A 249,266-nucleotide genomic window follows, 5' to 3' on the forward strand; every position below is an offset into this window, starting at 1 on the left:
AACAGCCTATTCGTTCAGAAATTTCTTTCTGTGTCTTACCCTCTTGCTTGAGGGTGTCAATAGTGGCCTTCTGGACAGCAGTCAGGTCGGCAGTCTTACCCATGATTGGGGTTTTGAGTGATGAACCAGGCTGGGAGTTTTAAAGGCCTCATGAATCTTTTGCAGGTGTTTAGAGTTAACTCATTGATTCAGATGATTAGGTTCATAGCTCGTTTAGAGACCCTTTTAATTATATGCTAATTTTGTGAGATAGGAATTTTGGGTTTTCATGAGCTGTATGACAAAATCATCCGTATTAAGACAATAAAAGACCTGAAATATTTCAGTTAGTGTGCAATGAATCTAAAATATATGATGGTTACATTTTCATCATGACATTATGGAAAATAATGAACTTTATCACAATATGCTAATATTTTGAGAAGGACCTGTATAATGCAAAAACTGCAGGGACACTAAACCGTTCTTATAAAGAGAAATTTTACTTAAACACAGGTTATCAGCGTGAGTTTCCACATACAACAACCCAAATTCCAATACAGGTGCATGGGACCCATGGGTCGTTGTGTAAAATGTAAGTAAAAACAGAAAACAGTGATTAGCACCTCCTGTTCAATCTATATGCAACTGTATACACGACGAGATATTTACAGTTGAAACTGATAAAACTTTTTTTAGCAGATATTTACTCATTTTAAATTTAAAACCCGTTAAGTACCGCCATAGGGCCGGCGCTACGTTGTTACGTCGATTCGCGTTTCCCCATCAGATACGGTTTCCTCAGCGTCTCCTTGCCGCTCACGCGGCAAAAAAGGCGCGTGCTTGTTGCAGGATCGGAAACGTCGCGCTGTGCTCGCACCACAGGGGAACTACGGTAACCCTGAAAGCTCAAATGTTGTGTTTCGGAGAAGTCGATCTATATTTGTTGAGCTAGTGTATTGTCATTAGATAAACTAATATATCATCATTTTATAGATAGATAGATAGATAGATAGATAGATAGATAGATAGATAGATAGATAGATAGATAGATAGATAGATAGATAGATAGATAGATAGATAGATAGATAGATAGATAGATAGATAGATAGATAGATAGATAGATAGATAGATAGATAGATAGATAGATAGATAGATAGATAGATAGATAGATAGATCGATAGATCTTTGTGATCCTATATGGTCCTGTAAATGTACTATAAACCCGTCAGATTCCCCCTGGGGGAATCTGACGGGTTTATAGTACATTTACAGGACCATATAGGATCACAACAGTATAGATATCTGTAGTCTCTGTCTGTCTCTCTCTCTCTATCTATCTATCTATCTATCTATCTATCTATCTATCTATCTATCTATCTATCTATCTATCTATCTATCTATCTATCTATCTATCTATCTATCTATCTATCTATCTATCTATCTATCTATCTATCTATCTATCTATCTATCTATCTATCTATCTATCTATCTATCTATCTATCTATCTATCTATCTATCTATCTATCTATCTATCTATCTATCTATCTATCTATCTATCTATCTATCTATCTATCTATCTATCTATCTATCTATCTATCTATCTATCTATCTATCTATCTATCCACACACAGAGTCCTAGACTCGAAAACTGACTTGTGATTGTTCAGAACATGTGTAGGCTCACATTTCAAATGACAAATCAAAACTTCATTAACAATCAGAACATTTATTCTCATTAAAGCCTTAAAAAACTAATTTGATTTTGCATTTTTCTTCTTTTAAAAAGCTGATAATTCCTTATAATATACAATAGTCATTAACCAGGTGTTGGAAAGTACCCCTGGCAAGGGTGGCCCAAGGTCTTAGACTTGGGGCATTCCCTGGCCATTTTACAGCCATAATAGCAAAGTATGTCAAAATCAGCAATTCAGCCTTGGTTCTTAAAGGGTTAATGCTTGCAACACGTTCCATAAAGCTGGGACAAGGGCATGTTTACCACTGGGTTACATCACCTTTCCTTTTAATAACACTCAATAAGGGAACTGAGAACACTAATTGTTGAAGCTTTGTAGGTGGGTTTCTTTCTCATTCTTGGTTGATGTACAGCTTCAGTTGCTGAACAGTCCAGTGTCTCCGCTGTCGTATTTTGCGCCTCATCATGCGCCATACATTTTCAATAGGAGACAGGCAGGCAGGCCAGTCTGGCACCAGCACTCTTTTACTATGAAGCCATGTCTCCACCTCACTGGAGACATGTCATGTGCCAGCCTGCTTCAAGTCCTCCACCATCGTCCCTGTTCCCAAGAAGCCAAGGACCACAGGGCTTAATGACTTCAGACCCGTCGCCCTGACCTCTGTGGTGATGAAGTCCTTTGAGCGCCTTGTGCTCTCACACCTAAAAGACATCACCGACCCCCTCCTTGACCCCCTGCAGTTTGCCTACAGAGCCAACAGGTCTGTAGATGATGCAGTCAACCTAGCCCTTCACTTCATCCTCCGGCACCTGGACTCCACAGGAACCTACGCCAGGATCCTGTTTGTGGATTTCAGCTCTGCCTTCAACACCATCGTCCCAGTTCTGCTACAGGAGAAGCTCTCCCAGCTGAGTGTGCCCGACTCCACCTGCAGGTGGATCACTGACTTCCTGTCTGACAGGAAGCAGCGCGTGAGGCTGGGGAAGCACGTCTCTGACTCCCTGACCATCAGCACCGGTTCCCCCCAAGGCTGTGTTCTCTCTCCTCTGCTCTTCTCCCTGTACACCAACAGCTGCACCTCCAGTCACCAGTCTGTCAAGCTTCTGAAGTTTGCGGACGACACCACCCTGATCGGACTCATCTCTGATGGTGATGAGTCTGCGTACAGATGGGAGGTGGACCATCTGTTGGACTGGTGCAGCCAGAACAACCTTGAGCTCAACGCTCTAAAGACAGTGGAGATGGTTGTGAACTTCAGGCAGAACCCAGCCCCACCTGCCCCCATCACCCTCTGTGACTCCACAATTGACACTGTGGAATCTTTCCGCTTCCTGGGAACCATCATCTCCCAGGATCTCAAGTGGGAGCCAAACATCAGCTCCCTCATCAAGAAAGCCCAGCAGAGGATGTTCTTCCTGCGGCAGCTGAAGAAATTCAACCTGCCAAAGACTATGATGGTGCACTTCTACACAGCCATCATTGAGTCCATCCTCACCTCCTCCATCACCATCTGGTACGCCGCTGCTACAGCCAAGGATAAGGGCAGGCTGCAGCGTGTCATTCGGTCTGCTGAGAAGGTGATTGGCTGCAGTCTACTGTCGCTCCAGGAACTGTACACCTCCAGGACCCTGAAGCGGGCAGGGAAGATTCTGGCTGATCCCTCCCACCCCGGTCACAGACTCTTTGAGACTCTCCCCTCTGGCAGGAGGCTGCGGTCCATCCGGACCAAAACCTCACGCCACAAGAACAGTTTTTTCCCATCTGCCACCAGCCTGGTTAACAAAGCCCGGAAACCACCCTGACACTGTCCCTTTCCCCCACACCCCCCCTTTTTTTGCTGACAGGACACCTGTAACCTGTAACTCTATGCGTTACATTAACGCTCAGCTTGGACACCTGCTTTACTTGCACTGCTTTACTTGCACAATGATCACCTGCACTGTTGGATTGCTCTTGCATCTTATACTGCTCTATATTTACTCTCACTCACTTAAAACTGTGCACATATATTTATATGATATTGTAGATATGTTTATACTGTTTAATTTGTACTGTATTGCACCGACTACGCCAAAACAAATTCCTTGTATGTCCAAAAACGTACTTGGCAATAAAGCTTTTCTGATTCTGATTCTGATGTTGTTGTAACATTGTCTTGCTAAAAAAAGCAGAACGTCCCTGAAAAAGACATTGCTTAGATGGCAGCATATGTTGCTCCAAAACCTGTTATGTACCTTTCAGCATTAATGGTGTCTTCACAGATGTGCAGGTTACCCATGATGCCATGGGCACTAATACACCCCCATACCATCACAGATGCTGGCTTTTGAACTTTGTGCTGATAACCATTCAGATAGTGATTTCCTCCTAGGTCAGGAGGACACGAGGTCTATGATTTCCAAAAACCATTTCAGATGTGGACTCATCAGACCACAGAACACTTTTTCACTTCGGATCAGTTCATCTCAGATGGCCCATTTCTGGGTGTTGTTGATAAATGGTAGAGTTTTACCTTGTACTTGTAGATGTAGCAACAAACTGTGTTACCTGACAATGGTTTTCTGAAGTGTTCCTGAACCCATGTTGTAAAATCTCTTACAGAATGATGTCAATTTGTAATGCTGTGGAATTGAAGGTTATGACCAATTAATGTTGGTTGTGGGCCTTGCTGCTTATGTGCAGAGATTTTAGCAAGTTCTCAGAATATTTTGATGACATTATGGATTTCAGATGATGAAACTCCTAAATTCTTTGCAATTATACATTGAGAAATGTTCTTAAACTGTTGGGCTATTTGCTCACGCAGTTGTTCACAAAGTGAATGAGCTTGTTAATGAGCCTTTCAGGGATGCTCCTTTTATGAATGCCCTCCAGTTAACCAGCAGTCACCTCTATTCACATTGAGAACAGGGCCTCTGTGAAAGAGATATGGACTGAGCAACACATGTTTATTTAAGCAACAATGAGTTTCTAATCATTCAACACATGTTATAGCTTGATAGGAACAAAATTATCATTCTTCATTAACAAGACGGAGATCGAAGGTCTTTGCTCAATCAGCTTTCCTTTACTGATTCTTGCAAGAATGAGAAGAGTTTACAGACTAAGAATGAGAAGTTTACAGACTAAGAATGAGAAGAGTTTACAGACTAAGAATGAGAAGAATTTACAGACTAAGACATGTGTCCAGAAGGTATTCAGCCTCTGCTCTGCAGACAGACACTGCACAGCACTTTTAACAATCCTGTAAAGTGGAACTGGCCTTCAAGAGCGACTCCTTCTATGAGACTAAACGGAGCCAACCACAAATCAGACTATCAGCTGTGCTAGACACATCAGTCTAGACACATCAGTCTAGACACATCAGTCTAGACACATCAGTCTAGCACATCAAAAGGATTTGATGTGCTAGACACATCAAAAGGATTTGATGTGTCTAGCCAATCAAAAGGATTTGATGTGTCTAGCCAATCAAAAGGATTTGATGTGCTAGACACATCAAATCCTTTTGATGTGCTAGACTGATGTGTCTAGACTGATGTGTCTAGACACCCCTACTATCAGCTGTGCTAGACACATCAAATCCTTTTGTCAGTTTATACGTCACAAAACTGGCATAGATTAAAATTTTTATTCAAATTTAAATAAAACTAAATCGGAAGTCAGGAGACAAATTTCTCTACAAAATAAGACTTTATTTATGTGGTTGAAAGCATCCTTTAAATACAGCTAGCTTGGATTGTAGTTGGTCATAAAAAACTAAAATAATCATTTAACAAAACCTCCTTCTGTGCAGAACTTTCCTTCAGGAAAAAGTGAAGTTATAATTTTCATTGTTGTTTTACATGACAGTAACATCAACAGTGGTCTGTGTTCAGTCTATTTGCCCTTCCTAAACTTGCCAGGAGTTGCTCCAGTTTTCAGCTTTTTCTTTGCAGGTCCTTTGGTCTCCGGTTCCTAAGAACACAGAAAAACACTCAGGAAATAATAAACTATGACAACTTCCCTCTTGTTTAAGCATATATAACTGAATCTCTTTTGTAAGCATACCTTCCTTTTGGAGGACAAGGATCCAGCGACAGAGAAGAAAGAGTCCAGTCTTCCCTGTGTACTGCCCTTTCTGCTCTTCACAATCTTCTTACAGCCGTTACGGATCCTGTCTTCACTGCAAACACACCAAAATACTGGTCATTTATAATAAATACAGTTGCATGCAGGTCATCAGATATCTGTATGTGTTTAGAGACAATTAACACCATTTTAACTGGTTTAAGTGACAGGTTGACAATTGCATACAAAAAAAATGGCCAAAAGGAAATGTGACTGTTTAATTTAAAGGTTTACTCAATGATGCTAGAGCCACATTCCTGCATTTACAAGGCCAACAGCGCAGACTAGTGGAATAACGGTGCAAAAACAGCACATCTAGCCAGCAGGGCTAGCACCAATCACCCTCCTGCATGCTTCACAATTATGAGTCTACATTCAGCTCACCTGAATTGTTTCTCATCGCACATGAACTGGATCAGAGCCTCCTCCTCAGGCTCCCTCCACTTCAGGTCCACTGTGGAGGAGTCCACCACCTCTGGCTTCAAGAACAAGTTCCTGGCTTCTTTATACAACCAGTCCTCTGGAGCGGGATGCTTCTGCACGAAGTTGAACAAGACACAAAATCACATCCACTGCCTGGATAATGAATTTATTCATTATCCTCTAAGAGATGGCCAGGAGTAAAATAATAGTATCATGAAGCCAAAAGATGAGGAAGCTAAAGATGGGAGACGTTATTCAAACTAACCTAAAGCTGTTATTTTTTTTTTTAAGGAGTTAATAAAGACAAAGATATGACTGTTTAAAATATTTAAATATAAAAAGTCCACTGATGCAACTGGCAATGACATGTGAATAGTAAAAAATAATTGAATAAGTAGAAACACATCTCTAATAATTCCTGTCAAACAGCTTTATTTCCTAGTGAAAGGAAAACCATGGAAGTCATTCCCCTGTGGAAAAACATCTGTTCTCCAATTACAGACCAACCTCTCCTCTGAGATTTCCAAGAAATAAAAAAGTGATTTTTCCAAAGATTTTGATGATTACAGGACAATTAATGAAACATTTATTCTGTTCTTTTCTACTAATATAGAATGGGTTATGTGTTAGGAACAAAATGATCATAAAAAAAAAAAAAAATGAAAACCATCAACCCCCAGGGGGCTTCATTCAAAGTCACAAAGAAATTTAAACTGAAAACGTGATGCAGCAGGTTAGCCAGTTAGCTGAAATGTCCTTGCAGCAACTCAAAATGGTTCTCCGTAGTTTGAACAGCCCCCATGTGCTTATATGCATGCCTGACAACATCAGGATAATCTCCTTATGAGATGATAGATGGTGTCCTCCCCAGACCAACACTGACCCACAACCAAACCGATCATGCTAAACAATCTTGCAGGCAGCAAAACATTCGCCGCAGCTTCTCCACACGTCTGTCACATGCTCTCATCTTTATAAAGAAAACCTGTTGTTAATTTTAGTAACACCAAAACAGCTGACACTGATTTACAACCCCCTCTACTACTAACCTGATCAGATCAATGTTCCAGAAGTTTAACTAACTTGATATTATACTCTGATTAAAAAGGGTTCCTTTGTTTTTGCAGCAGTACATTATCCATAAACGACATATGAGACAAATCAAAGCGTTTACTATCTGCTGATGACAATATGTTGTTCTGGTTAAAGTCTAGAACAGCTTCTGGGTACAATGGAAAGGAAACTGGTCATTTTCAATCAATCAACACTGAGTAAGAGCAACACACAATGCACAATATTTCACAATAGACTAATAAATGATAAGGTCAGTGTTGCCATGAGTGACATTCATACTGAAGATGGTTTAGAAGCTGATTTTGTGCCGGTGAATTTCACTATAGTGTCAAAAGCCTCATTACGTTTCCTGTGGCATGTCCACCACTTTATATGCCACAGAAGACAGCTGGAAAATATGATAAAAGTCTAATTGTAAAACCTCAATAGTGCCCTGATATTGTAAAAAAAACAAAAAAATAATCTCTTTCCAAACTGTATTCAGATCCAGTTTGAAATTAAAGAAACAAGACAAAACCTTAGGGAAAATGTACATTTTAAAAAGGCCAAGACAAAAAGTGTGGAATGTGATGAGAAATTGACAAACGGTGTAAAGCTGAGGTGTGATTTCTATCATCTGCAAGACACAATCTGGTGTAGATTTGTAATAATGTATCATTGCTGCTGCCATTTATCTTGTGTTGCTCGTAAACAGTGTAGCTATAAGAAGCCTAGGCTTGTTGCTCTGTATTTATTTTACTTAATACTGAACTAAATGTTTCTTGTCTTCCTTTGTTTTACAAATCACAAATAAAAAATAGTTGCTCAGGAGAGAAACCTCTAACTTACGTCGGAGTCGATGTTTTCCAGGATCTCTTCGATGGAGCCGTGTTGTCGGATCAGGTCGATGGCTCTCTTGGGGCCGATTCCCTTGATGGTGCCGCAGTAGTCACAACCCAGCAGAATACAAAGGTCTATGAACTGGAAGATAAAAAGAAACTGAAAGGTGAGTCCTCTGCTGCATAGATATTTACTCTGTTTTCAGCCAAAAGGAGGAAAATAACAACCAACCTGCTCATTGGTCAGACCGATGTCCTGCAGGATGCGATTATAGTGGAACTCTTGGACAGGAAGTTTCCTGAAGCAGTACGGACATTTTTAAATAAATATAAACACAAAATATAAACTTATGCTGCTTTTCTGTCTTTTACTAAAACGATTAATCAAAATTAGTTGAAACATCTTTTTTGTGCAGCCTAAAAGAAGATATATACTTTGCTTCACTGGCAGTGAGGTGTCTGAGCAGGACATTTGTCCCAAAGGTCAGTCCGTCCATGTCCTCTGTTGCCGTAGCGAAGACCTTCCCTCCTTTAACCAGAGCAGCACAGCTGGCCTCAGCCTCACACGGGGCCTGAAACAAACACACAAATATATCATGTTGCACAATTATTTCCCCACATCTCTCCTGTAGCACTGATTTTGTTTTACAAAATCAAATTATAGACATTTCAGACTTAAATGCAGCCGACATAATCCTGAAAGTAAAGTGAGATGTAGAGACGTAAAGCAGCTTTCAGTGTTACCTCAATAAAAGGAACTCCCATCAAGGTCAACAGCTTCTTGCACTCATCGTTGTGCTGCTTGGTGACTTTAACGAGTCTCTTGGAAAATTTATCAATATTCTCCTGTTCACCTGGTGTAAGGAAATAAATAATAATATCGTTGGCACTTATTCATATTCATTTTAAAGAAAAGATGCAGATGCTTTTTTTTTTTTTTTTACCCATTTCCTGAGCTTTAGCAAGCAGTTTCTCAGCTTCTGCTCTCCTCTCCCCTCTCTTCTCGAGCTAAACCAAGAAAACAAACAACCATTAACTGATGGAAGATGTTGTGCTGCAAAGTTAGTTTTTCTTTGACAAGTATGGAGCCCAGAATAACAGGGTGGTACCCCTCCCCACCACCAGTCAGCTGGCTGAAAGATACCTACTACACTTTTCCCTCACAAGGAAAACTAATTTGGCTAGTTTGGAAATATTTCCAACACTTTTTTAAAACTTTAGTTGACACGCTACAAGCGGTCTACTGCAAGCTCTACTTGATCGGATAGCCCAACTAGTTAACCCGCTAATCCAAGCTGCAGTATGAACAACTGTTGCTGTACCATTTCATGTAACAACAATGAGGTCATGTTATACATCTTGGTCTGTATACAGAGAAACAACAGTCTCGTACTGTGGGACTCTCATACCAGCCCATGCCTAACTGAGTGCATACAAACCTCTGAAGACTTGAGCTGTGGAGGTTTCCCATCAAACACATACACCGGCTTGATCCCATTCTCCAACATGCGGATTGTGCGGTAAAACATTCCCATTAGGTGGCTGCAAAAAAGGCAAATCACAGAGCTCGTTATTGTCATGCAATGAGCCTAGAAAAACAACTATTGTATCCAGTGCATACTGCAAATATGTTCAGAAATCAGCCGTTGATACTGCACCTTGTAGTCTCTCCATCTTCATTCTGCAGGACGTTCCCATCCTGTCGCACAGCAATCAGAAACTGGTAGATGCACATGGAGGCATCGATAGCAATTTTCCTGCCTGCAAAAGGACATTACAATATTTAGCTTATTCTTTATGCTTCATATCTGTGGATGGACTACATCTGAGCTGTAATAACACTACAAAACACACGACTGACACATGTTCTATAATGGCTGTAATGTAAACAACGTATGGGCGACCAGAGAATCAGGGTTCATTTGTTTCTAGTGGCCTTACAGATATAAATGTAGAAAAGGTGTTATGTTAGAATTACCAAAGTAGTTTTTGATGTCCTGATCTTTGATGGCACCGGGGGCATGGTCAGCGATCAGCTTGGCCAGTCCGTGAATTCCCATGGTGAGATGTTATCTGAGGAACAATTGCATCAAAATACTGCGGTTACTGAGGCCTCATGAGGGACAGCTAGTCTGGACTGATCGGTGCTGCTAGAAACGGGCTAGAGACAACAGGGGGGAGGGAACCTGTGTTTACATCTGAGAAGTCTGCACCACGAGGTCCACGCCGAATATAAGGATAGTGGTTTGGAGCTGATAAATATGTGTAGCGAGTTGACACACATTAAGCTACTGCGAAGTTTGCTAACATGGTGCGAAGGCTAATTTGAATGTAGAACAAGCGCGGTAAAGAAGCGCTGGTTAATTAGAGCGTTACGATATAATTCACACTATCCAAAGAAACCACCTGCTAACGTCGTGTTTCCTTATAGTTTTAGGTGTTTACACGGACTCACCTGTAGTTAAACCACTCGCTCCAGCGTGAGAAACTGTGTGCGTTTCGCGGGAAATCAACTAGCAGGCATTACAAGTCAAACTGTCGAGCAGTTCAGCGTCACGGCCACTTGCAGACATGCGCATCGATAGCTGTGTGCGATTGGACCAGTCTGAGCTTTAACACGGAAGTCGAACAGGGACACTGGGTTGGTTTATTGAGGTCTAAGGAAATCCGGTCCTTACTGAAAATAGTGAATACGTTGTGCTATCAGCTCCGAACGCTTTAATCGCTGTTTTTGGTGTTGTTTATTTGGGGAAGAATAGATGTCATAAACCGAGAGAGGGAAAACATTACTGTTCTTTAAAAGATAGGTTGACACTGCAGGTGTATATATTTTTTTTGTTTCTCCGCCCTCCCCTGACAACTGAAGCAAGCTGTCAGTATTCATATTTCTTCAGGTGACGCGTTGCTCCGTTCTCTTTTCTTACTTCTGTCAGTGAAAGTACTGAGTGTACCCGGATCTAGGCGCAGGGCACAGCTTAATGCGCAGCATCCCGGATGTCCCCGGTGTTCGGCTCCAACATTAGGGCTTCTCGGTGAGCCAAGCGGACCATCCGGGCCTGGAGTCCGAGGAATCCAGCGACCAGACTGGTTTGGTTGGTTCTGCATCATCCGGACGGACGTGACACGACGGTGAGACCAAGAGATCAGAGTTTAGAAACGTGTCTAAAGACATTTTCTGTCTTAATAAATCATGTTTGGTTTGGATTGAAAATGTCCATCTCTATACTGGTCCTCTAATAAAGTAAATGTAAAAGTCTCTTTTGTGGTAAAGTTTCTTTAAAACTATTAACCAGGTTTTCTGTGAAGTCAACCAAACCCACCTTAGGTAGAGTTTATCACCTTTAGAACATTATGCAATTGTCATTTTATTATGTTGTAAGTTGTTTTTTTATCAAAAAAAAACAAAATCTAAACTCACAAGACAAGATTCAGACACACCTATGGTGACATCACATAAGGCATCAGCCATCCCCCTTCAAAAGGTGTTGACATGTAATTTGTGAAATCCTGCAGTGGAAAGTTATGTATCATTATCCAACTGTGTTTACTGTTAGTTTACTTTTTTTGTAAAACGAAAACAACTAAATGTCCTTTTTAAACCTGCTTTATTCACAATTAATATAATATTCTCTGTTTCTGGACTTTGTATGTCTTCTTTAGATAATAAAATCTCATAATCATCCTTCTGTATTTAATTTTACACACATCCTAAAGTGGCTACTTGAAGAAAGGCCATCATTGTCATGGTCTGGCTGTTTGTTCAGCTCATACTAAGAGACCTTCAGAAAGGTCTTGAGCTTTTGCAAAAATATCTTATCAAATATCTGAAGTGTGTCAACAATAAAAGTGTCTGGAATGTCTGGTCTGCAGACACGACCTAAGAGGCACTTTGCTTAATGGACTGTTAATAAGAACCCAGCGTGTAGTAAAGCTTACAATATGCTATGGTTTATTGGTCTTCAAATTCTTATTTATTGCTCTTGCCCAAAAAGCTATTTGCACCTCTCTACTGTTTAACAACATTAGGCCTTGGGGATAAGTAGGACTAATAACATCACAGCCTTCGTTCAGCCAGCTAATCGGCAGTGGGTGGCATTAGAACGAGAAGGGCCAGTGTTGCATTACTGTATGTGCTGTACTGCTGAAGAAAACTGGTGTCTTTCTCTGAGACTTCAAACACTATGGGGAGGCTTTTTTGTTCATTTTGTTTCAGTTATAAACTTGAACATTTCATCTTCTGAATAAGACAGGATCCAGGGAACACCACTCTTGATGCCTAAAATGTTATTTTTGTTGTTTTTCTTTTTTTTATGACATCACAAAACTAGCCGGAAAGAGTCCAAATCCTGATGTCCAGTGGTTTTAAAAATGTCTGACAAAATGGTGGCCCTTGAAAAAATGTGATATGTACTGAGGTGATACTTGTTCTCAGGTCACCTACTGAGACCTTCATACGTTGTCCGAAGATCTCGTCGGTTGCTGAAGCACAACGTGTCAGCAGTTATAGTGTCAGGAAATTCTGGTCTGCAAACAGGCCCAACGAGGAATCACTTTACGCAATGGCTTCTCTTAATAAATGTATACAGTGGTGATAATTAATTTTCAGATCCCCTTTTCTAGAACCGACCTAACAAGTTAGCTGCCCCTGTCCACTGTTTTAGGACAAGAAAGGTGTGTCATCACTTATGAGACTACTCATGTCTCATAGTAAATGTGGTTTATTGCACAAAGAATAACTCAGTGATATCCATTTAATATGTACCATTGAGATATAATAGTTCCAAAGCATAATATTTATCCCAAAGAGAGTTTTTCCACTTACTATATGCAACGTTATAAAGTCCAATTTCTAGAAGAGGTGTTTCTTAAGACTGTTCTTTCCATCTAGTGAAAACCATGACACTCTCACAGCCAGAGCAGCATCTCTTAGTTTCAATAACATGGCCTTGTGAACAGCTAGAGTGTTTTCTGCTGTGTTTGTTGAAATGTTGAAGCTATAAGTCTTAACCAGTGTTAAAACTCCAAATGAGGGAAAACCTGACCTAACTTGCAGTATGCTGGAAGCCTGAAGAGAGACATGTTGAACACAAACTGACAAACTGTGCGTCTTTGCTGCAGGTGTTGTACGCTGTGGAACTGGATAGCTCCCGGGTGGCTTCAGGAGGACGATGACAGTGCTCTGTGTCTTGATCCTGGGCTTGTTCTCGGGCTGGGCAGTGGGCTACAAGCAGGGGGACAATGTGACTCTTTATGTCAACAAAGTGGGCCCTTATCATAATCCTCAGGAGACGTATCACTACTACACTCTGCCCGTTTGCAGACCGGATAAGGTCAGTTCCTCACTGTTTTGTCGCTGTGTGTAGACATTACATGTCAGGGGAAAACTCAAAGTCCTTTCAGTTATTTTATCACTAAATTTATTTGGAAGATGTTTCATTTTCACCTTGACAGCATGATTAAACAAGAAGGTTTCAGTTAAACTGCAATGTTTATTCCACTTTTTATCCTCAAATACAGTTTAATTATGTTTGTGTTACAGTTTTGCTTTAAAAATGAAAATGTACATTTAGTTGTTATAAACCTTACATTAATATAATAATTAACACAAATATGTTACTATCTGTCCTTTTAATGTGTTCTGTATAGACATTAGGATAAGATGACTTCTGTCCACTTGTTGTAGGTTTTATAAAAAGTCTTGCAGCTTAACAGTAGGGTCACTAAGAGTTTCCACTAACTCAGATAAAACCGTTCGTGTTGTTTTATTAGCATACAGTGATGACAGCTGACAGGCGTTTAACTCGCCCTAGCTGCTGTATGTTTGGTTTTGAGCGTATACTGCCTGGCCACAAAAAAAGTCGCCACCAAAATAAAAAGCACATAAACTCTAATATTTCGTTGGACCGCTTTTGACTTTGATTACAGCGCAAACATTCGCTGATGCATTGTTTCAGTAAGCTTCTGCATTGTCACAAGATTCAGTTGGGGAAGAAAATAATCCATTGATGTAATAACCTGGTCATTAAGTATATTCAGGTAGTCAGCTGACCTCATTACGTTTCCTGTGGCACTAGGCATGATGGGTGCATCACTTCACCTGCCTCTCTTCTTACCCTGATGCGCCCATCACTCTGGAACAGGGTAAATCTGGACTCATCAGACCATATGACCTTCTTCCATTGCTTCAGAGTCCAATCTTTATGCTCCCTAACAAATTTAAGCCTTTTTTTCTGGTTAGCCTCACTGATTAGTGGTTTTCTTAAGGCTAAACAGCTGTTCAGTCCCAATCCCTTGAGTTCCTTTGGCATTGTGCGTGTGGAAATGCTCCTATTTTCACTATTAAACATAGCCGGAGTGCTACTGTTACTTTTGGCCAAACGTTTAAAAGATCGCCAATCACAATCATTCAGGATTTTTTTCTGGCCACATTTCTTCCTCGAAGACAATGGGTTCCCACTGTCCTTCCAGTTCTTATTAATGTGTTAGATAGTTCTTAACCCAATTTTGGTAGTTTCTGCAATCTCCTTAGATGTTTTCTCTGCTTGATGCATGCCAATGATTTCTCCTGAAACAGACTGACATCTTTTCCATGACCACGGGATGTGTCTTTCAACATGGTTGTTTAAGAAATGAGAAGCAACGCATTGCACCAATTGGGGTTACATAACTTGTTGCCAGCTGAAAGATAATCGCCCATGCAGTAATTATCCAATGGGAGGGTCGTACCTTTTTGCTTAGTTAAATCCAGGTGGCTCACTCTCCACCCGTGCTTCTTGCTGGTGTAGATCACTTCATAAAACCTTCCTCTTCTTCCTCAGGTGCACCACAAGTCCCTGAGTCTGGGCGAAGTGCTGGACGGTGACAGAATGGCAGAGTCTTTATACCACATCCGCTTCCGGGAGAACGTGGAGAAAAAAACTCTCTGCAAGCTCACTCTGTCAGAAAAACAGGTAATTAATATGTGTTGGCACTCATAGCAACAATGTAGAAAAAAACAGAAAAATAAATTCAGCTTTTATTGCTGTAGGCTGATCTTCCACTGAAAACAGGTCTGCAGTAGTGTGTGATGTTAGATTTCTTTGCAATGGGACATTCACGTTTATTTCATTATAAATTTCTGTTTTAATAATATCATGATGATTCTGAAAATCATCTCGAGTCCCCCCACTTGGTGTCTCGCGATCCCACTGGGGCAGAAGTTACCAAAGTGAGTAACCTTTAAACCCCAGAAGAGCCATCTTTGTCTTTGGTTCTGCTAAATAAAATTTGTCTAGAGCGGTAAAAGCTACATGACCAAAAAATACAGCATTTTTTTTACAAAAAGAGAATGAAGGTATACCAAAGGGGGAAAAAAACACAGAAAAACTACTAAAACTAGAACTTTTGTATCAGGATTATCATTGGGGCACAGTTGATTTAGCTGAAAATAATATTTCTCTGTGAGGAATGTTTTCCCTCCCTGAATAAATGTGCCCAAATAACGGTTTGACTTTCATACATTTTTTTTTCAGTCTGAGATTAAGCTCCTGCAATAAAAGATGAGTTTATTTTACAGATGTTACAAGAGGTGGTGATTGTTTAAAATGGTTTATTTAATTATAAATGAAGCGATTTTGGTTTGTTGGCCAGATGTTTTGTGAATGAGGAATCACTGTTGTTCTTATATATAAAAGCTGTGCTGTTTTGTGTGTCTCAGGTGGACGAGCTTCGTGAGGCCATCGAGGAGTTGTATTACTTTGAATTTGTCCTGGACGATATTCCATTCTGGGGATTTGTGGGGTACATAGAGGAGAGCGGCTTCCTGCCTCACAGCCACAAGGTGAACAGAGAAACTGTGTAGATTTGGTTTTAAGACTGTTGGTGCCACCCGTCTCCCTATTTACCTATGATCTCCTCTTGTTCCCCTCAGGTGGGTTTGTGGACTCATCTAGACTTCAACATCGAGTACAACAGCGACTCTGTGATCTTCGCTAATGTCTCAGTGAAGGACGTCAAGCCCTTTCCCTTGGAGGAGGGGGCAGGAGCCGCAGTGGGCAGAGTGGGTGGAGGCAGCCTGACAGTCACACACACCTACAGCGTCCGCTGGTACGAGTCCAATCTGCCCTCTGCTCGTAGAGCCGAGCGCCTCAGAGACTACTCGTTCTTCCCAAAAACACTGGAGATCCACTGGTTGTCCATCATCAACTCACTGGTGCTGGTGGTGCTGCTGCTGGGATTCGTCATCATCATCCTTATGCGGGTTCTTAAGAATGATTTTGCCAGGTTAGTAAGAAAATAACCATAGTCATTTACAGTTCTGTCCTGGTGCACATGGCTTTGTTTTGGCTGTTTTTGGTCAGTTTAGCCTTGAAATTCTGTCCTACTTCAATGAAAACTACCACCTAAAACACTAGATCAATAAGAAACAGCAATTCCAGATGTTTTTGAACGGTACGGTTCTGCTTAATGTTCTTCATAAGAACATGTCAAAAAAAGGCCAAATGTGTTTCTGTACCTTTTTATTATAAAGGAATTCCTAATGTACATTATTTGAAGTGCATGCTTGAAACGTGCGCATGGAGCGGCAGGTAAATTAGAGTTTTGGCCCATATGAGCTTCCATTCAGGAACATAGACCACCCTGGTTTATTTCTCTTCACCTTTCCGCTCCACATTTTTCAGCTTTATTTAAAAAAATAAATTTGAAAAAATTAAAATTGATTGTCTAGAAAAGGAGGGTCTGTCCCGCCCCTCCAATAAAACTACAAGGGGAACATTGATGTTCCTCTTTGTTTCTCCTTGCTCCTTGTGTGTATGTGTGTGTGTGTGTGTGTGTGTGTGTGTGTGTGTGTGTGTGTGGGTGCAGGCCTACATCAAGACTTTACAAAGCGTGTTCCTGTGCCATAAGTTCAAAACAATATAGCTCCTCTCCCGATATGGTAAATTGGTACCGTTTAATAATTGACTACATGTTGTGATTTTCTAAAAGGGGCAGGTGGTCCTTTTAGCAGAGGGGGGGCTAAAGCTTGGATAGTGGTAGGGGAAATGCTGCATGTTTTCATACAAATCAGTGTTCTTTATCCCCAAGCTGATGTTAACATGATTACTCTGTTTTTATATGACTCATTGATAATTCAGCTCCTCACATATTTCGTTGCGGTTTGAGTTAAATGCATGCGACCAAAACTTGTAGAAAATGATGTTCTCCTACTTCATGAGCTTAACGCTTCGCTTTGAATGGTGTAAAATTTAAAGAACAGGTCAAGTGACTCACCCAGATGGGTGCAGCACTCTCTCCTTCACTGTGAACATCAGTATAAAGGTTGAAAAATGCTTATGGATTGTTGGGGAAAACTCAGATGATTCTTTAGATCAGCAAATTAATGTGCAGGACCTGCAATACAGTTTGACAAGCCACAACCTCCAGTATAGGCTCCGGTTGATCAAAATGACTTAATTGGGTGCAAATGAAATGATCATAAACAGTTTCCCATCAACGGGGATCAGGTGTCATTTGGGATTTCAGTTACAGATCATTTTGAGAAACTGATCCCAACTATTGGATCAGCACATCCCTGTTTCATACTGAAAGCTGGACCTTGACTTTTATTTAATTGGCAAGCTCCACAGAAATTCAATTCAATTCAAAGATACTTTATTGATCCCCGAGGGGAAATTAGAATTCCAGTACAACCCATCCAAACATACATCATGACACAAGACAAGGGGGGGACAGGTCACCGAGGCTTTGCTGCCCACTCACAGGCGCTGCCCTTGCTAGATGAGAAAAGAGGCCACATTAGGAAAGTAGAGGGAAAAAAATCATATTTCACACTTTATCCTTAGCAGGATACAGTTTGAGATTGCAAAAAACCTCAGAACAAAGAAGCAACAAGTTTACAAAACAACATCATGCTGGGAACAGTGAAGGTGGTGTGAGGGGGTGCATATGTTTATCTTGAGCATGTGTGTGTGTGTGTGTGTGTGTGTGTGTGCAAGTAAGTCCATGAAGCACTGTCACAGAGACCATTGTCCTTGATGGTACGTTGGAACGTTCATCAACCGGTCACAAAGTTCTGAGCAGGTCCACAGATGTCCTCAGGGAAGGGAGGGGGCAGATAGAGCAGAGCGTCATGTTTACATAACTTCCAGGAGAAGTTGAAGATAGCCAGCCATCAAGGCCGCGCAGGGGAGCCAGAATCAGAATGATGCTTGGCTTGGAATCGTTGCGTTTTCTGATTGAAGTTGGGACATTGGTCCCACTAATCAAGAAAAACAAAATAAAGTACACAAACGGTAAACCTGCAGGTAAATTTCAAATGCAGCTGTGCCTTCGTGTGAAGGAGTGCGTCTTTCTGCTTCTCAGGTACGCTTTCATCTTTTGTGTTTGAAATGTCATTTTTATTGATTTCAGGTACAACGTGGAAGAGGAGGGCAGCTGTGATGATTTGGATCAAGGGGATAATGGCTGGAAAATCATACATACAGATGTTTTTAGATTTCCCCCCTTTAAAAGTCTGCTGTGTGCTGTTCTCGGAGTGGGAGCCCAGTTCCTAACTCTCGCCACAGGTAAGCCTTCAAGTAGACAGAACAAACAGCGAATCACATAAATACTATTCTGTTTAAATGAAAACTACCGCTGCTCAAGTTTAAAGTGAAGCAAAGTAGTTTCAGCTCCAGTAACCTTTAGCAACAGTCTGTATAAACTCAGCATACATGTTGCATAGAAAGGACAACCTAGAAACAGTATCTTCGATGTCTTGTTGGACTACAATACATTTTCCTTGCTCGCTTTTTACTTTAGCCATCATCGTCATGGCGTTGCTGGGAATGTTCAACATACACCGGCACGGGGCCATCAACTCGGCCGCCATCGTCCTGTACGCTCTGACCAGCTGTGTGTCCGGCTACGTCTCCTGCAGCTTCTACACGCAGATCAACGGGCAGCGCTGGGTGTGGAACATCATCCTGACTTCAGCTCTTTTCTCAGGTGAGGTAGTTTTAGGAACCTCAGTAGCTCAAGTTCAAGCCATTTATTCTGTTTCATTTGAGATTTTCTCTAATTATCTGTATTTTCATGTATGAAGGTGATTCAAGGCAAGAGTGTTTTATGCACATGGCCAGTTTTATATTATAGATTACAGCAAGCAGACCTAATAAAACAAAGCATCAGTTTTTTTGGAAAAGTAGAAAATCTGCAGGATGTCAGTAACAATGTCAGAAATGTTACTTTTTTTAAGTGAGTCTGATAGGTTTGTGTGTTGTTACAAGGACTCTTTCAGGTTGGAGCTCAGCTCTATTTTCAGGGAGGGAAAATCTGCAAACTCGTCTTTTTTTTTTTTTTTTAGCTGACAAGAATCCAGGAAATGATGGTGCTTTTTCATTTCTTATTTTCCCCTTTAGCGTGAGGACAAACGGGCAGCGCTTCAGTGTTTGCACTGCACATCGTATGTGAATACCGAGGCTTTCAGTGCAGGACTGAGATATTCAAAACACTGTGGCATACAGGCTTGTTTTGCTCAACGCACTCTGTTGTAAGGCATTCCAAGAACGTAACTCTGGCTGGTACCGTAAAAAGGTTTTGATAGATCTAAAAGCGCTTAAATTCCCCGGAGAACCTCATCCCAGCTTGGAGGCATACTGATGTCAGATATAGTTTTAGACTGAGGAGTTGTGTGAAAGCGCTGCCCTACGTTATGCAGAAAAGAAATATGATGTGCGTAGCATTATTTGGGAATGTGTGTCTATTTTTGCGGCCTAATCAAAACTACATGCTGCAGGTGGAGATGAAATGCATTATTGTTCTTTAAATGAATAAAGAAAATATAGTTTTTTGTTAGTATCTTGTATTTGATAAATAGAATTAAGCAAAGATTTTAGAATAAACACACAGCTAAAATTACAATACCGCATCTTTTTCCTGTGCTCATTTTTTTATTGAGTTACACAAGTTTAAAAAGATGCTATCGGCTTCATTAGTCAAGCTTTCTGCTCCGGTAGCTTGTCTTCCATGGTCAGCTCACAGCTTTTTCAATTCAATTCAGTCAGTCAGTCATTTTCTATCGTTTATTCCATAGTGGGTCGCGGGGAAGCTGGTGCCTATCTCCAGCAGTCTATGGGCGAGAGGCGGGGTTCACCCTGGACAGGTCGTCAGTCCATCGCAGGGCAACACACAAACAACCATACACACACTCATTCATACACCTAAGGGCAATTTAGAGTGACCAATTAACCTAACTGGCATGTCTTTGGACTGTGGGAGGAAGCTGGCGTACTCAGTGAGAACCCACGCATGCACATTTGCAATTCAATTCAGTTTTTTTCACAACACATGTCGTCTCAAGGCACTTCACAACAATCAGGTACATACAATCCAATTAATCCTAACCATTCAACAGTGCAGTCAGAGTTAGTTATTTATTCAAATTGGATAAAAAGTTTTTCTATCTAAGGAAACCCAGCAGATTGCATCCAGTCAGTGACTTGCAGCATTCCCTCCTCCCGGATGAGCATGTAGAGACAGTGGACAGTCATTTTCTATCGCTTATTCCATAGTGGGTCGCGGGGAAGCTGGTGCTTATCTCCAGCAGTCTATGGGCGAGAGGCGGGGTTCACCCTGGACAGGTCGTCAGTCCATCGCAGGGCAATACACATACAACCATACACACACTCATTCATACACCTAAGGGCAATTTAGAGTGACCAATTAACCTAACTGGCATGTCTTTGGACTGTGGGAGGAAGCTGGCGTACTCAGTGAGAACCCACGCATGCACATTTGCAATTCAATTCAGTTTTTTTCACAACACATGTCGTCTCAAGGCACTTCACAACAATCAGGTACATACAATCCAATTAATCCTAACCATTCAACAGTGCAGTCAGAGTTAGTTATTTATTCAAATTGGATAAAAAGTTTTTCTATCTAAGGAAACCCAGCAGATTGCATCCAGTCAGTGACTTGCAGCATTCACTCCTCCTGGATGAGCATGTAGAGATAGTGGACAGTCACTGGCGTTGACTTTGCAGCAGTCCCTCATACTGAGCATGCATGTAGTGACAGCAGAGAGGAAAAACTCCCTTTTAACAGGAAGAAACCTCCAGCAGAACCAGGCTCAGTGTGAGCGGCCATCTGCCACAAATGACTGGGGGTTTGAGAGAACAGAGCAGAGACACAAAGAGAAGAAAGAAGCACTGATCCAGAAGTACTTTCTATGGGAAGGAAAAGTAACTGTTAATGGATGTATCTCCTTCAGTTATTTCACCTAGAAAGAAAGAACAGATAAACTCTGAGCCAGTTTTCAAGGTTAGAGTCTGAAAGAGAGCACATAGAGTTAATCACAGTAAAAGCTCAGTAGTTAAGTGGCGCTAATTTACAACAATGTCATGTCAAAGCACCTCACAAAGGGTCCCACTGATGGTCATTGTTATACTAAAAACCACAAGGATTGGGATACCTCATCCTGTCAGACTGATTATAACCATTGGAAAAGAGAAGGGGCCATACAGGTAGCAGAAATGGAGGGTGTGTTTGCACCTCAACTATAACTGAGCCGGTTTAGGCTAAACCTGACTCCCCCTTACTGCCAACTGTAGTTTTAAAACAACATTACCTGAGTGATGGGTGTAAAGTAGACATTATTCTCATGGGGTAACACATTCTGTGGATCCAATCTGTGGATTTGAGCTGGTTTGCAGTGGAAGCTGCAGTAAAGTTAATGTTGGTGCTATTTCCTTCTGGGTTTATTGCAAATGCTGCAAATTTAATTCTATCCAAGGGTGGAGTAGATTTAATTCTCTCAGCAGATTTAAAAGTTAGCAGTTTAACTTCTAATTATAGTAGAAATGTGCAAACCTAGTACTAACTACTGATGGGAATCAAGGAAGGCAAAGAAAATATAAGGAGCAAAAAAAAAAAATTTATCTAATTAGCTTAAAAGTTAGTGCAGGACTGAGATATTCAAAACACTGTGGCATACAGGCTTGTTTTGCTCAACGCACTCTGTTGTAAGGCATTCCAAGAACGTAACTCTGGCTGGTACCGTAAAAAGGTTTTGATAGATCTAAAAGCGCTTAAATTCCCTGGAGAACCTCATCCCAGCTTGGAGGCATACTGATGTCAGATATAGTTTTAGACTGAGGAGTTGTGTGAAAGCGCTGCCCTACGTTATGCAGAAAAGAAATATGATGTGCGTAGCATTATTTGGGAATGTGTGTCTATTTGTGCGGCCTAATCAAAACTACATGCTGCAGGTGGAGATGAAATGCATTATTGTTCTTTAAATGAATAAAGAAAATATAGTTTTTTGTTAGTATCTTGTATTTGATAAATAGAATTAAGCAAAGATTTTAGAATAAACACACAGCTAAAATTACAATATCGCATCTTTTTCCTGTGCTCATTTTTTTATTGAGTTACACAAGTTTAAAAAGATGCTATCGGCTTCATTAGTCAGGCTTTCTGCTCCGGTAGCTTGTCTTCCATGGTCTGCTCACAGCTTTTTCAATTCAATTCAGTTTTATTTATATAGCGCCAATTCACAACACATGTCGTCTCAAGGCACTTCACAACAGTCAGGTACATACATTCCAATTAATCCTAACCATTTAATAGTGCAGTCAGAGTCAGCAGATTTAAAAGTTTGCACTTTAACTTCTAATTATAGTAGAAATGTGCAAACCTAGTACCAACTACTGATGGGAATCAAGGAAGGCAAAGAAAATATCAGGAGCAAAAAAAAAAAATTTATCTAATTAGCTTATAAGTTATTAGCAGCACCTCCAATTTCCATCACTTTGTTCCAGTTAATGAAATATACAGGTCCTTCTCAAAATATTAGCATATTGTAATAAAGTTAATTATTTTCCATAATGTAATGATGAAAATTTAACATTCATATATTTTAGATTCATTGCACACTAACTGAAATATTTCAGGTCTTTTATTGTCTTAATACGGATGAGTTTGACATACAGCTCATGAAAACCCAAAATTCCTATCTCACAAAATTAGCATATTTCATCCGACCAATAAAAGAAAAGTGTTTTTAATACAAAAAACGTCAGCCTTCAAATAATCATGTACAGTTATGCACTCAATACTTGGTCAGGAATCCTTTGGCAGAAATGACTGCTTCAATGCGGCGTGGCATGGAGGCAATCAGCCTGTGGCACTGCTGAGGTCTTATGGAGGCCCAGGATGCTTCGATAGCGGCCTTTAGCTCATCCAGAGTGTTGGGTCTTGAGTCTCTCAACGTTCTCTTCACAATATCCCACAGATTCTCTATGGGGTTCAGGTCAGGAGAGTTGGCAGGCCAATTGAGCACAGTGATACCATGGTCAGTAAACCATTTACCAGTGGTTTTGGCACTGTGAGCAGGTGCCAGGTCGTGCTGAAAAATGAAATCTTCATCTCCATAAAGCTTTTCAGCAGATGGAAGCATGAAGTGCTCCAAAATCTCCTGATAGCTAGCTGCATTGACCCTGCCCTTGATAAAACACAGTGGACCAACACCAGCAGCTGACACGGCACCCCAGACCATCACTGACTGTGGGTACTTGACACTGGACTTCTGGCCTTTTGGCATTTCCTTCTCCCCAGTCTTCCTCCAGACTCTGGCACCTTGATTTCCGAATGACATGCAGAATTTGCTTTCATCCGAAAAAAGTACTTTGGACCACTGAGCAACAGTCCATTGCTGCTTCTCTGTAGCCCAGGTCAGGCGCTTCTGCCGCTGTTTCTGGTTCAAAAGTGGCTTGACCTGGGGATTGCGGCACCTGTAGCCCATTTCCTGCACACGCCTGTGCACGGTGGCTCTGGATGTTTCTACTCCAGACTGAGTCCACTGCTTCCGCAGGTCCCCCAAGGTCTGGAATCGGCCCTTCTCCACAATCTTCCTCAGGGTCCGGTCACCTCTTCTTGTTGTGCAGCGTTTTCTGCCACACTTTTTCCTTCCCACAGACTTCCCACTGAGGTGCCTTGATACAGCACTCTGGGAACAGCCTATTCGTTCAGAAATGTCTTTCTGTGTCTTACCCTCTTGCTTGAGGGTGTCAATAGTGGCCTTCTGGACAGCAGTCAGGTCGGCAGTCTTACCCATGATTGGGGTTTTGAGTGATGAACCAGGCTGGGAGTTTTAAAGGCCTCAGGAATCTTTTGCAGGTGTTTAGAGTTAACTCGTTGATTCAGATGATTAGGTTCATAGCTCGTTTAGAGACCCTTTTAATGATATGCTAATTTTGTGAGATAGGAATTTTGGGTTTTCATGAGCTGTATGCCAAAATCATCCGTATTAAGACAATAAAAGACCTGAAATATTTCAGTTAGTGTGCAATGAATCTAAAATATATGACTGTTAAATTTTCATCATGACATTATGGAAAATAATGAATTTTATCACAATATGCTAATATTTTGAGAAGGACCTGTAATGCAGATATACTGGGCCGTGACATTAGATCACAAATTAATCACTTTTTAATTACTGGCAAAGCTCTGGGGCACTGTTGCATGAAATGAAAATCAATAGATGCTTTATATTGATTTGGTTCCACATTTCCGCAGCTCCCCTTTTCCTCACTTGGAGCGTGGTGAACTCGGTTCACTGGTGGAGCGGCTCCACCCAGGCTCTGCCGGCCACCACCGTGCTCCTCCTGCTGGGTGCCTGGGTGCTGGTGGGCTTCCCCCTCACCGTCATCGGCGGCATCGTGGGAAAGAACCGAGCCGGCAGCTTTCAGGCCCCGTGTCGCACTCGTAACATCGCCCGGCAGATCCCCCCACAGCCCTGGTACAAACACACCTTTGTGCACATGGCCATTGGAGGCTTCCTACCTTTCAGGTGAGCTCTCAGTTTGCGTGAAGAGAGGTGCAGCTTTAAACATTCGTAGGTTTAGATCTTTGCTTCAGATTGTGTTAACAATGGACTTTTGAGAGATTACTAAGGATTAGCATTTACAGTCCCTTGCCAAAGAATTCATTCATACATTTTTACATTTTGTCACATTATAACCACCAAGTTCATTGTGTTTCTTGGTATTCTATTTAATAGATCAACACAAAGTAGTCCACAATTATCAAGGTTTAAAATGAAGGTTTGCAGAGGTTTTTACAAGTAAAAATCTGAAAAGTGTCATCTTGGGTGTGTCTTTACCACCTAGAACAGCTAAAGACAACATTTTTAGCCCCTTATGCTTTCAGAAAGAGCTTAAGCTCCATCAGATTGGGTGGGAAATGTCTGTGAAGATCAGTTTTCAAGTCAGCTTCTAACAGGTTTTCTTCCTGCAGTTCTCTATATTTATCTCCCTCTAACCTTTTATCAGTTCTGACCCCCCTTTCCTGTCCCTGTCCCCGCAGCATGATGCTGCCATCACCATGTCTCACAAGGGGATGTTTGTGTTCAGAGTGATATGCAGTAGTAGTTCACACACAGCCCATCTGACCAGGGTACCTTCTTCCAGATGTTTGTCTCTCCTACATGGGTTGTGGCAAACAGCCATGTCATGGGAGGTTTGCAGGTTTTCTAACTTTACTCTGCTTTAAATTTCTACGCAACCCTATCTCTGACCTGTCTGCTGTGTTCCTTGGTCTTCATGGTGCTTTCTGATGTTCTCTAACAAACCTCTGAGGTCCAGAAAAGCTGGATTTATACTGAGAAGAAACTTCACAGAGGACACTGGGCTACTTTGTCTAATAATGTGACTTCCGAAGGTATTTGTTTGTGCCTGGTTAAATACAGCTGTCGGCCACACTTTTCAGTTCTTTATTTGTAAATAGTTTTGACATCCATGTATGATTATCCTCCCGTTTCTCTATAATGCTCTACTATAAGTAGAGACTTATAGTAGAGCATTATAGATATACTATATCTATAGTATAGTTTATACTATAGATATAAATAAAATACACTGTTCTCAGTGGTTGTAAGGTGACAAAATTTTCTCTTTTATAGATGATAGTAATATCAAGGAAGACTTAAATTTGAAAGATTGTTTAATACTAGCATCTTGACCTATAGTTTCACACTGAAACTCTTCCCCCAGTGCCATCTCAGTGGAGCTCTACTACATCTTTGCCACCGTTTGGGGCAGGGAACACTATACCCTGTACGGCATCCTGCTCTGCGTCTTCGCCATCCTCCTCTCGGTGGGTGCCTGCATCTCTGTAGCCCTGACCTACTTCCTCCTGTCGGGCGAGGACTACAGGTGGTGGTGGCGGAGCGTGCTGAGCACCGGCTCCACTGGCCTCTTCATCTTCGTCTACTCCGTTTTCTACTACCGCAACCGCTCCTCCATGAGCGGCATGGTGCAAAGCTCAGAGTTCTTCGGATACTCCCTGCTAACAGCGCTCGTGTTCTCACTGATGCTGGGCAGCGTGTCGTTCTGGGCCTCTCTGGCATTTATTCGCTACATCTACCGCAGCCTGAAGATGGATTAAACTCGAGACAGTCCAAACGGACTTCTTGAGCAAACACAGTGTCTTCTCTCAGTTCATAACTCCTATTGTGTTTAATGGGAGAAGAAATAGGGGCCTTGAACTTCCCATGAGGGGTTAATAATGAAGTCCAGTAGCAGTTGGCTGAATAAGGAAACTTGGTCCAGTGATGGGCAGATGAAGGGAAGTGTTGGGGTGTGGGATTTAGGGAGAAAACAGGATATTTAACTTCAAAGGAATGATTGGTGTCAGCCAGCATTACTAGTGAAACGTTTCGGATGCAGAACGGTGCATCTGGTACTTATTACATGGTGTATCAACTATGGGCTCCACCAAAATCTCTTTTGCTATTAAAAGGTATAGTACATTGATAATATATGGTAGTAGTAATTATGCAGCAGTGCAAGCGATACTTGCAAATGCTCCCACACCTGTTTAAAAAAGCCTATCCAGATATGAGAAATTTTATTTTGCACCGAGTCTGATGTTTTGGTCCTGAAAGTGGACAGACAAAACTATGCCTTGTAGATTTAAGAGCTTTTGCAAAATGTTGGTGAGGAGAGCAATATTGTAATTGTATTATATGGTCACCATCAACTGTGGTTCTGATGTAAATACTTTTTTCAATAAAGTGCATTTTAATACAAAAGAGCAAGCAAAGACTTCTGTGGTCGTTTTCATGCAGACCTTTATTTTCCTGACTTTACAGCAACATCACAACATTGTTGTTATTAGGTGAATGTTTGGACAGGACTGCGACATAAAATGCATCATTTAAAAAAAAACAAAATTAGAAAATGCGATTAAATACTGTTACACAGCTGGACATGGGAAAAGATTCGGCAAATTATGCACTGAGCACCTAAATTTAGTACAGTACAGCAAAGGACTGTTTGAATTTATTTGGCAACAATTATTACCGTGTTATGAACTTGCATTTACATACAGATGCAGTATTTAGCCAATTGGTTCTGGAGTCTCGTGGCCAGATGCTTACAGATACAAATTAAATTGCCCAAATGCTAAGTCACACAAAATAAAATACACATACATAAAAAAAATGTCTAATATTATGCAGCCCTCCTATATAGTAGTACTGGAAAGTTAAGTGGAAGGAAAAAGTGTGATACAGAAAGGGTATATGCATAACTAGTCAAAAAAAAAAGAAAAATTTCAAAGCTGAGTGAATGTGAATGCCAACGCCTTGGCACAATAGCAATATTCACCACTAGCTAACAACACTTCAGCTTGTTAATCCAAACCGTATTTATTGAAAGAATTTGAATAACTGTTTGTCAAGTTACTTACTTCGCATCACAGTGAAAATTTGGCTCAAACAAAGTGGATTCAAACTGGACACAACTGGTATGACAGAAAAAGGCATTACATCGTTTTATATAAAAATAAAAACACCACACAAAATGTTGAAAAAGAAAAATAGTATTCCAACAAAACCATGCACATGTACACAGCTTGAAAACAACATTTGGAAATTACTCAACAGTAGGATAAAAATCCTCAAGGTATTCAAATAAACCACCAGCTACTGGTTTCCATCATGAGCTACAGCTGTGTTTTCCTTACCCTTTGTTTCAAAGCTTGCAGCATGCATATAATTATTGAATGCATTAGGGTTGTAATCAAAGGGACTACCTCCTTGCGGCACGGACCACCCAGCCGCATGGTGCTGGTTTGGCACAGTGGCCTGTGATGCATTAGCGGGCCGAGGTTGATAGCCAGAAGATCCAGCTGTGGCACACACAGTAGCACAGTAGTACACCAGATTCTGTGGAGTGTTCTGGAAAGATGTCCCCATCATTGGCTGGTTGTACTGCTCCCTGAACTGGGGGTGGCCATCTCCTTGATACTGCAAAACAAAGAAGTGAAGAAAAGTTAGGTGTCGAACTTTAAATAATAACCAAAACTGGATCATAATATTTAGTGTTGCATCTCGCCTTTAAGGCCATAACCATAACTCTGATTAGGCCTCCATTATGGATGCACTGTTCTGTGTCCGGATCGCTACTCAGCTGTTATCTCTTAACAGGAAACTCGTGCTGGACACCAGATCCCTACTTTCAAGTACACACTTATTACAAACCGTCATTTACTTACAGGTGGGAAGTGTGAGGCCATGTTGGAGAAGGCAGGTGTGTGAACCGAACTGTCCCTTTGGGCAGTATAACGCTCCAACTCCCAGCTGTCATCTTTCTTATTCCTCCTGAACTTCATTCTTCGGTTCTGAAACCAGGTCTTCACCTACCAACAAAGAGCACAACAGTTTCAGAGTGTACAAAACTACATCAGTCTAAGCTCATCATTCATTAACCATGCTGTACCTGTCTATAAGTCATTCCAGTTCTTTCTGCCAGATTCTTCATCTCAGCTGGAGTGAAGTACTTCTGAACGAGGAAGCGCTGGACGAGAATATTCATCTGACTCTCTGAGAAGGTTGCCCGGACCTTGACTTTAGGGTTAGCTGCAGTACTGGTGCCAGGCATATTCGGGGCAGGAAGGGGTACCTGTGAAGGAATCTGGTTATTGCTGGCTTGGTTCCCTTGTGTGATCAGGCTCTGGGAATCCTCCACGAGACGAGGAAGATTTCCTTCGCGGCTACTGATAGAGCTCCAAGAATCTAAACAAAGAGGAACAGGGTATTAGTGAAATTAACATTTATAAACATCTAACAGCTGAGTTTTTTTTAGTAATGACTAACATTCATATTTTTGTCATTTCATAATTTATTGAAATATCCCAATATGAATAGAGAAACATAAACTTTAAACTGGCAGAAACTGCTACAGTATATGAAGTGTCAGACTCGGTCGCTAGATGGGGCCACGTTGTATTTTTTGAGCGGCGCCACATTTGAAACGCTCTCAAAAGTCAAGATGGTCTCATCCTTAAAACAGGATGTTTTTAACGAGGAAATGCGAATATTGAAACCATTTGTTGACTTAAAAATAGATTACCTATAAAACGGACATGTTGCAAAAAAATACTTTGTACCACTTACCAGGTGAGGTGTGCGTCTCAGCGTCGCTGATTGAATCACTCCTGGGTTGCTTCACTCCACAGGCCTCCTGCGAAGGCCCGGCCAGGTTCGGGTAGCTTGTCTGGATGGCACCGGTACCCTCATAACAATTCCCGGTCACAGGATTTGTATCAGGGCTGCTTGATGAGGACTCTTGTCCGCTGACGACGGTGGCGGAGGTCCCGGCGGTACCAAGAGGCTGCGTCGCGCCGCAGTTGTAGTTGTTCAGGTCCATGGCTCCTCCGTTGTCGTCCCAGCCATTGAGGTTTTCATGGCCCTGCTCAGGCACCGGCTGATACACCAGATTGTAGCCATGGTACGAAGCGGCGTAATTGCAAGATACATGCGTCTTCCATTCTGCCATATTCCCGGTGAGAAATGTTGCGTTACGATATAGACGAAATTTATTTAAAAGCCTAAAGGGCTCCTCTCATAATAATTAAAAGAGACACGCGAGAAAACGTTAAAAACACAGGCCTCAAAAACAGACTCTGCAGGGTGCTCGTTCACAAATCGCGCGCCAAGTGTCTGTTTGTAAGGACGTGTGTGGGTAAAGGCACCGGTGTGTGGGCGGGTGTTTTCCTTTCAACCAATCACTTTGCTTTATCGCTCATTCAGGCAGGTTCCGTCTTTTTCTTTTTTTGTTACTGAGTTTATTGGCTTTTAAGCTATCGTTTCCTTTCACCTTTGAGCACTCCGAACAGTTTAAAGATAAAAAAACGTTACCCAACAAAAGTAGTTTGCAAATTAGTCATATTTGCAAAAATGACATTTATTATTCGCCGAATTTCCCTATTTGAAACTTTGGTGTTATATAACATTGAAATACGTCCCATAAAATCCGCTCCTTGGACCACCTAAAAATGATACACTTTATTTCCTTTAGCCTTCCTTTATTTTCTATGCCTTTAAACTTAAACAAATTGTTGAAATCATGTTTAATTTAATTATAAATCCCAATTAAATCACTGCAGCAGATGTTGTTTTGCTGCATCATTTATACTTGTTAGTTTCAGACTCAGATTAGCAGACTAATTTCAGCATCCTGGTATCAATGGTTGAATAGTGAGGATTCTGTCTGAGTCAGCATTTCTCTATGTAACTGAGAAATCTAACTGAACGTGCTGTGGAGATGATTTTTTTCAACAGAGACAGGAAAGCTGGTGAAGGTTGACAGATGGAGCTAAATACTTTTTAGCAGGACACTAAACATACAGTCAGAGCTACAGGGAAACAGTTTAGATTAAAGTGTGTTTTGTGTGACTGACATGTAACTATTTATAAGGTACATAGTCAAAACCTCAGTCTCTACAAGTGGAAAGATGGAGACTTGCTGATGTAATAGCTGTGAAAGGTGGCTCTATAAAGTGTTGACTCAAGTGGGGGGCAGGTTTGTACTTGTGACGTGACAAGACAAAGAGGTTCTAGGGGTGTGCATACTTTTGGAAGGCACTGTAAATGAAAGGCAACAAAATCTTTTGCAAGTTTTGTGTCTGTGCTGCAGCTTTTCTCAAAAACATCAATCCAAGATGGAGACTTAACAAGTGCAGGGAGGCAGACACTAAACTGTAGCTTCAAATTACAAAAGTGCCCCATTCTTTACGGTCCATAACTTGCCCATGGAAATTCCTGCCACCAACCACCTCCTCCCTAAGTACAAGTCCTTTCATAAAGATGATTGAGATTAGGTCGTGCATTACCTTCTAAGTGTTGTTTCTCCTCTGCCTTCAGGCCTATGTTGACATGGTAATGATTCAGTTAGTGGTGTGATGATGTGAGAAAAGTGAGCCTAATTGAGATATTTGCATTTCTAACTGATCTCAGGCAGGGCCATACCCCTAGAGAAGGGGGGTGACAGTAACATTGATCTGTGCTGAGTGGATTACACACTGGCCTTTGATGGTTGGATGGACTTGTCCTGAGTTTAGGAGCAAAACAGTTCCAGGAAATTGGTGGCAATGAAACTGGGGGAGTTTACAGATGCACATTTGCATAGTTTCATCCACAGCGCTTCCTAACTCAGGAGCATGCATTTGCTTTTCAGTCACTTCTCAAGTAGTAAACGAAATTTAATTATCCAGAAAAATCTGAATTGTTGCAGATTATTTAATTTAGTATCCAAGTAAATTCATTGGTTAAAATTGCAGAGCTATTACTTGCTCTGTTCCAGACTTTTCCTCTGAACCAGAGAAGAAGATACAGGTCCTTCTCAAAATATTAGCATATAGTGATAAAGTTCATTATTTTCCATAATGTCATGATGAAAATTTAACATTCATATATTTTAGATTCATTGCACACTAACTGAAATATTTCAGGTCTTTTATTGTCTTAATACGGATGATTTTGGCATACAGCTCATGACTTACAGACTTACAGCTTTGCTCATGATGAGAGGCAGCAGATCATTAAGGTAAGGTGCAAACTTGTCTGCAGGAACACTAGAGGTCACCAAGGGAATCACTTCTCCTGCAAACTCCTGGAGCATAGCGTCATACTCTGCCTGAAACAAAGCACTTAGACAGTCACCATGTTGAGTGAAATATTTACAACCTGGATATAGAAATACGACTAATAAAAGTGCTTCTGCATACTGACAGGCATTACTGAATGACGTAAAGCTAGGATGCATTTACAGGCTAGAACATTGACGTACCTGCTCGTCTTCATCGTCAGCTTCATCGTTGCCACTGCCTTGGCAAGTCGTCTAATCAGGCAGGAGAGAGAAAACAAAGAACGGCATTCTCAGAGCTTTATCTCACTGCTCTCTATTCAATTTTATGAGTGGATGAATGAGATCCCTCTGTCCATCCTCCCACCTTTTTCTTCAGCACATCACGTATGAGGTGGCTGATCTTTGTCAGGTGTGAAGGGTTTCTGAAAACCTCCTCCTTACAGGACTTGATCACACTGCTCATGGTCTCCAGGACGGCCATTACAACCAGCCGCTCCCGGTCCGCCAGCACCGTGTCCACAAAGCACGGTACCACCACGTCCAGCAACTTCAACAGGGCTGGGCCAGAGAATCGAAAAGAAAGGAGAATGTTTTGTAGGTATTAAGCACGAGCAGAGAGCATATATGATTCATTAAATAATATCCCTTGTTACCCTGGTGGTTGGCCTCAGTGGGATTCTCGGTCCACACTTTGTGCTGAGCGCGGCAGAACTGACCCAGAGCTCCCAGCGCTGCCCGGCGGACGTCCTCATGAGGAAACTGTGGAGGGCACAAAGTATTAGCGCTATTCAGAGCAAATCCCACCATGAAAACACAAAGACAGAATACGTGTTAGTCTCTGTGTGACCCAACCTTGTGAAACATTAATACATTGATAATCAATTATTTCTAAAGGTGGATTTTTATCAGCGCTGGATAAATGAATTTAAATTAAAAGTTGGATTTCTTCCATGTTTTTTTCAGCTTGTACACTACTGCAGTAATTAGGAATCAATTAACTTTTCATACAAATTGTACAATACAGAAATCATGGATTTTCATTATATTGGCACAAATATAAAGTGTGGATATTGGTTTGAGACATTTTTTTTTTAACCACAGATGAAAATGAAAAAAAAAAACAACATGAAGTCTAGCAACTCCTCAGTTTAGAACCAAGAAGCATGTTTTCAGTGAGCCGTGTAAGAGCTGCACTGCAACTATAAACCAGCGAGCTCAATGGAACCTGATGAACAGCCTGGTTCTATCCACGCTACAAATAAACAGGTTCCTACTCTGGGGTATATGGAGTTTTAATTATAATGAAGGAGTGAATGACGTAAAAACTATACTAAAACAGGATTTACATCTCAAAGCTGAAGCTTAAATAACTCTCGTTATAGATTGTATTATTATGAACATGACCCGAGATAATGCAGGACATGCTAACAATATGTCAAAAGCTGTTAGCTTCCCTGCTGAGGGTTAAATCTGGATGACATTATGTCCTGTTAACTAATGAGGGGCCCCTCACTCTTTGTTAGCTGGGAAAGGCTCCAGCCCCACCTCCAGATCTGAACAGGATGAAACAATAAACAGTAGATAATGCATGGAGGAGATTATTAATTATTAGTATTAGACCCTTTCTCTTTCTACTCTGACAGAGATGGGCTGCCACACGCTGCATGACCATCACAGCACACTGAACAAAGAGGGACGATCAGGCTGAACAAGCAGCCAGTGACTCACATCTCTCATCTCAAAAACCTGCTGGAAGCTGGACTCCAGGAACGGCTGGAAGGCAGCGCTGTGAGGACCCAGAACAACATCGGGTAAATATTCTGGAAAAAAGGAAATGAAACATTCAAAGCTCCAGAAGAAAATATAAATGTGTCACCCTGTGCTTAAGGCGATCTCTCCCATGGCGTCGCAGGCATCCTCCTTCTCATCAATGTAGGCGTTCTCCACACTGAACCTGTTAACATGTGAAACGGAGCTGAATGGCAGCAATCTCGTCCTGAACATCATTGACATGTGACATGTGGCAGAACCCACCCTGCAAAGTCATGGATGTCTGTCTCAGGTTCATCTTCCAAAAAGTCCTCTTCAGTTTTTCCTCCTTCGCCAACGCCTTTGTCCTCATCATCATCATCATCAAGCAGGACGAATGTTTTGTCCTCTTCAAGGTGCGCCTAGAAATTATTTTTCTTACTGTACTTCAATTCAAAGAATACCTGCAGAATGATGTGTGTGTGTGTGTGCTTTGTACCATGATTCCTTCATTGGACTTCAGGGCGAGCTGCATCACAGTGGTTATGGCAGTGAGGTGGGGGGTCAGGCTTTCAGGGCTGACTGTGGACACAGCCGAATAAAGACCATACCTGATCATAAAGAGAGAAAAACCCTCAGAAAACTATTTTTGGCAAAAACAATCTTTCCACACATTTATTTTTCAGGGTTCAAACAAAACAACCCAACCATAAAATTAAATATTCTCCATCAGTGAATCTGCTTGCTTTATGCGAGTAGCGTTTAGTGTGGCTAAACAGCGGAAAAAAAGAACAGATGTCATACGTGCATCGTCTCAGGTCAGGATCATCAATGGCATCAGTGAGCTTGAGGCCGAGCTGAATGCATTCTGCAGCAAGAGGACCGAACACGTCTTTGCCCATAGTGCGGGCCAGTACAGCCAGAGTATCTGGAAACAGAAACAACGTTTGTTGTCGCCTGTATTGGGTTGAGGGTGAAAGAAGAGACAAACAGGTTAATTTACCAAGGGACTGATTTTGCAGAGGCCTCATCTCCTCTGTGGTGGCAGTGAGGAAACCATTCAGACTTTCAATCAATGGAGGGAAATAAGGCACCAGCAACTCCTTGGCTGCATTCGCTGAGAAAATACAAGACAGTAGAAGAAACCGATGATAAAAAAGCAAGCTTCGAAAACAATCTCCTTACACTTGTTGGAAATCTGGGTCCGGACCAAAACAGATTTAGGAAATTAGGATTATTAGAAAATAATCAAATCTGGCTTAAAGAGTTTTAAAAGTGAGGTTCTGAGGGAACATTTATAGGTATGGGCCCTAATCTTCCTCAATGGCCTAATTAAAAATGTTTCATAATCTAAAAGGAAACAGCATCTAAATATTAAATACGCTTTTCTTACGATGCCATTGTGTCACTCTTTTCAGCCATTTTTACTGTCAGACTTTCAATTTGGAGATTAGATCAGTTCTTTCATTATTTACATCTGAACAAAGTAAGAAGTGCAAAAACATTTTGCTGGAGACATTCTAGCGCGTTCTGGTCTGCATCTATGTCTCAAAAGATCTGACTCACCTATAGCTCCTATAGCAGACACAGCCAGCTCTTTTATTTTCAGGTTTTCCATATTGTTGAGGGCAGACAACATGGTCTCCATCAAGGTGGAAAGATACGGCTCAATATCAGATCCTGTTTAAAGAGACACAAAACATCTAATCAAAGCCTTAAAATGACTCAGTCAGGAAACGACAAAGAAAATGTCAAAATTAAAAGTAGTCCAAAATCAGGATGCTGACTGGATGTTAAGCTTCGTAGTTTTGGACTTTTTAAACTTTTCTTACCCAGGTTCTCCATGAAGTTTTCCAGGGCATAAAACACTTTAGTGATATGGCCGATCTTGGCCTCGCTCAGGGAGGAGAGGTATCCCAGCAGCAGAGGCATCAACTCTGCACAATACTTACTTACTTCAGGCTAAAAGGCACAGAATGAAAAACAAAGTAGGTAAATTATATTGAGTTTTATATTTGTATTTCTGAGCATTAAGTTGGTTCAATTGTATTACAATCAATCGTGCCATAACCTGGAGACATGACGTTCATTTTCTCAGCCATGCTGATGACAAACCTGTCACTGTGTATCCTGATGACCCAAGACCGGCAAATTGACTTTTTTTTACTGCGATTTAGGTTGAATCATGAATACCACACAATATTCTTCAGCTCAATCATCACAACATTGAAGCTTTAATAATTGCTAATGAAGTGCGGAGAGAAACCCAAAACACATCCTCTAACAATGGCAACGAACCCCTCAGATTAATACAAAACCTAGACGCTGCATTTCATCTAAATCGGAATTTTTGGACATTACGTCAAATACAGGTCCTTCTCAAAATATTAGCATATTGTGATAAAGTTCATTATTTTCCATAATGTAATGATGAAAATTTAACATTCATATATTTTAGATTCATTGCACACTAACTGAAATATTTCAGGTCTTTTATCATCTTAATACGGATGATTTTGGCATACAGCTCATGAAAACCCAAAATTCCTATCTCACAAAATTAGCATATTTCATCCGACCAATAAAAGAAAAGTGTTTTTAATACAAAAAGCGTCAACCTTCAAATAATCATGTACAGTTATGCACTCAATACTTGGTCAGGAATCCTTTTGCAGAAATGACTGCTTCAATGCGGCGTGGCATGGAGGCAATCAGCCTGTGGCACTGCTGAGGTTTATGGAGGCCCAGGATGCTTCGATAGCGGCCTTTAGCTCATCCAGAGTGTTGGGTCTTGAGTCTCTCAACGTTCTCTTCACAATATCCCACAGATTCTCTATGGGGTTCAGGTCAGGAGAGTTGGCAGGCCAATTGAGCACAGTGATACCATGGTCAGTAAACCATTTACCAGTGGTTTTGGCACTGTGAGCAGGTGCCAGGTCGTGCTGAAAAATGAAATCTTCATCTCCATAAAGCTTTTCAGCAGATGGAAGCATGAAGTGCTCCAAAATCTCCTGATAGCTAGCTGCATTGACCCTGCCCTTGATAAAACACAGTGGACCAACACCAGCAGCTGACACGGTACCCCAGACCATCACTGACTGTGGGTACTTGACACTGGACTTCTGGCATTTTGGCATTTCCTTCTCCCCAGTCTTCCTCCAGACTCTGGCACCTTGATTTCCGAATGACATGCAGAATTTGCTTTCATCCGAAAAAAGTACTTTGGACCACTGAGCAACAGTCCAGTGCTGCTTCTCTGTAGGTCAGGTCAGGCGCTTCTGCCGCTGTTTCTGGTTCAAAAGTGGCTTAACCTGGGGAATGCGGCACCTGTAGCCCATTTCCTGCACACGCCTGTGCACGGTGGCTCTGGATGTTTCTACTCCAGACTCAGTCCACTGCTTCCGCAGGTCCCCCAAGGTCTGGAATCGGCCATTCTCCACAATCTTCCTCAGGGTCCGGTCATCTCTTCTCGTTGTGCAGCGTTTTCTGCCACACTTTTTCCTTCCCACAGACTTCCCACTGAGGTGCCTTGATACAGCACTCTGGGAACAGCCTATTTGTTCAGAAATTTCTTTCTGTGTCTTATCCTCTTGCTTGAGGGTGTCAATAGTGGCCTTCTGGACAGCAGTCAGGTCGGCAGTCTTACCCATGATTGGGGTTTTGAGTGATGAACCAGGCTGGGAGTTTTAAAGGCCTCAGGAATCTTTTGCAGGTGTTTAGAGTTAACTCGTTGATTCAGATGATTAGGTTCATAGCTCGTTTAGAGACCCTTTTAATGATATGCTAATTTTGTGAGATAGGAATTTTGGGTTTTCATGAGCTGTATGCCAAAATCATCCGTATTAAGACAATAAAAGACCTGAAATATTTCAGTTAGTGTGCAATGAATCTAAAATATATGAATGTTAAATTTTCATCATGACATTATGGAAAATAATGAACTTTATCACAATATGCTAATATTTTGAGAAGGACCTGTATACATGCAAAGAACACATTAACACCTGAAGAACATTGCCAGAGTTGAGCTGTTTTCCTCTTAAACTAACGTACATTTTCTAGTCATTCTTGTTTGGATGCTTACTTATTTCTTTGTTTTTAGCCTCTGTAAAGTACTTTGTGTTGCATTTTCCAGCAGAAAACTTGATCTACTACTACAATATGATTAACTGGTTGGTTGAATCTAGTAAAGGAACAGCTGAACTCCGTCTCTTATGCATTTCTGACTAAAAGGACTCACCTGTAAATATTCAGAGAATTGACCAAGAGCAAAAAGGGCAGCGCTGCGCACCACCCTGTTGCTGTCTGAGAGACTCTGGCAGACGGTCTGCAGCAGTGATGGCAGCATCCTGCCAAACATAAACAGACTTCGTTAGGTTCAGATCCTCGTTAGCGGTACAACGTGCTTATTCCTTATTCCCTGACGTACTTGGAGCGTATGTAGTCTGCACATCCCTCAGCTAGCACGGCAAGACACATGAGACCACCCTTCTTTTGGTAAGGGTTCTCACTGGTAAGGCAGGCCTGCGTAAGGGGGACCTAATACCAGACAGGATGTAGGTAGAGGGATAGCAGATTTAGGAGTAAACGTTCTGATATGGAGATAATAATTAACATTAGAGTGACTTACAAGGTGGTGAAACAGTTTCTCCGGAGGCATATGGAGGGCCATAGTGTCGATCATCTGGGGAAAAAAAAAAGATAAAACATCTCATGAAATGATGTCCAGCAAAGTAAGCTGCCTCCCATATAAAGACGATGAAATAACTTGTATCCACCTGAGCAGCGCTGTGTTTGGGGTTATCACTGTCGGTGGGGTCACCACAATCATCCTCTTCATCCTCGGGGTCCTGCTCGCCAGTTGGGGGCGCTGCAGTCAGAATGGGAAAAATGCTCTGGAGGATGGGACCCAGCAGCTTCAGTTTCAGCACCGACTGCAAGAAGCAAAACATTTATGGAGATTTCTTTTTTTTATTTCGGCAAAGAGAGAATAAACTACAAGCATTTTCCAAAATAAAAAACTGATTAGGTAAAGGCCTTAAGGATAGAAATCAGGACATAAGATCATGTAGATCAGGCTTTGTTACCTGAAAAACTTCAATGTGTTTGATTTTTATTTTTACAGACCAACGCCAGGTATTACAGGTGTGAAGGGGAAGAGACATGATACATGGTTTTTATGTTGGCCTATGAAATAAAGTCAGTTTATGGCAGCAGTTGATTAAACATGAAAGGTTTATGTTATAAATGATACAGGTCAGCTATCGCAGCTATCGGAGGCGGTGAGGGGTTCTACCTACGTTGCTTTTCAGCTTGATGAGGAAGGTGATGCAAGAGAGCGCTTTCACTCGCAGAGAGTCGCTTAGTGCCGTGTCACTGCCCACCTAAACACACATATGCATTAAGAAAACTCTCGTGCAAAACCTTTTCATATTTCTGAAAGCACTTCAGGAAAAAAACTAATAAATAAATAAAGTTTACATCTCACCTCCAGGCAGAAGCGGACAATGTCTGCAATGTGGGGGACTATGATGGACACTTCGATCTCCATGAGCTCAATTAACACCTCCATGGCTTCGCTGGCTTGTTCCTGAGCAGATAAACACCACAAACCCAACAAGTTAAACTACCTTGTGTATCCACGGACAGACCTGAGCTCAGGAAAACGGTAAATGTTTTGAATATAACAGACCTGATCTGCCTTGATGAGGTGTTTTAGAGCAACAATCAGACTTGGAATGATGGCACGCATTTCCTTCTGCAGAACAACGAAGTGTTGCATTAATCATTATCATTCTTTGAAGCACATTAAAATGAAAACTTAACAGACAGAGGACAGACCGCAATGTGTTGAAAACCATTTCTTGTTCAGCAACAGTTTGGACTACAGTACCACAGACAAAACATGAAAGGAAAGTGTGCAATGAATCTAAAATATATGAATGTTAAATTTTCATCATGACATTATGGAAAATAATGAACTTTATCACAATATGCTAATATTTTGAGAAGGACCTGTAGATGCTTGCAGAAATTCCAGCTTGCTCAAGTTTAGTGTGGTGAGAAGGAATTATGAGTGATGTATAAAGGCTTGTCGGGATTATATTGGATTGGAGTGAGATGATTGTTGTTTCAAAAATTCAAAAAAGAAAAAGCAATTATTTTAACTGGGTACTATAGGAGAGTTTCAGCTTATATTAAATAAGTGGTGATTGAACTGAAACTAAAATGTGTGTAGAAGGCTGGGTTAGTTAAACATTAGAGTGGTCATGTGTCCCTCATTGTCCCTTACTGCAATTATCACACTTGCCCCTTGTATAACACAATGTTATTAGTTTTCAATGCGTTTCAAGACCCTAACTTTAAGCCTGCTCTAAACTGAAAGCTGTTAAGTGAGTTTAGCATCATCACAAAGGTGTTGACCAAGAAAGACCCAGCTCTAAAATAAACACCATCATCCTCAACTGAAATTTTCAGCTGCTCACAAGGACCAGGTAAATGTGTTTAGCAAAAGGTTTATGAGCAACAGAGACAAGGAATGAGCTGTTTGGCCTTATTGACAAGAAACAATGTTTAGAGGACTCAGGGTGAGACATTTTATCTAGAAATACTTTTTAAAGTGGTGACAGCACCATGCTGAGGTTCTGTTTTACTGCCAGTGGTACTGGTGTGTTTTACAAGTTGGATGAAATACCTGATCAAGGAGGACTACATCTTCAACTTCACTTCAGATCTTCAGCTAGATGGTTGAAACTTGGAATCCATTGGGTCTTGCAACTGGAAAATGGTCCCAGACACAGTTTTGGAATGGATAAAGGAGTCGAACATTAAGCCTCTTGAATAACATCAACCTCAGCACAATTCCAGTAGCTGGGTAGAATACTCACTATCTGAGGTATGTTTGCCATCAGAGGTAGGGAGGAATTTGTTACATTTACTGAGTAACTATTTGAAACAATTCTTCTACTAGAAGTAGTTTCACTGGACTGTTCCTTTACTTGACTACTATTACTGTGAAGTAGCGCTACTCTTACTTGAGTTCAATTTCTGGGTACTCTACCTATCTCCGGTTACTTCACTAAATGAAGAACAAGCATGTATGCACCAGAAAATACACACATGTACAATTTAAAGTAAGACTTCTTCTTTTACACAGCCTGCTGTACCATTTGAAAGTTAAGTGAATATATAGTAAATGGTACTGTATATATTTTGTAGTGGAAGTACTTTGCACCGTCCTGATATATATACATTACCTCCTGTAAGCATTGGTTTCAAAAGCTTTATGTTGTGAATAAGAGTATTTTGGTTAATATGATTTCAGCCTACCCTCAGATACAACAGCTTTAACTCTTCCATGAAGGCTATAAACAAGGTTCAGAAGTGTGTTTATGGCATTATTTTAAAAGCATATATGTGAGGTCAGGCACTGATGTTGGACAAGAAGGCCTGGCTTGTAATCTATGCTCTGATTCATCGCAAAGCTTTTCTATCTGAGGTCAGGTCCCTTATCCATATCTTTACTGGCCTTGCTTTGTTCACTGATGCAGAGTCATACTGGAAAGGAATGGGCCAAACCATTCCCACACAATTGGGAGCATAACATTGTTCAAAACGTCTTGGTATGCTGAAGATATAAGAGATCCTTTCACTAGAACCAAGGAAGAGAGTCCAACCTCCAAGAAACCAAACCAGCAAACTTTATACTTGACACAGTGCAGACAGGAAAGTGCCATTCCAGTGCCATTATTAAATACTGAAATTCAGTATTTAGTAGCAAGGAAATTTCATGACTGGCCATATTACATAAGTCACATCCTATCATAGTACCATGCTGGAATTTACTGAGCTCCTGAGAGTGACACATTCTTTCATGGATATTTGTAGAAGCAGTGTCTGCATGCCTAGGTGCTGGATTTTATACATCGGTGGCCATGGAAGGGACCGGAACACCTGAAACACGGTTTTGGATGGGCAACCCAGTGTTTTTCTTATGTATATTTCTGCAATCTCAATCTGAAAACAAACATTTCCTGAAAAAGTAACATGTCTCACATTTGCTGGGGAGGTGTTAAATAAGCACCAAAAGCTGATTGTATTTTTACAGTTCTAAAGGTTTGATTGTCAGGTTCTAACCAGGATGTATTTATCCTCCTCTCCGGTTTTGGGCGCCATTCCCATATATAAATCCTTAAAAATGTGCATGTCCCTTTAATTCAGCTCACATGGAACTCCTGGCCGGCAAATCAATGGGGATTTAAATTCTCAGTGGAAAAAACAAAAGTAATGGTGTTTACACAGAAAAGGAAAAGAGAAAATATAAAACTAAAATTATACAATCAAGTTTTAGAACAAGTAAAAAATATAAAATTTTTAGGTATATGGTTTGATGAAAAAATTATATGGAAAGTACATATAGAAAGAATCATAGATAAATGCAAAAAAATATTAAACATTATGAGATGTATGGCTGGTATTGATAGGGGAGCAGATCGAACATCATTAAAAATAATTTATACAGGATTAATTAGATCAAATATTGATTATGGAAGTATAATTTATGGATCAGCAGCAAACACTCATCTTATAAAATTAGACAATATACAACATCAAGCTTTAAGAATTTGTACAGGAGCAATCAGAACCAGTCCAATAGCAGCACTTCAGGTAGAGATGGGAGAGATGCCATTAGATCTAAGAAGGAAACAGTTAGCAATAAATTACTGGATAAACTTACAAAGCAATAATCCGGATCATCCCACACATGATATTTTAAAACCATGCTGGGAAAAAGAAAAAAAACAAGTTAAGAGTTTTGGTTGGATTATCAATAATATAGCAGAAGTATTTCAAATATATGAAAAAGAAATAAGTTCAATGTTGCCTTTGCCAGTAGTGCCACCGTGGCTATTACCAGAAGCAGTGGTAGATATGGCATTGATGGAAAAGAAAAAGGATACGAAATGTAGATTAGATTCAAGTATAATACAAGAATATATAAACAATTACTATCATTATGTCCAGATTTACACAGACGCATCAAAAACAGATGGAAAAATAGGAGTAGCATTTGTAATACCAGAATTTAAAATAAAAGTAGGAAAAAGAATTACAGATGGATTATCAGTATATTCAGGAGAATTATTAGCAATATTGTTAGCAGTGCAGTGGGTGGAGGATATAAAACCATTAAAAACAATCATTTGTTCAGACTCAAGTTCAGCATTATTAAGTTTAAAACATAATCATTCAGAGGGTAGACCAGACATTTTGTTGGAAATAAAACATACTTTATTTAGAATACAAAGAACGGGATTAATATTAGTGTTTTTATGGGTACCAGCGCATGTAGGAGTTGGAGGGAATGAGAAGGCGGACAGGATAGCAAAGAAGGCAATACAAAACAACATTAGCTTTAAAATAAATATTAGTAGGTCAGAGGCAAGAAATATAATTAAACAGAGAATCAGGAAAGAGTGGCAAAAAAGGTGGGATGAAGAAAAGAAAGGAAGATGGTTTTACAGAATCAACAAGATAGTAGGAGAAGTAAGAACAGGAAGAAGGAGCAGAAAAGAGGAAAGATTAATTACAAGATTAAGACTAGGACATACAGGACTTAATTCTACATTGTTCAAGATAAAGAAACATAATACAGGAAAATGTGATCATTGTGGAGAGGAGGAAACAATAGAACATGTAATATTGAAGTGTCAGAAATATGAACAAGAAAAAACAATTTTAAGGAGAGTATTTGTAGGTATTAAAGAAAATTTTATTTTGAGAGATACTTTGCAAAGAAGTTTAGGTAGCAAACATATTCAAATTATAATTAGATTTTTCAAAAGCACTAAATTAATAAATAGAATTTGATTGTTGTAATAGTAAATAAGATTTAAAACCATGAAGAACCACACTCCATACCAGTCGGTGGCGGTAATGCACATCTTCAAGTTATTTGCCAACTGCCAAAAAATAACACAGAAGAAGAAGAAGAAAAAGAACTCCTGGCCGGTGTTCTGTCCCGCGTGCTTGCTGTCCAAACGTCCCGAACTGGAGATTCATACCTGTCATTTCTACTCGACGACATCCCACATCCAGACATAGGCGCTTTTTAAAAACATTTTCATCTACAAACTCATTAAGTTAGCCGTCCGACTTAGAAAGCCGTTCTTTTGTTGACATTACACCGAGGTTCAGAAAGCCACACTGCACCCATTAACGGTCGGTCCACTTTAACGTTTCCATTTCTGCTTTAACGGTCGACCCTAGATCCAGTGGAGGTTGATCGCAGCTATCAAGATGACGGAGGAGCTTGAGGGCATTCTGTCACAGCTGACACAGCCTGACAATGCAGTCATTCAGCAGGTAACAAGTGAACCTGAAGCTAGCTCTTTTTTTTTTAGCTAGCGTTCAGGGCAAGCCAGGTGACAGAAATAATAACTGCTCAGGAGTTACCGTTGGAAGACAAATGGCAGTTTAACTGACAAACAGTTCAGTTAGTTTTGGTTGAGATGTGTTGAAACAACCGTTTATTAATGCCTGATAACAGTAAGGTAGCTAATATAAAAAAAACTTGAATACTGAATATATGCTGTCATGCTGTTGTATTGTCAACCTGAGCAGTTTCTAACGACGCGCCCCCCTCTTTTTTTAGGCCACAGCCCAACTGAAACAGGCTTTCAAAGACCCAGCTATGATACCGGCCCTCTGTGCTGTCATGAGTGGCTCCCAAAACCCAGAGGTATGGTGAAGCAGTTAGTAGAACATGATTTCTTTTCCCCCATAGAAACACCATCGTCCACAATCAGTAAGTGTTTGATGTCTGGTGTCTTTTTCTGACCATTTAATAAAGATCAAGGTCAAAATATTTGGATATATAATTAAAAAAAAAAAAGTTAGGAGGAGGTAAAAGATTTATTTGTGTAGCAGAACATTTGTTGATGTCAGCCTGGGTGTTGAACGTGTAAATGAACAAGGAGTTTTTGTTTTTGCTCTTCATCCAGTTTGAAACATTAGATTTGCCGCTCAAGTGTGCTGCCGCTTGGATTATTACAGATGTAAGAGGATTGTCTCCCACGTCAGTTGAATAGAAAGTTAATATGTGAAAGGAAAAAGGGGCACGAGAGAATGTTAAAAGATTGGTTTATTTCGAAAGGGTTGCACAAAATGTAGAAATCCAGCGAAGCTCAGTGAAATAATGCAAAGAATCAGATTTGAAGCAATTATACTTAGAATTCTGATGATTGTGGCTTACAACTATTGAAAATCCCAAATTCAGTTTCTTTTTAATAATGCATAATTTTAAAAAAATGTTAGTGCAGAAATGTTTGTGGTATAAGACTCAGCACTCATTGGCAACCTCCACAAGGAAGCTAAGCCACAAAGGGTCCTCGTTAACAAAGCCGTCTGCTCTGAGAGCCATATCTAAGCATAACAATGGAAAGTTGAGTCGAAGGAAAAAGTGTGATAAAGAGACATGGGATGAGTTTTTGACTATATTCTAATTTGATGGCCACATGTACATTAAACCATGACTGGTGGGTTTGCAGGTGTTTTATTACCATTGGAGAACACAGTCCGTTTGTAAGCTGTTGTCATTTAAAAAAAAGTAAGATTCTTAAGTGAATTGGGTCTGATGTCATAATGACCATGGCTGGATTTAGAGGCCATATTGTATCTGGTGATATCTGCATGAAGGGTGCATGTCAGTGAAGTTATGAGGAACATTGTTGTTAAAGTGAGCCGGGTCTGTGCGCTACAGGGTAGCGACGCTTTAAAACCCTTCTAGATTTAAGGACAGTTTTGTAAGTGAAGCAACATCTAAGTTTCTCTGATTTACTTCTTTTATGCAGATTCGCCAGTCAGCTGCAGTGATGCTGAGGTTAAGAGTGAAGAAACACTGGAATAAGATCAGCCCTAATGACAGAGAGAGGTCTGCTTCTACTTTTCTTAAATAGAATCTCACAGAGCTGTCGCACTGAGATCAAGATGACACAGGACCGCTTGTGACTTTAATGTTTACCATTTTCTTGCAGCCTCAAAGCCGTGGTATTGCAAGCCTTCGCCGTGGAAACAGAGTAAGCATTGGGATGTACCTGACGGTTACTCAGAAGTAACACGTTAACGTTTACTACATGTGTAATGCTCTGCTGACTTGTTACAGACACAAGGTGCAGCACTCTCTGTCCCAGCTGTGTGCAGTTATGGTGAAACATGAAACGCCAGACCGCTGGCCTGCTCTGCTGCAGCTTCTCAACCAGTCCACCAAGAGCACAAATCCTCACGACAGACGGGTACCCTTAACGTTTAGCAACTGCGTCTGTCATTCAGGGATTGGTCTTGGTTTTAGTTGAGAAGTTTAATCTCTTCTCCTGACAGATTGGCCTCCTGCTGCTGAATAAGGTTATAGAGTCCAACCCTGAACCGTTCAAGCCTCACTACTGTCAGCTGCTGCAGCTGTTCAGCACTGTGCTGCAGGACTACGACAATCCCCCAGCACTGTACTACTGCATCCTCACCCTTACCGCCATAACGGCTTACACCGGCACCGAGGAGATGGTGAGCAAGCTCCGGCGTTTTCATTTCATGTTTTGTCTGTGGTACAGTAGTCCAAACTGTTGCTGAACAAGAAATGGTTTTCAACGCATTGCGGTCTGTCCTCTGTCTGTTAAGTTTTCATTTTAATGTGCTTCAAAGAATGATAATGATTAATGCAACACTTCGTTGTTCTGCAGAAGGAAATGCGTGCCATCATTCCAAGTCTGATTGTTGCTCTAAAACACCTCATCAAGGCAGATCAGGTCTGTTATATTCAAAACATTTACCGTTTTCCTGAGCTCAGGTCTGTCCGTGGATACACAAGGTAGTTTAACTTGTTGGGTTTGTGGTGTTTATCTGCTCAGGAACAAGCCAGCGAAGCCATGGAGGTGTTAATTGAGCTCATGGAGATCGAAGTGTCCATCATAGTCCCCCACATTGCAGACATTGTCCGCTTCTGCCTGGAGGTGAGATGTAAACTTTATTTATTAGTTTTTTTCCTGAAGTGCTTTCAGAAATATGAAAAGGTTTTGCACGAGAGTTTTCTTAATGCATATGTGTGTTTAGGTGGGCAGTGACACGGCACTAAGCGACTCTCTGCGAGTGAAAGCGCTCTCTTGCATCACCTTCCTCATCAAGCTGAAAAGCAACGTAGGTAGAACCCCTCACCGCCTCCGATAGCTGCGATAGCTGACCTGTATCATTTATAACATAAACCTTTCATGTTTAATCAACTGCTGCCATAAACTGACTTTATTTCATAGGCCAACATAAAAACCATGTATCATGTCTCTTCCCCTTCACACCTGTAATACCTGGCGTTGGTCTGTAAAAATAAAAATCAAACACATTGAAGTTTTTCAGGTAACAAAGCCTGATCTACATGATCTTATGTCCTGATTTCTATCCTTAAGGCCTTTACCTAATCAGTTTTTTATTTTGGAAAATGCTTGTAGTTTATTCTCTCTTTGCCGAAATAAAAAAAAGAAATCTCCATAAATGTTTTGCTTCTTGCAGTCGGTGCTGAAACTGAAGCTGCTGGGTCCCATCCTCCAGAGCATTTTTCCCATTCTGACTGCAGCGCCCCCAACTGGCGAGCAGGACCCCGAGGATGAAGAGGATGATTGTGGTGACCCCACCGACAGTGATAACCCCAAACACAGCGCTGCTCAGGTGGATACAAGTTATTTCATCGTCTTTATATGGGAGGCAGCTTACTTTGCTGGACATCATTTCATGAGATGTTTTATCTTTTTTTTTTCCCCAGATGATCGACACTATGGCCCTCCATATGCCTCCGGAGAAACTGTTTCACCACCTTGTAAGTCACTCTAATGTTAATTATTATCTCCATATCAGAACGTTTACTCCTAAATCTGCTATCCCTCTACCTACATCCTGTCTGGTATTAGGTCCCCCTTACGCAGGCCTGCCTTACCAGTGAGAACCCTTACCAAAAGAAGGGTGGTCTCATGTGTCTTGCCGTGCTAGCTGAGGGATGTGCAGACTACATACGCTCCAAGTACGTCAGGGAATAAGGAATAAGCACGTTGTACCGCTAACGAGGATCTGAACCTAACGAAGTCTGTTTATGTTTGGCAGGATGCTGCCATCACTGCTGCAGACCGTCTGCCAGAGTCTCTCAGACAGCAACAGGGTGGTGCGCAGCGCTGCCCTTTTTGCTCTTGGTCAATTCTCTGAATATTTACAGGTGAGTCCTTTTAGTCAGAAATGCATAAGAGACGGAGTTCAGCTGTTCCTTTACTAGATTCAACCAACCAGTTAATCATATTGTAGTAGTAGATCAAGTTTTCTGCTGGAAAATGCAACACAAAGTACTTTACAGAGGCTAAAAACAAAGAAATAAGTAAGCATCCAAACAAGAATGACTAGAAAATGTACATTAGTTTAAGAGGAAAACAGCTCAACTCTGGCAATGTTCTTCAGGTGTTAATGTGTTCTTTGCATGTATACAGGTCCTTCTCAAAATATTAGCATATTGTGGTAAAGTTCATTATTTTCCATAATGTCATGATGAAAATTTAACATTCATATATTTTAGATTCATTGCACACTAACTGAAATATTTCAGGTCTTTTATTGTCTTAATACGGATGATTTTGGCATACAGCTCATGAAAACCCAAAATTCCTATCTCACAAAATTAGCATATCATTAAAAGGGTCTCTAAACGAGCTATGAACCTAATAATCTGAATCAACGAGTTAAATCTAAACACCTGCAAAAGATTCCTGAGGCCTTTAAAACTCCCAGCCTGGTTCATCACTCAAAACCCCAATCATGGGTAAGACTGCCGACCTGACTGCTGTCCAGAAGGCCACTATTGACACCCTCAAGCAAGAGGGTAAGACACAGAAAGAAATTTCTGAACAAATAGGCTGTTCCCAGAGTGCTGTATCAAGGCACCTCAGTGGGAAGTCTGTGGGAAGGAAAAAGTGTGGCAGAAAACGCTGCCCAACGAGAAGAGATGACCGGACCCTGAGGAAGATTGTGGAGAATGGACGATTCCAGACCTTGGGGGACCTGCGGAAGCAGTGGACTGAGTCTGGAGTAGAAACATCCAGAGCCACCGTGCACAGGCGTGTGCAGGAAATGGGCTACAGGTGCCACATTCCCCAGGTCAAGCCACTTTTGAACCAGAAACAGCGGCAGAAGCGCCTGACCTGACCTACAGAGAAGCAGCAGACAGTTGCTCAGTGGTCCAAAGTACTTTTTTCGGATGAAAGCAAATTCTGCATGTCATTCGGAAATCAAGGTGCCAGAGTCTGGAGGAAGACTGGGGAGAAGGAAATGCCAGAAGTCCAGTGTCAAGTACCCACAGTCAGTGATGGTCTGGGTTGCCGTGTCAGCTGCTGGTGTTGGTCCACTGTGTTTTATCAAGGGCAGGGTCAATGCAGCTAGCTATCAGGAGATTTTGGAGCACTTCATGCTTCCATCTGCTGAAAAGCTTTATGGAGATGAAGATTTCATTTTTCAGCATGACCTGGCACCTGCTCACAGTGCCAAAACCACTGGTAAATGGTTTACTGACCATGGTATCACTGTGCTCAATTGGCCTGCCAACTCTCCTGACCTGAACCCCATAGAGAATCTGTGGGATATTGTGAAGAGAACGTTGAGAGACTCAAGACCCAACACTCTGGATGAGCTAAAGGCCGCTATCGAAGCATCCTGGGCCTCCATAAGACCTCAGCAGTGCCACAGGCTGATTGCCTACATGCCACGCTGCATTGAAGCAGTCATTTCTGCAAAAGGATTCCCGACCAAGTATTGAGTGCATAACTGTACATGATTATTTGAAGGTTGACGTCTTTTGTATTAAAAAAACTTTTCTTTTATTGGTCGGATGAAATATGCTAATTTTGTGAGATAGGAATTTTGGGTTTTCATGAGCTGTATGCCAAAATCATCCGTATTAAGACAATAAAAGACCTGAAATATTTCAGTTAGTGTGCAATGAATCTAAAATATATGAATGTTAAATTTTCATCATTACATTATGGAAAATAATGAACTTTATCACAATATGCTAATATTTTGAGAAGGACCTGTATTTGACGTAATGTCCAAAAATTCCGATTTAGATGAAATGCAGCGTCTAGGTTTTGTATTAATCTGAGGGGTTCGTTGCCATTGTTAGAGGATGTGTTTTGGGTTTCTCTCCGCACTTCATTAGCAATTATTAAAGCTTCAATGTTGTGATGATTGAGCTGAAGAATATTGTGTGGTATTCATGATTCAACCTAAATCGCAGTAAAAAAAAGTCAATTTGCCGGTCTTGGGTCATCAGGATACACAGTGACAGGTTTGTCATCAGCATGGCTGAGAAAATGAACGTCATGTCTCCAGGTTATGGCACGATTGATTGTAATACAATTGAACCAACTTAATGCTCAGAAATACAAATATAAAACTCAATATAATTTACCTACTTTGTTTTTCATTCTGTGCCTTTTAGCCTGAAGTAAGTAAGTATTGTGCAGAGTTGATGCCTCTGCTGCTGGGATACCTCTCCTCCCTGAGCGAGGCCAAGATCGGCCATATCACTAAAGTGTTTTATGCCCTGGAAAACTTCATGGAGAACCTGGGTAAGAAAAGTTTAAAAAGTCCAAAACTACGAAGCTTAACATCCAGTCAGCATCCTGATTTTGGACTACTTTTAATTTTGACATTTTCTTTGTCGTTTCCTGACTGAGTCATTTTAAGGCTTTGATTAGATGTTTTGTGTCTCTTTAAACAGGATCTGATATTGAGCCGTATCTTTCCACCTTGATGGAGACCATGTTGTCTGCCCTCAACAATATGGAAAACCTGAAAATAAAAGAGCTGGCTGTGTCTGCTATAGGAGCTATAGGTGAGTCAGATCTTTTGAGACATAGATGCAGACCAGAACGCGCTAGAATGTCTCCAGCAAAATGTTTTTGCACTTCTTACTTTGTTCAGATGTAAATAATGAAAGAACTGATCTAATCTCCAAATTGAAAGTCTGACAGTAAAAATGGCTGAAAAGAGTGACACAATGGCATCGTAAGAAAAGCGTATTTAATATTTAGATGCTGTTTCCTTTTAGATTATGAAACATTTTTAATTAGGCCATTGAGGAAGATTAGGGCCCATACCTATAAATGTTCCCTCAGAACCTCACTTTTAAAACTCTTTAAGCCAGATTTGATTATTTTCTAATAATCCTAATTTCCTAAATCTGTTTTGGTCCGGACCCAGATTTCCAACAAGTGTAAGGAGATTGTTTTCGAAGCTTGCTTTTTTATCATCGGTTTCTTCTACTGTCTTGTATTTTCTCAGCGAATGCAGCCAAGGAGTTGCTGGTGCCTTATTTCCCTCCATTGATTGAAAGTCTGAATGGTTTCCTCACTGCCACCACAGAGGAGATGAGGCCTCTGCAAAATCAGTCCCTTGGTAAATTAACCTGTTTGTCTCTTCTTTCACCCTCAACCCAATACAGGCGACAACAAACGTTGTTTCTGTTTCCAGATACTCTGGCTGTACTGGCCCGCACTATGGGCAAAGACGTGTTCGGTCCTCTTGCTGCAGAATGCATTCAGCTCGGCCTCAAGCTCACTGATGCCATTGATGATCCTGACCTGAGACGATGCACGTATGACATCTGTTCTTTTTTTCCGCTGTTTAGCCACACTAAACGCTACTCGCATAAAGCAAGCAGATTCACTGATGGAGAATATTTAATTTTATGGTTGGGTTGTTTTGTTTGAACCCTGAAAAATAAATGTGTGGAAAGATTGTTTTTGCCAAAAATAGTTTTCTGAGGGTTTTTCTCTTTATGATCAGGTATGGTCTTTATTCGGCTGTGTCCACAGTCAGCCCTGAAAGCCTGACCCCCCACCTCACTGCCATAACCACTGTGATGCAGCTCGCCCTGAAGTCCAATGAAGGAATCATGGTACAAAGCACACACACACACACATCATTCTGCAGGTATTCTTTGAATTGAAGTACAGTAAGAAAAATAATTTCTAGGCGCACCTTGAAGAGGACAAAACATTCGTCCTGCTTGATGATGATGATGATGAGGACAAAGGCGTTGGCGAAGGAGGAAAAACTGAAGAGGACTTTTTGGAAGATGAACCTGAGACAGACATCCATGACTTTGCAGGGTGGGTTCTGCCACATGTCACATGTCAATGATGTTCAGGACGAGATTGCTGCCATTCAGCTCCGTTTCACATGTTAACAGGTTCAGTGTGGAGAACGCCTACATTGATGAGAAGGAGGATGCCTGCGACGCCATGGGAGAGATCGCCTTAAGCACAGGGTGACACATTTATATTTTCTTCTGGAGCTTTGAATGTTTCATTTCCTTTTTTCCAGAATATTTACCCGATGTTGTTCTGGGTCCTCACAGCGCTGCCTTCCAGCCGTTCCTGGAGTCCAGCTTCCAGCAGGTTTTTGAGATGAGAGATGTGAGTCACTGGCTGCTTGTTCAGCCTGATCGTCCCTCTTTGTTCAGTGTGCTGTGATGGTCATGCAGCGTGTGGCAGCCCATCTCTGTCAGAGTAGAAAGAGAAAGGGTCTAATACTAATAATTAATAATCTCCTCCATGCATTATCTACTGTTTATTGTTTCATCCTGTTCAGATCTGGAGGTGGGGCTGGAGCCTTTCCCAGCTAACAAAGAGTGAGGGGCCCCTCATTAGTTAACAGGACATAATGTCATCCAGATTTAACCCTCAGCAGGGAAGCTAACAGCTTTTGACATATTGTTAGCATGTCCTGCATTATCTCGGGTCATGTTCATAATAATACAATCTATAACGAGAGTTATTTAAGCTTCAGCTTTGAGATGTAAATCCTGTTTTAGTATAGTTTTTACGTCATTCACTCCTTCATTATAATTAAAACTCCATATACCCCAGAGTAGGAACCTGTTTATTTGTAGCGTGGATAGAACCAGGCTGTTCATCAGGTTCCATTGAGCTCGCTGGTTTATAGTTGCAGTGCAGCTCTTACACGGCTCACTGAAAACATGCTTCTTGGTTCTAAACTGAGGAGTTGCTAGACTTCATGTTGTTTTTTTTTTTCATTTTCATCTGTGGTTAAAAAAAAAATGTCTCAAACCAATATCCACACTTTATAATTGTGCCAATATAATGAAAATCCATGATTTCTGTATTGTACAATTTGTATGAAAAGTTAATTGATTCCTAATTACTGCAGTAGTGTACAAGCTGAAAAAAACATGGAAGAAATCCAACTTTTAATTTAAATTCATTTATCCAGCGCTGATAAAAATCCACCTTTAGAAATAATTGATTATCAATGTATTAATGTTTCACAAGGTTGGGTCACACAGAGACTAACACGTATTCTGTCTTTGTGTTTTCATGGTGGGATTTGCTCTGAATAGCGCTAATACTTTGTGCCCTCCACAGTTTCCTCATGAGGACGTCCGCCGGGCAGCGCTGGGAGCTCTGGGTCAGTTCTGCCGCGCTCAGCACAAAGTGTGGACCGAGAATCCCACTGAGGCCAACCACCAGGGTAACAAGGGATATTATTTAATGAATCATATATGCTCTCTGCTCGTGCTTAATACCTACAAAACATTCTCCTTTCTTTTCGATTCTCTGGCCCAGCCCTGTTGAAGTTGCTGGACGTGGTGGTACCGTGCTTTGTGGACACGGTGCTGGCGGACCGGGAGCGGCTGGTTGTAATGGCCGTCCTGGAGACCATGAGCAGTGTGATCAAGTCCTGTAAGGAGGAGGTTTTCAGAAACCCTTCACACCTGACAAAGATCAGCCACCTCATACGTGATGTGCTGAAGAAAAAGGTGGGAGGATGGACAGAGGGATCTCATTCATCCACTCATAAAATTGAATAGAGAGCAGTGAGATAAAGCTCTGAGAATGCCGTTCTTTGTTTTCTCTCTCCTGCCTGATTAGACGACTTGCCAAGGCAGTGGCAACGATGAAGCTGACGATGAAGACGAGCAGGTACGTCAATGTTCTAGCCTGTAAATGCATCCTAGCTTTACGTCATTCAGTAATGCCTGTCAGTATGCAGAAGCACTTTTATTAGTCGTATTTCTATATCCAGGTTGTAAATATTTCACTCAACATGGTGACTGTCTAAGTGCTTTGTTTCAGGCAGAGTATGATGCTATGCTCCAGGAGTTTGCAGGAGAAGTGATTCCCTTGGTGACCTCTAGTGTTCCTGCAGACAAGTTTGCACCTTACCTTAATGATCTGCTGCCTCTCATCATGAGCAAAGCTGTAAGTCTGGAAACACTGATGCTTGTTTCGAAGTCTTTTCTGACATAAAGTGAAGACTGGAGTAGTAGAAGGGGGAAGAAGCAATTCCATAAAGACGGGTTGAGTTCCATCTCCAAACATGGCTCCTTAATGTTTTTTCATGTTTAGACACAGTTTCCCTGTGAATTTATGTTGGATGTATGGACCGATGAAGGATTGATTGATGGATAGATACACTCTAAAATCCAGATGTGTGGATTGCTGATGGACCGTTTATAAGTTGATGTTTTTTATCTTAAAAAGAAATCCTCCTGCACCGTGGCTGATCGGTCCTTCTCTGTGGGGACGATCGGCGAAATCCTCCACGCTCTGGTGAATGTGTCAGGAGGCCAAGGAGTGGCAGCTCGACTGTCCAATCGTCTGCTTACCGTACTGGTTGCTGGAGTGAAGGACAACGACGCCGAGGTCCGCAACAACAGCGTGTTTGGGCTGGGATGCCTGGCTCAGGCAGCTGGACCGCTCATCGTCTCGTATCCTTTCAAGCCTTTCTGTGCTTCGGTGTGGAATGGGTCCTGCAGGCCCTGCGTGTTAAGTTGATCCTTAACAAAATGCCACACAGAGACTATCCCATGATGCTGTCGGTGTTTTCAAACATGCTGGGGAAGGAGTCGGACCTTAGAGTAATTGACAACCTGTGTGCCGCCCTCTGCAGGATGATCATGAGCAACGTGGACGCTGTCCCTCTGGAGCAGGTTTGTCCCACTTTGATTCTGTTAGCGAGCCTCGCTTCACACTCATGCAGGAAATTAACAAACAGAAATTCATACATTGTCTATTATTTCTATATTACGTTAAATTATAGGTTGTGCCTGTTCTGGTGTCACATCTCCCACTTAAAGAAGATCAGGAGGAGAACCAGACGGTGTTTAAGTGCCTGACGATGATCTACGAACGCAGTCCTGCCCTGGTACCTTAGAAACCCAATTACAATTTAACATTCCTGCTCTAAACCAGGAAATAGTTCACACTTGTCTATATCACTGTCAAAGCAGAGCCTACGTAGTATAAAACACCCATCAAACTATTGAGACTTCTTATTTTCAAAGTTTGGTAAGAACTACTTTGTAATTATAATGAAATTTTACATAAAAAACACTTCATTGTCTCTCAGGAAGAGTTCTGGTTCCTGCTCCTAAGGGTTACCTCACTTAATTGGGATCCAGTCATAACATTTCAGTCCCATTCGGGCCCATTTGTGTAGGAGGAATTCAAGGTTGATTTAATAACTAAATGTTGTAAGTTTTGTTACTGCAAAACAAGCCCCAAACCATCATTCTTCTGCCACCATGTTTGGTACATGATGTTTTTAATGTTCACCAGATCATCACTTTGGTCACGCTTGTCAGTTTATAGCTGTTCTCTAAGTCTTGTGGTTTGCTTAGGAGCAGCCTGGTAAACGTAAGTTGCTCTTGAATGTTGTTTTTGAATGAAGATGTTTTTTTTTTCCTATTGAGTCACAGCTTCAAGTAAAATAACACCTGGCTGCTTTTTAACCATCTAATTTTAAATAGTTGGTTTCTTTCATGGTTCTCTTTTCCAACTTTGGAACACATATTAGGTGTTTTATACTCAACCATCACAACAATCTTTCAGTCAGCGTTGTCGTTTTAATTAAATATTATGTTAAACATAAACATGTGATATCCCACTTTATGGTAACAGAGGTTTAACTCCAGCAGACGAGTAATAAACAGCTTAAAACAAAGAGCTTCGTGTTTAGATGAAAAAGGTTTGTGGTTCTGCAGAAACGGTGCGTGTCCGTAAGCTCCAACAACTATGCTCCTCTTGTTCAGGTGGTGAAGTTATTGAAGCCCATTGTCGCTGCTTCCAGTCATGTTCTTGGCCACAAGGACGTCGATACAGGTGAGCCTTATCTATCTGTGATTTCCACTGTGGATGAATGTTTGAGTCTCTATGAGCCAGTGCCTGTGCAGAGCTCTTCAGTATTCTGTTGAGTTTCACCATCTGTTTTCAACGATGAGTTGTCGACACCGACTCTTCGTTTGTCTCATCTTCTCCCTCAGAAACCCAGAGGACTGTGGTTGCTCTGATGAAAGAGCTGGCCCAGAAGCATGGTGCAGAGTTCCAAGTAGCAGCGATCTCCCTTCCTGCGGAGCTGCAAACCAAACTCGGAGCAGCCATCAACTCCTCATAGCATGAACACAATCTAACAGGACCATGAATTTTATACTGTAGGTTGGACGGGATATAAATACAGCACTTCAGCCACTCTACTAATTTTACCACATTCATAAGTTCTGCCTCTAATTTATTTACAGCGAAGTGTCTTGTGGTAAAGTTTCATATGTTCATTTAGAAGTTTTCTGTTCTTGTGTTCCGGTTTTTGTTGTTTTTATTCGAACAACATTAAAGTTGACTAATCTGTATGGGGTTAGGAGTTTAAATTACTGATTCATTTCTAAATAATTTCATTTAATTTCTGTTCTGAAATCATTGAAGTGCCTGTTCTTTCCATCATCTTGTTATGCAAAGCAGTAAAATATTAAACTTAAGTCCAAATGTTACTGCCTTGATAAGAGATCTCTGTAGTTTTCCACCACTGATGGTGGAAAAACAAACCAGAGTTAAGTGATAGAAATCTTACTGTTCTCTGATGTAAATAAAGGTTTATTTTCTGCAGTCATACTATGAATACATGCTGTAATACTATGTATGGCATTTTAATCATATGTGTTGCAGAAAGTAATAAAAGGTCAAATATTTGCACATGTGCAGCAAGACATTTACAAGCTACTATATTGTAGCCAAGCTTTCATATCTGGTTAAGTTCAACTCTTTCAGTCCCTCACTGTTGTTTAAAATTTGAAATACTTTTTAAAAAAAAAAACCGGCACATTTTCAACCTGCCAGCTCGGTTTCTGGTAATAAATCTATTTCTTGCTGATTCGTGTTTTCGTCTTTTGTTTAATGGTTGTCCAGTCTAGCATCAGATGTCTCGCTGATCCTGAGCCTCGTTATTCCCAGGCTGCCGGTTTTCCAGGTCTAACGCCATAGTCATCTCCACGGGGTTCAGTCGGTTCTTCCCTAATGCAAACAGAAACAGTATTTTTAAAAGCACGCACACATCTTTAAAACCTCTTGCAAACGTTTTTAGACTTCTTGATATTTTTGATTTTATGTTTCAACATACAAACTTTATTATTGTACAGAATTATGAAATGGGTTTAGATCTGGATCATTGGTTATCCTAACAACGTTGTAATTGGCTTAATCTCAAGTCTCCAACAGGTTTCCTAGTCCCTGTTGACAACAGAAAGGCATTCCCAAAGCATGATGCTGCCAACACTTTACAGTCATGTTCAATAAAGTAGAATATTGCTGAAAAGTCCATTAACTCCAGAAAATCAATTCAGAAAGTGAAACCTTATATAGATGAATTACACACAGATTGAGATTTTCAAGCCTTTGTTTCTGTTAATTCTGATAATTTTCCGCTTCCAGCTAATAAGACACTCAAGATTAGAAAATGACATCAGACCAATAAAACATTTAATGAAAATGTTGGCTTACTGAGAATTACGTTCAACAGCTGCTGAAAGGTTATTTTCAAAAGGTGCTTTTAGTCTGACGAGCCTCATTAGAACTTTATTCCTTATTGGTTTATTTTACTGTTAAAATGAGGCGTTCGGGGTGATTTGTTGTTACTTTTTCTCTGCACATAGTGTTTTGCATGCAAACAATTTTTTTTTGCCTACATGCAATCAAACGTCTCATCTGACCAGAGCACCGTCTTACTGTTTTGCTGTATCCCCTACACAGCTTGTATCAAACTTTAAACAGCACCTCTTATGGCTTTTTTTCTTGCCAGTCATCCATTAAGGCCCGATATCTGGAGCACCCAACTAATAGCTGTCCTGTCTAAAACCTGAGTTCTGGATCACTGCAGCTCCTCCAGGGTAACCCTGGTGCTCTCTGAGTAATGCGTCCCAGCAGTGTCTTGGCAGGTTTACAACGCTGTTTGTTCACAACCGTTTTCTAACCTCTGAGGCCTTCACAGACCAGCTGGATTTATACTAAGATTACATTAGGCTCCGATGGAGTCTGTTTACCAGGTAGGTGACTTCTAAAGGTTATTGGTTGCATTGACTTTAATTTAGGCCTACCAGGTTAAAGGGGGCTGAATACAACTGTACATTCACAATTTTATTAGGAAAGATCTAGTTTTTTTTTTCTTCCTCTTCACAATCAGTCACTGCTTTGTGTTGGTTGTTTGGTCTATTGCAGAAAATGTGAGAGAAAAAGCAGTGCAGCCTCAGAGGAAGTGAATAGTCTAGCAAGGCGCTGTGTTTGTCTCATGGTCAATAGAACAAGGTCAACACTGACTATGTAAACCTCCTAAAAGGAATTAAAAGTAGCTGTTTTGAAGTAGTTTGTGGTATCTTTACATAACTTTATTTTAAAGAATTTTAATAACTGATTTACATTGAAACCAAATAGCCATAGTTTTAAATGACTTGCCGTGTTCCAATGACTCTGACTAGAGGTTTGGTATGATCTTTCTCCACCCTATAAGACTTTAGCACATCACTGTGATCTGTATCAATCTGGCTTTCTGTTATTTGAGTGGCTGTGTGAGTTCTGGGACACGGTGGATTTATTTCCTCCCTCTCTTTGGAACATGTGAAGTCCAGATGTTTACACGGATAAGCTGTTTTTACTGTAACAGTAGCTGGAATATAACTAGGACCTTGGATAATGTTTATTTTCTCCTTTGCCTAGTATAAACTGTACAGACCTGCATAGCTCTGCTTCCAGGGCTGAATGTCCATCCCAGTCCGGCAGAAGGAGCGGTCAGTGTGAGCCTCTGTGCTGTACAGAACTTCCTGGAGCTGTTTGTCTCCGGGCTTCTTGGCTTTCACTCGCACCTAAAGCAACATGAAAACAGTGTTATGGCTTCCCTCAATACGTCCGCCTGTTCTTCATGCACCTTCACAGTGAATTGTCTCATGCCTCCAAGATGGTAGTTTCTTTCTCCTTCAGCTTCCCTGTTTTGTTTTTCACCTGCGTCTTCTTGGTATCGACCCACACGACCCTCTCCTTCACGTCTGACCTGGACAAACATAACCAAACACTTGATAAAACTCTACCTTTAGGAAACACTACAAGGGACACTTCATCTGACATTGTGAACTCACTCTTGGATGCCCAGATCCGCCAGCGTGGTCTCCAGGAAAGGAAAGGCTTGGTGAGCAGCATCAGGCCGCAGCTCAATGGGCAGTGCCACCGACATGGGGATCTCCTGCTCCACCTCAACGCGCACCATCAAACCTTTTGGCTCGTGGAGCTTCCCGCCTGTTGGCTTGCCTCGTCTTCCATCGGCCTCTCCCTCCTCCAACAAGGCCTGCTTTTTGTCTGCTGCCAGCTTGAATCACTGTTCTGTTCCTCAAACAATGCGCTGCACCCTCTTTGCTTAGGGACTCTTATCAGTACGACCGATGCTCCCTGTCTGCACCTCCTGTCTCCAGCTGTTCTTTATTCCTGGCCTGTGCTGATGCAGATACCAGCTGGGTGCGCTCTCCACCTCCTCCCAGTGGGGTGATGATTCCGAGCTCTGCCTCTAGGAACTGTATATTCATGCAGACCTGAGCTCTGCCCTGGCTGATATAAGCAGCCAGTGAGAATGTGTGTTATGTGTCGCTCAGGTGTCAGGTTTATTAGACTGTCAGAGAGCTGACTGACAGATGGTTGGAGTTTGTGTTTATACTCACAATGATATAGGCAGGAGAGGTTTTTTAAGTATCTTCAGTCAAAGTGTAAATGCTTCCAGCTACATGATTAATATATTTTGGATGAACATGTAAGCTGACATGAAACATTAAAAAGCTAACATCTGACCTTAGGTCGAGTATGGACGACAGATTTATGACAGTGTGTAATGAAATGCCGTCTCATCTCGACCTCTGCTCGTCCATTTGTGACCTCTGGTTATTTCTGCTGAGGTGAACGCTAGGTTGGTGTATGAGCCTCTCATAGCACCGCCACATTCTCCGCTTTTGGAAAAAATAAAACGTTCCACCTTCTTTTTGTAAGTTGCATGTGCAACATGAGTTGAGAAATGCAATGTACCTACTTTTTCAGGCTTGAACTTCTAAATTCCTCAGGCTTCTGTAGCCAAATGTCAAAGGGTAAATACAAAAGTCAATTGATGGCTGGACAATCAGATAATGAATCTGATAGATAGATGGATAGACAAAACAAACCATTGTCTAGGTGGACAATTGCATGTTCAATTATATGGATAGTGGTAAGATAAACAAATGGATGTATGGCATTAAAGGATGGATATATAAATGGATGGGTGGATTAACATGGAGGAATATAACATTTAGACAACAGTTAAAAGTCTAAACTGTTTGTGCCTAGGATGTGTGTGTGGTTGTTAGCTTCCCTTTTCCTTATCCTAGACCCGTCCAAATCCTGGATGGAGGGAAGGTCCGTCCTAACTGTCCATTGTAGTTTGGAACTGTCCTGATTTGTGGCTAAAACCAAACCTAAAACTAAGGACGAACACAGAACAGACTTGTCAGGGTCCTGGATCAGATAATTGACAGTGGTGTCATCTGCAGACTTCAAGAGTTTCACGGACAACTTGGCTGAGGTGGAGTCATTTATGCACAAAAAGGAGAAGACAAGTGAGATGAGAACACACCCCTGGGGGCTGCCAGCGCTGTGAAATTCCATACTTTTTCAGAGTGCGTATGAACCCCGTATATGTTCACTCAGAATTCATGCGCAACAACTAATGTTGACATACAAACAGCAGTTTTTCCACCTGCATCCCTAACCGGACTGTGACCCTGCCTTCCCAGCACTGTCCAGTGTCTGTAAACATTGTGACATCACGCTGACAACTTCGACACATACAACCTATGGTAATATCTGGCTTTTCTACAAGGAAGTAGTCTACTTCTTGATGCACATTTACAGAACTACAGCTATAGGAAGCTGTATGTTTGCATAAAAACATATCGTAACAGCTGGAAGGAGGATTTTCTGGCAGAGAACTGTAGCCTGCTATTACCAAAAGTGTTCAAACACATCATCATTCCAGCGAGCTGATGTAAATCTCTGGATGTATTTCTGCTCTCTGACTGCAGGACTGACCTCAGCTCAGGCTTCAGTTGCACCGAGGTGCCACAAACATACAGCATTGGTGCCCAGTTTATTTAACATGGAAACTCTTCATCAGTGCAAATATTCAGGCATGAGGTTGTAGGTTAAACTCCTGCAAATTCCAGCATCATTATGCTTCTAACCAGTAGATATAGATTCAACATTTAATCAGTGTTTATGCAAGGGCAATAAAAAGTATGCTCTTAAAAATAAAACTTATCAAACAAGCTGCCTCACTAAACCAGTCATTTTAGGTTAAATAGAACATATGAATTGTCTTTAATCAATTTTTGAAATGTAAATGCAGATATAATTATTGATTTTATTGAACCAATGGTATTAAAATCACAACCATACTGACAGTTTTTAGGTTCGGAAACCCAAGAACAGAGTTTTGTGCTCATTATATTTACACCAATATATGAAGAACTGTCTGATATGGCCGGGCGCTTACAGATACACTTTTTTAAAAAGCAACGCTGGACTTTTTTTGTTTAAGAAAAAGTCAATTAGCATTTTATTGAAGCTAACAGCTCTGCAGACCCCACACATCCAGCACACAAACGGTTTTGATTTTTACCTTCAGGTCGGCGTCTCTCTGATGAACCCTTCAGAGTGCCCTGATCATTCAGCCATGTCTTTATCATTTGTAAAAACACCACACATAAACATTATATATATATATATATATATATAGGTACGATGTCTTCGTTGGGAACAAAGTGGTACTGAAGTACTTGTGTGCACAACCCTGGCAAATAAAGCTGATTCTGCTTAAAAAACAAATGATACAATCAAAGCTTTGCTTTAAAACATTTAATACACTAAAATCTTTTAAAAAGCTTGAAAACAAACAATATGTAACACCAACAACACATTTTTATTAAAACATATGAACACATTAAAAACTGAAATGGCTAATTTCATTCTATTTTTAAAAAGTGTATACAAAGCACAAACTGCTGCAACAGATTATCTCTTGTTAATAAAAAAGTGAAAAGATAAAACATGAAATTTTCTAGCGAGACTGATTCAGACTGATGGTGATGCTTCTGTAGGGCTCAGTCTGGCAGGCAGTCACTTGTTTATCTGACAGCAGCTCTGCAGAAGGAAATGATTACAGATGAACTTTAAATCATCAGTTTGTTGATTGTCACTACTCAGGAACTAAGACACTTTGTACTGGATGTTACGGAACAGCAGATTTCCTCACCCAGCAGTTTGTCAAGAGTGTGAGCTGCAGTAAAGCGGTCAGCCTCTGGGGGCAGCAAAGAGTCAAAGGTGACCTCACCGAGTCTCTGCAGGGTGGAGGTGATCCAGCTGGAAATAAACATGCAGGTAACAAGACTGATGAGCACGCAGTAGGAATGAAATTCCTGAAAGATCTGACCATTAAATAAATAGACTCACAGCAAGCAATTAGAATTATGTTTTAACAATGCTGGAACACTGAAGCCAACACTATCGCTCTAAATACTAGATTTTTAAGAGAATCACCAAAGCAAATACCATCAAAATGTCACATACAGACGTATGCTGAGACTCACACGGACCATCTCAGCTTTATTAAACAACTAATATTCCATGTAGTTAGACATACGCTCAACCCTGGATGATTTGTTTCACACTCATACCTTGAAAGCTGGTAAAGTACATCGTAAAAGTATTTACACCCCTCAAACATTTCCACAGTCACATTACAACCACAAACCTCGATGTATTTTACTTTATTGGGTTTGAACTTGATAGACCAACACAAAGTAACTCATACATCGTAAAGTGGAAGGTGTGTCCTTTCATCTTGGTATGGAGCCAGCTGCTCTGTGAAGGTTTGTCAGAAAACATTAGCAAACAGGCATCATAAAGACCAAAGAACACAGGAAACATGTCAGTGGAGAAGTTCAAAGAAAGATTATAGGATATAAAACAACATCCCAAGCTTTGAAGATCTCCCAGAGCTCTGCTCAATTCACTATCTAAAAATGGAAAGAGTCTGGCACATCTGCTAACCTACTTTGACATGGCCATCCACCTAAACTGACCTGGAGAGGTTTAATCAGTGAAGCAGCCAAGAGGCCCATGGTAACTGGAGGAGCTGCAGAGATCCACAGCTCAGTTGAGAAAATATGTTTATGGGAAAACAAATCTGGCCTTTATGGAGGAGTGCCAAAAGCTGTTGTTGAAGCCCGATTTGCAGCTTGCCATAAGCTCTGTGGTGTCCACATGTGGAAAAAGGTGCTATAATCACGAGACTAAACCTGAACTTTTTGGCCTACATTTAAAATGTTATGTGTGATGGGAAATTTAACACTGCCGATCACCCTGGACACATGCTGAAACTTGGTGGTGGCAGCATCATGCTGCGGGAAGGCTTGTCAGAGTTGATAAATGGTAATCCTGGAGGAAAACCTGCAGGAGGCAGCAAGAGACTCGAGGCTAGAGCACAGGTCCTATATGAGAAACTGTGGGAGGAATAAATGATGTTTACAGATGGTCTCCATTCAGCTACTGGGCAAAGAAGAATGTGCAAATAATTGTCTCTAGATGTTCAAAGCTGGTAACGTAAGTCCTAAAAAAAATATTTCATACTTGTGGTTGTAATGTGAGGGGGTGTAAATACTTTTTCAAGGCTCTGTAATTAACATGCAAAACATCAACGTTTCCTTATGTTGATGTGGAGAAACATCCTGGTTCACTGCATGCGTGCATTGGTGTGCTTTCTACTCGCACTGGATAACCAAGCACCTCAACATGTTCTCTGTGTCAGTCTGGGCCTCGGGTATCTCCATGTTTTCCTCGGCTATAGACTCCATCGGTGGCTGGACGTCCTCGTGTGGAGACCTGAAGACACACACAAACAAACTCAATGACGTGTCTTGTTCATCTAGCGGTCTGTCAGTTCATCAGAAACCCACCATCTGCTGACAGGAGTCATCACATCGCTTCCAGACCGATCTTCTTTGGACATGTCCAGCATCACATCTAACACAGCTGTTTGCACACAAACGCGCACGATGATTAATGTGAATGGTGATCTGTTTATTGCGCTGCCCAATCCTGAACTGGAAAGTAATGTTTGTGTGGCAGGCAGACAGAGTACTCACATGAACCCTCCGTGGTTTCAAGTCCCGATACGCTGCTCATCTGTGACGAAAGACAGGCACTGATTCATCAGGTATAAAGGAGCTGAGCATGCTCAGTTAGGAGGCGGCATAAGCTGGCTACGTTCTTAACGAAAAACTCAACACAACCCACAAAGACTTTTAAGAAACAAGCGTGGTTTAATAGGAGTGTTGGCTAATTCCCACAGCTCTCCATCCTTCACCAGCTGAGCTCTCCTCCGCTCCTCTAAAAATATCCGACCAACCTCCTTCATGCGCGAGTGCCTCCGCTTCTTTTCCATCCGCAGAATTTCCATGTCCTGCTCTGACTCTTCTGCTCTGTGCAACGCCCCGCTCTCACTCAGGACGGGGGTCGAGGCCTGCTGTTTCCATAGCGACAGGAGACTGGGGTGGAGGAGAGCTGCAGAGGGGTCAGAAGGCAGGTTATGATGGATAATCTGTTGTCTCCACCAGAGCTGACGTCCGACAGTTTACATCCCGGAGAAATGAGCTTTTAAACGATAAAGACTCAAGTTGTTTGTTGCAGATGCACATGTTGGAGCAACAGCATTCTGTGAGTTTTCTGATTCACTTCCCATCGTTTTTTAAAAGCAGCTCCATGATTGAGCTCTTTGCAAGGTTTGTGGAGCTATTTTAAGACTAACCTGGTTGTTCAAATAAATCTAGGACAAATCTAGGGAAGCTATTCATATGCAAATCAATTGTTCCACCTGTTACCGCCACAGGCATTTGTTCGACCGTTTTTAGGAGCAGATACGGAGTCTTGTCATTGCAGACGACGGGCGTAGGCATATTTTCTTCCAGTTGGACATAAAGAACCAAAAGTGCCACAAGTGCTATTATTATTTACATGTTCAATTTATCACATTTTAAATGTTTATCATTTATTACATATATAATTCAACTAACATGCTCCAGTTCATCTGATTTATTTGTAAAATGCAAAAATACAGAGGCTCTTCGCAGGTCTTCTGATCTGTAGACGCTTGGATGTTTCAGATCATACGAACGAATATTAACATTAAAGATAGCCAGAGTAAATTCAAAAACGCAGCTCTTGAATAATGATGTGAAAAAGTTACTGCATCCTAACCCTAAACGCTAGTTGAGCCACACGTTGGCGATGAGTCTTTTACATTGATGTGGAAGAGTGTTGGCTCACTCGTTTAAGGTGGAACGTCTTAAATTTAGTCACACTGGAGGGTTTTGAATTCTTAATGGTTTGTCATGCCACAATATCTGAATCAATTTTACGTCTGAACTTTGACTAGGTCACTTCGAAATCTTTTTGGCTGCATTGGTTTGACTTGTGCGTCTCTTTCATTAAATAAACTATGTTGATGTATTTTTATTTTTTATTTCTTTTGGATTACAAGTGAAAAACTTACTGTCCAGCAATGTTAGTTAGTTATGTATTTTGAATGGGGAGATGGGCGGATCTTGTTACTGACATCCACAGGGGGCGTTGAAGAGCTGAGCGGGAGAGGCCCTCTTGGTCAGTGCGGGGACGTCCAGCAACACCTCCATCTGACAGAAAGAACAGGACATTATCTGCATGGTACTAGGATGGATGCTGCAGAACATTACTTTGTTTGGTTTGAACAGAGAAAATGGCTCCTCAAATGAATTTGAAGAGCAGAAGAAGAAGAAAGATACAAGAAAATCAATGAGCTCTACTCCAGAGGGTTTATAGGCAAAGAAAAGAAATCAAGAGCTGCAGTCAACCCTGGTGAATCGACACTTAGACCCCGACAACAGTGGAGCAGCGGCTGAAAATTCAATAAGTCAGTGAACTGTGCGTATCTCAGAGGGTGCGTTATTGTTTATACATGCAGCCGCTGGTATGGATTCCTACAAATACATTTACAGACTCTGATTTCTAGATTTTCTGACATTTTTTTTTATAACATTCTGGGTATTTGAGGTCAAAACATTTACCTAGCTGGGGTTCTGCATGTTCCACAAATCATGAAACTGATTGGGCAGTTAAGGAAAGGGCAATTTTACTGTGTTTTGTTGGCATCCAGATCTACTTATATTGCCTCTATTTAAAATGTATAACATTCCGACTTGTCAAATCTAGGCAGAATAATTTTACGCCAAATGAAGATTCTTTGAAATAAAATCTGTGATTTTATGATCAACAGCCTGCAGCGTCAACTGTGGCGTATTTCTGTGGCATGTACCACAGATCCAGTTTAACCCTGACCTAAGAGGTTCTGTTTATCTGTAGGTTCTGCCAGTAGTTCATAAACTAAAACTTTCAACAGACTGAACTAAAACTTGAGTTAAAGATGAAGGGTGTCAGCTAAATATTAATCAATGCAGAAACCTTGTAGCCGGGAATAAAACATTTTTCAATGCAAATGTTTTCCCAAATGTATCCAGACTTGGAAAATGATAAAATCCCGTTCCATACATTCCTGACTGGAACCCTTAAACAGTGTTTTTCGTTAAACAAGTCCAGTGACTTGTATAGTGATACTAATGTTGTGTACCATATTCAGAGTTTCGGTCTGTGGATCTTCAATCTGCTTCTGCATGGCTTCGTCTGAGATCTGGACCTCAGGGTCCACAAAGACCAGCTGGCGCCGGCGTCGCCTGCTGTGCTTCCTCAGAGGAGGATCCACCATCTGACGGCAGAATGAACAACACACTCAGAGAGCTAATGACATTATAACAGCAGCACATGCTGACGCGCCCTTACACGCTGCCAATTGTTTCCTTCAAACACAAAGGATTTGTTCATGCGTCATCAGCTGTGCCTCTGTCACTGTTTCCTGCCTCATGGAACTTCATGCTGTTAGTTTTAGTTATGTAATGACTAAATGGAGTAAAGGTGGATCTATTGTTTTTTATTTTCCATTCAGACAGTTAAAGATGTGTTTATGTGATGAAGTGGAGCGAATGTCTCTGTTAACAACGGTGCATCTTCATAATGCGGAGCAGTGAGCCCCGTATCGTGTCTGACCTCCTCACAGAGGCTCTCTGTAGCTCTGTCTCCGACAATCTCCGAAGGCATCGCGACGTGCTCCGGTGTCATCTCAGGGGCCACGGCTGCCAGAGGAACCTCCACAGGCTCCCCCGTCTCCTCTTCCAGGAGCCGCATGCTGTCCTGCTCTGGTCCGAGCGTCGTCTCCTTCGGCCTGGACGCAGTAACGCACACATGATCACAGGAGATGACATTAAGATACAACCATTGTTCTTCAGGTTTAAAAGCTGCAAGGCTCACTGGTTGCCAAAGGAAGAGAGCGTTCGATCCCTGGTCTTCTCCTCAGTCTCCTCCTCCTCCACTGTTATTAAACACACATTCACAAAAAGCAGAAGAAAAATCATCAAAATGAAACATATTACAGCAGGAATGATACTGCTTCACTGGCTCACTATGCAGGTTACAGGTAAGATTTTTTTAAGATTTCATAGTATTATTGGTTGATTCATTTTTCCAGGCAACGTTTGGTGTCTCTCTGTTTGGCAACACCTGGTCTAAAAGCAGGTCAGCTTTACCCAAAATGGAGCAGTTTTCTGAATCAGAATCAGTCTGAATAATTGTTTTTTTTTTGCAGTTACAGTAGCTACACATTTCTGAACTATTAGACACCAACCAGAAACATCTGGGGGGATCTATAACCTTCACCTCTTCTGAAGTGATCAGGTTGATCCATCAACAGCTGAATTTCTCTGGCTGTGACTTCAGGAAGGTCCGCTCCCTCAAAATCCTGCCAGAGAAACCAAAAATGGTGAAAAAAAAGAAGAATGATCACAGAAGGCAAAAATGTGAGCAACAAGCAGCTAAAGATAAACAACGTAAATATATTACCTTATGATGCCTGGAGGGCAAAGATAAAGCTTTAGGACCGGCAGCTGGGAGCCGGGTGAGCAGAAACGGGAACAACATGTCTGTTTGAGTGCAGCCTGATTTAATTAAGTCAGATCTCATCAAGACCAAATGGACTTCATCAGCTGAGGAGCCGTCTCTGTCTCTGAGTGACAGAATGAGGAGGCTGTGTAGAAGGTACCACTGCAGTGAGACTTCAGTCACATCTGCGGCCTGTTAATCAACGCATACAGATCTGCCTGCTCTTAAGCACTGCAGAGAGGTCAAACTAATACACAAGATGTATTTAAGGTTTGCCATCAATTTCACTGCAGAACACGCACACAACGTTGATCATAATGTCCTGGACTGAACATAACCGGGTTGCGATGGCTGTTCCTTGTCACGCAGCGTAAGGCTGGCGGGGATAACATCTATAAGAGACGCTGGGCGCACATGGCAGACATCCCAGCTCAGTAATTCATCGGGATGTCTGCTGTCTTTAAAAATTACTGGCTGAAGGTGTTCCCGAAGCCGAACCCTGACAGAGAGTTTACCTCAGCAGTGCTGATGACAAACTGCTCCTTCTCTGTTAGCGTGATGGCAGCCGGAGGCGAGCTGAAACCTGCTGGAGGACAAACAGACCAATGAGGGGCCAGAAAGGTTTGAAACAAAACAAGGCTGTCAGCCGGGAGGAGGCTGATGCTTATATTAGTTCAGGCTGAGACAAGAGATACGGGTGGCTGTAAGATTATACAGGGGTTGAACAATGAAACTGAAACACCTGGTTTTAGACCACAATAATTTATTAGTATGGTGTAGGGCCTCCTTTTGCGGCCAATACAGCGTCAATTCGTCTTGGGAATGACATATACAAGTCCTGCACAGTGGTCAGAGGGATTTTAAGCCGTTCTTCTTGCAGGATAGTGGCCAGGTCACTACGTGATACTGGTGGAGGAAAACGTTTCCTGACTCGCTCCTCCAAAACACCCCAAAGTGTCTCATTAATATTTAGATCTGGTGACTGTGCAGGCCATGGGAGATGTTCAACTTCACTTTCATGTTCATCAAACCAATATTTCACCAGTCTTGCTGTGTGTATTGGTGCATTGTCATCCTGATACACGACACCACCTTCAGGATACAATGTTTGAACCACTGGATGCACATGGTCCTCAAGAATGGTTCAGTAGTCCTTGGCAGTGACGCGCCCATCTAGCACAAGTATTGGGCCAAGGGAATGCCATGATATGGCAGCCCAAACCATCACTGATCCACCCCCATGCTTCACTCTGGGTATGCAACAGTCTGGGTGGTGCACTTCTTCGAGGCTTCTCCACACCGTAACTCTCCCGGATGTGGGGAAAACAGTAAAGGTGGACTCATCAGAGAACAATACATGTTTCACATTGTCCACAGTCCAAGATTTTTGCTCCATGCACCATTGAAACCGACGTTTGGCATTGGCATGATTGACCAAAGGTTTGACTATAGCAGCCCGGCCGTGTATATTGACCCTGTGGAGCTCCCGACGGACAGTTCTGGTGGAAACAGGAGAGTTGAGGTGCACAGTTAATTCTGCCGTGATTTGGGCAGCCGTGCTTTTATGTTTTTTGGATACAATCCGGGTTAGCACCCGAACATCCCTTTCAGACAGCTTCCTCTTGCGTCCGCAGTTAATCCTGTTGGATGTGGTTCGTCCTTCTTGGTGGTATGCTGACATTACCCTGGATACCGTGGCTCTTGATACATCACAAAGACTTGCTGTCTTGGTCACAGATGCACCAGCAAGACGTGCACCAACAATTTGTCCTCTTTTGAACTCTGGTATGTCACCCATAATGTTGTGTGCATTTCAATATTTTGAGCAAAACTGTGCTCTTACCCTGCTAATTGAACCTTCACACTCTGCTCTTACTGGTGCAATGTGCAATCAATGAAGACTGGCTACCAGGCTGGTCCAATTTAACCATGAAACCTCCCACACTAAAATGACAGGTGTTTCAGTTTCATTGTCCAACCCCTGTATGTTGACAGGATATGTCTCATTAACGGACCAAACACTAAGTATATTACTACAAGCACTGCACCGCTGTAATAGTATGAGTTATATCTCATCTAAAGCATACACAGCCCTCTACAAATTAAAATAAATTCCTCCTTTATTGCAGCAGCTGAAAAAAACAGCATTTAATTTGAGTATTCAGCAGGGAGCAAAAATCCCCTATTAGGAAATTATGTTTTTTACATAATTTCTGCTGTTTTTACTTTATACAAAAGCCGCTCTTGCCAAAGAGACAACGCTGAATCTTCTTCTTTGTTAGTTACAATTTGAACATAGACAGAAGGATCTTTGACAATCCATGTTTGCACCATTCCTCTACATCAGCTCTTTTCTCTTCAGTCTAAGATTTAGGTCTAGAGGTGGAGTTGACCAAGGAGAAATATAGATGTAGTCTCTGGTTAACCATATCTGTGTTGATCTGGTCTTATGTTTTGGATCATTGTGCTGCTGAGAGACTCAATGAAGACCCATATTCAGCCACCTAGCAGAAGCCACCTGGTTTTGATTTGAAATGTCCCGGTATTTCTACGTTTTCATGATGCCAGGCACTCCACTAAGTTTCCCGGGGCCTCTGCAGGAGAAACAGCCCAACAGCATCACATGACCTCCCCTAAAAGGCGCTTCCCCACGTATTCATCCTTTGTTTAATCGTAGACCCAGCTGGAATACTTGTTGCCATTAATCTTAGCCTCATCTGACCACAGCACAGGGCTCCAGTTAAAGTCTCAGTGCGTTTTACCAAACTTCACACATTTGTGATTTTAGGACAGACGAGGTTTTGTCTTGGTATCGCTTCCAATCAACTGCTTTATAAGAAAACAGTTTCTAGTGGTTGTTACAGAAACTTGGTGACCCAATGATGACCCTCATAGTTGCAATTCTATAAAACAAGGAGTTTGATTGTTTTCTTTATCTTCCTCGCCATCCTTCTTACTGAACATGGTGCCCAGATAAACTACCCTGTCCAGCCTGGTGGGAAAAAGAAATGGACCTCTGTGTGATGCCATATTCACACCCAAGAGAAACAGGAAGTAAACGATTACTAATTTAAACTTCCTTGAAACTAACCAGTTCAAAAAAACCGAAGAATAAACTACAAAAAGATGCACCAGTTAGCATTATTTAAGGGTTTTGCACCTAAATAACACCTGTTATTTAGGAACATTTTCTGAGATAAAGAAGATCAACTAAAACTCACCGTTGGGTTTGATGTTGGGGCTGGGCACCACAGAGTGCTGCAAACCCAAACCCAAACCTTCAACCTCTAACCCCACCTACATGGACACAGAAAAAACATTGTGTGACAAATAAAACGCAGAAGCAGCTTCTCTTGGACCTGTGTTGAAATCTACCCTTTAACAACCAAATTAAACATGAAGTTAGTGTTAAAGAAGAAGGAAACATTTTCCCGGGTGAAATCCAGACACTTCGCCTCAGTTGAAAAGTTTGGGCCAATAAAAATCCTCAGAAACTGAACTGGATGTCTGGATTTACCTCAGATGTTTTCGCCTGAACATAAAGCCTGAGAGCTAATCTACAGAAGGTTCTATTCACAATTTGGGGTTCCTTTAAGTTAAACACAGGTCATGTCTTGTGCTGTTGAATGAACTCGTGGCTGTTTTTCTAGAAAGATTACCAGACCAAATGGTTAAAGTTCAGCCGTGTCCGCCACCTTTACACCTTAGACTGAGTAAAGTAGTGACTTGTGCTTTATGGGTGTGCCACATGGTGCAGTAAAACAATGCCTCAGGGAGACAACAGCACGGTGACATGGAATAACGGTGCGAAAAGGTGACAAGGAAACAAAAACGTAAGAATATTCTATGAGTTATTTAAGCGTGTTGCCGTTACAGAGTTGTTAACCTGTTTGCATTTCAGCTCCACGTTTGGACTCTGCTTAGAAACAGTAAATAAAAGTGACAGGAGAAACTACAATCTGTACCAAAATGTCTTGTTTTTTTCTGCAGTTTTTACAACATTCTGGACTTGGTTTCAGGTTTTAAGAGCTTGGTACGGAGGCAGCATACATGTCTAATCAGGTTAAATGTGTTTCACACCAGGAGGAAGGAGAAAATGCAAAACTAGCTAAAGCCCAGTCAGACTGGACAGAATAGGGTCTGTGGACATCAATTTTGGGGTTTAAGTCTTGACTTTGACTAGGCCGTTCTGACACGATCTAAACCATTCTGAGTAGTTCTGGCTTCATGTTTAGGTGGTTCATTTGCTGGAAGGTGCACTTCAGCCCCAGCCTCTATATTAAAAGGCACACAAGACTCTACTTACTAATATGGTCACTACTAAAGGCGGTTCCACAGGATTTTATTTAGGTCTATCAGAGAAATGGGGCTCGAGAAAAAGGCACGCCACACTCTTCAGATTTTTAATTGGAAAAAAAGCTTAAAAACTAAGTTTCCTTTTCCTCCCTTTTACTTCCTTCCTTCTGGTGGTCCATTAAATCCCAGTAAAATATATCAAAGTTTCAGGTTATAGAAGGGCAAAATGTGGTCAATTTCAAGGGCGGGAATACTTTTACATAAATGTGACCACTGTCGCTCCTCACACAAAGCGCTCACCTCCATTCAACCTGCCAACATTTACTAAACATTTCAAATATGCGGAGCAGCTTCAGTTTATATGCTGCACTACAGCCAGGTATCATAATACAGCATACGACAGTGGTGTATGAACGTACCAGGACTGTTTTATAGGGGCTGGGCAGCTGGTGGGGTGCCATCAGACCAAAGAAGGGGTCCTGAGCTCCCTCAGCTTCTTCCATCATGTTCAGGCCGTCAGGAACATCCAGAGCCATCCTGCCAGAGGACAAAGAGAGAGATGAGCCACTTTCATCCCGCAGGTCTTGTATCTATGCGGTGTAAAACGTACCTGCAGAACATTTGGAAATAAAAAGGATGAGATCTACATGGCAGACATTAAGGCTCACATGCTGCCTCTGTTCCATATTGTTGCTTCTGAAATGTTTATGAAGCCTCTTGCATGAGGAGCTCAGTTCTTCCATCACCACTTCAGTAAAACACACCTATTCTCCTTCTTACAGTCTGCTCTTTATTTCCTCTAACAGGCTCTTCCCGTGACGGCCATGAGCCTCGCTGGGTGAGTGTTTACCTGTCAGATTCAGCCAGGTCGATCTGTATGTGTCTTTTAGAGCGAAGCCAACGTTCGAGTGTTTGCTGAACCTCCTCTGAAAAAACGCAAAAAGAGGGTTACGAGTTTACAGCTTAAAAAGGCTGACAGATCTAACAACTTCCATGCTTCCACTGATCCATATTATAAAGCCTTCAAACTTAGAAATGAACAGAATAAGCATTTTAAAGACGCCAACGCCCTCCTGTCAATCGTACGGACGGGTTAAAATGAGATGACACTTTAAACAATAAACACTGGCCGTGCTTGTTGTTTCTCCTGCTGCTCGTCTTTCTGTGTTGTGTGTTTCACTGTTTCGATCAGCAGCGTGACTGCACATTTGTTGGATGCGGGATCGGTGTCAGCATGTAACTGCAGCCTGAGTAAACTGAGACTGATACTGCTATCATCAGCACCATACTAGCCTGTGCATCCCACTATATCAGGGTGAGTCAGGATGTGTGATGGCAGCACTGATTGTGTTTCACACCAAAAGAGCATCTCGAAAGGCAAAGATGGTTACAAAAACCCGATTTTCTCACGATTCAATGAAAGATAATGGTGCATCAAATGTCGACAATGCAGAATAAGACGTTCCCGCTCCTTGTTATCTCACCGAGCAAAAAGCCACACTGCTTGTGGTAGATGATGACCACGCCATACTGCAGCTGAGACGACAAGTAGAGGGAGAAGCGAGGCCTGGGCTGGTTGGGCTGGAGAGGAGGAACTTGTCCCAGAACATAGTCCAAGATGTCGTTGCTGTAAATGATTAACAAAACTCTCCTTGCATTAGCATTGTACGCCTTCAGTTTTTTTCACATTGCGCCATAATACAACCACACACTTCAATTTATTTTATTTAGATTTGATGTGATAGACCAGCACAATCATTGGTTAAGGTTACCTGGCTTTTAAACATCTGATAGGAGTGGCATTCATCTGTTTTTAGCCCCCTTTACTTTAGTACTCCTAAATAAATCCCAGTTTCTTCAGGGGTAATCTGATTACCAGAGTCTACTTGTGTATGATCTAATCTCAGTATTAATCCAGCTGTTCTGTGAAGGCCTCAGAGGTTTGAGAATATTAATAATAGTGGCAGTTGTGCACTTCACAAATCTGGCCTTTGTAAGAAAGTAGCCATAGAGTTGATAGAAATCCACAAAAATCCCTGTGTACATTTTACCACCAGCCATGTAGTGGACAGAGCATACAATTAGAGGAAGGTGCTCTGGTCAGATGAAACTACCTTCATGGAAAATGCTGTCAGTGACAGAAAACTAACACTACACGTCACTCTTAGGACACCATGCCGATGGTGATACGCAAACTGTAATCCAATTAAGACATTGTGTTCAGGCTTGAAAATTGTTCACAGTATGGAACCAACTACACCCAAATGTCTCCAGGGGGACTAAATATAAAAGCATGCCACACTTTTCAGATTTTTATTTATAAAATGTTTGAAAACCATGTATTCCTTTCTTTTACAAATTGAACACTAATGTGCTAGTTTGTGTTGACATATCCTATAAAATTCTGATAAAATACTCTAACGCTTTTGCTTGTAACAAGAGGTTGAGGTGGCATGGATGCCTTTTCAAGGCTGTTTTAGATGGTTGGTTTGACTATACACGCTGCATTTTGTTGGGCGTTAATTTCTGGCTGTTATGCTCAATGTTGCAAGCTTTGGTCAGCATGTTGTCTGACTCAATTTAAATTGTAAGTAATAAACAGAGGCCAGCTGAAGGTTTCTGAGGCCTTTTTAGCCATAAATATAAACAACTTCGGGTAAAATGTGTCATGTTTTTTTTTTTTTACAGTAGTTAAAAAGATTTTCGTATATTTAATTACAAAAAATAGCAATATATAGCTGATGAACATTTATAAACTTTATATAAAACAAGGACTCAACACAGCCATAAACAGGAGGCAATGATTTCTCACTTACCACGTCCGCTTGACATTGACTCGGAGAAGCTCCCTGCGAGTGACCCGGATACCTCCGGTGGCTGCTAACCTGATAGCCAAAACACAATTACCATTTTAGTTTTAAATAGCTAACTCTGATGCTATGTCTTACTTCGAGTAAATCAATAGCCTCTGTTATCTGCTAGGTTAGCTCATCTCTTCTCCTTTATTTTGTCATTACAAGTTAACAAGTCGGCGTTGGACTTACCAAATTGTGGAAAAACACCCAGTATGGCGTTGGAGAACATTTGGGTAGTAAAACATTTTTATTTGCCAACTAAAAACAACCCCAAAGGTTTGTGAATTGTACCTACAGAAGATAGCTTTCAGGGGATAATTGTTAATTCGCGCTGAAGCTTTCCCGCGTCAAAATCACTACCGACCAATCAGCTCACAGGAACTCCATTTGAACGTAAATAACCGTGCTGCGTTCAGGACTGTGTAAAAATAAGAAAAAATGTTTTTTAAACAATTGTTTTTTAAGAGTACTGCTTGGAATAGGTCTAAGTAATGGGAGTAAAACCCCAAACTCGTATTTTTTGTTTATTTTCTATACATCTGTGTTTTACAGTTATATGGAATACAATGTAATACAATAATATGTAACATGTAGGCTACATTTCAGCTACAGCAAAGTACTGTATTTGGAAATACAATTAACCCCTCACCCTGACAATTTGACAGCTGGGACAGTTCAGGTACTTTAAAAGAAATGTAGGTATTTATCTGACTTTTTTTCTATCGTACTAAAACAAAATACATTAATAAACAAATAATGTTAACCTGATTCTAAAGACGTCATCAAAATTAATTGATAAAAAGAATAGACATTAGCAGGTTAATTTTGCTTCAACCATCTGTCAAACACTGCATTTCTCTCTGTAGGATATTATAGCCAGGTAATGCAGTCCCAATGCACAACAGAGTAATGATGTTAGAAAGAATTACCAAATGCTCTTTGACCTAGAACATCCAAACACGTGGACTTCAAGGAAATATATCATAAAGATTTCCAATAATCTGCTCTTGTGATCCCCAACCTACCTCTAAACATTTTTCTGTGCAATTTGTTTCTATTATAGGCTTTCTTGGTTGTTATTTTTAACAACAGTTATTGACAGATGGAATGACACATCCCACCCACACAGTCTTTTTTTGCCCCTTCAAGCTACAGAAAAAGACTTCTCTTAGCAAACATATGCACTAAATTACACCAAATCAATGAATTCATGTGTTCCAATCATTCTCATGGCTAAAATTTTGATGAGGACAAAAATTTGGCTTGCCTGCAGAGACCTCAACCTTCTTGAATACCTTTGGAATGATTAGAATAATTTATTGTAATTGATGGATGCACGAATCTGCTCCGTAGCAAAAAATCTTGAAGTAGAGTGTCTGGTCATAAGTTTGCAACCTTAGACTCAAGCATGTTGGGATATGCTTCAGAATAATGATTCAAAGGACACCAGCAAGTCCACTTCTGGAAGAATAGATTAAAAAAAAAAACCAAACAAACTGAAAATAAAGGTTTTTGAGAGACCTAGTAGAGGTTTGGAGCTATATCTGATTGACCTCATGCTGGAGAACCCTCCAATATGGCTGAATTGATACCATGTTGCAATGAAGAGTGGGAAACATGTTTTTCCACACTGATTTGAAGCAGGTTCTAGGTGTGAGCAGGCAACTACTTTTTCAAACATAGACAGGTTGGTTTGCGTAGTTCTCTCCCTTAATTATTGAACCATCATTTGAAAACTGCATTTTGTTTTTTCCTCATTTGTCTGATATTAAAATCTCTTTAATGATCTGCCACTTCAACAGTTTTAAACAGATGTGGGCCGTTATAAAATGTGTTATTCATTCATTTGTACTTCATGTTCTAATAAGAAACTGAATGATCATTTTGCTACTACTACTACTACTAATATAACATGAAATATCTCTACAAGGTAAAGTGTTAAAAAACAGCCCTGCATTTAAAGTGTTTCACCATCTCGTCCCTTAACTTTTTGCTAAATGGAAACATTTGTTCACAGCCTTTCTATTTTAACTCAGTTGAAAGAGAAGGGCGTTGTGACGTCACCCCGCCATGGGCGGAGCTGGAAGATAGGCCACGCCTCTGTGCGGGAGTGAGCTGCCACTTTGGGCTTGGCTGCTGAAGTCTGATTGAAGCGACTGAGAAGAGAAACTACAGCAGAGGGAAGTGCACAATCCGTTCTTGGCCTACTGTGGGTTGTAGTTTTTTTTTTTTGTTTGTTTGCTGTGACAGAGCTTTTTCTTCGTTAAGATGGCGTATCACAGCCCCTACAGAGCCCCCCCGCACATCAACGCTCCTCCAGACCAGAGCTTTCTGTGGAATATCTTCCAGAGGTGAGTGCGGAGAGGCGGCTTGTTCCGCCTGCCTGCCTGTCTTGTCTCTCACTCCGTTCCGCAGTGAACACTCGCCGCGGTCGTAAGAGGCGGGAAGAGGAAGAGAGGCGGACTGGACGGTGGTTCCACCAGATATTTTACTCAGTGCCTTTTGTTGCCTTTGTTCTCCTGTGGTTTCTGTTGCTTTCGGTTCGTAGTAAAGGTCCGCAGGGAAATTCGTGACATATACTACAGCAGTGTGTCTTTTCATGATCTGCATGGCCTGTGGCTGTGACTCGTCACTCAGCTGATCACAGTGACGAAATGTTTAATACTTCACTGACCATCAGCTGGCCTCAGCAACAAAAGGACTTTTAAAACCAGAGCTCGAAGGACCTCCAGGAGTCCTTGAAGGCTTCTTCCCCCGGTTCTTACCTCCAACTTTATTCAGACTAACATACTCAATAAATACATCTGATCAGTTTAACAGGGATAACCAGAAAAGACAATTATAAATCCATAAACTGCATGGCATGTCTGAATGAGAACATTAGAGAGAGGTTGTTGATGAGGCTCTTAGCCCCCTAATGGCCATCATTTTCACTCTAGTCAGACTGAAATGTGTCAGCAGCTGTGGCAGTCATAGTAGCAGGCAATCAGGAACATGTTGATTTGGTTTGGCCCCTGGTAATAATTGAAGTTATGTAATACTGCAGAGGATTTGCTTCCAACACTGCTGTAATGCTGCAGGCATAAGGGGGTGTTTGAACCAGCCTTGGCAAATTATTCATGTGTGGAGCAGAACTTCAGAATAATGCAGTGAAAAGTATGCATATGGTCCTGGACGTTTCTTATCTGCTGCTTCTTTCTCATTTAAGGACTTAAGTCATTTCTTCACAGTCTGAGAAAGTCTCCAAGTTTATTTTGGCATTTTCCAGGGCTGCAACTAACTTATTGTTTAAAGAATGTATCTTTGTGTCAGTATGTGATTATTTCAGGTATTATATTAAAATCCTGACCTCTCTAGTAATTCCAGGTGAACCTTTGTATTTCTCCTTTAATAATGTCTAAAAAAGGACCTAGAACTCTGGAAATGTATCAAGAGGTAAACAACTCTGACAGGAAAGTTGTGTCAAAACCCTGTTTTTAGGTTTGTTCTCACAGAAACAGAACCCCTTCAGACAGTTTTAGTTATACACATAAAAAGGTATAAGGAGAGTAAAGGTCAAACAAACACAAACAGTGTGACAGTCATGAGTGCATACAGTCCTCTCTTCCACATGCGCAGCCTCATCTGTAGATCCGCGATGAACATCTAGCAGATCTGCGCTGGAATTCCCTGTCATGTGATCAGAGTCAATGGAGCGGCGTTGAGCCATGGGAGGCCTCTGTCTGCGTGTCACACAAACACTCCTACCTATGAAAGAGTCAGCGTAGGATTGATTTTGTCACACACTATATTGCCGTTTTCATTCTGTTTGGTGTCCTGCATGGGCATGGATCGGTTACCGGTCTCAAGGTATGTTAAGGTTTTAAAAAGGTGGGATTTTTTTTCCACCTCACTGTTACTACAGTTTAAATTCATTTCAGTGCCCAGAGTAAAGCGGAAGTGATGCTTCTCCCCTGCCAGTGCTGCTCACTGCTGGTCAGCTGGCTAAATCAGGGCTCTAACACTTTTCCTTAGTTAACAAGAAAAATAAATGAGGAAATATGTCTGGTTGCAACTCTCCAGAGTAAAGCAGCCCTGCCCCTCCTCCACCCGTTGCTGCATACCATCAGTCCTCTGGCAAAATAAGGCCCTCTCCACACAGAGACAAAAACGGTATCGTGTCAAAAACAATTTAGAAAAAATGTACGTCCAAACGAGAGGACGCAGCACCACTGAAAGCGCTGTAATATGTATGCCGGACCCATTGGTGGCGCTGTGACTGCCATGGGAACACATCAATAACAGTGGAAAAAAACACTGGGCATGGGCGTGGCGCTGGTGGTGTAGGGCTTAAGCGCTCCACCGTGTGCAGTGGCTATATGTCCCGGGTTCGAGTCCCGGACCTGGCGACCGTTGCTAAATGTCTCCCCCTCTCTTTGCCCTTGCCCTATATTGCTGATTGGAAATTTCATAGTAGAGCAACGCTGCATCTAACCCACCTGTTGCTGTGCACTGCTGCACAGCTGGCTGAAAGACTTTTTTGCCAGTCATTGAGCGCAAACTCATCACTCTTACTGATGTAATAACTTGCAGTTGGAACATTACAGCATATGTATGAAGCAGCCATCTGTAATTGTGATCGTTTATCAAAGTTTGGTTATTAAAGTTATAATAACGATATGTTGAGTTTCATGCTTCAAGTTTTTCTATGCATGTTGTTCCATGAGGTACCTGGGAATGAAGAGTCATCTTTTCAATTTGCCTGAATGTTTCCCCGCAGCCTTTCAGTGTTCAAGTTCAACAACACAGATTTGCTTAGAAAGGCTTCAGAACCAGAAGAAAGATCCTGCTCCTGTGAATACAGAATGAGTTTCTTCTTCTTTTTTTTTCTTGGAGCTTTTATGTGGAAAGCTGAGGGGATGTTGTTCCCCAGACCATATTCCACCCACGTTGCCTAGTAGGAAAAAGTGAAACGGGGAAAATCTGAGCAGAGCAACTGACTCAGTTTTGTCTGTTTTGTATTTTCCCGGCCCCTTTAGTTAGATTCAGGTTGCGAATTTGACAGCAATAATGATGGAAACTCCAGATGGTGCCCGTTCTGCTGGGAAGAAGGAGATTTAATGATGTTTTCAAATTCCCCCCCCCCCCTTCCTTGTCTTGTGAGGTCATTTTGCCTGAGGCAGAGTGAGCTGCAAAGATGGGAGGTGGGGAGAGAACACACCGTACGTAACACACACATTTCTCTGGCTAAATCAGCCGAGTGTTTGGGAAAGGATGGGTGCCTCCTCTGCTTGTACCTACCCAGCCGGTCTTTACCTTTATGGTGACAAAACTTTCATTTACTGTGACCTTCCACCAAGCTGACCTAACAGGTTTGTGTTTGTTTTCCCAATTCAAGCGGTTGGAACTGCACATAAATGTGTAGCTGGTGGCTGTGAATGAGGCCACGTAGGCTTCAGAAAGGTTATAAGCCACAGCTGTGAGCAGAAACCTCTGCAGTGGGCTGGGCCTTTGTGAGTGTGTGAGTGTTGAGGGGTATCCCGTCTTCCCCTCTCGCCGCTCGTCTCTGCTGGTATGTTTACTGAGGTAGCGCTATGTCAATAGGTCAGGCCGGCAGGTTGCTAAGGAACAACCGAGTCACTGGATGTTTGACTAAACTTCATTATAAGTGTGAGGCCTCCTATTAACGTTCTCATGACTCTGCCTCTCATAGAGAGAGTCACGAAAAACATGGCATAGCATCCTGTCTCCTGCCTTTGTGAGGTCTTCTATCAACGTGACATTTCTCCTTATCTCAATTTTGCAATTTTCTGCATGTGCTTTTTTTTTTTTGCAATGGCGGTAAACATGAAGCATATGCATAACTCCAGTGCAAAGTAACTTAAAGTTGGGCCAAGAGGTAAGCCAGTTCTATAGCAGTACCTGCTTTAAAATATTATGAAAAACCTGTCGAGTAAGATTTGGTTCACGTATAGACCTTTTTGCATCCTGTCTCGGCTTTTCTCCAACGTAGCCCGAGGATTAACAATGGTTGACAGGATGGGCTAACTCATCTGCTGCTGAACCAAACTGCAAGCCTAAAAGAGTTTTCTTACACTTTGACTCCACCATCAGCTTTTCTCATGAGATGCTCTGGGGGCCCCATTTTTCCCTGTTATTAAAGGATCCTTGTTAGTTTCATTCGATCCATCCTGTTATTGATCCAGTTTACAGCTTCATTATGTGATTCGTTAGATTTTAGCCAATGGGAGAGAATCTCTTCAGTCACTCCTAATTCAAAAAGACTCTGACAATACTAATGTGTGAAAATATTTCTCTTACTTTGGTTTTCACCAACTTGCAGGTATTTTGCACTTTTTGTGACAAATTCACAAGTTTAGATCTTGAGTTTAAATTATTTATTATTGCATCTCTCATTGATTCAAATAAAACGTTATGTCAACATTAAAGTTCAGTATAGGCTTTGCATTTATACATCTGATATTTTACCCTCAAAAGGTCAGTTTTAAACCACTGCTTTTATCTTGTCGCCCGTCTAAATGATTGAATAAATGCATAACCATTGTGTTTAAGGTCACTGTGAGGTTTTCCTGAGTTTAGTTGTTATTCAGTGCTATAAACAGCGGGGTTCCCGGTTCCTACATAGTTGGAGGAACTAAAGTATAAAATTTTATCTAAGTAGTTTTTTCCATCCATCCATCCATCCATGTCTGTATTTAACTGTCAATCCATCTTTCAGTCCATTCTTCCATCTCAGACCATCCATCAGGCTCTCCATACATATTTCCATGGTCATTTTCTTAAACCATCTGTCAATCCTTTCTTCAGTCTCTGAATTCATCCACCTGTTTCCTTTGTTATCTATGCTGAAACCATATATAGGGACTGATGAATGACTGTGGTGAGTTTGGCTCAGTAGGAAGAGTTGTTGTCTTTTTCAATCGGAAAGTTGGTCAGATTCCAGCTACCTCCTGCCATCCCTATGTTTCCTACGGGTCTGCATATCGGTGTAGGAATGTTTGCACATTTGTGAGTGCTGCTCTACATTTACTATTCTTGTTGTACAAATACGATGTTGTATTTATCCTTCAAATAGTGGGTCAAAAATGGACTGAGAACTCTGGAAATTTGACAAAGAATGTGAAGGAACCCTGGAAATACTGCAATAAGTAATATTGCAGTAAGATTTCGTGACTGACTTATTAGGACATTACAAATTATTTCAGTAATACAGCAGGTTTCTGGCTGCTTTTTACTTTTGGTTTTGTCATGACTTAGAAAGTCAACTTTACTGTCTGAGATTCCTGAAAGTTGCCTCTTTGCTGGTAGCACCAGGGGTGCCTTGTCTGTTACAAAGCAGTCAGCATCCTGTCTCACTTTGCTGTCCAAGAATCAGCACAGACACTCAAAGTTTGTGTTTCTCCCTGAACACACAAGCCGTCTTGTTGTTTGCCCTGACCATAGAGCTCCATCCATTCCTGCAGGCCGCTGAAACACTGCCACGCGCTCACCGTGATCAGGTTTCCACAGGCAAGGGCCGATGACAGCTGCAGTTGTGTCTTATCATGTCTGTGGGTGTGAAGAGGGTAAAGTAGGCGGGGCTAATCTGTGGATTTCTTTTGTTTGTTTCTTTTTCTTTCAAGGGTTGACAAGGACCGGAGTGGAGTCATTTCAGACTCGGAGCTTCAGCAGGCCCTATCGAATGGTATGTATTCATGTGTTGCAATGTACCACTCCCTTTGACGTTCCTTAAATCTGTGCTATGCTTTGAATGATACTGCTGTCAAGCTGTAGGGAAAGAGGGAATAGTATTTTTATCCTTGGGTTGAAGGTGAATTAAAGGAAAAGAGTGTTCATTTATTTTTATCCCAGGACAAAAGAGAAGCAGATGAAAGTTTACAACACTTCAATACATTCTCAGTGTCCTTGAAATAACAGAAAATAAATAAAAAAATCAGATTAAAACAGACTGAGTGTAGTGGCTTTGTGTGTGTAGGATGTGTGTGTGTGCATGGTTATTAAACTGCAAACCCTATGTGTGTTTAACTATTTTATAACCTACAGTCGTTTCTAAACCCATGTCTGGTGGTTTTCGCTGGTTGTGTTAACAAAAGAAGCCTTCTCACGACTAACTGTTCCCCAGTGTGGATGACTTTTAGTTGGCTTAGTTAGTTAGTTGTCCTTCCACCAATCTACTCACCTTTAGAGCTGCTTTCCTGTCCGGTCACTTTTTTTCCCTTGAACTGAAGCTATCTTGATGATGACCCCTTCGCCAAGTTGCAACCCCATTTTGTAGCTGTGAGGTGGAGTTTTGTCCCAACTGTTCCCTCTACACAAACACTTTCTTACAGGTGTACTTAACTATTGCACCTCAGTTTATTCCATTCGGTGGTTAACTATTTTCTTCATGAAAAATAGAGACCAAAAAATGTCATATCAGAAAAACATCATAATTTCCCCTCAAGCCTTAAAAAGGTCTTGTGCTCCCCTTGGCTGCAGCGACGACTGCTAAGTTTTCGTGACAGTTGGCAGTTCATCTTTCATATTGTTGTGGAGTAATTTTGCCCCACTTATCTTTACAGAATCTGTTTAATTCAGCCACATTAGAGGGTTTTCAAGCATAAGCGGACTGTTTAAGATCACATCATCTCAATCTGATCTAAGTTGTTTCACTGGGCCTGGACTAAGATCTATCTTTTCACTTTTTTTTAGAGCCATTCAGAGGTGGACTTGCTGGTGTGCTTTAGGTCATTGTCCCATGTGGATATCATTGTTAGTTTGATAAATATTTCATATTGGCACGACACATGTAAACCTGTAAAGTTCTACATTTTATTTAGTCTCACTCCCAGGTAACCCAGGGAAAAACACTCAGCTCTAGCCTTTTCTGAAGAGTTGAGTTGTGTGTGTAAATTTAATTGTAACCTTTCAGTTTGTGGTGCTTAAAAGGCTGAGGAGTAACACTTATTCTGTTTAAATCTCAGTAGACATCGCCCCAGAGTCAGCTGACAGAGGATACAGGAAATTAGCATGAGCCCTCTTCAGGACCAGAGATCTAAGTATCACACCGGGGGTTTCATTGCTCCTCACACCTCAGGCTCCTCCTCCTCGGGCTCCTCTTTATACATATTTACAAGCAGTTTCTCTCTGAATTTTGTAAGATTTTTGAGCAGACGAAACCCTCTTAACGCATTTCTCCCCCAGGGATAAAACCTTTTTTTAAAGGAGAAAAAAGGAGTCTTGACTCCAGTGGCAGAAGCAGCAGTGAAAGGAGGTTTTATCAGACGGCGCAGTGGCTCTTTCTCAGCATACTGATTAGCTTGAGTGTGCGTTTGTGCATGAATGCACAGGCTGGTGATATTTATCAAGAAGATATTTCTGTTTTTCTTTCGCCATGGTCAGGGGGGGGTTTGAAGATATGGCCTATCTGTGTGTGCGTCTCTGTGCCCTGGGTGCTCCTCGTGCATATTGCTATGTGTTCGCTGAGTGAACGGCAGTCTTCCTGGCCCAGACGTTTCCAGTTCATTACTTCCACTGTGATATGAAACAGAGCCAATGAAGCTGAACACACGCAGCACTGCCTCCTGTCCTGCAGCGAGCCCACTAAAGGCACCAGCCCTGCAAGGGCCCACTGACCCACTGCCAAACCGGTCATGCTGAAGGATGTTGCAGGCAGCAGATCGCTCTCCACGATGTCTCCAGACTCTGTCACGTCTGTCACATGTGCTCAGTGTGAACCTGCTTTCATCTGTGAAGAGCACAGGGCGCCATTGGCGAATTTGCCAATCCTGGTGTTCTCTGGCAAATGCCAAGCGTCCTGCACGGTGTTGGGCTGTGAGCACAACCCCCATTTGTGGACGTCGGGCCCTCATACCATCCTCATGGAGTCGGTTTCTGACTGTTTGTGCAGACACATGCACATTTGTGGCCTGCTGGAGGTCATTTTGCAGGGTTCTGGCAGTGCTCCTCCTGTTCCTCCTTGCACAAAGGTGGAGGTAGCGGTCCTGCTGCTGGGTTGTTGCCCTCCTACGGCCTCCTCCACGTCTCCTGGTTGCGCCTCCTGGCTCTGGACACTACGCTGACAGACACAGCAAACCTTCTTGCCACAGCTCGCATTGATGTGCCATCCTGGATGAGCTGCACTACCTGAGCCACTTGTGTGGGTTGTAGAGTCCGTCTCATGCTACCACGAGTGTGAAAGCACCACCAACATTCAAAAGTGACCAAAACATCAGCCAGAAAGCATAGATACTGAGAAGTGGTCTGTGGTCCCCACCTGCAGAACCACATCAGTGTTGCTTCCTAAGTGGACAGGTTGATTTCACAGAAGTTTGATTTACTTGGAGTTATATTGTGTTGTTTAAGTGTTCCCTTTATTGTTTTGAGCAGTGTATTTTGATGCGTTTGAGGTGGAAGGTGTGGTAATTTATTTCATTGTTTGTGTCAATTACACACTAACTAATAAGTAGCCAACTTTTTGTAACCCTGTTTGTAACCTGTTTAGCTGTGTAATGCCGACTGCGCTCTCTGGATCTAATATAGGAACCAATAATCTAATCTAACACTAACAAACTTTGTGTTTTTAAATGGTCTTGTTAAAAAGAATGGGCAATTGCTGTAATATGTTGCACATTACATTTGAAAGTGTGCACAGGAGGTAAAAAGTTGTTTGTCTTGTAACGGAGTAAATGAGACAGATGGGCTGTAATTCATTTGGTGGAGTTTTAGTTGAAGATTTCTCCGACTCTTGACCTGGAGAATTTGGGGATGCAGACAGAGGCAGCTCTGTAACGTAGGTCTGTTTTTCATTTTAATAAAAACATTTAATTGGTGATATAATTTATTCATAAAGTACAAAATGTATATTATTGTTAATATTTTTGCAGAGAAACAGAAATAGGTTAAAATTGTAAAAAAAAAATTGCAGGTTAGAGTATTACAAAATCGGTGATCTGAAATCGGCCTAAAAATTTCTGATCAGTGCATCTCCATTTTTTACCAATCCATATTTATTTGCCTGCATTTTTTTCTCTCTGCGTCCTTCGTCCTCCCTTCAGTCTCTCTCCAAGTGTTGACTGAATGTCCTTCATATTGAGGCTGTGATTTGCTCTGTCCCTTTTAAAATGTATTTGTTGTGCCATTTTTCCCCCGTCTCTCTTTTGGCATTTCTTTGCACAGCAGAGAGCAGATATTCGACCAACTTCCCGTCGGGCATTCAGATTTACTGTTCTCTTTACTTTTAACTGTGTAGGAACAGCAGTGTAATAAAACTGCTGACAGGCAGAGCTGGCTGAATGGCACAGCTTGAAGAGCTTGTTCAGCAGTCCTCACTTTTACACTCGTACATCCGCAGAGGTTTGTAAGATCTAATGTTCTTTTGAGTCATTTTGACCGAGGAGTAGGAAGCCTCAGGCGCTGATAGAGTTGGGCTCTGTCAGTCTTTTAGCTAATTATGTGAGGCACCAGGGTTGTTATGGGTGGATTCTTACGGAGTGTTGCAATTATGACTATTAAAAACCACAAAAACACACTGAGCTATTGGTTAGCGTCATGCTGCTGCTGACCGTTACCCTTGCTGGGTGACTCAGATTCAGGAAGAATAAATTTGTTGTTCACTATGCAGATATCATGTAATGTTACCTTCCTGCTTTTTTGCACCAGTCTAGCATACAGGTAACACAGTGGTAGCCAGAAAATGAAGTACTGCATGTGAATGGTTAAGCCTTAGTAAAAAATTTAGTTCAATTGTGCAGTTTGGAGCAGTTTTGAAGCATTTGATGTACACGAGTCATGAGACACAACCTGCCAATCAGTATCTGTTTAGAGATACAAAGAACATCATAAATGTCCTCTTTGCTATCTAACAAGTAAATAATGTACAGTCACTTTGGTTGAATGATAGGCATTGCAGTTTCTCATGCTGTCTGCCATGCTAGAACGAAGGCTTGCATGTATTGCATCCTGGAATGTCAGGGTGGGAATTTTCCAGTATTTATCCATCAGATGGAAGCATAGGAAAAACACATGACTTGTTATTGAATAAACCAGTAGCAATGATTGCTGTGTAGTGCAGCCTGGATTTACCCGTCTGTAAATCTCCCAATGAAGCCTTTTTTTGTCCCAGGAACTGATCGGACTCTTTTAAAATGTAGCATTTGTTGACACACAGTCACAATCCGACACTTCATTAAAATAAATAAAATTACTGGCTTGTATAACACTCCACATTCAATTCAATTCAGTTTTATTTATATAGCGCCAATTCACAACACATGCTGTCTCAAGGCACTTCACAACAGTCAGGTACATACATTCCAATTAATCCTAACCATTCAACAGTGCAGTCAGAGTTAGTTATTTATTCAAATTGGATAAAAAGTTTTTCTATCTAAGGAAACCCAGCAGATTGCATCCAGTCAGTGACTTGCAGCATTCCCTCCTCCCGGATGAGCATGTAGAGACAGTGGACAGTCATTTTCTATCGCTTATTCCATAATGGGTCGCGGGGAAGCTGGTGCCTATCTCCAGCAGTCTATGGGCGAGAGGCGGGGTTCACCCTGGACAGGTCGCCAGTCCATCGCAGGGCAATACACATACAACCATACACACACTCATTCATACACCTAAGGGCAATTTAGAGTGACCAATTAACCTAACTGGCATGTCTTTGGACTGTGGGAGGAAGCTGGCGTACTCGGTGAGAACCCACGCATGCACATTTGCAATTCAATTCAGTTTTTTTCACAACACATGTCGTCTCAAGGCACTTCACAACAATCAGGTACATACAATCCAATTAATCCTAACCATTCAACAGTGCAGTCAGAGTTAGTTATTTATTCAAATTGGATAAAAAGTTTTTCTATCTAAGGAAACCCAGCAGATTGCATCCAGTCAGTGACTTGCAGCATTCACTCCTCCTGGATGAGCATGTAGAGATAGTGGACAGTCACTGGCGTTGACTTTGCAGCAGTCCCTCATACTGAGCATACATGTAGCAACAGCAGAGAGGAAAAACTCCCTTTTAACAGGAAGAAACCTCCAGCAGAACCAGGCTCAGTGTGAGCGGCCATCTGCCACGACTGACTGGAGGTTAGAGAGAACAGAGCAGAGACAGAAACAGAACAAAGAAGCACTGATCCAGGAGTACTTTCTATAGGAAGGAAAAGTAACTGTTAATGGATGTAGCTCCTTCAGTCGTTTCACCTAGAAAGAAAGAACAAATAAACTCTGAGCCAGTTTTCAAGGTTAGAGTCTGAAAGAGAGCACATAGAGTTAATCACAGTAAAAGCTCAGTCAATTTCCATGTCTAGGAGAGAGAAAGGGTTAAACTCTAAAAGACAGGGCTATGTGGATCATCGTAGAGGGTGAGCATTAAGTTGTTGCCAGCAGAAGCTTGGACGATTCCCCTCTCCAGAAAGGTGTCAAAGGCAGACACAGAGCCAGGCCAGGTGTAGCTTCTAGGAAGAGAAAAGAGAGAACAAGGTTAAAAGTTGAAATAACAGCAAATAATGCAAAATTGGAGAATAGTGTGAGAATGTAGTGATGAGGGTGAAAGTGGTCGTTATGTCCTCCAGCAGCCTAAGCCTATAGCAGCATAACTACAGAGATAGTTTCAGTTCAGATTATTTAGTTAAGTGGCGCTAATTTACAACAATGTCATCTCAAAGCACCTCACAAAGGGTCCCACTGATGGCCATTGTTATACTAAAAGCCACAATGATTGGGATACCTCATCCTGTCAGACTAATTATAACCATTGGAAAAGAGAGGGGGTCATACAGGTAGCAGAAATGGAGGGTGTGTTTGCACCTCAACCATAACTGAGCCGGTTTAGGCTAAACCTGACTCCCCCTTACTCCAACCAACAGGGAGGGGAGAAGACGGAGGTAAAAAATAAGGAAGATAGCCCAGGATAAACTAAGCCACTCTAACTATAAGCTTTATCAAAAAGGAAAGTTTTAAGCCTAGCCTTAAAAGTAGACAGGGTGTCTGCCTCAGGGACTAAAACTGGGAGCTGGTTCCACAGGAGAGGAGCCTGATAACTAAAGGATCTGCCTCCTATTCTACAGGTCCTTCTCAAAAAATTAGCATATTGTTATTTTCTATTATGTAATGATGAAAATTTTATATTCATATGTTTTAGATTCATTGCACATTAACTGAAATATTTCAGGTCCTTTATTGTCTTAATACGGATGATTTTGGCATACAGCTCATGAAAACTCAAAATTCCTATCTCACAAAATTAGCATATTTCATCCGACCAATAAAAGAAAAGTGTTTTTAATACAAAAAACGTCAACCTTCAAATAATCATGTACAGTTATGCACTCGATACTTGGTCGGGAATCCTTTTGCAGAAATGACTGCTTCAATGCAGCGTGGCATGGAGGCAATCAGCCTGTGGCACTGCTGAGGTCTTATGGAGGCCCAGGATGCTTCAATAGCGGCCTTTAGCTCATCCAGAGTGCTGGGTCTTGAGTCTCTCAACGTTCTCTTCACAATATCCCACAGATTCTCTATGGGGTTCAGGTCAGGAGAGTTGGCAGGCCAATTGAGCACAGTGATACCATGGTCAGTAAACCATTTACCAGTGGTTTTGGCACTGTGAGCAGGTGCCAGGTCGTGCTGAAAAATGAAATCTTCATCTCCATAAAGCTTTTCAGCAGATGGAAGCATGAAGTGCTCCAAAATCTCCTGATAGCTAGCTGCATTGACCCTGCCCTTGATAAAACACAGTGGACCAACACCAGCAGCTGACACGGCACCCCAGACCATCACTGACTGTGGGTACTTGACACTGGACTTCTGGCATTTTGGCATTTCCTTCTCCCCAGTCTTCCTCCAGACTCTGGCACCTGGATTTCTGAATGACATGCAGAATTTGCTTTCATCCAAAAAAAGTACTTTGGACCACTGAGCAACAGTCCAGTGCTGCTTCTCTGTAGCCCAGGTCTGGGGAATGCGGCACCTGTAGCCCATTTCCTGCACACGCCTGTGCACGGTGGCTCTGGATGTTTCTACTCCAGACTCAGTCCACTGCTTCCGCAGGTCCCCCAAGGTCTGGAATCGGCCCTTCTCCACAATCTTCCTCAGGGTCCGGTCACCTCTTCTCGTTGTGCAGCGTTTTCTGCCACACTTTTTCCTTCCCACAGACTTCCCACTGAGGTGCCTTGATACAGCACTCTGGGAACAGCCTATTCGTTCAGAAATTTCTTTCTGTGTCTTACCCTCTTGCTTGAGGGTGTCAATAGTGGCCTTCTGGACAGCAGTCAGGTCGGCAGTCTTACCCATGATTGGAGTTTTGAGTGATGAATCAGGCTGGGAGTTTTAAAGGCCTCAGGAATCTTTTGCAGGTGTTTAGAGTTAACTCGTTGATTCAGATGATTAGGTTCATAGCTCGTTTAGAGACCCTTTTAATGATATGCTAATTTTGTGAGATAGGAATTTTGGGTTTTCATGAGCTGTATGCCAAAATCATCCAATTTAAGACAATAAAAGACCTGAAATATTTCAGTTAGTGTGCAATGAATCTAAAATATATGAATGTTAAATTTTCATCATGACATTATGGAAAATAATGAACTTTATTAAAATATGCTAATTTTTTGAGAAGGACCTGTACTTCTAGAGGCTCTAGGAACCAGCAGTAAACCTGCAGTCTGAGAACGAAGGGCTCTGTTAGGAACATATGGAACAATCAGATCTCTGATGTATGATGGAGCTAGATCATTAGGGGCTTTATATGTGAGGAGGAGAATTTTAAATTCTATTTTGGACTTAACAGGGAGCCAATGAAGGGAAGCTAAAATAGGAGAAATATGATCTCTCTTTTTAATTTTCATCAGAACTCTTGCTGCAGCATTTTGAATCAGCTGAAGGCTTTTAACTGCATTTTGTGGACATCCTGATAGTAATGAATTACAATAGTCCAGCCTTGAAGTAACAAATGCATGGACTAGTTTTTCAGCGTCACTCCTAGATAGGATATTTCTAATTTTGGCAATGTTCCAGAGATGAAAGAAGGAAATCCTAGAAACCTGTTTAATATGGGATTTAAATGACATGTCCTGGTCAAAATAACACCAAGGTTTTTTACTTTATTATCAGAGGTCAATTTAATGCCATCCAGGTTAAGTGATTGACTAAGCAGTTTCTTTTTTAAAGACTCCGGTCCAAAGATGACAATTTCTGTCTTGTCTGAATTTAGAAGCAAAAAATTTAACGTCATCCAAGTTTTTATATCTTCAAAACATGCTTGTAGTCTATCTAACTGGTTGGGCTCATCAGGATTTAGGGATAAGTAAAGCTGAGTATCATCAGCGTAACAGTGAAAATGTATCCCATGCTGCCTAATAATTTGACCTATTGGAAGCATAATATATAGTAAAGAGAATTGGCCCAAGTACTGAGCCCTGTGGTACTCCACAATTAACCCTTGAGTTTAAAGATGATTTATCATTTACATGAACAAACTGGAATCTGTCAGACAGATAAGATTTAAACCAGCCTACCGCTGTTCCCCTGATCCCTACAGCATATTCCAGCCTTTCTAAGAGAATTTTGTGATCGACTGTATCAAATGCAGCACTGAGATCTAACAGAACCAGAACAGATACAAGTCCATTATCTGAGGCCATAAGAATATCATTAGTGACTTTCAGCAGAGCTGTTTCAGTGCTATGATGAGCTCTGAAACCTGACTGAAACTCTTCAAACAGGTCATTGTTGTATAAATGCTCACACATTTGATTAGCAACAATTTTCCCAAGAATTTTAGATAAGAATGGAAGATTGGATATAGGTCTGTAATTTTTCAAGTCATCTCGATCAAGCGAAGGTTTCTTAAGTAAAGGTTTAATTACAGCTACCTTAAAAGCTTGTGGTACATATCCATTTACTAAAGATAGATTAATCATATCTAAAATGGGACTGGTAATCAGAGGGAACACTTCCTTAAATAATTTGGTTGGGATTGTGTCTAACATACAAGTTGAAGGTTTAGATGAAGCTAATATTTCTGATAACTTAGGAAGCTTCACAGGATCAAAACAGTCCAAACACAAATCAGGTTCTGCAGTTATTTCCAATGTTGTCTCACTTGCTGAGGATGAAGTAATCATCTTCGGGAGTATGTCAAAGATTTTCTTTTTAATAGAATCAATTTTATTTAAGAAGAATCCCATAAAGTCATGGCTGCTAAGAGCTAAGGCAATGGATGGCTCAACAGAGCTATGATTCTGTGTAAGTTTAGGAACTGTACTAAAGAGAAACCTAGGATTATTCTTGTTCTCTACTATTAATGATGAGAAATAAGCTGTTCTAGCTTGGCGAAGTGTCTTTTTGTACAACAGTAGGCTATTTTTCCAGATTAAGTAGGAATCCTCTAGGTGTGTAGAGTGCCATTTTCTCTCCAATTTTCTAACATTGTGCTTTAAAGTACGCAGCTCTGAATTAAACCAAGGAGCTAGCCTCCTATTAATGATTATCTTCTTTTTCAAGGGGGCTGCATTGTCTAATGCATCACGCAATGATGAAGAAACACTATGAACAAAAGAATCAATTTGTGAAGGGGCAGAAACAGAATTATTGCCCTCCACTGTGCTTTTCAGTGATAATGAGGAAATGAAAAGTGGAACAGATTCTTTAAAGGTTGTTATAGCATCGCCTGATAATGATCTACCGTATGTTCCGCACTATAAGGCGCACTTAAAAACCTTTAATTTTTTCAAAAAATGACAGTGCGCCTTGTAATCCGGAGCGCCTTATATATGGATCAATTGGTTAATTGGTTGATCCATACTGGTTGTACACGATGCTCTGTCAAAATGTTTCAGTACGACTGGTAAACTACAAAGCCGCACCGCTTGCAGCATTACGGCTACCGTAGTCAGGGGTGTCGCCGAAGTAATAGCGGTAAACACCTGTACTGTGCTTACTCTTAGTCCAACACCACTTGTGTGTGTATAACGTTTGAATGTACTGTTGCAGGAATTGCCTGAACTATATGTGATTAGAAGCTCAGTGTGTGGGGTGTATGTTTCGTGTGTGTATGGAAGATGTTGACATTACTCCTCCGGACAGAGGTGGTGTTGTGTGCTGCCGTAGCTGAGAATCAAGAGTGAAGGAGTGACGTCGGTATTATTGTGTGTGTGGGGTGGGTAGAGACGGCGACCGGAGCAGCGGTGTATGAGTCTGTAAGCCCTGTGTTTTTACGTGCTGCAAAGTCATTAAAAAGAACCCCGAATCTCGTCAACAACTCAGTGTTTTGATGCTGTTTCTTCATGCTCAACTCAGCAACGTATGAGTGAGGGAGTTAACCCCGAGGAAACTAGTAACTTCGGCCCTGGAGAAAGCGTCTCCCCTGTGTCATCAGACTACGGTCAGGGGACAGAAACAGGAAAGGTTAACAGTACTAACGTTTGATTTAGTGCATCAAACTGTTTCTTTTACGTGTTTACTGAATCAGGGAAAAGTTCCCTTTCACGTTTTAACTAACGTTTGATTTCAACTTCAACTTCATAGACTCCAATGCATTCCTAACGTGCGGTTGGTTCTATTCAATAGAATTCTATGTAGAGGAGACCTTACCATGAGAGTGAATGGAGTTATCAGAACGCTGGTTTGTAGTGTATTAATAAAGTTTGACTGACTGACTTATCTGACATTCTCTTTAGCACAGCTCCATCTAGTGGATGCAAACGCAACCCCAGTCAAACGTTTGACTGCAGTAGCTTCTATTCTATGCGCCTTATAATCCGGTGCACCCTATATATGAAAAAAGTTCTAAAATAGGCCATTCATTGAAGGTGCGCCTTATAATCCGGTGCGCCTTATAGTGCGGAAAATACGGTACTATAATGAAATTTTCTTTCAGGTGTGGAGTACTCGGTTAAATTAAACTCAAAGGTTATTAAGAAATGGTCAGACAGGACAGGGTTATGAGAGAATATTGTCATGTCTTTACACTCAATGCCATATGTCAGCACAAGGTCCAGAGAATGAAGACAAAGGTGGTTAGGTTTGTTAATGTTTTGATCAAAGCCAATTGAGTCTAAGATAGCATTAAACGCTATATTTAGGCTATCACTTTCAGCGTCTACATGAATGTTAAAATCCCCCACTATAATAACTTTATCTGTATTTAACACTAAATCAGATAAAAGGTCTGAAAACTGATCTAAAAATTGAGAGTAAGATCCTGGTGGACGGTACAAAACAACAAACAGAAGAGGTTTTAGTGCTTTGCAATTTGGATGAGGAAAACTAAGGATTAAATATTCAAAAGAGTTGTAGCTATTGATTGGTCTGGGGCTAATCAATAAATCCGACTGAAAGATGGTTGCTACTCCTCCTCCTTGCCCAGTAATTCGAGGAATGTGAAAATTTAAATAATTAGTAGGAGTTGACTCATTTATACTAACATAATCCTCTTGCTGCAGCCAGGTTTCTGTGAGGCAAAATAAATCAATCTGATTGTCACAAATCAGGTCACTAACTAGCAATGTCTTTGAAGAGAGAGATCTTATGTTCAGTAAGCCACATTTAATTGTTTTATTTTTCTTTTCGGTCTGAGTTGTGTTTATTTTTATTAGATTTTCCTGATTTCCTCCTTTTAGATTATTCATTCAGTATCATGGGCTAAATTAGCATTTTTATTTATTAATTAATTTATTAATTAACTCACTGCCCAGACAGCGTGGAATCTGTTTTATACCTGCAGCCTTTGAAGAAGCTCCCATCTTGCTCCTGCTGATGAAGTATTTTATGTGGAGCAGTTAGCTGAAGTGCTAAGCTATTGCTAGCTTGTTTTGATATGACTCATTGATAACTCGACTTTAACTCATTTCAGTGCAGGTCCAGCTTAGTGTGTGCACCTAACAGCCAGAAAAGCTTCACAAACTTAGCTTTTTGCTTTCAACATTATAAAATGAATGTATGAACACAGACGCCACAAAGCAGACGACAGCCAACTGACATGCAGGGAACTGCAGCAGCCCACACAGTCTCTCTCTGACTGGATATGTCGTTATAAAGGGAGTGAAACATGTTGAAGTTTAGATCAACAAAATACAGTGTGCGGCCTACTATTCAAATTTGCAAGCTGTGCACATGAAAATGAGCTGTGATTTTTTTTAGTTTTTTTTTTTAAACTCGACTGCTTAAAACAAAATACTCTGGACATGATCAAACAGTCTTGCAGCTTGAAAAAAGCTTCAAACAAATGGGTTTAAAGTTCTGTTTGGTGTCATTAAATCACAGAATGAATTTATCATGTCCCTTATTTGGCCATTTTACTCATACGATACTAAATACACTCCACTTGACCACAGCTAATGATTGCGACCGGTTGACGTTTTTGGACTGTGCCTATATCACATTCTGTTAAAAAAAATTATAAATTATTAATATGATCTGGAGGGTTTATTTATTTATTTATTTCCGATATAATTTGTTGCTAAAATTGCAGCGTTCCAAAACAAGCATCAAACGACTTGGCATTACTGCTACCTTGTGGTTGTGTTGCTGATAAGGGTGAGAAAAAAAAAGTCAAAACGGTAGTCATATACACAATTAAAATATCTATGTTTTACTAAATATTAATATTCAAAAATCGGCAGCCATCCCTAACGGACATGAAAACAACATGCTGAGGTGTGCCTGTATCGTTTTGGTTGGTTTTGAGTCTTTTGGAGCACCTGCTCATGCTCCTAAAGCTGCTTTGTAGCAGTTTTTGTTAAGAAGCTCACTGGCGTTAGGAAGTCATGAGGCCGTGTGGTTGATCTGACTGAGTTTCAGTATTAATTTGAGCTTCAGAAAGTCCTGTAAGGAACACTCTTTACGTTTTTACAGTTTAGTATTTTGCTAAAGTGGCTGATTTGTTAATTATGGTTGTCTACCTGTCTTTATTTGAAACCTGTTTTCTTTCCCCTCTCACAGACATGCATCTACCCCAGTCTGACAGGATGTGGTTCATGCGTGTTCTATAACTACTCTGTGAAGTCTAATGCTGAACATTTAAGGTCTGCTGGGAAAAGTGTGTATCCGTGTGTGGTTGCTTGTGCAATGTATGTAAAGTACAAGCGTCTCACTGAGCTCCATCAGGGCCGTTATATGTTTGTGTACACACTGCGGTCAGATCACTCCGCTTTCTTCACCTCTTGCATTCCTTCTGCCAGCCTCTCTCCACCTCACTGCCGGCTGTTTGGTTGGCCGGTCAGAGAGCACAGTGTGTGGACAGGACAGAGGGTGGATTGTCCCGGCTTCTCGTTAGAGAGAGACACACTGTGAAACCGGGCCGCTGCAGTCTATCTAGCACACACTGGTGACCTCACAGCCTGCTCCTGCTGTGAAACGTTTGTGTACTCGGCTTTGTGAGCAGAAAGGTCACAGCTAGTTTTTTGCTCCGCCTTCAGACATTTTCTGACGGCTCTGTCACTGGAACAAGATTGACGTCCCTCTAGAAACAAAAACAAAATGAGGAACGGATCTCAGATTAATTCTTGCATAGGAATGGGCTCTCATGGTAGCACGAAATTTACTCACAACTTTAAAACCAAGAGGTATATGATTTAACTGCTTTTATTTAAAACACAAAGGCAACAATTATTTTTACAGGTACTCAAATAATATAATGATTATTATGCATAACATTTCTTTGCTATTTAGATTTTGATATATGAACTTTAGGAAAAAAAGAAAAAAATGAACAGCTGCTAATTTTAGTAGTACTTCTAATGCCAAATTTTTCAGCATATTACGTCTATTTGTTGCTCTGTTCTTTAATGAGTACCGCAATTAAAACAAGCTGATATTAGCCGGTTACTCAGGCTATCTGCTCTGGTAGCCAGCCTCCAGTTGGCTGCCCAATACACATGCCACTCGTAACATGACCAAATGTGCCTTTCTTTTACACAAGTGAAGGGTTAGTAGCCTTCTTCAGCCGCTTCCTAGCTGACCAGCAGTGCTAAGCAACGAGTGGGGGAGGGGTAGCCCTGCTCTATGCTCCATACTCTATTCTCCATACAACATCTAAAAGTGCTTTTGTGACTTCTGAAACACGCAGTCCAAGAACAACCACGATATGAGGCTGGTATCTTGTCCCTTCCAGCGTTTGTCCAGCATAAACACCTTCCCTCTACGCTGGGGTGGAGTATCTGCAGCCTGTTCAGTTCTGCTTCTAGTTTATGCTTCAGCAAATGAATCCTGTGTTTCGGCTCATTGTTGCCCTACAACTTTGCTTTAACTTTAGTTTAACATGTTTCTACTGAAATCTAGAAAATTAGAAAAGTAAATTAGATTACATTTCTTAAGCAGTGTTGGGTTTTTGAACGTAACATGTGGACTCTAACTGGAACCTGTGAGCTGGGACTAACTTTGGGTTCTAAAGCAACAAACAACCCTCTTGGGTCTGGTACGAAACAAAGGATGTATATGTGGAAAAGCACCTCATGTTCACTGTAAAGCATGGTGTAGGATCTGTGATGCTGTGGGCCTGTTTCTCTTCCAAAGGCCCTGAGGCTCCATAGACTGCATGGCATCAGGAATTATTTTTTAAATCGCGACATTTCAAATGAAAATCTGGTGGCTTTTGCTAAAAAAAGTGAAGCTTTGTCATCATTTAAACTTTGAAATGTGTAATGGTGCAACATATGGCCAAATCAACATTCATCCGAGTTGTGAGATGTTATCAAGGAAGACTGTTACTTCCCCTTTGAGAAAAGTGGGTTGAACAAAGTATTGGCAGCAGGGCGGTGACACTTGGTTTTATCTGTTTCTGTACCAGAAATAGCGAAGCTGTGACAGTCAGTGCAGCTGACTGCTGATTTAGTCAACGTCCCACAGTCAGTGAAGGCATGTGTTTTAAAAACTGAGGTGTGCTCCTCTTGTTTTTTCTCTTGTTTCGTATAACTGAGCAGGCCTGAAAATGAGTTTCTGAACCGTTCCAACTGCTGATGCTGCTGTCAGTGTGCAACTGTTAGCACGGCCCGTTAAACAGCTTATTTTCTATTTTAATCAAGATTTACAGACTTCTCTGTTACTGCATGCTGTTGGGGTGTGATGTCTGATGAGCATATAGAGAAAATATATATTTGCGGGGTATATTTTAAGTGATCAGGTGAAATGAAACACAATAGGCCATAGTGTTATATAGGTGTTCCTTAATATCAGCATTCCATCAGATGAACAGAAACGTCTAGATTTTGGCACCAAACCCAGTTTCAGTAAGAGCCTCAAGGCTGGTCTCAGAGCAGTTCTTTCCTCGGACCTGGACCGCCTTTCTCATCAATAAAACAAAATAAAGGAAGAGAGAATAAATATATTGTTTCCTAGAGCAAATGAAGCTTTTCAGCATCTCAAACTCTTTTCCCAAGTCCTTAAAGTTATTCAAACCGTAATAATTTATCTGAAAACTGTGTTTTTTTAAAATAGTTCAAATCAAAGTAAATGCTCAATAAATCTTTCTCCTTTTTATTTAAATATGTTGCACTCATCTCTCCTGCCACACACTGCAGACTTGTTTAGTGCTGAAGCAGGATGATGTTTCTTTTCAATGCACTTTGAGGGTTTTGCGGGGAAAATGTTGAGTAATACACTCGGGTCAACGTAATAAAATGAACTGCTTCCAGCTACTGTAACAATGACAGTTGCTTTTCCTTTTTTTCATTGCTTATCATCTTATCCTTCTGCTTTCTTCTTTCTCTCAAACCCTCCTCTCTTTATTCCTGCTGTTAAACTGCTGCCCTGCGACAGATTCGGTGACTCAGCAAGGATTCAGACTCCTCTTTTCTGCTTCTGTCAGGACAGTTTCAGTGTTAGTTTATTGTTTGATGCACAGCTCTTTGTTGTTTTATTAACAATATATCAGGCAGTGCAGCTGGAGAAAGTAGCAGAGGAAGCTGAAACAATTAGAGGATGTACCAATCAGGGTTTTTCCTGGCCGATACTGGCTTCAGATTACAGGAAGCCGATTTTGATTTGTTTGTTTTATTTGTTTTTAGGCATAAAAAAGGGATAAAGTGCAAAAGGGTCATTGGTAGACAAAGTAGTTTGCATTCAACAACAAATGAAGGAGTGACAACATGATCTCCATGTATGCACCAAAGCATATTTCTCTGCTCTTTACTGGGTTTTTATTCAACTCAAAGTGCAACATAGTACCTTCTTATTCACTAATCAGAGCCAATCAAGGGAAGATCGGCTGGTTGATTGGTGCATCTCTTAAAACAATCCATCTTATCGCCTTCGTTCCTTCCATTGGTCCTTGTGTTTATGTTTAAGATTAACCCATTTCTCCTGGCTTGGGTCTAATTTGCCTAATGCTTATGGTTCATTTATTAATTTCTGAATTCATTTGAAAATTAAAGGTGATATGTGTTGCATGTAAATACAGATATTTTATTAAATATAGTTATTTTATTTTATTACCATCTCCACCTCCTGGCCAGAACAAAGAAAGCACCTTGAAGGCCCTTCTGTACTGTCTGCCACTGGCTGTTTTATGATCCGAATATGAACAAAATGTTTTTATGCAGAAAGAACAAGTGAACACAGCAGGGGCTGTAAGGGCATAAATTAGACCAAAATTATTTTAAACATTTAAGACAACCATCCTCTCATCCTCCTATCTGTTCATAAGACGGTGACAAAAAACCACAAAGACTGCATTGCTGGAACATGGTGATAAAGCTGCAGTCTGAAAAAAAGGCTGCAGAAGCTTACGTGTTGAGAGCAGTGAGATGGGAAATAAATATTAGAAGATAATCTGCGATGATTTCCACATTAGTTGCTCTGTCTGCTTCGGCTTTTGCGCGTCACAATAACGCACCTACTTTTGTTCCTCTTGTCTTTCATCAGTTTTTTTTTCTGCGTCTTGGTTGTCATTTGATCTATTTTGTTGAGATTTTTTAACACGTTGCCTTTGATTCTCAGGCACATGGACTCCCTTCAACCCGGTGACGGTCCGCTCCATCATCTGTAAGTAACTGCTGACGGGGACATACCCATCTTTGTTTGGGTATGCAGCTCAGGCTGCAAACTTTTAGCTCTGCGGTGTAGTTAAAGACTTGACTGGTGGCATTGACCATACTTTGGTACACAGATACTGACATAAAACTCTTTTTTATTTTAGGTTTTAAAACAATTCTCCTCCAAAGTTCACATCTCCTGATGTGTTGTAGCTTTAAGAGTAAATCCCTTTAAGTCTCTTTCCTCCCGTCTGCACCATGCGCAGTAAATCCATTGTTTTATATTCTTGCAGCGAGAAGCACGTCATGCGATAACACTTCCTTTGTTGGGAGGTAATTGGATTGATCCGCATGAGAGTGAGGAAATGCAGTATCGGTGCTCAGAGCTGTTTTATTTCTTTCTAACGTATGTGGTAGGAGTTACTCAAGCGTGACTGTCTAAAACGGTCTATTAAACCCTCCTGTTATTTTACAGCGACACTCTCTCTCATTTCAAAGTATTCACACAACTTGACCTTTTTCATTTTTTTGTCTCATTAAAACCACCAATGACTGTAAAGTTTTATGTGACAGACCAAAACAAAGAAACACATTTTCTTTTCAAACTTACTAATAAAATCTGAAAAAGTGGAGTGTACGTCAACCTCCTTTACTTTGTACCTCTAGATGAAAACAAAGCAGTCACTTGCCTCCAGTAGTCACCTTATTAATACAGAAGGTGATCTCATCCTGAAATGGAGTTTGGTGCAATTGGAGAACCACAAAGAAATGGCCTTCCACCTAAACTAAAAGGCCTGGCAAGGAGCGCATTAATCAGAGAACTGGGCCAATAATAGTGACTCTGGATGAGCTGCCGAGATCCACAGCTCAGGTAGAAGCATGGGCTGACTATTATTCGTGCTCTCGTTGTCCCGTCTTTGTGGAAAAGTGCAAAAGAGAGGTTTAAAAATTCCACATGCAGTTTGGCTGTTTGACCACAAGCCACGTCGGCAGTGGTCCCCAAACATGGTCCAGACATGCTGCAGCAGGGATACATGAAAAACATCTAGAACAGCGGGCCTTGAGGGACCCAGACTGGGGCCCATTGATGCAGGGGACACAGCAGGTGTGTGGAAGAAGGTCAGCTGAGACTGACATTTTTCAGTGTGTAAAAAGTAACACTGCACCTGAGCCTGAACCCACCATCCTCGCTGGGAACGAGCGCTACGCTGCATAGATATATCATTTTAACTTCCTCTTTACAATTCCGCTATTGTTCGTCTTGCCTTAAAATGTCAGTAAAATTCTCAAAAGCTTGTGCTCATTGCCTGACAAAATGTGAAAAACCTTAAGGAGTGCGAATATTACAAATCTGCAAAATGTCACTAAAATGTACCCGCTTCCCTCCTTCAGCCATGTTTGACAGGGAAAACAAGGGTGGAGTAAACTTCAACGAGTTTGCCGGTGTGTGGAAGTACATCACAGACTGGCAGAACATCTTCAGGACCTACGACAGAGACAACTCTGGCTTCATCGACAGGAATGAGCTCAAACAGGCACTGACCGGATTCGGTAAGCAGAAAAGTATGCTTTTGTTGTTGTAATTTGTTGTCCATGGTGCAGGGCTACAGGTGCTGGATTCTCTGTCCTGGTGTACAAGGAGCGGCATGCCAGAAGGAGGGTACAGAATTTAACCTCGGTTTAAACATGCCACTTGTCTGGGTCACTCGATAGAAAACATTCCTGGTCAATCATTCATCTCTGCATTTAGGTGAAAAATTTCTCTTCTGCTTAAGTTTTAGTGGCAAGTCAGTCGGCTTTGCCACAGTCCAGTTAGAATGTCCCAGTAATCCCACTGTAAGTTTTTCCTGCTTCGTCATGAGTCCCAGGTGCCGCCTGGTGCGTGTTTGACCTCCACCCGGATTACCTGACCTGTAGAACTTGTGTCCAAAGAGAACGTGGAAGTGAAAAACCAATCATATTGGCTGGAAGCTGCCTATCAAATGTTGCTAATGTTACATTTGGTGTTGTGTGCAGGCTATCGTCTATCAGACCAGTTCTACGGCACTCTGATCGAGAAGTTTGACCGGCAGAGGAAGGGACAAGTGGCCTTTGATGACTTCATCCAGTGCTGTATTGTATTACAGGTAACAGATAAAGAGCCAAAACCAACGATGGACACTGCCCTACCATTGTGATGATGCCTCGTGACAAATATTGTCCTGACAGAATAGTTTTCAGTTCTTCACTTGTCTTTGTTGTAGATTCTAGACTGGTACTGAATGGGTTTTGCTTCATTTTTCCAGGTACAGTGGGGAGAACAAGTGTTTGATACACTGTTGATTTTGTAGGTTTTTCCACTTGCAAAGCATGTAGAAATCTTTGATTTTTATCATAGGTAGCCTTCAGCTGTGAGTAACAGAATCTCAAACAAAAAAAAAATCACATTGTGTGATTTTTATGTAATTAATTTGCATTTTATTGCATGACATACAGTACAGACCAAAAGTTTGGACACATCTTCTCATTCAAAGAGTTTTCTTTATTTTCATGACTATGAATATTGTAGCTTCACACTGAAGGCATCAAAACTATGAATTAACACATGTGGAGTTATATACTGAACAAAAATGTGTGAAACAACTGAAAATATGTCTTATATTCTAGGTTCTTCAAAGTAGCCACCTTTTACTTTGATTACTGCTCCACACACTCTTGGCATTCTGTTGATGAGCTTCAAGAGGTAGTCACCTGAAATGGTTTTCCAACAGTCTTGAAGGAGTTCCCAGAGATGCTTAGCACTTGTTGGCCCTTTTGCCTTCACTCTGCGGTCCAGCTCACCCCAAACCATCTTGATGGGGTTCAGGTCCGGTGACTGTGGAGGCCAGGTCATCTGGTGCAGCACCCCATCACTCTCCTTCTTGGTCAAATAGCCCTTACACAGCCTGGAGGTGTGTTTGGGGTCATTGTCCTGTTGAAAAATAAATGATGGTCCAACTAAACGCAAACTGGATGGAATAGCATGCCGCTGCAAGATGCTGTGGTAGCCATGCTGGTTCAGTATGCCTTCAATTTTGAATAAATCCCCAACAGTGTCACCAGCAAAGCACCCCCACACCATCACACCTCCTCCTCCATGCTTCACGGTGGGAACCAGGCATGTAGAGTCCTTCTGTTCACCTCTTCTGCGCCGCACAAAGACACGGTGGTTGGAACCAAAGATCTCAAACTTGGACTCATCAGACCAAAGCACAGATTTCCACTGGTCTAATGTCCATTCCTTGTGTTCTTTAGCCCAAACAAGTCTCTTCTGCTTGTTGTCTGTCCTCAGCACTGGTTTCCTAGCAGCTATTTTACCATGAAGGCCTGATTCACACAGTCTCCTCTTTACAGTTGTTCTAGAGATGTGTCTGCTGCTAGAACTCTGTGTGGCATTGACCTGTTCTCTAATCTGAGCTGCTGTTAACCTGCGATTTCTGAGGCTGGTGACTCGGATGAACTTATCGTCCGCAGCAGAGGTGACTCTTGGTCTTCCTTTCCTGGGGCGGTCCTCATATGAGCCAGTTTCTTTGTAGCACTTGATGATTTTTGCGACCGCACTTGGGGACACTTTCAAAGTTTTCCCAATTGTTCGGACTGACTGACCTTCATTTCTTAAAGTAATGATGGCCACTCGTTTTTTCTTTACTAAGCTGCTTTTTTCTTGCCATAATACATATTCTAACAGTCTATTCAGTAGGACTATCAGCTGTGTACTGTATCCACCTCCTGCACAACACAACTGATGGTCCCAAACCCATTTATAAGGCTTGAAATCCCACTTATTAAACCTGACAGGGCACACCTATGAAGTGAAAACCATTTCAGGTGACTACCTCTTGAAGCTCCTCAACAGAATGCCAAGAGTGTGTGGAGCAGTAATCAAAGCAAAAGGTGGCTACTTTGAAGAACCTAGAATATAAAACATATTTTCAGTTGTTTCACACTTTTATGTTCAGTATATAATTCCACATGTGTTAATTCATAGTTTGAATGCCTTCAGTGTGAAGCTACAATATTCATAGTCATGAAAATAAAGAAAACTTTGAATGAGAAGGTGAGTCCAAACTTCTGGTAAGTAGTGTAAGTATTTGATCACCTAACAACCAGTAAGAATCCCAGCTCTCACAGGCCTGTTAGTTCTCCTTTAAGAAGCCCTCCTGGTCTCCACTTATTACCTGTATTAATTGCACCTGCTTGAACTCGTTATCTGTTGAAAAGACACCTGTAGAGCTGTATAAAAGCATTAGGTATCAACACATGCAGATACTTCTGCAAAAGCAATTTTAAAGAGATCAGTTGAATTGTTTTTCAAAAAGCTCAGAGAGTCTAAGGTTCTCTAACTAAATAGCAGAGCTAAAGAGTCCTGGGGCTCCTTCTGAAAAGGCTCCATCAGCTTTAGTTTACATCAGCAGACCTGGTCACTAAACCTCAGCAACCTGCTCGCATGATATGGATAGAAATGTTCTGAGATTAATGCTGTTGGCCATGTAGAGCTCTCTAAATAAGAAGGGAACTCTTGTAATGTGCTCTGAAGTCACTGGTGGGCTAAAACATGAGGTCAAATCAACACAGACGTTTTTCAACCAACGTTCTTCCATGACCATTTTAATCCCTGTGGGTTGAACGGATTTTTTCAAGAACATGTAGCGAGGAATGGTCCTGATTCCATCTCGTTCTATGTTGACTGAGAACGGTCCTTTTGAAGGTTGGATGGAGTAATATTGACAGCACCCCTGATTTTGTAAAACAATGTTTCTTAAAGTAGGATTTTCTCCCAAATTAAATGTACTCAAATTAAAGGTTGGGCTTAAAAAATCAGGGTTTATGTCACAGCAATAAGATGGGAATTTATTTTAAGGCTTTTTACACATCGTTATCACAGGTGCTTGTAAGTGTCGAGGCTGCTGTAATTCTACAAGCTTAACAGACTTTCTGGGAGCTGAAAAGACCTGAAACTGGTGAGGGGAAAAAATAAACAATAACATAATGACGAAGACTTGAAATGGTCTGAATGTTGCCTTATTGGTGCTGCACATTTAACAATATTCCCCTTTAGATGTGCACCCTTTGAATTGTGCCGATTCTTGCATGAATGTGTAAAAACGTTGCTGTATCCGGATTATTTCAACCGGCTTACCGTCGCTGTTCTGTCATTTCCACAGAGGTTGACTGACGTCTTCAGGCGGTACGACACAGACCAGGATGGCTGGATCCAAGTTTCTTATGAACAGTATCTTTCCATGGTCTTTAATGTCGTATAACGCACATGAAGCCCACAAAAGAGCACAACTGGACACAACTGTGCCAAGGCTCCCGGCACCCTTTGGACGTCTGCCCATACTGGACACTACAATATTTTTTTTAAACCTAGTCTCGTAAACGGAAATTATAATCTTAAAGCAAGAAAACAATAAGTGCTTGGTGTATGGTTAAAAAAAACTCTTGTAGTGTTTTGTTTGTTGACAAGTTCTGAACAGGTCCATGCTGGGGACTGTGGGTTAGGGACAATTATGGACACATCTGTCTGTTAGTCTGTCTATGTCGACACATTTTTAATGTCTTAAAGTTAAGAGGTTGAAGAAAATATATCTGTTCAGTAAAATAAATGCACTGTAAATATAATTTGCATGCTTTTCAGGGAAATTAAGCCCCATATCGAAAGCATGCTGTCCCTTTCATTTGACGTGTCCTCTGCCCTCTTTGCTCAAAGCCATGTTTACAAAAACTGTGAAAGCAGGTGGCGCTCTGCTTTGAGGTTCACTGACATGCCAGCTTACGTGCCATATTTGTATGAACATATTTTTAACAGCCAGTATTTAAACGTTATAACATCATTTTTGGTCGAGGGTAAGCATAATATCATTAGTTTTGCTTTTTTTTTTCTGTGCATGATGCCTTAAAATGTGCAAAAATTAAAAATCTTTTATTAAAAAAGGTAATCCAACGTTGGATCTGCACTCTTTATTTGTAAGACCTAAATAAATGTGCAAACACTGCAATGTAAAGAAAATGTTCGGCTAGAAGCAAACATCACACATAAATTGTAGTAACATATGTCAAACTGTGAGTCATGTCTCATCTACTTACATAATGTTAATGATGGGATATTTTTATTTCCTGTTGGTGGTTTGTTACTTCTACAGCTGCAGGAAGTGGAGCCGGTAGCAGATTAAAAATGGAAACGTTCCTGTGCATGAATCTTAAGGTTACAGTGCTGTTTGATTTCTTTTTCACATATTGTCAAATTCCAACCAAAAGCAAAAAGTTTTATTGAGATTTTATCTGAATAGACCAACAGAAAGTAGCATTTATGTTTTGCAGCATCTAACACACATCTAGCGTCCCATCTGCTATCACTTGCATGCATATACCAACTATGTGCTACTTTGTGATACTCTGTCACATAAAATCTTGATTAAAAAGTTTGGAGTTATAACATAAATAAATTGAATTAAATTAGCATGACTAAAATAAGATCAAATGCTATAATTCTTTCAAGAATATCAGATCATTAGTTTGTGTCATGCTGTTGGAATGTTTCCAACAGCCCAGTAAATGGGGCTACAATCCCAATGTGGCAAATTGTCTAACTCACAGATTTTTAAAACGTGACTCTCACCATAGACTGTTTTTTTATAAGACGTTTTAAAAATTTTCTATTTATTCCTCAGTGGGGAAATTCACATGCCTTATTACTATTTACTTTTATTTTTAAGTAAGTATATCGCATGGGAAACAATGAGTTGCATAAAAATGTAGAAATTATGGTTTAAACAGACGAAACTACAGGGGTTGGACAATGAAACACCTGTCATCTTAGTGTGGGAGGTTTCATGGTTAAATTGGACCAGCCTGGTAACCAGTCTTCATTGATTGCACATTGCACCAGTAAGAGCAGAGTGTGAAGGTTCAATTAGGGTAAGAGCACAGTTTTGCTCAAAATATTGAAATGCACACAACATTATGGGTGACATACCAGAGTTCAAAAGAGGACAAATTGTTAGTGCACGTCTTGCTGGCGCATCTGTGACCAAGACAGCAAGTCTTTGTGATGTATCAAGAGCCACGGTATCCAGGGTAATGTCAGCAAACCACCAAGAAGGACGAACCACATCCAACAGGATTAACTGTGGACGCAAGAGGAAGCTGTCTGAAAGGGATGTTCGGATGCTAACCCGGATTGTATCCAAAAAACATAAAACCACGACTGCCCAAATCACGGCAGAATTAAATGTGCACCTCAACTCTCCTGTTTCCACCAGAACTGTCCGTCGGGAGCTCCACAGGGTCAATATACACGGCCGGGCTGCTATAGCCAAACCTTTGGTCAATCATGCCAATGCCAAACGTCGGTTTCAATGGTGCAAGGAGCGCAAATCTTAGGCTGCGGACAATGTGAAACATGTATTGTTCTCTGATGAGTCCACCTTTACTGTTTTCCCCACATCCGGGAGAGTTACGGTGTGGAGAAGCCCTAAGGAAGCGTACCACCCAGACTGTTGCATGCCCAGAGTGAAGCATGGGGGTGGATCAGTGATGGTTTGGGCTGCCATATCATGGCATTCCCTTGGCCCAATACTTGTGCTAGATGGGCACGTCACTGCCAAGGACTACCGAACCATTCTTGAGGACCATGTGCATCCAATGGTTCAAACATTGTATCCTGAAGGCGGTGTCGTGTATCAGGATGACAATGCACCAATACACACAGCAAGACTGGAGAAAGATTGGTTTGATGAACATGAAAGTGAAGTTGAACATCTCCCATGGCCTGCACAGTCACCAGATCTAAATATTATTGAGCCACTTTGGGGTGTTTTGGAGGAGCGAGTCAGGAAACGTTTTCCTCCACCAGTATCATGTAGTGACCTGACCACTATCCTGCAAGAAGAATGGCTTAAAATCCCTCTGACCACTGTGCAGGACTTGTATATGTCATTCCCAAGACGAATTGACGCTGTATTGGCCGCAAAAGGAGGCCCTACACCATACTAATAAATTATTGTGGTCTAAAACCAGATGTTTCAGTTTCATTGTCCAACCCCTGTATATTTTAACTTTAAATTCACATTAGATGTAGGATAAGAGCGCCCTCTGCTGCGCGTTTGCCGGTATGACTACTGCAATGCACCAAGTGTGTTTTCGTCCTCAGAACCTTGTGCATTTTGACTGCAGTTTCTATCAGGATGCATAACAGTGTTGCGCCTTCCCAGCAGGGCTCAGCTGGTGGGGGTGGTTTTAAAAGCGTTTGTAGGATCATTTCGAGATAACTTTGACCTTTTAATATTTACTTTAGTTTGTGACTTTCTAAGTTTTAGCGTCGGAGTGTTGCTTTAAGAGCGTGTTGGCAATGGCGCTAAAACACCTTCGGGCTCTGGGCCAAATGTCCGCAGCTAAATATCAAGGCAGAATATTCAGTCAACGTTGGAGCACGACTTTGAAAACAATGAAACCGTACAGCGCTGCAACAGGAGGCGAAGACGCAGAAACAGGTAACCGTGTGCGCAACAACGTTATGAGGACTGTAGGGGGCAGCAGAGGCCGCCTTGATGTCACTGCAGAAGAAGTCTCCGACACACCTGTAGCTCATTTTTCATCAAATGCAGGAAAGAACCAGTCAACGCAGGAGATCTGGGAACTTATGCATAAGTTATTTAATCAACTACTAAAGGAAATGAAACTGTGGAATAAAAATCTTCGCAGTTTTGTCGTAAAAGTTATTTTTAAAATAGGCTCGTTTAATGAAGAATATCGTTTTTTTTTCTTTGTTAATGTAGCATTTGTTTATAGTGAAAATCCTGGAGACTATTGCTCATTTAAAAATATTGTTTGAATCTCAATTTCCTCATTCTGTCTGATTTCCAAAAGCAAACTATAATTGGACAGACCATTGTACAATATTTCTGTGTGATAGTATTTATTCAGAAGTTTATAAACAAGTAATACGTCTGCAGTCTGAAGTGCTAATCATGATATTTTGTGGTATTTATTGCAGTGGCAACGAAAAGAATAATAAAAAAATAAAAAAATCACCCTGGTTTTTTTGGTCATAAATCTAGAGCAGTTTGGATTGGGAGAGAGGCACCGTACAACCTGACAGGTCCCCAGTCCACCACAGGGCAACACAGACACACACAAACACTCACACCTGAGGCCAATTTAGAGTAACCAGTTGACCTAACAGCCATGTTTTTGGATTGTGGGAGGAAGCTGGAGTACCCAGCGAGAACCCCTGCATGGGTAAGAACATGCAAACTCCATGCAGATAGACCCCAGAATGCCTTGCTTCAAAGCAACAGTGCTAACGACTGTGTCTATATTGATACCAGAATTATTCTGACCCCTCAGGATAGATAGAGCATAGATCCTTCAAATAGAGAATTATATTTGAATCAAAAACTTGAGGTTGTCTGTCAAAACAAATTGTACACTCTTTTGGTTGACGGTTATCTGTTGCTTTTTGTCAGGGTTTGATCTATGCAGAACTATGTCAATATGTTGTATTGATTCAGACTTATCGGAATTTTAATTGTATTTTCTGCTATGAAGCTTACGGTGAAGGACTTGTCAACTTGTGAGCAGCTCTGTCAACCATTTGGGGCTTCATAAAATTTGTCACTAATTATTGGTAGATTATAGCCACTATTTTCCAAATTCTGCATGTTTTTCATGTTACATTGTGATAAATTGTGTTTGATACTTCCTGAGTGATTCTTTAAATCGAGTTTTTTTTTTTTTGAATTTGTCACGAAAGCATAAGATGAAGTTACTGCTCCTTTAACAGAGTGTTTGCTGGTGTTTCAGCCACAAAATGCTCCTGAAATAAAACTTCAAACAATGTTCCACAGAGGTAGTTAAGATGCGGTTCGTTTCCTTGCCCAGCTCTGTGTCAGTGCTGTGTTTGTTTAAGGTGTAGCAGAGTAGAAAGCCCGGCCCAGACAATTTACCTTTGCTTTTCATCCTCTGCTGGGTTTGGTGTACCAGTCTGTCTCCCTTAGAACCGCCTGACAGTGACTCTCATGCATCCAGTAGCTTTGATTCCCTGCCCTCTTCTCCCCTGGATCCAGTGTACTGAGGGTGTGGCAAACAGCTGGATTCCCTGGAATGGACCAGAACAATGTCAGGTCAGCTGGATGCTGCAACCTCAAGCCACAATGTGTGGTGCACATAAACACACACTGAGGCAGAGAGCAGAGGTCTTCACTTCAGCATAGACCTTCTCTTCCAGTGTCTCATCCTTTGCTGTCCTCTCATCAACTCAGACCACAGGAACCAGCTTATGCTCGCCCTCCATCACTGTCAGGTTAAGGCTTTAGGTCTCTGGCCAGCCTCTTTCTCAGTGTTGTGGCCCACACAGTTTTTTTTTTCTGTTTATCTGACACGTTGTCTGTCATTAGCTGCAGGTCAGACTGTGGTCTCAGAGCGAAGGGGATCTGTGGTTACCGTGGCAATAAACCGACCGGAGGTGCGTAACGCGGTGAACCAGGAGACAGCGAGGCGTCTGCTGGAGGAGTTGCAGGCCTTTGACAGCGACCCAGACTTGAACGTGGCTGTTCTGCACGGGAAAGGTAGGCAATGCTAGTTGTGTGCAGCATCATTCTGGATTTATATTAATCGGCAAAAGATTTCTTGATGCTTTACCTTACTGTTGATTTTTAAATTGTTAATTTACCATCGTTAGTTGGTATTAATACCAGACAGAGAAAACTGTGGAAAGCCTGGCTCCCACCCTCCTGTTGGAAGCTCTCAAACTCTTCTTCTTCTCCTCCTGCTTCTTCTATTACTTTGCAAACAGCCGTTAGATTTGTACAACAGCCTAGTCATATTTTCTGTTAATTTTTCACTTTTCAGTTAGTCTTTATTTATTTTGGAGCCCGTTTATATTTGTTTTACGTAAGAAAAAAAAACATGAGCCGATATAAGGAAATAAAAACAAAAGGCTAAGCATTGTAAAAAAATGCAAACAAAGTAATACATAGAAATGTGTATTACCCCCCCCCCTTCTGTTTACACTGCATTTATCAGATTGAAAACAAATAACCAAGGTAGAAGAAAGCTCCTGATACGTTGTCATTTACCAGAAACCTTAGTCCGGTGTTTTGGGGAGGGAGACCAAGGTTTTCTATTTGATGATTTTTTTTTTCCCGTGTCATAATTCAATCATCTCAGTTTAAACTCATCAACAGCTCATTTTCTTTGTTACGTTTAACTGTAATAGATCTTAAATCATTCACATCTGTTTCTGACATCTGTGCAGAAAGAGGAATTAACATCTGCTGTCAAAGCAATATTTTAGGGGTTTAAACAGCGTTTCTGTTCTGAAGCAGTAATGAAAACAGCCACAACCACTGTGGATTATTTAAGAGATTTAAAAAAACGATTTTGTATAAATGCCATGATTGACTTAAGAAATGTTTTGATGCTTGAACACCTTTTTTCCATCCTACATATTGTTGCTGTCGGAGAAAAACCGTGTTTCTCCAAAAACTGAACTTTGCAGGAAATTACTAAAAACGTCTCTTTTCATAATGGCTGGTCAGAGTCACATTCTCTTTATGTACTTTTTAGTGGATATTTATCACTAAAAACAAAGACAGATGTGAATGGTGATCAATAAAGTTGATTTTCACGAGAATACAAAAGTCAGCAAAAATGGAGAAACAAGGTTTTGTGCTGACAGTGATGACAAATAGTTTTTTTTTCTTTGTGGTTTGTGGGTGCTGGGGATGTCAAACATGGGCCCCCCCAAATATCAATGTCAAATTGCAATGGCAGTGTGTCCAAAAAATGGAAGTGAACATGAAAGACTAAATGGAAGTGAATAAAAGAGAAACTGAAGAGACACAGCCTGCTATAGTGTGTTTAAAATACATAGGAAAGACATTATATTTACCCCATAATACACAACCCAAGCAAAGTGTGTGCAGTTTGTATCGGCACAGTCCAAATATTGCCAAAATTAGGGTAAAAAACACTTGTGAGGTGAGATGCCCTGTGTCCGCCACCCATGACCAGGATCATGTCACAGCTCTAATCATAGCACCCAGTGCATGGCCCCCCAACCAGTGGAAATTTTGTCTTCAGCTTGGCACACCTCAGAAAGCCTGTGTGCTTTCTGAGGTGTGCCATGGCCTCAAACTGTATAATTTGTTGCCTCTCCACACGTTGGCTGCGTATGACCCTAGTCTGTGTCCAGGGACCAGTGCGTTAGAGCCGCCCCGCTTGCTTTAAATGGGCAAAAGTCACTCTTATGTTACAGCCATCACACCCCACATTTCTGTCAGCAGTCTATCCTCTGTTGCTGCTCCATCAGGAGAAGTCCATTGACCCCTCGATGGTGATTAGCAGCGCCTCGGTACATTAAAATGACAAGCAGGGAGGTTCCAGTGTGGATGTAATGTTTCTGTGAACATACGGAATCCATTTAGGTCAAATTAGCACTGACACAGTCACTCTCTCGGCTCGCTCTTTTTTTTAACTTATGAAATTAAGAATAATTGCTTTCAGCAGGGCCTGCATTTGCTAGGACATTTTTTTGATGATTTGAAGTTCAGATTTCTGGGTATAACTTTTTAGTCAAGTTAGCTTTGGCTTGTTTTTCACAGCAGATGGGAAGATGAGCAAAGATTAAAGCACTTTTTAATGTCCTACTGGCTGCAATGAACACTGTAGACTGTGCTCAGCACTGTTTAAGCACTTCTTGTACTTTCATCACGAAATTGGAATGGATATCAGTGGGGATGGAGGTAGTAGCTTCAAACTTGTAAGATCATTACATAATTCTTAAATAAACAATCCTCCTAGATAAAGTGAATTAGTTTCTAGGGATGTTAACAACGCCTCTGATCCAAGTGTTCCGCTGGGCTACAAATTCAATATCAGGACCTTCAGGTTGAAGCAGTTAAGGCGAAGTCTTTGTTTTCCGGTGCTGACGAGTCAAACTGAATTAAATGTCAGTGAAAGAGCTCTGTTGTCTTGCTGAATCAGAGATTTCTTATAGTTGCTGTGTCAAATTTCATTGGCTACTTAATATAGGAGCCATTGTTTCAATAAGTAGCAGATTTATCTTTATCTCTTATCTGAAGAAGCTTAAACCTTTGAATCACATCTGGACTCGATGTGTTTGTCCAGTTTTTCTTCAACCTACGTTCTGGGAAGTTGGGGATCAAGATAAGGACTCCACCCGCTGAACAGCAGTCTGGGTTTTGACAGACCATTTTGTACAAGAATAGCATTCAAGAGTAATGTGGGTAAAACCCCTCACTACCACCTCCAATATACAGGGCCTTGATAAAGTATTCATACCAGTGGATCTTTTTAACTTTTAGTCACAATAAAACATTAATTTGTGTTTTATTGGGATTTCATATCATAGACCAACATAAATTAGAGCATAATTGCAAAGTTTAAAAAATCTGAAAAGTGTGGCATGCATTTTTTTATATAATCCCCCATTACTCTGATGCCTCTTTAATAAAATCAAGTGCAGCCAGTATCCTTCAAAAATAACCTTAGACATGATGACGTGCTAAGACATGATTGTCCACCTAAACTGGAAGAAGAGCATTAATTAAGAGAAGCAGCCAAGAGGTCTATGATTATGCTGAAGGAGCTGCAGAGATCCAAAGCTCAGGTCCAGAGATGACTTTTATTTCTGCACTACTCAAATCTGTCCTTAATGAAAGAGTGGCAAGAAGAAAGCTGCTGTTGTCTCATTTAATGGTTACAGGCCGCATGGAGAACACGGTAAACGGGTGGAAGATGGCCTACATGCAAAAATGTATGGAGGAACACTGACACTGCACCCTGATCACAACATCCCCATGATGAAGCATGGTGGTGTTAGCATCATGCTTTGGCGGTTCTTTTCTTCAGCAGAGTCTGGGAAGCCAGTCGGAGTTAGAAGGAAGATGGATGGAGCTAAATACATTAACAAAACCCGTTAAAGGAGGCAAAAGACTGCGGCAGAGGGTTACCTTCCAGCTGGACAACAACCATAAACATCCAGCCAGAGCTTATATGTAATGGTTTACATCAAAGTAAATTCATGTGTCACAAGCCTTTAAAGCAGACCTCGTGCTTTAGATAATTATTAATTAATTATTCCTGTAAATTCTGTTCTGGTTTTGTATTGTAATGTGTGTAAAATTGTCATGAAAAGCCGTATACCCCTCGGACATTAGACTGCTCTGATGCATTATCTCTTACATGATGGTGTCACAGTTTTCTGTAAAGTCTCAGTGCTCATGTTACAAGAATAAAACACACGCAGCTTTTGCTCAGTTCACTTAAAAGGTCCAAATGGTCCGGGGCGCTCATTTACTGTGCTGCTCCCATATACAGGATGACACAGTGCTGACCCACAGCTGTAATCAGAGCTCCCAGTTGATGGGTGTTGCTGGCACATGTGTTCATTACCATCATTCTCATTACTGTCACATTACTGAGAGGAGGGTTTTATGAGTCCCTGCCTCAGACGGTGACATAGTGTTTGTTTGCCTCTTGGGCGATGTTGTAATTACCACATGAATCCAGTGGAAGAGATCTGTGGTTGCACTGCATTACTTGTCCATTAATGAGAGTATGATGTATGTGAGCACAGGCTGTGCCTATGCATTGGATTTACATCCTTTAGTCAAGAAAAGGATTTGTGTGCCAGCGAGCCAAAAGAAAGCAAGCAGTCCAAATTGCAGCCTTTTTTTCATCCTCATCATTTTCCCTTCCACTCTGCCATACTTTGTAATTTTGTGGTCTCTTCCAGGAGGGAATTTCTGCGCTGGTTATGATCTGAAAATGCTGGCCAATCAAAAAGCCCCCCTTAAATTGGAGCAAGATGTCACTAAGGGTCCTGGCCCAATGGTGAGCAGTGCTTGGTTTGTGATTGCATGTGTGTACTTGTGAGGTTTATATCTACATTTCAGTGTCATGTAAATCATAAAATCTAAAACCAGAAGTTCTAGTTGCTAGTAATTGTTTTTTAGTATTAAATGAGGGCAGGTAGTGAGGAACATTTTGTTGGGTCAGAGAGATGCCACTACTGCTGGTGTCTGTGTGTTGTACAGGTGGGAATGTCTTACAGTACCTGCAAAACATTCAGACCTTTTTTGACCTCAGAGCCACAAGCTTTCATTTATTTTATTGAGGTTTTGTGTTATAGAAAACACAAAGTAGGGAATAATTAAGACATTGAATTATGATACAAAAATAGAGATACATGATTTTCAAACCTTTACAAATAAATATCTGAAAAGTGTGGCGTGTATTTCTTTTCAGACCTCCAGACTCATTTTCTATAGAACAACCTTTCTGCGATCACAGCTGCAAGTCTTTTAGAGTATGTCTCTCCTTTTGTGGCTTTGGACATCTAGTGGGTGAGAATGTTGCCATCAAGCTAACTTTGGGTGGATTGTGTGTGAAGAGCAGTTTTCAAGTCTTGCCACTAATTCTCAATTGGTCTGTACGGCAGCTTGGCCATTCAAACGCACGAATATGCTTCGATCTAAACCAGTAGTGTCCAGACTCAGTCCTCAAGGACCAGGGTCCTGCGTGTTTTAGATTCAAGCCTGCACTTGTTTAGGGCTTTATCAAGTCCTGAGGAGCCCGAAGGGCTTCACACTATAAACAGTCATCCACCCCTTCATACACACGTTCACACACTGACAGTGGTGAGCTACATTGTAGCTACAGCTGCCCTGGGGCAGACTGACAGGAGTGGGGCTGCCATACAATCGGCGCCACCTTACCTGACCACCATCAGCAGGCAAGGTGGATAATGTCTTGCCCAAGGACACGACTGCTCGCCTGAACTGCTTTTCACTCAAAGAAGTGCAGGTGGCACTACAGTCTGTTAGGGAGCAATAATGTGTTGGTTTATACACTGTTTTCTCGGGAGAAGAAGAACAAAAGGACTGAAGAGAAAGAACAAATAAATTTCTTACCAGAACATAAACACAGTTTTGTGTTTTTATGGTTCCTGAGAAATAAATTATCCACACCTGGAAAACTGTATCTTCCCCAATTGTGTTATATGGTTGATTTTCTTCTTCTGCTCACTCTGACCAGTCATGTTCTTTATCCGCTGAGAGTTTGGACCCAGATAAGGAAATGTGGTTGCGGGATCAGCCTTAGGATCATTGTCCTGCTGGATCCTCTGTCCCAGCCTCTAACAGGTTTTCTATCAGGATTGTCCAGTATGTAGCTCCATCTATCTTTAAATCAGCTTTAACCAGCTTCTCTGTCCCTGTTGAAGAAAAACATTCCCACAGTACAGTGCGGCCACCACCATGTTTCAGCCACACACACCAGGGAATCAGAGTAGCAGGGCTAAAAACAAATGCAAGCCATCCTTTTCATGTTTTTATTTAGAAAATGAAACATTTAATCATTTTCCTTCCACTTCACATTATTTCCTACCATGTGGGTTCGTCACATAGAACGTTTGTGGCTCTAGCTTGCAAAAGATGAACAAAGGGTAATGAATACTTTGCAAGGCACTGTAGCTTTATGTGCTCTTGTAACACTTAGTATGGATTAACAGTATATAAATAATATAATAAGTCTCCATGAAATATGCTTGGACTGCATGTTGCTGTAGGGATTGAGTGGACCTCCTATGCAGAAAATGACACCATTGTACAACATACAGGACAAACAAACTGCTTCATTTGTTCAGCTGTGGTCAAAACTTTAATACTCTTGTTCCTCATTTGTTTGACAGCTTGAGAAATGAATTAGAAAATGAAGCCTGGAACATTTCACCAAGTAGAGTCAAGAGCATAAATCGCTGTGAAGTGGTGATAATATGCATACTTGGATCTGGGACTGCGTTCTCCTTGTTTACTCTATTTACATCTTGCAGGATGACTTCGGTCATTTGGGTTTCCATACAGTGTAATGTTTAGTGTGTGAATGGGTTGACTGATCCGGTCGTTTCCTCCAGGGCCCGTCCCGTCTGCAGCTGTCGAAGCCACTGATAGCAGCTGTGAGTGGCTTTGCTGTGGCTGGAGGGTTGGAGCTGGCTCTGCTGGCTGACCTGAGGGTCGTGGAGGAGAGTGCCGTCATGGGAATCTTCTGCCGCAGATTCGGTATGTTGGAGTGCCTGACTGGCCTGATGGAGATTTGATAATTAATTTGGAATTTAATAAAATAACGCTAAGGATGTAGTTGACTCTTTTATAACTTGTGCAATAACATCGGGTTTGCTGACTGACGTGTGAGGTTACTTTCATTGCAGTTTGGTTTTGGCAGAGCTGGGTTTCCCATATATTGCTCTGGCATGGTAGTAAGGATAACATCCACAGTATTTGAAAAATCTCCAAGAATAATTTAGCCAGCGAGCTTAGGGGTGTTTGGCTGTTCAGTCCAGTGGGAAGCTGTAGCTGTGAATAAGTGAAGGGACATTTTCCAGGTATCGTCATGAACAATTTTGTTGGGACTCCTTTTAAAGATGTGGAACAGGCTCAAGGTTTTATTTGAGTATATTCTGTAGGAAAATCACAAATTACCCCTAATAATCCATTTGAAACAAACGTAACTGAGTTATTGTATAGATACTTTACTATTTTAAGTTGGTCAGAGTTTCTTGGACCTTTGGTTTCTTTGTTTCCCTGGCAAAATATGACATGACACATAGGTCCATATCCCTGGGATGTTTGTTGGCGTGCATGACATCAGGGAGTCTTTAAATAAATAAAAATCTTTTAAAACTCTAGAGGCCTTTAAACCAGAGAACTGAAAATGGGTCCAAATATGGCCAAACAAGAACAAATATTGTTCACCGGGGCCAAAATGACCCTGCTTCCACCTTCATCTCAGTCATCACACCTAAATCCTATAAAAGCCTGTAGATGAGCTAAAGAGAAGAGAGCCTAGGAGGACCCAGGATGATCTACAAGGATTGTGCAAAGAGGACTAGCCAGAGATGGTCTCTCTATATCCTCGCACCTTGTGAACACCTATAGGAAAAGACATTGTGGTGTCCTACTGGCCAAGGGGCCTTTAACACAGTATTTATAGTACCAGTAAATGTGAAGGTAGTTATTTTGCTGCGCACAATTATTTCTTGATTTAGGATTATTTTTTAAAATCAGATTTTAAAAAAATTAAGTTTGAGATTAAACAACTGCAATAAAAGCTGAATGAAGTTTATGACTTGTTACACATCTTTACCTGGGGGGGAAGTAGCACCTGAGGGGTGAAACTAGCATGTTCTACAGCACTGATCACTCTCCCAGTTTATCCAGTTAATACATGATCACCATTCATCTGACTTTCCAGTGGTTGATTAAGTGAACCATAATTAACAGTCTATTTATAATCAACTACGTTTTTTTTGGAACTTAGTTTTATTTTCTCTTTTATTTTTGCTGTTAAAGATTCTGAATATTTAGCTCATCTGTAATAAACAAACACCGAGATAAACCAGAGATGAAGTAAAGTGTCCTTCAGGTGTGTCCTGATTAGAGCTGCTCTGTGCTGTTCTACAGCAGCCAGTTCACCCATCCATCTTGCTTCATAGGAACCTGTCCTGCATATTTAAGAGTGAACAAACTTCCAGAGTTTCCTGCTTCGAAAACAACCTTGTTCACCAGCTACAATGCTTTTTAACATTTTTCTAAGCAAAGGGATAAGGCCAAAATCATCACAGGGTTGTTTTCCTCGGCCAAGAAGCTCCAGATTAATTTTTCTTTGTATGTTCTTCTTTTTACCTTGTAAAGTTTAACCCATTTATGACCAGAATTATAATAGGCCAATGGGATTTTATGGCTCTAGATTCGTCAGAAAATGAGCAAACAGGAAGTATTTGTGCCGCCCTTTTCCTATAACAACTTTATTCAACATTACGGTGTGTTTTTAACCGTGCACTAACAGTTTAATGGGCAAAATACAAAAACAACTCATGCAGAATCCAGTCTGGGCTGACCAGATTGTAACAACAGGGTTAACTGGTGTAACATGACTCTTCTAAACTAATCTGATCACAAAATAGTAACGGTGATGGTAAGTATTCCTCTGAACTTGGCCAGTTGGGGAAGTCTCCTAAATGTTTCAGGTTTTGATAAAAGTTAGATTATTTTAGTTCAGTTCTAGAAATGCTACAATGTTGATGATTCTTCTTGTCTTTTCATGCTAATTTAGCCCCCAACTAAAAACTAACTTGATATTTAAATGAATCAATAATCCAATCAGTTTGCTGATTAATCTGGGGAGAGGAAGTTTCTGTTGCTTCTGGTTTTAAATTAAAGATCTTTAAAATGTGCAGCCACACTCCACTTTAAGATGTGTTTTAGTTGATTATATCATGTATTTTGCTTAACATCTGTCATTACTGGCTTTATTAGAATAAATGTAACAGTTGTTGTAGCTGTTTTACCTCCTGCTCTCCATTTAGTGTAACATGTTGTTTCATCGCCTGTTTTTAGTGTAGAGGGAGCTGCTCCCTCTATTACCATAGAAGATCTGGAGGATTTATATTTGGCAGGTTATTTCTTTTATTCCTTATTGTTTGTTGGATCGCTGCAGGCGTGTGTATTTTTTACTCGGCGTACAATACCTGCCCTAAAAGCAACCTTCAGTTTTCTTTGCATCCAGGCATTCATCATCTGTCTCCTAATACCGGGAAGTTGACTTTGTTTCTATTTTTCAGCATTGTCACTGTGTGCTCTGTTATCACCGCAGCCTCCTCTTGTTTGTGTGCAAGGACAGGGCCACAAAGCGATAACGATGGAGACTGTGACCTTTTGGCTTCATGGCCACAGTCTGCTGGGCAGCCTTGATAAGTAGAGGAGGAAACAACCTACTGCCGGGTTTCCACAGCACAGCCAAACAGGGCTTCCATGTTATTTATGTCACAATTTCCTTCTAAACATTTTTCTTTTATGGCATTTTCACTGGTTAGGCTTGCTGGCTGACTCAGCTATACCTCTAAAAGATCAAGTGGTGTTATAGATGTTCTGTTGTAAACACACTGAGCTAATCCTGATCCTCAGAAAACCAAGCTCCAGTTTATTGTATAAAGAGCAGCTCTCTTTAGCCGTGCTTCTGGAGAGCTTAAAATACAAGGAGGGTGTTTATAAATACAGCTTTGTACTATAAATTACAGACAGTAGTAGACTTGGAGTATAAACATGTAAAACATATCATCTGAGGCCTGTAATTTAACAGGGGAGCATCCTGGCAGAGCTCCGGGTCTTTTGTGGTTAGTGTGTTGTCCCTTTCCAGGTCCAAAGCTCTTTTGTAGACATTATTGGGAATATAAATTTTATTAATTATAGCATATGGTCCTCAAAGTTAGCGGAATATATGGAGATAAACCTAAACAAAAACTACACTAAAGTTCATTCAGCAGAGGTTTATTTAATTTTGTCTGAGGAATTGAACACAAGTTTTATTTATTTATCAATTTCCTATTATACAGCTGTCTTTAATTTACTACCAGAAAGTTGTCGTCACCTTTTTCTATCCTGCTGTTCAAGTTCACCCTACAGTTTAGGTCACGTGTTAAAAGTTTATTAAACCCTGTTCGTAGTTCACCATCGAAATTTTCTGAACTAAATTCAAAGCTTTAAATTGAAGTAGTTCTCATTTATTTATTATATAGGATGAGAGGAGATGGCAAATGTATGTTTTCTTTTCTCCAACTTTTGACTTAAAAAAGAAATCTTATCACCCTTGCAGTCAAACAGGTTTATAAAGTATTTGTTCATTTTTCTTAACTTCTTTAAACTTGCAAAAATGAAAATAGACATTAGAAATAATTGCGGAACGTTAGTTCCACCCTCCTTTATCTGTAAGCGGGTTTAGTCCAACTCCCCCTGTGTGCCACAGTCTGATTTGGGAATAAAAGTTGCTTCATCTCAACATGACCTGTCCAGTCAGACAGCTATGTGCTGAATGACAAAATCAATGTTTTAGGGCAAGAGGTCAGAGGTGTAATCTCTGTCTGATAAGTTAGAGCACATCTCTGCAACAAATCTGAAAATCTCTGCTTTACATCTCACACTGAACATTCAGTAAATCCAACATCTTCCATCATCTCAATGCTGTGTCTGGCAGGGAGAAATGTTGTTGCGGTTTTTACATATTAAGTTGCACTTTCCTCCCCCAGTAATTAATTCTCTGGTTTGTCATTGCCTAACATTTAAAGGCTTATTTGTCAACACATTTGAGTTGTTTCCTCCAGCAAAGTTAAAACTGCCGTTTTATCATTTTTTCATTTGCCCTACAGGTACGGGTGGTTGTTACTTTTTCATTCAGGAATCTGTGCATATTCATAAATAATTTCTGCAAAGTTTAAACATCAAGGCTAACATCTGATGACTTTTCAACTTAGAAGATGGTTTTCTTCAAATGAAAATATAGGTTAAAGGACATTAGAAGAATTTTGTGTAACAACAAGACAAAGTGAAGTTTTAAAAAGGGGCGACTGTGGCTCAGGTGGTAGAATTTTGTCCTGTAATTGGTGGGTTGCTGGTTTGAATCCCTGCTCTGTCCGTCTCAGTCGTTGTGTCCTTGGGCAAGACACTTCACCCGACTTGCCTGCTGATGGTGGTCAGAGGGCTCGGTGGCCCCCGTGTATGGCAGCCTCACTTCTGTCAGTGTGTGAATGGGTGGATGACTGATCCACGTGTAAAGCGCTTTGGGGTCTCTAGGGACTTGATAAAGAACTATACAAGTTCCGGCCATTTACCATTACTATTTACATTTTGTTTTTGTCAACTTGAACAACAGCAAAAATAATTCCTGGCCAACAAAGGCACTGCTGTTCTTGAGATTATTTATCCAGTGTCTCTTAGTGATTATTTCCTTTTAATGGACAGATTCTGTAACTGTTTTTGGGTAGGGCACAGATGGCGGTCGCCCCAGGGAATCCCTGGTGGCTTTGGAGTTGAAAACTCCTCAGAGACTCACTGTGCTCCTCTGATGTGGGCCAATAGCTACCACAAGGATCTGACAGTTTTTTGGCATGGGATTGGCTGCTGAAACCTGTGGCTTCCTGTCTGGGGCCCCTCGGCTATGCCAGAGAGGAAATCAGAAGGAGGAGAAGGTTGCGTCACAGGAATCTGGTATTAGCGTCTACAGCTCTTTGAATTCTCAGAGACCTAAATGAAAACCCACAGTGCTTACTCAAATCTCCAACGTTATTTTGGCTCCTTAAACCAGAGGAACAAGTAAAGCAGGAAAAAAAATCTGGGACATGAAATGTAACTTAAAATACTACTAATATTTCATTCAAGAACTTAAATCATGGGGGTTGCTCAAGGTTGATCCAATGTCACTCCTTTGATTTTTTTTTTTGACTGAAAATGAAACCTTTCCAAAATACACATCACCTAATCTGCATCCTTCACGGCCCGGTTCTTCTCCATTTCCCTTCCTCAGCTCTAGGACCCGTCTCTGAGGCTGTAAAAGACTGATGGAGAGGAAGAAAAGAAGCCAGCGCTTGAGTCAAAGTCAAACCGCAATCCAAGAGCTGACTTGAAATCAGCCAATCCAAACACCTGCTCAGAGAGTCTGAACCTGACCAACATAGTGCACTGGTTACATCATCCTACTTTAAACCAACTCTGTTTAATCTGCAGGATTTTGCTTCATGGGGAATGAATGAACAGAGCTGTCATGCTGCAGTATTGCAAAAACCGACCGGATTATCACTGAATAAACACATGTGAGCATCTTATTTTATTTTAGTTTTTTACAAAACAAAAAAAAAACAATTGCACATCGAATAAACTGGATTTGCATTTGTCCCCTAAAGAAAAGATGGCTCTTCAAAATAAATTTGAATAAACCTTAACCAATAGTGCAGCTACTGTCTGATCATTTTAATGACTTCCAGTAAATTAGGTCTTTATAGTAATGTGCTGTTTAAGAAACTGAATACAACTTAAACCTTTTTACATTTTGTTTTCTTTTAACCACAAACTTCAATGTGTTGTGCTGTGATTTTATGTGACATACCAACACCAAGAATTGCATAATTATGTTTCCTCATTGTTTCACAAATAAAATTAGAAAAGTGTAGCATGATTTCAGTTTTCAAAGCCCTTTTATATCGATAGCCCTGAATAAAATTTAACACAATCATTTGTCCAGCCGTGTACAGGTCCTTCTCAAAAAATTAGCATATTGTGATAAAGTTCATTATTTTCCATAATGTCATGATGAAAATTTAACATTCATATATTTTAGATTCATTGCACACTAACTGAAATATTTCAGGTCTTTTATTGTCTTAATACGGATGATTGTGGCATACAGCTCATGAAAACCCAAAATTCCTATCTCACAAAATTAGCATATTTCATCCGACCAATTAAAGAAAAGTGTTTTTAATACAAAAAACGTCAACCTTCAAATAATCATGTACAGTTATGCACTCAATACTTGGTCGGAAATCCTTTGGCAGAAATGACTGCTTCAATGCGGCGTGGCATGGAGGCAATCAGTCTGTGGCACTGCTGAGGTCTTATGGAGGCCCAGGATGCTTCGATAGCGGCCTTTAGCTCATCCAGAGTGTTGGGTCTTGAGTCTCTCAACGTTCTCTTCACAATATCCCACAGATTCTCTATGAGGTTCAGGTCAGGAGAGTTGGCAGGCCAATTGAGCTCAGTGATACCATGGTCAGTAAACCATTTACCAGTGGTTTTGGCACTGTGAGCAGGTGCCAGGTCGTGCTGAAAAATGAAATCTTCATCTCCATAAAGCTTTTCAGCAGATGGAAGCATGAAGTGCTCCAAAATCTCCTGATAGCTAGCTGCATTGACCCTGCCCTTGATAAAACACAGTGGACCAACACCAGCAGCTGACACGGCACCCCAGACCATCACTGACTGTGGGTACTTAACACTGGACTTCTGGCATTTTGGCATTTCCTTCTCCCCAGTCTTCCTCCAGACTCTGGCACCTTGATTTCCGAATGACATGCAGAATTTGCTTTCATTCGAAAAAAGTACTTTGGACCACTGAGCAACAGTCCAGTGCTGCTTCTCTGTAGCCCAGGTCTGGGGAATGCGGCACCTGTAGCCCATTTCCTGCACACGCCTGTGCACGGTGGCTCTGGATGTTTCTACTCCAGACTCAGTCCACTGCTTCTGCAGGTCCCCCAAGGTCTGGAATCGGCCCTTCTCCACAATCTTCCTCAGGGTCCGGTCACCTCTTCTCGTTGTGCAGCGTTTTCTGCCACACTTTTTCCTTCCCACAGACTTCCCACTGAGGTGCCTTGATACAGCACTCTGGGAACAGCCTATTCGTTCAGAAATTTCTTTCTGTGTCTTACCCTCTTGCTTGAGGGTGTCAATAGTGGCCTTCTGGACAGCAGTCAGGTCGGCAGTCTTACCCATGATTGGGGTTTTGAGTGATGAACCAGGCTGGGAGTTTTAAAGGCCTCAGGAATCTTTTGCAGGTGTTTAGAGTTAACTCGTTGATTCAGATGATTAGGTTCATAGCTCGTTTAGAGACCCTTTTAATGATATGCTAATTTTGTGAGATAGAAATTTTGGGTTTTCATGAGCTGTATGCCAAAATCATCCGTAATAAGACAATAAAAGACCTGAAATATTTCAGTTAGTGTGCAATGAATCTAAAATATATGAATGTTAAATTTTCATCATGACATTATGGAAAATAATGAACTTTATCACAATATGCTAATATTTTGAGAAGGACCTGTATAATTCAATCTCAGTATGAATCCAGCTGTTCTGTGAAGGTCGCAGAGGTTTTTTTTAAAGAACATTCGTGAACAAAAATGATCATCAACACAGCAGACAGGTCAGGAGTAAAGATTTGGTGGAGTCCATTAGTCAAAAATGGAAAGGGTATGGTACCACTGCAAACCTAATAAGACAATGTCGTCCACCTAAACTGGCAGGGCAGTGAAGGTTTAGCTTTTACTATAGAAGAAACCAAGGGGCCCACGGTAACTCTTAAGTAACTGCAGACATCAACACATCAGGTAAGAGAAACTGTTGAGAGGACAACGTAGTCTTGTCGTCCACAGATCATTTCCTTTATGGATGAGTGGAAAGAAGAAACCCACTGCTAGAAGAAAGAAATGAGAAGTCACGTTTGCAGTTTAACCTTGACCACGTATGCAACCCAGCAAACACGTGGAAGGAGACACTCTAGTCAGATTAGACCAAAATCAAACTTTTTGGCCAATTAAAGTTCTGTGTGTGATGACCAACACTGCACGTCATCCTGAGCATACCTTTCCCATTGTGAAATATGCTGTTGGCACCTTACCTCTCCCTGATGCTCATCTCCTTTAGGGAGAGGTAAGCCCGGCAGAATTGTTGGAATAAGGATGGAGGTAAATACAGGGGGGTCTTGTAACAAATCCTGTTAGAGACTCTGAAAGACTTGAGACCTGGTAGAGGTTGATTGCCAGCAGGAAATCAACCCTAAACATACAATGGAATGTAGAATGGCCCAGTCAAAGTCCAAATATAAATCCAAATGAGAATCTGTGGTAATACTTGAACAATTATGCTAGGAGATGCTGTCTATCCAATCTGACTGAGCTTGAGCTTGCAAAGAAGAATAGGGAAATCATTTATTCTCTACATGTCCAACAGTGGTAGAGACATAGCTAAAAAAAACTTGAAGCTGTAATTGCAGCAAAAGTATTAACTGATGCACTGAATACAAATCAATGCAACACTTTTTAGGGTGTTTGTAAAAACATTTGAGAACTGAATTATTTTCCATTTACTGACACACGGACAAAATTGTTGGCACCCCTCAGTTAATGAAAGAAAAACCCACAATGGTCACAGAAATAACTTGAATCTGACAAAGGTAATAATTCATAAACATTCTATGAAAATGAGCAAATGAAAGTCAGACATTGCTTTATAAACATGCTTCAACAGAATTATTCAAAAAAATAAACTCATGAAACAGGCCTGGACATAAATGATGGTTCCCTTAACTTAATATTTTGTTGCACAACCTTTTGAGGCAATCACTGCAATCAAACGATTCCTATAACTGTCAATGAGACTTCTGCACCTCTCAGCAGGTATTTTGGCCCAATCCTCATGAGCAAACTGCTCCAGTTGTCTCAGGTTTGAAGGGTGCCTTTTCCAGACGGTATGTTTCAGCTCCTTCCAAAGATGCTCAATAGGATTTAGGTCAGGGTTCACAGAAGGCCACTCCAGAATAGTCCAATGTTTTCCTCTTAGCCATTCTTGGGTGTTTTTAGCTGTGTGTTTTGGGTCATTATCCTATTGCACGGCCCATGACCTGCGACCAATCTTTCTGACACTGGGCAGTGCATTTCTCTCTAGAATCCCTTGATAGTCTTGGAATTTCCTTACACCCTGCACAGATTCAAGACACCCTGTGCCAGATGCAGCAAAGCAGCCCCAGAACATAACAGAGCCTCCTCCATGCTTCACAGTAGGAACAGTTTTTTTCTTCAGATGCTTCATGTTTCCGTCTGCGAACATAGAGCTGATGTGCCTTGCCAAACAGTTGAATTTTTGTCTCATCTGTCCATCGGACATTCTCTCAGAAGCTTTGTGGCTTGTCAACGAGTAGTTTGGCAAATTCCAGTCTGGCTTTTTAATGATTTGTTTTCAACAATGGTGTTCTCCTTGGTCGTCTCCCATTAAGTCCACTTTGCCTCAAACAACATTGGTGGTGCGATCTGACACTGATGTTCCTTGAGCTTGAAGTTCACCTTCAATCTCTTTAGAAGTTTTTCTTGGCTCTTTTGTTACCGTTCGTATTATCCGTCTCTTTGTTTTGTCATCAGTTTTCCTCCTGCGGCCATGTCCAGGGAGGTTGGCTACAGTCACATGGATCTTAAATTTCTGAATAATATGTACAACTGTAGTCACAGGAACATGAAGCTTCTTGGAGATGGTCTTATAACCTTTACCTTTAACATGTTTGTCTATAATTTTCTTTCTAATCTCCCGAGACAACTCTTTCCTTCGCTTCCTCTGGTCCATGTTGAGTGTGGTACACACCATGTCACCAATCAGCACAGTGACTACCTGTAGCCCTATATATAGGCCCACTGACTGATTACAAGAATGTAGACACCTGTGATGCTAATTAATGGACACACCTTGATTTAACATGTCCCTTTGGTCACATTATTTTCAGGGGTACCATAATTTTTGTCCAGGCCTGTTTCATGAGTTTATTTTTTTAATAATTCTGTTGAAGCATGTTTGAAAAGCAATTTTGTCCACGTGTGTAAAGATTCCCAATAAAATCCCAATTAAGCCCATTGAGGTTTGTGGCTGTAAGATGACAAAATCTGAAGAACAGAGTGTGGCACACCTTTGCAATATGTGAAGTATGAGACATTTGGTGGCCTCATTTTCATCCTTGGTGGTCTAAAGTCATGAAATCAAATAAAAAGTGTGGCACCCATCCCTGACCCTACCCAACCCAACTAAAGCATTTTCATTGATTCCCAGCAAGCATTTCAAAGCTTCAAGCTTCCGCCTGAAAGTCAGCTCCTTTGCCTCTGACCATCTAGTCTGGAGTTATCCGGAAACTGTTAATCCACATCAAACTTAATCGCATTACCCCCATGGGAGCCCATTGTGGTGGGTTTAGCTTTGATGTGGTCAGGGTACCAGCAGGACCAGGAGCAAATCAGAGTCCCTGAGTGTGTCATATTTCACAGCGTTCTTGGTTCCTAAGTGTCCGTGGACTGAACTGGCGGATGTTTGGTCACAGCTAATATCAAGATAACCTTTCTGTGAATGTATTAAAACGCTTGCATGTTTTCATGGAGAAGGGTGGATTACCAATCAGATATTAATGACTCAAGTATCCTGCTGCTTCCTCAGGCTAACACATATCAAAGTGTGTAGAAAGCAGATTAAACACACTGATTCTTCTTTCTTCCAGACTTCTCCTTCCATCCCGTCAGATAAGCAGTGATGACCCTGTGTTGCAGGAAATGAGCTGCCTCTTACATGTGGTTATATAACAATAGGCTGTGCTGACTCATGTTGAACCTGGCAATAACAAGCCTGTTTTGACAGCGGACTTATCTGCTTTCAAGACAAGACGGCTGCAGACTCGTTTCCAAATGGTTTACCCATTGCTGTGGCGTAAATGATGAAACAATGTTTTATTTCACACACACTAACTCATTATCCTGCCTTTGGATCACTAATACACAATACCTTTTACCACCCCCACAGACAAAAAGAATCTCTGCCCCAAATCAAACACTCCTTTTTTGTTGAAAGCTCCTTCAAGGAGCTGTTTGCCAACATCTCTACTCTTATTATGTGCCACAAAGCAGAGGTCTGTCAAACAGAGCACATCAGAGACTGCACTATCAGGGAGACCGTGGGTGAGGAGGTGCAGGAGACGGCTGCCGAGGATAAGAAGGGAGATCCTTCCGGTTGCTGATAGCAGTGGTGCCAACAGCAGCACCAAAGTCAGACAGACTGGAGGTCAAGCTGCCTCTTTATCTCTTCGTCTTTAAGTCAGGTTTTGTCCTCCTCTGGCTATCTCCACCTCACTGTGTGTGTCATGCTGGTTTCAAGCCAGTCATATTTCTTTGTTGCCTAATTTTCTACCCATCTGGCATTTTTTCTTAAGAAAAAGGTAACCCTAAGTTAAATGTCCCCCTGTGGGAAAGAAGAGATGTGGAATATCTTCTCTGATATGTGAATTTTGGCTGCAACATTAAGTTGGGTCAGAATATTGCTTTAAAAACAGAAAGCATGGATCAATTTAGCTCTGTATCAGCAGATCACACTCGGTGGTGAACTGGGAGATTGGCATCATGGATGTGTGGTCAACAAATGAGGCAACTATGGGATGTTGCCATGTCTTTAAGGTAACACATCTGAGAAATGTTTCTAACTTGTGTTGAATCTATTTCACGAAGAATTAAGGCAGTTCTAATGGCAAAAGAGGCTCCTAACTGGTTTGAGCAAAGAATGCCTAATAAAGTGGCCAGTGAGTTTAGATAAAGGAAATGAAAAACTGCCCAATGAGATGGTTTCTGACCCGAGACCACACCTTGCAGGGATGTAGGACCACTTGATTAGCACAGCTTTATCGATGGCTAGAGGAAGAGAAGAACCCTGTGAGGAGGTGAAGGAAACGTTCTTGACCTGATCAAGCTTACGCATGCCTTTTTAACAGGGATCTGTGCTATTTTTATATTTAACTAAAAACAATAGGAATGTAGCTAATACGTCTGCTACGTTCCACCTGCTCTAGGTGTTTATTTTCAAAGTCAGTGTAAAACACCTTTTTCATTTCAACAAGCTGTAAACCTGAATGAAGTCTCATGTTACCAATAGTGTGGAAACCATGTGCAGCTTCAGCTTGATCACAGTCTTTTGTCAGCTTGCCACAAGTATGGATGAGCATAAATCAGGCCCTGACACTGCCAGCCCATTTTCAATACTGGTATTCTCATTCATTGATTTAATAACATTAAGAAAAAAAGGTATGTTTAGTGTATATGTTTTAGGTACAATCAGATCACTTGTTACTGTTTCACACGCTGAGAAGAAGCAGAAAGGAGAAGGAAATCTGAAAGGAAGCATGATGATGTGGGGTTATAGCAACATGTTTGACACATGTGCTCCCAATAAGGGGTGGTCAGATGGAATCAGTGACTTGGATGAATTAGGGAGTTGGGATTGTGGTGTGGAACCAAATGGGAGAAAGTATTCCAGTTGCAGCTGGTGCTCCTTAGGAATTAGGATAAATGCCAGAAGCTGACGATGTCCTCGCTGTCTCTCCTATCCCTGAGTCTCTGTGGGACAGGGAAATAATATATAATTAAAAACATCTTCTGTGTGAATACCCATAAGGATTTTAAGCTCACATGTCCCGATGTAAAGAAAAGTAGGATTTTAGCTTCTTCAGAACGTTGTTTCCCTGACATAATCAACCTGTATTACTGCACTACCAAGATGTCTTAGATGTACTCATTATACTGAGACGCTGGCTTACATTACTCTTACCTTACATTTTGAGTATACTTTGCTTTTATTTTTTTATGAACATGCACAAATATGCCAGAACATTATTTAATCCTCCTAATTTACTACTTTATACAAACTACTTTTCATTTGACCAGATACTACTTCATGTACAATGTTTTAAATTAAACCATCTCCAATTTCCTTACTTTACTTCCAAAAAGTCAGAACTTTGTTTAACTACTTAAAGTGATTTTGATCAACAGTTCTCAGACTTTCAAAAATTATTTTAATGTTTTTCTTAACGTTTTTAATGCTTTTTCACAAATTTTTTTAATTTATTGAAGTGGGTAGGTGGAGGACAGAAGTTGTTTCAGGTCTACATAAATAAACAGTATTAGAAAGTAGTTATCTTAAAGAAAAAAAAAGAAAAGAAACTTACTTGAGGCCTTTGAGATTCAAAGGCCAGAGGATAAAAAACCACTTTGTGTCCACCTCAGCTAAAGAAATGGAAACAAATTGTGTCTTTGGGATTTTTTGTTAAATTGGATTGGAACATTTTACCAACTTATTGTTTCAGGGTTTAAAAAGACAGGACAACATTCTTCTGAAATTAGTCATGTTTTATAAAAATAAGGAATGAAAAAGCAGATAAAGTCCAAAGAACCTTCAGCAATTACAGGAAATTTTGGCTTCTTGGAAACAAAATATAATCATGGTCATTCATGCAATGTTTGGAATTATATAAGGAATAATTTTCTAAGTCAGGATAAGTATGGAAAAAAGAAAAATTAGTATGGAGAAAAGATCAATGATTATGGAAAAAGACTTTATTCTTTTTTCCATTACCTAAATGGTAAAAATCTGACTGAAGTCTACAGGCCTTTCTACCTGACATCTTTCTATTAGATCGTCACGTCACAACTTTGGTTTTCAATCATTTCACAGATCATTAGACTTTTGAGTTACTGTCAGAGAAACCATGTTTGAATGCTAACCCATTCAAAAATCAAAAAGGGTCGGTTCACTAACCTGGTCAGATATTAGATCAGCAGTTAAGCCCCGAATTATTCATACCCCTGGCAGATTTTCATTTCAAATTCTTTTCATTTAACAAAGATGTCTGTTTCTGATAGGAAATAAGGTTATCATACAAGGCCAATTGAGTGATCAGTTTTGATAAAGAAAATGCTGTTTTTGTTTACATTTTATAAATAAAAAAAATGGTCATGTCAAAAAATTATTAATTTCTTTAATAAGTGGAAAAATCTTTATTGGCATGATAGCAAACAGTCCTTTCTAATAATTACTGAGCAGCTTTTTGCATGTTTCCTCTGCTATTTTATCAATTTATCTTGACAAGATATGACAAGGATGGGCTCCAAGTCTTTGAGGTTGGAAGGCCTCCTTTCTATCACCCTAATCTTTAGCTGCGTCCACAGATTCTTTATCAGATTCCAGTCAGGGCTTTGGCTAGGCCACTCCAAAATGTTAATATTATTCAGAGTCGGAAGGAATATGTTGGTAAACTTAAAAGATTAATTTAAACCGTAGATTTTAAACGGGACCGTTGTCTCTTGAATGAGCCATTTTGGAAACTCTGCATTAATATTCTATTCGTTGAAATGTTTTTGTTTTTTTTTTACTTAAAATCGGATGTCTTTCTAGGAGTCCCCCTGATTGACGGAGGGACGGTGCGGCTTCCTCGCCTCATTGGTTTATCAAGAGCGCTTGACCTGATCCTGACTGGACGACCAGTCGGAGCTCAAGAGGCTCTGGCCTATGGACTGGCCAATAGGGTTGTACCTGATGGTCAAGGTATGCAAAGTAGTTTAAATATGTTGGCTAATTTGTATTTTATTTAATATAAATTGTTTTAGATCTCGGAGATTAAGCATTTTAAGAAAGTTATGAAGTTTCTTGTAGAAAACTGGGTATTTATTACAGCAAAATTAAACACATTTTTTAAGATATGTCAGGGAAAGTTTGCTGGCGTTGGACTAGAACCAAACATTTCTGCTCCAAAAAATAAGCCAAGATTTTAGGAAACCCTAAAAGTAGTTTTCTTTTGTGAAGTTGGTTTTAACGACATAACACATAACGTATTATTAACTCTGTGTAAAGACCAACACAATGAGGAATCCCCCACTCTGAGGATGAATCTGTTACATCAGTGCCTGAATGATCCCATCCACTTTATGGTTCTGTGAGCTCATTACTCCTCAGTCTCTCATTCCCTCTTCTCCCGGCTTGGATCTTACAGGATGATTAGCTAAATTCTTTCAGGAAGTTCTTCTACCCACAGTTTATCCGCAGCCTAATTGGCCCTGTGAAGGATAATCAGTTAGCACACATTTAACATCAGAGGGAATGGAAGAAGTAGCAGCTTCTAAACATACAAAGGAAGCATCAAAGTGTGCCATCAGCAGGCTTAGTGTTTTCCATAGGAGTGATCTGGATGCAGTCCAGAGCTTTGATGTGGGTCAGGAGGCACAGTGATGTAAAGCTAAGAAACCTCAGCTGCACTGAAACAATAATGAGTTTTTTTCTTTATAACTCTGCATCAGAGATCTGTATATACAGTGCCTTGCGAAAGTACTCGGCCCCCTTGAACTGGTCAACCTCCTGCCACATTTCAGGCTTTAAACATAAAGATATAAAATTCAAATTTTTTGTGAAGAATCAACAACAAGTGGGACACAATCGTGAAGTGGAAGGAAATTTATTGGATGTGTCAAACTTTTTTAACAAATAAAAAACTGAAAAGTGTGGCGTGCAATATTATTCGGCCCCTTTACTTTCAGTGCAGCAAACTCACTCCAGAAGTTCAGTGAGGATCCCTGAATGATCCAATGTTGTCCCAAATGACTGATGATGATAAATAGAATCCACCTGTGTGTAATCAAGTCTCCGTATAAATGCACCTGGTCTGTGATAGTCTCAGGGTTCTGTTCAAAGCGCAGAGAGCATCATGAAGACCAAGGAACACACCAGGCAGGTCCGAGATACTGTTGTGGAGAAGTTTAAAGCTGGATTTGGATACAAAAAGATTTCCCAAGTTTTAAACATCTCAAGGAGCACTGTGCAAGCAATCATATTGAAATGGAAGGAGTATCAGACCAATGCAAATCTACCAAGACCCGGCTGTCCCTCTAAAGTCTAATCTCGAATGAGGAGAAGACTGATCAGAGATGCAGCCAAGAGGCCCATGATCACTCTGGATGAACTGCAGAGATCTACAGCTGAGGTGGGAGAGTCTGTCCATAGGACAACGATCAGTCGTACACTGCACAAATCTGGCCTTTATGGAAGAGTGGCAAGAAGAAAGCCATTTCTCAAATATATCCATAAAAAGTCTCGTTTAAAGTTTGCCACAAGCCACCTGGGAGACACACCAAACATGTGGAAGAAGGTGCTCTGGTCAGATGAAACCAAAATCGAACTATTTGGCCACAATGCAAACCATATGTTTGGCGTAAAAACAACACAGCTCATCACCCTGAACACACCATCCCCACTGTCAAACATGGTGGTGGCAGCATCATGGTTTGGGCCTGCTTTTTGTCAGCAGGGACAGGGAAGATGGTCAAAATTGATGGGAAGATGGATGGGGCCAAATACAGAACCATTCTGGAAGAAAACCTGTTGGAGTCTGCAAGAAACCTGAGACTGGGACAGAGATTTATCTTCCAACAAGACAATGATCCAAAACATAAAGCCAAATCTACAATGGAATGGTTCACAAATAAATGTATCCAGGTGTTGGAATGGCCAAGTCAAAGTCCAGACCTGAATCCAATCGAGAATCTGTGGAAAGAGCTGAAGACTGCTGTTCATGAACGCTCTCCATCCAACCTCACTGAGCTCCAGCTGTTTTACAAGGAAGAATGGGCAAGAATTTCAGTCTCTCGATGTGCAAAACTGATAGAGACATACCCCAAGCGACTTGCAGCTGTAATTGCAGCAAAGGGTGGAGCTACAAAGTATTAATGCAAGGGGGCCGAATAATATTGCACGCACCACTTTTCAGTTTTTTATTTGTTAAACAAGTTTGACACATCCAATAAATTTCATTCCACTTCACGATTGTGTCCCACTTGTTGTTGATTCTTCACAGAAAATTAGAATTTTATATCTTTATGTTTGAAGCCTGAAATGTGGCAAAAGGTTGACCAGTTCAAGGGGGCCGAATACTTTCTCAAGGCACTGTATTCTCCTTCATAAGTAGCTACATTTGCTATTCTGTGCATGCATACTTTGTGTGTTAGTATCTAAAGTGGTGGTTTTTGAAATAGGCCATATAGGTAGTTGCCCAGGGAGGTATTAAAAAGGGGTGTTGCACAAGCACCACATAGAAGAAGATAAAAGTTATCTGTTACTTGTGCCTTGAACTAGTTTTTCTAATGCTTTTATGTTTGTTCACTCAATAGGGATTTGGGACTTTCTGCTTGCTGCAGAAAAATGGGGGTCGTTTTTTTTACATGCTATGTGCGCTGAATTTTATATTGCCCCAGAATTTAGCTGATTTTCTGCAGTTTGATTGGTCGGGTGGCATCAGAAAGAGGGGCTCACCCAGGGTGCCACTGATGCAAGAACCGCCACTGCTAAATTAACTGACTTTGTGTTGCAAGCACAGCTTTGCAGACGGCCGTTCAACTAGCAGAGCAGATCAGCTCCTTCCCCCAGCAGTGCCTGCGGACAGACCGCTCCTCAGCCATGTATAGCTGCTATGACGCTCAGTCCTTCACACAGGTATATATCATTTTACATGTACCATAACAGCAGTAGTGTTGATGTGATGGATGTGTTTTCTAGTTGACAGACTGTGAAAAATTATTTTAAGTAACTTCAGATGTGGTACTTTACTCCTATTTACCTGCCACATCTCCTGTAGATTTAGTTACTTGAATCACACAGATAATATAATGAGAAATTATTCAATATCACACATTAATGCAGCTTAATCATTTTTCTTCACCCCCTAATGTGCTTCATTGACTTCTGCTCCTCTATGTTCACCATCAAGAGTACAGAGAAATGCACAAAAGAAAGTTGTTCCAAGTTTATAACACCTGACGTCTCACCGTAGGAAAATACATCTGTGCATCATGATGCAGCAGGGAGGCAGGTTAATTATCCCTCAATATTTTGATTATACATTGCATGTATCCCACTTATCAACCACATCACTAATAACTTGGACAGCATTCTCTAATTTAGCAAAATCAACTGAAATATTTTTGTCTCATTGATTTTGAGAGGTCAGATGTGCGAATCATATACCAAATGTGCCCAATGTACGGATTTCATTGGATGCTCATAGAGCATGTCTATAAAGATTTTACACAAGTTCACAAGATAAATTAGTTTCTTTATACCAGCTCACCTATAATGTTAAACTTATCAAGGTACATTTTAATTTAACCAGATTTGGTTTTAGAATTTTTTTATTCACACCATTTGATTCCCCCCCCCCCTCTGTCACCTTCCAACCACAAACTTTAGTCTATTTTAATGGGAAGACAATGTAGCCCCTAATAATAAAGTAAACGGGAACATATATATATTTTTTAATTCTTCACAAATAAAAACCTGAAAAGTGTGCATCCATTTTCAACCATATCTACCCTACCCCTACATGGCTAGTAGCAAAGGAAACCTCTTACGGCTTTCTTTCAGCTCCTCCATAACGGCCAGATTTGTAGAGTGAACAACTAATAATTGTCCAGTCTACAGATTCTCCCCCTTGAGCTGCGGATCTCTGCAGCTTCTCCAGAGGTACCAAGGACCTCTTGGTCGCTTCTCTGATTAATGTTCCTCTCTTCCGGCCAGTCATGGTTTGATAGGTTTGCTGTTGTGCCCATACACTTTTTAAAAACTTGGGATATTGTTTTATAACCCATCCCTACATCTTCCCAACTTTCTCCCTGACCTGTCTGCTCTGTTCCTTGGTCTTCATGATGCTGGATGTTGTCTAATGTTTATTTATACTGTGATTAAATCACACATAATGGTCTATTTACTATTTAGGTGAATTCTAGAGGAAATCGGTATTTTATTTAATGCCGGCCACATAATTTGTAATGGAGTTTGAAAAACATGCCTTACATAGATCTCACATAAAATCCTAATAAAATACATTGAAACTTTTGGTTGCAATGGTGCCGCGTGCATGTGTAATGTGGTTGTACTATTGTTGAGTACAGAATAGATTGTGCAAAAGTGTTCGTGTTTAGCCTGACTGGGTTTGCTAATAGTTGTTTGGAAATACATATCATGTTCAGTAAGGTTAGAAACCGCTGTATGTTCCTTTATGATTAAAGGTGATTCTGTATGAAGCATCAGTTCTGATTACAGCTGTACAAATCAGAAAAACAAGTCATAGTTTTCTTGAATTTTGCTGATTATTCGTTCTTTTCCAGCTTCTCTGCCACCGAAAACATACATCACGCATAGGGATCGAGGGCAGTGAAAGTCCAGCCAACAGGCCAAATATATTGCAGAATTTGCATGCGTGGCACCTAAAATATAATATCCGACGAATCATTGCAGCCAAGCAGTCCTTTGCAATTGTAATATTGCATTCATTGATGCTGCGATGTCGACTGCGATTGGATATATTGTGTAGCTCTAGGTTTTGATTTAAGATAGTGGCCTGGATAGTTTAGATGACTTAGTATAGGTCATTTTCCCCTGCCTGTTTGTTCAGATTGAAGGTAATAAACCTGTTCTCAGTCATTTTTATTGGTTTAATTTTTCTTCTTCTGCCCAGGCCATGCAGCATGAATTTGACCATGGAGTTCAGGTCATCCAGGCTGAAGCTATCCCCGGAGCGATCCAGTTTACTTCAGGAGTTGGAAGAGGTGGAAGATTCCCTTAGGATTTAGCTTGTAGGAGCCTAATGAACTGTGACCTTAGATGATCTCAGATCTATTGTTGCCTTAAACTTGTGTTGTTGCTGTTGGTTGCATGTCTGAGTAATTATTTCTTTACAACATGCAAAAACAGAGGATATGAAAAAGACGATGAAGTTGTTTTGTGTCAATGCATTGTGCTTTTTGTTTTTAGAGGAAATTAGAGCTTGATTAATTCAATACATTTTTTTTTCTTTATTAAAATGAAAAACAGCCTTGTACTTCAGCTTTTTTTTAATTTGATAATAATAAATCGCTTTGCAGAAATATTTGTCTATGCAATCCGTAGCTTTAGCAGGTTGTCACCACGAAACAAATCCACCACAAGAACTTCTGTGGCTTCAAAAGCAGCAAACCTGTAGGATCTTGTCACCGATTCCTTAAACTGCTGTGAAAACCGCTTGATAACAGTTTGCCTGCATATCTGTGCACGCTCGTGTTGCTAAACACCACATAGCACCCTAATTATTGCATAGAGCTGAACTCTTCTTCTCAGCTAAGTGTAAACATTCCTGTTACTATGAGGCAGAACTTTTAATTTTCAGAGAAAGATGTGTGCAAACACACAGCACTTAAGATACCATTCTTTCAAATAAATATCAAATTAAAAGTTTCACAAAAAGGACTAAACCCAAAAAGTATGGAAGTGAATGTGTATGTGTGTGCACATTTGTGTGGGTGATCCAGACACAAAAAAAACCTCATTAGGTTAAGGAGGTGTCCTGTCTAGACGGTGTGATGACAGGACACAGAGCTCCTGTTTAATGTTTCCTCCTCCCTCTGCCTCCAGTTCACCCAGCACACACACATCACCTGCTCTACCTCAGGCTAGAAACACACACTTGCAAACATGCACAACTGATCAGTGTCAAATAAATACAGCAGAACTTGAGTGCTTTTTAAGTTCCTGTCAGTCTATTCTGGTCGTTTATCTGGATCGTTGTGACAGCGTTTGAGAGTGCAGGGGCAGAATCAGATGTGAACAGTTTTTTTTGTTTTGTTTTGTTTGGTTAATATGACACGACCAAGATTAATGGCGCATGAAGCTTTAAACATGGATCCGTTGCTTTTTGTAACCACGAGCTGACTCACATGGTACGAGGCGGTAAAAATGACCCGTTTCCTTCCATCGTCTTATCCAGAACATAATCACCGCTTTGTTTTCCCATTCAGTGCTGCAGCCAAAAACAAAAAAACAAAAACTAAAATAATTTTCAGTGAAAGGAGTGATTTTTGTTCATCTTTAAAACAAAATCCCTGCTATGAATCAGAGCTTCGTTTTCTTTCAAACAAATGGAAAAATGGCTTCTAAGAGGATTTAAAAAGGCAGATAAATTACTTCAGCTCCGGCCGGTTCTTTGACTGCTGGAATGTTCTGCTTTTAGCCATTTGTTTCACATAAGCGTCTCAGTCTTGTATTACTCTCTTTATAGCTTTATGGTAGTGATATGAAAGGTATTGTTTTTAACCTGGATGCCACCCAGCTGAAGGTGTTTGTGTCTGCCTGGTGGAGGTGGTGGTATGTGTGGCTTTGATGCTGCTTCTCACTCCTCACATGCAGATAAGATAGGCCCTGGCAGCAGCAGTAGCAGAGACACTGGCAGATACAGACACAGACACCTTTTGGCCTTATCATCAGGACCATCACAGTCTGAAGGCTCCATGAAGACATAACACAGGGTAGGGTGGCAGGAATGATGGGAGAGAAAGACAGGAAGGGGAAACCTGGGTTTTAAGGGATTCTTTTTTATCCTCAGAAGCTCACTCGCCTTCTGTCTGTTTTGTGTTGAAATCACAATGTTGACTTTGACATTTTGGTATTAAATACAAACTTACGTATAGAGATTCAGAGATCGAAATATGTGGACGAAATCCGATCACTGTTTTTCGTAAGGTGTTGCGAACATCGAAGTTATTATATTAAGTGATCCGCACTGAATATGTTTTATTTGGCAGAGGAGGAAAGCAGGTTAACAGGTTGCTACTAATTTTTAAAAATAAAAACCAAATGATTACACATTTGACATTTTTATCTGTTTTAGCATCTTATGTCACCATTTAGCACAGGTAGCATTACTGAAACCCCCAGAGCAGGGGTCCTTAAAGGTTTCATTAGCAAAGGTTCAAGTTTTCTTGCGGATCATGATGCTGAAAAGGAGATTTGCTTCAGTTTCAGCCACAACATACATGCACTCTTTTATCAATGAGTCAGAAAAAGTCTGTTCATTTTTGGATGCTATCCAACCAAGTTTAAGGGCCTGTTGATTAGCATATTGTTGTGCAGTATATTACTATATCCCATGATCTGTAAAACTTGGTTTATGATTCTTTTATTTTTCTGCCTTGCTTCAGATTTTACTGGGGCTGAACAGTCACAGGTCTTGTGTTTTGTTTCATGGTGGCGCTTTACATTTCCATTAATCTAAACAGACTGAATTATTAAGGCAAACTGCTTTGAAAGGTTTGAGCAACATCGATGAATTTGGGGATGTTCATTATTCTATCCGGTACCGCAGGCAGCAAAACAGACCCTCATCATGATGACACCACCGCCATGCTTGAGAGTTGGCCTAGGACATGACAGAACACAAGCTGTTCATATAAATCCTTTAAAACCCCAATTTAACATGTCATTATAAACGATGAAGAGTGAATATTTTTACAATTATTACGAGGAGGAAAACACCAGCTGAACTCTCAAAGAAAATATTGCTAAACAATGTGGGAAGGGTTATAAGAGTGTTCGGACATTTTTCCTTAGGAGTCAACATCTTAAGACTAAATGGAATAACTGTTCCACAAGTAGATGTAAACTTTGACATTCATCTCTGGAATATCAGTTCACATGTTCATAATCTAAGCCAATTTAATAATCTTGTATAAAGTCATCTAATCATTTGAAATGTATGTTTTGTTCGTTTTTACATAAATCTATGTTTAATAAATCACAGGAATTTTCTAGTTTCATTTCAAATGAAATGTCCTGAAACACAGATGCTGGTGAACAAAACATTCAGATCTGCTCCTGCCACCATTTCTTACTAGTTGATCACATGACTTCCTCAATGTGCACTGTGTTATCAATCCTAGACATAGTGGTAGTATAGACAGATACTAGATATAATACACATCTAGTAATGTATAATCCTCTATATTTTACTGTATTGGATTATAATCCAAATCAGACTGGATTAAACGTAAATTAACCCGGATCTACTTTTGTTGGGGTAACTTGGATTGAATTAAAAGAAACGACATCTGTTTGTCTTGTGAAGAGTCTTGAATATGACATTAATTTTAAATTGACGCTACACAAATAAACTGAATGAGCTGAATAAAAGCAGGGCTGATCCGAGCCACCCTGGGAAGGTGATGAGGATGTTCTTCTTGCTGTTTCCAAGTCCATCGTCAGGGGTCGTGCCTCCACTGGACATTCCGGCTCAGTGGCAGAAGTCATCCGTCTGGAAGCAAAATTCAAGAAACACACAGCCTTGAAAAAAAGGGACACGATCAGTTTTAGTTACAACACAGCGAGAGATCCTGGAAGTTATAAACCGGAACTTCCTACGCATTGCTTCCAAAAAGCAGAGCTGTGACATGTAGAATAATGTGCCACGGAGAGTGAAAAGATCTACCAGCATCGTTTCTAAAATTAGACTTTACTTGGAGTTATTTGAGCTGACGGGCAGCAATGAACAAAATATGGAAATTTGATGTTAGACTTGTAGTTTAAAGAGCTCCACCTCTGAGGGCACACGGAGTGGGGGGATTTTGAGCACACAGACTCGCAGGAATTCACACGCACGGAGATATTTCGGACTGCAACCTGCTGATTCCTTCCACACGCTGACACTCAACCTGTAGGCGTTAGGGCGCCGCGGAGACCTTTTCAGTTATTAATACTGGGAGTGAATGTTTCTGTTTCAGGAGAATGGCTTATAACAGAGGTGCAGTGCTGCTTGTTGAAGTGTGTCCACCGGCTGAAGAGTAGCGGAGCGCTCAGCATAAACTCTCACATGGTGCACTTAATCCTGGAGCAGCAAAGCGCGCTACAGGGAGCAGAAATGAAAGCTGGAGCGGTACTATTATGCGTATTTTCCTTTAGTGAGTACTTCAAATGGCTTGATACGGGACTTCTGCTCTGCTTTTGATCAATAGTTTTGACTGATAGCGGCGCTCTCGGGTGGACTTTGGTTACCATTACGCGCAGTTTGCGTTTCGGATAGGGCGACTGAAACTCCAAACAAGGCACAATCGGGACTCTGGAGAGCACAGCGGGGACAACATCATGACCAGCTGCCTGCTTGCCTTGGTCGGACTGTGGTGGAGCGCTTACTACTGGACGTACGCGGCGGTGGGGACTCATCACTCACTGGCTGGCAACGGCGAGGGGCAGCCGGGCTTCGTCCACCGGCGGCTGCGGACGCACGAAAAGAGGGAGATGCAGAAGGAGATCCTGTCCGTCCTGGGGCTGCCGCACAGACCGCGGCCGCAGCTGTCCCACGGAAAGTACAACTCTGCTCCTCTTTTCATGCTGGACTTGTATAAAACTATATCAAGTGAGGAGAAAAGCCAAGTGGAAGGAGCGCTGGAGAGATACCAGTCTGTACCGGCGTCCCAGAGCCCTCCTCTGGCAACATATCAAGAAACAGCCTTTCTGAATGACGCGGATATGGTGATGAGCTTCGTTAATTTAGGTGAGTCAAATAAAAATGTTATATTTCTGCTTGGATGCTTATTTTTGGTTGTGAATTAAAAGGAAAATTTAGAGGCATAAGTGTAAAATAAAGGTAGACGTTGAACAAAATAATGGGACATGACTCCAAAAGTGTGATTTAGGCCGACTCTGTTACTTTAAGGAACACTTGTTTTCTCGTCCACCTGTAGACTTGCTCTTTAACTTGGCTCTTCATCGCGGCGCACAGCTGACGCGCCAATTCAGTTATTATTGGAGCTTTATTGGTCTTGACATCTTCTGACCTCATTTAAGTGCAAAAATTAACCGGTCGTATCATATATGTTTTAACTGCGTGAGGTGTCGACTCACCTCGTGTTAAAAACTGAGGCCTATAGTATTTTATGAAAGTAGCCTACGCCTCCATAATTTCCTTTAGTCGATACAACATTGGAAGGTACATGTTTGATAGATGGGATACAGTTTAATTACTGCAGTTCATTGCTTTAAGCTGTAGTTCTGACAGTCATTGTTAGGCGTCATGTGAATGTGTCCTCATATGAGATCCCTTAATCTTCTTTGGTGAGCAGATTTGTCCCAGCTGAAGTCTGCCTTCTCCTCTGCATTATCCGGCAAGCCCCTTTCACCCCCCCCCCCGTGTACAACTTCTCCTCAACTAATTTTCCATGACTTTTCGTTGCCTCTTGTACTTTCTCCCTCTGTGTGACTGTCCACGTCCTGTATGCCATTCTATTTAGGTACATTATTTAAAGAATAAAAACATCAGACAGTGTGGACAAGCAACTGCTGCACCTCTATGCATCAATATGAGTTGTGTATATTCATTTGCTTCAGTTATTCAGTTCATAAAGGGAAGCTCATATTGATTCATTATACAAAACTGATATATTTCAGGTGTTTATTTCTGTTAATTTAGTCTATTTTGGGTTCCAGCAAAGGAGAACCCGAATCTCAGTTTCTCAGAAAACACACCCAGACCAATAAAAAAAAAAAAAGATTTTTAGAAATCTGATCTTCAGAAATCTGAGCATACAGAAAAATATGTGCATGTACTGTACAGTGTACTCAAAATTTGGGCTCTTATTGCATTAATTACTGCATAATTGCAGTGTGGTATGGAGGTAATCAACCTGTGACTCTGCTGAGATGTTAAGTAAGCCTTTAATAGCGGCCTTCATTTTGTCTGCATCGTGAGGTCTGGTGTCGCTTGTATCTTTGTTGGGTATAGGTCAGAACAGTTTGCTGGCCATTGAAAAACAGCGACATCATAAACCAGGTAATGAATTTTGTAGCAGTGTGTGCAGAGGTCCTGCAGCAAAATTAAATCAGTTTCTCTGTGAAGATTGTCAGCAGAAAGAAGCATGAAGTGCTCTAAAGTTTCCTGGTGGATGGTTGTGCTGACTTTGGAATTGATAAAATGCAGTGAAACAACACCAGCGGATGACATGGCTCCCCAAAATGCCACTGACTGTGGAAACCTAACATTGGACCTCCGACAGGTTGGATTTTGCAACTCTTCACTTTTTCCTGCAAGCTCTGGAAACTACATTTTTTTAAATGCACAATGTACTTTCATCTGCAAAGAAGACTTTAGACCACTCTGCAACAATGCAGTGCTTTTCCTCCTTAGGCCAGGTGACACTTTTGGCATTGTATCTGGTTCAGGAGTGGCTTAAAACGAGGAATTCAACGATTGTGGCACATCTCCTGGATATTTCTGTGTGTTGGCTTTTCAAGCACTCATTCCATCTGCTGCCCGCAAATGTCCCCCAATCTTTTGAATGCCCTTCACAATAATTTCTTGGGTATTGTTGTCCATGGTGCCTTTGTACCCTTTTTCTAAAACACTTTCACTTAACTTTACATTGACATGCTTAGATACAGCACTCTGCACACCCAGCTTAGCTAACAATGACCTTTTGAGGCTTACCCTTCGTGGGTTGGATATCTCTGCTGGACTTCACTAGGTCATAAAAACACACACACACACATATGTATATATATATATATATATATATATATATATATATATATAAATATATATAAGCCATAATCATCAAAAGGAAAGGAAATTCATTGTGAATTAAACTGTATTACTGAAATAAATAAAGTTATCAATGATATTCTGATTTATTGAGGTACCCTCTTAGGATTTAAATATTTTTTTTAAATGTGTTTTTATTTGAACATGAAAATGTAAGGATTTCTTTGCTTTTAACATAATTTCTGAACAAAACATATATTTTGTTTTGATGCACTATTAGATCATACATGGTTTATATATTATTCATTTCTACAGTCATTAGTCATACAAATTTCATCATGCTATTTCCTGTTAAAATCCACCTGAAGGGCATTGCATTCCTGTTACCTCCTGGTTTCTGTTTGATGCGGACAAAACCCCCCTGTGAGATGTCACCTAAATTATGTGCTGTGATTTTGGTTATTTGCCTCCAAACAACTGTGCTGGCATGCGTAACTAAGGCATGAAGGAAATACTCTTTATTTATCCTGTCCCATTTTACCCAATGTCCCATTTTACCTGAATTTACTCTATAGTGTAGTATTTTATAATAAACTCTCCCACACTGCGCGCACCACAAAGGGAGCAAATAATTCACTCATTTCCTATGCGGTGGGACAAATAAGCTTTGTATTGTTTCTGGGTAATTTATTGTTGCGTCCTCTCTCCGGGTAAATTTGCCGTCCTCCGTTCACTTATGGGACTGAAATTCTGTGGTCAGTCTTGCTGTGCAATCTGCTCCATGATGTATGTTTTAAGCGGGAGAATAAACCCAGTATCCTCAGCAAAACCATCAACCGCCACCACTGGTATTTGTATATAAAGGCTTATTCCTGATCTTGACCTCCAGTGCTAAAAGGCTGTGGGTTTTCTATGCGTAAATTGCGTCGCATTGTTTGTGTTTCCCCTCCAAGTAGATTGGTCTTTAATTAGCCCCCAGCATGATAAACAGGGACACTTTAATCATAACGAGTTTGGAACATGAAAGCTCAAAGCCTTTCCTTCCATTAGCAGCTCCAGTGTTTACTGGGAGACTCTAAACAGAGCTCTGGAAGATAAACAGAGGTCCTGCCAGAGTCACAGGCCAGTGAAAGAGGAGGCCTGAAACCAGATTGATTATCATTCTTCTTGGGAACAGAAGGCATTGTCATGGTTTGGCCATCAGAGCAATGGGAATGTATCGCTCCAGAATTATGTTTTGGGTTGTTTTTTCTGACTTCAGCTCCTCGTGGGACCAGAGGTTCTAAAAATGTTTTCCTCCTCACCTGTATAAACCATAAATAGCCTGTCTATTCTCCCTGTGATGAGGAAAATTAGGCTGAAGTGGCCGACATCCAAAATACTTCTCTACTTATTGGTCCTCTGAGTATTGGTGTTGCAATATGCTGTGATGAAAACCAGATATCCAAAAAGATGGAAGCTGTTGCTTTTGGTCTCAAATATCGTATCCCGTCTGTGGGCTTCTGTGGGGAGGGGTGGCGGGGGGTATGATGGTGGCAGCGGGGTGTTTGTGTGTCTGTGGTTTTGTTCTTCCTCTGCTGTGCAGGTTTTTGGTTTATACTCCTGTGCTGTTGCACATCTGGCTCACCGCTTTGATTAATCACGTCCTGTGCATCTTTGACTATTCCCTCAGATTTCTGTGGTGACCTGGGGGATTAGGTTGCCATCTCCTCCAGCCGTACACAGACTCCTGGCCGCCCTTGAGGAGGGACGGCTTCCTCTCCGAATGTGATTGTAATTAATGTCGGACAGGCCAAGGCCTCCCATCTGCTTTGCAAATAAAGCTGTGCACGACTACTGTGTGTCATTGCCATCCCGATTAGATTTTAATGTGTCTTTTCGGTCAATTGGAGCGATTACTGTGGGACGACGTAGAGAGCTGTGGATGGAAGAGGCCTTAAACACTTCTGGGTGGTCCTTGTTATTGTCCAAAAATCTGGATATCACGTGTGGCCAGAGTGAAACTACAAATTAGAATTAAGATAAATGAAAGGAAGAAAAATGAAGGGGCCAAACAATCTGTCTGAACTGGTTTGAAAAATGTGGAGGAAGATTAAGAGACACATGCAAGAGAAGCTGCTTATCTGGCAAATACTGTTCAGAGAAAGTTACTGTAACAAGCTAATCAGTTCAGACCAAGCATAAAACAGGGGAGTTGGTGTGCTTACACTGATTTTAAAGATGTAATATCTTACCTTCACTAGACATGTTTCCTGGTGTCTTCATTTAGTATGAGTCCTGATTGGTTGGTCGGCTAGTCTGAGGTTGGCTAAGACCAAAGCAGACTTGTGCTATTCTTAAGTTACTCTCAAAAGGCATCGTAGTGGTTTATGCAAGCGCTATTTTATTAACCTTTAAGTCGTCATCATGTTTTAATTGGGCTGGTTGTTTAAAAAGAAGCCGATGAGTATTTGCGCAGGAAATGGAGGTTGGAGGCAGTGTGGCACCAATAATCTTCCTGCTTGAAATTGAAAAGAGCTATATAAAAAGAGAGAACATTATAGTGCTTTAAGTGAATGCAAATATTATAGATTTTTACACCATCTTCTTTTCCTTCAGTTACTCTGACTAGAAACACTGTACATGTTTAGTTCGCAGTATGTGTTTCATTGAGGAAGATAACTGGTGGCACACCACCTCCGACCCCAATTTCCCATGTAAATAATCACTGTCTTCTTTGAAACCAACTGCCCAGTGCAAATGTGAAAGTGGTTTAAGTGCTCATAAAACACCGGCTGGCATAAACTGCTATTCCTTTTGCCACTGCATCTGTTAAAAGATGGGAGAGATCTTTGGTCAATCTTAGACTTGAGGCTAATTTTAGCCTGCAGGACGAACCATTGTGTGTTTATACTAAATATAGATGCCAAGTGAGTAATTTCCTACAGGTAAGATATTAACTGCTTATTTGCCTTCTTCCTGGTGCTATATGTAAGCTTTATTGTGGGCACGCCTTCTGATAAGGTAGCAGTAGTTACAATAAAGCTATTTTGACTGCTAATTATATGCAGTGCTCTGTATTTTTAATAAGCTGATTTATAGATTGACAAAATGTCCTCTTTTTTACGCTGTTTCATGGACATGTCCGAGCATGACTACTTCTCACTTCTTAATTTAGGCGAAATTCAGATTTTGGCTTCAACAAGTGTATTAAACATACATCGAAAGTGAAATTAGATCATTCCTGCAATAAGGGATTCAGTTTATTTTGATGACCAACCGACTTTGTCAGCACAAAGCCCACAGAGGAAAAGCCTTAATCCACATTGTAATTTGGGTACGACAGACCATCACATTAGAAACATTGGATCAAATGCACTGCTGAGAGTAGATCAGATATGATTTTTATGTTTAAGACATAATGATTACGGTAATGTAGTTATGTCTTATCTTGTTGGGTAATAATAACTCACAATTAAATGACATTCTGTTCTTTTTCTATCATTGAATTCATTCTCAGAATACGACAGAAACTTTCCTCTTAATTATTGTCAAACAAAAACTGAATGTGGACCTAAAAGCATAGAAAGTGACAGATCAATATGAAATTAAATTAGATTTTAATAATATTGCGGCTGCATTGCTGTAGGATCGCCCTAGTACTGCAATACAGGAACAATCAAGCATATGTGTTTCAACTGACAATAACACTACAACCCAAGCATGATGGTCTGTGGCGTTACGGCTCTAACTGGGCTCTACGCCTGCTTTGAGGTGACTTCCTTCAACAAGAGGCAAGTTATCAATAACTTAAATACCTCAGAACCTTTTAGATTGTTCAAAGCTTCTCTGTCAGTTTCAGTGGAGTTAAAGAAGCAGTAAATATAGGTCTTCCTCCCAGTCTTCGTAGGAAAAGGTTCATAAAATGCTATTTAAGGTGCAAAACTGGATGTTCTCATATGGTTTTATCTGTAATTACTCTTATATACAATTGTTTTAGACATAAGAACATAATTCATGCAAAGCATCATGGGTAATAGGAATAAAGTGGATAACTTTTTAACAGAATTTCACCAAAAAGATCTAAACTCAATTCGCCTCACAACGTTAGCATCTTCTACTTGTGCACAGGTTCTAATGTCACTTCTACATGACCTACATCAAATAAATCAATGGCTATGATTTAAGTTTAGCTTGAAATGATGTGTATCACAGCCAGCTGAGCTTGTAACAAAGACAGACAGCTCATTTTCTGAGGATATTCTCTTGGGGCACCAATAGATCTTTGGGCCCCTGCTATAAAAGCGCTTTCTGCACACCATATGTGTCTTTAGCCCTCTCTGCGTGATTCATGTTGACCTCCATTCTCTTTTGCCGTCATCACTTTTTGAGAATCATCCATTAAAAAAAAAAAAAAAAAACAAGAAAGGAAAAAGAAGCTGAAGAAGTTGGAAAAATGAGCATTGGGGCAGCAGAAACACATTTTCCAGCTCCATTTTCATCCTCATTCCTAGAATAGCACATACATCACTGTTTGCTTTGCGGACATCCTGCTTTCCACTGAGGTCTAAGTGACATTGGACTACATGAGTCATGCAGCTCTAAACTCATCCTAACACACACCAGTGTCCTTGGGGAAAAAGGGACTTGTCACTCCTAACTATTGTTTGAACTTGCTTTTGCTGGACTTTGTGGCATGGTGTGACAACACATGGTGCCAATTGTATTGTAATATTTACACTTTCTCACTTTAAGCTGAAACAAATCAGTCAACATCAATCATGTTTTTATGAGAACACTGGTTTAGACAGCTTTATCATTAAACATAACTTAAAATGACCTGCAAACAGTCCTTCTGTGAGTCATGTACGCATGTTGTATGCATGTTGGTTAGATTGCCTCCTAAAGGTGAGTGCTTCCTCAGTTAATTAGGGGTGATGTAGATTAACAGCTTTTGCATTTAGGAGAGCATCTCAAATACTGTAGATGGAAATTATAATTTGAACTAAATGGTTTTTAGATTCCAAGTACAGTTTGGATTTGAATAGAAGTAATGGATATACTGTTTCACTACATTGTATCCTGGGTTTGTATGATAAGTAAAAAACTTGGCATCAAGAGGTTTTACATCTCTGCTTAGGTGGTTTAAAGTTCCTCCACTCAGCCTCCTGCTTACTTTTAGACTTGGTGTTTTTTCTTGTCTAGAAAGTAACCTTTCATGTCTTTTGTTTGTAGCAAATCATCAGAAATGATTTTGTACTTTTGTGCTCTTGTCTGTCTTCACTTCAAGCTCCATTTTCTCCTTTCTCTGTCTCATTTTATTCTCTGCACACCTCATTGAATGGATATAGCTGAGCTGTCACTAGTCCTCTGGCCTAAGTCAACAACTGCTTTCTTCCTACCTACCTCCCAAACTTTAAAGGCAAACAACTCAGAAAGCTTAAGCGAGATTAGCCACGTCCCAGCAGCGCTGTGCTTATTCAGAAACGAAGTGCCCTTATGAGAAGGCAGTTTTTTTGCTTGTCTTGTGATGCCTGGCTGCGTTTCTCAGCGTCTAAGCCCAGGTAAGCCACTTCCTTTGCAGCGAAACGTGTCCCTAAGCCCCAGCATGATCAAATAATTAGCTGGCTTTGACCAAAGAGTCGATTGTTTGAAACAGAATGTAGCTTTGGAAAATTTTCTCTAAATCGTTTTAAAAAACACTTCCTGCAAATCCTCAGAGAGCAGGAAGGAGGACCACCCATCATTTCACCTCAGCGCTGAGAATGCTCCAAGCAGAAGGAATTCAGGATATTTTACAGCAGGGTGAAGGATCTTTATGGACACATAAACTTGGCACTCTAAACTTTTCTGCAAGAAAAAGTAAAATTAACAAACTACAAACCTCTGTTTGTTTTTAACTGTTTACAGTGGATGATATTTCACTGCGGCTTCAAATTCACTTGAACTTGCTGAGATATTGAAGAATGGCCCAAGATATACAAATGTTTCGGTCTATTGAGTTTCAGGGTTTTAAAGCTCTTCCCATTCCTCATGTTTGGATTGTACTGGTTGTCAGACTCTCTGGCGAAAACATACAAGCTGCCTCCAGAAACAAACAGGACTGATGTAGGAAAGTTCTCTGGTTAACCAGATTATGTCTTTTCCAGTCGGCCTGCATGTTTTTCAGAAAAAATGGAGAGTTACGTTATGACTCTGTTGTCCAACCTCCTTCTGTTACTTTTTTGTTATTACAGGGTCTCTAAGTTGTAAAAATGATGATGTAAAAAAAATTGTATCTGACTTTAAAGTCAGTTATTCCTGTCATGCCCTCCTCTGTAACACCCCACCACGTACACACATCCTTCCTCCACCCCTGCTCTCTCGCATCCCGATCCTATCGCTCCTTCTCACGCCATAACTCTCCAACTTGACAAGATGGCAGCTGAGATTGGGACCGAGTACAGAGATTACACGACTTGCCGTGTTCTCCTCTTTCTGCTGGCTCTTCTCCACCCATCAATTCCCACGTCTTCATTGGGTACAGTTCTAGTCCAGAGCGATAGTGGCGTAGGATGGAGGAGTGTGACCAGATAAGGAGGTGAAGTGCAGCGCACTCCCTGCTGGTGACGATTCACTGAGCAGGGCTGATAACCTTGGAGGAACATCTGATTAGGAGCTGCTGCTCACATTTATCACCTCTGGCTGCAGGCACACAGGAATTTGCTCTATTTTCAACTTTAAGCTTTTAGCTTCACTTAATACCTGTTTTACTCCATCTCATGTAATTACTTTTGTAGCAGTGATTGGGTTGTTTCACTGCATCTGAGTGTTAATACCCCTAGAACTTCTTCACATTCTGTTTTGTTACCCTCGCGAACTTAAATGTGTTTTAAAAGGCCTTCATCATATAGATCAACAGAAAATGGTGCATAATTGTGAAGTGGAAAGAAAATTCAGCATTAAATAAAAATCTAAAAAGTGTGGCTAGCATTTACATTCAGTCCAACTTAGTAATAATTAATTGTGATTAATTTGATCAATTGGCATATAAATAATCGGGGTTATTTAGAAATGCTCACCACATTTTCAAAAATTGTCTGCTAAACAATCTGAACACCATGTATAAATGACCTATGTGCTACTATCACATAAAATCCAAATTACATGCACTGGGGTTTTTAGCTTGACAAAGAGAGAAAGTCTTAACTCCAGCCTGGCTAACTCCTCCTAAAAGGGTTTTAAACTGCCAGCCTTTTGTGTCGTGTTTACCGTCTTCGAGGAGCCCACACAGAAGACATCATTAGGCAGGAATTGGTGTTTGTACTTGAGTTGTCTTTGTTTACATCTCTTATGTTTGCATTTAGGAGACAGAAAAGGAGGCAAGAAATGTTGCACTTTGTTTTGTGTGTAAACTGTTCTGCTTTTTCTTTTTTTTCAAGGTAGACTCTGTTACAGATTGTAGTTTTTCTCATTATGATTAAATTATTATTTGACAGATCTATATATATACAGTTTTGGGCCTTACAGCCAAATCTGTAACAGGTAACAGAGACATTATATACAAAGTGCATTTTTCTTAACTAAGCAAACAAACGCAAGTTAGGATATTGAGTCTTGAGATTGTGTGTTTTACGTAAACAGAGAACAAAACCCCCTCTGATTCTGCTACAAGAAAACTGATGTTGACATCCTGAGTGAAGTTTGTGGGAGTGTTTGCAGAGCTGATGTGTTTTGGGCTCTTCATGATCAAAACACAAACACAATACGTAGAAGACATACGCAGCTTGTACTGCCGATGCTGCTCTTTTACATGATGCACAACACAATGTAATACATCTCACCTGGACATTTTATTTCACTCTCAGTTCTTAGCCAGTGTTCTTCTCGGTTCAGAGCATTTGCCACCAGTCTTGACTCCATATGTGCTATTTTTGGAGATTAGGAGGATTCCTGTTGCAATGAAAAAATGAATTTATTTTGTTTCTGTGTTGCTAAGCTGAAACGAAACAAGCAAAGTACTCACTGTGATTGTGTTTCCATTATTTTCTGCCTTTCCCCTTCCTAACATGATCCTTAGCTGGGATTGTGTGATACATTAGGTGTTGTTTTCTAAGAAGTGCCGCTGGTATGTCTCTGGAATTTCAGAGTGGACAAAGGTTGTGAACTGATGACCTGCTGAACTCCATCAAGTGTGCTCTTGTGTGTCTAGTTAACTCCATCCATTATCATAATAACCCAGTACGTCTCGTGGCCGACAGGAATGGCGTAAATGTCACATTGGATATTCTTTCTGTCACATTCCTTTGTGAAGCCGCAGGGAAGCCCGCAAGGATTTATCTCAGATCAACGAAAAAAGGGAAAGGGAGATGGGGAAGAAGAAGTGAAAGGAAAACAGATGGAATCAAAGAATGCTCCGAGGGTGAGAAACTTGACAGCAGATATGATTTAAAGTCTCTGATGACCTTTAATGGGCATGAGCTTTATTTTGTTGGTGTTTATGTGTTTGTTCTAAGGGTTACATAAACACATTTATGTGTACATGCATATGTTTTTGTTTGCACATATGCAGAAATATAACAAGATTTCTTCAAAGACTGCATAAAGTTCACCCAGATTGAATGGAGAGTGTCTGTGAACAGCAATTTTCAAGTTTTCTACAAATTCTCAGTTAAATTCAGATCTGGACTGGCTGAATGTTTTGGGTCATTTTTCTGCTGGAAGAGAACCCTTCACCCCAGTTTCAAGTCTTTTGCAGCCTCTTTCATGATTGTCCTCCATTTAGATCTCTTAATTTTCCCATCAACTATGGCCAGCTTTTCAACCCGAGCATGATGCTGCTAGTACCATGTTTCAAGGTGATGTGCAGTTGGCCTCTTGGCTGTCTCTCTGTTTAATACTCTCCTTGCCCAGCCTGTCACTGTGGCCATCGGCTACTGAGAAGGAGTCTAGGAGGCCTGCGACTAAGGAGCAGGTGGTCTGGAGGTCGGCTGAGCAGCATAGAGAACCCTCGGAAAAGCTCTGGTGAACAGCGGCAAACCTAAAAGCCATGTCTTTTAGGCTGTTCTCAAACATGGTTTTCTTATGGACATTCCGTACCTCTCACGGAAGTCCAATGACAAAACACTGCTTGGTTTCAAATAACGGAGGCCGTTTTACCCAATCACACCCCTCAGTATCGCTGTCACTGCCCACATTGGCATTGAAGTCCCCCAGAAGCACCACTGCATCTCCTGGTGGCACCCTTTCCAGGACACTGACCAGAGACTCCAACAAGGCTCTTCTGTAAACAGTCAGGACACCCTACAGGAGTGTGCCCCGGTTCCTCTTGCAACCTGAAGTCTCAAGGTTGACCCACTAGCTCACCTAAGAAAACTCCAAAAGGCACTCAGCCAGGGGTTTGTAAGTATCCCCAACCCTGCCCAGTCCCTCTTCAGGAGTTGGGTTTGACTCACTACCCACCAGTGCGGTGACACTCCATGTCCTAAAAGCCAGATTAGCATGCCTAGGCTCCCGCCCTTGCCTGCCATTCGAACTTGCATGGCACCTTATCCCAACATTCCTCTCTGCAGGTGGGGCTTCCTGTAGCATCTTTGGGTTGATCCTGCTGAGTTCTGGGAGCCAAAGCTCGAACACCAGGCACCAACCCCCACCGTCCCATGCCTGGCTCCAGGAGGGCGCCATGGTTTCCCTACTCTTTGTGAGGTTTGCCTCCTGTTGTGGACAACATAGCACAGGATCATAGGGGTACCAATATGGTATGAATACTTTTCAAGGTACTGTAGCTCTATCATGACATAACAGTCAAACATATAATAGAACGAGTCAACCAGTGAATATCTTTCTACTTTTTATTTTGATCGATTGCTCCCTTTAACATTTAATATCTAAACTTTTCATGTCTTTTAATCAGTGCTGAACCTTGAGGCAATCATTCATTTTCAGTTTGATCCTTCTGTTTAATTTCAATCTTTTCAATTCACAGTTCTATCATCTTTGGACCCATTTTGCCTGTTTAGTCAACAAATCATCTTTTTTTTTATTACATAGTCTTAACCAAATTTTGACTGTAGGGATATGGAGGAGGAGGTCTGATTTATTGATGTTAATCAAGGTTGCCAGAACTGCAGACCCCAAGAGACTAAAGAGCTCCCAGCTGCAGGATTATGTGTTAAAGCATGGTGCGGGCCTCTCTAGATGCTAATTAAAATGTTGTCAAATTCTAAAAGGTTTAAAGCATCAAGATAAACAGCTAAACTTCTACATTATAGCAGATGAAGTAGTGAATGGTGTTACATGAGTGAATCTAAGCAACGTGTTTTTGGATAGATTGCTGGAGTCGATGAAATTTCAGTTATCCTTCTTTCTCTTTGTTTAATTACCATTTACAATAAAATACACATGACAGGAGAGCTCGACACACTGCTGGATACTAACCTGTAAATCTTGCGCTAAATTTAGTTAGTTACATCTTATGTGAAAAATTAGGAAAATACAATAACATGAACTGTGCATTCTTAGTAAATGTAGAAATTTAGAAAAATACTAATGCAAAACAAAAAAAGAGGATGATACATTTTAGTTTGCTGGTTTCCCCAAAAATGCAAATTGATTTGCCCATTAAAACTCCGTGGGGATGGAAGCATAAAGTAGAAAAATAACAGTTATTTTACAGCATGTCAGGGTGGAGTTTCTCCACATGAACGTGATCAGGGGTTAGGGAATGAATGTGGCTACTTACTCATTCAAGTCCTTACTAGAAGACAAGTGCAAGAATGGGTTGCGGTACTTATATTTGTCTGTGCTGAGTAGATTAAAGAGGTTTGTGGGACAACCCTATTCTCTCAAGGAGTCTTCATCACACACAGACAGGCGAACCCTTCGCCCTTGCATGATGTTCCCAAGCTGGCTGCCTCTCTGAAAAGGACGTGCCTGAAACAACAAGTGAGTGTCCTCAGTGAGAAAAAGGCCTCAAGCGAGTACAAACGCTCCTGACCCTCTAGAGCAAGTAGCCGCCCTTCACTGCATTGCAGCTGCTGACAAATTTATGAGCCCTAAGCTGACCCACAGGCTGACTTTACAGGCCTTGTACTGACAGGAAAACAGTCAGTGGGATGGAGCAAGGATAACAGAAAGATCGTAATGGATAAATAGAAAAAAGTCAACTGAAATTCCTTGCAAAAGTATGCACACCCCTTGAACGTATCCAGATTTTGTCACATTATGACGACAACCTTCAGTACATATTAGTGGGATTTTGTGCAATAGATTAAAAGAAACATGATGGTGGCAGCATCATCTTGTGGGGTTCCTTCTGCAGGGCCAAGGAGGATGGTCAGAGTTGATGTAAGATGAACTGAGGTAAAGACAGAGCATTCTTGGAAGAAAACCTGTCCTAACATATGTTTAAAGATGCTCTTTGTCCAATCTGACTGAGCTTGAGCAAAGATGCAAAATTCCCTGTTTGGATGGAAGCTGGTAAGGAACACATCCTCTCAAAACATCTGATACTGTCTGATACTGTCAGGAGAACAGTCCGATAAATAGGGCAAGGATAACAAAACAAATTATTAAATACATCAAAAGTTGTGGTTATAACATGATAAAATGTGAGAAAGTGTGCAAAGATCTGTATGAGTAGAAAGGAAAGGATCATATCTCATGTCAGTTACAATCTTAGACAGTAGTGTCCAAAGTCAGCCCTCAAGGGCCCGTATCATGCATTTTTCCATGTTTTTCTTATCCATCTCACCTTAGTAAAATTAATGTGTAATTAGCATGGTTCTGCAGAACTTGATTACATGCTGCGGATGTTATCCAGCCATTTAAATCAACTGTGTTGGAGCAAGGGGAGATATAAAACCCATAACCAGGGCCTGAGAACTGGAGGTGGACTCCCCCTGATCTAAGACCTTCAACAAGTATTGTGAAAAACATAATCATGGCTATAGGAAAATCGTAGATTCAAACTGTAAACTGAAGAACCTGCAAAATTAAACAGTCAGTTTGTTTTACTCCTATCTTACATTGCTTGTCTAAGGGTCTAACTCTGATCTGAGGCTAGTCATTGACATATCTGTGTCCACTCCCAGTGCCACGAGCCTATTTGGATAAAAGGATCTTATCACTGAGGATGTACAGGGGAAACTCTGCCCAGTTCTTCCTCCCGTACGGACGCTCTCCACACCTCTGAGCAGTCTGTCTCCTAGAGACCTTATCAGGCAGTGTTCAAAGGTCCAATATGAATCTTGTGCCAGGAGGAAGTCTCTCATTTGCTGTTTTGTGCAGTATAGTGAGTATAACTTGCTGAGAGTTGCACTTGCAGTCATGCACACTCTATGCTGTTTGATATTCTAAATGACCCCAGGTAAAGGCCTATGAAAAAAATGCCTATTAAATATTTTGTTCCTTGAAAAAAATAAAAATTAACAGTTTGATGTCTAAATCTTTTGTTGTTTAAGAAAGTGATTTAATCACAAAACGTTTTTACTCATTAAACAAGATATCAACAAAAATGTGTGTTCTAACTGAGGAAAAAGTTAGGACACTGTACCTCCTGTGGTTGACAGAGCTTTAATGAGACACTTCTTGCAACCATCTAGCTGTTTGAGAGACTGTGGCTCAGCTTCCTCCGTTGCCACAACTTTTTTCACATTTTGTTAAGTTACAACAAGAAACATCTATGCATATCATAGGGATGTTTTGTGATAGAGTCTTTTGCATAAATGTGGAGCAAGTGAATTTAGCACCCTGAGTCAAAACTTTGTAGAAGCATCTTTTACTTGAATTCTAGCTGCAGTTGTTTTGGACAATGTCTCTACCAGATTTACACATTGAGAAACTGAAACTGATGTCTGTCGTTCTTTGCAGAATAGCTTATTCTCAATCAGATTGGATTGAGTATGTCTGTAAACATACATTTTATAGTCCTAACACGTGCTCTCAAATGGATTTAAGTTTTAGTAAATGAGTATGCTTTGATCAAGCTATTTTAACAGCTTCCCGCCCCCTGCTGAAGAATAGCAACCCCACAGCACGATGCTGCCACCTCCATCTTTCATTATGGAGATGGTGTTTTGGGGAGATTTTAACAGTGAGTTTTTTAATACACATTTTTGTGCATTTCATCTGAGCACATTCCTCTACATTTGCTGTGCCCCCTCCATGGCTTGCGGCAAACTGCCAGTTAGACTTCTAATGGATTCCTTCTTGCCACTCCTCCATAGAGGCCAGATTTCCAGAATGCATGATTAATAAATGTACTGTCATCAATTATAACTTCTCTATAATGCTATCCTTAACCTTTCTGCTTTGCAGCTTAGTATTCATGTTCACTAATGATTACTAAAAAATATCTGATGCCTTCACAGAATAGCTGCACATATACTATGAGTAAATTTCCCTATTTATTATGCAGATACATTTGAATGCAAATGGTTGCACTAGATTTTATTTAAGGCTGTCAGAGTAAAGAGGGGTGGCTGTACATGCACTATGTTATGTTTGTCTTGCATAAAATCCCATAAAATACCTTGAAGGAAGGTGCCAAAAAGATCAAGGAGTATGAATGCTTTGCAAGGCATTGTAACTGATGGTTTCGGAAACTGCTCATATAAAATCTCCCCATTATGCTGCAGCTGTTTAGGTCAGTTTAAAAGGCAGTCCAGATGTGCATTGTTTGCTTTCTGGAAATATTGTATGGTATGTCAAATTCCACAGGTTTCTACTCTTTCATCTCATCAGCAACGTTCAGACACTGCAGACTAGTATTATTAGAAACTTTGATTATTTTTGTCCTGAATTTCACCAAGACCCACCTGCTTTTTGAATATCCAGGTATCTGGTTACCCTCGCTGTTTTTGGAGCTGAGCCCACATGTAAAACAAGCAGTCGGCCTTACATGTAAGTCACCCCAGGGTGGGGGGAGTAGCATGGAGCCAGCCCGCAGTGATTTATCAGTGGATCATATGCTCAGCCTCTAAGCCGCTGAAATGCGTTGTGGTCGATGCAGACTTTCCAGAGGGAATCACAGTGAGGTCCAGCTGTCTTTAAGACAGAAAGGGTGGAGGTGAAAGACATGCAGAGGTGAAGATTGGGGGATGTACTGTTAGACAGTATAGAAATAGTGTGTGGGGAGGAAGAGGTGTTCACAGAGAGAGCAACAACAGCATGACAGAATTAGCCGGCCCACTACCTTGCGGCTCAGGAATGCTACAGCACTTTTATTTTGACTTCTCTTTTGGAAACAGCTGTGTTTCCCTTTTCAAAGATATTTTTTCCTTATTTATCCGATCCCTCAGGAGAGATTCATCTCTCAGCCCTGACACTGGCTTCCTCCTTTAAATCCAGGACCAAACCAGCCTATCTTCGACTCATAGACACACACACAAACACGCACACCTGCTGCCGATAACCAGACAGTAACAACTAAAGCAGGCCTCTGTGGAGCTTGTCCTGCTGCTCCCTCAGACACACATCACGGGTACGCATGGACAACCAGGGTACAAACAACCTACCTATCAATCAATATGAAAATATGAAATATGCAGACCCAGTTTACGAGAGAACTGGCACATGAACACATCCCTGTGTGAGTCTTCCACAAGCCAAGTCAATAATAAGGGGGATTTTTAAGGCATCGTCTCTACGTTTGCATAAATATTTTGAGTCTGGAAAAATTTAAACACAGGCTGGTACCTGGAAAACCCTCTCTCTGTTCACTGTAAATGATTGCTACCTATTCACTGGGAAAGGCCTGAGGAAGTCCTGTCATCATAATGCCATTGAAAGGCTTTAGGTAGTCATAATCAAATATTAAAGATAGAGATACCCTTGTTCCAATGGAACAAAATCTGTTTTTTTTTTTCCCACCTGCGACCTGGACCTCCTGTTGACATAGTCACTGAATTCCCAAACTACATTGGTTGAACTGGAGACTTCATTTTGTGCACAAACAGCATCTGAAAGTCTCTTTATCCGTAGAAGTCTCAGACAGATTTGTGCTTTGATCATATCGTTTAGGAGACAGTCATGGAAGCACACAAACACCCCTCCACAGACAGCTGACCAACTCTAAACGGTGCATCTTAGAGTGGACAGAGCTCCTGCATTGTCTAAAAAATGTATAGAAAAGTATAGAACTTGATTTTATATTTCTCAGGACTAGATAAATATGGTAAAGAAAATTGGGTGTGGAAAAATATTTGCATTTCTAGACATTATTCCTATTGTCTTAAATTTGTAATGAATCCACCTGATCCTCTCTCTATCCTTTGGCTGTTGATCCATGTTTCATCAGTTTGTCCATCTTTCTGAACCCCATCTGTCGGTCCATCCTTCTGCCCATCCATCCAACCGTCAGCTTGTTCATCCATCCATCCATCCATCCATCCATCCATCCATCCATCCATCCATCCATCCATCCATCCATTCATCCATCCATCCATCCATCCATCCATCCACCCACCCACAAGTCTTATGTTTGCATTTGTTATTAATCCAGTCGTTTGTTCAGTTTGTTGTTGTGGTCACGCAAAATAAGGAAAGGTTTTTTTCTGCAAATCTATTGCTGAATCCACAGCTGAACATATGATAGCACACAGATCTGCAGAAATATTCAGCCTATGTTTGAAGAGGGCTATAAAACGTTCAAATCCATTTGTTCAAAAAACGTTGATAAGTGTATTTGAGCTATATTTTGACCATCCTGCCTATTTATTCTGCCCTTCCATCATTGAGCATATGGCTCTTCTATTAACAAGACCAAATCTTATGTGAAGACTAGTTGAGCTGAACTGCAGGACCACCATGATCCTGACCAGAAGATGTTACAACAGCTGCTCTGCAGTGTTATACAATTACATTTTTATTAACGTCCTGTAAAGTTTAAGTGGGAAATCGACGCTGTTTGTTTTCCAGCTCATTTCTGTGCTGATTTCATGGAATTTCCTCATAAACGTGAGAAAGATGTTGCATCGTCTTTTGTCGACAGCTCGTTGGCCCAGACTGGTGTCCAGTAAAACGAGCTATTGTTTTTACTGGGACTTCAGGGAGAAAAAATTGCAACTGGCCATTAATATTGATGAGTGTTTGTCTCTGACCATTTAGACCTAATGTTCAAACAGACGCAGATGCTTTGGTAAGATTGTAGACAAGCGTGTAAATTTTACATGTGGCTGCATAAATTCCCATGGTTTCTTCTGCCGTTCACACACAGATTTCTCTTGTCAGCCTTCTGAATTCCCTCAACCATAACTTTACGTGTGTTGCAGCAAAGTTTCAATGGTCCAGTTTCAATATGTGGTTTTCCAAATCCATATTTCCGATCCAGTGGGTTTATAAGGTTTTATTTTACTTCTGATTCAAAAACCCATATGTCAACAGCTGTTCATTCTTCCCGAGTTTCCTTATTTTTAGTTATCTCAAGTGTGACAATGTAATAATTTCCCTTCACTTATGAGATCAACAAATGCCTTGAGCAACTTTAAACTGAACAGGATCTGAATTCAGTGAATAAAGGTTTACCGTTTTTACCCAGATGTGCATATTAACAAATATTTTAAAGTAACTCCAATTTAGATGGTTTCTTTCATTATGTTGTCTACATTCATATGGGACAAGGTGGTTCTATGTTGTTTGGAAAGAGGCAAGACCAGTTCCAGTTTCTTTCTGCTAAAAGTTTAAGTCTCTTTCACGAGACATTTCAACCATGGACTGAGACATCTCTTTTCTGAATGTGTAAGGACCAAGAAGGCATTATAGGGTTGACGTCAACCCACCACTGTTGTGCCAAGGAGCCCCAAAGGAATGTAGTACCTATCTCGTGGATGTAGTGACTTAATCTGTTAGTATTCTAGAGAGCAGATCTGGCACAGATAGTATGGGGCCCTATGGGGCTCTGCTTGGAAAAGCCGTATAGGCAGGTGTCCGACACTCATTTTATGCCTTGTTCTGCGCATCAGTGCAACGTGAAATCTTCTCTGGTTTTGTGATGCCATCTTTTTTTGAAAGCTTACATATTTGTGGGTAGGGTGCAATATTAAACCACCAAAACATGTAAATTATGTCTTCTGAAGCATTGCCTAATTGCTGTTGGCATCCCAATTAATCTTTTGAAGTAAAACTAAAAATAGGCAGCTAGTCAAGGTCCTTTGCCAAACTTTCCATTTTGAACCTATTCTCTTCAGGAGCATCAAGCCTTTTTGCAGCACTCCTGATGCGCATCCACCTTCAGCTATTATCATGGGTTATGCTTTAAATTTTTTTTTATTGTCTCTGGATGTACTAATTCACCCTTAGTTGTGGGATGTGACCAGTTTCAGCTTCAAAGATGAGAAACATCTTTGCTGCCAAAGCTTGGAAATGCTTAGTGAAACATGTTATAAAATTTTAATAGCTCTGCTCTTATTTCTGTTGAATCGTGTTGGTTTAATAGCTCAAAGTGGATGAACAAAATGCTCATTATGGAATTTGACTTTTGCTTTTTTTATTTTTAGGTATAATAGAGTAGATCTGTTTTTCATTTGTAGCAGTTGACCCCTCTTTTTGTCATTACTTTCCACATTGTAGACAGTTAAATTGGTTAACTGTATGAAATCATATTAGTCATATTAGTTCATTTTATACCAGCCTGTGAGTTTTGGTACTATTCTTTAACTAATGCTTGGTTTCATTGCCTTGCTCAGCCATAGGTTATGTGAACTTGTTTTAAACTTTTTATTATATTAAAACTCTTTTTTGAAAAGAAGCCTTTTAGAGAAAACCAAAATCCCTATTTATATTATAATGTAACAATCGTCATGAGGGGTTCTTGAACCGCTCATGACTACGAAATCGAGGCACGTGACGTCGCCCGGTACGGCGGAGCCGGGGTCCCACCCTGGAGCCAAGCCGGGGGTCGGGACTCGTCGGAGAGCGCCTGGTGGCTGGGTTGCTCCTCGCGGGACCCGGCCGGGCCAAGTCCGAACAAGAGACGCGAGACCATCCCCCAGTGGGCCCACCAACTACAGGGGGAACCGTGAGGAACCAGTGCAAAGAGGATTGGGCGGCGGACGAAGGTGGAGACCTCAGCGGCCCGATCCCCATATGCTTAGGCTGGCTCTAGGGATGTGGAATGTCACCTCGCTGGGGGGGAAGGAGCCTGAGCTTGTGCGGGAGGTCGAGAGATATCGACTAGAAATAGTCGGGCTCGCCTCCACGCACACTCTCTTCTACTCTGGAGTGGCCCACGGGGAGAGGCGGCGGGCTGGGGTGGGTTTGCTTGTCGCCCCCCAGCTCAGCTGTCTCGTGTTGGGGTTTACCCCAGTGGATGAGAGGGTCGCATCCCTGCGCCTTCAGGTTGGGGATAGGTCTCTGACTATCATTTCAGCCTACAGGCCGAGTGGTAGTGTGGAGTATCCGGCCTTCTTGGTGTCCCTGTCGGGGGTGCTGGATAGTGCCCCTCCCGGGGACTCCATTATTCTGCTGGGGGACTTCAACGCCCACATGGGAAACGACAGTGACACCTGGAGAGGCGTGATCGGGAGGAATGGCCTCCCCGATCTGAATCCGAGCAGTGTTTTGTTATTGGACTTCTGTGCTAGTCCCTGATTGTCCATAATGAACACCATGTTCAAAATTAAGGGTGTCCATCAGTGCACTTGGCACCAGGACACCCTAGGCAGGAAGTCGATGATCGACTTTGTTGTCGTATCATCAGACCTTCGGCCGCATGTTTTGGACACTCTGGTGAAGAGAGGGGCTGAGCTGTCCACTGATCACCACCTGGTGGTGAGTTGGATCCGCTGGGGGAGGAGAAAGCCGGAGAGACATGGCAGGCCCAAGCGCATAATGAGGGTCTGCTGGGTACGTCTGGTGGAACCCTTGGCCAGGGATGTATTCAACTCTCACCTCCGGGAGAGCTTTGACCAGATTCCGAGGGATGTTGGAGACATAGAGTACGAGTGGACCATGTTCTCCGCATCTACTGTCGATGCTGCTGCCCGTAGCTGTGGCCGTAAGGTCTGCGGTGCCTGTCGTGGCGGCAATCCCCGAACCCGGTGGTGGACACCGGGAGTAAGGGACGCTGTCAAGCTGAAGAAGGAGTCCTATCAGCTGTGGTTGGCTTGTGGGACTCCTGAGGCGGCTGACGGGTACCGTGGGGCCAAACATGCCGCGGCCCAGGCAGTGGCAGAGGCAAAAACTCGGACCTGGTTCAGTGAGGCCATGGAGAAGGACTACCGGTTGGCCCCGAAGCAATTCTGGCAAACCGTCCGGCGCCTCAGGAGGGGGAAGCAGTGCTTCGCCAACACTGTTTACAGTGGGGGTGGAGAGCTGCTGACCTCGACTGGGGACATTATCGGGCGGTGGTAGGAGTACTTCGAGGATCTCCTCAAACCTGCCATCACGCATTCCCTGGTAGAAACAGAGGCTGGGGACTCGGGGTTGGACTCTTTCATCACCCAGGCTGAAGTCACCGAGGTGGTTAAAAAGCTCCGCGGTGGCAGGGCTTTGGGGTTGGATGACATCCACCCTGAGTACCTCAAGTTTTTGGATGTTGTGGGGCTGTCATGGTTGACACGACTCTTCAACATTGCGTGGCGGACAGGGACAGTGCCTTTGGATTGGCAGCCTGGGGTGTTGGTTCCCCTACATAAGAAGGGTGACCGGAGGGTGTGTTCCAACTACAGGGGGATCACACTTCTCAGCCTCCCTGGCAAGGCCTACGCCAGGGTATTGGAGAGGAGAGTCCGGCCGATAGTCGAACCCCAGCTTCAGGAGGAGCAGTATGGTTTTCGTCCCGGCCGTGGAACACTTTACCAGCTCTATACCTTCTACAGGGTACTCGAGGGTTCATGGGAGTTTGCCCAACCGGTCCACATGTGTTTTGTGGACCTGGAGAAAGCATTCAACTGTGTCCCTCATGATGTCCTGTGGGGGGTGCTCCAGGAGCTGGAGGAGGTGTCTGGGGAGAGGGACGTCTGGGCATCTCTGCTGAGTCTGCTGCCCCCGCGACCCGTTTCCGGATAAAGCGGAAGACGACGAGTATGAGTACAAATTGCATATTTGTTGACCCTTTTGTTCTGACCTCACAATATAAATATGAAAACTCCTGCTACATTTGATATGTCTAGACTTTTCTGGACCACACTGGTCTAATGTAGGCCAATCAAGGGCTGCAAACATTTATGGATAAATGCTTGGACCACCTTTTGCCTACCCAGAGTCTCTGCTGTAATGTGGTCGTCACTTTTGTGAACAGCAGCTTACTCAGAAAAACAGACTTTCTAATACTCCTTAAATGCCCGCAGCATCTGAGTTTGGGGGTCCTTGTCTTAATCCTGTGTAATGGTGGTTGAAGAGATGGGATCAAATCTCCTATTGACACACAGGTATGACACATCCAGCAAAAAGGAGGCCATCTGGAAACTCAACAGAGAGGTGGGTTGGAGAGTGCTACTATTCAGCTGTCAGTGCGTTGATGGAAAATACTGATACTACGCTGTCCAACAGCCATACCTCGGATATCTATCTGTTAGCAAAGTCCCGGCAGAGGAGCAATTACAGCGAATTATCCTCCTCCCCTCGAGCTTAGGCGCACACACAAACCCACACACATTAAACTGTAGCTGAAAATCTCAAAATGACAAAAGATAGATGTGTATCCAAACCTCATTTTATCATCCAGCATGGAATGCAGCACAGTGGTGATGGAATGGGAAAGTGCAACAAAACTCAAACAGTCTGAGCCTGCAGATATATGTGTGTTTATCTGTGTTATTGGCCTGACATTATGTGCTGTGGTTTTGGGTAGGCTGTTAAAAAAAAATCCAACTGGTTTTTCAGGGATTATATGGAAGATGATGACTGTAGAAAAATGTGATTATATGGTTCAAACGGGGCCATTGTTCATGGGTATGCCTGTCCAGTGAGATCATTATATACAGTAACTTGTGGGAGGTAATGGATGAGCAGCAGGCTGGATTTCCAGGACCATCAATGAATGTGTCTGTGTGGAGCATGAATTTGTCAGATCTCAAGGAGCTTTATATTAATTTGTGCTACATTTTGCTTGTAGTTTGCAGCCTAAATCCATTGCTGCGTACCTTGTTTAGGTCTGGCCAGATGTGCATGTATGGATAAACTTATAGAAGCAATGCAGACAAGAACACATTGGTTTCCACTGATCATACAATTCTACTGAGTATCAACCCCATCACCTTTTCTGTCTTAAAGAAGAACACATCTGTTTGGTAAAGCTGTTAGCAATCAGTATTTTTCAAATAGCAAAGCGGACCTTTTCCAACTGGGGGTTCTCTACATAAAACCTCGCTCTACATAGGTCAAAACAAAAATATAACAGCTATGAACTCTATTCCAGTTCTTGCTCCCTCACATATCGCTACCAGTAATAGAACTTCCTGAACGGTTCTGTCTCTTTGAGCAGTCTATTGCTTTTATTTGCTTACCTTAAAACAACTAGCTTCAGGGTTGGAAGCCCTTCAGAAGGTGAGTAAACTTTGTAACAATGCCCATAGGCTCTGATAATTAATTAGCAATGTCTAATCTAACAGTTACCATTTCCAGTGTTACCAGCCTCTGATAAGAGTGGTAAAAAACACGTCTGTTTGGTACAACTCAAAATATTACTGGTTGATCAGGTTGTGCATTCATACTTCTGGTATAGTTTGGGTCAATGGTCAGGATGTTCTTAGAAGGATGCAGAGTACCCAGGCTGGAGAACATGCTGCCTGGAGACTGCACTCAACTATCTGCTTTTCAATTAAAACTAAGATTACAACTACTATTGGTAGCAAGACAGGAGTAACAGAAACACACAGTACTCTGATGAGAGAGTCTGTCATCAGTATTTCCCACCTGCCCACAAACCTTGAAGTTTTATCGTTTTTCACAGCCCAAAAGCCTTTTCTCAGGCTTTGTCACATTTTACATATTTAAACAAAAGCTTTGCTCTTTTTTACCTTTAACCTATCCTAGGGAAATCCCCAGAAACAGGTTTATTTAATGTAGTAAACGTATTGTTACTCTAATGTATGTCTGCTCCACTGAGTGTGAAAAACACACCTATCAGTTGACTGATAGGAGCTCCTTAAACTAAGTGGTAAACAGCAACGTGCTAATACCACTCTACAGATTTCTGCTGGACACACGGTGTAGAGTTGTTGGCTGCCTTTTCCCAGTTTGCTAATGGGGCTTGACAGTCTGTAATGGGCTGGACTCACTGCCTCATATCCTCGCCATGGACGGATGCTGCTGCCGTCTGGCTCTCAATGCTCAGACTGCTTGTACATGTGTGGTAAGAATGTAAGTGTAAGACCCTGCTTCTTAATTTATTTTTCTGCCTGTGCTTCAATGCAACTGTGACGTTTTCATCTATCTGACTGTGGCCGTGTATGCGTAAGCATCATTCCTGCAAGTGTGAGCCCCATTTTGTGCCCTTGCATAGTATGGACATAAACGTGGGCCCTTGTCAGTGGCCCTTACAAGGTCCTGTGGTGTGCAGCATGTCTGCTTTGATCCAGGGTCAGGAGAGAAGATCAGAGCACAGGATGGGTCTCCAAAGGTGCACACACATATACAAAGTTCCTCACAGCTTATGACGATTCCCAGCAGACCTCTGCCCCATTATCCCGTTCCTCAACCCCAGGAACTGCCTTGCTGGCTGACTGAGTACAAAGAGCTCCTCGTCACAATGTAGAGACAGCTCCTGGAGGAAGCCAAGCGTGGTGGCAACTCTGCAGCACAGTGAACAGATTGAAAAAAGATCAAGAGTTCCTTCAAACTACATCCGTGCCAAAGGTCAAAGAGTTTAAGACATAAAATATGGTTTTGGTCTCTTCAGAAAGACTGATATTTACATCACAACGATATCCAGTTAATTAGATGTTTTCTTTTTTATTCATAATAGTGGAGATTGCTGAAGAGTTGTGAACGTGTCAGCTTTCAAACGTTTCCAGAGTAAGTCAGGCTGATGGGCCAAACCATTAATTAGATGAGACTTTGGAGAAATAACCAAGGAATAGATGACATGAACATATCTGACCTCTCCTCAGAAACCATGAAGTTGGAGAGAAAAACCAGACAGATTATGGGCTGTAATTGCATAAACACAGATGGATTCTTCTCATGCCTTGGACATGCATTGCATTTTTTTATTGGGTTAGCCATCTGCAAAGCCTTCAGCCGTGCTGACAGGTTCTTGGTGTTCAGAAATGTAATTAAAGTTTTTTTTTTTCAAAACTTAATCTTCTTGAAAGTTTTCATTAGGGTCCTTCATCTGGTTTCAGTTCAGACTGTCCGTTACTGTAATACTTTATGCCTAAGAGAAAAAATGTAAAATGCTGATTTTAATAGAAACGATTTATATCTTCTGTACCTTGCAAACATTCTCTTATCTCTTTATCTAATTGTTAATGTTTTCTTAAAGCTTAGAAATGATACATGGGTGGCGTCAGCAAGCATTAAAAATTATATCCATCTCATTAATGGCATATATTATTTGTATCAGTCTAGTAATCTATCAAAATCTATTTGCCTGACGGGTTAATTGTCTTTTTAGGGAGCCTTAATTGCAAACCTCAACATATTATGAAAACATATTTACTCTAAGAATCACAACATTAATGCTTAAATAGGAAATTTAATATATTGCTTCCAGTCACTAAAAGCATGTATAATTAAACGTATTAGTCACACTAATATAATGATTAATTAACTAACAAAATATAAACAAACAAACATAAAAACTAACAGGGTTTGGAAATTAATGTGCAGGTTTTCTTTAGCTGATTGAATTGTATCAAATGGTGTCTTTTTCTCTAGAACAGTAAACTCAGTTCAGGTGCATAATTTAATTCTTGAAATACCGGTTTTAAAATTAGTGAAAGCTTGGAAAAGAAACGAAGAATTCACCCGAGGAAGGCATTTGAGGTCCAACAAGTTCTGATGCCTGAAAACAGCCTGAGGTAAAATGATTAGTCACCTCACTCTTTGTCTGGGGTCTTGTTGAGTCATCTTTCAATCAAATGGACTGGGTTGCTTGACCTGTGGATCTAAACGTCCTGCTCCACAGCTCAGTGGGTGGAAAGTCACTGCACAGCATTTGTTGGACCCGGCCTCAAGGCTGTTGTCATCTTACCACAGGTGTTCGGTAGTTTCTCTCTTTTGTATTCATAACCGAATTATAAACAATCAGAAACCTTCTTGGTTTGGCGTGTGACCAGTCATTCAATCATTCTCATCAGTCTCTCTTCTCCTTACCACTGCTGACTCAGCTCTCACCTGCACACAGGAATCATAAAGTACTTTATTTTAGCTATCATTGAAATGAATAATAGTCTCTTCAATTTCTTTTCAAATAGTGTGTTTAGCTTTTTAGAGAACAGGCCATTAAAACATGACAAGAATATCACTGGAACCAGTGTAGCAGAAAATGGATAATTCACTTTAAAGAGCATTAACATTTTACTAAATATTTTAAACATTGTATCATAATAAATTCAAAACCCCTTTACCTTGATACTTCCAAAAAAGCAGTACAACCTATTGCATTCAGAAATCACCTTATTAGTAAGTAGAGCTCACATGTGTACAACATAACCTCAGTATAAATACAGCTGATCTGTGACAGCCTTAGAGGTTTAGTAGACAAGGAGCACATCAATCAGAGAAGCAGCCAAGGAGTCCATACAAACTATAGAGGATCTGCAGGGTTTTGCAGTTCAGGTGAGGAAATCTGTAGACAGGACAAATATTAGCAATGGAACCCACAAATCTGGTATTTATGGGAGATTAAGGAAGCCTACGGTTTGTTCTGCACAAGACATGCAGGGGATACAGCAAACATGGAAGAGGCTGCTCTTGTAAGATAAGAAAAGCAAAACAAAACACTATGTGTGGCAGAAAACTAGCGCTGCCCGTCGCTCTGAACACATAAGCCCCCACCCTCAACCCCTACTGAAACACAGACATGGTGGTGCTGTGGGAATGCTTTTCTACCTAACTCTGGGCAAAGATTCTAGGGTCTAAGTTGTAGAAAAATTGAGTAATGGGGGGAATGAAAGCAAATGCTGGCCAAACTTTTAAAATTATTTGTAAGAGATTTCAACAGCCATGTATCCTTTTCTTTTGCTTCACAATTATGCTGTACTTTGTGTTGGGTTATCACATTAAATCCCATTAATGTTGGATCAGAACAGTAGATCAGAGCAGTATTATTGTAAAACCGTACTTTTCTTAATCTTTTTTTCTTTTTTTAATATATTACACTAAACTAGATGTTAGGATCTTTTCTTATGTTGGATGAAGACTAGGGCACACATATGCATTATGGGATAGGCTTTCCTTTAAAATGAAAGCTTATATTCAGAGGCAGTGAAACCCAATGACTTGCTGTGACCACTGACTAGCTTTGGGCACCTCAAGGTATGAAAGGATATTTAACAATTCTACAATTTGTCTGTAAAAATGACTTGTGGCAAAAAGCTGTCTCTTCTTATTCATACTTAGTGTGGCAGAGTCTGACATGAAATGAGTTAGCCATTCTCTCATGTCTGCTGCAGTAGGAGAAAGAAAACACAGTTTGAATTAATTTAATGTGGTACCTAAAGTAAAGACTGACAGATGTAATAAAAGCTCTCTTCAATTTCAGATTACACCATTCAACTACCTAAATCTGTCATGATTAGAGAAAAGCCTAGTTAATGCAACTTAGTCTATAGCTTTGAGGTTAATAGATTTCTAAATAACTAAGAAATTTATTTGGAAATCTACTCATATCTTGATTCTTGCAGTAAAACAGAAAGTTGTTTTTTTCTGTAGCTGTGCAAGTCAAATAAAAACCAGTGCAACTCTAGGCTTAGCTCTCTGCTCTGTAACTGTTAATTGCATTGCTAATATCAAGCTTGCATAGTATCAGTAAAACATGTTATTGTGATGCTCTTGTTGAATACTGCGATAGTTATTAGGATGAACCCAAATATTTCTAACTGTTTTCCTTCATCATTTGTCCCCGTCACTCCTTGTATCTTGGCTACTAAGAATCTACATCAAGGGTAACATTGCTGTTCATAATTTGAAATTTCAAATGTGATATCCCAGAAAATATTTCATCCAAGCAGTCTGTTGCGATTGGGATATTGCATTGATAATATCATTGATAATGCAATGACGATTGCAATATAAGCTATAGTTAGTATGAACTAGTTGCTGTCTGTATTGTCTGATAGGGCAGAGATGATTTACTATTATTGGTATTATTGTAGTTTATTTCAATTAGAATCTATGCTGCAAGCATCAATCAATGTTCCTCCTAATTGTACTTAGTGTGACACAAAACCTGGGATTAAATGAGTCATTTTGTGGCACATTCTGTATCTGGTGAACTAATGTTTTGTATGTAGCCATATATTTTGGACCCTTATCCTGCTGATAGACCGAATGACAACCTATTTTCAGCTATTAGTTGAATCCACCAAATGTTTATGTAAATCTCCTGGGTTCAAGGAGTTCCCCTCTAACCACCTTTGGAAGAGATACAGGCCCACAGCATCATGGATCCTCCACCATGTTTATCAGTGGGCAATGAGTGCATATAATGATCCCTTGTTTCATGGCAGACCCACCTAGAGCTTAAGTTCAAGCTTAGTCTCATACGATCAAATCACATGGTTCCAGATAAAACCCATTAGAGGTTAGCAAACTACACATGTTTACGTTTGTAATGTTAGGATAGAAAAGGCTTTTTGAATGGCATCGCTCCCAAAGAACTGGATGTGTTTTCTTTTTCCATTAAATACATGCACAAAAATCAAAAGGCTGGAATTTCTTTTAAATGTTCAATTGGTGGATATGCTACTGCAGTAAAGGTAGAATTTATTTTAAGGCATTTTTACCATGGATCCCAATAAGTGCAGCTGTACTGTTTTTATAGTGTGTCTGTAGGTTTTTGGCTCCTGATTTGTAGGAGGTCTGTGTGGAATCATGAGAGTGATGGAAAGACTATTTGTGTGAGTTCCAGCAAATCACATTATGCATGGTTTTAACTTTTGCTCTTTATAGTGTAAATTATATTGTATTGCATCACATTGTTTTGTCCTGTATCATAACACAGGGGGTGGTTTTTGTTCAGTTCAGAGGAATTGGCTGAGCACCATTAGAAACAGACTGACCACAAACCACAGTGAGGTCTGCCCAGTGTTTTTCCCCAGATTGTTTTTTTCTGTTTCAATCCTTTTTTCCACATTGTTATTTTTAATTGCGCCTATTTGCTACTTTCCATATTCAACTCATAGATTTCAGCCAGATAACCTTTTTCTTCTTTTCATCACTGCAGCAGATTTTCATTGATTACCTTTACTTATATTTTTACAAGCTGTGGTTTATAAAAATAAATTCAAGCAATTTATTTACTTCTGTCCTGCTTGATTTTAGACTGTTCTGCTTTCTATACTATAACATACGGGGAAATAGGAGACAGCATTTAAAATAACAGTTTTTGCCATCCTGTTTTATTTGGTCAATAAACATTTATATTGGGGAATCACGTTGTGTGTGAGAGACCAGTTGCTGTTAAACAGGGATTTAATAATTTTTTCAAACGAACATGAAATGATCTTGGAGTTAACATTTTAAGTAGTTTTTTTTGCATCTTATTTTAGTGATTAGCACAGTTAGAGCAGCAAGCAGTAATAAAGCAGAATAAAAAATGCTTTTCTGTGTAAACCTTCTTGGGGATGTCTCTATTATTCGCTAGGAAATGTAGATCTTGACCTTAACTGAGCTTTTCAGAATCCTGCCAACAAGCGCAAAAGGATAAAAACAGAACAAATGTGGTGTACTTCATACAGCCTTCCAGTTACCTAGTCTTTCGCTCTCTTAAACCTAAGGGTGTGTGCAGGTATACAATATGGCTGAGAGGTGGGGGGCGACAGGGCTTTAAAATGGATCCTGAAATGTACAGGTGGCCAGTGAAGTGAAGGTAAAATGAGGGGTAATGTGCTCAGACATTCTTGACCTGCTGCAGCATTTTGAACACCCTGCAGATACCTTATTGACGTATTACTAACCCTAAAATGTAAAGTTCAAAGCTATCCAGGCCTTTATGTCATCAAGAAATTTGAACAATGAGTCTACTGAGAACCATTTGACCTTTTATGAAGGAGATAAATCTGGGAGTCATATGCATAGCAGTGGAAACAAAATCCCATGTTTCCTGAAAATAGAGCCAAGAGGTAGCAAATATCGAGAGCAAGGAAGGACGGCTAAAACTGAGCCCTGTGGGATCCCACATTGAAGAAAAACAGCAGAGGAAACAAAATCACAGAGTTTGATAGAGAACATTCGCTCCAAATAGGACTTGAACCACTGCAATGCAGTAGTCCTGACACCCACCCACAGTTCTAAACAAGAAATAAAAATGTTGCGATCCACTGTGTCGAAGGCAGCAGTTAAATCAACGTTTCTAAACCAGATTGAAAAACCTCTAAAATACCATTTTATTTTAAAAATGTTGATTGTAAAGCACTTTTTAAAGAATTTTTGAGATATAGGCCTTTAATTTTCAAGCTGTGAAGGACCAACTCAAAAGTTTTAAGTAAAACATGATTCTTACAACAATTTTCCTGAGTAATAGCAGAAAAGTGCTTCCTCTTAGCATTTTAAACAGTTTTTTTTCCTGATACGAACTCCAGTAGTATTTTTGTCTTTGATATGACACCTGAAGTTTATCCTTCTTCTTTTATGTTTGGCTCTCCTATGCTTTCTTCTGGCAGCACGGATGGTTTCATTCAGCCAGGGTTCAGATTTGGCTTTTATTTGGCTGAATAACCTTCAGGCTTCACTAAAACTTTAATGCTTTAGACTTTCTAAAAGAGTTTAAAGCTCTTCTAAAGAGTTATGAAGATTGCAATTGCGACACTGGACCATGCACCTGTGTTGTTGACTGACTTGTGTTTTTTGTGTATGTATTTTTTATATTAATCACCAATGTTTCATGTGGCTTTTTGGGTAAATAAATGTTAAATAAATAAGTCAGTGGCTGCTGATTTAAATAAAAGTGATATTTAAGGATCAGCAGAATTTCTCCCAAACATTTAATAGGATTCTTTATCAAAAATAAAATCGGTTCACAATGTCATCCAATCACCTTTTAGACTACTGATATCATCAAGTAATATGTCTTTACATTTAGGTTGATAATAGGAGCCATATGGAAACAAAAGGAAGCAAAGAGTACTTAGAATCTCCGTTTGTCTTGCTTTGTGTGTGTGTGTGTGTGTGTGTGTGTGTGTGTGTGTGTGCGTTTGTGTGTGGGTAGTCATGATACCTACATCAGCAGCAGGGCAGACAGCAGAGCCAGATGTTGCGCAGGTGGAAACGAGAGAACAGCTACTGTCAAAACTGTCATGGGAATCTGCAAATCCTCCAACTCACCCTCTTCCTGTCAGCAACTGTCTCTTGTGCTCCTCTTTTCTACTCCAGCCCAGGCTGACTCTTTCCTCTCCTTCTTCTTCCTCCTGGTTTGTCCCCTTTAGTCTTCTCTTCTGTCACAAGTTTGAAGCCTTCTCTTTCCTGAAACCTTGCATGTTTTGTACTCTTTTTCTCTTCATCAAGCAGGCATCTTAATGTGCTTTCCTTTTCTTACTCACTTTTCCTTTTACTTTGTTTTCCTTCCCGTATGTTGCGCTGTTTCTTGTATCACCCACTAAGCTGAGGTGAATCATAAAAATTCCCGTCAGGTTTCATGGTTGATATGGCTGCCACATTGTGCCAATGAATTAAAGGCAAAAAATGTAAATGTTTCATTAAACTCTAATTGTTGGATTTTTACAAACGGGTTTGTTATGGATGTGGTTTATTTCTGTGAACTTCTCGCTGGATCATCCTAGAACCTAGATTCCTTCTCCCTTTTCTGTGTTCCTGTCTCAAAGCTCACGTCACGGTGGATTAGCACAGAGGTTACGCTCCCTGCACGCACCGTGTGAAGACTTCCTTTTGATTTTAAATGCGAACCCTCAGTGGATTTTAATCGAAATTCAAGCTGAGAAGGCGGAGGAGCAGCTGGAATGCCACTTATCCTGGAAAGCTGCGGCTCCCAGGCTGCTTCACACAAGACTGCAGTGATAAAAACCCACCATAATGTGAGATGGGAGACTCAGTCTGTGTCTGTATTTCATAGTTTTGTTTGTCTGCTCAAAACGACTCCCCTTTCTGAAATTAACAAAAATGATTGATTGATAAGCAGGACGGTGAGTTGTTTAGTGAGCTCAGAGTGCCTGGAGGCTTCATTCAGATTTGGTGGAAAATAATCGTTAAGAGGAACGTGTCCTGTGAATTTCATTAATGCCTAATGAAATCTGCGTACACATTTTTCATCCTAGGGAAATCAGTTTTTCCTTCAGGACAAGGTTTTTTTTTGTGGCACTTTCCAGAAAATTTGTTGAAGTGTTCAGGAAACTGTCATGACATCTTCATTAGAGGATCATAAACCCTCCATTTCATCTTGTTTGACTCATAATTGCCTTTGTGAGGTAAATGAATTCCTAGGATTTGCCAGTCATGAAAAACATCTATCTGAGCCGGTATTTTGTACCAAAGTCCAAATATTTGCTTTTCACTGACTGGCTCTCGTAGCTTCTCCTTTATGTCATAGATCGAAGGTTCAGTTATTCAATACGCTGCCGTTTGTTATCCAGTTGCCTTCATGCAGGTCCTTTTTTCCACACAGAGGAGCTTCCCAACTACAGCTGGATCCAGATATTAACATACACTGTATAGAAAGAGGGGAGTTCCTGCCTCAAGTGGAGGAGTTTAAGTATCTCGGGGTCTTGTTCACAAGTGAGGGAAGAATGGAGCGGGAGATCGACAGATGGATCGGTGCGGCTGACGCAGTAATGGGGGCGCTGTACTGGTCCGTTGTGGTGAAGAGAGAGCTGAGCCGGAAAGCGAAGCTCCCAATTTACCGGTCGGTCTACGTTCCTACCCTCGCCTATGGCCTTGAACTTTGGGTCATGACCGAAAGAACGAGATCCCGGATACAAGCGGCTGAAATGAGCTTCCTCCGTAGGGTGGCCGGGCACTCCCTTAGAGATAGGGTGAGGAGCTCGGCCATCCGGGAGGGGCTCAGAGTAGAGCTGCTGCTCCTCCACATCAAGAGGAACCAGTTGAGGTGGCTCGGCATCTATACCGGATGCCTCCCGGACGCCTTCCTCGGGAGGTGTTCCAGGCACGTCCCACTGGGAGGAGGCCCAGGGGACAGCCCAGGACACGTTGGAGGGACTATGTCTCTCGGCAGGCCTGGGAACGCCTTGGTTCCCCCTGGGGGAGCTGGAGGAGGTGTCTGGGGAGAGGGACGTCTGGGCGTCTTTGCTGAGTCTGCTGCCCCCGCGACCCGGTCCCGGATAAAGCGGAGGACGATGAGTACGAGTGTATAGAAAGAGACACAACTGCCTGACAAATTATTTTAGGCTTTTCCTGTTTTTGGTCCTTCAGGATTACTTAATTATTTCACCTTCTTCTACTAAATGCCAGAATAATGAAAAACAATTATTTAGAAATGATGATGTTATGGGAGGTATTTTAAGGCAACACCTCAAACACATTGATTCTTTGTGTGACATCCTGGGACAAAGATCAAAAGAAATCCGGCAAGACATGAGACATCAATGACAAATATAGTGATGTTTAACAGGTTAACAACTGAATCTCGTCACTCCCCTATTGATTAGTCTGACTTTAAGCTCAATTACTGAGCCTGCAGTTGGCCACTTAATAGATATGTCATTTTGTTTACAAGATCTGACCCACATACAGAGAACACTCCGGAGAACAGAATAAGTAAAGGATGTTTATTGAGACAATGATAATCAGGAACGTAACGGATGATTCTCCAACTGTATGGGAAGAGAACAGGTGAAAACAGGGAACTGAATAATATCGAATAAGAACAAGGAATTAATGTAATCAAGAGAACAGCTTACTAAATAGGTGTGGTCAGGTCGCCAGGGGTAGAGGGATTCAGGATCCAGGTTTGTAGAAGGTTCTTTAGGTGCTGTTCTGTGTGAGCTCGGAGCAAACAGGAATGAGTTCGGTGTGCAGATGCTTACATTGGAGGGTAGACAGGGTACGCTCCACAGCTTGGTCCAGGAGACGAAGGTAGCTAACTGCTAGCTTGATGCGAATCCAAACGAAGACGGAAATGATAGGAAATGAAGTCCTCAGAATGTAGATAGTCTTGATCATCCAGAAAGACTTCCGGACACGTAGTCAGTATTCAGTGACATAAACCCAGGGTTTAGGTTTATTTAGCCTGCGAAGGAGCATAAACAAAGTTACACGAGGCCGAAGAACAAAGCATAGACTTGTGTTTGGCTTGAGCTTCTTACCACAGAGGGCAAAACACTCTGGCATCAAAGTGTTGACAGCCTCCTACTTAAGTACTCCTCAAAGTAATCAGTAGAATAAGTTGCACCTGTCACCCAGCACACCTGAGAACTCCAGCACCGTCTGAAAACACTGAACACATGTAGCAAGCACAAAACACAAACACAACCCAGATCTTGACAAGATATCTTTCTTGTAGCTTGTCAGCTTTAGCTTTAAAACTGTAAACTTATCAAAAATGAGAGATGGTCCTCTTTTAGTTTCCAGCTCATGACTGTCTGTGACTTTTGCAACCAGAAATATTTCCAATCATCCATATTTGCCCATCTTTCAAAAGATGAAAAGAGGTAGTTGCTTTCTTTCAGCCAGCGGACCAGCAGTGTGCACTAATAAATGGGGACAGGAGGCTGTTGCATTATTGTACACTCCATAAAGCCACAAAAACTGCAATCATTGCGATGCTTTCTGAGGGAAGTCATGAAACCAGCTCTTGCCCATCAAACGTGGTTAGACATCAATACAAATGATGTTAAAACAAAGATGTTTCTGCTTTGTTTACCAAGATGAGGCTCACCCAGAATAATAATTACTTCCAATATTGAAGTTATTTTTAAATGTGATAAAAACTCTTCTCGCAAGACCATCGCTTATCAAAGATGTCTGGGCAGAAAGTCACTAGAATGGGGGAGTATAAAATTTCAATCTGTGTGTATTCAAGACCAGGGGTCCACGGTGAGTTTTGTAAAGTCATTTAGCATAGCATGACCTCCGATTGAGGCCTCCACACACAGGCATTGTGAATCTATCTACCCGTCAACACAAGAGCTGAGCTGTTATCACACACAGTCACTGACGTGTGTGTGTGTGTGTGGGCAGCTTTTGGAGTAAGATGATGAAACGATCACTGTCACATCTGATAGAAGTCTCAGTGATGCTGATGGGAATAACATCTCATTCTCAAAGGGTGGTTTCCTGCGCTCCAGTGGAAAGCATTTGCAGCGCAAAGAGAGGCAGATGTTGCTCAGGCGTAAACTGAGATGTTTCGGTGATGAAAATTTGTTTTGACCAAGTTATTAGCAATGCAGAAATGCATTATGCATGAAAGGTTTGAATGACACGTCTCTGGTTCCTTGCTCGAGTTCATGAGAGCTGTAAATGCCTGGGGAGACAGGGGGCTTTGACCTTCCTGGGTGTGGATCCAAGGCGGGGCTGGCACTTCTATGAATGTCTGACTGGTTCCAGTGTTCTCACATTAACACAGTTTTATCTGGTGTGACACGTTCTGGGAACAGAACATGTCACTGGTCCATGTAGGGTGGGTCTCTACATCATTCAATTACCAGAAACTTCAAAAGTTTGGCTAAAGCACAAATTAAAATTTTCTTACTGATGTTTCAGTTGTAAAATTGTCCAAAGTGTTGTAAAACCGTGAGCATATTATCAAGTCAGATGTCTGTCTGACTCTGATGGTGGCCTGAAGGTGGCTTGTATATGAGAACTTTTCCATATTTTCATGTTACAACCACAAACCTAATGTTAGAATTAGAATTTTTTATGATAGCAACACAATGTAATGTGTAACTGTTAAATGGAAGGAAAATGTGTTTCAAACCTTTTTACAAATATAAATCAAAAAAGGGTGGCATGCATTTGTATTTACCCCCTCCTGAGCCAATACTTTATAGAACCAACCTTTGCTACAATTGTAGACACAAGTATGCCTTTACCAGCTTTACCAGCAGTGATTCTTGCCCTTTTTTTCTACTTTATAGTTACAGTATGTGCTACTTTTTTTTTTTTTACAAATTAAATCCCAATAAAAAAAACATTGAAATTTGTGAAAATGTGAAAGAGCTCTGACGGCTTAAATACTTTTGCAAGGCACTTTAACGTTAAGTATTGCTTTCAGCTGGGGTAGTTTGCTCAGTCTGGTTAACAGAATCTACCACATAAACCTACATTGAAGAAATGAACTTCACCATATCTAATTTGGATGCTTTATGGCTCCTGGTAAACAGATTATGTTGGTCATGAACAGAACCAAATAAGTAGTTTCCCACTGTTTTTAGTTTCTCGGTTACACCATCTTCAGTGTGGTGTAGTTTCTTCACACAGTCTCACCAAATAAAGGTGACATAACTGTGTCCCGAAAGGCAGTGACCCTGGGTGAAATCGTAAAACCATTCAAAACCAGTTTTACTGGGTGAAAAGCTGAGTTGGTGGAATGGTTCTCAGTGAGTCTGCAGTTAAAGTCGGTTGTGGTGAAACCACAGATTACTGAATGTCTGCACTGATTGGAAGCTGGATTAGAGATGATGATAGCGTGTTTGTGTCTCTGGCAGGATGAGAAACTCTTTAGTCAAAGGATTCTAATGTGGGTTTTAGGTTCTCAGGGAATAACTGAATGAAGGCTAAACCTTTTCAAGTCTTCCAGTAAACAAGAAATGTATACAACATGTCTTTTTTTTACTGATTTCCTTCTCTCTGTGTAAACTTTACAGTCTGCAGAGGGATCAAGGCATCTGACTGTGAAAAGAACCAACTGCTCTTGGAGCGCATTATCATTATGGTCTATATTGCTCTTAAAAACACAGGAGGGAGGGTTTTTCCTTTCACATTGTCAGAAGTGGTTGCAGAATGTCTCTAGGTTTGCTGGCGCTGAGAAAAGTCGCAGGCACATGCTCAAACTGATGATAACGAGGATTTATTTTGGGGCAGTGAAAGCCTCAAAACCTATTAGAGTTCATGTATAAATCACATGTTTTACATGCATGAAAGACTTCCTTGGTCGGCCTCAGAGCAGTGTCTGTGAAAAGGATATCCGCTCAGCATTCTCTACTGTATATTTAAAGCGAAATCCCTGCTTGTAAATATATACTTTGGTCTTATTTGTAGACTCATAAGTCTGGACTGTGAGTAAAGCTACTTAGAGAGATGTAATGATGAGTGTGATTAATTTTTTTATTAATTTTTTTACTTTTTTCTGCATTTCTGTGTTTCTGTTCCCACAGTGGAGTATGACCGGGAACTCTCCCTGCACCGGCGTCACCACAAGGAGTTTAAGTTCAACCTGTCACAGATCCCAGAGGGCGAAGCCATCACAGCAGCAGAGTTTCGCCTTTACAAGGAGTGCGTGAGCCAAGTGTTTCGCAATGAAACCTTCCTGCTCAAAGTCCACCAGGTGGTCAAGGAGCACCCTGACAGGTAGCTCATACACATAAAAGGACTTTTATTTTCTTTGGCTCCTTCAAAAATGATGAATAAAATTTGATTTCCCCTTAAAGTTGTCTTCTTATATGCGGGCTATTGTTGCATTAAGCTACTTGCAATACCAAAAGATCAAATATTTCATGGTTGAATTAGATCCTGCCTTACATGAAACAAAGGACTCTTTTTGCAGACTTTTAAACAGTCAGTGCCTTGCAGAAGTCATTGCATCTTTAAAACTTTTAAAATGTCATGCTTTTAAAACCACAGTCAGTCAGGGCTCAGAGCTCATCATAGCACTGAAACAGCTGTGCTGAAAGTCACTAATGATATTCTTATGGCCTCAGATAATGGACTTGTGTCTGTACTGGTTCTGTTAGATCTCAGTGCTGCATTTGATACAGTCGACCATAATATTCTCTTAAAAAGGCTGGAATATGCTGTAGGGATCAGGAGAACAGCGCTAGGCTGGTTTAAATCTTATCTGTCTGACAGATTCCAGTTAGTATAACAATGACCATCAGTGGGACCCTTTGTGAGGTGCCTTGAGACGACATTGTTGTAAATAGGCGCCGTTTAACTAAATAATCTGAACTGAAACTATCTCTGTAGTTATGCTGCTATAGGCTTAGGCTGCTGGAGGACATAACGACCACTTTCACCCTCATCGCTACATTCTCACACTATTCTCCAATTTTGCATTATTTGCTGTTATTTCAACTTTTAACTTTGTTCTCTCTTTTCTCTTCCTGGAAACTACACCTGGCTTGACTCTGTGTCTACCTGTGACACCTTTCTGGAGAGGGGAATCGTCCGAGCTTCTGCTGGCAACAACTTAATGCTCACCCTCTACCAATGATCCACTTGGCCCTGTCTTTTAGTGTTTAACCCTTTCTCTCTCCTAGACATGGAAATTGACTGAGCTTTTACTGTAACTAATTATATGTGCTCTCTTTCAGACTCTAACCTTGAAAACTGGCTCAGAGTTTATTTGTTCTTTCTTTCTAGGTGAAACGACTAAAGGAGCTACATCCATTAACATTTACCTTTCCTTCCCATAGAAAGTACTCCTGGATCAGTGCTTCTTTGTTCTTTTTGTGTCTCTGTTCTGTTCTCTCAAACCCCCAGTCGGTCGTGGCAGATGGCCGCTCACACTGAGCCTGGTTCTGCTGGAGGTTTCTTCCTGTTAAAAGGGAGTTTTTCCTCTCCACTGTCGCTACATGCATGCTCAGTATGAGGGATTGCTGCAAAGTCATCGCCAGTTACTGTCCACTTTCTCTACATGCTCATCCTGGATGAGTGAATGCTACAAGTCTCTGACTCGATGCAATCTGCTGGGTTTCCTTAGATAGAAAAACTTTTTATCCAATTTTAATAAACAACTAACTCTGACTGCACTGTTCAATGGTTAGGATTAATTGGAATGTATGTAGCTGACTGTTGTGAAGTGCCTTGAGACAACATGTGTTGTGAATTGGGGCTATATAAATAAAACTGAATTGAATTGAATTGAATAGCTCTGGTTGTATGTTTTGTGTCCTTCTGGAAGGTGATCCTCTGAACCACTGTCATGTCTTTTGTGGCCTGTATCAGGCTTTATCTCAGTATTCTTCTTGCAGTTAGATCTATTCATATTCCTTTCAGGTCTAATCAAACTAACTGTACCTGCTTAGGAAAAGCAATCCTACTGCATAAACCTGTCACCACATAGTTTTTGCTTCGAGACCCAAATGGTTAAATTCTGGTCTCATCTTTCACATGATTGCTGTGTGTCCTACAAGGTTTGCAGTAAACTTTAAATGAGACTTCTTATGGCTTATAGCAACAGGTTTCTTCTTCTTCCATAAAGCCAGATTTGTGGAGAGTTGTACTGCCAACACATTATACACCTGAGCACCTGATTTCTGTATCTCCTTCAAAGTTACAATGGTCCTCTTGGCTGCTCCTCTGATTAATGCTCTTGTTGTCTGACCTGAAAGTATAGATGGATGGCCATGTCTTGGCAGGTTTCCAGCTGTGCCACACTTTTTTAATTTTTGGATGATGGATTGAACATTGGTCTGTGAAATGTTCAGAGCCTGAGATATTGTTTTAGAACCTAACCCGGTTTAAACTTCTCCACAACTTTATCTCTGACCAGTCTGCTGTGTTCCTCGGTTCTTCGTGATGCTCTCAGGCCTTCACAGAACAACAGCTACTCTAATGCTGAGATTAAAAACCCACGGAGGGATTCTGTTTGCTAGTAAGATGACTTCTGAAGGCAATTTACACATAATTGTTTTAAACGGTATAAGAGTAAAGAGGGCCTAATAGAAATATCAGAACATTTGCAACCCATGTAACCTTTTCTATGCATTTTAGTGCAATAATTTCTGTTTTTTTCTGTAATAGAAAATCCCAGTTAATACATTGTTGTTTGTTCTTATAACATAACAAAGTGAGAAAAAAATGTAAGGTGAGTAAATTCTTGTAATTACGGATACAGCGCAAAGTTCTGCAGTTTGTTTTTACCAAAAAGAAAAACTTTGCAGAGAGAACTGGTGCTGCATACAAATCAGCGTTATATTTTCCTGCTTGCAGTCGAGTGCTCCATGTCATGTTTATGATGCAGAGCTGAGCAAAGCCCCTTCTTACAGAAATAGCTTCGGTTTCAAAACTGTCCCATCTTCTGAAGAACCACAGCTGATACATGTCAAACATTTACCTTACCTCTGCGGGGCAGATAAACACTGTTTCTGAATAGGATTTGTGTTTTAGGAAGTCTGCTCACTGATAAACATAAAGAGATATACTTAAACTTATTCTCAGTGGTTCTCTTAAACAGTCTCTTAACAAATAAATAATTAATTTATTAACACACCTTCAGCTGGGCATCTTAAGCGCTAAATAGCTTTTAACTACTGTTTCAGGTTAAGCAGACGACACCAGTAAAAGAAAAAAATAAACCCTCAGCTTTATGTTTTCTCAGTATATTTTCCTGTGTCAAAACATTTATATGGTGTCAAGAGCTGCTTATTTGCTGCATTCCTTTGTCCCTACAATTGGTGGTGTGTGCTCTCTAACCTGGAGGTTCAACCTTTTATGTGTGGAAGATATTTGGAGATTAAAGGGCCCATATATCTGCGCCTTCAGGAGAATTAGAGCTGACCCCACAATGTCATTAAAATCTGGTAATCGAATAGGCAGCTAATTAAATTTTACTTTATTGAATTCTTTCAAGAAAGTCTGCTATGGATTGGCAGTATGTCCAGGGTGTACACCGCCTATAGGCTGCTGAAGATAGGCACCAGCTTCCCCGCGACCCACTATGGAAATAGCGGTAGAAGATGACTGACTGACTGACTTAGTGTTGATGGATTAGCAAGTTGGGGATTAAGTGAGGTCAACAATACAAGTAAAAGATCATTAGCCTTAAGGTCTTTACTCCTAGTTTTACACTTTTAGTTAAACAGTAACTTTTCAATCGCCAAATCTGCAGGAAGCCTAGTAACCTTTCCCGTGGCCCTGACTGCTGTTTTAGCTCTGAGCTGTAATGATAGAGCGTTTAATTAGCTTGACACCCTTTGTTTTTTTCATTCGATTGGCTTCTGGAACAGCAGGCGAGGAATGCCAGAGATTACAATGCCATAAATGTGGCCAATCTGACATGAGGCAGTCTACTTACAAACGCTGGGCATTAATCAGGATTTTTCCCCCCATCATAGTGCACTTAACTTGTGGTTACCTTTGCAAATACAGGTCCTTCTCAAAATATTAGCATATTGTGATAAAGTTCATTATTTTTCATAATGTCATGATGAAAATTTAACATTCATATATTTTAGATGCACACTAACTGAAATATTTCAGGTCTTTTATTGTCTTAATACGGATGATTTTGGCATACAGCTCATGAAAACCCAAAATTCCTCTCACAAAATTAGCATATCATTAAAAGGGTCTCTAAACGAGCTATGAACCTAATCATCTGAATCAACGAGTTAACTCTAAACACCTGCAAAAGATTCCTGAGGCCTTTAAAACTCCCAGCCTGGTTCATCACTCAAAACCCCAATCATGGGTAAGACTGCCGACCTGACTGCTGTCCAGAAGGCCACTATTGACACCCTCAAGCAAGAGGGTAAGACACAGAAAGAAATTTCTGAACGAATAGGCTGTTCCCAGAGTGCTGTATCAAGGTACCTCAGTGAGAAGTCTGTGGGAAGGAAAAAGTGTGGCAGAAAACGCTGCACAACGAGAAGAGGTGACCGGACCCTGAGGAAGATTGTGGAGAAGGGCCGATTCCAGACCTTGGGGGACCTGCGGAAGCAGTGGACTGAGTCTGGAGTAGAAACATCCAGAGCCACCGTGCACAGGCGTGTGCAGGAAATGGGCTACAGGTGCAGCATTCCCAGGTCAAGCCACTTTTGAACCAGAAACAGCGGCAGAAGCGCCTGACCTGGGCTACAGAGAAGCAGCACTGGACTGTTGCTCAGTGGTCCAAAGTACTTTTTTAGGATGAAAGCAAATTCTGCATGTCATTCGGAAATCAAGGTGCCAGAGTCTGGAGGAAGACTGGGGAGAAGGAAATGCCAAAATGCCAGAAGTCCAGTGTCAAGTACCCACAGTCAGTGATGGTCTGGGGTGCCGTGTCAGCTGCTGGTGTTGGTCCACTGTGTTTTATCAAGGGCAGGGTCAATGCAGCTAGCTATCAGGAGATTTTGGAGCACTTCATGCTTCCATCTGCTGAAAAGCTTTATGGAGATGAAGATTTCATTTTTCAGCACGACCTGGCACCTGCTCACAGTGCCAAAACCACTGGTAAATGGTTTACTGACCATGGTATCAGTGTGCTCAATTGGCCTGCCAACTCTCCTGACCTGAACCCCATAGAGAATCTGTGGGATATTGTGAAGAGAACGTTGAGAGACTCAAGACCCAACACTCTGGATGAGCTAAAGGCCGCTATCGAAACATCCTGGGCCTCCATAAGACCTCAGCAGTGCCACAGGCTGATTGCCTCCATGCCACGCCGCATTGAAGCAGTAATTTCTGCCAAAGGATTCCCAACCAAGTATTGAGTGTATAACTGTACATGATTATTTGAAGGTTGACGTTTTTTGTATTAAAAACACTTTTCTTTTATTGGTCGGATGAAATATGCTAATTTTGTGAGATAGGAATTTTGGGTTTTCATGAGCTGTATGCCACAATCATCTGTATTAAGACAATAAAAGACCTGAAATATTTCAGTTAGTGTGCAATGAATCTAAAATATATGAATGTTAAATTTTCATCATGACATTATGGAAAATAATGAACTTTATCACAATATGCTAATATTTTGAGAAGGACCTGTAATTGAATCAAGTAAAAAGAAGCTGTAACAGGAACCTCTGATATAAGAAACCTGACCTTTACATTGCACAAAAAGGATAAGCAAAAACAGCTCACAAGAAGCCCTTTCAAACAAGCAAACAAACAAAAAACACCTAAATTGATTATATTTTTCATTTTGTGTAATAGGTCAGTAAAAAAATGCCTCACTGGATCTCAGGTGATGAACTTTCTTTGTCACATGATCATTGAGTGACGAGTAAACAGAGACATCAGCATCCTGGCCCAGCTGGAGCGAATGCCCTAGCAGGAAAACTGCGTGCAGGGGGTTTCATACGGAAGCTGTCAAAAACACTCTCATTAAAGACCAATAAAGAGGGGCTGCAGAGACATGACTGCAGGGCATTCTGCGAACACCTGGATGATTGTAGAGCTTTGATGTCATCTCTGGGAGGACGGTCCCACAGACTCGCTGCTGTGTTATTACTGCTTGTAATAGGACAGTGGGAGGACGGGCCCTCTTCTCACCCACACACTGCTTTTTCTTATGTCTCCTCTGTTCTCTCTTCTCATTAAAAAGTCACACTTCTTTCCCCTGTCTAACACATTCCTTCTGACTCCTTCTCACAAAAATATCGCAATTTATATTACCATTGTTGTTACCATAGTTGTTGTTCAAAGATCTTTATGGGATACTAGTTTATCTCATTGGAAAAAAGCACTGAAACAAACAAAGCAAACCACTTAAATCTGAGCTTTTTTTTATGATATCCGATGTTTAGGTTCTTTGTTACTTTCTTTTGGAAAAACAGTATTAAAAAGCAGTTTACAATGATTGCAAAAAATCACAAGTGCATTGGATGATATGTGTTTACAGCATAAAAAACATATCAATAGACACATGGTGGCTTTCATGTTGTTTGTAGCAAACCGCTTCAAAATGCAGACCAGATTGGGCTTGTTTCCTGTGAGAGTGAGATGTCCTACTGAGCACACTAGAGCAAAGCTGACTATAGGCCACAACAGCCAAGAGAAACTGTGAATTTGGACTGTGAGAAGAAGCTGGAGTACCCGGAGAGAACCCACGCATGCACGGAGAGATCATACAAACTCCATATAGAAAGACAGCAGGTCAAGATTCAATCCCAGCAACCTTCTTGCTGCAAGGCAACAGTGCCAACAACTGTGCAACTGTACAGCCCCCCATTCAAACATTACAGAGTTAAACACTCAGCTAGACCAAAAACCTGCGGTTATCAGTAATTTTACTTTTATGCATATGTATAATTAATGAAAGAGTCTTCTATTATTTCTCATTCAGAAATTGTACTTAATGTAAACTTTTTCAGTTAGACTTCTTTCATCATTCTAACTGTTTTGAGGTTTTTGTAAACTAGTGCTTTGTGAGAGGAGGCAGAAAATTATATTTAAAAGCTTGTGTTTTTATTCAGTATTTTAAAATGTGAGTTGTTCCACATTCTGTGACTTTAAAACAGCAAACATTTAAGTAGAAAGCCTTTGTTGAAAGTGAGCCATAAGAACTATTGTTTGCAATTTGCCATAAACCATGTAGGAGACACCGCAAACATGACAACTAAGGTACTCTGGTCAAATGAGACCAAAATGTACGTTTTTGGCCAGCATGCAAAATGCTAAGTGTGAAGAACACCCGACACCACTCAATACCCTTAACATAACATCCCCATGGTGAAACATGGCAGTGGAAGCAGCCTCATGCTGTGGGGATGCATTTCTTAAGGAGGGACAGGAAAGCTGGTTAGAGTTATTGGGAAAATGAATGGAGGACCTGTTAGAGGCTGCACAATACTTGAAACTGAAACTGAAAAGAGTTCGTCTGTCAACCAGTGCTACAAAAAAAGGAAATTCATGTGTTAAAATGGCCCAGTCAAAGTCCAGACCTAAAGCCAATCTGTGGCAAGAATTAAAAATTAACTGTATACCCTGAAAGATCTGCCACTTCCACAAAGTATTGGCTCGGAGGCTGAATATATATGGACCAAACTATTCAGATTCTTATTTGTAAGACGGTTCGAAAGGCATGTTTAATTTTTCTTCCACTTTACAATTATGGTGACTGTGTTCTGGTCTATCACACAAAAACCCATAAAAATACATTGAAGGTTGTTACTGCAACATGACAAACTATGAAACAGTGGGTGTGAACACCGTTTTAAGGCTAGAAAGCTAGAAAGATTTAATTCCAAGACTCAAATATTAAAAACTGTGAATATGGTGCAGAAGAAGTCAAGAAATCTGAAATGCATAGAAACCCATTATTGATGAAGTTAAGGCAATACACAGTTAACTTCTGTTTCACATGACATATTGAGATGAAAATCCCATTGGAAGGGAGATCTGGCTTTAGAAACATAAGGAACCTTTAGAGTCTAACTCATCTAAAATGTACTGGTATGTCTGCAATACCTGGCTTTAAAAGTTCTAAATGTTTTGCTGAGGGTGCTTTGGGTTTTTTGTTTTATTGCCATAGAGAGGCAGATCTGTTCCTGCTGGAGTCTCGGAGATTTTGGGCTGCTGAGGAGGGATGGCTGGAGTTTGACATCACAGCGACCAGCAACCTCTGGGTGATGAGTCCAAACCATAACCTGGGTCTGCAGGTCAGCGTGGAGACCAGTAGTGGTGAGAAACTCAGGAACTCTAAAGAGTTTCAGATTATTGCATTACACTTGGTTTTTCTAGATCAAGCACAGATCAGTGAACATTCAAATGTTTTACCCATCATCAGTTTAATTAATGCGCTTCCTTTTGACAACGAGAAATGAACACGGATATATATATATTCGAACCCCGTCTCAGTTGTTGTATCCTTAGGCAAGACACTTCGCCCACCTTGCCTGCTGATGGTGGTCAGAGGGTTCGGTGGCGCCTGTGTATGGCAGGATCACTTCGGTCAGTCTGCCCCAGGGCATCTGTGGCTACAATGTGTGGGGACTTGTAATAAAGCGCTATACCAGTGCAGGCCATTTACCATTTTCCATAAAACAAGTCAATCTGTTCAAATGTCGATGGACTTACAAATTTCTCTATTGCCTTTATTTCCAAACAGGGCAGACCATCAGCTGTAAAGACATGGGACTTGTAGGACGTGCCGGTGCGGTGGAGAAGCAGCCTTTCATGGTGGCGTTCTTTAAGGTTAGCGAGGTGCACATCCGCTCCGTCCGCTCCACTGGTGGAAAACGGCGGCACCAGAATCACAACCGATCCACAAAGCCTCAAGAGGGATCCAGAGGGTCGGGCCTAACGGGTCAGTGCACTAAAATCTGAAATGACCTCAGCACACAGAGCAGCAATGAATGCAGAAAGACACAAAACTGACTTCAGTGTAACCTCCGTAGATGAATGAATTATGTCCAACCTTCAGCATATGGTTGGTCTGTTTAAAGTATTTCCTGTTGAAGTACTTAATAAATTGGGCTTGACCTCTGCAGAATCTCTTTGTAATCATCCTCTATTAGGCTGAAACTGTAGCTCAGGGATGATGTCCTGCATTTATTTTCATTGCAGCTTCCCCTTAAGGAGGCTGAATATTCAACCTTCTTCAAGATTTATGAAGGTGAATTACTGGGAGGGTTTGGACACAGATTCAAGCTCAGAAAAGTTACATGTTGGTAACAACAGGATTATGTTTGTGCTTGACAGAGGAAGGAGATCCAGGGTTTCTAGTAAACAGTGCCTCATAAAATAATATTTTCAAATTCACATATTTTTTGTATTTTATAAACAACAAAAAATAGTACAAAGTAGTAATTGTGATGGAAATGAACTCGTGCTCGTCGTCTTCCGCTTATCCGGGACCGGGTCGCGGGGGCAGCAGACTCTAGCAGAGACACCCAGACGTCCCTCTCTCCAGACACCTCCTCCAGCTCCTCCGGGGCGAACCCAAGGCGTTCCCAGGCCAGCCGAGAGACATAGTCCCTCCAGCGTGTCCTGGTCAGTCCCCTGGGTCTCCTCCCGGTGGGACGTGCCTGGAACACCTCCCGAGGAAGAAAATGAACCATGTTTTTCAAACCTTTTTAAAAATAAAAATCAACTGCAGGGTCCACCTGCAAAGATAAAGAAGAAGGCATACATGCAAAGCGCAATGAATGTCAGAAAACTAACACTGCACATCACCCTGAACATATACAGGATGGGGGCAGCATCACGCCGGGGGGCCAGTCTATTTTAAAGGGGGTAATTTTCTGAACAGGGTTACTAAATATAATATCTCAAAAAAGTGAGTACACCCCTCACAGTTTTGTAAATATTTTATTATATCCTTTCATGGCACAACACTGAAGATATGACACTGGCAACAAAAGTTAGTACATCCCTAATTGAAAATGTGTCCCCGGTGTCATGTGACTCGTTGGTATTACAAGGTGCTAGGTGTGAATGGGGAGCAGGTGTGTCAAATTTGGTGTTATCGCTTTCACACTCTCTCATACTGGTCACTGGAAGTTCAATGTGGCACCTCGTGGCAAAGAACTTTCTGCATGAGGGCGCCACCATGAGTGCTGCCGGCTGTGGGGAGGTAGAGTTTATTGAGCAAACCATGAATGTCAACATGTACTGTGACATACTGAAGCAGAGCATGATCCCCTATCTTTGGAAACTGGGCCAAAGGGCAGCATTCCAACATGATAACGACCCCAAACACACTGGTTGATAACGATGCTGAGGGTAAAGGTACTGGCCAAGCATGTCTCTAGACCTAAACCCTACTGAGCATCTGTGGGACATCCTCAAACGGAGCACAAGGCACAAGGTCTGAAACATCCACCAGCCATGGAGGAGTGGAAGAGGATTTCAATGGCAACATGTGAACAATTTTGGCATTTTCACTTAGGGGTGTAGTCACTTTGTTGACAGCGTTTTGGACATAAATGCATGTGTGTTGTATTATTTTTAGGGGACAGCAAATTTACGCAGTTATACAAGCTGCACACTAACTACTTTACATTGTATCAAAGGGTCATATCTTTAGTGTTGTCCCATGAAAAGATGTAAAAAGATATTTACAAATATGTGAGGGGTGTACTCACTTTTGTGAAATACTGCGTTGTCTTGACAGGTGATCTGAGCTATAAGCTCTTCTCCAGTTCGTTCCTCTAACTACTTGCTGGATGACGTAATGAGGAAGGATAATCCTCATCTTATTAGCTTTTCAAGAGGTTCAAATGAAATCAAACCATAACACGTCTACCTTTCACCTGCTGAGTAATTGTGACTTGACTTTATGGTGCTCAAAGCTAAGCTGCTGCTCTGAGGGTTTATTGTGTGACTGACGCTGGCTCTCAATGGGCCTGCTGTTAATATTGGTTTGATCCCTGCCTAATTTGAATGATGAACCATCATGCGACTCATAAACCTCAGCAGCACAAAATGTTGAATCAGAGCAGCGCCTGCAGGCAGGAATAAAGGAAGGAACTGTGTCTCTCCGGGAGAAAATCACCTCAACTCAACTAAGCAAGCTTTTGATTAGAAAAGCAAGTAAGTGATTAATACTGTATGTTTCCACTGGAAATGCATTATTTTGTTCTTATTTGATGCAATAAATAGATGCTAATTTCTTAAATAAGTCAGAAGAATGCATCATGTGTCTGAAAAGAAGATATTTCTAAAAGGTCAAGCCACACACACATGACTCAGCTGAGACTACTGATAGTAGAACAGTTAAATATATAATGAAAATATAGAAGCAAAACAGTAAACATCATCTTCGGAGACCAAATGTGGTCAGGAAAATAAAGCAGATTATTTACTTATTATTATGAGATGAATAAAAACTTTTGCTAAAAAAATCATATTAGACAGAAATCAACAACAGAACTTAAAACCAAAGGTAGGAACATTTTTAAACATACAGTGCTATGATACATTAGCCCCTTGCAAAAATATTCACACTCTTTGAACATTTCCGCATTTTGTGATGTTAAAACCAAAGGATTCAATGTCCACATGGTTTTAAAATATTATAGAAAGACCATTTCAAAGCCTAGTTTGCTTTTGTATTTTGCCCACTTTACTCTGATAGATCAGAAAACACTATATTATTATTTTGACTGGAAAAATGTTCTATCCACCATTCAAAAAAGGAAAATTTTTGGCACAACGGCAAACCTATCAAGACACGGCATGGATCAAGAACATTAATTAGCAGCCAAGAGGCCCTTTGGAAGAGCAGCCGAGGTCCACAACTCAGGTAAGAGAATCATTTGGCAGAACAAATATCAGTCATGCAATCTACAAATCTGGCCTGTATGCAGAAAAGAGCCGATGTTGAAAGAAAAATCATTAGAAATTTTTTTTTGCAGTTTGCAATTACATCAAACTTAAAATAATAAAATTGGTCCAAAAACTATCCGTCCATCCGTTCATCTGTGGATGGATGGATGTCCCGAAAACACTGATCTGCCCTTTAACAGGTCTAAAATGAAAGCTAACCTGCAATTAATCAACAAGCACATCTTACTGTAGTTTATTCCGAAAAAAGCACACAAAATATTTTCTATTGGTCATTATGTGGCTTAAATATCCTGATGAAGTTATGTCTACCTGAACATCCCAGCAGAAACATTTGCTAACCTTGTAATAAGTGATCAGCAAAGTAAACTTGTTTTAACAAATCCACAATCAATGCAAATCAATGTTATGGGTTACACCGTACATGGTTAAGCATCCATACCCAAAAGCCGTCCGATTCTAGGGCAGAGCAGACAAGAGCCGTTTTTTGCTGCCTGGTGCCAAAACTCAGCTCTGAATCGACGCTGCAAATAGAACCTTCTGGCTGGCTACCTGGGAAGCAATTTATCTCGACTTCGCTTCGCCTGCTCTGCTTAGTGGCTCTAACATCTGCACGGTAAACAGATGTATTTGTAGGACAGGTTGGCTTTGTGCTTCACTGCTCTCTGCAAATAGTGTGTTGGCTCTGTTTTCTGTTTGTTCAGAGCATCTTCAATGGCTTTCTCCGAAGGCTGAACGGATGCAAAAAACAACAAGGTCGAAGTTTGAATTTGCAGGTTTCTTACTGAACGTAAGATGGCACAACTTTGTTATCTAACTTCATGTACTCCTCAGTCAGGTGGTCACCTTTGCCTTCTAGTCAGGATGACTTCAAGGAAAACTAATTTTCATTTTCGTAAGCAAAAACAAACCTGGAGTTTGGTTTGTTTAATCTGTTTTTATCAGGAGGATGAGGTATATTCGAATAAACTCTGTTAAAAGAAAATCGTAAATACTGGCAATCAGTTAAAAATGCACTTTACATAACCTAAAACATCAAGACCTCTCTGCCTCGCCACTTGGCACAACTGGGAGTGTAAATATTTAGGTCTTACACAGGAAGTCGGGAGCCCCCCACCCCCTTGCGACAGCCATGCGTCCATGGCCACCAGAGGACTGCTGGGATTGGACGGGATGGGAGGATCCGTGAGGAATTCTGGCTGGCATATGGTTTCAGTACTGCATCACTCACTTCTGAGATGAGAGGTCCGCGATGGCCCAGTCATCAACCACTCTCTGTTTGGCACAGAGCTACAGCACATCAGTTCAGGACACAGCAGATCAAACTAAAAGGAATAGTTCACCTATAATTCATCCTTACACCTTTTTCTGAATAACATCAGATCTAAGGCCAAGAAGAAACAACGTGTTTGTTTTTAACTGCTAATGTCCACACAAGCTTCCATTCAGATGCCTTTGAAAACTTCAGCATGAGTAAATTTATGCTGTTTTCAAAACATAACCTCCTCTTCTACACAACCTGCAAACTCTTGACCTGTGGGATTTGAAAGTCTTGCTTTGCTGTTTACTGTACGCTTACTGTTCAGAAATGTCTTGCCCCCTTTATTTTGATGCCACTAAATAAAATCCACTGTAACCAAGTCACCTAATTAGTAAACAGTGTCCACAAGTGTGACATTTAATCTAAAGTTTGTTAAAGAACATTAGTGAACAAGTGGCATCATGAAGCCCAAGGAACACATCAGACAGGTCAGGGAGAAAGTTGTAAAGAGGTTTGAAGCAGGGTTAGGTTATAAAACAATATCCCAAGCTTTCAACATCTCACTGGGAAAAATCATCTGTAAATGGAAAAAGTATAGCTGCAAACCAACCAGAACATGGCCATCCACCTAAACGGACAAGGCGGGGCAACTAGAGCATTAACCAGAGAGGCAGTCAAGAGGCCCGTGGTAACTCTGGGAGAATCTGCCAGTTTGACCACAATTATCAGGCACTCCACAAGTGGCAAGAAGACAGTTGTTGAAAGAAATCCACAAGCGCTCCCATTTTCAGTTTTCAGTCAGGAAGAGGAGAGCGAACATGTAGAAGAAGGAGCTCTGGTCCGAGGAGACCAGAATGTAACGTTCTGACTCACTTGTGAAACAGTAAGTGTGGCAGAAAATGAACACCGAACATCATCCTGATTATTACCATCATCACCATGAAACATGGTGTTGGCAGCATCATGCTGTGGGGATGTTTTTTTTTCAACAAAGACAATTGCTGGTTGATGGTTAAACGAGTGAAGCTAAATACAGGACAATGATGGAAGAAATCCTGTCAAGCTGGGTTCCCCTTGTGCGATTGTTGGGCATCTTAACCAAAATCTTTAATTGTGAAAGAAAATCACTGATCATGAGCTTGAATCAGTTGTCTGCGGTCGCTTTGTTCTGATTTAGAGCTCCCATGACTGAAAATGATCAATGACAAATATTAAGTAGTCTCTGATATTACTGGAAAAATGTGCAGTGTGACTTCCATCTAGACTGACGTCTAATTCCTGTCCTCTTTTGCCATGACATTAGTGCTTCTACACTGTCTCCATTTTCTCTCCCCTTTTTCAGCATCTGACTAATAAGCACATTCACAGATGTAACTTGCTGTTCATTTTTTCATTAACTGATGTGTCTGTCGGATCTCTCAGATGTGATTGTTGAGTAGCAACAAGTTGTGCAGCTTTACATCTTCCATCATGCAATGTTATGGGAGTTATAATAGTATCTTGCTTGCCCTGTGTGACACGCTTAAGTCCTGTATAGAGATGGTGAAAGACTTCAAAACTCGCATGGAGGTTTACCTTCCACATTGAGCCTAAACATAAAGCCAGAGCTAAGTGAAGGGGTTTACATCGAAACTTATTCATGTGTCTGAATGACCCACCCGAAGTCCTAAGCCAGAATTTGTTGCAAGACTTGAACATTAAGGTTCACAGATGTTCTACATCCAGTTTGACTGAGCTTGAGCTGTTTTGCTGAATGGGCAAAAAAAAAAAATCAGTCTCCGGACGGGCAAAGGTGGTAGAAACATGACCCAAAACACTTGCAGTTGTGATTGCAGCAAAAGGTGGTTCCACAAAGCGTCGGATTAGAGTGGCTGAATACAAATGCATGCTTTTTAGATTTTTATTTGTAAAACTATGTCTGCTTATTCTCGCAGGTTTGGCTACTTGGTCATTTGATCACAAAAAATGACCTTTGTTTTATTAGAAAATCTATAAAAATACTTCACTCAATCCCTTTAGACTATCGAACATGCTGTTCACCAGAAAACATGATTACCTAAACTGAAATGCTTTGGAGGTTTTTGACCTTTCTTTTCCCATGTTCAAAGTTTCAATGTGTTGGATTTAAAACATGTGAGATTAAATATCTTCCAGATGACTGAAGAGGACTGAATAAGCCAAATAAATTTCTGCAACATTGGTTTTGAAATATTGCCATGATTGAAAGTGTAATAAATCATTTTCGTTGCTCACTTTTTGCCTAAAAAAGACAAATAGTGCATTAATATGGCAAAGTGTTAATATAGCTGATTATTGGACAGATTTGTTTGCTTATTCTGTCTTTGTAAATACATACTTTCTTTTTTTATGCCTAAACATTTTTGACTGAAAGCTTTTGTGTACATCACCAAAAGAACAATACAACACCTTTAGGGCTAATTCGGCTTTCAGTGGGTGCAGAGGGCTGGGGAGGTAATGGGAGTCGGGTTTGGCCCTCGGCTCTTGGCTGCGGGGGAGGTTAACAACCATCCGGGGAAGGAATACGGCGTCCCGGCACAGCCCTGGCGGCCTGTAATTAGGTGTAGCCGGTCATTAACTGCGCAGCTAAAAGACTGACCAAGCTAACGGTATCGCTTAAAGAATTATAATAACACGGCACACAGCCAGCTGTGTTTTTTCATCTGTCACTCCTCCCCTCCCTCCTCCGCCTTCTCCTAGCTCAGGCCCCACCCGAGCTCTTTTTGTTTACCGTTAGAGTAATTAGACATGGCGGAGCTCCATCGCAGGGTTTAATAACCTCTGTGATGAAAGACAGGAAGAAAGATAAACTTCAGCAGAAAGGTTGAAGGGGCTGGGTAGGAGAAGGAGAGGAGAAACGTCAGAGACAGCAGTGGCAGTCCTGCTTTCATGTCTCGCAAACCTTATGTCTGTAGGAAGTCATGTCAGCTGAACAGCAGGGATCTTTGGGCTTTTTTGAGCTGGGCATTTGCTGGCCCAGTTTCTAAAATGTGGTGGTTGGAGACACAGTGGCCTTGTCGGACTGAAATAACCTTTATGTCACCAAAGCTAACACTGTGGTTATACCATTTAAAATGGCACCCCAAGATTCTTCTATTTTCGGAGCAGCTTGCGATAAATATAATTTACAGCTTTTTCCTCCCCAAAGACGGAGGGATGGTGGAAGTGTGTCCGGGGATTTCATGAATGGCATCCTTTGTGGAGGTAGGTTAATATCGGCTTACAGTTTATCGGGAGTCTCACTTTGAGGAAACTTTCTGTGATTCCTCAGCTATTCAACACACAGTGTGGGAACCAACAGCCGCTGCCCCTTCTCAATGAATGCGATGGGAAATGGTTTTTAGTACAGAACTCTGGAGTCCTGCGGTCTAGCAGGATGTTTGTATGCACAGAGACACATTTCCAGGTTAAACACAGGTAGGCAAACTGCTCTAATATGCCACAGTTTCCATTCACATTAATATTTTATTAAAGGAAATCCTTTTTTAACAGGAAGTTTAAATATTTAGCCTGACTGTAAATCTGGAAAGACAAGAAACTATTGTTTATGGTTTATTTTTTAACCTATCCACTAGTAATATTTACAAATATTTCAACTAAACTTTCCTGCCAAATACTGGACATCCATAGACGTGCTTTTATGACCATTTCAGGTCGACCAGTTCTCTGATTCATTTAGCTTGGGAAAATACGTTGAAAATTGGACTTTCTTAGCCTATTCCTTGTGTCCGAATTTAGCTTAAACAAAGCTGTTCATCAGGCTTGGTTGGTACATTCGATCAACCATGAAACCTTTTCGGCCAATTTCAAATGTCTTCATGTAGACTTCTTTCTACTGATCACTTTTTAGTTGCATTTTCACAGTTTAGATGGAAAGCGACATCATCCTTTTCTATGCTTGTTTTTAACAAAGGTTGCTTGGAGGTTTTTTTTTAGATGCAGTTTTATTTTGTTTTGGAAATCTCTGTCTTGTCTGATTCATCATTTGTCTCCAAGAACTGTGATTAAGATTATTTTAGGCAGATTTTCAACTGAAGGAGGCAACTTTATGCAACAACAAAACACACATTCCAGTTATTTCAACACATACAAATTTAAACACTACATTGTTATACTGTAATTATAGAATATACTATGTATATTGCACCATATTAATATAAATAAAGTAAGTTTGGATCGTATTGAATTTAATCCACTTTACTTTCTAAATGTGTTGGTTATCAAAAAGATACAACTAAAAGAACAACATGAAAGATTTGTTTCTCCACAAAACAGCTGCTAAGGTGTAAAGCCAATAAATGTCATTAAATAAAGAAACTTTAATGGATCTACAGTTGAAAGACAAATTACTCATATCCCCTGGCAGTCTTTGGACTGAAAGAATTAGTAACATTTTGGAGCAGAGTCCCAACTTGAGTCTTATTTAGGATCGGTAGAGGGAGTCTAAAATTAGGGTGATGACAAGGAGGCTTTCAAACCTCAAAGACTTGGAGCTCATCACCTAAGATAAATAATCAAAATACCACTGGAAAAAACTGGTCAATAATTAGATGAAGGGTTTGGGTATAAATCATGTTTAATATACCATTTTTATAAAACATAAACAAATACATACATTTTTCAAACGGATATGGATATTAAAGGAAAAAACCAAATAATCCACAAACAAAAAAAAAAAAAAACATGGCACAGCTTTGGGCCTCCACCCAGGAGGTCACAAAGGAACCTGGAACAGCTTCTAAAGCACAGGAAGCCTTACTTTTACAACATTTGGGAGAATATTCTGTGGACTCATTAAGCGACAGTGGAACTGTGCACGTTACATCTGGAGTCATATCAGGAAATGAAAGATCATACCTTCAGTCAAATGTTTTGGTGGTAGTGTGGTGGTCTGGGGCTAATTTGCTGGTTTGTGACCTGGCCGACTAACCTTAATTGATATAACAATAAATTCTGTTTTCTATGAAAACCCTGAAGGAAAACGTTCAGCCATCATTTCATGACCTTAAAGGTCAAGCACACTTGGGCCCGAGTCATATTCCTGACTCCGATGGAGATCCTGTGGCATGACCTTAACCAGGTCATTTATGCTCAAAAATGCTAAATTAAAATAATTTAACAAAGCAGAAACACTTTTTAGGTCTATGGCAGTGGCGGATTCTGGTCTTTCAAGGAGGGGAAGCTCAATTTCAAGATCGCTGATTCGCTGATTCACTCATTTCGCTGTCAATCAAAAAGGGATTCAGCCTCAGACCTCAGCTCACTTAAAACTGTGCACATATATTTATATTATATTGTAGATATGTTTATACTGTTTAATTTGTACTGTATTGCACCGACTACGCCAAAACAAATTCCGTGTATGTCCAAAAACGTACTTGGCAATAAAGCTTTTCTGATTCTGATTCTGATTCTGACTGATCATCCAATCATCATGCAGAAGCTGAGCGTCTGGGCCAGTTGAGGCCAGCCCACTGCCCCATAGACCCCCAGAGAGCGTCCGATGGGCGGGACAAAGCCCAGCATTTTTACTTTGCTATTGAACTCAATGTTTAAAGCACTGTGAAGCTGCGGGAATGAGTGAGAGGAAAGCCGCGTCGTTACCAGTGATAAGAAGCTGATTCTGAACAAAAGTTGAGCGCGTTGTAGCGCATATTTAGTCAATAACATGTACACACAACAGTATATATTTGATCACTTATTTTTTGACATTTTAGGGGAAGCTGAGCTTCCCCTTGCAGTCTTAGAGCAATCGCCACTGGTCTATGGGCAATTCCTTTTTCACTTAGCGCCAGATTAGTTTGAGTAGCTTTTTCCCTCTTACTAAAACAGCATAATTTGGAACTGCATTTTATATTTAATCAGATTGTCTCTGTCTGATATTGAAACCTGTTTAAAGACATGAAAGGCTTAAGTGTGACACCGTAAAAAACAGAAGACATCTGTAAGGGGGTAATACTTTTTAACAGCACTGTAAATGCTGTTTAAATGTTGATGGAATGATGTGAAATAGAGCACAAAATCTCCATCTGCTGTAGGAAATATAACTTTTGGTGTCAAATTTTTTATTGATGGTAAATTCATCTAATATTTAAGAAAGCAACAATGACTTAAAACATGCTTTTAAGGGCAAATGAGTTGAAGCTCTATAAAATTACTATTATAAAACCAAATGCAACCACTACTCTGGTAAAGAATGACTTTGGTGAACTTTTTTAGGATAACTAATTATTTTCTGTTGAGCCTAAATAGTGAATTCATGAATGGCCAATGTTGATATAATATAGCATCATATGTTTAGTCCATTTTTCATGTTCTTCGCCACCTCTGCTCTATCAAGGAAAGGAAAAAGAAATGAATGAAGGCCTCATGGGAGCCAGAGCTCAGCAGTAGCTGTGTGGCATTATATTTTTACAAGCAGGAAGGGGAGATGTGGTTTATGGGCACCACAAATCTGGGCTTTTACACTTAATAAAAGCCAACAGTAAATATCAGCTTTATTCCTCTTAAAGAGCCCCACAGACTGTAAATGCTGATGGCTTTGAAGAACAGGAGGTGCAAGAAAAAATGAGTGGGCTGCTTACTGCCTGATCACCTCTAAGTGTGTTTTTAGGATTAAAGAAATACGATTAAGATTATTTTGGGGTTAGCGGGCTAATCTCAGTTTGTCATTCAAATGTATGCTGCTTTTTGCATTGAAGAAATGTTATTCTTCGGAGTTTGGAGCTTGATTTGCTGAAAAGAAGGATGTTTCCCCATTTCAGTAAATCCTCTTTTAAGAATTTCAGCAAAAAGGCATTTCTTTTTTTATTTTATTGAGATTACATGCTTATATTTATAACTAATACAGAATAATAATCTCATTTAGGTCTCTAAGCGCAAACTAGAGGTCACAAAATATTTCCAGACTTTGCCATGTTACATAGCAGCCTTGTATTTCATGTTATTAAGTAGCCTCTGCTGCTGAGGTCTGATGAGTGTACAGGCAGCATTGCAGCGTCATCCACCTTCCACCCTTGGCTGTGATTTGACTCGAAGCTGAATGTCTCGCATCATAAAGCAGACCTGGATGAAGGAGCAGGGGGTCTGTGTGAAAGTGTGTGTAGAACATGACTATGTGCGCTTTAAGGTGGTGAATATTTCACAAGATTTTAATGCACCACATATTGTACATTACATGGAGAAGGCTAAGGACCTGCACAGACAGCATAGGTGATGCTACATCATACTGTACATCATTTGCCTTGCAAATACAAACCTCGTAACATTTTGCTGCGTTACAACCATAAACCACATAGGTAATTAATGTGGCTGGATGTTTAGGGTCATCCTGCTGGAAGGTGAAGCTCCACCACAGTCTCAAGTCTTTCAGAGCCTCTAACAGCTTTTCTTCCAGGATTGTCCCATATTTAACTCCATCTACCTTCCCATCAACTCTGACCAGCTTCCCTGCCCCTGCGGAGCACTCCAACAGCATGATGCTGCCACCACTTTGTTTCATGGTGTGTTCATAGTGATGTGCAGCACAGGTCACTTGTAGTCTCACCTAACCAGATTACCTTCTTTCACACGTGGAGAGTTGAGTTCTGTCAACATTTCGGCAGTCTTGCCACTCTCAGGTGAAGGTCAGATTTCTTAATTTTACTTGTTGGTAATAGTTTTCTGTCTCTACAAATATTTTTAGCTGTAGATCTCCACACCTCCACCAAGGTTTTCTTTACAGCTTTTTCTGCTTTACCCTTGACCTCTCTACTGTGTTCCTCGGTCTTCATGATGCTAGTTGTTCACTAATGTTCTCTAATAAACCTTTGAGGCCTTTACAGAACTGCTGAATTAGTACTGAGAAGAAATCACACACAGTTGGACTCTTTTTACAAAATAGCTAACTTCTAATGGCAGTCTCTCTTGGGTATTAGAGTAAAGGGGACTAAATACAAATGCACAAGACACTTTTTAGATTTTTAAGACCCAAAAAACAAAATAACGTATATTTTTTCTTTCAAAATTACACACTACTTTGTGTTGGTTGGTCACTTTTAAAATTCAAGGAAGTTTGTGACTGTAATGTAATCAGGTCAGCCAGGTTTCTCAGCCAGTCGGTTGTGTCCCTTGAGCGGGGCTTTCCTCTGTCCATGGATGTTTCCTGTATATAAACACTGTTCACAGCATAACTGTTCCTAACAATGCAAATCCAAGTGGACTTTTCATTCGAAAATTCTGCAGCGGCTGATCCAGGACCAGCCTGTGGCCTGGTGTGTAGATCTTTTCCTGCAGTAAAGCTGTTAAATCCATGTTCTCTCTCCTGCTGGGGATGCTGGGAGGTCACTCGGTCCACAGGGAGGCAGGACCAACACTTGACCCTACATTTATTGCCAGTGAACATGGAGCCACGCATGCAGAAACATGATAGACAACATTCACACGAAACATCAGCTGACAGCCAGCGGACGGCCCTTCCTATTGGAACGGAAGGAGCCATAAACTAGGGAAACACCTGACTGTATCCAATGCTTCAACCTGGCCCTTTGACCCTGCTGCACCAGTCTCTGCCGTACTCTTTTTCACCTTTAGTTTCCTGCCTCCTATAGAGTTAACTCAACCACACCGAGGACACCCAGATTCGGTGGGAATTTTAAAAAGAAAGGAAAAACTCATCTGGATCACACTTGTCTTGCCGTATGAGCACCACGCAGGGTCCCTTCTCCCTACCTCTTTTTCTTTCAGTCTCAGATAAAGAGTAATCAATCCAACTTCATATTACACAAGTCCAGCTAAAATACTTAGGTCTGGACAGCGCTGTTAGAAATGACATTAAGCTTGATGATGAAATCTAAGCGCAACCAGCCCTGGTGAATTTAAATTACAAATCTTTAATGAGTAGCTGGAGTGGCCTTGGCCGTTAACCACACAAACATGGGGTAATTTATGTGTGTGTGTATTACTGTTTGTTATCCAAATGCCACTGCTCATGAATGATGGACACTGAGATGTAAGGAACCAAAATCAATGACCCTTCCAAAACTGAAGCATGTTTGTTTACACTGTCTGTCTCTGCGTGCGTATATGTGTGTGTGTCTCCTTGCAACTCCAGCTGACCAAACAAGGCTGGCGAGTTGGTGGGGTGAGTGGCTGGGTGGTTGTGACTGAGTGACAAACCTCAGACCGGTCTCTGATTCATGCCTCCTCTGACAGACACACACTCAAGGGAAAACTTTGGAGGATAAAAATACAAAAAGCCACTTCCATACATGGACAGTTGATTTATTTTATTCTTTTTTATTAAAGAAAATACTTACTCTCACCTGGTTCATTATGCACACGTTTCATTGCACAAATTACAGTGTAAGCATTTGTACCAGTGTTGTCAAATCCAATAACAATAATGATGTGCAATTGGAAAATTTAATCATCTGTACTTATAGCAATAACAGCACATAATAAAAACGAAGATAATAAACAACAATAAAAACAATTTCATCAAGGTTGCACAGTGGGGTGGTTAACACTGCTGCCTTCAGCAAGAATGACTTGGGTTCGAATCCTACCCTGGGGTCTTTCTGCATGCTCTCCCATTGTATGTGTGGGTTCCCTCCAGGTGCTCTGACTTCCCCCCACAGGACAACAACACGAATTAGGGTTTATTGGTCACCTCAAATTGCCCTTAGAAGTGAGTGTTTGTTTCTGTGTTTCCCTGAGTCAACCTGTCCAGGGTGTACCCCGCCTCTTGCCCAATAACTGCTGGAGATAGGAAGCAGGCTCCCCGCGACCTTGCAAGGTCAAGCAGGATTCAATGATGGATGGATGGTTGGTTGGACAATTTCAGTAAGAGTAACATAATAATTAAGTAACTGTGTAACTATATAACCAGTCATAATTAATGTAATATAATTAAGCAAACCCTTCAAGGCAAAAAAGTCTAAATTAAAGACAAAAACAAAAAAGGTCCTCCCTTTAGAGGTTCATGATGAAATCATATACCTAACAATCAAATCAATAAGAAAAAAGACAGAAAAGCTAGAGAGGGAGCCCTTGAAACCTTCTTTGGAAAGTCTGTCTCACCATCTTGACTTCAGCGTGGTGATCACTGCCAGCAATGACCTCTTCAGCTCTAAAAACCAAAACCTGTACCTGTCTTACGGTGCCTGCAGAATGGAACAGAGATAATTAACAACAAACGGAATGGCAGGAGAGTCCATAAACACAGTTGTCACTGTCTCACCACTTGTGCGTATTCCAAATATTAGCTGACAGTGGAAAACTCAATTAGGCACGGATTCAAATGCATCATCCAGCGGACGAATGCGAAGCACGTACAGCGCACAAACAAAAGTAATGAGCACTGGTGCCTGAGCTCTGCTTCACGCCCTCACAGGCTCCTCCACCCAGAGCATTACACCAGTCGGGTTGTGTTTTCTTTCTCCTCTCAGACCCAGAGTGTAATGTTTGTTTTCACTCTGTTTAATTGTGTTTTTACATCATCATTCATAGAGGGAGGTGTTTCTTTTTTTGCTGTTTTGATGTCTTCATGTGCTGAGATGCTGAGCAAGAGATGACAAAATCCACAAATCCTTAATTCACATTAAGTTTGATCTTAAGTTTGTTCTTCTGTTTCAGATTACAACAGCAGCAATCAAAAGACGGCGTGCAAAAGACATGAGCTGTATGTTAGCTTCAGAGAGCTGGGCTGGCAGGTATTTTCATGTTTTAGAACAGTTTATTGTATTCATGTTGTTTGCTGACATGTTGTAGTATTCATCAGGTTTTAATGCTGCTAGTTAAGCTCACTGGCAAAATGGTTTTTAGGTGCAGTCAGATAGCTAATCGTAGAGGAATCTGCTATATTGAAATATATATTTTAGTTATGATAATAAAAAAACAGGTAGTATTTCATTTGTTTTCTTGTTTTGTTGGAAGCAAAAAATCATCTTTTTTTAACAGAATTTTTCTGACAATTGTTTCTTGAATAGCAATTCCCAGATTTAGAGTTTCATAAACTACTATTGAATTATGGCGCTGAATGTGAAGCAACATATAATACTGATATAAAACATTAACTCAGTCAGGCTACACTTGCACATTTGTTCAGCTTCATATTATAGTATTGAACAACCACAATTAGGATATGTGAGGTTTTTATATACCTGTTGTGCCTGTTATCTGAAGCACTTATAAAATAAATATGAATTCGCTTATTTAAATAATAATATATTAATATATTTACTCTTTACTTTGCTGCAGCCCCTAATATTGCACATATAGATGCCTCCTTACATATTTTTATATTTTTGCTTTTTGTCCATCGTAAAGGTTTCAGATCATTACACAAATTTTAAATTCAGACAAAGACAACCTGAGGAAATAGAAATTCCACTTTTAAAATGATTCAATAAAGGAAAAAAGCTATCCAAACTAACCTGGCCCTATGTTAGCTGCCCCCATTTAAATAGCAAATTTACTATTTTGGTTCAGTTTCACTAGCCACACCCAGAGCGGATTACTGCCGGACCGGTAGAATCAAGAAATCAATTGAACAGAACCTCTCTGACCTCACGAAGTTGCCTAAAGATTTAGGTTAGAAACTGACATCCATCAGAATGGAAATGATTACTAAGCAATTTCTAAGGCTTTGGGACTCCTATCAACCACAGTGAGAGCCATTATCTACAAATCGAGAAAAGAACCTTACCAGGAATGGCTGACCTACCACAATTACTCCAGGAGCACATCCATGATTGATTCAGGAATGACTCCTTCAGGAGGTTGGTTTGGATGACTCTTCTTCTTTGCTCAGGTTATCATTGAGTCATGTTTAATTTTGTTCTAATAATCTGAAAGTTTTGTGTGACAAAAAAAGAAAAAAAGAGGAAGGAGAAATATTTAATACATACCTAATACTGGAACTTAAGCCAAAACTTTGTGAATCATCCTTTTGTCTGAAGCCTTGTACTCACACCAATCAATAAATAAGGTCCAGTTAAATCATTTCATTTATTACAAAGAAACTAAAACCAAAATTTGTCAATTTGAGGACGTTTCAATATTTTCCTGCAATTAAAGACGACAAACAAGGTTTTTCTCTATGTTTTTATTTAGAGGGCTCTGAAACGTCCTGATTTATTAATCATCTCACTAAATAAGTCAATTATCTGGGACATGGTCCCTAATTCACTAAGACAGAAATGAGCAGAGAAACATGGTGCAGCTGGTGTGGGAGCTGTCTGTATCTGCTCTCCTTAAGCACCACAGACCACTCTTACAAGGTTGATAAGAAACTGCTCCTAACAAGCCAGGTTAAAACAGTGAGAGTCAGATATACACAGCTGAATGGGAGCACACCCAAATGCCAGCCTGCAGGTGTGAGCATAGAGAGAAACAGTGGAAAAAAGCACATAGATCCATTTATCTTTTCAAGCATGCTGTTAACACACCACTGACATCTAGAGGAATAATGCAAGCAATTACTCACTTGAACACACACACACACACACACACACACACACACACACATTGCATCAACAATTTACTGCCATTTCAAATGTACCAAATCTTAAATAATAGTTAATACCTCAATCATGCTTTAGAAACAGATGTATGTCCCCATAAGACAGGCAGGAGAAGAGGGATGTGAAAAGTAAAACAATATGGTCACATATTAGAAGGTGCAGCAGTTAAAAACATAAAAACAAGTCAGAATGAGGTAAAACATGTTGATAAATCATCAGACGGAAACAGTCAAACACAGACAGGAAGGACGGATGAGAGAAATAGCAATATGGTCGATATAAGCAGGGCTTTGTCCTCAGAGACCTCATAAACTCAGGTGTAGAACAGTAATGCCAAAACTTTACTTCTGTATTTTTAGGGCAAAACTATTTGCACTAACCAGCTAGCTATAAAACAAACTGTAATAGGTACTTGAATTACTGCTCAGAAAGATATGGGAATAAATATGTGGTATCAGAACTAGATATGACCACAATTGTAAAGTAAGACAGATGTGCCACATGCAAGCTAAGTTTGTTTGTCCCTTTAGGACTGGATCATTGCCCCTGAAGGCTACGCTGCCAACTACTGTGATGGAGAGTGTTCTTTCCCCCTGAATGGACACATGAATGCCACCAACCATGCCATCGTGCAAACGCTGGTAGGACTCCACTGAAAACATAACTACATATGTGTGTACTTCAGACAAAATCCATACTTTTTTGCCATGCTGCTGTTGTGCTCATATATGGAGTTTTCCTAATATAGTAATGGTGCAACAGTGTGTATTAAGGTATAACCAAATCCAAGAATTGTGATAAATGTGGAAACATGTAGTGCCCTGCTAATGTATTTATAACCAGTGAACATTTCACAATTTGTATGGTACAACATCAAACTTTCATGTATTTTAAGAAGACTATGTGGTAGACCAACACAAAGTAGTGTCTCATTGTGAAGTGAAAGGAAAAGTGGTTTTCAAATGTTTCGCAAATAAGAACGTAATAGGTAATGTGTGTATTTGTATACAGCACCCACGAGTCAAATCATCAAGAGAAATCTTTTATATACTCAAAGCATTAAGTCTGAAATTTGGCAATATTTACAGTGCTGTGAAAAAGTTTTTCCCACTTACAGATTTCTTCTGCCTTTGCTTTTTTGTCACACGGACATGTTTCAGATCATCAAATACATTTTAATATTAGAGAAATGATTAAATTATGATTTCATTTACTCTGTGAAAAGGTAGCCCAAACCAGCATGACCAAATGTGAGAAAGTAATTGCCTCATAAACCTAATTGCTGGTTGCGCCACACTTGGGGGCACCGAACATCTTCAAGCTTTTGCAGTGTTTGGATTTTGGCCCACTCTTCTTTGCATAATTGTTTTCATGCATCCTAATTGTAGGGTTTTCAAGTATTAACGACTAGTTTAAGATCTTGCCACAGGCTCTCAATCTGATGCAAGTCCAGCCTTTGACTAGGCTCCTCCAAAACCTTTTTTGTGAGCCACTCAGCCACTGAATCATTGTCCTGCTGCATAACCCATGGCTACTTGAGTTTAAGGTCTTTCATATAGGCCCAGGTTGGTTTGGATAGCGTCTCTTAATTAATGAACTGCTTTATGGCTCTATTTAGGTTTCTTTGTCTGATATTAAAATTAGTTTGACCTACATAACATTTGAGTGCAACAAAAAAGCAAAAACAGAAAAAAGTGTAGAGGAAAAAATCCTTTATCACAGCTCAGTATGATGTGATTTATGAAAAAGCAACATCTGTATACGTGAGTGTAAGAATCTGCTCCAATAAACAGTTCTGTAAATAAAGCATCTCTTATATTTCCAGGTGCACCTGATGAACCCTGAGAATGTACCGAAGCCGTGTTGTGCCCCCACCAAACTCCATGCCATCTCAGTGCTCTTCTTTGACGACAACTCCAACGTCATCCTGAAGAAGTACAAGAACATGGTGGTACGTGCCTGTGGCTGCCACTGACACCAGTGAGGACCGGTTGTAAGCTGGTTGGACAAGGCTCACCTCAGTCGGACACCATATTTTTTCAGCCTGGAAGTTAGCAGGATCTATTTCAGTAATCACAAATTGCTCACGAGAAATCCACCTATTACCATGTTGACTTGCAGAAGATCAATACCAAACTGAGAAACAATGGCTTTTACAGACGACTTCACAAAATTCCAGTGTTGAGCCAGCTTCTTCATTAGCTGCACACCTCAGACTTTACTTCACAGACTTTGTGTGTCTAAGAAGAGTGTTTAGTTTGTATATCGTCTGTTTATTGAATTGTAAGAGTCTTACCGTCTCAGAAAGAGAGTAAGGCCCAACCTGATCTGTTGTGGGACCAGTCAGAGCGCTGCTTTCTTTCCCGATGGAAAACATGGTGGATCAACACTGAGGAGACACACTTTCCCTTCAACCAACCGTGAGGCGAACCCTATCAGCTGCAGACAGAAAATCTGTACTATTCAGATGAGAATAAACCAGGCCAGTTGTAACTTTACAGCAAACGTGAACTGATGCATTAGTCAGTACATTCATATTTATCCTCTTTCCGACTGTATTTTCCTCACAAGCCATATTTACTTTCCCAAAAATATTATTTGGACTCAACCAAAGAGACCACATTCTGTTTTAGTAGCGGACTCCTCCAAATAATGCTCTCTGTGTCAATATTTGCGAGGCTCAGGCTCAGATACTATTCTCCAAGCTAATTGAACATGATCCCTCTGGTGGCCAAATTCCTGTTTTTCTGAAAAAACCCCCAAAGAAAACAAAGTAATCCAGCCTTTTTACCCTCCTACACACCACAAATGGCCATTTCTGTTTTGCTACACTCGCACAGCTCACAAACATGTCTAAAAAGATTGTGGAAAAACACTTAGAGACTGAAACAGCCAGTCTGACGAGTTCTTTGCTTCTGTAACCCTGAGAGCAACATTATGCTCAGATTTAGCTGCAGCGTCTTCCCCTCTGAGCACGTTACTGTGAGCCTTAATTAACTTGGAATATTTAAGAGGACATATTTGAACGAAACACTTGTATCCATAGCAATCAGAATACCTTTTGTGCCTAACCGATCTTTAATATTATATACCTCTGGAAAGCTGCTGTTTACATTTGTGATCATGTTAAGACTGTTTTTGTAAATACGTGTACATTTTCAGCTTATTTATTGCACCTTTTATTGAAGAAAATACCACATTAAAGCGACAAATAAATAATACAAACGTATTTTTGCAAAATTTATTATGAAATCGTATGTTACAATTTACTTTTTTTTTTTTTTACAAAACCTTTTGGGTGGAGCACAACCCATGGCCCCATGAAAAGAAAAAATATATACTTCTGTCACTGGGCTCCTTTAGGCCATGTGTTTTCATAAAAAAACTGCCCATTTCTGTACCTGGGTTGGACAATAAAAGCTGTCCTGCATCACTCAGCACATTTTTCACATAAGGGTCAAGAACATATACGTTGACACAGGCTGGCAGATGGAGTTCACACATTCTGGTTCATTTCCCTGATCCATAAAAAAAAAAAAAAAAAACCTTGGTTATGGATGCAACTAATTTCTGCAGCATGTAGGAACAGTTTACTGAAAACAAAGAATGATGTTGGTGCAAGTTTAGCTTTAGTTTTTAACCAGACCACCAGTCAGGTGCTTATAGAAGATTCACCTAATACAGCAATTCCTGTTGGTACCAGGAAATTTGAAGGATACTGAGCCATAGATGCAGCTGCTTTAACCTATAAAATAATCAGTGATAAAAAGGTATGAACATAGATGGACCTCCTGACCCTGAGCAGCCATCTGTGATCCACTTCACTTGATTAAAACATTCGCAGTTTTAAATCATGGGCCACTTTGAAAAAGTGAATCCAAATAAGAAAACTGGATTTGGATTTGCTTTTTTAAAGGAAAACTAAACAATACTTACATGGTCCACTTTAAGATAACATAAAAACCAAGAAGAAAGTTAAATGTCTCACAAAGTGAAGGCAATTATTACCAAATATTTTCTATTCAGTGAAGTGAAACAAAATCTGTTCATCATTCATGGGTCAAATTATTACATTAACCTCAATCTTGCGTCCATAATTCTTTCTGATCCACTTGGTTGTTTCCCTGAGAGTTGAGTCAGATGGGCTTTCAGCAGATGCATATGAAGTACCATCAAGATAACCCCTCAACCTCATCATATTTACAGCTTTGAGTCACAACAATAATGACTTACAATTTAAAATGACTAAGAAAAACAGCCACAGAACTCAGAAAACAACTTTCTTACAACAAACTTGAACCATGTCTTTAATGAGCATGTGGGTACAATTGTGATTGGAGGCTTTGGTTATCAATGGAGCGGTGCTTGCAGAGGTCAACAGGCCCAACCAGCATCTTACAATCTTGACAAGATTTTAGTTTGGGTGATTTATAAAAATAAAATACATTCTAAATAATTCTGTCTGTAAAACAATAGAGACCCAGATGATGACATCAGTTTGTCACTGGCTCAACACCTTCCTGAAGGAAATCAGATTTGGCTGCTGTAGGACAGAGAATGTTCTCCTGGCCAAATAAAAGGAGATCCCAGGCGGAGAGGTGTCCGTCCCTACAGCTCGTCCCTCGCCTGCCTCATCACAAAGCTGTGCAGACTCTCCAGGTCCCGGCCCCCATGATGCTCGTCCCCCTGCTCCCCAGCTCTGAAGATGATCAACGTGGGGTAACCTCGCACCTGAGAAAGATCACAACACCACCACCAAGGGTTTGTTTAACTCTGGCAACATCTAGTTTTAGTGGAGCTCAAGCTGCACAGTAAATCCATATGTTTTTACAGGTACACCTACAGAGTACTTGTTGCAGAGTGTGCGCTCAACAGTGCAGTCCACTTTGGCAATCTTGACGTCAGTGAGACCGGGAAAATCCTTCTTGGAAAGATCATCCCAAGTCGGAGCGAGATTCTTGCAGTGGCCACACCTACACAGCAGAAAAACAAGAGTTGCGTCACTTTACTGACTGAAAGTACAGAGGACTTATCAGTGTTTAAAAACATTAGGTAACTAGGACACACTAGGTAACTAAGTACAATGCCTTTTAAACTTTTCAACATCTTGTTGCTTTATAACAAATTTCAGAGTATTTTATTGGGATTTTATGTGATAAATCAACACCAAGTAGCACGACTGCAGAAAAACAGTATACATGGTTTTATATTTGTGTTTTGTGCATATGAATTCCCCTCTTAATACTCTGATACCCCTACATTAAAACCAGTGCAACCAATCACCTAAAGAAGTCACCCAAGCAGTAAAAAAGGTTGACCTGTAAGTCAACACAGCTGTCTAGTGACATCCTACATTAGTGGACAAACAGCATGATGAACACAAAGGAACGCAGACACACAGGTCAGGGAGAAAGTTATTGACGGCCAAGAGATGGCATCACAGATGCAGCTAAAAGACCCTTTATAACTTTGGAGGAGCTGGAGAGATCCACAGCTCCAGTGGGGACAATCTACAGACAACCTTCACTCCACAAATCTGACCTTTCTGGAAAAAATAGCAAGAAAGCCATTGTTAAAAGAAAGGCGACAAGCAGTGAAGGCGTCAGAGCAACAGAAGCAGATTGTTAGATGGGACCAGAACTACACTTTCTGGTCTACAAGTAAAGTAGCAGTGGGAATGTTAAGACACCTCAACTTAATTATGATGCAATTAGAAATGAATCCGTGTATCATAGAGCACCCACTCTGGCAATATACTATGAATGTTGTGTTTGTCACGTGACAGAATATGGAAAAGCTTGAGGGGTGTGAATAGTTGTTTACAGCAGCGTATGAGGAGACATTGTGCTAATGTGTTCAGGGTAAGGGTTTCTTCTGACGTCAGAATGTCTTTCTTCTTCCTGGATTTTTATCTTTTGACAAGACCAAATGAAACAGCTCTCACAATTAACTCAAATAAATAATTATGAAAATATTCACATTTGTTCCAGCAGAGCTGATCTTACCATGGAGCGTAGAATTTGACAAAGGTGAAGCCCTTTGCTACCGTCTCATCAAAGCTGCTCTCAGTCAGGACCAACACCTCGGACTGCAAACACAGACGGCAGGAATGGCATAAGAAACCTCATGGATCTAAAGAAAACTCATCACCATCACTTCATAAAATCTTTTCTGACATTTGGTAGAGTTAAAAATCACAAAACCCATTCACAAAAGCATGAGAACACTGTCTCAGGCTTATCAGGAGAGACCATTGGAAACCAGCCAAGAACAAGAAACAAGGTTGATACTTGCTACATGTACAAGTGAATTTCTGGCAACATCAGCTAGAGATGGTGGTAAAACACGCAGTTTAAGCAGATTTAACAGTATAAGATTAAGTTAGGAGCATTTCAAGAAAATAGACCGTTGCCTTAATTCAATCTAAGATGCTCCTGCCGATTCTCTCTGAAGCCATCAGTAGAAACAGTGAAAGTTTCTGACTAGACATACAGCCACGCACACATACCAAGAGTGATGAATTTCATCACAAAATTTGAGTAAAGTTGTAATTTCAAACCTAGAACCTCTTACACCTTCAACAGGTTTCTATTGTTATTGGTACACAATCATTATTTCTGCTTTTTCGGCATCACAAATCAGAGCCAACTTGCCCTTTAGTTTAGCACTGACAGAAACCTATGAAGCAAATTTTAGCCGTAGTATCGGTTGGGGCTATTTTTTCTACCAGGTTGCCACAATGCTGCCAGATAATGACCGAAGAGCAAGAATCTTCGGTCTACCGTTAACTAACAGGGCAACTCAAGGACTAGTTTCTTTGTATAACGACTGGTAAGCTTAAAATACTCATATCTGGGGCACATAACCTTAGACAGAGTCACGCCCCACCAACAACTGGGTCATGCTTTGTGGCAGACCTTATTTTGAAGAATGTTTATTGACAAAACATTCAGTTCGATGCATGGTGTGTGTCTGCTGTACACGCCCACCTTTTCTTCCTCTTTTGGCTCATCGGTTGGAATCTCATTTGACTTTTGATCATCAGCTGGTTCCTCCTTCTGCTCTGCACTGAGTGCAGCTTTCAGCTGGTTGTCCACAAACTCTTTGAAAGAGTCCAGATCTCTCTTCCCTTTGTACTGTTCTGTCTTGAAAATAAATTAAGAGCAGAAGCATAATTACAACTCCAGCCAATCTCCCCCACACAAACATGGGACTCCATACCTTTTGTCCACTGTGGAAGAACAGTAGTGTTGGGTATCCTCTGACACCATTCTCAGAGCAAACCTCGTAGTGCTGCGTGCAGTCCACCTACGTCACAGACAGGGATGACATCAGAGCAAACATCGAGAACAAGCATTGTTTATGACCCTCCCGTGTAAACATGTAGCAGCTCATGTGATTACCAACCCGTTCTGTCACACAGATAAACTGACGGTACAAAGTACCTTGCACTAAAGAGAGCAGATAAACTACAACTCCATCCCTGCAGCATCAGTATCTCAGATTATCTGCATGCAGTAAAATAATCCCGGACATTGAAGCTAACAATTTAAAGCAAGACATTAAACTAATGAAGCATGGATACCTTGTAAGACTTCTCTTCAACAGTGATAATCCAGAGGATACCCTCACCCCGAGCAGCTCACCTTTCCTATCTTGACATCGTCGGCGTGCTCGAAGGTGGAGGCCAGCTGCTCCCAGGTTGGTGCCATGGCTTTACAGTGGCCACACCAGGGTGCAAAGAACTTAATGAAATGGGCACCTGAACATGGAACGGAGAATCCATTAAAAAAAATTAATAATTAAACATAAACTAGTTGCAATATAATTTTTTTTTTTATTTCTTCATGAACCCAGAATTACAAGCTAGAAAAAACACATCTTACAGGTTTTATACAACCAGTCGCAGTTTTATAACTCAAATTACCGCCTTGCTATTGCCAAGACGCAAAGCGAGGAGCCTTCACCTCAGTCTTAAAAGCACCCGTGTCATATCCAGCCCTTTTCATACCCAAACAAGAAATCATTTGTTTTTATTTTTACAACCTAAACACTGAGCTTCAGTGGAGCTCAACAACCACCCTCTCACTCAAATGGTTTATTTTTGCACTTGTAGTGTGACAATCCAGAAAGGTGAGGTGACAGGACTAGTTGTTTCTTTTACAGGTAGTTTGTGTTGACTGGCCTCATCTATTGTGGCTCTCTTAGGTCAGATATTCAAATCGAAGCAATGAGACGTTTCCATTCCCCAATAAGCGATGCAGAAACACTACTTTGTGTGGATGAAAACTGAAGAAGCATTCAAATATGGAGCAAAAGTGAAACTGCCATCTACTACGGCCAGATGCAGCTGCAACAATGTAAAAACGGGCCTGCCTATTCACTAGTGACTCATATGCTTTTTAATAAGGCATCACATTTACCTTTGGATATGTGCTCCTTAAGGTTTGTTGCGGTCAGCTCATACATGCCCTGTTTGGGCTCTGGAGCTTTAGGCGGTTCTTGTTCGCTCTCTGGTTCCTGGAGGACAGAAATGTTTATAACTTCTCATTTTAAAGCGCAAGCTTGAGGTTGATCATTGAGGGAATGACACTCACTGAAGGCGCGTCCTGGAGTGTCTTCAGCATCCACGTCTCCAAAGACTGCAGATCTCTGGGTCCCTGGTACTTCACTGCTTCTTGGTCTGGCTTAAACAACTTCAGTCTACACAGAACACACAGGAAAAAAACTAATGTTTTCAACTTTAAGCAATAAAAAAAAAAAAATAATGATTCCAGGTCAACAACATTTGGCTTTTAAACCAAACCTTTTTGTTAAATCATTTCTTAGTGACGGTTGTGTTTCTGCTGTGTTTGCAGGTGTGGAGGGACGTCGGTGGCAAGATTAGGGTTTACCCAGGATGAAGTCGGCTGGAAGAATATTTAACTAAGTTTGGGTTTAATGTGTCATCTCTTTCAGTGGTTAATGGAAAGAAGTTGTAAGAAGTGTGTTAGCCCAGCTGCTGCAGTGAGTTCACCATTTTATAGTCAGATCCAGCTTGTTTCACATTTTCAGCCATTTTAGCCATGAACCAAAAGATCTGCAAGTTTCACTTATGAAATGAATGAAGGTTGGAACTCAGGGAGACTGATTTTTACTTTGAGGGTAGTTATGTCTAAACAGACTCTGGTGTTATTTAGGGTTGATGCATCCTTTACTTACGTGGGATATCCTCTAACGCCGTGCTCGCTGGAACAGAACTTCGTGTCCTGGACGCAGTCTACTTTCACCACGTATGCAGGCGGCTCATCCATGCTGTTGTATTTGTCTGCCAGTTCGTTCCATGCAGGCTGCAGTCTCTGGCAGTGGCCACACCTGGACGTGAAAGTGATAAACTGAGTTATTGGACAAGCTTAGAGTCTCTTAAAAAATCTACACTTGAATGTGGAGTGAGAAGTGAATAGTTAAACTCCCTGGCTGTACGAGGCAGTTAGTGAAAGCTCAGAGCAGCGGCTCATTGGGTCTTCTAGTTTTGTTGTAAAGAGAGAAAACCGGTTACTGGTGGTGACAAGAAGAAATCAGATTTTGGAAAGGAAACAGGTGAATAGCTGTTCTTTTGAATAGGTCCAGCCCTCAGGAACACTTTGTTCACTCAAGCTGTGAAAGTGTCTTTTACTTTATGAGATTCAATTTAACAATGTCAGGAAAAAGCAGGATAATAAGAACTTTTAAAATGTGAATTCTATTTAATGGTGTTATTTTCTAGGAAGAGGAAAGCAAACATGTTATCAGCTTGTACTTGTCCCATAAGTCGTGTCAAAGATGGTTTGGATAACAATAGAAGCTAATTATTTTTTCACCATTTTATGCTACATGATGCTGTTTGCAAAAACTATTTATTTGCATTTAATTATTAAAAGGCAGAGAAAAACGATTTGTACATCGGCAATTTCTTGTAAACCTTAAATCTGTCTGATAAGACAACAGTTTTTTTTAGAGAGTTTTAGGCTTAAAGAGATAACTTTTAAACTATTTAATAAAAGAACTAACAATTAGTGTCTCACCTAAAATAGACAAAAGTCAATGGACACTTTTGAGACACGGTAAGGATTCCTGATAAACAAGAATTTGATCACTACTTAAAGCTTTTTTTGGATCTATGACAACTTAAACCTCAGTAGTTTAAACAATCCTCGGTTTTTATACGGTTGCCACAGTAGCATTGACTTTGTAGTATGATTTATCTTGCAGCAACGTTTTTCACAAAGTGGAACAAGTTGTCAGGAATCACTTGAGCTTTCAGAGTCCAAAAGTGACGGTGCATAAAACAGCCTGTGTTATATCTGACAAACCTCGGGTGGTAGTCACAGAGCTGCTATGGCCACGAGCTGTAAGGATAACTCAGGACAAACAAATGCCAGCAGGGCCGAACGACCGGTTGATCTTCTAATGCAGGGGTCTCCAGGGAGCTACTATCCTGCAGCTTTTAGGTGCATCCCTGCTCCGACACACCTGAATCAAATGGTTGAATTCCCTCATCAGCATATTAGCAAGTTCTACAGAGGCCTGGTAGGAAGCAATTCATTTGATGCAACATGTGTTGGAGCAGGGACGCATTCAAACGCTGCAGGAAAGTAGCTCTAAAGGACTGGAGTTGGGCAACCCTGTTCTAGTGTCTAATATGAAAACCAGGAGCATGGAGCACAACAACTGTGTTTGGACCTAAAGCACTGAATGGATTTAGACAGTCAGCATGAGGGTTGCAACATAGAACCTGGCGAAACATAGGGGAAAATCCTAAAGATGTTGTATATACTGTGAAGGTTAACTCTGCTGAGTTATATGCCACAATCTCCCTTAACTTGCATACAAAATGATGTGTAAAGCAGGGTTTGTGCAGCTTGTGTTTATTGCAGAATTATGCTCTGGGAAGTCATTAATATTCAACCTAAGCCTTGCTAAATCATAAGAAATCATGCCATGAACATAGTTAAAAATAATATAAAAGTTTACCTGTCACCTAACATGGCAATTAAAAGTAATGTTTTAAACAAGGATCTGCTGAACTTGATGACAAGCTGAGGAGATAATAAATTTGAACCAGTTGTGTTTTTGCAGGGCATTGGGTCTTGATGAGATAACTTATAAAACACTATTCTATGCCAGAAGCACAAAACGCTAAATATCGTTACCTGACAAAATGTTAAGCTCCCTTATCTCCATGTCCTTTGCACGACCAAGGGTCTCTGTAGGACCGCGGACCACCGTTTTGAAGCCACTGGTAACCGTGAATCAGTGCGTGCCACGTAAGCACAGCTACTCCCATGAAACTTAAAAAACTTCACGTATGTGGTGCAAAAACAACGACGACACTCGTGTTCCAGTATTTGTTACCTGAACATGTTTTAAACACATCAATAGGCAGAAATATGTGTAACGCAATGCTATAAGGGCTAAAAGCAAATGTTTAAATCCGATTAGCTGCTGCTTGGCTATGCTAATCTAGCATCTCAGCTAACCGGGTTAACTGTCTTTATGGGCTAGGTAGCCTTGTAGCTTGCCATCTAACTAGCTTGGTAGCCGGTTTACCGGTAAACTGTTGCCACAGCAACAAGGGAGATTTCCTGCGTTTGCACCGATTGTTAAAGACAGACAAATTGTAAATGAAACTAATCTACCAAACGTCGTGCAAAAAACACCAATTTCTTCACTTACCATGGGGCGTAAAACATGACAAAGTGGGGTGCTGTGGGCACCGCTTCGTTGAACATCTCTACAGTGTATGTGTGCTTGGCATGTTCATCTTCTGCTTCAGCGTCGCAAAACACACTAGCAAATAGTAACGTAAAAACAAGTAAACACGAAGTAAAAGGTGTGCAAGTCAGTGCAGAGGCCATGGTGAATCTCGACTACAGGTACTGCTGGTACGAAAGAACCGACCTTCGACAAACAGCCTCACTTTGAAGGAGTCAGGAGTCCGGATGCGAAGCGTTTACATGTAGGTTACCGTACAGTCATGTGATCACTTTGTTACAGCAAGCAAACGCTTTGCATCTCATGACCAGATCTAACAAGCTCCACTTGATGAAAAATGCTTGCAGAAACCTGTAGGGGAGAACCGGGCTGGTTGTCACACTTTCTACTTTCATTTAAATTCCAAAACAATCCTATGCTTTGTCCATCCTATTTCCATCTTGGAAGTCTAAAGTATCTGGTTGGAAAAAGTAACCTTTTCCTTCTCAAGAGAAATTTGTGCAAAAGGTACACATTGGCAAGTACAATTTGTGCATTTGGAAATTTAGGAGTCCCCTGAAATATTATTTTTAATACAATTTTACAATCTACAATGTCTAATTTAATATCTTTCTTGAAACATGTTACAGAGGCAACAACACCTCTTAGGCCAGGAACTGACAGAACATGGCAAATGAGCATACAAGCTATGTGACAAAAATCGGTATTAGTATCTTTTCAGTGTTAATTAATATGAAACTCCTTTGCTGTGCTTCTCGTTCAGCAGATTCCCTGCAGGTGATGTGTGGCCAAAGCTGGTCTTCTTGGCAAATTTCCCATCCATTTTTCTATCTAAGAAGAAAAAAGAAGACTGTATCACACTATGCATTTTTATGCAAACATTGAGAACCAACCCCAAAGAGGATGTGATAACTATCCCCACCAGTGATTTTTTGCTAGCAGTTGCCTGTACTGTAGTCCAGCAAAGAAAAAAAACTATTATTTATTAACTATTAATAGTAAGGTTTATTTATAAATATATTGTGTACCCTGCCTCTCGCCCATAGACTGCTGGAGATAGGCACCAGGTCCCCTGCGACCCACTATGGAATAAGCGGTAGAAAATGACTGACTGACTGTATTGTGTAAAGACCATTGAAAAGGAGCAAAGAAAAAGTTTCATTATGATGTGAATGAATAAGTCCCATCACCTCGATGTAAAGTGTGTAAACTGTTGGAAATTTACACACAAACATTTTGTGACAGCTGTTGTAATTATGAATATGAATATATTATTTAATATTTAATATTAATACTTTAATATTTTATTAAATAATATTTCGGTCTGTTAAGGGTTGTCTTGTGAATACCAGCCCAATAAGGTGGTGGCATTAGGACAAAATTGAAAGGGTGAGCCAAGCTCTGAGATTATTGAACAGCAAAACTCTGCACACACATGGAATAAATTCACACAATTTCTTAAAATACAAGAATTTATTAACAAAAATAAGTCAACTCAAAGTCAAACATGTTTCATGCTAAAACAATCCAACTAAACTACCAAGCAGAATGAAAGAATAAGGAAGACTAATGGGCTATGTACAACATAAACAAATTGATTAAAGATGGTTGAAAACCATGACCGAAAGAGTGATGCAACATTACCATGCAATGTTATTTATGTTTGAGAACCAAGGATTATCTTGAAGGATCTGGAAATGAAGTTAAGTTAGTCTTGGAACTAACTTAGGCAATAATTGGCATACCTTTAAACAACCATTCACAATGCAAGATCAGATAAAATATTATTTTAATAAAATAATATTTTAAGAATGATTTGCTGAATAAAACCAACCTTCTGGATGACTAATTCTCAACGGTGTTTAATTAGCTGCCTTTATTTATTAAAATAATATTTAAAGAAATATTATTTTACATAAGAACCAAATCTTTGAGAAATGGGCTTAATTGTGTAACTTATTATCAAGTTTAGTAAAATAATATTTAGGGAAATATTATTTTACTAGATTGAAAACTAACAACCTTTTTGGGTAAATGATCTTTAGCAGGCAAGCACGTGTTCTTAGCTGTTAGCGGTTGAAGCTAATAAAAGAAGCTTGTAGCTTATCATCAGAATCAAACACATACCTTTAAAATACCATTAAGAAAAGGGTTAAAATGCATAAGCGTGGACGGCACGTTATGGCCGATCTTCTGTGTTTAAAATCACCCTTTAAATAAAGTTTGTCTTAACTTAAAAAAACAAAAACGAACACAGAACACACAAACTGAGCACATGTGCTGAGCAGATAATCTGCTAGCTGTAAGATAGCTGACTTTCAACACAAACAAAACCAAACGTCATAAAACAAAAAATGTTTAGATTATTTCATTCTAAACTACTTCTCTCTCCCCAAAACACAACCTCTTACGTGAACCGTGCTGAGGAAAAGTTGTCCGGGCGACAGAGTTGGGGTGGGGGGGGGGTGGGCGGCCTGTTCTGTCGGCTGGCCAAACTGCACGTTACTGCTGTAACCACAGTGATGCGGTCCGTTGTCCTTCCTTCAGACCGGGAAAACTGCTCCACTCGGCGTCGTAGAGACAGGGTCTCCGCTGGGAACTCTTTGGAACACAGTTTGCTTCTGTAGACCTCAGAGAGAAAGTCAAGCAACGCTTGTACCTTAATTACCCCCGTTCATGAATGAATAGCAGATACACAAACAGCAATTCATTCCTACTTAACTTAGTGCATATGATCGCGTGATCATATGACACTCTTGGATCCAGTTTGAAGAGTTATATGTGTTTGCCTGCAAAGAGACATTAGCGCACTGTGTCCCTCCATCCAGTTCCTCTGAGGACCTGCGTGGAAGAGGTCACTTTGTTGCAAAAGCGGGGTTTTTATTTGGACAGTGACATCACGGGAAGTCCGCTGTTATTCCCTGTTCCTGGCTGTGCTGGAAGTAGGTTAATGCGATTTATTTTGAAAGCTCCAGAAAGGTTCGTACTGGCCTTTCTTTTTGTAACCATGGCTGGGGTCCCAACACAGCGCAAGATTTATTGACTTTGACAACCAACCCCGTTCTTCCTAATGCATGCACGGTAGTCCAACTAAGCTGATAAAGAAGAGGTTTACAGCATTCTTCGTTGTAAGTTTGAACCTCGTTGTTTATATAGTTCATGGTACTGAAGCCCCGCTCAAAATCTGCATTACTTGCTGACTATGTATACACTGCCACAAGGAATTTCTTCATCTTGTTAGGAACGCTTCATCCTCCGTCTGACTTTTACTCAATGAATCCAAGGTGTACCTCATGATCATTCAGATGCAAGACATGGCACAAAGCCTTCACCTCATCTTCTTCATGTCGAGGATTGTCATGGACCCATTTGTCAGGGTTAAGGATTGTCATTTGATTTAGAAGTTAATTGTAAGTCTCTTTTCTGGTGGCTGTGACACTGGCCGGTGCTTTGTTAGCGGTAATTGTAAAGAGTAGCAGACTCTCTGCCACTGCTTGAAAAAAACAGACTCAACGATCGGAGACCAACTCTTATCTGTTCTCCTTTAAATTTCATCTCTTCCTCTGTCTGGCTAGCTTCAACTACATGTTGTCCTGGGTATAAACTGAGACTTTCAATGCGTTTGACATACATTGTTATGATCTCATGGGCCTTTGGGAGTGTGATCTTCCTGTTCTGACAGTGTCTTCAGTTCAGTCAGGACATCTGCCATCAGTGAAATACATTTTAGTGAAGTTAGAGCACAGCTTAAACAGCAGACCTTTGAATTTACCCCTCTTTCTGCTGCCCTATGTCTCATCCTCTGATGCCTCACTGAAAGGTTGCGCGCCATTGTTGAATAAGAATGCCAAACTGCAGTGACTATTCTGTATGAAGAAGCAACCCCGCGGACATTGAACACTTCCAACAGTGTGAGTGTGATGTGCAAATTGTGAGCACATTCACTCAGCTCTTGCGTGTTTTTTGGCTACTGGCTATACAATGAATATAGACTGTCAAGGAAGGCCTGGAAGTCTTTTGTTCCCCATGTTGTGTCCAGTGCCTGTTCCATAGCCAGCCCCAGTCTGTGATTAAGGCAGTCCCACAGCACAATGTCTGGAAAGTCATCCTGGAGCAGCTTCCCAACACCTGACTTCATTCACAGCATCACGCTGGCCCCATCACTGCAAATCCTATAAAAACTTCCTGCACCAATTCAGTTGTGAAGCCACTCTGGAAAAAACACTTCATAAGCTGTTCTTCGTTATGAGCAGCAGACAGATTCTGTTGCTCAATATGATCCAATGGAAAAACAATGATCTTAATTTATCCATCAACACTGGCATTTAAAAACACAATTAGTATTGGCTTGTGCCCGACAGTGGTTTACTTATCAACTAGTACTGTGATTTTACAAAAATGATTTTCTATAATCTTCCTCAGGGGTTTCCTCTTCATCTGTAAAGACACATGAACAATTATGTCAACAGACTGTAATGCTCTGCAAAGTCAGTGAATGGCTTCTTGTTTTGGCCATAAAATGCTGTTCTGAATACCCTAGCAGTAGAGTTAAATGCAGACTCCTGACTGGTGGCATTCATGTTGTCTTTCAGGATGTCTTTCTTTGCTTTTGCTTGAATCTAAATTGTTTCATTGTGTGCTTGGGAATTTCTGTGCTCATGGATTTTCATGCACAGTGATAAAAGGTGGACATCTCTAAATTCTTTTACCTAATGGGGCTGTCTTTCCCTCAGCCAACCGGCTGGCTATACTGACACCACGGGATGCCATGAGACCTATGGCATGGGGTGCATCCCAGTTTTCCATGTCTTGCTCTAAATCTTCATCAGTTTGTTTTCTGGGAAAACCTTTATTCTTCAGTATCCCGGCCTTTTCTTTTGAGAAGTTATTTGTCTCTGCATTGTTTTCAAGTACTTTTCTCATTTGAATAAAAATATTTTACTATTTCATCGTGTTTTTCCCTGTTTTTATTTAACGTTTGTTGATGATAACTGACAGATATTTAAATCACGTTGAAAGTGTTTCAGCCAACAACAAAAATGTGTTGAATTTCGTTGGTTTAGCTGTACTATGTTCCTAAAATTAAACAAAATAACGTGAAACACAACTACTTACTCTCCTATTGATTTTAATTGGGACATTTTGCAACAAGTGGAAAAACATTACATGCAGTGGTACATGTTTTAAAGGCTGACTACTAATGAGAGCCCCAGGCTCCGAGGGGAGGGGACAAACACAAGGGAAGAGCATTGAGGCTCCAAAACACAGCAAGGACATTTCAGAAACAATTCGAAATGAGTAAAAAAACAGATTAAGTCCTGTCATAGACTGCATATTGCTAACGGATTTATTTTCTGACCCGATTTGACACCGGGGTTCTGAATGAGTGCTTTATAGGAGGGAGCCGCTCTCCCCTCTTCCTCGTGGGCCGGGTACAGTCCAGTACAGCGTACCACTAATAGATTCAGTGGCAGTACCCTGTACCGGACCGTACCTGGCCTACTTTCACCCCTGGGCTTCTGTGGTTCAGATCTTTGTCCAGCACATTCCACAAATGCTTGAATGAAAAAATTATACAGGTAGTTTTCAGATTGCATTACATATAAACAGGGAGAACCGGATCTTAAAACTGATCAACTACAGAACAGAGTTCTGTTAAGGTTTAGAAGGTTCTGGCATGGTATTTAGTCTGCAGTTTTTTAAACCATTAAACATTTTTACTGAGACAATAAAATTACAAGAAAAAGATACCTTATTGTAATGAGATCTGGAAAATGTACAGCAGGAAGGGTGAAGGTGTGGAATGATGACTAGGTTGGTGGTGGTGGTAGGTGTCAAAATAGCACCCAGATGGTATGACCTACGATTTCCAGCAGAACATTGATCAATGGATCTACTGGCACTCCTTACTTTGGTTCTTTTCATAGTGCTTCCTGGTGCTTTTTGTTCCTCACGCGTGATGAAATGGGAGGAGAAAGCAAATTGATCAGACCGGGCTGCCTACTTCCATTGCTATGTAATCCAGTTCTAAGGCTCACGTGGCAATTGTTGGTGCTTTTGGTCAGCATGGGCACCCTGACTGGTCTATTGCTATGCAGCTCCATACTCAACAAAATGAGATGCAATACTTATTCTGTAACCTTTCTGTTAGAACCAGCAACAATGTCTTCAGCGATTTAAGCTACAGTAGCTTTTCTTTTGCATGAGACCATAAGGGCCAACCTTCGCCTATCAAGTGCAGCGGTAAGACTTGGCCATCCTTGACTCTGTCACTCCACAGTTCAGAACGATTCAGTGCTAATTTCCTGATATTATGATCTAGTGGGATCTGTTGTGTTAAAAAGCTGAAAACTGAAATAATCTTCCAAACTAAAAATCCTTATCTCCATGATGGTGCAGTTGAACCACAAAGATTCTCATTTCAAATTTAGTTAAAAGAAGTTCTTGTATGAGATCGAAATATCCAAATATATGGACAGCAGGGTTTATACGGATTAAAAACTGTATTCAAAATCTTTAAACGGAAGTTGTTTTTTCACTCTTTTTCACCCAGAGAACATAATCAGAACCAACAAAGTAGCTTACAATATAAGATGCTTTTAGAACTTTTTCCTCCTAAGGTAGTGTGTGAAAATGTCAAAAGTGGTTACTTGCAAATAGTCCAATAAATTCTGGTTTACTGCGCCACCTTGGCAGGCATACGCATTTTCCTTCTCACCTAATCTTTCAAAAACAAACTGTCAACACTTATAATGTGGTGTTACCAGTGTAAATCTATTAGGGCATCAATAAACAGATGGAATATTATGAAAATAAACAATGGCTTAATGGCACGATGTTAATTCTTTGTTTTACCTGTTAGAATGTGGCTTTTCGGATCAGGTGGAACATCACTGCTGGTTAGAATGACAGATGGGGTGTTAGTTTTCTACAACAGTGGTCACATATGAGTCAGAGTTGCCTCCTCATCATCGCTACAAATGATGCTTTAAAATTATGGTGCGACTCATGGCAGCTGGAGCCTGGCAAAGTGGCGACAGTGCTTATAAATCATACACCTTTTCCCACAGGGAAGTGTGTTTTTGTGTGTCTGAGCAAAGGACCTGCTGGCTTGTTGAACTGACAGCTCCTTGGAAAGTCCACACCTCTTTTAATGTAGTCATGATTTCATGAAACCAAATGGGGGGGCAGCCTTCAAACTGAAAGTGTTTCTCTTTTTTGGCATCAGGTAAGATGCCTTTATTTTGAACTAATTTATATTTGGCTAATCCAAACAAAAGATTAAACTGTAAAAAGTAGCTGCTATTTCAAAAAGGTTATATCCTTTTATAAGAAACAAATGGCAAATAAACATACACACAATCACATGCTTTCATTTATTACATGCGCAAATTCACAGGAACATGCATATTTATACTAATCAACCTCAGAGGGGCTGATGTTGGATTTTTTCCACACAGAGAAATCAGCTCCATATGTTGTCCGATGCTGCTCTTTCACACATATTCCAAACCGCCGGCTTTACAAGCTTGAATACCTCTGAATGCCACAGTGCAGCAGAGTGCAGGAGGTAGAAAGTAATGCATGTGTAATCTATATTTTAATATTATTAATAATAAGGCTATTGCCCCTCCTTGAACCACCACCTTAACGTGGAGTGGTTTGAGTGCTCAAATGATCCTAGAGGCTATGTTGTCTGGGGCCTAAATGCCCCTGGTAGGGTCTCCCATGGCAAAGAGGCTCTAGGTGATGGGTCAGACAAAGAGTGGTTCAAGAATCCCTCATGAAGAACACAATATCGAGGCACGTGACGTCGCCCGGTACGGCGGAGCCGGGGTCCCACCCTGGAGCCAGGCCTGGGGTCGGGACTCGTCGGAGAGCACCTGGTGGTCGGGTTGCTCCTCGCGGGACCCGGCCGGGCCAAGCCCGAACGAGAGACGCGAGGCCATCCCCCAGTGGGCCCACCACTTGCAGGGGGAACCATGAGGGACCGGTGCAAAGAGGATTGGGTGGCGGACGAAGGTGGAGACCTCAGCGGCCTGATCCCCGGATGCTTAGGCTGGCTCTAGGGACGTGGAATGTCACCTCGCTGGGGGGGAAGGAGCCTGAGCTTGTGCGGGAGGTCGAGATATCGACTAGAAATAGTCGGGCTCGCCTCCATGCACAGCGTGGGCTCTGGAACCCATCTCCTTGAGAGGGGTTGGACTCTCTTCTACTCTGGAGTGGCCCACGGGGAGAGGCGGCGGGCTGGTGTGGGTTTGCTTGTTGCCCTCCAGCTCAGCCTTCTTGTGTTGGGGTTTACCCCAGTGGATGAGAGGGTCGTATCCCTGCGCCTTCGGGTTGGGGAGAGGTCTCTGACTATCATTTCAGCCTACGGGCCGAGTGGTAGTGCAGAGTACCCGGCCTTCTTGGCGTCCCTGTCGGGGTGCTGGATAGTGCCCCTCCCGGGGACTCCATTATTCTGCTGGGGGACTTCAACGCCCACGTGGGGAACGACAGTGACACTTGGAGAGGCGTGATCGGGAGGAATGGCCTCCCCAATCTGAATCCGAGTGGTGTTTTGTTATTGGACTTCTGTGCTAGTCACGGATTGTCCGTAACGAACACCATGTTCAAACGTAAGGGTGTCCATCAGTGGACTTGGCACCAGGACACCCTAGGCAGGAGGTTGATGATCGACTTTGTTGTCGTATCATCAGACCTTCGGCCGCATGTTTTGGACACTCGGGTGAAGAGAGGGGCTGAGCTGTCAACTGATCATCACCTGGTGGTGAGTTGGATCCGCTGGAGGAGGAAAAAGCCGGACAGACTTGGCAGGCCCAAGCGCATAGTGAGGGTCTGCTGGGAACGCCTGGCAGAGCCCTCGGCCAGGGATGTATTCAACTCCCACCTCCGGGAGAGCTTCGACCAGATCCCGGGGGATGTTGGAGACATAGAGTCCGAGTGGACCATGTTCTCCGCATCTATTGTCGATGCTGCTGCCCGTAGCTGTGGCCGTAAGGTCTGCAGTGTCTGTCGCGGCGGCAATCCCAGAACCCGGTGGTGGACACCGGCAGTAAGGGATGCTGTTAAGCTGAAGAAGGAGTCCTATCGGCTGTGGTTGGCTTGTGGGACTCCTGAGGCGGCTGACGGGTACCGTGAGGCCAAGCGTGCTGCGGCCTGGGCTGTGGCAGAGGCAAAAACTCGGGCCTGGGAGGAGTTCGGTGAGGCCATGGAGAAGGACTACCGGTTGGCCTCGAAGCGATTCTGGCAAACCGTCCGTCGCCTCAGGAGGGGGAAGCAGTGCTTCGCCAACACTGTTTATAGTGGGGGCGGGAGACTGCTGACCTCGACTGAGGACATTATCGGGCGGTGGAAGGAGTACTTCGAGGATCTCCTCAATCCTGCCATCACGCATTCCGTGGTGGAATCAGAGGCTGGGAACTCGGGGTTGGACTCTTTCATCACCCAGGCTGAAGTCACCGAGGTGGTTAAAAAGCTCCGCGGTGGCAAGGCTTCGGGGGTGGATGAGATCTGCCCTGAGTACCTTAAGTCTCTGGATGTTGTAGGGCTGTCATGGTTGACACGTCTCTTCAACATTGCGTGGCGGTCGGGGACAGTGCCTCTGGACTGGCAGACTGGGGTGGTGGTCCCCCTTCATAAGAAGGGGGACCGGAGGGTGTGTTCCAACTACAGGGGGATCACACTCCTCAGCCTCCCTGGTAAGGCCTACGCCAGGGTATTGGAGAGGAGAGTCCGACCAATAGTTGAACCTCGGCTTCAGGAGGAGCAGTGTGGTTTTCGTCCCGGCCGTGGAACACTGGACCAGCTCTATACCCTCTACAGGGTGCTCGAGGGTTCATGGGAGTTTGCCCAACCGGTTCACATGTGTTTTGTGGACCTGGAGAAGGCATTCGACTGTGTCCCTCGTGATGCCCTGTGGGGGGTGCTCCAGGAGTATGGAATCGGGGGCCCTTTACTAGGGGCCATCCGGTCCCTGTACGAGCGGAGCAGGAGTTTGGTCCGCATTGCCGGCACTAAGTCGGACCTGTTCCCACTGCATGTTGGACTCCGGCAGGGCTGCCCTTTGTCACCGGTCCTGTTCATAACTTTTATGGACAGGATTTCTAGACGCAGCCAAGGGCCGGAGGGGTCGGGTTTGGGGACCAGTGGATTTCGTCTCTTCTTTTTGCAGATGACGTGGTCCTGCCGGCCCCCTCTAGCCAAGACCTACAGCATGCACTGTGGCGGTTCGCAGCCGAGTGTGAAGCGGCTGGGATGAGGATCAGCTCCTCCAAGTCCGAGGCCATGGTACTTGACCAGAAAAGGGTGGCTTGTCCTCTTCAGGTTGGAGGGGAGTTCCTGCCTCAAGTGGAGGAGTTTAAGTATCTCGGGGTCTTGTTCACGAGTGAGGGAAGAATGGAGTGGGAGATCGACAGACGGATCGGTGCGGCTGCCACAGTAATGGGGGCGCTGTGCCGGTCCATTGTGGTGAAGAGAGAGCTGAGCCGAAAAGCAAAGCTCTCAATTTACTGGTCGGTCTACGTTCCTACCCTCACCTATGGCCATGAACTTTGGGTCATGACCGAAAGAACGAGAACCCGGATACAAGCGGCTGAAATGAGCTTCCTCCGTAGGGTGGCCGGGCACTCCCTTAGAGATAGGGTGAGGAGCTCGGCCATCCGGGAGGGGCTCGGAGTAGAGCTGCTGCTCCTCCACATCGAGAGGAGCCAGTTGAGGTGGCTCGGGAGGTGTTCCAGGCACGTCCCACCGGGAGGAGGCCCAGGGGACGGCCCCAGGACACGCTGGAGGGACTATGTCTCTTGGCTGGCCTGGGAACGCCTTGGGCTCCCCCTGGAGGAACTGGAGGAGGTGTCTGGAGAGAGGGACGTCTGGGCATCTCTGTTGAGTCTGCTGCCCCCGCGACCCGGTCCTGGATAAGCGGAAGACGACGAGTACGAGTACAAGGCTATTGTGTTGGTAACAGTGCTACTTGCACTTGTATGTAAGCATGAGATTGGCTTGCAGCAAACAATGTCCAGGTGAGCAGAAAATAATGTAAATACCAACTGTTACACTGTGAGTTCTACAGGTATGAGCAACATTTTTGCAGTGACTCAAATGTAGTCTCGCAGACTTAGGGGCTTCTATTTATGCACTGACAGTTCACACAGTTTTAGGCTATTCTGCATTGACTATGAATATTAATGCAAAGAGCTTTCTCAGATTTAAAAACAATAAGAGAAAGACATTCAACGTATCTCTGCCTTGTCACAAAATCATTAGCCATCTTAATTTCATCATTGTCATTTCATGCATGCAGGTAGAGCTGTGAAAGAATCCAGCTGAAATAAATTTCTCAGTCTCATTAGTTTCATGTGTCTTATTTTGTTTTAGCAGTTGTTGCCTCCAAAGAAAAGTGTGACATCAACATAACTTTGGATCAAAATTCTTACATGTAGGTAAGTTACTGCTTACAATATTGCACCAGACTGAATGTCCAAATGTGTCCAGCAACCTCCAGAACTGCCCCCTTTCGATTAGTTCTTTACAAAATCATGTTACCACCACTGCAGAGCTTGCTCAACACCGGCAAATGGTATATGTGAGTGCATCTGCATGCACAGGGGGGTGACAACTTTTGGATAACAGCGTTGTGACAAGACGGACAGCAAAGCAGACATTTTGTCCAAGAAACATAAAGAAGGGATTAAAAATAGGCAGGAAATACTAGGATGTATAGCAGAAGACTGCTGGAAAGATTAATTCATTCTCCCTCGGAATGTTTGGGAGATCTAGAAAAACTTTGCTGGAAAAGACAAGAAAAGAGAGCGTTGTCATTAGTACAGTGTTGTGCCAATAGTCCTTCTGAGATTATTTGCTAGTGTAATGAAGCACAACATCATAAGAGTTAAATTATTTTAAAAAGTCAAACATGATGACTGAAGTTTTGGACCAGTGGCCATTAAATCCTAACCTGACTGAGAAACTGTGATGAAATGACAAAGGACAAATCAGAAGTTAAGCATCACAGAAAGTTATGAGGAAGAGTCAACCCTATAAATATTGGCTATCTAAATTTGAAGTATTTGAAAATAAAATCCATTTAAACTTATCAAATGTTTTCAACTGTCAGTATACCGTGGAAACATTGACAAATATTCAATAATTGTGTCACTGGAAACATTTCAGCCAAGACCTCAACTATCGCTTTTGTACTTGATGTTCGAACTTGATGTACTTGATCTTTCAAACATTAAACTTGCACTTAATGTTCGAAAGATGGAAATGTCCTGTGGATTTTCCTTTACTGACACACAGTCCACTCAGACAATATGTAGAAACCTTCAGATCTGCAGTCCACATTAGGATGCTTGCACGGCATTCTTTAAAAAAATCACATTCCCATATTTCAGCTATGCCTAACTAAGTGGATGCTGGCTGTAGCTTTATTTTAACAGACCGATGCTAAATGCTGACACTCAATCTAACTTTGGTTAGAAAGCACACTGTAATTTACTAAATGTCAAACTCCTTTGAAATGTTTCAACACCTGCTTGTGTCATTAAGTGAGAATACAAACTGAGAGCTGCCTGTTTTTTAAATTTTTATAGATCGACATGGAAAAGTGTTTTTAAGTGTTATGATTACTCTCATTATATTCCTACCCTGATTTAGTCCTCTGCTCTGACTCAAAGGTGCCGGCCCAGTGGTCGCTTCTGCCCACTTTATTTAGGCTGTGAAATGAATAATATTGCCTTGTTCCCCATTCCTTACATTCCAATCAGAACCTGTGCAGTAAAGTACAAATATCACATTCACAGTCAATTGGAGGTTGAAAATATATGACATTATACCCTTCTATTTTTTTACATGACAAGTCAACCAAAGTGGCTCCATTGTTCCCATGGCAAGCCCACATTCACACCCCACTATTTAGTCTAAGCATGTCTTATGGCTGTGGTAAGTATGGCAAAACTGTCACTGACATATTTTACATTTGACCCGCTATAGAGGAGGTCACATAGTTGCGGGTGTCTACTGGTTACCCATTGTTGATAGAAAGGCACAATGCCAGGCCAGCCATGGCTTGGTGTGATGGGAAAAGGAAAGACAAATGGACTCCAGGGAACCGAAGGGCATTATGTTTGTTTTCTTCATCGCCTGAACTTCGCAGCTGAAGGTACAAAAGGCCGCAGGCGATAAACAGGGTGAAAGTGAGAACTGAAAAAGAGCAACTGACAGAGGAGCAGTATAATTTGGTTTTAAGTATCTAAGGCAGTGGAGCGTTCATTCTGGAAATGTCTGTGCTTCATATTGAAAGATATTTTGATGCTTTTTTCTGGTTGGTGTGTTGCATGCAAATAAAGGACATTCATTGACATATGGCCTGAAAGACATCCATGAAAATGTTTTTAACAACATTTAAAGCATTGATTATGTGGTTTTTTAGAGAACTGAATGTGTTTATTTAATGGAAAGCTTTTACCGCTGTCAGTCTCAGACATTTAGCCATGGCTATTCTTGCCTAGGCGCATTGACTGCCACAATCCTAGGTTATTTGGGTTTTGGTTTTCATTTGTTTGTTTTTTGATAACTTTTGATCACTTTTCTTACTATGGTCTTGCCATTTTTTGTTCATTTCTTTGTGTTCATTAGTGTCAGTAAGGCCTTTCCATTAGGTTTAGTTTCTTTTTTATTTCTTGTGTTCTGTGTATTTTAGTTTATTTTAAGTCAGCATTAGTCTTGTGGTTCTAATTTAGTTCCCTTTGTGTTAATTAGTCTCCCTCCCTCAGTTTCCCTGGTCTCATTCTGCCACAGCTGTTCCTCATCTCCTCTGATTACCTCTTCAGGTTCCTTTGTCATTTTCCATCCCTGCCTCAGTATTCAACCTCCTGTTTCATCATTGTATCTCATTGGATTCTTCTGTTACACTGGCTGTGCTCCATGATCTGCTCTCCCTGCATTTTTCCCCTGTATGTTCTCCTCAATTCTTTATTAACGAGCTTGTTTTTTACAACAGTTAGTCTCTGCATTTGGGTCCTTCACAAACCGAATTATTACACTGACGGTATATAAAGTGATTCAAAAGACATAAATGATGCTATATACAGTCTTGAAAAAGGTAAGTAACTCCTTTTTTCACATCCAGCGTTCTGACAAGGATGTAATAACAAGGATAAAAAGAGAGGATTTGATACTCACCAGGTCTTGAATTTTAGATCAACAACTGTACAATCGATCACTACATGTCAGTAAATCGATACAAAATGCAGAGACAGGCTTCATTTTGCAAAGAAAATCAGATAATTCCTGTTTCTCATTGTTGCAGTCCAGGCCTCAGAGGCTCCAAGCTTTTTTACAAACATGACTAGGCCTGATGAAGTAGCAACAAGTACTTTTTTATCATAACCGAGTGATTCCATAGTTTTCTTGACTTGGTAAAACAATAATTAATCCAATAAAATCTGTTGAAACATCCTTGTATTGATCTTACTGTACTGTACAAATGCCCGTATACCCCTGGAACTTTGTGTTTTACAATCCATCATGTTACAAGTATAAACTTTAATTTATTCTGTGAACAGTTATTGCTAGACCAGGACAAAGCAGGGCATTACAGCAAAGTGGAAGGAAAATTACATATTTTTAAACATTTTTACCAGTAAAAATCTACCCCTGTTTTCTTGCAGGATTGGCCTGTCACTCTTACCATCAACCCCAATTAGCTTCCCTGATCATGAAGGAAAAGCATCCCCACACCATGATGCTGCCACCTTGGGAACATTCACAAATAAAAAAAATACGCTTGTGATGCAGTCAATTAAAGGGATGATGGCGAACTTAACGAGTGAGGTGCAGCTTCCACTGAATTTTACTGAGATCTTCATTTATCTACCTGTTCCCAAGAAGGACAGTGGAGGAGAAAAACCGGGTTAGGAAGCTGGGACCCGACAATCCCGACATTATCATCAACCAGCAGACCAAGGAGAAAAATAAAGTCTACAACCAGAGTTTTTGCAAGAGTTGGTTTGAGCACAAGTTGTGGCTGACCGGCTGTGGAATAACCAATGCACTTTTCTGTTTTCCTTGCATTCTTTTTAAACGTGTAAAATCAGAATCAGAATCAGCTCAAACAAGGAATATGACTCCGGTACACTTTGCTCTTTTGTTCTGTTTTTGCATTACAGAATATACAAATTCACAATTTACAATATACAATATACAATGTACAATGCAATATTCTGCATTACAGAATATACAAATTTACAATTTACAATGTACAATATACACATATCTAATAGAAAAGGTGCATTTGCAACATCTGTATGCTGTTGTTCTGTACTCTATTGAATGTTCATCAGAGAAACAGACTGGGGGAAGAAACTGTCTCTGTGGCGGCTGGTTTTAGTGAACAGTGCTCTGTAGCGACGGCCTGAAGGTAAAACTCTAAACAGTTTATGTGCAGGGTGTGTGGGGTCTGCAGAGATTTTGGCAGCTCTTTTCTTGACCCTAGACCTGTATAAGTCCTGGATGGAGGGAAGGTCAGCTCTGATTATTCTCTCAGCAGTCCTGATTATTCGTTGCAGTCTGGATCTGTCCTGTTTTGTGGATGAGCCAAACCACACTGAGATGGATGAAGACAGGACAGACTGAATGATGGCAGTGTAGAAGATGACCAACAGCTCCTGTGGAAGGTTGAACTTCTTGAGTTGCCTCAGGAAGTACAGTCTCTGCTGGGCCTTCTTTCGAACAGTGTCTATTTGTGAAGACCATCTCAGGTCCTCAGAGATGGTGGTTCCTAAGAACCTGAAGTGGTCCTTGGCCGATACAGTGTTGTTGAGGATGGTGAGGGGGGTGTATGGGGGTGGTGTTCTCCGAAAGTCCACCACCATTTCCACAGTCTTGAGTGGGTTCAGTTCAAGGTAGTTCTGACCGCACCAGTGTACCAGCCGATCCACCTGCTGTCTGTATGCAGACTCATCACCGTCCTGGATCAGTCCAATGACAGTGGTGTCGTCTGCAAACTTAAGGAGTTTCACGGATGAGTCCGATGAGGTGCAGTCATTTGTGTACAGAGAGAAGAGGAGTGGGGATAGAGCACACCCCTGGGGGGCACCAGTACTTATTGATCTGGATCGGGAGAAGATGCTCCCCAGTCTCACCTGCTGCTGTCGGTCCACCAGGAAGCTGTTGATCCACTGACAGGTGGAGGCTGGGACGTTGAGCTGTGTGAGCTTCTGGTGGAGGATGTCTGGTATGATAGTGTTGAAGGCCAAGCTGAAGTCTACAAACAGGATCCTGGCGTACGTCCCTGGGTGGTCGAGGTGTTGCAGGATGAAGTGTAGACCTAAGTTAACAGCATCATCTGCCGACCTGTTTGCTCGGTAAGCAAATTGCAGGGGGTCCAGCAGGGGGCCTGTGATGTCTTTCAGGTGCTTCAGCACCAGCCGCTCAAAGGATTTTATGACCACAGACGTCAGGGCTACAGGTCTGTAGTCATTTAATCCTAGGATGGTGGGTTTCTTGGGAACCGGGATGATGGTGGATCGTTTGAGGCAGGAGGGGACCTCACATTTCTCCAGTGACTTGTTGAAGATCCTTGTGAAGATCGGAGCAAGTTGATGTGCGCAGGCTTTCAGACATGATGGGGAGACGTTATCAGGTCATCCAGCTTTCTTTGGTTAAGTGGACACAGTCAGGACAAACCGACTTGAAGCATCTTTCTGAATGCATTAAAATGCATGAACAATCAAGAGTTCATATGAAAAACTGTTTCAAGCTAGCTGTGTTCGGAAAGATTAGGTTGGCGGCGCAGCTGGATGAAGGACACCGCGTTGAGGTAAGAAGGCACATTGAAGAGGTTGATAAGAATCATCATATTTCATCTAAACTCATGGACTATTACGTTTTGTGATGCTTTTGAACTGGCATTGGGTGGGCATGATGAAAGAGATGCTGTTCAGTTGTATTTGTTGTCTCACTGTTGATTCCATTTCATGTACTGGAGTAGGAAGATAAATGTATTGTTACATCAGCCCCATCAAGAATATTTTTCACCAGCTACCACTGCTCCGCAGTGTTAGTTTATGGCCACACATAGCGTTTTGGATGTAGACCAAACAGGTAAACTCTGGTCGTGTCTGGAATGTAAGCCAAATTTTTAGAGTGCATGATTTATACCTGTTTTGTCCACAGATTCTCTCACCTGAACTGTGGATCTCTGCAGATACATGAGAGTACCCATGGGCCTTATGGCTACTTTTCTGACTAATGCTCCTAAGTGTGTAACTTTAGATAGATGATCATGTCATGGCAGGTTTTAAGTTATGCCGTAGTATTTCTATTTTTGAATGATGGATTGAAAAGTGCTCTGTGAGATGTCCAAAGCATAGAGAAAAGTTTTATAATCTGGTTTAAACATCTCCAAAGCTTTCTCCCTGGCCTGTCTGTTGGGTTCCACGGTCTTCATAATGCTGTTTGCTCACTACTGTTCTCCAACAAACCTCTAAGGACTTCAGAGAAAAGATTTATACTAAGCTTCAGCATGTTTCTTTGTGTGGTTATACTTTGTTTTCCAGCAATTTGAAAATCACACAACCCAAAGCCAGCAGTGTTTCCAATATCAACATGGTAATCATAGCCGTACCATAACCAAGACTCAGGATGTGACCATCAGAGGTTAACCAATCTCTTTCCCAGACAGCTGAAACGACTGCAATAAGCACCTGTGCTACACTAAAAAATGGGAAAGGGCTTTTCCAAATGACTGAATCACTCCAATAAAAAATAAAACATGAAAGCATGGAAAAACAGAGAAAACCTTGTGTCCACATCTGGGTGGCTACAAAGCGGATGGTGGGTGTAGGAAAGTGACAAGTGAATAAAGTAGAATAGAGAAAATGTAAAGTAAAAGAAAGTCAAATAAAAAATGAGGTGGGAATGAAGCTAAACTAGAAAAAAGAAGACAGGAGAAAATTTGAGAAGCTCAAGAGGGTCACAATTATTACAAAAAGTCCCCTCTTTTCCCCAGGGTTCTTTAGGTTCTATACCAATCTGCTTTTAACGTAAAGTGTGGAATGCCGTTACTTTTCTAATTGTGTTCATTGTTTAAAAGTAGAAATTCAATACTGATTGCTGTCCTGTTTCTTGCTCATTGTAATTGTCCAGATTGTAATTTGGGCTCCTTCATGTCTATGCCATGAAAGAACGGACACAGCATCATCCTTTGATATATATTCATACCAACCGCTTGAGGCTAGACATTGTAGGTGGTGACAGAACCTGCCGGTGGCTGGAGACTGCAGTTCACAAACACTTCTGAGCTTTCCATGTCAGAGACCGGCTTCCTGCTGGGAAATCCATCAGGGCGAACTGACCAAAATGTGAGGAGGTTTTAATGAGGCAGAAAAACAGAAGGAAAAGGGTGGAGAAGTGAGAATGAGAAGAAAAAAATTGGGTGGGCTTTCATATGTATATTGGCATTTTTAAATCAATTATGTAGAAATGTGGAAGAAAATCCTTTGTGTACTCATACAATCTGATGTTACAACTCCATCCCTGGCCAAGATATGTATGAAGCTGGAAGTTAAATTAATCAATTATTGCACTAGCATAATCAAACACAGTTTTTTTTTTATATCCAACCTCAAAATTAAGCAGATGTATATGAGAGAAAATTCCATGTATCCTTGTTGACAAATACCAGATTTTAAATTCCTGCCCTACTTTACTAATAGGACAACAGTTACTCCATTCTGATAACATTTCACAACGTTGGTCCAGAGGAGGTTTTATATATTTAATGGATTATTATCCTTCTGACACTGACAACCAATTGATTGTCTGTTTCCTGGAAAGGGCCAGAAGATTGAGGTCTTGAAGACATGCATTTAGCAAGGTTCCTAGGGCTTTTGAATCAGAAGTCCAAAGCATCACAAAACCTCCATCATACTTAGTGGCTCTTAGGTACCTTTCAAAATCATTACCCTTTGTTTTACACCACTGAACAGCTTAATCTTAGTCTAATCTTTACCAAAGCATAAAATTCTAGTTAAAAAGTTCCCAACAACTTTTAGTAACATGTTTGCGTTTGTGATGGTGGGACAGAAAAAGATTTTTCTTGGCATCACTCCCGAAAAAACTGTTGGAATGTAGAAAGCATCTTATTATTTCTTAACGTGATTAGTTTTTCTCACCCTAACTGAAAAAAACACCCGAATTAAAGGTTGAAATTTTTCCCAATATTTCAGTAAGAGGTGATTCTAGAACAAAGTAAGATGGATTTATTTTTGGGCTTTTAATACATCCTTACCAGTGGTACTGATAAATGTGACGGTAAAGGATCCAACAGTCTTATGTCAGATCCTTGTGGTTTGAGACAGCTTCTGAAGCAGAAAACAGGGCTTCCTTATGAGGATAAATGGGAAACATACTGTTTTGTTCCAGGAAAAGAAATTGCTAGGACTTCTCTGACAACTATGATGCATCCAAATATCACTGACAACCCACAAATCAAACAGCTGCCATGCAGGCCTGAGGTTACAGCGCTCTGAAGTGAAATTTAAGCTGACAGTATTTCACATGAGGTGAGCCATAAATGTCATCAATAACCAGCGAGGCTACATTTTGCCTGAGTAAAAGTCATACACAAGTACTGCCATTTTATTCATTTTGGATTCGTAGCAAAACATTTTAAGGGTACCCGCCGTCATTGCAAGGTTTGTTTTTATTTTGGCTTTTTTATTTTTTTAAGAAAAAATAAAGTAATTACAGATGCTGTCACCCACTCACAGTGCTCCTCTGGCTCTCATGGAAAATGTAAAAGGGGCCCAGCCTTGTTGAGGTCAGGCTGACATTACCAGTATGTTGTGGCCAAGTCACAAAACAGATGTTTACTGTTTTTGTGCGATGGATTTTCTCTCTACTCGCTACTGACTCGGGCCCAAGTGGTCCCTTTAAGAGAGCGCTGTGTTTAAGGGGACAAACCGGGTCACAATGCCGAAACCAGGTGATAATGTTTTACTGTAAACGTGGGACTGATTGTATGCATGTTTCCGACGTGGAAGAGTTTATTAATCTGACAGGTTCTTGGGTTCATCCATAATTCAGGCGGCTGTTGTGATAAAGCAATCAGATGGGTCACACGTAGGAAAATTGTGGCTGTGTGTGATCTGTCCTGAATGTGTCGCCCTGCGGGAGCAATGAACTGATTGTGAGTTTTTTATGTGTTTTGGTGTGTAGGCTGCAGTTTGGAGAGTCTGGAGAGACAGTCACGAACCCGGTAAAGGTCTCTCCACAGAAGCCATTAAGCCATGCATCTGTTAGAATGATGTGTTTTCCTTGGCTACGGGGTAGCAACAGGTGCTGGGAGGACCAGCTTGGAGCCTCTGCTCCTGACCTGCTTTGAAGTGCAGTCCAGGAACCAGTCTTCCTCTTTTTGTCTTTCTCTTCCATCTCTACTTTGTCATTCTTTTTCTATAACTTTGTTCCTCCTCTTACTTCCCTTTTTGCTATATTTTATTTGTTGCCAGAAGGCTTACCTTATTTCCATCGTTCCTACCATTTGACTTTAACCTTCACAATTTTTCCACTTTTACTTTTTTGTTTTCAAAGATGTATTTCTATTTTATGTTCCTTTTCTACATCTTTCCTGGTAGTCCCCCTCGTGGTGTAGCAGGGTAAATCTTTGGTATGGGCGACCTCGATTTGATTTCCAGCTGTGTCAGAAAGGGCATCCAGAGTAAAAACTTTGCCAAGTCTCTAAAGTGCAAGTTTCACTGACTTGCTATGGTGACCCCTGAAAAAAAGAGGAGCTGAGAAGCCTCCTCCTTATTTGTCTGTCCTGGTAAAAAGCTGACAGGAACCATAGCCACACAGCTGCTGGACATCCAGAGCCCTTCAGGGTGTAGAGTGACCAATGAATTATTGCATTAAAATGATCTCTGAAATAGAAGTTGGTGGAATATTCCAACAAGGACATGTTTTTGGTCCAAATTATTTTGCAGAGTAAACAAGTTGCTTCTGTCAGGAAATTGTTGGGCTCAGAATGAACTGATTTGATAGGATTGTTACTTGTTTGTCTTCTAGTTCTGAAGTAATAAGAGTTGCTTCTAAAATGAAAACAAAATATCACAAATTAAAACTGCACATATCCATCAGCCAGTGGTATAAATCTGCCAAGATTCCCTCATTAGCTCTGAAGGCTGATCAGCAGACTGAGAAACAAGATTGTGATTTCCTTTTATCAACTGAATCTGAGACTGAAAACTGAAAATCTGTATTGAACTTAGTTAATATTTGATCAGATAGTGACATACAGCAACCTCCATAATGTGTTGGCACTAAGGGTAAAATCTATAAAAATCTTTTAGAAATACTTAGAAATAAGATGCTTTTCATATAAGCTCTGAGGATATAAATCTTTGGTAGCACTTCCACACTTTTAAGCCGTACAATCTCTCCTAAATCACCTCAACACAAGCAAGGTAAGTGTTTTTCATTGCCCAAAACGGGCACCTGATGAGTGGGAAGTGTAGCTGCAGTGCCCTCCCTTCTTCTACATCCTTCCCCTCAGCCTCAAGGTAAAGCCATTATGTCTTAAATGATGGAACAGCGAAGGCAGAAGCTCACTTGGGTTCAGAGACACAGGGGAGGTAAACCATTAAAAGAAAAGCCAAGCGCTGTCCACAGCACGCGAGGAGAGTTGCCTTTTATTTAAGGAGCCCACTCCCATGCATTCCTTTGCCAAGGAGCAGGGCCTCCCTGGAGAAAGCCAGGATGAGAGGCTGAACTCACATTCAGATGGGGGTTCATGGACTGCAGCGGCTCAAAAGACACACAGAGACACGGAGTCTGAGGCAAAAAGAAAACATGTGCAGTCACATACACACTGATACCCACACCTTGTTCATCCACCTCCTTTGTCTCTCATTGTTCTGTCAGTCAGGATGGTTTTCGTAGCTACAATCCACAGCAGGGAATTTCTGTTTCATGAATGGGCACAGAGTTATTAAAGAATAACTGATTGACTTATTGGGTCTGAGGGGCAGATGTAGGTGGGATATTAGATGCTCCTTGGACATCTCATTGTAAAAGTCCATTGCTTAAGGTCAAGGACTCCACAAAATTATGCAAAAAGGACACTAACGAGTATCTTTGAAATGTTCTCCACTTCTTGCTCCTATTTTAATTGAGTTTCTGAGTACATTTAAGAACCAGGATTTTACTCTGGTATTTAGAACCCATTCAGAAATTAGTTGTATATCTGAGCTGCTTTGTATTTGTTTATATTTGACCAGTTTACTTGGATCCTTGTATGAAATCACACCCTGCAAACCTATGGATCTTGCTGAGAGGTTTGCATTAGAACAATATACAGAACCACATGTCTGGAGATGGATTTTCACGTCACCCAAATGGATTTAAGGTGACAGTACTGTGGGGCCAATTTGTAAAGAATTTTGGCTGAAAACATCACATCCAAATCTGGTGACCACATGTAGTACCATTGCACAAAGAAAAGTAGCAGAGTTTATAGACTATCCTAACTTTAACAGCTTTATTTTATAGAACTTTTTACAGTACTAAAAGTAAAAATATTCAGTTGAAAACATCTGTGTGTGCAGCTAAACCTTAACATATTGCTCATGGAATAATTATACAGACAAAAAGCATGCTTAGAAAAGTTTCATTTTTTTCTTTGGAGAGTTTAAACTGTAAAATATCTGTTGGTTCAATCAGTGAATAGGTGAACACCCACTGCATTATGGCTTTGAATCATCCTTTATACTGTAACCTTCTCCTTCCTGTCCATGACTTCTTTCCTCTAAGCAATCCCCAGACAATGAGTTATAAATATTTAATCTAAAAAAACTCGGTCTTCACAAAAACAGCCGATTGGATCTACATCATTCAATTTGCTTCTCATTGTACAAACATTTAAAGGAGCAGAAGATGTAAAGAAGATGTCAAAACTGGGAAAGGCCAGATAAGCTTCTTTTCAGTTTCCACTGACCAGGATACTCTTGCATAAATACAAAACATATGTGCAAAACAACCCCAAAAAACTAAAAACAAGCAAAACATTTGTATCTTACAGCAAGCGGAGCCAAAATGGAAAATTGCCATTCTGTGTTTCACGCAAAGTAACAGACTGATGACACAGAGAACATCTGCATGCTTATATGATGATATTTTGGTTGATGACAAATAACTGGGTTGAATGAACGAAGTTTCTAGAGAATTAAATGTACTTTTCTGATTATACATTTATTCTTTGAGTTTAGGTTAGCTTTCAGACAGTTGCCACAAAGTGTTAATCAACAGTTACATTATATCCTTACTGTCAAGAATATTTTGAAATGTGCTCAACAAAAATTATGCATCAACTAAAGAAAGTAAGATGGACTTAAACTGCTGATCCCACAAAAACAGTTCTACTGCTCAGCCACAGTAATTATTGATGAGTGAGTTAATCAAACTACGAACAATCTTTTTACAAGCATGAAGCCAATTAAAGACCTAAAGTTGTCAAGAATCTGACTAATGTGTCAAGAAGTTATTCAATTTGCCCTATTTTAATTTTGCTGACCTAATTTAATCTAAGAAGCAAGATCTTAGTGGTACGAAAAAACAATCCAAAATTTAGCTAGCAACATAAGTTGCAAGCCTTCTGTATTAAATGGATTTGGAAAGTGAAAAATGCCTACTTTTTAACTAAAACGCGCTGTTGTTCACCCCTTCTTTCCAGATGCACGATTCCACACCACAAATGATGGTAAGATTTCTTTCAGAGCAAACTTCGGTATGGCCGGCAAGCTGGTCACCTTGAGGATGGATCAGCAGTATGAGCTTCTCTTGAGTCACTTTGGATTCAGAACCGGGTGGCACACTTGGAAATAGTTACTAAAAGTTTAAATACTCATTCAAGACATGAAAAACAAAAACTGCAAAGCTTCACACAAAAAATGGACAGCTCCATCCATCCATTCATCCATCCATCCATCCATCCATCCATCCATCCATCCATCCATCCATCCATCCATCCATCCATCCATCCATCCATCCATACATCCATCCATCCATCCATCCATCGTCTACACCTGCTTATTCCCTGCCAGGGTCACGGGGGGGAGTGCTTATCTCCAGTGGTCATTAAGGGAGAGGCAGGGTATACAATGGACAGATCCCAGGTTTCTTGTGAAGTCCGTTTCTTGCAACACAGCACAGCTTCCAGGCTGCAGGAAATTGTGGGGGAGAAGTAATCACAAGGTACAGATCAACCAATCACAAGTGGAATTTAATATAAACATGTCCATTATTTGATAAATGAGGAAATGTATCACCTGATGTGGGCCTGTTTTACAGCTTCTGAGAGAAAACCTGTGCAGCTGTAGATTGTCAACATTGAGCTTAGTAAGAGTGAACATTTTTTATAAGCAAGAAGGTTCAAAAACTGTTTGGAAAGTCAGAAAGACACTCAAAGCGACTTATTATTTGAGTAAGCTGCTCTAACAACTAAACTGAATGCTGATTTGATCTAAATCCTGAAATCTAGCTAGTCAGCTAAAGTGAGCAGAAGAGTGAAAGGCCACAATCAGCTTAAACTTGTGTAGTATTACCCAAACGCTTATTCACATGTGCTTTGTTACCATCTACCTTGTTTTATTTTTAAATTTGGTTGGTGCTTATCTATCTCTGTACCATCAAAGAAAACATAAACTGATAAATAAGGCTAGTAACATTTCAGATGGTTGTAAAGAATTAGAGGCTGAACAAACTAATCTATTCTGGATGATTTTCTTACTAATAAAAACTGCCTATTACAACACATCTGTGCAACATTTAAAATGTAATCTCTTGTGACCACAGTTGCTTTTTATGCAACATTTTTTGGTCAAGACGAGATACAATCAGAAAAATACCTGCCTGATAATGAAAACAAGGAAAAACCAACAGCATGGAGGAGGTATGCGGCTGGCAAGGAAGCCAGACATTCCTCAGAGTTTCAGGAATCTAGACGACAACAAGCTCTTCTGCTGCTCGTAGACACCGGCCGATGACAACATGTGCTCTGCAATGTCTCTGGCCATTGTTGAGTCTGTGATTCACTTAGGAAGGTGTTTGTTGTTGCTGGACTCTTATCTGTGTTTCTTGGACATAACACACAGGAACACAGAGCTGATGTATTATATTAGCAAAGCTGCCTGTTGAAACATAACAGGCGCAAAGCATCATGTGTTGTTCAGCTATTCCAAACTTTTAGGCTTAAAAGATGGTAATGAAGAAATTCTTGTGTGAGATATCTTCAACAATGAGATAAGAAATTTTTTTTTTTGGTTTAAAAAAAACCCAAAACCCGACAGATTAAACTGTCAGCCTTCAGCAGGGAGAAAATTAATGCTTGCTAATAAGAAAGGGCTGGCATTTATGGTGAAAGATGGGATATTTAATATCCAACGCTTTTCGTTCCATTGATTGCTTTTATATGCCATCCATTGCTCATTTTCTAAAGCTGCCACTGTCAGAAACTCTTCAGCGTCTATTGCACACATCCACTAGAGAAATATCAATTTCATACCACAGCTTTGAGAGCTCTCTCTATGGGTGACTGTTAGCTATTGCCAAAGAATTCATATTACCACAAGCACAATTATCCACCCAGGACCCATCACCGACTCCCTGAGGTGTTGTTATGTTGGGTTATTAACTTGGAAGTACAACCCTTTTTTACTGGCATTTTTATTTTGCTGCCCATAGTAATTTAGTAACAGGGGCCCATCATGCTGCACAAAAGAGAAAGAAGTGAGCATGCAGAGGCTGAAAATTCTCATAAGCCATCAGAAGAAAGAGGAGAAGCTGCCTCCTTTCTTTCTATTGTTTTTTTCTGATCACTGGAGTGAAACTGGAATGAATCCTTAAATGCTAAAAAAAAAGCCTGCTTGTGCCAAATTGTTGCCATTCTCGGCTGTCGTTATGTGCATTATGTTTGTGTCTTTGTAGAAGTTCAAGCTCCACTGTTGTTTTTTTATGGGTCTCAGAAATTGCAATTTTAAAGAATAAAGAAGGCTTAAAAATAACGATACACAATTATAAAACAAAACAAGAAAGATTTCATTGTGGAAACAGAACAACGTACTGTTTTATCCAGAATTCAAAACATTATTCAACATATTTTAACCTGATAGTACAGGAACACTACAATGAACATAAATACAAACTTGATTATTTGCCCATGTTATTTTTTATTCATTTTTTTAACAAAATCAGTGACACAACAATTACTGCATAACAATTTCTAAAACATCAATGTAACTGATGTATTTTTAAATGTATGCTATACGCTTTGATTTGTCTTCATGAAATCCTGTTTCCCAGTGGTATAAAAATGACAGGACATAGGAAAAAACTGAGGAAATCTTTAAATTGGGAAATATGTGAAAATACATCATTCACATCCAGCAGACATCTGCTGATCTACAGAAGTCAGTAAATTGCTATACAAGACTTTCATATCAACAGTCAGAGCAATAATTAAAAGCTGGAACTATGGTGGACACAGTCTGGATACCGAGTTTAACGTGTCGCACCACACACTGAGCCAGATTGAAAGGGAGTTAGAACATCTCATCTGCTCACTGCTAGAGAACTGTAGCAATGAGTAGCATCTTGAAGAAGTCAAGTCTCTACTATATTCATTAGACACTATGTATGCGACATCTGATTGTTTGGCAGACATGCCAAGAAAAATGCCAATCAATCAATCAATCAATCAATCAATCAATCAATCAACCAATCAATCAATCAATCAACCAATCAATCAATCAATCAATCAATCAATCAAAGGGACTCTTAATATACAAGTGCAATTCAAAGTTCTTAAAAGCAGAACGAAATAAAAACAAAAATAAAACTGAGCTAAACTTTGGAATTTAAAGCAAACTAAAAACTGTGATTAGCAAAATGTGCAGATTTGTGATGTTAACAGAGGTGAAGTCGGCCTGAAGGACTGAATAAATGCAGTTGTGTTAACAATGAAAAGGAAACACATCATTGCAGTTTGCTATATATGCTACTGGGACTCTAACTGGAAATATCTTATTGGGTTAAATGGAACAACCACTCCAGATTGGTCGAGAGAGAAACTGAAGAATTGAATGAATAAACAGAGAAGCTCCTCACGCCCTCTATTAGGAATGGTGGAGTATCTGTGAAACCATGGGCCTGTTTCTCTTCCATCGGCCCTGTGAATGTTGTTAGAGCGCAGGGCATCAAGAACTCTTTAAAACACCATCACATTTCAAATAAATGTGGACTCAACCAGTAAACTGCAAATGGGTTGCCATTTGTGTCTCAGAACAGGACAATGATCCATAATATATGGCTAAAAGTCTACTTCTTCCACAGCTTTCTCTGTCCCCAGACCTAAATCCTTTGGTGATAACTAAAAATAATATTATTATAACAAAATAATATTATTGTTGAAAAAAATTATTCCTCTATGAGGAATTATTGTTCCTTGCTCCACTAAAATGCTTTATTTAAATACTGGATCTTCTTAAGCTTTAAAGATGAGATCCTGGTACTAAAAGATGAATTTATTTCAAGCCTGTTTACACATATTTAAAGGAGGCACCACTGCAAATGTAAATTATTCTCCTTAGTCCCGGATGTCTGATGGCTTAAATCCAGGTTAGTGTTTTGCCTAAATATTTCTTGGGTATTCTCATTAAATGTACCTGTGAAAGGTAAACAAGGGACATTGCAATATTCAGTGTTTTCAAACAGCTTGTAGGTTTTAAATGTTTGTGAAAGTGGGTGGTAAACTGGGGCCAGTTGAGATTCAGCCTGCCTCATTAAAAGATGCAGATATTCAAGGTTCAATGTTGCTTTGACACACATTCATACAAAGCTTTTAACACGGCCAGAACCATTCAAATAATTATAATAGTGCTCAAATCACTCCAGGCTCCAACAAGACTTAAAATAACATAAATATGCTAGAAATAAAAATGGTATAAAACCAATTGGTAAAAACTATAAAACCAAAATAATTTAGACTTAATAAAATCTGTTAAATCCGTTTAAATCCATTGAGAGTGACAGTATCATTTCAGCTTCTTCAGTTCAGTAAACATCTAGTCCTACATTTAGGTACTAATAATCATCTTCCAGTGGGCAGAAGCTGAAACTCTGTATGAAGAGGATGAAACCGTCATTTAAACCAGAAGAGGCTATGTGTTGTACCTGTCTGCTGTACAGGGATGTGACTGATTGTTGGGGCTCTAGACAACAGTTTCACAACTTGCTGAAGGGAACACCTCTCTTTCAGAGTTGTGTGATCAAACCATGATACCAAAGAAAAGTATAAAACAGATTTGATTAACGACGGTCATTATGGTTCAGTTAATATTCAAATGGCAAAGTTTCCTCAAGCAGAAGAATTGCTGATGTGACGTTTTGCACACTGCCTCACAGTTGGCTTCAAAATTCCATTTGTCATCTCAAATAGTCAAGGATTTTATGAAAATCCACACCCTCAATGGCCTTTGATAAAAGTGACTTTGTGCTTGTGAGATTTTCTCCTAAAATCAGTAATAACGTCTTTAGTGATGTTCGCTCTACCGCCCCCTGTTGGCGGTCAGATGCCTCGGAGCCCTACCGGTCCTTTGGAACCCCGAAAACGGTTACACACTCTATTTAAAGACTTAAAGGAACGACTCTCAACCAGTTTCTAACTTTTAGCTCTTTTAAATCTAAGTTAAGGCAGAGGAATGATTACAGAGATCAGCGCTGAGATCAGTCTGTTAGAGCCTCACGAAGAGTCTCGAAAGAAGTTTCACATCCAGTTTTTATATCTGGCACTCCAATGCAATGTGCCCTCCCTCAGTGATTATCAGTAGACTATGTGTCACCATTGTGGTTTCGATCTGTTAGGTTGTGTAATAGCGGGTGTCCATCCTTAATCTAAGTGTGCTGTAGCTTTCTAATCAACCCAGTTATATCAGCTGCTCCACTATCAAACCCAGTGCCCCAGCTTCAGGTCATTTATGACAAACCTTGGGCCATTTATCTTTGTACTGTATGTCTATGAGCATTCTTATCCTCAGTCAGTCAGTCAGTCATTTTCTACTGCTTATTCCATAGTGGGTCGCAGGGGAGCTCTTGTAACAAAAGGGAAACATTAGAACTTATATTTATTTCACTATAGTATAAAAGGGGAAAAACAGCTATGAGCATATTAATAAAGGTTATTCCTAACAGTGATTAGTATTAAGATAAAGATAATGATCACTGGGTCATGACTGTCTTCATTTTCTTTGGAGCAGACTATCAAAAACAGAATCATCAGCGTACTGTAGGATGAATCTGTTGAAATATCTGCTCTGACTCATGTTTGTGTGCAGACTTAAAAGTAGAAGTGATAGCACACAGCCTTGAGGTGATCCAGGGGAAGTGCATTTAAAATCTGAAAGACAATTGTTAACGCTCACTCTTTGTGTCCTGTTTGTTAAAAAATAAAGGATCTACCCCAGCAAAAAGCAGAGGAAATATCCACAAATAAAAGCCTGGCACGTATAACATTAAAATCCAAATGTTTAGAAAGAAGGTTTAGCAGAGTGAGGCTTATAATAATAGAAGGTTCCTTACCCAGAAAAGAAAATTAAAGAAAAAACATTTACATGGGGCAGTAGTGGTAACATTCCAGCATTCTTTTAATTGAGTATCCTTGGACAAAGATACGACCGGTCAGGAATGTCATTGACAGGGAAATATGTTCTACACGTAGCATCAGACTGCTGGGACAGGAAAGATCTCTGCATCTGACCACATAAACTATTGCCCCGTTTATCTTTGTCCCTCGTCTTGCGGACCTCCAGCTGGGTGCTGCGGTTTCCTTCAGCATTTGTATTGGCACACTCGATGGCAGCTCTGCGGCCAGAGAGCACTGCACCGCCTGCAAAACAGGAAAAACAGGATGCTTTCAGATAGACACAGGAGACTGAAAACAAGCCAACGCGGGTCCAGAGACATCAGGCAGCAAGCAGAGGAAAATGATAACGTTACATTTCATCTGGTGCCCATTAGGTTTCTGTCTATGACTGAATTTCATCTCATATATCATCCTGAGAGAAAGTTGCTCTGCTGGCTGCCTGAGTTTAGATGACTGATAACTTCCTCCTAATATTTATCATCTTCTGTGTTCTCCATATGTAAACTACCTCTTCTAAGATTTCAGTATTGCTTCCCATTGTTAATGCTCATCTTGAATTAATTGCAGATTTATTTTTGAGCTGCAATTATTGGATTGCTGCTAATATTTTAACAATTTAGTTCCTTTTTTTTACTTCAGACTAAACTTTAAATAAACTGAGCTGTCGTTGCAATCTGGTATTTGTGAGCACATATAAGTCACAGATTACGGTACTTAATGTTAATTTCCCTTGTAACAGCATACTGACACTGAGCAGTCAGGGTTTTAGACATGCAGCTACATGTGAATTGTTTGCTTTAGTCTCTTTAAGTAGGATTAGGATGAAGGAGGATCGGCTTCATGCAGGACATTTTCTAAATTACTTCACTTTCATCAATAGTTAGATAACTTTTGTGAATTGCAAACAATAAAGAAGGGAAAAAGTGGGTTGTCTTGTTCTGCTTTACACACCTGAAGAAAGCATTTCTTTTTTACTTTAGCGTTTACAGAAAACAATCCTACGTATCCTGGATGTTTTTAGATAGGAATTTGGCCTTTAAGTCATAGATGCTCAGAAGTATAACACATAATGCTGATTAATACTTGGGCGTTAGGTCTTCGTCAAGGAATATCTTTTTCCTTGCAGATGATGATCTTGCAATTGTTAAAGCATGTCTAAATGCAATATCTATGGTTATAAAGCTGTAATGATGAACTGTTTATTTAGCAATATGTAGCTTTGTGCACTTATCTCTGCACATAAACATTTTGCATATGTTCAGTCTTAAAACAATGGTGTTCTCGTTTGGTACATGTGCATGCTGAATTTCTGGGAAGTATACCGTTACGTCACTATTTAAAACTACAACTTATGTGTGAAAACGTTGAGTTTTTATTTTGGAAAAAGATTCATATAAATGTTATTATGCTGCGTAACAGAGAAGTTTATAAATATTTTGTCTTTAGTCAGCTTCTCTATTCCCTAAGTAATTGTCTTTATATTCAACTTTAATAGTTGTTTGATCCTGATATTTTTCTCAATTTAATTATTCATTGAAGTGTTTATTAATATTAAGAAAATGTCTAAAAAGATGTCTAAAACCAAGTTAACCATTCAATTTCCCATACTGTGATTTTAGTAAATCTACTCCTTTAAATAACAACTGTACATGAGAGAGTGAGCACAGTCAAGGAGGATTGTGTTTAGGTGGCGAGGGAAGTAATGTAAATTTCTATTCTTTGCTGTCACACATATACTTTGTTCTCATCCAAACCAGGAAGGCTTCAGTTGTAGCTACACGTACATCCGCCTGTTTCAAATGGCATTTAAAGAAAAAAAAACATTCTTCTTCTTTTCCTTGTTCTTCTTTTTTCTTATTTACATGTACAGAGAGGGCTGATGATGTCAAAAAAAAAATAAAACAGTTGTTTAACTGAGTTGATATTTTAACTCTTGAGTCTGGGGCTTTATTTATTTATTCACTGTAAAATCATGGATACCAGAAACAGATTTTTAAACAAGTATGTTCAGCTTGTTAATTGCTGTGTTCATCCCATTTTCTTGAAAAGATGAAACAAACATTTTAAACTTTAAATATTTTCTCCTTTTTGCTTGATTGATGATTTCAGATGTTTCACAGCACTTATTTATTGTAATAGTTAAGTCCATTAACAGATTCTGTCCCAAAACATATTGCTGTAATACATGCAGAATGTGGTATTCTATTACCTAGAACCACTCTTCATATTCTGTCCCGGACATAAACAAGGCATTTTGGTCCACATAAAGGAGGTTCACTGGGTAGTTTTTTTTTTATGATCCATTCTCTGCAAACCTGAGAGATGTTTTTTTTATTTTAGATGTTTTAATGACGTTGGTTTAGGTGGTAGGGGTTTGTCTTGTGACCGGTGGGTTGCTGGTTTAAGCCCCGCTCCATCCGTCTCTGTTGTTGTGTCCTTGTCAAAGACACTTCACTCGCCTTGCCTGCTGATGGTGGCCCGAGGCCCTAGTCGCACTGATTGTATGGCAGCCTTACTTCTGTCAGTCAGCCCCAGGGCAGCTGTGGCTGCAATGTAGCTTTCCACGGTCAGTGTGAATGTATGCATGAATGGATGGATGACCGATTGTAGTGTAAAGTACTATATGAGTGCAGGACATTTACATTACCATTTACCATGTTTTTTGTAAAACTCCCAGTAGATCAGTTTCTGAAAGAGTCAGACTACTCTGCCTGACACCAACAACAATTACTAGTTTAGAGGCCCCTTTCTTCTGATGCTGGGTTTGAACTGGTCATCTACACCACATCTTCAACACAAAAAAATGTACCACTGATTGTTCCATTAATTGACTGAAGGGTATGACTGGAGGGTATGTTGGTTTTCTCTGCCAAAACGTTGCTATTTTTGTTATGATTTGGGGTTGTTTGGTTTCTGTTTTATTTTCATATATGCTTCTCACAGTTTTTGAATCATGTTTCTGTTTGTTTTCCTGGTCATGCTTTAGTTTTTGTATTCATGTTTTGCTAAGTTGTGTTCTTGGATTGGGCTTCTGGTTATGCTTTGGTTTCATGTTTTCTAGTAAGATTTGTATTTTTTTGTATCCTTG

At 41.0% G+C, this 249,266-nt stretch overlaps 11 protein-coding genes across 16 annotated transcripts; 5 read left to right on the plus strand and 6 right to left on the minus strand.

Moving 5' to 3' along the window:
- Positions 1 to 5,350: 5,350 nt before the first annotated feature.
- fen1 (flap structure-specific endonuclease 1) lies at positions 5,351 to 10,698 on the minus strand. 2 transcript variants are annotated; one of them, XM_047349921.1, is made up of 12 exons: positions 10,557 to 10,698; positions 10,080 to 10,174; positions 9,760 to 9,862; positions 9,541 to 9,643; positions 9,046 to 9,109; positions 8,846 to 8,955; positions 8,537 to 8,673; positions 8,334 to 8,400; positions 8,112 to 8,243; positions 6,171 to 6,322; positions 5,727 to 5,841; positions 5,351 to 5,633 (listed from the first exon to the last, which is right to left on the minus strand). In XM_047349921.1, the coding sequence occupies exons 2-12, from the start codon at positions 10,159 to 10,161 to the stop codon at positions 5,556 to 5,558; spliced, it is 1,143 nt and encodes a 380-aa protein (XP_047205877.1). In that variant the 5' UTR covers positions 10,162 to 10,174; positions 10,557 to 10,698; the 3' UTR covers positions 5,351 to 5,555. The 2 variants fall into 2 exon arrangements, with proteins under 2 accessions (XP_047205877.1, XP_047205878.1); XM_047349922.1 differs by lacking the exon at positions 10,557 to 10,698 and having other exon boundaries at positions 10,080 to 10,185.
- A 91-nt stretch (positions 10,699 to 10,789) lies between these two features.
- On the plus strand, positions 10,790 to 27,164 carry tm9sf1 (transmembrane 9 superfamily member 1). Its single transcript, XM_047349919.1, has 9 exons — positions 10,790 to 11,230; positions 13,220 to 13,431; positions 14,920 to 15,051; positions 15,798 to 15,920; positions 16,011 to 16,363; positions 18,494 to 18,648; positions 18,884 to 19,069; positions 24,644 to 24,917; positions 26,119 to 27,164. The coding sequence occupies exons 2-9, from the start codon at positions 13,270 to 13,272 to the stop codon at positions 26,510 to 26,512; spliced, it is 1,779 nt and encodes a 592-aa protein (XP_047205875.1). The 5' UTR covers positions 10,790 to 11,230; positions 13,220 to 13,269; the 3' UTR covers positions 26,513 to 27,164.
- A 16-nt stretch (positions 27,165 to 27,180) lies between these two features.
- nanog (nanog homeobox) lies at positions 27,181 to 30,085 on the minus strand. Its single transcript, XM_047349920.1, has 4 exons — positions 29,526 to 30,085; positions 28,849 to 29,144; positions 28,625 to 28,768; positions 27,181 to 28,376 (listed from the first exon to the last, which is right to left on the minus strand). Exons 1-4 carry the CDS (start codon positions 29,905 to 29,907, stop codon positions 28,053 to 28,055), a joined length of 1,146 nt encoding a protein of 381 aa, XP_047205876.1. The 5' UTR covers positions 29,908 to 30,085; the 3' UTR covers positions 27,181 to 28,052.
- A 1,823-nt stretch (positions 30,086 to 31,908) lies between these two features.
- Positions 31,909 to 41,922, minus strand: LOC124858502 (importin-4-like). The gene is made up of 20 exons (XM_047350572.1): positions 41,884 to 41,922; positions 39,440 to 39,505; positions 39,236 to 39,337; positions 39,048 to 39,131; positions 38,526 to 38,681; positions 38,378 to 38,431; positions 38,177 to 38,286; positions 37,988 to 38,096; positions 35,580 to 35,709; positions 35,314 to 35,427; positions 34,751 to 34,864; positions 34,552 to 34,675; positions 34,247 to 34,358; positions 34,033 to 34,169; positions 33,875 to 33,952; positions 33,727 to 33,784; positions 32,652 to 32,757; positions 32,363 to 32,556; positions 32,200 to 32,250; positions 31,909 to 32,046 (listed from the first exon to the last, which is right to left on the minus strand). The coding sequence occupies exons 1-20, from the start codon at positions 41,920 to 41,922 to the stop codon at positions 31,909 to 31,911; spliced, it is 2,076 nt and encodes a 691-aa protein (XP_047206528.1).
- A 1,812-nt stretch (positions 41,923 to 43,734) lies between these two features.
- Positions 43,735 to 56,994, plus strand: LOC124858321 (importin-4-like). The gene is made up of 30 exons (XM_047350314.1): positions 43,735 to 44,112; positions 44,402 to 44,488; positions 45,600 to 45,679; positions 45,783 to 45,824; positions 45,911 to 46,040; positions 46,126 to 46,305; positions 46,482 to 46,547; positions 46,650 to 46,751; positions 46,852 to 46,935; positions 47,302 to 47,457; positions 47,552 to 47,605; positions 47,697 to 47,806; positions 47,887 to 47,995; positions 50,264 to 50,393; positions 50,546 to 50,659; positions 51,109 to 51,222; positions 51,298 to 51,421; positions 51,613 to 51,724; positions 51,802 to 51,938; positions 52,019 to 52,096; positions 52,187 to 52,244; positions 53,214 to 53,319; positions 53,415 to 53,608; positions 53,721 to 53,771; positions 53,925 to 54,050; positions 54,333 to 54,559; positions 54,649 to 54,781; positions 54,892 to 54,996; positions 55,883 to 55,952; positions 56,114 to 56,994. Exons 1-30 carry the CDS (start codon positions 44,047 to 44,049, stop codon positions 56,242 to 56,244), a joined length of 3,276 nt encoding a protein of 1,091 aa, XP_047206270.1. The 5' UTR covers positions 43,735 to 44,046; the 3' UTR covers positions 56,245 to 56,994.
- A 27-nt stretch (positions 56,995 to 57,021) lies between these two features.
- Positions 57,022 to 59,686, minus strand: si:ch211-196f5.2 (uncharacterized protein LOC556372 homolog). Its single transcript, XM_047350573.1, has 5 exons — positions 59,563 to 59,686; positions 59,246 to 59,462; positions 59,061 to 59,160; positions 58,846 to 58,975; positions 57,022 to 57,134 (listed from the first exon to the last, which is right to left on the minus strand). The coding sequence occupies exons 1-5, from the start codon at positions 59,684 to 59,686 to the stop codon at positions 57,037 to 57,039; spliced, it is 669 nt and encodes a 222-aa protein (XP_047206529.1). The 3' UTR covers positions 57,022 to 57,036.
- A 2,356-nt stretch (positions 59,687 to 62,042) lies between these two features.
- rec8b (REC8 meiotic recombination protein b) lies at positions 62,043 to 75,734 on the minus strand. Of its 2 annotated transcripts, none has more exons than XM_047349591.1 (18): positions 75,545 to 75,734; positions 75,317 to 75,385; positions 73,985 to 74,127; positions 73,351 to 73,426; positions 72,920 to 73,037; positions 71,426 to 71,501; positions 68,720 to 68,790; positions 67,983 to 68,064; positions 67,578 to 67,638; positions 67,317 to 67,491; positions 66,844 to 66,978; positions 65,797 to 65,872; positions 64,591 to 64,745; positions 64,328 to 64,367; positions 64,139 to 64,214; positions 63,969 to 64,064; positions 62,437 to 62,543; positions 62,043 to 62,324 (listed from the first exon to the last, which is right to left on the minus strand). In XM_047349591.1, the coding sequence occupies exons 1-18, from the start codon at positions 75,598 to 75,600 to the stop codon at positions 62,242 to 62,244; spliced, it is 1,695 nt and encodes a 564-aa protein (XP_047205547.1). In that variant the 5' UTR covers positions 75,601 to 75,734; the 3' UTR covers positions 62,043 to 62,241. The 2 variants fall into 2 exon arrangements, with proteins under 2 accessions (XP_047205547.1, XP_047205550.1); XM_047349594.1 differs by having other exon boundaries at positions 68,720 to 68,787; positions 75,545 to 75,733.
- On the plus strand, positions 72,017 to 106,270 carry pdcd6 (programmed cell death 6). Of its 3 annotated transcripts, none has more exons than XM_047349597.1 (6): positions 72,017 to 72,037; positions 82,978 to 83,039; positions 100,271 to 100,315; positions 101,698 to 101,856; positions 102,322 to 102,431; positions 105,489 to 106,270. In XM_047349597.1, the coding sequence occupies exons 4-6, from the start codon at positions 101,700 to 101,702 to the stop codon at positions 105,585 to 105,587; spliced, it is 366 nt and encodes a 121-aa protein (XP_047205553.1). In that variant the 5' UTR covers positions 72,017 to 72,037; positions 82,978 to 83,039; positions 100,271 to 100,315; positions 101,698 to 101,699; the 3' UTR covers positions 105,588 to 106,270. The 3 variants fall into 3 exon arrangements, with proteins under 3 accessions (XP_047205553.1, XP_047205552.1, XP_047205551.1); XM_047349596.1 differs by lacking the exon at positions 72,017 to 72,037 and adding an exon at positions 73,310 to 73,338; XM_047349595.1 differs by lacking the exon at positions 72,017 to 72,037 and adding an exon at positions 77,443 to 77,706.
- A 2,236-nt stretch (positions 106,271 to 108,506) lies between these two features.
- zgc:101569 (uncharacterized protein LOC449822 homolog) lies at positions 108,507 to 137,431 on the plus strand. Its single transcript, XM_047349055.1, has 7 exons — positions 108,507 to 108,818; positions 110,724 to 110,894; positions 115,088 to 115,185; positions 117,266 to 117,410; positions 131,919 to 132,068; positions 134,887 to 135,002; positions 137,023 to 137,431. The coding sequence occupies exons 1-7, from the start codon at positions 108,677 to 108,679 to the stop codon at positions 137,128 to 137,130; spliced, it is 930 nt and encodes a 309-aa protein (XP_047205011.1). The 5' UTR covers positions 108,507 to 108,676; the 3' UTR covers positions 137,131 to 137,431.
- A 3,346-nt stretch (positions 137,432 to 140,777) lies between these two features.
- Positions 140,778 to 207,979, plus strand: bmp6 (bone morphogenetic protein 6). The gene is made up of 7 exons (XM_047349052.1): positions 140,778 to 141,861; positions 179,193 to 179,385; positions 187,214 to 187,362; positions 187,790 to 187,987; positions 202,862 to 202,938; positions 205,281 to 205,391; positions 206,576 to 207,979. The coding sequence occupies exons 1-7, from the start codon at positions 141,453 to 141,455 to the stop codon at positions 206,723 to 206,725; spliced, it is 1,287 nt and encodes a 428-aa protein (XP_047205008.1). The 5' UTR covers positions 140,778 to 141,452; the 3' UTR covers positions 206,726 to 207,979.
- On the minus strand, positions 207,978 to 216,820 carry txndc5 (thioredoxin domain containing 5). 2 transcript variants are annotated; one of them, XM_047349054.1, is made up of 11 exons: positions 216,670 to 216,820; positions 216,445 to 216,558; positions 213,952 to 214,104; positions 213,348 to 213,453; positions 213,174 to 213,270; positions 212,397 to 212,512; positions 211,972 to 212,058; positions 211,740 to 211,895; positions 210,756 to 210,838; positions 209,594 to 209,723; positions 207,978 to 209,481 (listed from the first exon to the last, which is right to left on the minus strand). In XM_047349054.1, the coding sequence occupies exons 2-11, from the start codon at positions 216,498 to 216,500 to the stop codon at positions 209,359 to 209,361; spliced, it is 1,107 nt and encodes a 368-aa protein (XP_047205010.1). In that variant the 5' UTR covers positions 216,501 to 216,558; positions 216,670 to 216,820; the 3' UTR covers positions 207,978 to 209,358. The 2 variants fall into 2 exon arrangements, with proteins under 2 accessions (XP_047205010.1, XP_047205009.1); XM_047349053.1 differs by having other exon boundaries at positions 216,445 to 216,758.
- Between the last annotated feature and the right edge of the window lie 32,446 nt (positions 216,821 to 249,266).

The sequence above is a fragment of the Girardinichthys multiradiatus genome, chromosome 21 (assembly GCF_021462225.1).
Source record: "Girardinichthys multiradiatus isolate DD_20200921_A chromosome 21, DD_fGirMul_XY1, whole genome shotgun sequence".
NCBI lineage: Eukaryota > Metazoa > Chordata > Actinopteri > Cyprinodontiformes > Goodeidae > Girardinichthys > Girardinichthys multiradiatus.

Excerpts from the sequence above, each read along its gene's own strand:
- fen1 (XM_047349921.1), bottom strand. The coding sequence starts at position 10,161 with ATGGGAATTCACGGACTGGCCAAGCTGATCGCTGACCATGCCCCCGGT. Across the intron at positions 9,644-9,759 it reads GAAGATGGAGAGACTACAAG|CCACCTAATGGGAATGTTTT; the intron begins GTGCAGTATCAA and ends CCTTTTTTGCAG. Across the intron at positions 8,956-9,045 it reads TGCTAAAGCTCAGGAAATGG|GTGAACAGGAGAATATTGAT; the intron begins GTAAAAAAAAAA and ends TCCTTACACCAG.
- tm9sf1 (XM_047349919.1), top strand. The coding sequence starts at position 13,270 with ATGACAGTGCTCTGTGTCTTGATCCTGGGCTTGTTCTCGGGCTGGGCA. Across the intron at positions 15,052-15,797 it reads TCACTCTGTCAGAAAAACAG|GTGGACGAGCTTCGTGAGGC; the intron begins GTAATTAATATG and ends TGTGTGTCTCAG. Across the intron at positions 18,649-18,883 it reads GTTCCTAACTCTCGCCACAG|CCATCATCGTCATGGCGTTG; the intron begins GTAAGCCTTCAA and ends TTTTTACTTTAG.
- nanog (XM_047349920.1), bottom strand. The coding sequence starts at position 29,907 with ATGGCAGAATGGAAGACGCATGTATCTTGCAATTACGCCGCTTCGTAC. Across the intron at positions 29,145-29,525 it reads TGAGACGCACACCTCACCTG|ATTCTTGGAGCTCTATCAGT; the intron begins GTAAGTGGTACA and ends CTCTTTGTTTAG. Across the intron at positions 28,377-28,624 it reads TGGCCTCACACTTCCCACCT|TATCAAGGAGATGGCCACCC; the intron begins GTAAGTAAATGA and ends TTTGTTTTGCAG.
- LOC124858502 (XM_047350572.1), bottom strand. The coding sequence starts at position 41,922 with ATGGCGCCCAAAACCGGAGAGGAGGATAAATACATCCTG. Across the intron at positions 38,097-38,176 it reads GCAGACTACATACGCTCCAA|GATGCTGCCATCACTGCTGC; the intron begins GTACGTCAGGGA and ends TATGTTTGGCAG. Across the intron at positions 34,359-34,551 it reads CCTGACCTGAGACGATGCAC|GTATGGTCTTTATTCGGCTG; the intron begins GTATGACATCTG and ends CTTTATGATCAG.
- LOC124858321 (XM_047350314.1), top strand. The coding sequence starts at position 44,047 with ATGACGGAGGAGCTTGAGGGCATTCTGTCACAGCTGACACAGCCTGAC. Across the intron at positions 45,680-45,782 it reads AGCCCTAATGACAGAGAGAG|CCTCAAAGCCGTGGTATTGC; the intron begins GTCTGCTTCTAC and ends ATTTTCTTGCAG. Across the intron at positions 46,306-46,481 it reads ACACCGGCACCGAGGAGATG|AAGGAAATGCGTGCCATCAT; the intron begins GTGAGCAAGCTC and ends GTTGTTCTGCAG.
- si:ch211-196f5.2 (XM_047350573.1), bottom strand. The coding sequence starts at position 59,686 with ATGAATATACAGTTCCTAGAGGCAGAGCTCGGAATCATCACCCCACTG. Across the intron at positions 59,161-59,245 it reads GCGGATCTGGGCATCCAAGA|GTCAGACGTGAAGGAGAGGG; the intron begins GTGAGTTCACAA and ends ATGTTTGTCCAG. Across the intron at positions 57,135-58,845 it reads CTGGAAGCAGAGCTATGCAG|GGAAGAACCGACTGAACCCC; the intron begins GTCTGTACAGTT and ends TGTTTGCATTAG.
- rec8b (XM_047349591.1), bottom strand. The coding sequence starts at position 75,600 with ATGTTTTACTACCCAAATGTTCTCCAACGCCATACTGGGTGTTTTTCC. Across the intron at positions 71,502-72,919 it reads GCCCCTATAAAACAGTCCTG|GTGGGGTTAGAGGTTGAAGG; the intron begins GTACGTTCATAC and ends GTGTCCATGTAG. Across the intron at positions 68,065-68,719 it reads TTGTCATCAGCACTGCTGAG|GATTTTGAGGGAGCGGACCT; the intron begins GTAAACTCTCTG and ends TTTCTCTGGCAG.
- pdcd6 (XM_047349595.1), top strand. The coding sequence starts at position 77,624 with ATGGCGTATCACAGCCCCTACAGAGCCCCCCCGCACATCAACGCTCCT. Across the intron at positions 77,707-82,977 it reads CTGTGGAATATCTTCCAGAG|GGTTGACAAGGACCGGAGTG; the intron begins GTGAGTGCGGAG and ends TTTTCTTTCAAG. Across the intron at positions 101,857-102,321 it reads ACAGGCACTGACCGGATTCG|GCTATCGTCTATCAGACCAG; the intron begins GTAAGCAGAAAA and ends TGTTGTGTGCAG.
- zgc:101569 (XM_047349055.1), top strand. The coding sequence starts at position 108,677 with ATGGCGCTAAAACACCTTCGGGCTCTGGGCCAAATGTCCGCAGCTAAA. Across the intron at positions 132,069-134,886 it reads GGTTGTACCTGATGGTCAAG|CTTTGCAGACGGCCGTTCAA; the intron begins GTATGCAAAGTA and ends TTGCAAGCACAG. Across the intron at positions 135,003-137,022 it reads ACGCTCAGTCCTTCACACAG|GCCATGCAGCATGAATTTGA; the intron begins GTATATATCATT and ends TCTTCTGCCCAG.
- bmp6 (XM_047349052.1), top strand. The coding sequence starts at position 141,453 with ATGACCAGCTGCCTGCTTGCCTTGGTCGGACTGTGGTGGAGCGCTTAC. Across the intron at positions 179,386-187,213 it reads GTCAAGGAGCACCCTGACAG|AGAGGCAGATCTGTTCCTGC; the intron begins GTAGCTCATACA and ends TTATTGCCATAG. Across the intron at positions 187,363-187,789 it reads CAGCGTGGAGACCAGTAGTG|GGCAGACCATCAGCTGTAAA; the intron begins GTGAGAAACTCA and ends ATTTCCAAACAG.
- txndc5 (XM_047349053.1), bottom strand. The coding sequence starts at position 216,626 with ATGGCCTCTGCACTGACTTGCACACCTTTTACTTCGTGTTTACTTGTT. Across the intron at positions 213,271-213,347 it reads CACTCCAGGACGCGCCTTCA|GAACCAGAGAGCGAACAAGA; the intron begins GTGAGTGTCATT and ends TCTGTCCTCCAG. Across the intron at positions 209,482-209,593 it reads CACTCTGCAACAAGTACTCT|GTGCGAGGTTACCCCACGTT; the intron begins GTAGGTGTACCT and ends GATCTTTCTCAG.